Here is a 288,358-nt window from a genome sequence, read left to right on the forward strand (position 1 = left end):
CTATAACGTTATTAATCCCACAAGGAGTATAATGTTAAGAAAAACATTCCCGTTGACCTAGTTGAAAATGAATTTTATGATGATACCTCTCAAAATATAATTGAAATAAGATTTTGTTATGGCATGTATGACTTTAAACAATAACTCGCTGCGTGTAAGCTTTATCAATTACAACTGTATGAAAAACTAAAATATGTTACAGCATATAAGAAACGTTTGATTATGTTTCAAATATCATTGAGTGTTATAACAGCAAAAAGACAACAAATAAAGAAATATCTTGATTAACGCTGAACCAACATAGTTATAAGCCATGCCTTAAATTGTAGTGGTATTGTAATTATGTAACGATGAAAATACTTAGGGAATATTAAATATAATTCTGTCATGTCGTTTTAGTAAGATATTGCATTGGAATTCAAGACTAATGCTGAAAAGAGTAACTGAGCACCCTTCACATTTAACGCTGCGTTGTCTTTTCGTGTCGTTTTGCTATATAGTGTCTTTATGCCTGCAGATTGTTTTTTTACCTTACAAAAATCATTACAGATTTTTGTAAGTTTTACAGTTAAAATCATTTAAAGTCAAAAGGCTTATTCGCCATCTCTTCCACAAAGACTTTAAGGTAGGAATACGGATAAATAAATGTCGTATCCAAACCCTTTTATTGACAAACAAAATCTTACAATATGAATCATATTTAATTGTATTGATACTTTTGTAAAATCCCATATGAGCCGTGCCATGGGAAAACCAACATAGTGGGTTTGCGACCAGCATGGATCCAGACCAGCCTGCGCATCCGCGCAGTCTGGTCAGGATCCATGCTGTTCGCTAACAGTTTCTCCGACTCCAATAGGCTTTAAAAGCGAACAGCATGGAGCCTGACCAGACTGCGCGGATGCGCAGGCTGGTCTGGATCCATGCTGGTCGCAAACCCACTATGTTGGTTTTCCCATGGCACGGCTCATATATATATAAGTAATTGGTTTGATAGCCTAGTAAGGACAATGTGGAAGTTTGATAGAATGCATTATAAGTTCCTTTAATGCATTTGATTTAAACATAATCCTGTTACATGTGGCGTTATTGCATAATTATGCGAACGAGAGGAATAAAATAAACTGTATTACATGTTTTCTCAAGGATATGTGATGAAACTGAATGAATAATATGGCTGCGATCCTGTCTGTTTTTGTTTGCCATAAAAGATTCAATACATTAGAAATGTGATATAACACAGAAAATGTAACATTGCTTTTAAGGATAACATGGTGTAATAGGCCTAAATTTCCCCAAAAGCGTACATACAACTTGATAATGTAAGCTTTAAAAATGTCAAATGATAGAAATAAGGTGCATATTGACAAGTTATATAGTGACAGAAGTTCTCAAAAATTTCCGTTAAATTGCCTCCCCTGATATTTTGGTTTTTCGTGAGTTATCTCCCCTGAAAGCTAGAAATAAAAAAGATTTTCTACTTTTCCCATCGGGGAATTTTAGATTTCTTTTTGATATTTGTATCAGAATCATATAATGCAGCTTTCTACCGCAAAATGTTCTCGAAACTCAAGTTCAGATTCTCATAATAAAAAAATTTATATATTTCCCATAGGCATCAATGTTAACTTCAATACCGATTATCTCCCCAAAAAATTATAAAATTTGAAAACTCTCTCAGTGAAAAGTTTTTAATTCTGAACTTCTTTAAAGTGACCAAATTTCATTTAAATATTACCATCCAGTTACAAGATATGAAATATGGCTATTACACCATGTTATCCTTAATTTCATGGTATACAAGATCTGATCAAATACCACCAGAGAATCAATTAGGTAGTACTAAACACTTAAGGAGGTAGGTTACCTTCATATTTGTATGTGTGCATGTCCAACCGGAAGCTAACGTGACGATTTAAGACGACGTTTATGACAAATTAAATGTGTTTGTATATTCATTCTCCTGAAAACAAATCATGAACCTGTCTTTGGTCTGATGCTTTATGGTTTAATAATGCAGAAATAATGAATAAATTGCCGCAGAAACGCTTTAAAAACAATGTTGCCTTAAAATGGCGTCACTGACGTCATGACGTTACGTGTCAGTTACCGCGCAAAATCAATAGCTTTTATCTTAAAAGTTAGTAATTCTGTGCATTTTCTTTACTTTAACTTTTTTCAAATAACCAATATTTGCTGAAATATTTGTTATGAGTCTTTTGCTCTGAATAATCATCAATATTTTGCTTCTTTTATGTAGTTGTATTGAAACGTTATGCGGAATGTAAGGAAATGGATGATGGTAACCAATGTTATTTGGAATATAGTTGGGTGAAAGGTTACTTGTAACGGTCATTTTCAAATAAAAAATCTAGCAGTTTGATTTGTAATACCTATTTTTCAGGTTTCGTTGATAATTTGTTACTTATATACTAAAACTAAGATCTAAAATTGTTCAAATTTCAGTAGAAAATTTTGGTTTCTTGAATTTAATTGATGTTACCATGGAAACGAAGCCTGTGACCTATGCATCTAAATGTAAAATTCAAAAGCGTTGACACTGGTCTATTTAAGAAACACAGCTTCGGCTTTTTTTTTCATTTCAATAATATCCATGAGAATAATATAGCAGCATGCTGAACGATTTTTCCATGAAAAATGCCAGACGAGGGGTACTGCTGTAAGTATTCTAAGCTGTGAAATTTGTTTGAATAAATGCAAATAACACGAAAATATAACTTACGTTAGAAATAATATGTTTTAAAGCTACATTAACTAGAAATAAAATCTTATTCCGTTATTTTTTATAAGAAATTACGACAAAAAGCAAGATAAGCTATTTTAAACATCTCTGTTGCCATGGTTACTGTAAACTTTAAGAAAAATAGGGTACCATGTAAAGTGCTTGGTATTTTGCTAATAATATTTCCCAAATATTCCATGTCGGTCATTAACAGAATGGCACTGAAGCCGTCGAAAACCCTTATTTTTATACATAGCTGTTTAAAAATGAGAGAAAATGCGTAACCATGGAAACACGATCCCCGTGACATATACATTTAAAGCTTATATTAGAAGCTAACGTGCATACTAGTAAAATTATCAATTATGAAGACTTCTACGGATAGCAATGAAACTAAAATACACTGAAAATTGTTAAATATCCGTATGTCCTTCTTCTTTCAATATGAAATACCTTTTGAGGGTCATGTTCTTCAAACCTGGATAAAAAAGAACTTGAAGGGACAGAGACAAACGAAATTGAGATTGTAGCTGTTAAAACTTCATATTACAAATGTACACGAAATACAAAAAAATGCTGCGGTTCAACTAACTTGAATTTACCCTTGTAACAAGGTAACCTACCTCCTTAAACAAAATCCTTGTATAAACATAGATATCGACTTTATGGGGCTAGAGGGCGTGGACGGTAGCATGCATTTCCACTACCGACCATGAACAGGCTCAATCGAACCGAGCCTGCAACATTTTCGTTTTTGTCGTGTTGAGCGACCTGTGAGGTTTCCTCTTTCTCTATTTTATGTAGTATTGTAGCATTTCACTAAAATAGTTTGACGTTATACTACAAATACATTTACTCTGTCATGTTAAGAATCTGACCTTTGCTTATAAGGTCAACGCGATTGTTTTATTAGCTTGTATAGTTTCACAGACCTAGACGTTGTGTTAATTTATTAACCTCATTTTCTTGGATTACTGGATTACAGAGAAACTAGTATAAATCAAGAGGGACATTACATCATTCTCGTTATTTTTTATTACTCTCTCATATTGACTTCGTACTAAAATATAAATAAATACTCATGAAACTCGTAGCCACCTATTTTAAAGTAACAGGCATGTGTTCTGCGGTAAATTTTTGGTATATTCTATGAAATTCTTTAATAATTTTGATTTCAATAACTATACATATTCAGATGTAAATTGTTGTTATATTATATGAAATTCTTTTAATGTATTTAGTTTGGAGTCTAAGCAATTCAACATGTACAGACATAAAACATGTTAAGGTAGATCTAAACAAATAAAAGATAGATATATAATTGAATAACGGTATTTGCAAGGTGGAAATCTATTGCCTGAAGATGTCTAACGCTATATCCCTTTTATAATACATTACCTGCGATTACGCATAAGGACCTTTGAACAGAAATATCTAACTGAGATGCCAAACACATTTTACAATTAGCACACTGTTACATGGCTTTTAATCAGTAATAGGATTAGATTGTGTCATCAAAGATTTTCTTAGACACCATTTTTCTGTATTATGGCAGTTTTAAGGCAGTTAATTTGCTTACTTGCCAAATCCTGTTTTAGGGTCCGAGACGAACCGATTTTATGTACATATTTTTCATTGGTCAGTTGAATTTGTAATAAGATTTTAATTGGATAATTGCGAAGAAATCAACCGTTTCCAAATCCTTTATAAGCACATCAGCTACCCCGAGAAAGCCAAAACTCTGGCTTCGTAGAAAAATAAATGTTATTGGGAGCTGACAAGATTTTTATTCTTTTTATAGGTAAGTCAAATTTTGTACTCTGTATTTTTTTTCAACTTTGTAAAATCTGGATTGGTAACTTTTAAATTTTAACAGAGATCTTATTTTAATGCTAGGCACATGTGTATTGGAATTGTTTGTTTTATATCTATCCAGCTATTCAGATAGCTACTTAGTATTTTTGTCGTTCATGTGTAAGATTTGTACTTCTATAGTTTAGTTTTATACATATATTATGCATCTCAGAAAACTTCAAAGTATTTTTGTTTATGAGTAAGATTTAATAGTAGATTCTTTTTACTGTTGATTTATTACAGAAATTATGCTTTATAATGAAATCTGAACTAGTTATTATTCACATAGAGAAAAGAAACTTATTGAGGAGTACTCTAAATTCTTAATCACTTAGTGTACTTTCATTAAGAACTTGTCGCTTAATTTGCGTCTTTCGGTCTATTTTAATAATATTCTAGGTCGTGAGTACTCTTCATAGGAAAACAAATTTAGATGTATTCAGGAAATCAAATAACTGAATAAAACCGAAAAAATAACTTTTAGGCATTTCAATGTGTTTAAGAAACAAATCTAGAGTAGGCAGTATGTTGGCTGAGTGTCGATTTAATGTAAGAAACCAGAATGGTAGGATTTTTGTTTGTGTATATTAAAACTGTTTGTTGATAAACTTAGAGTATGATTTTCTGGTTCATTAAAGAGTTAGTCTCTAGGCTTGGTGAATTATTTATCATTTTCTTAAATTTATTGATCATTGATTGAATGTATGCTTGATGTTATGTATGTGATTTATATGGATGTTTGTACAAAAAAAAAAAAACTCTGGCTTCGTAGAAAAATAAATGTTACTGGGAGCTGACAAGATTTTTATTCTTTTTATAGATCTTAGTATCCGCGCTGCCTTAGCTATGAGGCGGAGAAAGAAAAGGAAGAAACGCTTGTAGGCAAGGAGCCTATATCCAACGGCTATGATTACTATACAGTACAGGCAGAAAGAATAACTATCCTTTCAGATATACCGACAACATCTTTTCATGCATAGCTCCTAGAGATACCAACAAGATCTTTCTATGCGTAACATTTAGAGAAACAACGTATTTCAATGCGTAAAAGGTATAAAGAAAACTATAACAAAATTCAAAGCGTAACACATGCGTTTGAATGGTAACCTTACATTGTTATTTATAAATATGATAAAAATGTTAGGAATGAACGTTGTGGTACTCATCTTTATAACGAAATCGATATCTGATATCCAAAATCTGAATGTTAGGCAGTCCTGACTCCATGAAATCGAATCCTAATGGAAGCCCTGATATCATATATAATAGTTAAATTCTTCTAATGATAGTACTTTAAATTTTAAATCATGAAGAAAACTAGTTACAAATTTAAGGATAAATATTGTAAATAACGTTTAAGACTGAGTATATTAGTTAACTATTACTTTCGTCTATGTAAGGATGTTGTTTCATTTTATCTGAAACTTCCTCTCTAATTTCCAAGTAGGTACGCATGTTAATAATCCTACCTATCAAGCCGTTGGTAAATATACCATCGCCAGATATAGGAAGAACATGTCTGGCTATATAATGTAGTTGTCAAATACATGTACATGCATATCGCATGACATCAGACATCAGAATTGCATTTAAGTCAAATTCAATAAATTTAGACCCACAACTGAAGTTGAAAATTGCTATAATGTTATCTGTCATCCAGTAAAAAAACATACATTTAGTTGATAAATACCAGGTCGGAATATAATTGAGTCATTGACTGATCTTTGGTACCATGCAAAAGTATTGTATAATTAAATAATTTTTATTATTATGTTGATATTTCTTACTTCCAATGAGACAGTACCAGTAATGTCTCATTATAATAAATATAGGTCAACAGAGTACATTATCAAAAGGGAAAGTACACAAATTCCCAAATAAATGACCATTTTCCTCAAAATTACCATGTAAATATGTACCCATATTTTCATACATGTTGAACAAAACTTCACAAAAACAAGATGTGTTTCATGGTTTTTATTTCAAATGAACATAAAATGCATCAAATATATGCCTGTTAGGCCAGCCTAACAAATAAATACATAAATATGAAAGCTGAATATTTGATAAAACATAAAAGAAGAAACACTGTGTTAGGCTGACCGAACAAAATTTTGAACAGTCTGAAAAACAATTTAAAAACCGTTCGGTCAGCCTAACAATTCATATACAGACCATTTAGGCCGCCTTACAAAATTTCAAAATGTTTTGAAAAAGGAGATTAACTGTTCGGCCAGCCTAACAAATAAATACATAAATATGAAAGCTGAATATTTGATAAAACATAAATGATATAGATCTTCACAGAAGAAACACTGTGTTAGGCTGACCGAAACAAAATTTTGAACAGTCTGAAAAACAATTTAAAACTGTTCGGTCAGCCTAACAATTCATATACAGACCATTTAGGCCGGCATTACAAAATTTCAAAATGATTTGAAAAAAGGAGATTAACTGTTCGGCCAGCCTAACAAATAAATACATAAATATGAAAGCTGAATATTTGATAAAACATAAATGAAATAGATCTTCACAGAAGAAACACTGTGTTAGGCTGACCGAACAAAATTTTGAACAGTCTGAAAAACAATTTAAAACCGTTCGGTCAGCCTAACAATTCATATACAGACCATTTAGGCCGGCCTTACAAAATTTCAAAATGATTTGAAATAATGAGTTTCAAAACTGTTGGGGCCGGCCCAACAAAAATACATGAAAGACTGTTCAAGATCAGTCATACTTCTATACAACTTTGTGTTAGGTTGGCCGAACAGACTTTTTGAAATTATTTGGAAAAAAAATAGGTTTCAAATTGTTTGGCCAGTGTAACAAAAATACAAGAGAGACTGTTCAATATCACATATAAGTATTGTGTTAGGCCGGCCGAACAGACTTTTGAAATTATTAACAAAAATGTTTCAAAACTGTTAGGCCAGCCTAACAAAAATACAAGAAAGTATTTGATATCACATATCTACATACAACTTTTCGCTACAACAGCCAAACACACTTTCGAAATGGTTTGAAAAACTGAGTTTCTACATTGTTCGGCCAGCCTAACAAAAATAAAATAGGCCAGCCGAACAGGCTTTTGAAATAATTTCAAAAAAAAATTGAAACTGTTTGACCAGCCTAACAAAAATACAAGAAAGACTTTCAATATCACACATCTCCAGAAAACTTTGTGTTAGGCCAGCCGAACACTTTTGAAATCATTTGACAAATGAATTTTAAAATTGTTCGACCAGCCTCACAAAATACAAGAGAGATTGTTCAATATCACATATTTCATACAAATATTATGATAGGCTAGCGGAACAAACTTTCGAATGGCCTGAAACAGTAAGTTTCAAAATTGTTCGGTCAACCTAACAGAAATTATCAAATACAAGAGAGACTCAATATGACATATCTTATACAAATACCACAGCTAGACTGGCCTAACATACGTTCGAAATGATTTGAAACAGTAAGTTTCAAATGTTCGGCCAGCCTAACAAATAAACAAAATATAAGAGACTGTTCAATATCACACATCTCATACAAATATTATGATAGGCGGACAGAACAGACTTTTGAAATAATTTGAAAAAAAAAATGAGTTTTGAAATTGTTCGACCAGCTAGCGTTACAAAAATACAAGAAAGACTGCTCAATATCACATATCTGCATACAGCCGTGTGTTAGGACACAGGAACAAATTTTCGAAATGATTTGAAATCATTAAGTTTCGAAACTGTTCTGCCAGCCTAACAAAAATACAAGAAAGATTTTAATATCACATATATCTGTACAACTTTGTGTTAGGCCGGCCGAACAATGTTCGAAATGATTTGAAAAAAAGGGTTTCAAAAATGTTTGGCCAGCCTAACAAAAACACAAGAGACTGTTCAACATCACCTATCATATCAAAAATCATGATAGGCTGGCCCAACAGACGTTTGCAATTATTTAAAAAAAAAATAATTTTGAAATTGTTCGACCAGCCTAACAAAAGTACAAGACTGTTCAATATCATATATCTCCATACAACCTAGTGTTTGGCCGCACAAACAAACACGCTGCTGAAATGATTTGAAAGTTTCAAAAGTGTTTGGCTAGCCTAACAAAAATACAAGAAAGACTTAACTTTGTGTTAGGCTTGCCGAACAAATTTTCAAAATGATTTGAAAAAAATGTGTTACAAAATTGCCCAGTCTATCAAAAATACAAAAAACACTTTTCAATATCAAATATCTACATAAAACTATATGTTAGACATGCCAAAAAGACTTTTGAAACATATAGGTTCAAAATTGTTCAGCCTGCCTCACAAAAATATATGAAAGACTTAAATATCACATATTTCCATACAACTTTGTGTTAGGCCAGCCAAACAAACTTTTTAAATGATTTGAAACATGTAAGTTCAAAATTGTTCAGCCTGCCTCACAAAAATATATGAAAGACTTAAATATCACATATTTCCATACAACTTTGTGTTAGGCCAGCCAAACAAACTTTTAAAATGATTTGAAACATGTAGGTTCAAAACTGTTCAGCCTGCCTCACAAAAATATATGAAAGACTTAAATATCACATATTTCCATACAACTTTGTGTTTAGGCCAGCCAAACAAACTTTTAAAATGATTTGAACATGTAGGTTCAAAACTGTTCAGCCTGCCTCACAAAAATATATGAGCTAAGCTAAAGCTAAGAAAGCATATCCCTTCAAACCAGGTTTGAGAAGAACAGATTAGCAATTTAAAAGTTACTGGGCAGATACCTAACAAACTTAACATGACGTTGGACTCCTAAGTGTGCCCTTGACTTTTAAGTGAACCATCCAAAACTGTGTTCTGCATGTTTTCTGAGTGAGGTGAATAACTGTGTCAAGTTTCTTCAAAATCTTCCAAGGGATTCAAGAGTAACAGAGTGGACACAAACAGACAGACTGTTAGACAGGGGACAAACAATTGAATAAAGGCTAAAGAAATATGTACGTAATATGTAATATAAATTTATTAAGGACCATAAATTTTGTCTTCCAGAACTAATCAAAATAAAACTTGCAGGGCTACAGGCAATTATACCAGTTTTTTTTTAATTTAAGATAATACTCTACACAGACAGATATTGGAACAAGAGCGCCATGATGGCCCTATATCACTCACCTGTTGTCATTGCACTCGAGGACAAACAGGTTCTCAGAAAAAATATCCAAGTCCATTTAAATTCATAAATGAAGCTGCTATTGTCCAGACAAGGTCAAAGCAGCTAAGTTTGGCCATTTCAGGGGCCATAACTGTGGAACCCATTATGGGATCTGGCCGGTTCAAGAAAGGAACCAAGATCTTATGGTAACACAAGTTGTGTGCAAGTTGGTTAAATTCAAATCATAACTGAAGCTGCTATGGTGCAGACAAGTCAAAAAGCTAATTCTGGCCCTATCAGGGGCCATCACTCTGGAACCCATGATGGAATCTCGCCAGTTCCAAGAAAGGAACCAAGACCTATGGTGATATAAGTTTTGTGCAAGTTTGGTTAAAATAAAATCATAAATTAAACCACTATCATGCAGACAAGGTCAAAATACCTAATTTTGGCCCTTTCAGGGGCCATAACTCTGGAACCCATAAGGAGATATGGCCATTTCAAAAAAAGAACCAAGATCTTATGGTGATACAAGTTATGTGCAAGTTTGGTTAAAATAAAATCATAAATGAAACCACTATCATGCAGACAAGAAATTTTTGATGCAAAGACGGACAATGGGTGATCACAAAAGCTCACCTTGTCACTATGTGACAGGTAAGCTAAAAAAAAACACTACTATAGAGAATGGGAGGTGAAGGTTTCCGAGTTTCTAACCACAGCCTCTTCATAGCCTATACAACTGAGCTATTAATATGTTTCTACATACTGGAATGGAATTGCAGCATGAAAGCTCATCCTTTTAATTTGGTGTGTGCATGCATGTATAATTTGGTGTGTGCATGCATGTAAAGTTCCAATGTGCATATTAATTGTCTGCAGCCATATATCATGTATATACAGTAACACTGCTAATACTGAACACAAACACTTTAATAACATCATCACAAGCAAAATGAGAATTGAAACAGCTATGTTCTTCATAAAAATAAAAATCCAAAGCCAAATATATCTTTTCACTTCATCAATTACAGGAATGATGACAGTTTTGGTGACAGTCACAACCCTTCTTTTACCTGAAAAAGTTATAATAAGCACTGTAAATGGACACAATTTTCACATTTCCTTGCATATAAAAAAGTGCAACGTTTAATGAAATATTTGGTAATTTTTAAACTTATTAAAGAATCCACTTTAATTTATTGAGTGGTGGATGAGGGAACACCATTATGCTCACTGGTAAAAAAAGACTGAACACAAGACATTTTCCTTTCTGTTTGATTATATTTTTGTATTGCAACTAACAGAAACATAAAACTATATAAAATTTATGGCAATAATATACAGAATGTGTCTAATCAGTACCAATCATTCTCATTTAAGAATGTCACTGTCCTACTTACGAGACTTTCAACTATGAACTAGGGATGAAATTAGCTAATGGACCTTAATTAAGACATATCATACACCCACAAGTGATTTTTTATTCAAATTTTGGAAGTGTTTTTGAAGTAGGTTAACTTTAAAATGTCTATTTACCATTTGGTTTTCCTTGTTTTGATCGATTAACACTGGTCTGTTTCTTTCTATTAACTGTCTGTTTCCCCTTAGCTGTTTGTTGTTTAGACTGAGATGTTATTTTTCTTCTAACAACCACCTGAAAATTTACAAATAGCTGACTTAAAACAATATATAAACTGAATGCGGACATGATGATCCCATTGTGCTCATTTATGTATCACAGCTCAAATAAGTAGACTATTGCCCAGTAAATAAAGTTCCCTTTGGCAATTAAGTGCCAACTGAACTAAATGATAGTTTACTTTTACAGAAGGTCTCTTTATCAAATATGATGCTTTCACAATTCAAACACAACATGTAAAGAAATGCAGACTGTCTTTAAAAAGCTGTCAATCATCAAGAGTTAAACCGCTTTGATTAGTTACTGTGCAAACAAATCACATTATTCTTGGCAAAGCATAGTTATTGAGGAAAAGTAACATCAAAGTGTTGATTTTGTCATCCTATATTAGATGTCCTTTGTACGTTTTTGACTTTAATGTTGGGATACGGACCATAATACTTTGAGTATAATGCACCTGGCTGCCACTTCATGGAAGCCCAGTCTGGCTCAAACCTAAAATGCCTGCCTGATAAATGCCGATGTTTTCCTAGCCCCAAGTACAACGGGATAAATCTCTGGCTAGAAATTGGTTTTCTATTTAACGGAAACCATGTCTCATACAAGCAGGCATGCGAGGTCCTTATATTCTTCATATTATCTTCAGTATATGTTTCATAAAATTCTTTTTATTTTTAAAGTAATGGCAGAATCCAAAATTCTTAGACTAATATGACAGACTAATAAAATAGCATGCATTATCTCTACAATCACTTCACCATTTTAGTATCTATCTGTGTGTCAACTTTTTTTAACTCTGGTACTTCATGAGCTTGCTTTAAACCGAAAAAGCAACAGACAGGCAGATGGACTAAACCATTGAACAATTAACATAAAATCAAAAAGTATCTTCTTCAAATGGTACCTCATTATTGTGTTATTTAAAAAAAAATCAACTGGAACCTTAAAGGGGCCAGTCATTGTGTAAATTTACAAAACTCAGTGTATGGAAACTATTACATTTATGTCATAAAAAGCATAACACAGTTCATGTGGACACTAGCAAGAATAACACTATACGATTTATGATACATCCTGGGTTTTCAAAACTGCCTAATACAAGGAAAAATTAAAAAAAAAAACATACCTGAGGTACTGTTGTCTCTTTGGAGATTATATCTTTCAAGTGACTAGGTATATTTGTCTCTTCTATAGTAGGAATATTTCCTTGCCTGGGTAATTCGTCTAAAATCCAACTTGACTCGGGTATTTGTCTGGTATTGTCTTTGATGGCTTTATAAAATTGATTCCAAAAATCAAATGAATTCTCATTCTTAAATAACTGTTTCAATTGTTCTACTTGTTTTATATTTCTATCAACATTTATTCTGGTATAGTCCGGTGTTAAATTCATGGGTTTCCCAGGTGGTTTCCTTGGTAAAATACTATCCTCCATCTGTATCCAATCGTTGTAGTGTGGGCCTTTATAGAATAAATTCACTTTGTCTTGATTTCTTTCAAATTTATAATGCAATGGAAAAGATATTTTTTCTAAACTGGACAGGTATGGCTGCATCCATTGTTTTACATCATACACCTTGCCTATAGGTTCTGGTTCGGGTAATATGTCAAAAAGTTCTGGTAATGTCTCAACATCCACACACTTTAGTTTTTGCGAAACCTTACTAAAAGCTGCATCTACATTTTCTTGAGATGTGTGATATTGAAAGTCTTTCTTGTATTTTTGTTAGGCTGGTCAAACAGTTTCAATTTGTTTTGTTTTTTTAATTATTTCAAAAGCCTGTTCGGCTGGCCAATTTTATTTTTGTAAGGCTGGCCGAACAATGTAGAAACTCAGTTTTTCAAACCATTTCGAAAGTGTGTTCGGCTGGTGTAGCGAAAAGTTGTATGTAGATATGTGATATCAAATACTTTCTTGTATTTTTGTTAGGCTGGCCTATAAGTTTTGAAACATTTTTGTTAATAATCTCAAAAGTCTGTTCGGCCGGCCTAACACAATACTTATATGTGATATTGAACAGTTTCTCTTGTATTTTTGTTACGCTGGCCAAACAATTTGAAACCCTATTTTTTCCAAATAATTTCAAAAGTCTGTTCGGCCAACCTAACACAAAGTTGTATAGAAGTATGACTGATATTGAACAGTCTTTCATGTATTTTTGTTGGGCCGGCCGAACAGTTTTGAAACTCATTATTTCAAATCATTTAAAAATTTTGTAAGGCCGGCCTAAATGGTCTGTATATGAATTGTTAGGCTGACCGAACGGTTTTAAATTGTTTTTCAGACTGTTCAAAATTTTGTTCGGTCAGCCTAACACAGTGTTTCTTCTGTGAAGATCTATTTCATTTATGTTTTATCAAATATTCAGCTTTCATATTTATGTATTTATTTGTTAGGCTGGCCGAACAGTTAATCTCCTTTTTTCAAATTATTTTGAAATTTTGTAATGCCGGCCTAAATGGTCTGTATATGAATTGTTAGGCTGACCGAACAGTTTTAAATTGTTTTTCAGACTGTTCAAAATTTTGTTCGGTCAGCCTAACACAGTGTTTCTTCTGTGAAGATCTATATCATTTATGTTTTATCAAATATTCAGCTTTCATGTTTATGTATTTATTTGTTAGGCTGGCCGAACAGTTAATCTCCTTTTTTCAAAACATTTTGAAATTTTGTAAGGCGGCCTAAATGGTCTGTATATGAATTGTTTGGCTGACCGAACAGTTTTAAATTGTTTTTCAGACTGTTCAAAATTTTGTTCGGTCAGCCTAACACGGTGTTTCTTCTGTGAAGATCTGTATCATTTATGTTTTATCAAATATTCAGCTTTCATATTTATGTATTTATTTGTTAGGCTGGCCGAACAGTTAATCTCCTTTTTTCAAATTATTTTGAAATTTTGTAAGGGCGGCCTAATTGATCTGTATATGAATTGTTAGGCTGACCGAACGGTTTTAAATTGTTTTTCAGACTGTTCAAAGTTTTGTTCGGTCAGCCTAACACAGTGTTTCTTCTTTTATGTTTTATCAAATATTCAGCTTTCATATTTATGTATTTATTTGTTAGGCTGGCCTAACAGGCATATATTTGATGCATTTTATGTTCATTTGAAATAAAAACCATGAAACACATCTTGTTTTTGTGAAGTTTTGTTCAACATGTATGAAAATATGGGTACATATTTACATGGTAATTTTGAGGAAAATGGTCATTTATTTGGGAATTTGTGTACTTTCCCTTTTGATAATGTACTCTGTTGGTCGATATTTGTTTCGGTGTAAGACTGAAATATCTTTCACCAGTTTACACCAGAAGCAATACTTTCACGAGTTAACCACGAGTAAAAATATAAAGATATGGTGTTCATGAGTGAAACTTTCTTTTTATTTCATGTTTTGACTAATATAATTTACCCATTTTTTAGTTTCTTACCAGAAAAATACATTTGATATTTTCACTGTAAAAATACCAGATTTGTTTTACTCTAATATTCGCTGAGCTGAAAAACAGAATCACAATGTAAAAGGTAGCTTTAAACTTTCGTTTATGTTCGTTCATATGTTTCACTTTTTTTCGTACTTAGGAAACAAGACTCTTTAACATCATGATTATTTCTCAACAGTCTGAAATATGTTTACAAAACATAAAATTCTTATACATTTAAGGTTTCAATAAACGGAAGAAAACAACAATCGTATAAATAATCATATGTGTTCACAAATTCACAATAATCACCGAATAAATATTTATATTGAGGTAAAACTGTTACAGTAAAATAATTGCAAGTATTCTATTTTCCTCATTTTACTCATGGGCAACAAATGGTTTAATTTCGCTCATTTTCGTTACGATATTTGTATAAATTACTATGAAAAGGTGGCATCATCATGAATAATGGATGTTCATTCAAAACTAAATGAAAAGAAATTCTTTATTGCAGACGTTTTTACCCTGCTCAATCCCTATGTTTCATCAGAAAGATTTAATTAAAGCAGAAAAACGAAATGCTATTAGTTTTCCTTCTTTTATACTGGCATTGCCATGAGAGATTTCTGTGAAATTTGAACAAATATTAAAAATCGGCATCGCAGTAACATGATCCCTGAGATTTTATTCAATCCCGTATAACCAAATGCGCACTTGTACCATATAAGTTCAAAGTTTTAGGTTACAGAAATGTAGTATGGACATGTTTACACGTATTACATGCATAATTAAGCACCGCTGGGAGTTATTTTGTCTAGAAGTAAGCAATACTTTATGTTTATGACCGCCAGATGATTTTTATCACAAAAGATTGCGTGCGTGAAATCTTGAACTTGTCATGATGTATGAAAACAGCAGATCTTTTTTCTACTTAAGTGGAATAAGAATAAGAAATACATTTAAGTTAGTCATGTCATGTTAGAAAGCCACAATAAAGCTAGTAGTACTTGTGCGAACTGACTTGAATAGTTCTGTAACGGATATTTGCTAACGTTATTCATATTGCTGAATTTCTCAGTATTAACCGTTTTACTAACATTTCCTTCACAGGAATCAAATGTGTTAGACGAATAAACATACCGAATACAATGATTTTCTTTTCTTGATCTTGCTGGCACTACAAGAGACACAATTAACATACGGCAAGGTGAGATAACAAATCTCATTGTATAAATAGTATCAATAATACTGCCAATTGTAATGCCTTTTAGTCTAGTCTTTTAGTTTTAATTTTTTTCACTGTTACAGTAGCTCGTTTGTTTAAATCACTCCGGATTCCGCTTCCTTGAAAAAATCAGTACTGGTGGCATAAAAATAATGTGAATATGTGGTCGTGAACCCAATGGTGCTCGAACCAACGACTTCGTGTTGAGTGGCCGACATCTTAATCACTGGACCACTGCATCCCTTTGTAAAAAAGAATATTTATAAGAGGAAGTAAAGCTGGAAATCATGAAATATCTTCTACGTTAAATAGAAAAATAAAATGTTATTCATTAAAGGCGTACGTTAGAGTTTCTGTGTATATGAGATAGGCGAATTTTTTCCCAGAAACAGAAACAGAATTTCTTCAAACTTTTGATATTGAAGGACAATCACCTAAGAAACAAAAATATGCAATACAAGTCATAGGTCACCAGTTCTGAATAAGAGTTATCTGGCATTGAAAACGGCATTTCCCCAATATCCAAAGTTAGAAGAAATTCTGTTATCGGGAAAATGTCGCCCATCTCATATACAGAAACTCTAGCGTACGCCTTTAAGTCAAGTATGGCTAAAAGGAGAGCTCGCTTTTTCCTGAATCAATATAATTTGTTAAAGATGATTACAATAAAAATGATATTGTCGGTATGAATGACATATTAGCTAGTTCAAATTGTTTTGTTTTGTGTTTAGCACAGGTTTTCATGTTAGCCTTTAAGTTACCAGTGTGCGCTGATTCTCTAAGCAGTACTTACCCCACAATGATTTCAGTCATAATGTTTTTTATAAAATCGTCACGAGGCCAGGAATTGAACTACCCGCTATCGGTAAATCTTCGATCTGCCTATTGAGATTAGCGGGCAAACTAGTTACATTTTTAGTGATAGAAGAACGCATATGTATTGCATATGTATTCGTCCGTGAAAGAAGACAAACTCCTGATTACACATCGTGTTTAGTTAGAATTCAGTTAAATTTATATCTAAAACTTAAAGGATACTACGATTAGTCCGTAGGTATAATTGGGGACCATACATTGCTTTCCATTGAACTGCACTCTAATTAACATTGCAGGTTCCATGTACACCGCTGTATCAACACATATGTGGATGTATCTTAATATGTTTGAGCAAATGTTTAAGTCTGCTCAACCCGAGGCTAGAGGGCATAGACGGTAGCATCCATTTTCATTACAGTCCATAAACAGACTCAGTCAAACCAAGCCTGAAACATTTTCAAACAAGATATTTCAATATTACATGCCACAAATGTTTCCCATAATGAGACGACATGTCGCATTTAAAGCCAAGGTGCCTATCTCAAAAGTCAATACCGGTATGAGTATCGGTTGACAATATATTTTACGAAAAAATTCCTACGCAGGGGACCTTGGTTACTCTGATATAATTTCTTGTTACAAGAGTTTTTTTTTCATTGAGTTAATAACAAGTTATGTTATGAGTTCAATTAGTAGAGTATTGGATATCAGTTCCGGAGGCCGGGAATGGAGTTCAACCCGAAGCATGAACGTTTCTCTTTTTAGCTGACCTGAGCACGAAGTGCTCAAAAGTGAGCTTTATTGGTCAGTGATTGTCCGGCGACCGTCGTCGTCCGTCGTGCGTCAACACCTCCCAGCCTAAACCACCTGTCTAATTTTGATGAAACTTCACAGGATGTTCCTTGCATGATCCTCATTAATTAAAAATTAGTCAAAGAAATGAATTCAATACAGAACTAACTGTACATTTTTATTGCTTTCCGTGAATGCTGTCAGGATAACTGGTGTATATACCAGAGTGTTGTAATTGGCTTTCAGTAGAAACCTTATGTAAACTTACTATGGTGTATCAAGGCCTGTGTCATGTTAATGTTGTCCAGGGAAAAAAGACTAAGAAATACCTTCTGATTGGAAAATCTTTTCCGTTGTCGTTTATCTTTTTGTTTGCATACCCCGACTTTTGTTCCTTCAGGTGCTGTTTGTAGTTGTTCTTTTTTTCGGAAAGAAACATGGATATCATTTTAATGTGGAAATAAAGCAAGGGTATGGCGTTTAAGATGCTTCGAAAACCGAAAACAAATAAAAGTTGGGGTAGGAAAATTAATTTCTATGACTACGTATTAATCGACAACTGCAATTCAAAATAAAAAAGAGTCTTTAAATTTATCCAAAAATATATTAACATCATTCTTGAATTTGTTAACCTCACGTTGTATATGTTTAATGTTAGCATTGACATCGTTACTGTAAACTGCCATTGACAAAAATGTATTTGTATAGAAATCTTTGTACTTAATATAACTGGCATATGAAAACCATTTTTCATGCTTAAAGGCAAAGAAAATCTCCTATATAAGTGACCTCACCCCACCCCACCCAAATGCCAGACATCTTAATCCCCAATAAACAGGATCCTGGCTGGTCCGGTCTAGTAAGGGTCCATAAATCCCCTATAGACTTGACATGTAGTCCATGTCAGAGGATCATAAATTTCCTTGATATGTACAGATAATTGGTTATTTCCTCTATTTTGCATTTTATTGATTGAAATGCAACTTTTTTTTCAGAATATACACAAAATTATTTTAGATGATAATAAACTCTCACCTTTATAAAAGATCATTTTATCTAAGTAACAAATAAAACCAGGAAAATTGATCATTGCTGGATTTTATTAGAAATTAAAGAAGCGTTCATTTGCATGTTTAATAAATAAAAAAGAAATATGGACAGAAGGATTTTATATATCAAAAATGCATTCAGGCCACACCACGGGAAGGCGCTTCTTATCATGGCACATACTGTTTTTTTTAATCGAGTTATAAGAAAACTTTATTAATTGCAGAAAATTCTGATTAAAGTATATAAGAACTGCGATTTGGGAATATATAGTTCCTCATGTGTGGCCTAAATACATTTACTTTTATTTATAATAAAATCCAGCAATAAAGAGATATCATTGTTCAAAATACACATGATTTATTCTTTTTAAAAGGTGTCTGAATGCATTTTCTTTTATTTGTACTAAAAATCCAGCAATAATGAGATATTATTGTAATAAAACTTCATTTAATAAATATTAAAAATAAAAATAATTTTGTATCTTATCACTCTGTTGGTTTAGCCCTAATTTAATCAGGCCTGGTTTGCTATTAAGGTGAGAACTATGTACTGCACAGTAATTATACAGTAGCTTATTATGATAAACAGAAGCTAGTCTATCAATGGTCCAGTCTTGTATATTGGCACTTACCGCCAATTCGCAGACCGTATAGTTCCCATAGGCCACATACCTCGCATACCAGAATCAGTGTCTTTAACGTGTGATGGAGTTATGTATTGCCTTACACCTGTAATAAATGTCACTGTACTGCACTGTACTTTCTATGATATTATACAATTATGTTAACTAGTACTGATTTAGTTACGTAGTAAAAGTTAAACGCCACTATACTTTATCTAATAGTTATACAATTTTGTGTAAACTGCTTTAGATAATACGTATAAAATTTTATGTTAATTGCTACTGATTTAGTAACGTAGTAAAATTTCAAACCATACTGAAATAATATATAATATTGCTACAATGTATGAAAAATGATACTAATTAATTCACGTAGTAAAATGTAAACCACACTGAGCCTGCTTTCTATGATATTGCTACAATTTATGTTAACTTTATACTGATTAATTCACGTAACAAATGCTAAACTACACTGCACTTTCTATAATATTGCTACATTTTTAAGTAAACTGTTACTGTGGAATCGAGTAGTAAGCATTAAATCCCAGTAAACTTTCTATGATATTTCTACAATTTTATGTAGACATACTGATTAAGACGAGAAGTAAAAGTTGATTTGTGATATTAAATCGTTATATACTTTATACATTATTTTTAAAATTTTAATATGAAACATACTGATTAATTATTTTGTTTATTTATGATCTATCTTCTAAACTAATGCTGAAGTCGTGCCCCTTTGACCAAATTCAAAACTTCACAACACCACACTGGTAATTCATTCTGTAATTAGCATCGCGTGACACATACTCTGAGCAAAGAACAGGCAATATATGAACTCCAAATTAACGTCAATCTACAATCACTGTACAGGATTGAAGCCTACCAATCAAATTGTCTACTTACTCTTAGAATACGTAATCAATGGCTAGCAGATATAAACTGAGATATAAATGCGAACTGAAAATGACAAAAACAGTATTGAAGAAGAATATAGCTTAGTAAATAGCACTTTGATACAAGGTTAATTACAGATATTAAATAAAATCAAATCACGTAGTTGTTATGAACACTGTAGCAATCTTGTCGATATTTCGAATGGTAAGTGCTATTATATATATACCGGTTTCATATTTCTATGTCTGATATTTAGTCGTTTCCTATGTATTTAACAGCAAGCTGGTGTGCAATTTCCACGCTTCCTGAGAATAGAGGTAATTTTTCATTTTTGTACGCCACTGAAAACACGAACATTCAGACCTACATCATGATTATAATAATCAAGCGTTTCTTATTTTTCACTGTCGTTATAAATGCATAATTATAATAATAAACGAAACTAAGCAACAAGAAAGAAAACGGTAAATAATAATGAAAGCTTTCTACTCGTTTTATTGCTATATATTTTAACTGAAGTGATACACGTTGCACAAAACTAAGGGCGAAATCCACGAAGTGTAAAAAAGTGAACATATATGAACTGATATTAAGAAACTGTGAACAAAAGGTCCAAGTTCTTACATTATTATGAGCCGGAACTGTCTTTCTTCAAAACATTTGTAAAAACTATGTTTATATGTAAGTCGCCTTGAACAAATTATATTAGATAAGGAATAAACGCGCGTTTTTATTCCGAATTGACCTTTTTAGAATAAATTACACAAGGTCACGTTTCACTGTGGATTTTCTTGATTGCCGGCTACACTTAAGTTTTCTCTTCAAAGAAGCGGAAAATACCTGCCATTCAATATTTACAATATGTACAAAGGTTTTATGGCATTCCCTAGTTGATATTTGTCCTTGTTTATACACAGCGTATAAAAGTAAAGCCAATAACAACATAGCAAAACATTTCAGTTGTTGATACGATGTGATAGTTATCTTACCGCAGAATCGTTTGTTGTACCTGTATTTTAAGGCAATTTGAGGGGAGTTTTACAACGCATCTGCCCGGTTAATAGGCGAATAATAAAACTAAGTCAAAAGACTACTGACCTCAATTCCGAGCGACGCGTATGTTCTTTATGATAAGTGATCGTAATCATCATCAAAGGAACTGTGATTAAGCCCTGATCCTGATTCAGGAGAGGAAATTGTTAATTACTGGTTGAGAACAACTTAATACTTCCGAATTTATAAACTGAAAAACTTGCGAAAACAGGCGTTTAACTGTTGAAACCAAAAATAAAGTATTAGTGCCAAGAGTCGTTTTAATGTGAAATATGTTTTGATACCCGAACGGTTGACCGGTTAATCTAATGAAATATGCTGCATCTATTTCTGTCTTTACATAGTACAGAGGGTTTAACATACTTAAAGCAGACACGGTCGTCTGAAAATATAAAACGGCATATGTTGAATTATGATTGCCAGAACTAAGACACCCGCACATGCCTGTAAATCATCAAACGCATGTTGCCGACAAACAATCACTCAAAATTTTCTAAATTCCTTATACATATAACTTACTGAGAAATACTTCGTGACAAACTGTGGATATGAGATTAAGTCATTTTAATGATTATCGTCTGGTAAATAGACTATTTGTGGAAGGACACTTATGTTTTGAAATTATAACTTTTCTAATAACCTTTTACGAACTTTAGAATTTTAATTATTTATGAAGACGTATTCAATTAACCGGCTGGTTACCGATGTCAATAACAGATAATCGGACATTCAAACGATTTACCAGCAAACCGATTAACTGTTCACAATCCTAGTATTGGTGATCTCCTTTGTTAACATCATCTGATTCTTTACTCTTTCACTCTTTAAAATTGATATTTTCAACCAAATATACACCGATCAGACATTGTACATAAAATGAACGTTTTTCCTTTTCTTTAGAAGCAATATATAATGATATTTGTCAAGATTTGGGATGTCGCAACGTAAAGGCAATCTCTCTATATTCGTTGCTCATGGAATTTTCTTTTCAAAACCCATTTATTGATTTAACAAAACCATAACTAGTTGAAGAAATTTCATTAAATTACAATATTTTGGTAAATGTATTTTTATTAATTTAAAACAATACTGTAACAAAATTGTTCAAATTAGCGTTACCGGCGATCTCAATATCAAGTGTATCATTTTAATTACATTGCGATTGGAGTTACTATCTGTAGCTGCTTTTTTGATATTGATTCCTTATGGTTGCAGGAAAAATAGTTTTATGGGCGCAATAAATCACGGAAAAGAATTCATTTACTTTGATTGCTTTTTACTAGACAATATCATCACTACACAAAACTGTTTTCTAGATAGGTGTTGTTTATTGAAAATTGATGCTCACAATGCATTAATGATTACCTAGGATATCAGTACACACCTATTCTTACTAGTCAGTCACTGTAGTTAAAAGAGTTTAGATACTGACAGACAAGCCTTTCTGAACGTGTTTAATGTTATTACTCTAAAGGTTTTTCTAAACCCAGCTAAAAACCTGTCAACAACAATAACTATTGACTTGTGATTTGTATAACAAGTACACAAGTATATTTGTATAACAAGTACGTGTGGCGATATTAAGCTTTAACTATGCAAAGACGTATTTATATGTCTAAGTGGTGTTTAATGCATTGCATGCTGAATAATTTAGGGTTTAAAGGGACTACAAGGAAGCAAAGAACGAACGTTTTCCTATCTCAAATCAAGTCTTTCTTTTCTAAAAGTTACGCTAATTTTAGTAAAATATATTCGATATTGAGCGAACAATAATTTTCATTAGCACTAGTTTTATTCTCCTTGTCTCGTTCTAAATATTTTTTTTCAATTTGGAATATTTCAGTTTGAAATAAACAGGCGTGATTTTAGCTTTCCAATTATGTTTTTTTTTTTCGAAATTAATGGTGTGTACACACTTGCTATTAGTGTTGACAGCAATACATAAAACAAGATACAAAATCCTATTTTAATTACAATTTCAGAGGAATCGTCATTACTCAATCTCAGCTCAATCAATGAGAACGTATTTGTTTAATATTATACTTCCGCAGGGACAGATAACTTATGGCGCCGAGATTGATAGACTCTATTATAGCACAGGGAGTAAGGAGAGTAGTTGACACATTAACGGTCTTGTCCAATTTAACATTTATATAAGTTAAAGCAATCATATTTGTATGACTAATTTACCCGGCATATTATGCTTGAATAATTTACATTTTCGTTCAAGGTGTGCTGTTACGAATAAATATGACGTCATTTAATGACGTCATTTTTCTTGAAGTTATTTCAATTCAGAAGATGTTGCATGATTGCAATTTAATATTGAAAAAATTGAATCAAATAATAAAATACGAACCTTTGTTACTTTCATAAAGTACACATGCTTTTTGCTGAAACTTTGAAATTTCTTCTTTCATTACCAATCTATATCATAAAAAAGATAAACAAATTCCAAATGGTATCACACAAGTGCCATACCAGAAACTTAGAGTGGCATTATTTCACTCTGCGACGTCAAATACGCGATAAAAATATTTACATGATGAAGACAGATGACGTAGAACGCATAGGTATTGTTTACTTTTTTTAATTTTAATAGTTACAAAATGCATATTTAATTGAATACATAAAGCAATTTAGCAATATATCCATATTCGTATAGTTTCAACATTTTCATACTTTAATAATATAATGATTAAATCAAAGTCTCCGGGCATGATGTTCACTAAATTGTTACCAATATTAAAAGCTAGATAGTTCTTCCCATTTACTTTATATTTCTAATGTTTTAGTAATCATTATTATTGTAAGTTGAATGTTAATACACTTTTGACGAAACTAACGTTTCACAAGAACGTTAAGGTTGAGAGTATATCACCAAAATACAGAAATATTTGATAAACGAACAACAACTTTACCAACACACTACCTGACCATTACATTTTCTGCCGTATTGTCTCGTGCGATGGGTACTTAAAATATTCTGGAAAATGTGCCTCCCCCACCACCCCCACCCCCTCTCCCCTTTAAAAATGAGAAATAAAAATAAACAATTGCTGAAAACTAACTTCCACCTAGTAATGTAAAATTTCAGCACCGTGACAGTATTGCAAATGCATCGAAACGAAGAGAGGTAGCATCCTTTTGAAAATGGTGAGTGTTTAAGGGGTTGAATTGTCCAAAAGTGTGGCCCTACTAAGTAGTCCTTTTCCGGAATTCAATGTATATATCAGTATACCGACAATATTTTTGTAGAGTGATATGTACATGTTTTATTTGCTGTTCAATTTTCATGTGAAAGAACCCATTCTTTCTATGATTTTGTGTTTTTCAAATCTATTTCTCACAATATAACGCTAAGCGTAAAGGACAGAATATGAATCAAGTTAATCAGTTAAATTGCATTGCTATTGAAGTAAATGTCTGAAGCTCTGCCTGACATTGCTTCCTCATCAGTGTCTTGTATTTGATAAGAAAGATATTGTTTAACTTTGTAGAAACAAAGTGAAATTATTTTCTATGAGTGTATTCTCAAGACAATATGATAGCGAAATTGTTTTTTATATTGCATATTGCTTGCTAAGTTCCAATTTTCAGAAATTTATATAAGCATAGTGTCAAATATATTCAAATGTCGTGATCTTCCCTGTGTGGACAATGTCACCAAACAGAATTGTGTAACTGTAGTAAAGTGAGTTAAGAATTTTTTTATCGTTCAAGCAGAGAAGCAGCCTACATTTCATAATGTGGTTTAGAAAGTAAATTGTTAATTACAAACCGTTTGCCAATCCTTATTTAATTCTTCTTTTTTTACAATCTTCACATAACTATATAATAATAGCAGTGATTTTCTGTTTCCCGCAGAATTATATACATTTCATCTTGTGAAATTCTGCGGGTTCTAACATTTTTTGTTTATAAAGTCGTCTTTTTAATTGACAAAGTTCAAAAAAAAATATCGCATTTTCCTTGGGTATTTCGCTGGTTTTGCCTTCACAAAATCCTCGTATTTTAATAATTACAGACACAGTTCAAATCAATCTATAGTCATTACGCATTTCTTTCAATGTCTAGTACTGTAGTGAAAATGCATGGTTGGTAGAAAACAATAAACGATATAGCGATAAAAATGTGGCGGAGTTGTCTCCAGTTATCCCTGAATTCTAGTTGGGATATTTTCGACTAAAAAGTACTTTTTTTCAAAATAAAGTCATGAAAAGAAAGCAGTTTGTGTTATTTGTTTCAGTTAAATACACATGTATATATCTAACTTCAATAAGTTGTGCTTTACTGAAGTTTGTAGACGTAGATTCTTAACTTTAATTTCACAGATAGGAAACAAAATAGTTTCTTTAAGGAACGCGATTTCATACTCAGTTTTACCACTTAGACACAGTTTCAGATTATTGAAGCATTTAGTGGAATCTCGAGGTATCTTGGTGATATTTTAAATACGGACAACCAATATTGTTTTCAGAAATGGTGAAACAAATTTATCCAAAAGAATCACAGCTTAACAAGCTAATAAACTCGTTATTTTTTGACTTTCATTTAATAGTAATGAATAGTAATTTAGAAACAAAAATGTATGACAAAAGAGGCGTCTATATGTGTCTATATCTCACAACATTTTCTTATTGAAAGAACTTGAAATCTTAGAAATCTTCATATTATTAAAATGTTATTTCAACAGTGTCACCAATATCATAAACTACGGGAGGCCTTCACCAAATTTTACTACAGATCGTCCGAACTTTTAAAGAAATATAACATAAACCTTAAGCACTTGGTCGTACAAACTCATATAGTTCAGAAATTTTGGAAAATGAAAGCTTATTTTAATCAAATATTTGTAAAAGGTGTAAAAAATATCAAATAAGGATACAAAAAAACACATTGAAAATCATTAAGGACAGTGCATGTTTGGTTACTGACCCCTCTACAGTTAGTGGCTACAGTGCGATGACCGGTAAAGTGTAAGACTTTGTGATGTATGTATCATAAATCATACTAAAACGGGCAGAGGGAGTGGAATGTTGTCTTGCAGCTTGCGTAGTCGTGCCCGTAAAAGTTAGGTTCTTGGTGCTCTGACTTATAAACAAATTGTTGAGTACATTAGTATAACTATACCTTAGATTGGCCATATGTATATGTTTTATCATATATAATCTTGTATCTAGAGCCTTTCTCAACGGGAGGTATTTGGTTTACACTTGTTGAAAATAGGGTAAGTATAAGGTTGGCGTTTAACCCCCGGTTTCCTTTATTATAAATAGGTTACTGACCGTTACAAGGGGAGGCCCCTATTTTCAATTTGTCTATTGTCTGTGTCGTATGTTATGTTATTTATAATGTCTTGTTTAATATTGATGTCTCATTGACCTCTCTCCCATAGCCCTGGGTTTAGTTGGTCACTATACTTTAGGCCACCAGCCGTCCCAGGGCAGTACCTCGCTGTGTTGTTTTCTCCTGCTTTTCTATTTGTTTGCTCTTGGTGTACGTGCGTGTTTTTTCTGTGTTTTTTTCTGTTTTCTTTTCTTTTTTGCTGTTGTGTATTATGGAAAGCTGTTAAATATTCATCCTTGTTTTTTCTCTACTTTCTCATTACCCCCACCCTTTTATCTACTCCTTACCCATTTTTGTACTTTGCATATTATGAAAATGTACATGTTATTGGATTTTTGAAACAAATCCGTCTGCTATATTTTCCGTTACAGTCTCTTTTTGTTATGAATATTTATGAATGTTTTTTTTTCTGAGTAAGACAAAATGGTTGAAATTAAATAAACTTATATTTGCAAAAGTGTGTTTTGTGTATCATGTTATATCAAATAACTTTGTCTATCCAACAAATTGCTACATCTGTTTACCGTTTGAATGTCCTTCTTGCAAGTAATATATCTTCTGATTTTGTTATCCAAAATACCTTCTTACATATTATTCTCATTAATCTCAGTCGTGTGTGTTTGTGTTAGCATCATTTTCAAAATTTAACAGTCATGTGAACGACGGTGTTCTCACTAGAATATCACGCACGTGACATGATATCCCACCCATTAACATTATTCTGACACAGGGCAGACAAGTAATATCCTTTTCATGCTAAGCGCCAAGCGAGGGAGCTACCAGTATCATTTTGTAAGTCTTTGATATGACGTGGCCAGGGATCGAACCCACGACCTCCCGCACTCGAAGCTGGCGGTCTACCATTAGGCTATTGAGATTCTTCAACTGTTATCACTGTATGACTTTCTACTATCTTTTGCAATACCCATCAATAATTTGATAAATGCCTTTGAAATAAATTGATCACATGAGATGCATAACAAGAGCTGCTATTGATAGTAAACGTTCGATTATTTGTTTCTTCAAATAGCTTTGGTAACAAACCATGGTCTGGTATACTATGATTTTCAAATATCATTAGTATTTTTAATAGAATAATATGTTTTACTTGCAAACATGTTAAATTTGAATTTAATACATTAATATATATGGCGGAAAATATGAGCTTAAACCTGCCTGTATATGCAAATACAATTCCATATAATAAGATATGATAACAAATATTTGGTCTCAGCCTTAGTTTATACATAATTTATTTTAGGTCGATTGTGAAGGAAGTTCTACAACTTATATTAATCACTCTCGACACCTCAGTCCTGATGGAGTCCACCGCCACGAGGGTATGAGAGAAGAGGCCAGTTTCCTTTTTATGCTGAGTGCCAAGCAAGGGAGCTACTGGTAACATTTTTCACGTCTTTGGTATGACGCGGCCAGGGATCGAACTCCCGACTTCCCGCACTCGAAGCGGACGCTATACCACTAGGCTATCGAGGCGGTCTCAGCCTTAATACAAACAATGTATGTGAGGCTGAACTATAATGACTAATGTTATCTCTTTTACTTTGTTTTCTCTGCTAACATCATTTTCAGAAAAGATATCTTATATAGTAATATATGCAGTTAAAATTTACCCATTACCTTTATTAGAACCGCAGCTAAACGAAAACTACTCTCAGCAATAAAAACGTGCATTCTATCGCGGAAATGCAATATGCCGTCCCCCACAAGCCCCAGATTAGCAAAACTCAGTAGCACGTGTTAAAGTACCAAGATACATTTATAGACACATATGCGTACATACATCGGTCTTCATGAAACCTCCAATGATACACTAGAGTGCCATGCCATGAAAATCGGCGTATGATCTCCAGTTTAAAGAATGAAGTCAAGCCCTAAACGAGAAAACAATGGACAGAACTAAACAGACTAGAAATCACAGAGGGGATCCGAAGTTATGGAGCCTGTAAATCACATAAATTGTCAAGGGACACAATTAAAATGTAGACACCTTAAACCTTATCGTCTAATTGAAGTGGACAAAGTTTCAATTAACTGTTGCCTTGAATAGACACAATTTACTATTTTCATTCCCATGTTAATGCCTACATTTATTAAAAGATCATATTGCAGTTGCATTACCATGGACGTTTTCATGACATTTTGAATACGTTTAATTAGCTTATCCTTATGAAAATGCAGATTTGATATTCATGTTTGCGAAACTGTTTCCTGAGTGTTGACACCAGTATGACAATGCTAAAGATTAAAATAGTATTTCCAGTAAATCGGAATTAAATAGCTTGAGCAACGTTTCAACACAAAACTTGCTGTCTGAAATAATGTCACAAAGTGTTTCATTTTGTTTTTGATCATTTTAAACTACGAAAATAAAATTAAAATGACTTAATTGTTGCAAGTTCTTTTAAATATATGCATGTGTTCCACAGCCCTTTACCTTGATTTATACTGTTACAGTATGTGTTTGGAACAAAGGGTTGATGTAAAGCTTTGTTTGAAAAGAAAATGCACAGCACTTACAAACGTTATATTTTGTGAGATTAAAAATTATTATTTAGTATGTCAAATAGTATTAAATTAAATTTGTGTAGGAACCTTATGAACAATCCTCGTATCTGTGTTTTTTTTAATCAATTCAAGTGTATCGGTTTATATGGATAATGGAAAACAACAACGGACGCGTTTAACGTAAAAATAATTTATTTTCAAAATCAAAAATAGCACCATTTCGATAATAAATATGCATAAATAACTACGGATTACAAAGCAATAGTTATATGTTTGAATTGAACAATCTAGCAAAGCTACAACAGAACAGATGAAACTGGTACATGAGTCAACACATACAAGGAAATCGAAAAAGGTTTGACAATAAAATATTTAACACATATGCTATGTTTTAGTGATCCGTGGTATATCTGAAGTATTTCGAAAACATAGAAATGTAAGATTAAAGCTAGTATCGAGAATGGTTTGCTTTTCATAGAATAGTTACGGAGAAAAAGGCTGTCCACTTTAACAAACGTTGTCGGTTATTGATATGTTTTAAAACAGTAATTATATTATCGTGCTAATAATAAATATCCGTATAATTTGATGTATATAAACGTATCTCTAGAACTGTGAAATTAACACAAATTTAAAATTAGGTTTCACATTGAAGCAAGACTTTACAATACACATATGTTACATTTGATAATTCTTTAATACTTGTATGTAACCAAGTCATCTTCGTATTGCATAAAATACCCAAGTTATACTTTTCTAATACTACATGTATTTTGTTCGTAAACGAAACATTTTACAAGGAATTCGTATAATATTAACACATAATGACAGCTATGGAGTTGAACAAAACAAAGCTTCCAAATATGAACTTGATTAGGTTATACTTTCATGCCATTAATTATCTGTTCATGTTAAAAAAATCACAAAATGCATGTGTATCTAGTAGAAGCTTTTGTTTATACGCATCGCTTGAAATGCTTAAATTGTCCCCGCACACTCCTGCAACATTCTCTTGTGAATGCAAGTATGGTTTGAACAATTTCATAAACCTTTTTTCTATTAGCAAATCAGTTACATATGACCCCTACGTGTCACATTAGCTTCTACATCACATCAAGCTCGTTACTGTCAACATTGAACCATCATATCTCGACAATTGAGCCCTGATACTTCTTATTTTGTTTCTGGTTAAAAAAATGCTGGTTGGTACGAACACAGTTGCTTCATTCATTTTTTCACCCTCAGTTTACTATTCACTGAAATATATAACAATACTAGACAGTTACCAGAATAGTTCAATAGTCCTGATATTTATTTATATATTTTTGTTGTTTTGCGTTTTACAGAAAGGGGCGTTAAATGCTATGCTAAGACATGTGTGGCAGACTAGTTTATCTTGCTTTATACATTTAATTTAAATAAATGATCTAGCCTGTATATCAATACAAATTTATTTCAAACCTCAAGTGAACGACTTATCAAAACAAGGACACTGATTCAATATAGAACAACAAAGAACTTTCGATAACAACGACATATAAATTGAAATGTAGTAGTCTGAAGAAATGTGTGAAACTCTTACGTTGATAATGCATATCTTGTTCCATTGAACATCCGCGTTTCTGCAATAGATAGATATTCAAAGTAAAAAAAAAAATTAAATAGACCTTTGCAAGAACACCTTCATGTATAGTTGAAAATTGTCATGATATAAAGGGAACATTTCATAGCGAAAATATGCCGTACTGTCCAAAGAGCTATAAAAATAAATAGATCGGCAACTTGAAAGGCATATAGAGCAAATCTCGCCAAAAAACGTGACAATTGAATGAGATCTCGTTCACCGGAAGTGACGCGTTCTCGATGCGCCATTTTGTCTGCGAAAGCAATTATTCATCGGTAAATTAATTATCATCGCATGACCACGCTTCTTTTGATGGTAAGAAACGTGTACTTTATTCTTAAGACTATTTCACATTAAACTAATGTTGTTTTAGAAGCTGACATGTATCTTAAATGTAGTTTTAAAGGTACAAATTGTAACTCCATGCTCGCCGATGTTTGTTTTTACTAAGATAACGCTGATTCACGCTCTGACACGAGATCACGCGAGATTACAGCCAGTTGCCATTCTGTATATTTTATACTTCTTTGTACAGTCCAAATAACAGAATTTTAAACTTGTTACACGAATTTCTTCAATGTAAAGTTGCATCCTTTCAGTTAATAAATGCCTTTTTGAATGCTTTATAAAGGACGGAGAGTCCGATACTGGTGTAACTAAATATTCCCGCTAAATAAACCAAAGGGGGGGTCCCAGTTAGGTGTCTGCGCAAAATGTTTTTTGATTTTATTTATACTTTGTGGTAATATACCTACATGTATTAAGTTTCATTAACAAGTGTTACTGTTACCAGTTTTGACCTACTTTTATATATATTCACATTTAAAGTGGGTGGGGTAATCTGACATGTGACCAGCCAGGAACACAATTTCTGTTATTTTTTTTAAAATGGTTCAAACCGTTTATCTGAAACTTTCATGATAAAATAACTATGCAATGGGCATTCACACAATATGTTGCATTTTAAATTGTACTGAATACTTTTTTCATCACAGAGCCACAAAGTGGTCTAATCAAATTTACTGATTTTCAATGGACGAACTTTACCAAAAAGCTAAAACATTTTTCATTAGTTGAGATATTAAGGTGTTATTTTCAGCAGATATTGTAAACTAAATAAACATTAAAATGACAGTATATCAGTGTACTCTGATTAATATTGGAAGAGTGGTACACTCTCAAACTGGGAAAAAGTGGGTGGGGTAAATAAATATTCGAAGCAACACTACAAAAATTGTGGAGTTGTTAAGCAATGGCCTCAGATTGTCTATTACTATCTTAATTTTATTAAATATAGCATTGACTGATAAATTTTAACAAAAAATTTCCCACTTTATACATGTGTGTCATGGAAAAAGCATGGACCTTGAACATGACATGTAGACAAACCAAATTAATCCTGAAAGCTCAAAGTATTTAACAAAAGGTTTTGCCTGAGGCAGTATATTTTGGGGGAAAGCTATTGTTCAAATTAACATTAAATTTTCTGCATTGATTTTTCCATGGTACACATGTATAAAGTCTTATTAAAGAGAAAAAAAGTTTTGTTACAATTTATCAACCAAGTCAGTTTTTTACTATTTCAGGGGCCGTAACTCTGGAAATAGGGGGCAGACCCAGATAAAAAATAGTAGGTGCGCAAGTTCATATCATGATAAACACTCATCAATTTATATCAAATACTTTCTGAGCTAGGCGTGTCACAAGGTGAAAATGTGCATTTTTGACTATTTCAGGGGCCATAACTCTAGGACTAGGGCGTGGACCCAGATTAAAAATAGGAGATGAGCAAATTCATATCATGATTAAGACTAAGGCAATGGTTCATGAATCTATATCAAGTACTTTTTGAGCTAGGCGTGTCACAAGCTGAAAATGTGTATTTTTTACTATTTCAGGGGCCATAACTCTAGAAATAGGGGGCGGAGCCAAACGAAAAATAGGAGGTGTGCAAGTTCATATCATTATAAAGACTCATGCAAAATTTCATCAATTTATATCAAATACTTTTTGGGCTAGGCGTGTCACAAGGTGAAAATGTGCATTTTTTACTATTTCAGGGGCAGTAACTCTAAAATTAAGGGGCGGAGTCAGACGAAAAATAGAAGGTGCGCAAGTTCATATCATGATAAAGACTCTTGCAAGGTTTCATCAATTTATATCAAATACTTTTTGAGCTAGGCGCGTCACGAACTTCGGACGGACGCACGGACGGACGCACGGACAAGAGCAAATCTATATGCCCCCACCACTCATGGGGGGCACAATTAAGACAGTAATAGACAATCTGAGGTCATTTCGTAACAACTGCACAATTTTTGTAGTGTTGCTTCGAATATTTATTTACCCCACCCACTTTTTCCCAGTTTGAGAGTGTACCACTCTTCCAATATTAATCAGAGTATACTGATATACTGTCATTTTAATGTTTATTTAGTTTACAATATCTGCTGAAAATAACACCTTAATATCTCAACTAATAAAAAATGTTTTAGCTTTTTGGTAAAGTTCGTCCATTGAAAATCAGTAAATTTGATTAGACCACTTTGTGGCTCTGTGATGAAAAAAGTATTCAGTACAATTTAAAATGCAACATATTGTGTGAATGTCCATTGCATAGTTATTTTATCATGAAAGTTTCAGGTAAAAGGTTAGAACCATTTTTAAAAAAATAACAGAAATTGTGTTCCTGGCTGGTCACATGTCAGATTACCCCACCCACTTTAAATGTGAATATCTATAAAAGTAAGTCAAAACTGGTAACAGTAACACTTGTTAATGAAACTTAATACATGTAGGTATATTACCACAAAGTATAAATAAAATCAAAAAACATTTTGCGCAGACACCTAACTGGGACCCCCCCCCCCCCCCCCCCCCCCCTTTATCAGTTTAAGCACCAAACGGTGTAAATGAACAAATAAGAAATAACCATCATATCCTGTGTCGTGCTTTTGAAATGCATGAGAGGCATGAATTTCATGCTTATGAAATACATAAAAATATTGTTTACTGAGCGCCTGAACATTCTGAATTTCATTTTCATTTAATTATAAATGTATGAGAAATTGAACGCAGTTTTGGTTCGTTGTGTACATTGTACCTCCATACATTTTGCATTTTAAAATTCTCGTTCTAAAACTGGTACACTCTCGACCTACAATGAATACACGAAAACAGAATCGTCTATCAAACCGAGATATATAACATAACATCTTTTCTAGACAAAAGTATTTCAGAAGGGTGGAGGAATTCTCGTTCCTGTGCGCTGATGAAATGATTGGAGTATCTTATTAGGTCACAGAAATATTTTACTAATACATGTGTCTTATAAAAAATTTCATCCTAGAAAAATATGGCCGTTTTTTTAAAATACGCCAGTACAAAAAAGGTTTCTGAGGTTTTCGTGGACTTGATTCAATTTAACTCTGTTAAGAGTTCAATTTAAACCGGTACTAAGGGCTTGATGGTATTGCACATCGTTTCACCTCTTAAACAGTCTCAATGAGACGTGTCTGCTGTTATTTCTATACTTCCAAAGGTACAAAACCGATGCATTTATCTACATTAAACCAGTACTATACTTTGAATCCTATAATTCCTTTGGCTATCACCTAGTACAGTAGCTGTGAAAGCAGTCTAGTAGTAACTACTTACGAAATTGATGTTTGTTCTGACCGTACGTCTGTTTAAAGGCATTAATGGACGTCTGTTGTCAGCCATGAATGACTGAGGGTGATGTATATCTCTCTGACGTAAATTGCGCAATACTTCCAGCTGCAATGTAAAACATAGATTAATTTAGTGGTTTATCATTTAACAATGCTTGTTTCTGCAAAGTTAAACTGAACAAAAATAATACGATGATTGTCTTTCTTTTGACAAGTGTTATAGTATTAAAGAACAAGAATGCCACGTTGATCATTGCATTGCATAACAACAATGCCTGTATTTAAACACACACACATACGCACACACACACCATTTTCCTTATGCTTTGGACAGTTTTAAAGTTCTAATAGTAGAAGTAAACTGTATTAAATAGTAGTTTACAATTTATCAAACAAAAGAGTTATCAATTAGTATCTTTTTAGAACATGTATAAAACCACATGCTGATTATTATGAGAAAAGTATATTAAACGCTTTCCTTCTCTCGAAATACTTATATCGTGCTCTAAAGGGAATTTGTTGAAAGTCCTATATTAATTAGTTTCCACAAAAGGTGAGTAAAACCCGTCGCTGTTCTGATAAACGATATGATTTATAATCTAGCTTCACTTCCTATGAAAAATATTTGTGTCAAGCATGTTGACCATAGCAACTGATCGTTATACATGTATTAAATACAACTGAGAAAAAAATGCACACTCTGCCTTAAACACGTAAATTTAATTTGCCTTGCGAAGAATCACTGTAAAGTTAATAAAATTGTGCTTCCGTTTCCTCGAAAGATAACTTTTTAATCATTTCTACAGTCTTAAAAGGTAGTATTGCAAAGCAATAAATCATTTCTTCTCGATACGATGCTTTCAAGCAAATTGCTTCCGTCTGCAAGTATGATATTAAATGAATTTATGAACAAGATCTTCGCACTGATTGTTCGTTTTTATTGCTTGACTCGTACGTCTGAGGAAATATGATCCGGTCTTACGCAAGGTTTATGTCAGTGAAGTATATATTAGCATCACAAACAGAATCCAACGTGATGTATAGACAGCAAAGGGTTACCAAATATTAATACTGCGTTAAAGAATGGCATAAAATTAGTGAGCATGAAGTTTTCCTGGAGTTTTGTTTGATATATAAGTGTATACTTCTTCTAATTTCTACGACGTTTGATATTGCGAAATGTCAGTTATGTAAGAGGAATTGCCCAACCTATTTCACAAACTCCTGTACACAGGACCCGATCATCTTCTCATTTGATACAAACTACACAGTTCGGTTTCTTTTTAGGGATATGGATCCTTTCTGTAAGTCTACTAATTTTCTCACATAGTATCTGCTTTTCTATGCGCTCATTTTAATTTTGATAAATCCATGTGTAACATTTGTATTTGTAACAAAAGTTAACCGATTATTTTATTTCGCAAGTATTGTATGTCAGTAAGTTCATAACCCAAAAAACATGTAAGAGAATTTCAACAAAAGTTTGCTATGAAACTTTAATCTGGACATGTCTGAAGATAGATTTGAAAATACAAAACAAAGGTATAGATATGTCATATATACTTTTATATGTATATGACAGGAATAGCATGTAAAGTTACTTACGCTTCCCGCTTTTATAAAAAAAAACGTTTGTAACAAGATTAAATATGAATATGACTACCGCCCTCATCGCCCGTCCTTCCCTGTTTATATTTCCGGTAGACTAAGGCACAGATTTTCTTTAGAAAATTCTAAATTTCCAACTGTCAAAATACATGTGCTTATAGTTGACTTAAATGGCTTGCCTTTGTTTTTATTTTTAAACTCATTTTAATTGTCTCAAAAAGAGGTTTACAAACCAAGGTATCAATAGTTACAATAAAAGGAGAGCGTCCAACATGAGTATATTTCTGTTGTACAAAATAAGTGTATGAAGACGTTATACGTGGCAAATATTTTGGTACTTTTTAGATGTTTGTAAAATTTTATTAAAACTGAATTTTTACAATTTTAATTATTTCTGAAAATTACAGAAACATTATTTTAGTCCTATTATTGGTATCCGTGAATAAAACAATGTCTAATACATTCCTTCATAAAGTTCTTTCTTATTATAGTAGTTTGTTAATTTAGTTGTGATTGTACCTGCCTTTAGAATTTCAAATACAGCATTTAATCAGACACTGGTATCAACATAGGCAGATCTACATTTAATGCTTGACTTTGTTATTTGTAAAATTCCATTTTCACTTAAGTGAACATTCAGAAAAAAAATCCAACAACATGTGAACCGGACAAACATGTACGGTCGTGGTGTTAATTATACGCAGACACCTGCGAAAGACAAACTAAGAATACTAACACTAATTAATTTTGCTCGGACCTATAGAAAAGATCATTACTTAATTTATGACTTGTGTAGAAACGAAATCATGCATATATTGCTATCTACATGCCAACGAAAGACTGAAAAATAGCATTGTACATTATATGGTTGAATGCCATACTTTAAACCTATTTTAGTATTTTTTTAAATCCATTTTTTTTCTGTCGTAAGACTCGAATAATAATTCAACTTTACAATATAAGGAACGACGGTCATGCCGTCTATCAACTATAACAGGAAAAAGTACACACCTGCTCGTGACTCACGCCTATGGGCCTATTAAGAATCATCCATGTGACTGTTTCATAGCAACCAGGCTGAGTAAATGAGCCTTCATATGTGATGTAATTCTCTCTGTTAGGTAGGAATGATAATAAACTGAAATGCTTTAACCTTGCTCTCTGGCCTGAAAAAACAATTTTAAATACAACGATAACATTTTCTGTTTGGATTTGTCATTTAAGATGAAAATGTTCCATTACTCAAAAGAAAACATTAACTTAATTGATATTGTATTGCATACTTTTCTTTTTATCAGCAGACTGCTAGGTTAGTGTGTGGTATAACCTAACCTAGGTAAGCCACGCTTTACTGACGAAAGTGCATTGAAATTGGCCACAAATGCGACGTATGCTGTTACATTTAGGCATAAAATGCATTGCGATTTTATTTTCTTAAAAACATCATAATTTTATTTATTACTATTTCATACTGAACAAACCAACAATGTATTTATTAAATGCATAGACAATGCTATCCTTAGAAAAAGTATCGCCAACAAAAGCCTCACACTATATTTGTGATAAATAGCTCTTTGAAGTTTTAATATACATGCCTTTTCTCCAGATCGGACATGGCAGTGAATAATATATAAGTATTTTACATAAGTATGTACATTTATTACTCATGCTACCGGTATGACCTTCCAGTGCTAAAATATTTGAAAGCATATAAAGTATTTTAAGAATATTTTCGTTTGTTCTTGCCGCCTTTGTGTCTCAGTATACGTTTGTTCTGCGTTTAGTTTCTCAACAGTACTTCTGTTATGTAACGGCATGTAGTAAACCTAACCAGTGTTCTATCAAAAAGTGTCAGAAATGCAGTATTAAATTGAAATTGCACATAAATTTTCGAGCTCTTTTGTAAAGCGTAATCAGTTTGGCAAGAAATAATGCATATTTATGTAAACAACGCGCAGGAGACTGTTCTTTATCGATACGGCAATCCAACATTTTCATTATATTAAACCCCCATCACCACAGAATATCTTTTTCCAAAGATATTTCTTTGTTCTCTATAAATTATAAATATGAGTTTGTTTTTTAAGTAAGCAGATATATTAGCTGGATTTCGGAATGACATATGGCGTGCGACACGAAAGAAAGCTGTTACATACAGCATATCTACTGTAAAGTAATGTACTTGTCCAGTCTTCATCAATTTTCTATTACTTGTCTGTGGATTATTTATTTGAGGTATTTTCAACATGATGCTCCTGGCCTACTTTTATGGCGTTTGTTAACCTTTTACCTGACAGCTACGGTCATATACCATAAAGTGTGACTGTCTTGAAAATTGTACCTATGTAAGTTATCTTTAAATATTGTTTAGGTATTTCTTTGTATTCCAGTGTTATTGTTTCAAAAGATTCTTGATGCGACGAATGTTTTATAATAATTTCATATGTAGAATTACAAACCTTTGTATAATACTAATTTACTCAGCTCTGATATAACGTCAAAGTTTTCATTTTTGTAATTTCCAACCTGAAACAAATACAATATAATATTGTATTGCAATAAACAAAACCTAAAATAAAGTAAATGCTTATGGTTAACAGTAAGGTAACGGATGAATATCTCTGATTTAGAGACACACGTGGTTTCATTCAACTCATAAATGCTATTCGGTTTCACATGTCACTGATTCTGAAACAAATATATATGTACATATATATGGCAATAAACAAAACCTAACGTAAAGTAAACGCTTATGGTTAAGTGACATAGCAACATTTAAGGTAAGGTAATGGATAGATATCTGTGATTTAAAGGCACGCGTGGTTTCTTTAAACCCATACATGCTTTTCGGTTTCAAAACAAAATGTACACATGTCACTGATTCTGTTTCGATTTTCATTTCTGGCCATTATTCTAAGTATTACCACGTATCATCATGCAGTAGATTAATATCATCCTTGCCTTCATTTTCTTCGATGTGATGAATATTGAACATAAAGCAAGTAATCAATTGAAAGTTAGCGTCATCAATCGAGAGTACTCGAATAAACATAATCACATATTCAACAGAAAATATTTTTGAAATTTTTATTTGAACTGGAAACATATCTAACCATATGTTCATGTGTATTTAAAACTTGATTGACGTAGCCGCATGTTCTACTTCATTTGATCCTGTGGCAAATAATATCCAAACAATTACAAAGAGGATACCCTTATAAACAAAACCAAAGAGGAATACTGACATGTTTTGAAGCATTCACAACAAAAGGCTGAACACTACTGTATTTCCCCTCTTTTTCAAAGTAGGTCTGTTAATCAGTTTGTAGCTTTGTATGTATGTTAAGATTTAGTCGAACTGAAGTTAGAAACCAATAATTATAGTTTATAATTTCATAACTATCAGTTTTAACCGGCAAACTACAGTATATTTGCTATGCAGCCATGTTTCTATTGGCTTATTCAATAAATATGGTGCTTGTTTTGTTTTGGCGTGTAGAAATAAACTTACTTTTACTTATATTGCTTTAAGATGTTTACACTTTTACCTGTAAAAACGCCGCTATTATTGCAACTCCCCGTGGTGCCTTTTGGGCATGCGATAAATTGTTATATACATCTGCATTATATGCTATTATATGAACCTGAAGAAAAGAAAACAAACAAAAACATATCACTTTATAGCTGGTCCGACAAAAAGATGTACTTTGCCAAAAAATGATGTGTTGCCACTTTATATTTTAGGACATGTAATATGGTAAATTACTGATTTACTGCATCTTTTCTAGTGAATCATCAAATTGTAGGGTGTAATATATGCGAACATTTCACAGTTTAAAAATATTTTTTCGCAGCGGACGTTATGAGTGTGATGATTTGAAGGGATGTTCTTTCAACAGCCAAAGCAGATTCTTCCTAAAACATTTGTAAATTCTGCCAAAGGAATGCGTACCATGACACTATAACGTATACTTCTATCTCTTTTGCAGTAAAATAAGTAGACTTAAGCAAACGTATAGGGTTGCACATACCTCACCGTCAAATGATTCGCCATTAACAGAATGCTCCGATCCTACACCGTCCCAACTGCCGAAATGGATTTTGATCTGAGAAACTGTATATTTGTATGATAATGGTCCAAGTGTAAGATTTACGGGTGCATATATACTTGTTTCGTTCGCTTCGAACGTGAGATCGACGCCATTGTTAATCAGTGTACCGGTCATCTGTGAAATAGACTTAGTTGTGTCATTCAGTAATAGAACAAACGCATAAAAACAAGAAGAATTGTAAAGAAGAAAAAAGCTGAAAAAGAACCGCCTCACATCAATATAAATATAAGAATATACGATTCGCGATTTTCTGGGAAACCCTCGTAAAGGTGCATCTTGTGATTGTATCTAAGTGTTTGATTATTTATTAAATCCTCAAGGCATTTGCGTTGTTTATGATCAGATTTACCACGGTAAAAAGTTCAAATGCGCAGGTATCTAACCACGAGGGCATTAGATTGCAACACCTGCACGTTCAACCGTGGATAATCAGACGATAAACCACAAGTTGCACCTTCCATTACCTCTCAAGAACTAACTCCGTCAAACTAAGTCTGCTAATATCTTGCTTGGTTGCATTCTATGCTTCATATATAAATTTTCAACACTTTTATGTATTTCATGAACAATGCTGACTTACCAAATCTCCTTCAATCTCAATGTGTTTCAAAGTTGGATCAAACAGCAGTATTTGTGGTTCTATATCGATAGGAGATTGATTCTTGCCCTTGCTACACATAAACCATTCCCCGTTCATAGATCCCCACATAGTCGGCCCAGAGATACCGTCATAGTTCCACCATATTGACCATAATGAAGAGCTTTGTACTGAAAGAAATAGAAAGAAATACATTCATTACTATTCAAATTGTTTGAAACGACAGTAATGCAACTCCTGATAATTAATTTCGAGCAAATCTGCTGTGTAAACTGACAGTTTTAATATATCGACTAGTTGGGATTGATTTAAATATGGGTTTTCTAAAAGAAAGAGAATGTGCTTATCTGTGTATAAAGCCATGTGTATAAACATATACAGTGGAACCTCCTTAATCCGAACCCTCTGATCCGGAAACTCTCTAAACCGAAAAAAAATTTGGTACCTCATATTTGTATTCATTCTCTAATGTAAAAGTACCCTTGTAATCCGAAACCTCTTTTGAGATTTTTATATCAAATTACTTTAAATGTACCCCTCTAACCCAAACCTTTGTCATGATTATCAATGATTCTGATTTTAATCTTGCTTATTTTTGACAGTTTGTTTTAATCATTGTTCTTTAAGGTGTCAGCAAACAAAAGGCTCCATAACACTGGTAAAATAGTCTCTTTTTGGCTAGCTTCTGCGAATGTAGAAATGGTGAAATCAATATAATTTATAATTGATATTGAGTAATTAAATTAACATGAAAATTGACATCACACTAAATAGATCTATATGGTGCTTATACATTAATTATGTTTATTAATTCTGTCACGAGTAGATGGATATATACATCATGTATAATAAACAGCATAAATTTTCGGTCTAGAATAGAAACCTTTCTAATCCGAAAACCCCTCTAATCCGACCTTTCTCTGGTCCGAACAAGTTCGGATTAGAGAGGTTCCATTGTATTTGTATCTTATTTAAAATCCTATAAAGGTAATGTTTTAACTTGAGAGATCGTGGCGACTGTTTGGCTCTAACTGTTATAACTTTTAAGCTACACACCTTTCTCCGTAAGCAATTAAATCATTCAGTCGTTTTGGCAAATGGCATCATTCTTTTAATGTCTTAGGACTTCAACAATATAAGTCATAACTTAGTTATTCGGTAAAGTTAACGGTGATGGCTTACATGTACAAAAGGTATTTGTCATCAAATACATTCATTTGTTAGTCTGGCAGTATTGTTAAAGATCATTAAACATCTTTAAAACACTGTGTAGGGATACAAGAGTCCGAAATACCACTTCAGTCATGTTGTCAAGTTGTTTCAAAACATTTCAAAAACGTAACAGAAGTATGAAACAACTTGCAGGTAATATTACAGTGATCATTTGAGCGTATATTTTTTTTTAACTCAAACATCAACTTGTACTAATGCTGGCATAAATTTTGTCCATCTTCAAAATGATATATTCTGTCTAGTTTCAGTCCATCCATTTTCAATTAAGCTGCTCTGTTCACAGGAAAGGAATGGATCGATTACATAATGTTAGATGTTTTTGTTAATGGAGTCGCCGTCTTTTGTTCCTTGCTAGAAGACTTATTCAAAGAAGTTGCTAAACTAGGTAAAGGGGACATCTATCGGATACTTGATAATGTTATGACAAACCTAGACTTTTAGAAAATGTTTATTGGCATTAGTCAGGCAACATTCTTGTTGAATTGCGTTTTGGGAATAGAATTTCAAGAATAAATGTTCAGTATGATGTGGCTATTGTCTTCATAAAACGATTCGTTGTTTTAGCCCAGGCATAGAGAAAACAGAGGATAGGCTTGTCTATTCCAAATGTGCATTTCTTAATAAAACATAAGGTAAACAGATTAGAATATGTCCAAGCTGAGTGACACAATTTAAATCTTTATTAGAATGGTAATGTAATTACTCCCTTTTAATAAAGAATTTAGTTTTGTTTAATCATTTTTGTTAATTTAAATCTAAGGAACCGGTACAGATAGTGTTTTGAAACGTATGGAATGAACACTACACTTTATCATGTTTGTCTTATAATTTGGAGGAAACATAAAGTTTAAAAAACTGGCTTATGAAATATGTAACATTCTGCGTAACGGTTGCCCCTTTTCAGTCAAAAATGCAAATAAAATTTCAGATTTAAAAATGCTGTTTTGAATTTGCAAGCCGCTATATAGCTATCCGTTGCATACTGGCATAGCATTTTTTTAGACAATGGACATATAAATTTAAATGCAGTTTAAGAAGGACAAATAATAATGCTAAACCGTTGGTTTCTTCTTTATTTCCAATGTAGATTCACATGACAAGCTGTGATGGCAAAGACTTTACTGCGACTAAGCGTTGCTATTAATTTTGGTCCTTTTGGATCATGCTATCTGTTATATTATTAATAATAGACAGTGCTATGGATCTGAGACATGTTGCACTTAATATGACCTCTCATGAACAGACTCAGTTAAACAGAGATTATTCCTCTCGGAGATGCATTTTTGCTTCGAATGATTTTATTATACCCCTATTATGACTATCAAAAAAACTCTTGTGATCCAAACAATATTTGCTTCTACGAGTTTACGTCAATATGTTTTACGCTGATTTAATTAAATAATTTTAGCTGTGAAGGGTTTCTTAATTATTGTTTATAAAATACGGTAAAGCATATATTTCCAGCAGAGAAAACCTCTTGTATTTGTTCTACCTTTAGTATACTTGTAATGCAAATTAATGAAATGTGAAGTGTACAGTCTTAAAAAAAATAGTTTACACGAGTAAAGGTAATGGTTAACAGGTCCAAAAGTTCGATAGAAAACAAACACATTTAGAAAACGCAGCCACCAAAACTTCTACCCACAATATAGGTATGTGTAAATATATACACGTCCACATGAGCACATGTACACATTAACACTAACGCCTTACAGGTACCTTGATGAAAACCGTACATAGATTAGTTTCATTTGACACCGACGAATTCTTAAAAGGAGGCAATGTATACAGATTTAGAATGTGTAATTAACTGTACCCTAAATCATATTTATTTTTTTTTCTCATCTGCAGCAGATGAGTAAGAGCGCCGCTACGAATAAAAGTCCAGGAATATGGTAAGATAAATTTGATATCAAATACACACTTCTTGTTTCGGTAGACTGATTTAGTTATGTTCGGGACTTTCAGCATAACACCACTCACAGTATTGAAAACGCATTCAATAAAACATATTTAGGTCAGCATAATGAAAGTTATTAAGGCAGAGGAAAATAACTTATTGTATTTTACTGCTGAAAATTTGTGTGCTTATATGCTTCAATTATTTTCTTATCGGGTTATTGCCTGCAATAAAACGCTCTTTGTGTTATCTTGAATTATATTGAAGCAGACAATATCAACTAAATAACTTCAGGGTTCTTCTTCATATCTTAGAGTACATATTGATTCTCCAATTACTGTCAGGTGGGTGTCTGTTGTTGCAGACCGAGATTACACCAAAGAAATCATAAGAAACAGATGAAGAATAAAGAGATAAAGGTATTAACTTAGGATGTATCACAAGAATACAATTATGTAATTATGGAAGACAATATCGGTTTCATATTAACCATTCTAGTCAATGTCATTATTTTTACCATCTGCTAAAGTCGATTACTGCAAATTCATATGGCTCGGGATAAAAATACCGATTGTAGATCAGAAATGCACTGCGAATTCTACGATATTCATACAGGGACATCATATTTTCTGAATTACGCATCTGGAATGTGACTGTATTTAACTGTAATGATGTCTGCATTTTGCTTATAGAATAGTGATATATATTTATCATGTAAACATTTTTTTCAAGAATCTTTTTATTTCTTGTAAATTATTGTCATATTATTATAAATATACAATGTATATAGTTAATGATCACAGTGAAGATTGGTTTATGAGCACATGTACTTTCTCCGTACATGAAGGCTTTCATGTTATTAGAAGTGTAATAATTAGAATTATTTATGTTATTATTGTTATTATTACAATTCTTCTTTTTTTTTCTTCTTCTCTTATTAGTATTATCATTATAATTATATCACTGTCTTCAGCACATCAATGACATATTTCTGCAACAATGAATATTTTAAGAACAAAACTGCATTGCTGTTAAAGTTTATCGTTTTGTTATCGAATGGTATCTACCGTACTGTTCATATCACAGCTTTGATGGTTGATGAAGACCCCAGGTGCCCCTCCTTGCATTATTTCATCACGAGCAGGCACCACCTAGGTAGAACCACCGACCTTCCGTAAGCCAGCTGGATGGCTTCCTCACAAGAAGAATTCAACGCGAGTGAGGCTCGAACCCACTCCGATGAGGGGCAAGTGATTTGAAGTCAGCGACCTTAAACACTCGGCTACGGAGGCCCCCGCCTGATTGATGGATTCGGCACAAGATGTGAACATGTTTCATGCTAAATTTAATAAACAAAGGGAATTGCGTGTAACTCCATTCAATGCCGAAACAAAGAACTATTTATTTTGCAGTAATGATTTATTATGTATTACATGTCAAATTCACTCCACTCGGACAGGTATTATGACCTTTACGTCAAATGCTCAAATCTGTGGTTTCTAGGCACAATTTTACATCTTCAAACCTCTTTTGTTTTAGCGATTTACAATTTTCATGCTTTGATAAGGTGTTAAGATTCCAAAAGCTACTCGTAATATGTTTTCCGTCATTGGCGGGTACCTTACTAATAGAATCGTTCATTCAAAATCTGTCAGCTGGCTTTGTTGAATGATATAATTCAACACACCACAAGAGGATCAAACAAACGCATGGCGACGCGGGTCAAATAATCCAGCAGCCTCAACCGCTTGGCCACTGAGGCCTTGAATTCAGCGGAGACGCTATCCATATCGTGGTACCGCTGTTTCAACAACGTATTTTATGCTTTACGTCCTTGCAATTCGGTTTGTATTCAGATCTTCATTTTTTAGCAAAACATTTAAGAACATACAATATCTGTTAAACACTCTTAAACTGCATCATCAATAAGATGTTTTTTTCCATTTTTATCATCCGTATTTGTTGTTTATTTTCTTCAGACTACCAGAGCTATTTCGAAAGCAATGTTTACACAGTTCCACGGCACTTGTGACATACATACAAAATTCATTATTGCTTCTTAATCAAAGAAGGTGTAGAAACTTTAATTAGTTTTCTTTATATTACCTATGCTCTTGTCTTGCATTGTCTCGACTGTAGCAATCTAAACAAATTTACGGGAAGCACTAAACTGCAAATATTGCTCTTAGATTGTGCCCTCTGTTTAGTGCACAAGGTAGAAATCTATTTCGTACATGAAACCACTGATTGCAAACAGATTCTTTTTTGGAATAGTTAACCTCAGTTATGAAGACAATGAAAACTTCTTTCACCATGTACATTGTGCATTGCTTTACTTAAAGAACAAGACGATTCCAAAATATGTAATTTAATAAGTTCGAAGATTATAATTATAAGATGGAAAGGAAACTGACTAGCAATATACTTATTTATTATATACCTATATAAATTCTATAAATAAATCGGCTTGTATTTCACAATTAAGCAGAAAAACAGGCAGAAAAAAATCCGTATTGTACCTGTCAAATTCCGTATTGTACCTTCCGTATTGTATGCTGCCGGACTACTTTCATTAAATATGCATGACCTGACACAGTTTTATAAATGTCGCACATAAAAACTTCACTTAGTTCCATTTTATTATCGATAAACATTGAAGATTTTGTTCAATAACAAAACAACAAACTAAAAAGGTAAAAGTATATGATAAAAGGGTCATTATAACACTAGCTAGATCTGCGATTTTGTATTCGGCTCACGTGAATTTTGCTGGTGCGCCTCGTGAGATCCGATCTGGCAAAAATCCACTCGAGCCGAATACAGCACCCCAGATCCAGCTACTGTTATAATAACCCTATTATGTTTTCAACAGTAATACATTACTGAGTTATAATTTTTTCCTGATATTAAATCGAATATTTTTCCATGACATTGGTTGTATGTTTGATTCTCTGATAATTCACATCCTACTAACATATTTAATTGGTATTGGGTTTGATAGCATTAATTGTGATTAAAAATGCAACTACCTATTTAGAATTAAGCATTTTAGCTAATAATGCATGTTAATAATGCATGTAATGTAAGATTTTTTGTGTATAAACATGTGTTATGTGTGCGCCTGTGTGTGTGTGTCCGGGTTTAACGTCTTTTTCAACAATTTTTCAGTCATATAAACGACGGTGTCTACTTGTAGCAGTGAGCACAATGCCCAACTTTATAGTGCTGCCTCACTGGAATATCACGCCGTAGACACGTGGCATGATACCCCACCCTTTCATATTATACTGACACCGGGCTGACCAGTCCTAGTACTATCCTCTAAATGCTGAGTGCCAAGCGAGGAAGCTACTAGTACCATTTTTACGTCTTTGGTAACATGTGTAATGAGACATAATAAATTGTGATTAACATTAAGTACAAATTCATAAATTACCAAAGCAGGTCGTCCAAACCTTAATTCAAATGGTACAAAGGATACAAAGATTTTCAACCATTACTTAAGACAGTGAGTGTCGAAGCAAAACCAAAAGCCCAGTGACATGATGTCAACGTCAATCCGTGACTCTTCAAATACATTATTTACGTACACACCGTTTTTGTTGTCTAACATTCGTGTTGTTACAGGGCATTCTTGGGCACTATCTATCTAATTTAATGAAAGGAAATGACATATAAATCAATACCTCATATACTTACATACTTAATTTACGACGTTGTTAAAATATTAACATTTATCTGTTTCTTTTCATTATAACACGCAGGTACGTTCTAGCAGTGTTCGTAACAAAAACGAATCTTAAATAAAAAACATATTTTGAAACACTTATAGTGCATTATCGACACTTGTAATTAAACTAAGAAAAACAAAAATGTATATATTACTAATACATGGCTGCTGTTCCGAAGTCCACAAATACAGAAAATATCTTCTTTAGCTGCAATACGGCTGTGTCTTCAGTGTGCTATATTTCCGCAAAATTTCCTCTTTTCGTCATGCAACTTATTGTTAGATATTTTCGATTTTGCTTCAGGTATACATTTATTTTACGATGTACAACTTTTCCGTCTTTTGTTTTACAGAACTTGTTTTACAATGAACTGAATAGGTGTTGATCCCATGACATTAAGATAAGCAAGACTAACGATGACAGCAAATTACAAGACATAATGTAGGCAAAACACTAGCGGTCTCGATCAAAGTGTTAAATTAAACAGTTTTCCTTCAGAACAAATATTGAAGTGCATGCTGGATTTGATTACAGTTACAGCAGGTTTTAGATTTCTAATACCGCAACAGTAGCAAAGTTATTTTAGAAACAACGAGTGCAATGTACGCTAATCAAATAATAAGGATTAAAATTTGAAACAGTGTCTGCTTTTCCTCACTCCAGGAATCAAGCGTTTCTGGGAATTACACAAGAAAGTATTAAAATGTAAAAGGTCCCAGTGTGCCTAATTGTTTACTTTAATAGTATAAATCAGGAATATAAGATAAGCATGATAAGCGATAACAATATAGTTAAACTTAATAGCGTTACACAGATACAAAATATCCTATGTAAACCAACATGTCCGATACAAATTAAATTAATCATATTTATATTCAACATCCAGACCGTGCTGAAATTCTTCCTTAATAATGTAAAACCACTTGACAGATGATATTCTTTTTGCTGGTTGTATGTGACTATCCAGCTCGTGGTTAATTGTTTGAGCAGTAACGAGGCTCTGCTTATTTCGACCGGTACTTTCAGTGATTATGCGATCATTAGCCTTATACTTTCGAAAAATGGATCCTTATTTGTCCAAGCGTTTAAGTTCGCTGGCTTTGAATCACTTGTCGCTCACTGGCGAGGGCTTCAAACCATGCTTTGAGTATTGCATATTTTTGTGAGGCGACTAGAAGAATGGTAAAATTCGTCTATGTTCCCATGTTTCTGCATTCCTTGAACGATAAATATATCTCCCGTCTGTTTCAATCTGTTTTCAATTTGGCATGAACTAATGTATTTTTATTTCCAGCCTGTGCGTAAGAACGTAGTAGGTGCGTGTGTGCGTGCATATGATCTTTCTTTTGTCATAGCATTATTATGTTTCAATGATGTTTCTCATACGTACGTACCTTTGCTATTATTTCCATGTGTACCATGTGTTATATAATTACGAAAGTAAAAGTAAAGTCTACAGTATTTAGATCGCCACCTATGGACTGGAATGATATACAGTATGATGAATATACGTTTGCACGGCCCTTGTGTTGATTCCCTTTTAAACTTTTGAGAAATTAAATATACACAATGCTTTCAAATAAAAGAGCTGTCACATGTGACAACAAAAGAAATCAAGCTTCTAAATATGTAAAGAATTAAAACACTAATACAGCCAATATATTTGAAAGCAAGAACCTGACAGCTCCAATTTTATGCCAGACTTTAAACAAATTACACAAATATAGAAAAGCAAAGAAACATCAGGTCTAAAATGTAAAAAAAAAGAACTTTATCACCTTATGACATGATCTACAATGAAATAAAGCTAGACCAATGTCACTGAAATGTAAAGCCATTTGAAACGGATAATTTGATAATAAAACTTTCAAAGGTAATTATGATTCATGTTATATCACAGCTTTATGGCATGTAATAGTAAATGAAAACTTTTAGAACGACTACATCTTATTATTGGTTTGTATTTGCTTCTTGTTGAACTGAAAAGATATATATCTGAAAACTCCTGTTAAAGATTTGGTGAAAAAGAATTTTTAATAGAACTCACATATAACAATTATTACAATACAATACCCATGAAAACAACAGACAATTCGTAGCCAATAGTCACCGTAAGTTTGTACCTGGTTTCCATTTGCCATTAAGTGGACATTTAATTCGGTCATGACTGCATAATTATTTAAAACACAAGCCAATAAAAGTCTTCGTGTCACGATGAATTATTAACTGATATTATCCCTGTTGTGAAATCGTAAGGAAGTTCATCTTGTTGTACGACATGGGATACCGTTTAGACTTACTGTGAATCAATACTATGCACAGACAATGCTATTTGGTATATGTGAGGTTTAAATTTAATGGTAATTATAACAAATGCGCACCCTAAGTTCAACTGAACGCGTACTTTCAGTTCTCTCTTTCAGTCTTGATTTATGCAATGTATGCTCTTTTTATGACTTAGTATTTATTGTTACATGAATGCATGACCCTATATCTTGACCACTACACAGGGAGTGTCAGGAAAAGTACATCAACATTTACATGCAGCTTTAAGACAATTAAAAAACCAAGTTGTACATTTTTTTAACTTTAATTGACGCGGAGTTTTTCTTATTGTTAACAATAAATAGCTTATTATAATAAGAAATTGAATTGGAGAGTAAATTAAAATGCAAAAGTATATGCAGAATTTGTTGGTAATATTTCTGAAGAACCATATGTTCTTTCTTAAACGTTAAGAAAAGCTATCTGTTGCATTAGTCAGGTAGTAAAGAAACTTTACTTCATGCTTTCTATTTATAATCTCAATCGAAGCAACCGTGTTTATTCTTCCTGTCGAACGGTAAGTAAGGACCTACTAATTTCATATTGATTAATAATGTATCATATCAATGGCACTTTGTTGTATTTACGATGTTTACTGTTGTATCTTAAGCTTAAGGCATGTTAGAGTGATCAAATTATAAAAAAAATGCAAAAGTTAATTTACTTCAACAAGACCCGTGTACGTATATTTCATTCTGTGATTAACATCGCGTGACACATAGCCTTAGCAACGAACAGGCAATATAAGAACTCCAAACTAACGTCATTCCACAATTACTGTATAGTATTGAAGCCTACCAATCAAATTGTCTACTTACTCTAAAAATATGTAATCAGTGGCTAGCAGATATAGATTTAGACATAAATGGGGAATTGTCATGACGAAAATACTATCTAAGAGAACAGAAATGCAGCTTATTATAATATACATTAATACAAGGTGGACAGACTTAATTAGATAAAAACAACGAATCACGTATGGTGTATGAAAGCTGTATCAATATCTTAGACTTTTGGAGTGATGAACTTGGTTTCTATAAGAGTACCTTTATCAGAACTGTTGTATTCGGCTAAATGGATTTTGTCAGGCCTGGATCCCACGAGGCTCTAACCAACGAGGTTAATACACACTGAGCTGGAAAAAATCACGATATCTGAATCCAGTATTTCAGATCAAGGTACGGTTTTAATGACCTTTGCTATATGCATATAACTCTGTCAAGTGTAATATCAGCCAAACTTGACTCTTGTTTTATAAGACTTCATTAAACTCGGTTGTTATTAGTGAACTTTGTGAGAAAAGAAATGTCGACATACCAACATTACATAATTTCCATGTCATATCTGACATTATCATTAACGCAAGTATTCTTATCATTGTATAAATTTCCATATACGATGGTATTCGAAGGTAATCTATATTTCAGACAGAAAACTCGAAGTAAATATAAATACAGTTATTAACCTCTCTTATGTCCGCATCAGATATTCAGTTAATTAGTCTGCATGTGCAGTCTACATTTTTTTCCTGCATTTTTTTGTGCGATTTTGTTAATTAGTAAAATAACATTACCTAGATTGTGTTTATCATTTATGCAATAATAATGCGTTCTCGTAATATTGCCTATATCAATGTCAAACATATTTTCTAAACAAGTAATACATTATTACCTATAGAATGTAAATTAGTAGCTGATACAAAGCAACAAAAAAGAAAAAGGTGAAACTTTGCTAAAGATGTAAACCCCTTTATAACTAAATGTTTTAACGAAGTGATATACCATTGCATAAAACTAGTGAAATCTATGAGACGATTCCATGGAAGAACGAATTGTAATACCTGAAGTACCGAGCAAATAAAGACATTTTAAACAAACTTTTTCAGTTCATCCTTGGCTTATCTGTCAAAAAAAACCCATTGCTTTTATGTAAAATCTTCTTTGACATTTTACACTTAAATAAGGATTGTTTACCATACATGTATTTTTATTCGTAATTCACCTGTTAAATGAGAACTGTTAAAGGTATTTTTCCGGCTGCACTCACATTTATTCTCTCCAAAGCAAAGGAAAAAGAAATTCGAAAACTTTAAGTTAGAATCAATATTTTACAAATGTCTGACACTGATTTACATGTAAAGCCAACAACAACATTAACACATCAGATGTTTATAAACTGTGATAGCTAATCTTACCTTGGGGTAAAGTAACATTGACGTTTGTGGTGCCTGCAATACCAAAAAGTAAGATAATTGTATTTAGCTTGTTTACTGACGAGTTATTAAGTGTTTAAACGATCTAGACTTATCTCATTGGCACTGTTTCTTTAATTTTATTACGTTGCACATTTCGTATAATTATTGTGTAACAGAAACAGGACAATGCATCAGCTTCCTAAATCTAAAAGACGATCAAGGCGACACTTGGTGTAGGATTTCATATCCTTTACCAGAACATATATATTAAGTCAAATTTGTATATAATTTGGTACTCTACAGATTGAGAAGACAAGTATATTCAAACATGTTCTATAAACTTTTAATCATTATCAGTTTTATTATATCAATAAAATAGTTTAACAGCTACAATCTTAGTAAGATTCTACTTAGATTAAGACGGGAATCTTATTTAGGAGTACATCATCACAAAATGTAAGCAAACAACATCTTTTTCAACCATCTACCTGTCCATTAGATGTTCTACCATACTGACCCGTACAACTGGATACTTCAAATATTCTCAAAAAGTTGTCTGCGTTTAAAAATAAATGCTATGTGTGAAGCTATGAAAAAAAAATGTGAAATTTCAGCACTGGGACATTATTGCAAAAACATCAAAACGAAGACATAAAACAGTTCCTTGAAAATGGTTTTTAAAGACGTTTAACTGTCAGAAAGGGTGGCCCCTTTATGTAATCTTTTTTCTGGAATTCAATGTATATATCACTTAACTGACAACTGTGTTATCTACTGTTCAATGTTGTTGTTAAACAACCCTTTCTTTCTACCATTTGGTGTTGTTCTAATTTTTTTCTTAAAATATGGGGCCAACTGTTAAACCAATGGAGAGAAGCATTCCAAGCAGAAAATGTCTCTGTGTGGCGGCCGTAAAACGTATCACCGTACATGGATTCAATGCTTTATAGGATCATTGATCATATGTATAATGTACATTAAAGATAAGCATTGAAGGATAGGAGTTGAGTAAGGTGCACTGCATATCTCATAACCTAATATGAGCATTCTTTTATGTTTCGTTTGCTTTGTTACGTTCTGTGTCTCCAAAAGATCTTTTAAGAGTTAATTTCAGCTGTCTTAAGGTTTCTTTTTTCATAGTTTGTTGAAAATATCAATATTTACCTTTATACAGAGTAGAATACAAACTAAATATCTGAAAGTGAGAATAAACACGGTATGAAATATTTGTTAAGTCCATATAGTAAGTTTGTTGATCACTACTCTGGAAATGGAATACTTAGCATTGATGGATAATATCGGTGATTTTACACTACGAGTCATTATTACAAACTGCAAATTTAACACTTTTTGGAGTTTTTTAACACAACATACTCAATTAATAATAGGATATGGAGACAACATTTTGTAAATTCTGGTCGAGGTGTATGTTCTTCTTGATGACTAGTTGTAATCGTCAATCAAATACATTTCATTATTTATCATCTACCTTTAATTCATGAGAGAATATTAAACATTACAGGTTGAAAACAGACTATACTTTAGAAACGCACTGGTTAGGATAGCTGACTGTCGTGTGGAACTGAATTATTACAAACAAGCAAGTCGCTTCGTACCAAAAATAGTGCAAACGATCGGAAAACATGACTACCTTAAATTTATAAATATTTTGTCATTTCTGTTTCATCTAAGTAGGCGCAATTCCGCTGACAATGTTGTTTGTTTCGTATTTTTATTGACGTTGTGAAAGGTTCAGTATTTCTCACACGCAAGCTTTTGTGATAAAAATCATCTGGCGGTCATAAACGTAAAGAATTTCTAACTTCTAGACGAAATAAATCCCGGCGGCGGCTAAATTATGCATACAACACGTGAAAACAAGTCAAATAATGTTTTTGTATCTTAAATGTTGAAATTGTACGGTACATTGGTGCCTTGAGGTTTACACAACTCTTTGTTCAATTGAGATCATGTTATTTTGATACTGCCTTCAGTTGTATAGAACTTTAAAGTATACCACTGGGGCAATTTCGTCAAACTCTTCAGTATTTCTACTGGCAGAAGGAAAGCTATTAAGTTTTTAGAGAATAACATTTTCTTTCCGGGAAATACAATATTTGTGTTGAAATTTAAAGACCGAGCAGAGTAAAGATGTCTTCAATATAAACTATTTTTCATAATTAGGACGGAAGTGAGCATCCATCATTATGCATCTGTCACGTTTCTTCAGTCCCACACAAATATTGCAACTCTACAGAAATGTGTGAGATTAAAACACCAACTGCTCAAGAGAAATCGGAACACAGGGTACTTGCTAATTTCTTTACTGTTACTGCCTACAACAAAATGATTAAAATGCTTATAGATCACTGAAGTAAAATGCTTATAGATCACTGAAGTAAAGTCATCAAATCCGATTATTGTGTTCTTACAGGTACCGCTTAAGCAGAAATTAACATTACATTTTCTGAAACATGACTTTTGTTTTTTGATTTGAGATTTGTACAGTAAGTCTTATAATAAAAGGACAAATGTTGACGAAGTCCTCTGGAATTTGATCAGAAGCGTACCTGTTACAAATACGTTTTTACCAAACAGTGCCATGGACGTTATTGGTGTATGCAAAAATTTTAGCAATGTTAGCAATGTTATGTCGCATAAGGGAGAAAATAGATTACTTTTGTAATTGTTCTTTGATTAAATTTGCATATGTTGCAAATGCTGTTATCAATATCAAACTCAACATCCATAATTATGTTTTGCACCTGGTAGAGACCGTACCATAGTTCTTCGCATACTTTGATTTTTCAAACTAAAGTGATTTTTACAAGTGCACCGGTTACGATAAAAATGTAAACAACGGACTCTGTCTATGAAACTTTGAAATGAATGAATGACAGTCGATCTCAGTCATAATACTGATTGACAGTGAATGCTAATGTCTCCATGTGTTGCAGAAAGGTATTTAGTTTGTAACTGTAATTTCCCATCAATTGAAATCCTCTCAAAACTGGTAAAATAATTACTTATATTTGGACAAATCTCATCGTCTTTGCCGTTCGGCAGCTGCAAAAAGGGCAAATATAAGATTCAGTGTAAGTAATATTTCACTGGTACTGCCAGTTAGTAAGTTCATACTCTGAACAACACGTCAGAGAAATTTGGGCAGATTTGACCAATTATGACGTTGGCAGCATTAGATTATATTTTTTCTTTACACAAAAATTGCCGTTAGGTAACAAAGCGAATACGCCGATAATACGGAGTTCACCGATTATTGTTCCAGTTCACGCAATGTAATCCAGCAATTTAACTGCATAGCTATTAGCTACTGCTGTTATAGGGAAATGGTAGAGTGTCTGCCTTAGGGGTGAGAGGTCCTGGGTTCGAGTCCCAGTTAGAGCTTAACTATTTAGATTCTGCTAAAGCATAGTTTTGCTGTTAATAGACTGTTCCAGATGTTCTAAATTTTTAGCACACAGTATCATAGATCAGTATTTAGCAATCCAGATCAAGGTTGAATGTCAAATCAAATGCACCCAATTAGAAAATATTGACTATATTATGTCCCTTTGATGTTTATGCTCTCCATGTTCAAGAAGAGTTACATTTCCTTGATCACAAAATTTTCGTTATCATGAAAATATTAAATGCTCATAACTCCGCACTTCTGGTTAAAATATTGTCTATATTTCTGTTTTTGAAAAATATATGGACATTTCTCTTCATTTCAAAGCTTTTTAACTTCAAACCTATGATTTGAAAAACTTAGGTACTATCTCTACACCTGGAATACTGCACATCCATCCATTTTACATTTTGCCTCTGGAATACTGCACAGCCACCCAGTTTACGTTTTAAGCCTGAAATACTGCACAGCCACCCATTTTACGTTTTAAACCTGGAATACTGCACAGCCACCAATTTTACGTTTTAAACCTGGAATACTGCACAGCCACCCATTGTAACCTTTGCACCTGGAATAGTGCACAGCCACCCTTTGTAAGTTTTAAATGTTTTAGCAGAGATAAAATGTTTTTGAAGAAAGCGAACAAATTACAGCGTGAACATTCGTGCATCAACGGCCCGAATGTACTGGTATAGTTTTAAATGGAAAACTAGGAAACAGTGAAGAAAGGCTTTGCTGTCCCTCACAAAATGCGATTGATTACACAAAGTATTTGCGTTTTTATCTTAAAGGAATGTTTTTCTTCTTTCCCAGTCCCCCAGTTTCTGGATAACAAATAAGGTATAAATAACAGATGTTGCAATTTTCAAGATTTTATTTTTCAATGAATTAAATTAAAGGTTTTCAAAAAACATGCTCTCGGAAATCCGCAATTTCTTGACAACAGTCATTAAAAATTGTATTTGAACACTGTTATCATGCATGTTTGTAGTTTTATATCTATGAGGGACCAAAATTATGATTTTTATAGTAAAAGTAAATATTTCAATACTCCAGTGTTCCTACTATATCTCTAATTTAGAGACTTTGTGGAAGAAATGAGTAACGTTTTTATAAATACAGCTATCTTCACTGCTTAATGTAGCGCGAACTTACATTTAAAAAGAGACTCAGTGTTTAAGATCCTTCTAATATAAAATAATATTCAAAACGTGTATAGTTATATGCTTATTGCTTAATTATCAGTCTGACGAAAATAGTATCTTTTTAAAATGGAAGGGAACGGGAAGCTCTTGGTTGCTTTTTGATATTACTTAATTATTTCGTGATAGTAATCTGCAGTTCTATCAAGAGTAGCCAGCTTTTGCATATCACAATACCTTGATAAAGGTTGAATTTATCGTAGAAAAAAAAAAACGATAAGGTATATTCCATTGTAAACTTCAACCATTTCGGACACTCACAAGTTTGAAATGATCAGGTTTGACTTAATTTGTAGATTGGTTGCTGTACAACATTTTACATCAAAGCAACATTCCAAACAAGTAGTTTCGAAAACAAATAGTTTGGAAAAATTTCGAAATACGATCCAGCAGCATTCATAAGAATTATTGCGGATTTAGTGGACCAAAGGGTACGGTTATTCTTCATTTTAAACTACGTGTTGTTTTATCAAACACGTACAAAACTTAACGAAAAATTGTCTTTTCTAATATTGAGTTTTATTTCCTTTTTCAGAACTTGTTAATACACGCAAACATTATGAAGTGAGTTCTCATAACGTGCCAGAGTTTAGCATGTGCACACATGCTATACGTACTTCAATCAGATAGAATAAGTCTTCTATTTTAATTACATTTTCGTTGGAATCATCATTCTTTGTGAATGTAAATGTTTAACATTATTCACCCATAGCGGTAGTTAACTTACGACGTCGGAATTGATTGGCTTTCGATATTAATACAGAGGCTAAAATGAGTACTAATTCTGGCCAGTCGCGAAGTAAATATATTTGTAATGTATCTAATCCATTATACGAACGATATGGGTTGAATTTTTGTAATCCATTATACGAACGATATGGGTTGTATATTTGTATATTTTTTTATTTTTCAATCCAATATACGAATGATATGGGTTATAAAAGTTTTAATCCATTATACGAACGATATAGGTTGTAATTTTTTTAACCCATTATACGAACGAAATGGGTAGTATATTTTTAACCTATTTTACGAACGATATGGGTTGTATATTTTTAACCCATTATACGAACGATATGGGTTGTAATTTTTTTAACCCATTATACGAACGATATGGGTAGTATATTTTTAACCCATTATACGAACGATATGGGTTGTAATTTTTTTAACCCATTATACGAACGATATGGGTTGTAATTTTTTTAATCCATTATACGAACGATATGGGTTGTATATTTTTAACCCATTATACGAACGATATGGGTTGTAATTTTTTAACCCATTATACGAACGATATGGGTTGTAATTTTTTTAATCCATTATATGAACGATATGGGTTGTATTTTTTTCAATCCATTATACGAACGATATGGGTTGTATATTTTTAACCCATTATACGAACGATATGGGTTGTAATTTTTTTTATCCATTATACGAACGATTTGGGTTGTATTTTTTAACCCATTATACGAACGATATGGGTTGTAATTTTTTTAACCCATTATACGAACGATATGGGTTGTAATTTTTTTAACCTATTATACGAACGATATGGGTTGTATATTTTTAACCCATTATACGAACGATATGGATTGTATATTTTTAAGTCTACCAATTTAGTTATATTGCCATTTAACCTACTATCTATAGCTGTTTCGATATTATCTCCTAACTAGTCCTTGCAAGTGATTCTTTACATAGGAAAGATATTGTTTATATGCACGAAAAATGCTTTGAAGTGAAGCAATTTTATTGCATTTTCTCCAGATAATGGTATTGATTCTTTTGTATTACATTTTGCTAGATAACAGCAAATTAATCAAAAGTTGTGATGCAGTATATCACTATTTGCATGAGACAATAAGTGTCATTTCAAAGAAGTTTGTAATTTATTTCGTTGTGTTAACGATAATCGTATTAAAAGCAAACACTTTAAATTAGACTTGCAACCTAGATTTGATAAAACGTTTCGTTATTTTACATTAATTAAAGTATATATGCTTGTCTGGCCCTTGTAATTCGTTATCACGATTGTTTTGTACTATTTTGTAAATGCTTATGAAAGACAGTTGTCATTAGGAGAACTGTAGCTGATATTACAGATAAGACATATTTATCGGCTTAGGTTAAATACTATGGATTTTTTTAAGTTTGATAGTTGTGATAAAACTCGAGCAATGGTTCAACACATGGTAGAGTGTGTGAGAGCAAATAAAGTCACTCCCAAAAAACCCATCCTAGAGCAGATTTGTGAATGACTGACGGTTGTGCGACAGTAACTTGTGTATGAAACAGATAGGACTGGTGACTGTAAATTGACCAGTTAAGAAAGTTGTAATTAGATTTCATTGGATTTATGTCGCATTCAACCAATACATGTACTATTAGAATTAAAACCACCTTAAATGACAGACTTTGTAATTATGATCGAAGCTCGTTCAAGTGCTTGTGAAGGGTAGCAGTTGTGTGTTCTTGCTGTCTATTTTCTCTATCCTAACATGAACGTTTGAATTTGGACGACTGAATACCACTTGTTAGTATATAAAGTTCATAATGTATTGTGCTATAGCGTCAAAGTATATCAATAACACGGCTCAACTGTGACCAAAAGTAATTACTGCATCGATTATTTTCCACAATAAGTAGATAATAGTTTTCAACCTAGACCATAATTTCCTACTGTAAGAAATAGTAGATTTCTGTTCGTTCATAACAACGTATGTGGTCAATTTGGTAGGTTTGCTAAACCCTTATGGGTTTATTTCAAAACTATAATTAAAGTTTTATAGTAAAGCCGTCGAGTTGCAACTGTAAAAGAATATTATCAGTACATGGGCTACATTTTGTATTTTCTAGCTCTGTTTAAGCCGGTTTTAAAATGGGTAGAGGATGTGAGCAGTGCAACATATTGCGTTGCTTCGCTGAACAGTCTTAATCAAACACAGCCGGCTATTAGTTTCCTTAGTTGCGTTTCTCTTGAAATAAATTTCATTAACGCGTGAAGTAAAGCACCAGAGCTATTAAAGGGGACGTTAGCTATAGAATCACGGCTTATAAATAACGCATTGTTCAATTGTTTATATCATTTACTCAGTTATTTTATACTTTGATCCTGATGTCTTACAATAAAAGATAATGCCTTCTTTGTTGTGTTTGTTTCATTCTCGTAAACAATATGTTACCCCTGAAATGCAGTTGCCCGGTAACAGATTAATAACAACAGTTAAGAACTATACTAGCAATATAATTAACATATATCAATTAAATTCGGCTTACTAACCGTCAGCCCCTCCAGTAGTTGTGAAACAGTAACTGAAATATTATGTTTTCAAAGCATAATTAGGCTAATGGTTGAAACTTGCCCAATCTATAAATCAGACATTAGGGTAAAGGTGTGCAAAATAAGGGAATAATCAATATTACCAAAACTTATACTGTTGCCATACATCGGTAGTCATACGTGGAATTTCCCATGGTCAGCAATCAACATGTTATGAGATAATAGCCCATTCCCGAAGGTCATGTTACTTCTTTATATGAAACGCATGGATATGAAAAAGGTGATCTTTGATAAGACCAAGATTTAGCTTGAATCGACAGTTCAAGAGAATAACAATTTTTCCCATAAAGGCGGAAATATCAACTTTAAACTGATTGTCAAAGGAATCGAACTAACTGCATCTATAGATTCTATCTATAGATGGTATTGCTTATCTTTAAGACAAGTTGGCCTCTTATACTAATCAACGCAGAAATTAAGACGTATTATTCATTTCCATCAAGGACGAGTCCTTTTAAATTTTGAACCGGGCGTACGTGGCAGAGTTCTTTAAGTCGCCGATTTTGCATGTGAGGAAGTCATCCAATTGGCTTACGGAAAGTCGGTGGTTATACTCAGGTAACCGCCCGTGCTAGAAACAATGGCTAGACGGCTAGACCTTGTGCCTTGCTCTACCATCGTAAGCTTGAAAATTTACTCTATGACTTAAATTGTGTCCGTGTGACACTAAAATCCTACAAAAAGTTTTAAAACAAGAAAGTAAAAAAGTGGCAGAAAAAAAGAGAAAACTACGAAAAATGACCCTATCCGTCATTTGAATGACCGTCTGATTCAGTAGTGATAGTATTTATTATACTCATAAACGAAGGGAAAAGGCAAATCCTTGTCTTGAAGAGTGATAAAAAACTAAGATGTGAGCGAGTATTGCCACTTTGTGTTTATTGTCAGAAAAATGGATAATGAACAGAAGTTTTAATACAAATAACTAAAAAAAATCAACGTATGTTAAAAAAAAGTTTAATACAATTAAATTGCCACTATACACATCAAAAATATTGACCTGTGTATCAGCAGTCAAAAAATGTTTTGAATAATAAACTAGATGTGTGTCCATAGGACACAGGTGCCCCCAGTCCTGCCACTGTAACATGGTTTAATGACTCAGGTTAAACAATTTTTAAGATGTTTGCAGCACAAACTTTTAAGAACCATGTGTGTATTTTTCACTTAGTTGGCCATAAGTCTGGCCTAGCTGAGTAAAATCCCAAAGAGAACACTTCATAGGCTATAAAACAATCCTCTAATATTTTATGATTCTAGGTCAAGTACATTTTAACATACATGTTTCACAACTTTTTTTTTTTAATAAGTCTGGACAAGAAGTCTGGTCTTGTGTAGTGAAAAAATGACTGTAGGTAAAATATTTTCGGAGCTACGCACGACAAAACATTAAAATGACAATTTTTTCCTAGGTCAGGGGTCATAACGCCTACAATACTAAATGAATCCGGACGCAAAACCCCAGGTGCACAACTGCACATGCTGACCAACATTCCTGTAAACTTTGGTGACTCTAGGTCAAATACTTCTGGAGCTACGCACGACACAACATTAAAATGACCAATTTTTAACTAAGTCAGGGGCCATAACTCCTACAAGACTAAAGAACCCGGACGCGAAACCCAAGGTGCACAACTGCACATGCTGACCTGCAATCCTGTGAACTTTGGTGACTCAAGGTCAAATACTTTTGGAGCTACGCGCGACACAACATTAAAATGACCAATTTTTAACTAAGTCAGGGGCCATGACTCCTACACGACTGAATGAATCCGGATGCGAAACCCAAGGTGCACAACTGCATATGCTGACCGACATTCATGTAAATTTTGGTGACTCTAGGTCAAATACTTTTGGAGCTACGCGCAACACAACCTAAAAATGACCAATTTTTTACTAACTCCTACACGACTGAATGAATCCGGACGCGAAACCCAGGTGCACAAGTACACATGCTGACCAACATTCCTGTAACGTTTTGTGACTCTACGTCAAATACTTTTGGAGCTAGGCGCGACACAACATTCTCGGAAGGACGGACGGACAAGAGCAAATATATATGTCCCCATCACTCATGCGGGGGGGGGGGGGGGGTGGGGAGAGGTGGGCACACAAATGCACTAGTGTTATAATTACCAAAACTGAGACATATTTGTGACGACTGCCTTTGAAACTGTAATACTTGATTGTATATTTGCCATCAATGAATGACGTAATAACATCGAAATTATAAAAATATTTTTAAGCATAGGAAGTAATGAAGCAAATAAGTAACGAATTGTGTTTACTTAAATCTGTTCAAAAGATGCAATGAAATTGATACACGCCTCATCACCGACAAATCTCATAACGTAGCGGAATTGTATCAAAATATAAAATTACACGATTTCAGAGAACAAAAATAATAATAACACTATATGCAAGTACAGCATGGCTTGAAGCACGGCATTTACAACGTGTTGCCATTCACTGTGCTAGTTGTTCCCAGAGGCCATAACAATAATATACTAGATCTAATATTTGATTTTTTTGTCGAAATTGAAGACAGACTGTTCTTCTGCAAATTGCTAGGTACAGACTATGTTCTGCCAACGTTCTAATTTTTGTTCTTATTTTTGCAATCCTATACATTTATGTTACAAAATGGAGTGGCCTTATTGGATACAGTTGCACCCGTATTAAGAAAAATCAAACGTACCACATTATAATACCGTTTTATTCTACAAACTTCTGTCAAAAGTACACAGAGAGAGTGATATATTGTGTCGATTTCAATTTTACATTGAATCAAGAACAAACTACAGGAAATGCAAAGTGACTTTGCATCTTATATTTGGCACTAGGTATTACTTATTTAATATCACACTAATTCAGAGTTATTATTTCTCAGATATATATAATTCATGTATATCGTTCTAATATGAAATTATATCAGCATTTATTTAATGGGGGATTTAATTTTATATTACGAAATAATCATGATTTACCAGTTACTAGCGTAATTCTGTGGTACGTTCAACTGTGAAATAAGATAAGTCACGCATATAGAATTCTTAATTTTTACAAGTCTGGAAACATTTTACACAATTAATACACTAAAATGAATAAGTATCGCAGATGTTATATGCGATGTAACGATGATAGCCGTAGGAATAACCATAATTTCGTCATAATTCAATTTCTATAACTGTATTTTCACACTCAGACAGTTAAGAGTTTGGCCTACCGATATAAATGCGTTTTTCTACTTGTACTGTTTTAAATGAAAAAAAAACAACAACAAAAAACAATGATCATAATGTGATAGTCATATGACATACATTAAGTATTTTGGACAACGAAAAAGAAGTGATAAAAATCTCGGAAGGAAACTGAACTATCGATGGAAAGCAATTATCTAGTATTGTGTAAACTCATAAAGAAGTACTAGTAATTACATTTGGGAGGTACTGTTGCTTTCATCTTAGAAAAATCATTATTTAATGCACAATGTCTGTGGCTTTACTTATTTCTGATTCGTTTTTTTTTACAATTCCTGACGTAATCATACAGTATGGATTAGCTATTTACGGACTCTAAGCTTTGATGTTCTGAAATGAAACAGTGTATTTCAAGCATGAAACTACGTGTTTGTGGTATACGTTCCATTTTATACCAATTTAGATCTGTATTGCTAAATATGTAAATGGTTATAATCGAAATATATGAATAATGTAAAGACAAAATAATATGTGTAATTTTCAATAATCGACCGTACATCTTATACAACATCTCAATTACTGAGTTTCAGCGACATTACGTGAAATACGTGCAATAAAATCCTGACAAGCACAGTCTTAATTTGTTATTTTATCCATCATTATTCTTATTTGAATGAAATAATGCCGTCGTGTGTTAATATATCTTATTAATATAATATAATTCCCGACTTACGTTTCTGAAACATTTTGAATATGTTTGATTAACAAGTCAATAGAGAAAACAAGATTGATATTCAAACTGATATTGATTTCACATGCAATATGACACTTGTATTATAAAGACATTTAACAGTGTGATATTCAACTGTTTTGCATGTTAAGCGGTCGCGGTGAATTTTGCACCGTTAAGCTTCACATGGTAGTGTTCTTATACAATTGTTCTGTCTATATTGTTCACGCATCAAATAAAAGTTCCCTTGATATTATGTTGAGTGAAGAATTTGCACAAGTCTGCATCGTTTCAATTTGCATGAAATCAAGAACTCTGTGTTCGAAATTTCATTCCAGGCTTTTATTATATCAAACAGCCTTGCCTGTCATCACAGATATCTAGTGTCTAGAAGAGAAGAATAAATAACAAGTACAGTACTTGACATTGTTTCAGACAATTAATTCTGCTATACATTTGGCAGATTGATTGAACTACAGTGTGATCAGATTACGTTTTTGATAAGTATTCTATTGACGTGCATGTTGACAATGTGTCTATTTGCATTTTTCAAAACTACCGAATGTAGAACAAAAACTGACTACAAAGACATCCATTTTCTTTGAACGATTTATTAGCGCTAGATAATATCTTATCTATTATCTCATTGTTTCTTTATAATGAAAAAGTTCTATATTTAAACTTTGTCTTTCCTTGCTTATCTCTGTTGGAGATGAATGACACAGGTCTTGAAATGAATAAGTTATTTACAATATAATTATAGAATGATATACATGTAGACTAATGAAAGGTATTCGATTACACATAATGATATAACATAATGTTACATACGGGACAATTAACGTGATGAGAGAAAACACAAGCATTTAGATATGCAATTAAAGTTTTGCCCATACGAGGCCATTATTACACAAACAGCCAAAGCAATTAATTCAAGATATAACACCGAAATCGAAATTTTGAAGCAAATAAAGCATGAGTTACATGTCTATTTTGTTTTCTATTATAAACATAATGAATAAACATTAAAAATATAAACATTATATTAAACAGATATGATTCAAACCAACTACATTTTCACGTGTTTAATATAAATCGATGTCTATCATACGTGAACTGAATAGTGCTCTTGTTTTTATTTTAGAAAACAATATCTTGATGAAAGCGAACAAAATGACTAAATAATTTTTTATGCTTGTTGTGCAAAATAATTTCGGGCATTTAGTTTCAATTAATGATAAAGTTGCATATATTTGTTGACAAATATGAAAACTGGACACACTTCAATATGAACGCTCATGCAAGACATGAGCCTCCCCAGAGCAGTGTAGATATAAATATGTAAATGACTGACACCGTAACAATATTAACGGGTAAAACAACTAAAATTCAAGGACGAAACATTCAAGAAATAAACAAACATAGTGGTATATCGCCTTTGAATTCAACAACGGGAAGTTGAAACTTGTTGATTGTGCGCACTGAACGTAACGCTCAAGTTCTGTGTTGAGTGTATTGTGGCGCTCTATTTTCGACCGATGCTTTAAATCCTTCTGGAATTTTCATTTATCTTACTTTATGATAAATATCTAAATGTAAAGCTTATCCAGCAATAACAGCAATATCTATCCAGTGTTACTTGAACGTTAACCTTGTATCGAAGCGAACAGTAAAGCATTTTGAGAAGAAAATACTGATAATATTATATATTTCAAAACCAATGGGCAGTGCGGATATTCCCCTCAATTATATTCGACGTTTATTTTGGTCAGATATTTTTTCTTATAAATTTTGATACAGAATACGAAATTCTATTGACGTATATACAAAATCTTTCTAAAAGACTAAAAGAGTTGTATATAATATTTTGGAGCCCTTTGCTACCTACCTGTATTGCCTTATATTAGTCTTACGCGTACCAGTTTAAGACTATTACCAGGGTAGATGTTACTAAATAGTCTTATCGAAACAATCTCTGTGTGGTTTTCCGTAGTTTAACCGCTTTCAGGTTTTGTGAACTATGCATATTTGATACCGATTTAATGGCGTCGTATGTCATTAATTTATAAGATAAATTCGTCTAGCGGTGAATGTGGGAGGAAAGTTAGAAGTGTAAATGTTATCAAACGAACAGTAAATTAAAGCTAGTGAAAATACAATTTATTCGCATACGAGTTATTTATGTATAGAAGTCAAACACTTTGGGAACGATAAATAAAATCATGCTTGCCATGAACGAGAATTAAATGGCTTTTAAAGAAGGAAAACATTATATAATTATCATGAATGGCAAGCTGTTAAGAGACATATGTTTTATAAAAAATAACTTTTTCCACTGCCTACTCAAATGGTAAAAAATATATCTATTTCGGATAGTCAAACCATAATTCCCAAACGCCTGTCAATTAATTTTCCCTTTCCTGCCCTCGGCACGCAATGGAATAGCTTTCGGTTATATCTGATTGGCTTTTAAGGTTCTTGTTAAGCAAAGTCTAGACTATGTTTTAAAATATTAATGGAGTAGATTGTTGATAAAACCCGACCACTAACTTTAATATGTTATGGCTTCATAAAATAAGAACAACACATATAAATTTTTAAAGAAAGATTAATATAGCATCAGGTTTTACAAACATAGGGACCTATCTCAAAACAAATTCAATAATATAGCCGAACATTGGGCCTGTCATTAAAGTGAAGCACTTTGGATTAAGAAGCGGGAGATATTTCCAACGAAATAATGTATTGTAACACTTATAAAAGACTTTCATTTTGTCGCTGAATGCACCACTTGCAATAGCATTTACCATTCGAATTATAATAACGTGAGGAGGTCAGTCAGAATTTAGATATTTTATTGGATTGCTAACCTTTACCCTGGAAAATCATTCAATTTGGGCAAAAAAGTACCATTTATCATTCGAAGGGGTGTTCACTGAAAATTTACTGACTAGATAGCGTACAGTGCAGACCATGATCAGACTGCATGGAGGATGTGCAGGCTGATCTTGTTCTGCACTGGTCGCAAAGTGTTAGCGGGCTAAAGGTTAAAAACTATTGAGATTGTACATTACCTAAAATCTAAGCTCACTGGAATTCGATATGACAATGTATCTACTGGAAGTATAAGCATATAAGGGTATTCCTGCAAAGTTGCAAAGTTCACACAGTCAAATATAAGCTTCAATCCTAAGTGTAATTTGATCAATTTAGTTAGCGTTGAAGCTAGAAACAGTACAAACAATATATTTGAGATACAGGTGACTGCCGTTGCCTTATTACGGTCATATGGTATAATTTGATTTGATTTGATTTGGGTTTTACGGCGCACCAACACAGTATAGGTTATATAGCGCCAAACATGACCACAAATTTTGATTCCACATCTCATTTACATCGAAATAAAAACATGAGGTATGGAAAATGGCCATATGGGTAAATTATTATCCTTAACGGGGGTACTAAAATATTTGTAAATTGTAAATTTAACCAAAGCTAATATAACATACAAGTGAAGGTCAGATAGGCAAATGAAGCTATTTTATAACCAATGATTATTCTAAAGTACGACTTAATGAAAATAACAAAATATGCAAATGCGATTAAACGATTGGCTAATTGTTTTACTGGTATTATATTTTTCAAGTGCTAATGTTGTTACTGACCAAGATAATATGATAACATGAATATGGTTTATTTAAATATACTAGCGGAAAAAAGAAACTGTGCATGGGTATAATATGCTATAACTTAGGAGGTATATAAGAAATTGCAAAAAAAAAAACAACAGGGTTTTATCTGACCTTTATTTAACACCAGCTCAGTTGATATGGTTATTGCATCAGCAAATGACCGAGAGGGATACACAGCTTACCTGTGTAAAGTTTCAAGCTTTAATTTAAAAAAATTGAGCGTTACATGAGCATTTTACACATGCACAGTTTCTTTTTTCAAGTCGCCGTCATTTGATGCAGGAGAGACAGACATTTTTTTTATATCTACAGAAGTAGTAGAGGATAGACGGCGTTTCTATTGATATATTTTTTTATTAATGCATAGCTTATACTATTAAAGATATAGAGGCAGTCTATGTAATTATTGACCATCCCTCGTATACTATATAATACACGTGCTAAGCATACAGCAACTCGTTCCAAGCTCAGATTTGGTTGCGGTGTGACACTTGATTAACGACTGTCTGCTGTTTTATGACAGTGTGTAGGAACTATGCTTAATTAAGATATACATTTGCCGTACTTTTTTCTGTTATTACGTGAGTAATTATTTTTTCAAACGAGTTAAAGATCATTGCCTGTCAGTCTGCCAATTAAGTCATCAAGTATGTCTCCATATCATAACGTCTATGGCGTGACAAAACGTGATTGCAAGTGCTAGAACTAGTTTCGAGTTACCCGCAAAAGTGTTTGTTTATTCAATATTCATGCATTAATGCAACTAAAATTTCAATCAGGAGCTTTCCATTTATAATAAACAGGATAATGCTCCCATCATGAAGCACATCTCTTCAGAAATCGTGATTGTAAAGAATTAAATTAGCTCCCAAATGCACAAAAAAGCTGTTTAGTTAATATTTATTTCTAATTATTCGCAACGCTTTCATCTGGGAATGTTATAAACACATTGTCTATTTGATTTGTTCTAGTAAGTGGCTTTCTTTTGTTAATGTGTATAATTGTATTTTGAACATTATATTAATTTGTTTGTGAAATACATCAGAAAAATGTATTCTATGATATTTTAGTTGCAACCTATAAGTCTGTGAATCGGAGGCTACGTTTTCTTACCTTGTACCTTTTTTCGGCGACGCCGTCTAAATTCGTTTTCGTTACCTATGCCACGTGACTTCAGTTTGCAAATCAAACTACTTGATAACGCATTATAGATAATTTATCAAAATGGAAGATTTATGCAACACTCTGCCTGATTGAACGAGAGTGTCAATTTCTTTCACTCTGTTGATTGTGCTACGCTGAGTGAAATGTAGACAAAGCGTTTATCCTAAACGACGCTGTTCACAGTTTTAAAGCTAACTTTGGCTCAGTATATTTAGCAAGACTATTGATATATCTCAAAATGATAAGTAAGTTTAATAAATATGATAAAAACCTGTTCAAATACCAACATATATCAAATTAAAGAACGAGCTGAATACGGTATGCGTATCACACGAATAAGGGTGTGATAAGAGTCTTTTATGTAGAGAAGTGTTTTTTAAAAGATTTTCCTTGTTACAATTGTCGTCTTTATATGAAAAGGTTTCTTGCTTTTGTGACTTATTCAGATTGCATATTAAAATGAGTACTTGTTTGCTTTGATATATTTGTTATAAATTATTTAACTGATTTATTGTATATGAATATTTTTCTTTAGTATGGTATGCAAATATTGAACTCAGTTGAAATCTGTTTTATTATATATATGCTATATAATGACTGAGTCTCATTACACTGAAATGAAGGTACGCTGCATACAGTTTATCTATGTGATGTGACTACGGTCAAACTTTGCTTAAGAAACAGAAATATTGAAATAATTATAATTGTATGTTTTGCTTGACTTTCACTTTTTTATAGGTGTGACGTCATTGTCCAAAGATTCATGAATAGTGAATATGCATTTGTTACAGCGGGATCAGTTGGCCTATTTTAGAAATAAATAAAAATAATGAATAAAAAAATCCTTTAATTGATTTTTTCTCATGTATTCTAATCAAACTTGATTTGTAGCATCTTTATTAGGCCCGCAGCCAACTTTGTTCAGCTGGGACATTTAACCCCTTTAAGGGGCTGCTAGAGCTAAAACTACAAATGCCTTTGTACAGCGTCTCATGAACAGCTTGGTGGATCTTTGTCATAGTTGGTCTGGAGCATCATTATAAGGTCCTCTTCCAAATTTATTTATATAGGAACTTGGGCCCTATTAGTGGCCACTAAAGCTAAAAGTAGATATGCCTTTCTTCGCATTAACCATTAAAATGTAATGGATTTTATATCAAACTCGATGTGTAACAATATCGTAAGGTCTCTGCTATTTTGTTACAAATGGGGATAGGGACCAATTTAACTAAAAATATAAACACGTTTAATGACCTCTTCTTATGAACCGCTTCATGAATCTTCATCAAACTACTGCTGTAATTATTAAACAAAAACAAAATTGCAACCCTACGAAACCTTTGCGAAAAATTAAAAGAGAACCATTTAAATTGTTAAAGTGCGGTGTTTAGGTTTGCAATTTTAAAAATGTTAGATGAAAGATGAATGTTAGATGAAAAATTCATAAACTTCTTTCCTTATTACAATTCGCCGACCATCATTTTTAAAGATATTTCTTGTTATACCTAAAATGTTATTTACCTTGATTGGGACAAGTCCTAATATGACACATAACTTACAAAATAGTGTTGTTGTTTTCATTATTGAATACTGCCATGCATTTACACTATTCTAGCAATATTCTGTATCACAGTGTATTTTGGATGTGCAGAATATAACCTAGAAAAAACTACTGATTCAAATTATGAAGGGTTGAATGGACTCCTAAAAGGATCAGAAAAAAACAACGATATTTAGCATAACGGGGCGGTTTTATAACGGTCCAAACACTGCTGAAATAGACAAGCCTGCCATTCGTATATAACACAACCAAACAAAAATAAAACCCCAGACTGTTTTTTTCTGGACCCTTGGAATCGTTGAATTCATTTTGTGTACCTGTGTAACAGAATCTCGCTAAAGCCGGTGCCAGGAGCGTGTGGGCACATTCCACTACATGTCAAAAAGAGATTTCATCAAACCTTTCATCAAACCGAGTTGCTACTACTTTATATTGTTGTTATTCATACTTTCGTAAGATCTTCCTACTCATGATATATTTTTGTTATATTTGTAAATTAGAGCTCCGTTGCATCGTTTTTGCAAAACATATCATGAATGAACAGATTATTCGGCAGTTTCTGTGATAAATATATATGAGTAAGTGAGATGGGTTTTACGGCGAATCGACACAAAAAGGTCATATATCGCCGAAAATATATTAGAATTAACTCCGCCACTATTTGAAGCCATAATTCTGATCATGTATGGATTTTTCCGTTTTATTTAAGAAATAATAAGTTCCCAAGTGTGGTTTATCGTAGAATAACCCGTGATATATTGTTTCGCATAAGAACGAAAACTAGGGTTATTCTACGATAAATCACACTTGGGAACTTGTTATTTCGATTCTAACACGACATACTAGTATCAACAGTGTTAGAAAAAATGGTAACTACTTATTACGACCGTGCTACGCACCTGGATCGGATGACGTCATTGCACGCGAATGGTTTATTGTAGAATAACCCGAGGTAGATTTTGCTCTACATGTATATAGGTTATTCGCTGGTCGTGTTAGAATATTTTATTAACCTCGCTGCCAGTATAAGCAGTATTTAGGTCACATAAGACAACCGATCGTTCTTAAACAAGTCGATTCTTTCACACGAAATATACCGAACCTAGAGAGGTGTTGAGCTAGTCATAAAGAGTCAGCAAGACTATATATTAAGCTGAAACACCAAACGTGCTCTGATTAATCTCTGGCAGCAGCCGCGAGTCAGAGGAAATTTTGGTTTCTTATTCCGGGAGAAGGCAGTTATCTGGAATGGTGTTAACTAATACATGACGCAAATACCTTTATTATCAGATTTTGCTTCCAAAGAAGTCAATTGTTCATTTGCATATGTGTAAAGATTAAATAAGTTCTGACTTACTGCTTGCTTTACAATGCTTGACACCAATACTATATTTCTTGTCAAATACTTCTTAGTCAGTTCAACTTTAAAATTTATCACAAATGCACATGTCCTAGGATCATACAGAGTAAAATAGAAAAGTGGAAACTTCACAGGTCGCTCAACACGACAAAAACGAAGATGTTGCAGGCTCGGTTTGATTGAGCCTGTTCAAGGACGGTAGTGAAAATGCATGCTACCGTCCACGCCCTCTAGCCCCGGGTTAAGCAGAACTCAACATTTACACATGCTAAAAGTACAAAAAGCAATTTAGAGACATCCGCAGATGTATTCAAACGGCGGTGAACATGGAACCTTCGATTATACACGGGCTGTGGCGTGTAATTCCATGAAAAGTGGTGTTTGGTCCCCAGATAAAGTAATGGTTTTGCCCCAAACGAGAAAACAATGGGCAGAACTAAACAAACTGGAATTTAGAAAGGGCATCTGATGTTATGGAGCCTGCATATCACAGGAACTACCAAAAGACAAAATTAAAAAGCAGGCACCATATCCAAGGGGTGATTATACAATACCCAAGGCTATGAAAGCGGGAGTATTGGAACCACTCAGACGAAATGGTCATGTTGATAAACTAAACAGTACCAATAACACGACATAAAAGTCGTGCTGAACGATCTGAGAAGATCGAAATATAACAGCCCTGATTGAATATAAGGGGAGACTTTTTACACTCATGGGCTTTAAAAAAGAACCACATTTTTTAGTTACTGTAGTGAACGCAACAGTCAATTTTGATATATAGTTAAGATACTTGTTAGTCCATAGATAGTGCTTAATTGGTCATGAAATGAATTTGCAGCATTCTGTAAAGAACAAATGCAAGGATGTTTCTTACACAGTGTTTTACTTTTACGGTGACTCCTTAAATTGAATTTTGGTACTTGTTACATGCGTGAACTTTGAGTTCTGCTCAGCCCGGTGCCAGAGGGCGTGGACGGTAGCATACATTTCAGCAACCGCCTAAGAAAATAATCAATCGAAGTTCAAAAGAAAAGGCCACATTCAAAGACCGCTGCTGTCCATACAACTAATACAAGGAAAATCCGTAGCAGAGTTCTTAAGGTCTCACCACTGAACAACTTGTCCTTTACCTCGGGAGAGGTTTAAACTCGGAGGGATCTTCCTTCACCATTAACGAGTTGAAAACCGTCATACGATAGGAAAATTAATGTGGCATTAAAAGCAAGTACGTTTTTTGAATCATGTAATACTTTTGCTTGTTTGTCGTTATGACGAGTGAAATATTTTCATAAGGAAGATGCTAATGCTTTAATCAAAGTCCGCTCAGTCTGATGGGATGAAATTCTGCAAGAAAGGAAATATTGCGTAAGAAATTAGTTACAGCAAATATTGCAATCATCCTACAAGTAATCGGAAGGATAGAATGATAAATATTCAGATATATAAATGAACTTTCTGTTATACATAATAATAATAATAATGTAACAAAATAAGCATAATGCATATCTTCATTTTCAGAAAGTGATAACTGATTTATGACCCCTGAAACTCAATGTTGATTATATTTGTTAAAATATTAATCGTACGTAGTCCCATCGCAAGACGCAATGAAACTGTCATCTGAATTTCAATATGTGAGCCGCGCCATGAAAAATCAACATAGTGGCTTTGCGACCAGCATGGATCCAGACAAGCCTGCGCATCCGCGCAGTCTGGTCAGGAGCCATGCTGTTCACTTTCAGAGCCTATTGGAATTAGAGAAATTGTTAGCGAACAGCATGGATCCTGACCAGACTGTGCGAATGCCCAGGCTGGTCTGGATCCGTGCTGGTCGCAAAGCCACTATGTTGGTTTTCTCATGGCACGGCTCATGTGATGTTTATGTCCTGCACTCATTGTTAATTGGGGTAGAAAACAAGATATTGCAGCATCATTTTGCATGGTCATATATTCATGAAACTAATAATAAAATATATATCAGTCATATAAAGAACGTAAGAGTAAGGGTAAGTATACTGTAGGTTTGAACTTTCTCTGCGTATATTGGGTTTGAAATTGTAAATCAATTAAATGGCGATGGTGTACACTTATACTATAATTAACCCTACAATATAAATAGTTATACTGTCAAACTCATTCGAAGTTTAATTTAACAAACTCCTCCTTAGTGGTAATTACTGTGCAAGCAATACATTATTAAGTTAGTTCTAAGTACGGGGAATTGCATTTTTCTAAACAAATGTCTAGAAAATAAATTATGCATTTGCAAGATATCATTTTTCCATTTGTTTTGCAGTACATTCTGTCCCTATTTTGTAAATATTTTACGGTAATAATTTCTGTTCTCAGACTGATAATATCATCTGAGCAAAATAAAACATCGCACACATGACTCTTAAACAAATATTGTCTGCAGTCTTTGTCTTCTAATTAACCCTTACCCTGCTAAATTTTCTAAAATGGATTGTTTCATCATTCAATTTGGCAATACCGCTTATTATTCGAAGGGGTGTTCATTTAAAATTTACTTTCTCCACTGGTCGCAAAGACAGAATCACTTGCCGCTAGCAGGCTAAAGGTTAAATGTTTTTCTTTGGAGAAAATTTAAAATGTATTCCAGCTTTTGTCATACATCTCAAATTCTATTACATGACTCCTTATACAAATCGTCGGGTCATAGTTTGTACTATTGTCCTGTCAATTGTTCTGCACTGAATTTTGCTAGGCTTAAACTTAAGAAAAAAATAAATATAGAATTTATTTAATATTTCATTTAACAAAACATTTTACTGAATGGCGTACCGGTCAATAGGCAATATCATTGGCCATTGGGCCTTCGGATATCGGACAACAATTTCGACTATTGATCGCCAAGCCATTCAATAAATGTATACCTTAAGCATGGCATTGCTAGTGTTGATTGTTGGTGCCATCTCTTAAAAATGGTACTAGAGGTCAGACCATTGCACAGATGATAACCCTACATATCTATCAATGCACCTGTGTGACTACACTTAATAGAAACAATGCACGAATTGTATGTAATGTAATCTTGGTGAGAATTCATCTAAATGTCAATTTTCACGGTTAATATTGCAGAGTGTTTTCATTGTATGTGATGTTGAACACATAACTTAATATCTAAATTGCAGCTAAAACAATTATCTGAATTCCTAAATTTTCTGATATCACTCAATATGCGTGTACATTTGTATTTGCCAATTGATTCACAGTTGGAAATTTCTTCCAGCAATAACCCAATTATGAACATATAATATATAGATCTATATCATTTATATGCTTATCAATGGCTTGATAGGTAAGACTATTTACAAGGAGAATTACACGGATATTGTATATTCAAATTAGATTCAATAACATTCTTGAAAATGATCAAGTTAAGACTCGGAACAATCATATGCACTCAACGATTGTTCTTTTTTAATTGTTTTTCGTAATAATTATTCAAGATTTTATTAAACTATCTCCACATATGTGACAGAAGTACATGGAAGTGTAACAAGTGTTACAACATTCTTCTGTATCATCGGTTATTTCGTCTTGTGTGCATCATAGGGCGTGATTAACTGTAACATGTCATGCTACGGTGTAACATGCACCGAATATATATTTACATTTTTGTCATTTATCCACAAATATAATGTAGCCATTTCTAAGGGCTTCAGACATTGCTTTTGTGACAAAATATAAAAGTCAATATACAGACACGTTTATTATGTTTCTATTGTATTTATTTGAAATGTATCAGAATGAAAACAAAAATAGCAACATCCAGTGAAAAGGTACTTAGTGAACCTTACAGCAATATTTAGGTAAACAGTCTCGAGGGATGTTTTGTTTTATTACAACTGTGACTCTGTACAGTTAGTACACTGATTTGTAGCCAATTACATCTTACGGGGGTTTAATGGTTCTACCCTCCTCAACGTGCTTCACGATATCTGCTTAGTCAATTGATTAAGTATTGATACAGAAATAAAACAGATGCTTGTATTCATTCGGTTTGCTTTGGTACCACTTCGTATTTATTGTTGATTGTTATTCATTATTCACAACAATAGCTACTGTTTTACTTGTTGTTGTTTATATGTGGTCATGCAACTAAAGGAAAATTTGGCGGAAAACCAAAAACAACAAAATCAATTATTTAGGACATTGCCTTGTAGGATACATTTCCTTTTATTTCATCTTTATTAAAGTTTGATTAGTTACTGTTCCTGCATACATGATTTTTGCGTGACAGTACAACATTATGCCATCACGTGAGACTCGTTCACGTATAAAATGAGTTTGAACGTAAAATGAATGTAGGTGTTTTTACTATTTTTGCTGTGAAATGACCCTGTAAGTGTTTTATGATTTCATGATAAAGCTACCTCTCTAACATAAACGATTATTACTTCAGAAAGATATTACTGCCTGTATACGGTGTGCCTCGCGTAAATGAAGACTTTTCTGCAATAAATTATCCATTGAACTTTAGTTTGCGATACAGTGTGTCCATTTGTGTTAAAATAGTGTAGCAGAACGCTTAAATTTACGGCACGTTTATTCTAATTTTTAAAAAGCTTTAAAAATAATATTTTTACCGTTTTGTTATACTTTTGGTATGGATATTAATTTTTCTTTATACAGTTGAGGTCATCATATGTTACAAATGATGCTACATCATGCGGAAAACATATACCGTAACCATAATCCAACCCATAACCTTCCCAGGAAGACAACAAAAATCTGCATTTTCAAAATAATTTAATGTAAAGATTTAAAAACAAATGTTTACATATATAAACGTTGATAAATTATAATTATGAATACGCTAAAGCTAATGCTCGAGGGATGTTCGAAAGAAATACAGCGTTCTTCGCATCTGTTCATCTTTGAATTTAATTTCAGAAGAAGAAGAAGATAAATATCTTTGCCGCAAAGTTTGATGAAGGTACTGTCAAATCGACTAGCAATAAAAGATATGATTAGCTGCCAACTGATCTGGTGCTGGCGCTTTGTGCGGATGGCTATAAAATGTATTTGTGTTCCATAATTTCACAGCCAAAGATCATATAAAATTATATGTTTTGAATAGTCTGTATTTTTGTTAAAAAGCGGTTCACTCAAAGCTGACACTGACTCTTAATGTAAGTATCTCCTAGTATAGAAAGATATGAAAATCTTAATATGTGTTTTGTAGGAATAAAAGAAAACATACAGCCATCACTATATGATTTGAAAAAGGAAGTGCCGATTTATTTTGATTTTTAGAAGGTTTGTAATGACTGAAGTTTGCGAGTACTGAAAAATAATTCAGAATACATATATCGACAAAACTGAAATAAAACTTTAATCAGAAAATACTGCAACATTTACCCCATAAATAAACATTCCCAAAGAAGAACAAGAGGACCATGATAGTCCTGAATCGCTCACCTGTTCCCACATGACCCAGTTTTGAGTATGACTTCGTTTTCTCTATTATTTGACATATTGACCTAGTTTTTGAGCTCATGTGACCCAGTTTTAAATTTGACCTAGATATTATCAAGATAAAAATTCTGACCAGTTTTCATGAAGATCCATTGAAAAATATGGTCTCTAGAGAGGTCACAAGGTTTTTCTATTATTTGACCTATTGACCTAGTTTTCGAGCTCATGTGACCCAGTTTTAAATTTGACCTAGATATTATCAAGATAAAAATTCTGACCAATTTTCATGAAGATCCATTGAAAAATATGGTCTCTAGAGAGGTCACAAGGTTTTTCTATTATTTGACCTATTGACCTAGTTTTCGAAGGTACGTGACCCTGTTTTGAACTTTACCTAGATATCATCAAGGTGAACATTCTCGCTAATTTTCATGAAGATCTCATGAAAAATATGGCCTCTAGAGAGGTCACAAGGTTTTTCTATTTTTATACCTACTGGCCTAGTTTTAGACCGCACGTGACCCAGTTTCGAAACTGCCTAGATATCATCAAGGTGAACATTCAGATCAATTTTCATGAAGATCCATTGAAAAATATGGCCTCTAGAGAGGTCAAAAGATTATAATAATATTAGACCTACTGACCTAGTTTTTGACCGCAGTTGACCCATTTTCAAACTTAACCTAGATATCATCAAGATAAACATTCAGACCAACTTTCATACAGATACCATGAAAAGTATGGCCTCTAGAGAGGTCACAAGGTTTTTTTATTATTTGACCTACTGACCTAGTTTTTTAAGGCACGTGATCCAGTTTCAAACTTGACCTAGATATCATCAAGATAAACATTCTGACCAATTTTCATGAAGATCTCATGAAATATATGGCCTTTAGAGAGGGCACAAGGTTTTTCTATTTTTAGACCTACTAACTTAGGTTTTAACCACACGTAATCCAGTTTCAAACTTGACCTAGATATCATCATGATGAACGTTCTGACCAATTTTCATGAAGATTTTATGAAATATATGGCCTCTAGAGAGGTCACAATGTTTTTCTATTTTTAGACCTACTGACCTAGTTTTTGACCGCATGTGACCCAGTTTCAAACTTAACCTAGATATCATCAAGGTAAACATTCTGATCAATTTTCCTGAAGATCTTATGAAATATAAGGCCTCTAGAGAGGTCACAAGGTTTTTCTATTTTTAGACCTACTGACCTAGTTTTTGACGGCATGTGACCCAGTTTCGAACCTGACCTAGATTTTATTAAGGTAAACATTCTGACCAACTTTCATAAAGATCCCAAGAACAATGTGACCTCTAGAGTGGTCACAAGCAAAAGTTTACGGACGCTAGGACGGGCGGACGGACGGACGACGGACACCGCGCGATCACAAAAGCTCACCTTGTCACTTTGTTACAGGTGAGCTAAAAATGTTTTAATGGGAAATTGTGATTTGAAAATACAAAATCTACACTACCTTAGAATCTCTGTCATGGGAGCATGTTTGTCCGTTGCTGAATATCTGGCTACATTAAAACATTTTATGCATACATGTTCCTAAAGATCAGGTTAAAGAAGTTTATTCTATTTTTAGCTGAAGTATTGAGATATAGTAAATATTGAGACGAGAAATCATTTCGGAAAATAAACAGGAGTTTTCCACAAAATTGTCATAGATTGCAAAAAAATAACCAAGTTGCATTGCGTTTGTTTTGAATACCTCTGTAGCTATTAACCGATTTAATTGGTTTTGTCTTTGGAACTGGAGATATATTTTATATTTGTTGATAGCATGGTTAATGCTGGTATTCAAAATACACTGCAGTCGATATATTGTATTTCAATGATGAACAGTACACAAGTATGATACTTTTCCACCGTTACTAGTCTTTTTGCATCGTGTTTTGCTTTTTACCAATCAATTATTGATTGTGTTTTGTTTTTGTCCTCAATAAGTTAATCAAGAACAGCCTCATTGAATAATACATTAATTTTTCTCGGAAATCTTATCCTTAAACAATGTAAACATTGTTAGACTTTATCCACACTATACAACTTTTACTTTACTTGTATATTTTCAGATGGTCTTTCTGTCAACTGCCTTGCAAGTATTTGGGATACTCGGCCATGCAGGTACTTTGTATCAATTTGTGAATAGCATTTCATTTTCTGCTGTTTCAAATCATTCTAAGTATACAGTGAACAATGGCGATATAACCACCTGTACTTAGTTCCTAGCACATAGCCTTCAATAATAATGTTCTCTATAAAATTTCATAGTAAATTATATTAAATCGTTTGTGTTCTTATTTGAATATTCTTACAAAATGATATAGAAATAACTGTACAAAATTGTTAATTTCACAATGTCTACAAATATCTGCAATAGTATGTTACTGTAGAAGAAGACGTCTACAAGCTGTTACTTTCAGCTCTGACCCTTTTTCATGCATGTATTTTGTGTACAATCTAATATGAATTGTAAAAAAAATGAAGTCAATGTTTGAATTTAAACCAAACTCTTCAAGACTCTTTCTTTATCGATTTGAGCATGAGAAATAATATGTAGTTCATACTTAAAAATCGTTTTTACTTGATTTATGTGTCAATTTCAAATTCATGAATAAGGTATGTAACAATGCCAGCTGATGCATTTATTTGCGTTTCCTGTGAAAAATAATCGAGTAATACAAACCACTTTAAACGGTACGGAGCAGATTACAATTCATGGAACGGCTTTTTTTTAATAATGTCCGGAAGTCAAAACTGAAAGAAACTGTCTGAAGTATAAAGTACTACGCGATTCAGCTGACTTTTAATGTATTCTGGTCTGTTTGTATACACAAAATCGTTTACGTTAATGCTTTATTGACAAACCAAAAGATTATAAAAAATGTATCAAGTCTTTTTTAAGCTAAAGCATTTATATTTTGTCTAATAAAAACGTCAAAATAATAGTCAGAAATTGTGTTCACATGCATATTTTACATTAGTATCTGACATTCTATAGGTCAATTGTTATAGTAATTCATTACAATGTCAATATTAATTTCATAGTGAAATCATAGAATAAAAAAATTAACGTGGACTACAAAGGTTCAGTTTCAAAATTTACTTCAAAAAAATGAAACTGTTTGACTTGTCCTTTATATTTTATGAAACATTAAACTTTATAATGTCATATTATAACTCAATATTCTTTCACAGAGTATTTTTTATATTTCCCTTTTACAAAATGACTAATTTTAAACAATTACTATATTTAATGAAATTATAAAGGTGATCAATTGCATTTTGCGACATTCCATACTTTTCATAATTAAGCTATCGAAGAAAACCCCCTTTAATATATAAACAAAAATCTCGTTGCATTATGTCAAATTTTACAATATATTACTTACATGTTACTATGGATCTTTCATAGAACATAGCTTTTAATGTGCCTCACTTTAACGCTAAAACATTTCCAAAGTGATATATTTTTCAATCATATAAGTCAACACGAAAATACCTACTGAAAGAAAAATACACGTGCTTTATTACATGCATGAGATATGGACTCTATTCTATATTAAACTGAAATGATTGCTGTATCTGTCAGGAATGCGCTGTATGTATGTGAGAATATATTATCTAAAGTACGCGACCACTAAGAAAATCACTGTCTGTATTAGGAATTATTTGGACACATGATTTGTATTACAATGAAATAAACCGCCTCGGTAGCCCAGGGTAGAGCGCCCGCTTCGAGTGCGGGAGGTCGTGGGTTCGATCCCTGGCCGCGTCATAGCAAAGACGTAAAAAATGGTATTAGTAGCTTCATCAATTGGCGCTCAGCATTAAGAGGATAGTGCTTGGACTGGTCATCCCGGTGACAATATAATGTGACTGGGTGGGATATCATGCCACGTGTCTACGGCGTGATATTACTGTGAAGCAGCAGTATAAAGTTGGGCATTGTGTTCACTGCTACTAGCATATGACTGAAAAACTGTTGAAAAATACGTTAAACCCGAACACAAAGCACATATATACAATGAAATAAATGAATTGTCAGACCTTTATCTCCGCACTTACCACCAGCTGTTTGTGAAGGTTTCAATTGTCAGGTGGGAAAGAATAGCATTACCCTGTCATACGATACAACTGATAATATTTTCATTGTCATGTGTTACTCTCGGGCACATAGAAATAATTTACAATCTGACCTTATAAACTATTGAAACTATTGAACAATTGTGTCAAACCAAGTCTAGACAATTTTGAAATAGTAATCAATTAGGTTGATGACAAGACCAAACAAGTAGAATTTTTGTTTGGTACGGAAAACCTAATGTACCCTTTTTATTAGTAGAAGCAGAACGAATTTTCAAAATATCACAATTATAATCGTTGATAAGACCGAAGAATTCATTCTTCTACAACTGTGTTGTGTGTCCGTATCATTGTGATTAGACTCGCCGACAACGAATTAATAATCAATCACCACCAGCTATAGCCGTTTTGTAAATAATATAATCTGTAAGGAGATGCATTGAAAGCAAAGTATGCAACCAAGCAATATACTAACAGACTTAGTTTGAGTCTGTTCATGACAGGTAATATATTTTGGAAAACGCGTCACGCTCCTTAAATGGAATTCTGTTACGTTAAATTTGAAAGGAGTTCATTATCCTATTAAACGACCTGATAATATATAGCAGTGAATCCTGGTACTTTGAGATCTTTTACATTCGCATCACACCCTGCTGTTGATCTTTTTAAAGCACAGAACGCAATTATGCAAAATATAGCAGACTCAGTTTCATTGAGTCAATTCATGAGAGGTAAAGAAATGTACAACTCTGTCACGCTGGTTTGAAGTAGACCTGTGTTTCATGGGTCCGCCTCCACCCACCAAATCAAGAAAGTCGATATTGCACATGTTGGTTTGTAATGACTTATGTGTCAGGAGGCATAAGGGGAATTTAACATTTCATTACCTCTCATAGTAGAGTAAAACAATCAGTAATGATCTCGTTATACTTTTTTTAATTGAAATGAATAACATTAGTAAATCAAAAGTACCTGAATATCTCTAGACAAAGGTTACAATAACGTATTATATTTTACATTTTCTGAGAGTATACGGGGTTTTGTAAACATCACATATTATGTAAACTACTATTAACCCTATACTTAAACTGTTACACTACTATCGTGCGAAGTAAAACAAAACACTTTTAGCTGTAAATACGTTCGAAAAGAGTAGATCATTAAACCTTACCCTGCTATATTTCTAAAATGGACTGGTCCATAATTCAATTTGGGCAGTACCAGTTATTATTCAAAGGGCTGTTCACTGAAAATAGCGAACAGTGCAGACCATGGGATGTGCAGGCTTGGTCTGCACTTGTCGCAATGGCAGAATCACTTGCCGCCAGCAGGCAAAGGGTTAAAAAGTTCTAAGAAAGAGAAGGTTTTATTTTCCTCCACAAATGTCTAGAAATTGAATTATATACTTGCCAGAATTCATCTTTCAATTGTATTCTTGTAAATTCCGTTTCTATTTAGACTATTTTGGTAATATTTTCTGTTCTCTGACTGATGATATAATCTACTTGAAATAAAACATCGCATAAGACACTCTTAAATAAATGTTCTCTGCAGTTAATGTCTTTCAACTGATTGAAATCATGTACAACAGCATATTTCAGGCATGTTGCACATTTTTGTCAGATTTTAGTTTTTGTTTTAAGTATTTGGCATAGTAGTACGATCATATTGAAACAACGCTGAACGAATTCTTCTTTTCCATCGATGATTCTGTCTGGCCCTCACAGTCGGACGCACGAATATTTGACTGTAACGTATCGTGCAGTACTGTACCTTGTAGCAAAGAAAGACATAAAAGTCTCAAAAACTGATGTTGAACCTGAAAATTCATATTTTTATCACAATTTATTTGCCAGGGCTATTTTGCGTTTATAAGATACGTAGACATGTACAAGAGGTACAGAACTTGTAGGTACTGACATACTCTTAGAGTCGATTAGCGGCAAGGTTGCCAACCATTCTTGTATACTTACATAGATTTATTAACTATCAGAACAGCAGTACTTAAGTGCTATGTCGCGGGTGTGCAATTGGATTCAGTGATGTTATATTTTCTGCTCCTTAAGGATCAGGGAATCATTTCAATTTTACTGTAACGGTGTTCCTCTTAAGCCAGAGAATGCTAGGGAGCGTAAGGGGTGTTACTCATTTCATTACCTCTCGTGGACAGACGCAATCAAATCGTATCTGCTATTATTTTACTTGGCTGCATTCTATGCTTCAAAAATATCTGATTTTAAGGATGTCACATGTATGGCACTTAGGTTATTCAAAGCGCATTATCCATTTGCAGTCAGTTACAAAGTACATTTAGTACTTTTCAACCGCGTATGGTGAACACTGTGGCCTGTAACTATGACTTAGCTGATTTAGTGGTTTAATGGATCTGCTCTCCATAATGTACTTAGAAAGATCTTCGTAACCTTTTGATCTGAGCAAAGTAAGAAGTTTTCCCAAAATTTGACTCAGTGTTGTAATATATTTTCTGATCCGTTTGGATCAGGGAAAATATTCAGTTTTACCAAAATAGAATTCAGTTGAAGTCAACGGCAGTGAGCGTGCGGTGTATTGTACATTTCATTACCTCTCATGAGGTCAGACTCAGTTAATCCTTGTCTGCTGTTATGTTGTTTGGTTGGTTTGTATGTTTCCAGAGAATCTTTTACCTAGATTTTGATATAGGAATAAAACCGATGAATGTATCGTTACGTTTTGCTTTATCATCACTCCGTCTTTATGATTGATTAGTTATTCATTATTCGCAACTATTGCGGTTATTTTACTTGATTATAGAATTTCAGGCCTTTTGTGTTCATGTTACGAAACAAAGATAAGTGGTAAACTAAACAAAGAATGATAAATAATTGAGGAATTGCTTTGAGGCATACATTTTCCTTCATCTCTGCTTTATTAAAATGTAAATAATTACATGTAAAAGGTGCATGGGTTTTGCGTGTTAGTGAACCATAAAAGCCATTAAAAGAGTCTCGTCAGGGTATCAAATGAGACTGTACTTATTTATGATAGAACGAATGTAGGATATTTTTAGATAAAACACGTGTGGCATCACTATGCGTGAATTCGAAAAGGTGATGATATTTTTTAATATATAACGAAAGTGTATTATTCCTATATATCTTTTTTTTCGTTGTTTTCGAAAGATCTTAAAGGTCTGTGCACGTGTATGGTGTCTTGAATAAATGAATTATTTCCTGTGTCACTTTTACTGAATTTTTAATTGCTGAAAATTTAGTGCACACGTATCTGGTAAAAAGAAGAACGCAAACGTTTTAGATTTTAATGACTGAGTTTAATTTTAAAAATTCTGAAATTATATCTACTTGGTAGGTAAAAGCTGTCATTGTTGTCTATTACACCATACAGAATACTAAACTTATAACGTCACCAGATGAAGAGACGCTTCCCCCTCCCGTTCACTCATAGACCCACAACGCCACCACAACCCATCATAATCAAAACAAACCTAATTTTCAAAATATTATACATATTTCTAGCTTTTAAGTAGAAATATTGAGTCTTGTCCATGTTTCGAAAAAAGACGTTCCACGTGTATTTGTCTTCGGGCGTATGGAACAATAATAATAAAGTAGATATTGTGTATACTTTTTCATTATTTTCAGCCAAATTTAGTCTAATTAAAGTAATTATAATAAACAGCAATAGTATCCAACAGGGAAAGTAATGTTCCAAAAATGCAGCCTCCCCAGAACGCAACTCACAGCACGCGGACTTGCACAGGACAAACACAGAGGCAAAAACACCATTGGAGAGCTTAAACCTTTTTATGGTATACCTAACCTCATCCTAACACGCACACAGGCAGCAGAAAGCAATTTATGCTAAACACAAAAATGCTCTGTAAAATTACATAAAAATAACCTTTAAGAACCTCAAAATGCATGTACTAAACGCGTATACATAATTCAGAGCAAAAAGGGAAACACCCTTAGGAGTCCGACAAAATAGGCAAGAACAGATATAATTAAAAAACATTCAGTTCCAGTGTGATTGAAGAGCTACCTATCATAGCTTAGCCAAACATAATTTATCTCAAATTGTTTGTTTCTTTTGGATTATGGGGTCAAGTCATGTATATTTGCATAAAAGAATTCCGCTAAAACGGTGCTAGGGGCTCGATGGGTGTGTTATATTTCATTACCTCTTATTTACAGACTCAATCAAATCGGGTCTGCTAGTACTATGTAATGTTATGTGTTTCCACATAACATGATCTTCTTTTTGATTTTAATTTTAATATACAATATTTTTCAGCTTATAATTATTTTGTTTTGATATGTTTGAAAAGTTCTTCTTTTTCTTTGAAAACAGTCGATTATTTCACATTTTTACTTTTTAGTGGTTTACTTTTATCTTTGAGTCCAAACAGTTCATCAACCGAATGCTTTATTACATAAAGTAATTCAATTGACTTTATAGTGGTTTACTTTTTGCTTTGAGTCAAATCAGTTCATCAACTGAATGCTTTATTACATAAAGTAATTCAATTGCCGTAATTCTGTTCATCCAAATAACATTTATTTTTTCCGACAATAAGACTAAAATATACATTTCGTAATTTCCCAAATGACTGCTTCTTTAATTTTACATTCTCATCAAAGATACAGATAGGAATCTAGAGGTGTTTTGATAAGGAACACTTCTTTTTGTCCCAGGATTTTGAAGTAATGGATGAATTTACTTTCAAATAGTCGATATGGGAGAGAGGATGTTTTGATTAAAATATACTTGGACTGAGCTACTCTAATATTTGTCTTGGATCATTAATGGTGTTTCTCTTGTCTGTCTTTTGTCTGAAATTTACCGAGTATTTTAGGGTTATTCTGGTATATTTTAAACGTGAATTGTGTTTTGAACCATATCATTTTACGTTTGATTACCAGTATGTATGTAAGGGATCCGTCTATTGGAAACATCTATGTATGGTAATTGTGTTCTTTTGAAATACACATGAACACTTACATTAACACTAACATGTTAAAAAGGATTCAGCGATATGTAAAGGTCTTGGCTAATCCAGTCAAATTTCCAGAATCAGTAGATGTTAGAATTATATATTGGGCTAAATTGACCAATTTCATTCAAACTTACTCTTTTCTTTTACAGACTTTACAAAATCTTTGTACGAATGTAGGTTCAATCGCTGCAAAAACACGTCCTACATTTTTGAAGGTATTAAAGCCTTATAATTAATCTTACATGTCAGGCTTCGAACATTGATAAATACGGGTCCTTGTCAAGATTTGTAAAAATAATTATATAAACATATCTTAACTAAATTTATATCGTATATTTCGAATAGCAATTATCAAAAAGTGCTCATAATACTGCACAGTGAATATATTGTGTCTAATACGAAGACATATATCTTTGATGCATAATTTCGATCGTGTTTTTGTTTTTTTTCATATTATTTTTCTGTCTGTTTTCGAAAGAATACAAATGCATATGGCATATACTTTTCCAGTCTTCTAGGACTTAAATTATATTGGAATATGACTGACAGGTCTTTAACTTTACTTCGAAGCTACCGACGTCGCATCATATCGTATTCGACTTAAACACAGTACTAATAAATTTATTGAGAAGAAATTTTGGCTGGCCTTGAGCTTTTCTCCGAGAAAGGTGTAATTTCAGACTGCGTTCTTCGAAATGTGTTAATTTTATTCATGTTCTGACTTCTAGACACCGCCTTTTCGGTATTGGCTGATGAATTGTTCATTGTGTTTTCGTTTTTGTCGTGTTGAGCGACCTGTGAAGTTTCCACTTTTTCTATCTTAATTAAGAACGCTCTGATTGAATATGGCAATAATGTGCATGTATCTTAGAAACTTGTATCCTTAAGTAATACACAACGTAAACATTGCCCGACTTCAACAAATATTTTTATTGTAACTTTCATGTTATTCATTCTTTACGACGGTTTGTCTGTAAGTCACAACTCTGAGTATCTTTGGGATGCAGTAACAGATAACTAAGTCACTGTGTGTACATATGCAGCACTTCGAAAAAATACACTGCCTATTCTGTGTTCTCGGAAAATGTAATAGACCAATAATATATATATATATATATATATATATATATATATCCAAAACATAAAAAGTATATATTCCAAAACTGTGAAAGCGCCCTTTGAAAGGAAGAAATAGTTTTTAATACCATGTCAAAAAGTTCAAAAATAACGCGAAGTTATAATTTTACACATTTTGCAATGTACTATCATATCCCATTTTAATAAGTCGCAATATCAAATAAAACATGTGTTTTTACAAAACAGGTATATACCACTACTGTATACGAATACAGAGGCATAGGTTTGTTCACTAAAAACAAATTACATATCGCATAAACGCTCTTCAATGTTAGTGCACAAAAGCAGCACATCATTTTATTTCGTTGTCATTGCCTCCACAGATAACGATTTTCGCTGGTTTATAAAATCAAATATTGAAGTGCATTTGTATGAATTCTCAAAAATTGGTTGAAGTAATATTATGAGTGAATACTGTGTATATGATGGCAAAGTTGTGTTGAAATTATGCAACTTTACCAAGAACATGTTGTACTTTAGCGTACGCTAGATTTCAAAACTTTTAAGATGTTGGTAAAATACTGCGGGTTGGCTGTTTTGTTCGGTGTATGTTTTCTGTTATCACGCTGTATAAAATACAATTATGAATACTTCCCAAACTGTGGATCAAATAGAGCATGTGTCTGAATGCGAAATGATTGAAACAATGTCAGGAAAAGACGAATGGGGCAAACTTACAATCTTTGTTCTAAGAGGAAAAATAAAACAGACCGTCTCAATATTTTGTGCAGTGTCAAACCTTCATTAAACGTTATTCAGATACGTAGATAAACATAGTTAAGTATGTGTCCCAGAAGATTGATCCATGGCAAAAAAAACAAAAAACAACACGTTATGTTGTCAAGGCTGTTCCCTGGTACATTACAACATGATAAACTGTATGTGGTTTGAACACATTTAAACATTCCTTGATTTATTCGCTTGCCATTTGGAAATTCATGAATAAGATATGCAACAGTTCCAACCGATGTACTTGTTTGCATTTTCTTTGAAATGAAATGGAGTTATTCGTAAAACGCTTAAAAATATACGGGGTTGATTACAATGGACGGAAAGAATTTTGTTGATGTAAGGAAGTTAAAACTCAAATAAATGTTGACAGGGCTGAAAATTAAAGTAGTGACGTGACTCAGCTGTGTTCAAGTGTATTCTTGTCTGTCTGCTTTCTTTCACAAAATCGTTATCGTAAATGCATTATTGATGAATCTCAACAGAATTACCGAAATGCATGCAAGTCTTCTAAAACTGCGGTAGTTTTTGCAAATGCGTCGGAATACTAACCAAGCACATATTCTTTAGACATAAAATCAAACTGTTTGATGTATCACATACATTTATGAAATAGGAATGCAAATATTTTAAAACATATTTTTAACAATGATTCATCTTCTGTCAAAAATGATTAAAATTTTCCTTATTTTAAGCAATAAGTTTACCTTCTATGACAACAGCAAAATAGTTTACATTATTTATTTCCTTTCAATGAAATATAAGGCTTGTAGGCAAAACCAACATGGCGCATCTAAGCATTCTGCAGATCTGGAAATACCTTATAACATCTTAGTTCCTTAATGCAACTGAAATTATGATGAACTAGGCAAGGATGCATGCTTAAAGGGAATCTATAGAAATTTTTTTACGTCAATTGAAAATTGAAATTTGCTCGGTAGCATTAAGTGTTATGATAAATAGTAATGCTTTTACACTTTGTTCAATACAAAAACATGATCCACATAGAATGGTATGCCAGGTCAAAATTAGTTTTCGCATAAATGCCGTTTTATATTTCAACAATTTTATCATTGCAAGCTTACGTAAGATACTGTAACGGGCTGTAGCGACGTCTTAATTGATTATGAATACATTCATTTAAAATTTGTTTTACAAATCGCCCGCTTTCCTGATACAAATAAATGAATCAGCATATTTGGACTGCAGTCCGAGACTACGAGCGACAACCGTTAAATATTTAGCGGGGTCATAAACAATGACACGCATGCATCCGGATGCGAATCTACATATAAGTTTTGATATGCATTAAAAGAAAAGTCTATTGGGTATTTTGCAAATTTAATCGGGTATTTACGCAAATATTCATCTTACATGTTGACATGCAAGATATCGTAAGTTAGTTTATAAAACTTTAGTCTGTATGATATACAAGAGGGAAGAATTGAAGTCGGTGATTTTTTAGGTCCAGACTCAATACAGTTCGAACCTAGTCGTAAGGAGTCAGGTGAGGGCAGTGACGGTTCCATATTCTTTTAGTTCAAACTCCATGTGAACAGTGGTCTGGCAGTTACAAATGCTACATATATCACGTTAGAGCATGCAGTGTTCAATAAAGATATCATTAAACTATAAGTTGTACTGTACATTCATTTCTTTCAAACAAAATATACATGGTTTTCGCCAGGTCAGGATGAATTTGCGCATGCTGGTATATCTTTTATAAAACAAATTACATCAATTTACTTGATTGTTAATCATCAATATATTCTTTCCACTCCATTAGTTTTTCACAAAACAGTTTCACTTAAGCGATTCCTTCGATCTAAAATTAATCGAAATTAACTACTCGTAACGTATCGTTTGGATATAAACAATGCTTTGAATTGTTTTCCTATCTTTCGTGGTAATTAAATGGAAAATCAAATCATTGTAATTTGTTTTCGGTATAAACAAAAAAAAAACGCTTTCAATTTTCCTTATTTAGATGGCAGATTTTGCTTTTAACATTTATAATATTTTCAATTGGCAGATTTTACTTTTAACATTTATAATCTTTTCAATTTTCCTTATTTAGATGGCAGATCTTACTTTTAACATTTATAATATTTTCAATTTTCCTTATTTAGATGGCAGATTTTACTTTTAACATTTATAATCTTTTCAATTGGCAGATTTTACTTTTAACATTTATAATATTTTCAATTGGCAGATTTTACTTTTAACATTTATAATCTTTTCAATTTTCCTTATTTAGATGGCAGATTTCACTTTTAACATTTATAATCTTTTCAATTTTCCTTATTTAGATGGCAGATCTTACTTTTAACATTTATAATATTTTCAATTGGCAGATTTTACTTTTAGCATTTATAATCTTTTCAATTTTACTTATTTAGATGGCAGATTTCACTTTTAACATTTATAATCTTTTCAATTTTCCTTATTTAGATGGCAGATTTCACTTTTAACATTTATAATCTTTTCAATTTTCCTTATTTAGATGGCAGATTTCACTTTTAACATTTATAATCTTTTCAATTTTCCTTATTTAGATGGCAGATCTTACTTTTAACATTTATAATATTTTCAATTGGCAGATTTTACTTTTAACATTTATAATCTTTTCAATTTTCCTTATTTAGATGGCAGATTTCACTTTTAACATTTATAATCTTTTCAATTTTCCTTATTTAGATGGCAGATTTCATTTTAAACATTTATAATATTTTCAATTTTCTTTATTTAGATGGCAGATTTCACTTTAAACACTTATAATCTTTTCAATTTTCCTTATTTAGATGGCAGATCTCACTTTTAACATTTATAATCTTTTCAATTTTCCTTATTTAGATGGCAGATCTTACTTTTAACATTTATAATATTTTCAATTGGCAGATTTTACTTTTAACATTTATAATCTTTTCAATTTTCCTTATTTAGATGGCAGATTTCACTTTTAACATTTATAATCTTTTCAATTTTCCTTATTTAGATGGCAGATTTCACTTTAAACATTTATAATCTTTTCAATTTTCTTTATTTAGATGGCAGATTTCACTTTTAACATTTATAATCTTTTCAATTTTCCTTATTTAGATGGCAGATCTTACTTTTAACATTTATAATCTTTTCAATTGGCAGATTTTACTTTTAACATTTATAATCTTTTCAATTTTCCTTATTTAGATGGTAGATTTCACTTTTAACATTTATAATCTTTTCAATTTTCCTTATTTAGATGGCAGATTTCACTTTTAACATTTATAATCTTTTCAATTTTTCTTTATTTAGATTTATATGTTATCTTTTTGGATGATATGTTCCGCTTTATTTGTATGTTAAAATTGTTTCTATATTTTATGTCAATATGTCTTGACCATATTTGTAATAGATTTTGTAAATGGTCAAAGGCATTTGTAATGCCGATTTGCCAATAAATGAAATGAAATGAAATGAATATAATATTTTCAATTGGCAGATTTTACTTTTAACATTTATAATCTTTTCAATTTTCCTTATTTAGATGGCAGATTTCACTTTTAACATTTATAATCTTTTCAATTTTCCTTATTTAGATGGCAGATTTTACTTTTAACATTTATAATCTTTTCAATTTTCCTTATTTAGATGGCAGATTTCACTTTTAACATTTATAATCTTTTCAATTTTCCTTATTTAGATGGCAGATTTCATTTTAAACATTTATAATATTTTCAATTTTCTTTATTTAGATGGCAGATTTCACTTTAAACACTTATAATCTTTTCAATTTTCCTTATTTAGATGGCAGATCTCACTTTTAACATTTATAATCTTTTCAATTTTCCTTATTTAGATGGCAGATCTTACTTTTAACATTTATAATATTTTCAATTGGCAGATTTTACTTTTAACATTTATAATCTTTTCAATTTTCCTTATTTAGATGGCAGATTTCACTTTTAACATTTATAATCTTTTCAATTTTCCTTATTTAGATGGCAGATTTCACTTTAAACATTTATAATCTTTTCAATTTTCTTTATTTAGATGGCAGATTTCACTTTTAACATTTATAATCTTTTCAATTTTCCTTATTTAGATGGCAGATCTTACTTTTAACATTTATAATATTTTCAATTGGCAGATTTTACTTTTAACATTTATAATCTTTTCAATTTTCCTTATTTAGATGGCAGATTTCACTTTTAACATTTATAATCTTTTCAATTTTCCTTATTTAGATGGCAGATTTCATTTTAAACATTTATAATATTTTCAATTTTCTTTATTTAGATGGCAGATTTCACTTTAAACACTTATAATCTTTTCAATTTTCCTTATTTAGATGGCAGATCTCACTTTTAACATTGATAATCTTTTCAATTTTCCTTATTTAGATGGCAGATCTTACTTTTAACATTTATAATATTTTCAATTGGCAGATTTTACTTTTAACATTTATAATCTTTTCAATTTTCCTTATTTAGATGGCAGATTTCACTTTTAACATTTATAATCTTTTCAATTTTCCTGATTTAGATGGCAGATTTCACTTTAAACATTTATAATCTTTTCAATTTTCTTTATTTAGATGGCAGATTTCACTTTTAACATTTATAATCTTTTCAATTTTCCTTATTTAGATGGCAGATCTTACTTTTAACATTTATAATATTTTCAATTGGCAGATTTTACTTTTAACATTTATAATGTTTTCAATTTTCCTTATTTAGATGGCAGATTTCACTTTTAACATTTATAATCTTTTCAATTTTCCTTATTTAGATGGCAGATCTTACTTTTAACATTTATAATATTTTCAATTGGCAGATTTTACTTTTTACATTTATAATCTTTTCAATTTTCCTTATTTAGATGGCAGATTTCACTTTTAACATTTATAATCTTTTCAATTTTCCTTATTTAGATGGCAGATTTTACTTTTAACATTTATAATCTTTTCAATTTTCCTTATTTAGATGGCAGATTTCACTTTTAACATTTATAATCTTTTCAATTTTCTTTATTTAGATGGCAGATTTTGCTTTAGCATTAATTTTGTAATCTTTTTTGCACTGTATTAAAGATATGTATGCGTTTAATACTGACTCATTCTACATTGTGACTATGTGACTATGTGACTCTTATTCCATTTATTCTTTACAATAGATTGTTATTAAAAAAAAAACAGCTAAATATGTCATTTGCTAGTTATTAAACTGTCATTTAGCTGATTCATTTTAGCGAGAGCAAAATCTGTACAGCAGCTTGCTGTCGCGGAAAAACATTGTAGGAAAGAAATTGATAATCCTGGCATACATGGAATAATGAAAATGAACGGGAGTACATATTACATTGGTTTTGTGTTATTCTGACTTTAACAGGATCGCAGTTTGAACAGAATTTGCATGTGAATTTATTTCTAGTCGAGTTTTTAAATAGTGCATCATGTTAATGGCTTAGAGAAGAAAACCGACAATGCTCAAGGAATACGGAAAGTTTCATCTTAAACCTTAAGAAAACTCACTAATAAAAACATTTACGAGTAAGCTTATCAAATAATCCTTGATATTTAATATAATATAGTGTGCATTTACCTGCATTGAATCGACGTTTAAGTCTGGAAGCATAGATGCAACAAAATAATATCAAACTCCATTGATTTAGTTTGTTCATGACAGGTAATGAAACGTCTATTACGCTGCCTAGCACAGGCCTAAGCGGTATATTATTACACACAAAAAATGCATAGTATCCATGATCCCATAGAACCACAAAATAAACAACTTCAAGTATTGTTAACGGTACAACACGACACTAAAATACTGCCATTTTTGAGAGTTAACATGGAAAGCAACCTAGCATAATAATCACCGACAGAATTTGATGTCTGTTCACGAAAGGTAATACAACGTAAAACACTCTTTACATACCCTAACTTTATAGGGACACGAATGCAATTTTATGTTGTTCCATTCAACATATAAATAAAACGTGTTTTGACAATATTTTTTTTTGTTATACGTATAAAAGAAAGACAATTTTAAATTTGGAGACGAAATGGTGCACGCATGAGATTCTGTACGAACAGTGCCATTATGGTGTATATGTATTCAGCGCTGATAACAGAAAGGGAACTGAACATATTTTATTCATGTAAAAGGGCAAGGATATCAATCAAAAGATAGTTCTGGTTCTCACAATCTACACTTTACAGACAATGCGATCGATATAAAGGTAAAGCAAAGAATGCTTTGATATTTACGAAACTTATAAAAATATATTGTACTTGTTAAATATTTTAACGCAAACGTACATTAATTTACAAACTAAAATATAATAGGGTTATTATAATAGTAGGTTGATCTGGGATGCTGTATTGGGCTCGAGTGATTTTTTCCGGGTCGGATTACACGAGGCACTCAAACGCCGAGTTTGATCCGAATTGGCAAAATCCACACTAGAGCCGATTACAAATTACATACTTCTAATGACCCTTTTATTTAATACCTCCACCTTTTTGTTTGTTGTTTTGTTATCGAGTAATATTTAAAATATTAACAGTTTATTGATGTTCAAAGTGAGCTATTTATAGAACTCTGTCAGATCATGCATATTAAATGACAGTAATCGGGCAACATGCAATACAAAAGGTACATTACAGATTTTTTTTCTGCCTGTTCGTATTTACTTCTAAAATACAACCGTATTTTGTACATGGTTTATATAGGTATATAATAAATATATATTTCAAATGAAAAATCTGCAGGATGCTTTTATCACAAACGGTATAACCTAGACGATAATATGTTTTTCATAGCGGAACGAATAGTTTCGTTAGTCCAGCTACGGAATGATTTTTATCATTTTGCTTTCCTTTAATACTTTGTTATTTATATTACAGAACGAAAGATAGTCTATAGGAGCAGCGACGTGGAAGGGTAACATGACAGTATTTCCTATGATATTAATGTAGTCTGATATTGTTATCTTTTTAACACGAAAGCATGAACTGTGTGCTTTTTATATCAATTAAAAGAGCCAGACGATTCTATCTACCAGAAATACCTCTGAGTCCATTGAGATTATTTCTAACTCTGAATGCTGCCAATTTATGTTATGCCCATAGAAACGCATATACTGGTCCCCAAAAACAGATATTTTTCAGTAACATTATCCCAATTTGTTCGTATTTAGTTACATAAACAATGAATAACATTTCCTTAACATATTGCTCATAATTCAATGAAACACATTACGCTAAATAAATTGTAATTTTTCTAAAACATTTTTGTATTTATACATCAAAATAAAACTGCGGGGATTAAATGGGGATTATATCTTTTTACGCGCCTCCACTAATTGTGTCAAATGCAAACGCGAAAGAAGGAAATACCTGCACTTACTTGTCACGTGCATAAAAACTTAATAATTTAAAAAGGTATTTTGTAAAACTGGTACAATATCTATACATAAGTTGTACTGATATAACCAACGGGTAGTTTCGTGTAAACTATCAAACAAGAGCTGAGATCTCATTCGGAACTTCAGAACTTGTTAAACTGGTTTAATATTCTAACCGAAATGGTAAAACAAAACGCCTCCTATTTATAAACCTTTGACAATTTGTATTCAGAACAATGTGAATTTGTTCTCTGACCAGCCACGTTTATAGCCATTGCAGTGATAACTTCGGGAGAAAAAAAACTAGTACTGGACAGGTCCTGTTTACGTGACAAATGAGAATGTTGATAGGGCCCACTGTTGTTTCTGTGTGCTACATTAAAACCGCTATTACGACTAAATGCGATGCAAGGACCTACTTAGGGCATTTAAGAATAAGGTGTTTCACGAAATTAATTTGATGTGGATTCTTGTCATTATTCGGCTATTCTTAGAATCTTAACAAAAGAAATATAGTGTAGATCTGTCATAAAAGTCATTTCATGACACATAATTAAATATATACAAGTTATGTCCTATAAAATAAAAATGTTTTAGAAGTTCATACCTAGGAGAACCTAAAATGAAACATACGATTTTTTGTGAAAAAGATCTCTCGTGTCAGAAAGATATAAAGAGTATATATTATATAAAGCAGACATTTTTCAAAAATACCTGATATCAAATTAGACTTGCAATTTCGGAAGCTAGATTTCCTGTTTTCTAATATATTCCGAAAAATAACACGTGTAACAGTCGATTCCTTGCGAGTACAACAAAGGTCTTTTGATCAGAGGTAAACAGAAAGACAGCCAAGAATATTTGACCGATTAAAACGTGTGTGCAGTAAATTTCTTATCATCGACAGAAAATATATAATTTCGTCCAAATTATATTTTCATTATTTGTGCGAAAATTGTTTATAGCACGTAATTTAATACTTAATTAGCCTGATTTCCTAGATAAAAGGAAATATTATTCAATAAAACCATCCTAAATTAATTTATCGAGAAGAAAAACACAATTAACAATTGATTAATCGGACAAAGGAAAAACAGTGTTCAGAAAGCTTTTCTATGCAGAGCCAAACACATAGGCGAACAAATATCATATTACATTATTACATGCTGTGGCACTAGATAATGTAAATTAATGAAAGTACAAGATAGTAATTCGTCTTAAGGTTATTCTGCACGGTCTGATCAAATTGTTTTATAAAACAAGATAGACTGATTTTAACCATTTGGACCATACACAAGTTTACAAAATCAGAGTCTTTGAAAAATTACAATACTGAATAGACAATTTTGTACAGTGTAGATTTTAATGAATCTTCTCACAACTGTACAACTGTAAATAAACATATGGCCTTTAATATGATGATATAAGATGTATAGGTCCGGGTGCATGTTTTGTAGAGATTTACTCAAAGACATGATTAAAGAAATCCGTATATTTAAAGCTGGTTTTAAGACATAATTTGGAATTTTTTAAGTGTCAAACTTTTAAATATCATATTTTAACTTACGTTACTCCATTAGATCTTCTACTTCTGGTTTAGTACATTAAATTTGCTTGCTTTGTGAAATACAAAAATAATTGTGAACTCTAAGTTAAACATAAAAATGATAACAAATTCAAATGTATAATAAAAATAACAATGAAAACAATAATAATAATAATACAAGTTTAGGAGTTTAAACAAAGATTGTTGTATTGTATCAGAAATAAATATGTTCATACCTCCTGCATTGTATCTAAAACAAGAATATAATGTTACTGGAGCAGTCATTTAGTAAGTTACGAAATGTATTTTAAAGCGTAATATTACTACTGTATAATTATTTACAATGATCAAAGAGAATTTAGTTACAAAATATATCAACTTTTGATTAGAAGACAATGTCGAGAAATAAAGCTCTATTTGCTCCATATTTTTGGGAATAAAGAACATGTGATTATATTTTAGACATCCTTGGGGTAACAATTTTAGTCTATAGTGAGTATAAAAAGTGGAAGAAGCAGCAATTAAGGTAATAACATAATGTATACTTCAGTCTATTTTTCGCAATAATAACAGTATTTTTCAACGACCTGAATAGAAATCGGCCGAATCTCAATTGAATTACTTAATCGAATGCAGGCACTTGATCTATATTGGAATTGCTTTTATGACTACAGTATATTAAAAGAATTGAATAATGTTGTAATAGATGAGTATCAAATAAAGGAAGAAAACACATACTTACATGTTTAGTCCTTAAATCGTTCGTAAAATAGGTTCATGCGCTATATGTACAGTGTATATGGACATAATATTATTATAGTGATTTATTTCTCATTTTGAGTGTCATTTTAGAGACGTTTAAGAGCCTTTCCTGAATTTTCGTATTTGTGTAAGACCTCTTTGATTACACCAGTGACATAGTAGAGGTGTTATCTTCTGTTGTTCTTGTTGCTTTTGCAGACAACATGAGTGTTTTATACAGCATCCAACAGCAGTTCTAAAAACAACTGGTTTTACTTTTTCTATTTGTACAACTACTAGCAAGTAATAATTGAAAAAAACGAGAACAAGTGTTTGCCTTTTGTCTTTGGAATGTTTTAGTAAACAAAAAAGTTTTGCTATTCAATGCGGGTAAACAACTTAAGGTTTAGCAGTATATCACAAACAACAGTAATTATTAGTAAACGAACAACATCTTCACAAACAAATTATCTGTCCAATACATGTTTTATTATTCCGTCCCATAGAATTGGATACTTAAAATATTCTTAAGGAGTTGTGCCCCTTTAAAAAGAATGGCAGTTGTAAAGAAATAAATGTAAACAATTGTCAAAAACGATGTTTAACTTTAAACACTGGTATTTTGTTGCAAATGCATCAAAAGGAAGACATGTAACAGCTTTTTAAAAATAGTGAGTTTTTATAGGCGCTGAACTGTCCAGAAGTGTGGCCCCATCATGCAGTCCCTTTCCGGAATTCAATAATATATGAGTAAATTGACAATGGTTTTGTAGAAAAATATACATGTTTTATATGCTGTTTAATTTTCATGTAAAACAATGCTTTCTTTCTATGATTTGGTGATATTCAAACTTCCTTCTCCGAAACATGGACCTAACGCTTAACAAATTAAAGGTAGCAGGTATTTGCGTATTATCGTATAAAAATGTTACGTCTTTTGTTTTCATAATTATTACGTTGAATAGAAAGTAGCCATCACCAGACCACACATTATTTGTGACAAAATGTTTTCATAATTATTACGTTGAATAGAAAGTAATCATCACCAAACCACACTCTGTTTGTGACAAAATGTTTTCATAATTAATACGTTGAATAGAAAGTAGTCATCATCAGACCACACACTATTTGTGACAGATTCATTCAGGTAATTTGAAATTTTCTGTTGCTATCAATGACACACTAAATGACAAATACGTATGACTACGAGTTGTTTTTTTTTTTCATTGCTCCCAATGCTATTCGAAAAACTTATCCTCAGCCTCGCCTGATTACATTGTTATCAAAAAGACAGAAGCCCGTGATTCTCTATTTATGCCCATGTTCAATATTGAATTAAACGAAGAAACCAGATGGTTTTTTTTTCTCATTTAAATATATTTCTTCAGAACAAATACATGTGTTAGTTACGAAAGATCTGAATATTCTTATTCATTAAGGTTAAAAAGATGTATAACCGACATCAAATACCGTCTACATTGTCTACATACTAAGCTGGAAATAATTGGATGAAAGGTGTGTTCTGCATAGCGACTCATTTTTTTCAATAAAAAATGCCGATGCAGTGGAAAGATGAGTAAAGGTTGGAGCTCCATTAAAAGGTTATATCTCTCCGGTGGGTTTCCTTGCGACTGGTCGGTTCAAGGCGGTAGCCATTGTGTTCTTCTATTTTTGTGTACCGTTCTCATGGTCTATATGTTTACGTAGTATATGGTTTAAGTACGTTTCCCGATATACACATCTATTCATACATAATTACTAGTATAAGGTTTCAGGCAGAGCAAGCGGTGTGCTCCTTCTAGATCATTGCCATCAAAGTGATATGTCACAAAATTGAATTATGTACATCAGCTGTATGAAACATCAAAACGCCATGTCAAAATGTAACATTTAGTACAACAGCTGTATGGATCTTGCCATAACTATAACAAAAAATAATGGATTAAAACAACTTGAGCAAAAGCAAAACAATGCTTATCTGACCTTTGACCTTACATCGTACCCACATGACTGGAAGGTACTATCCACAAACTTACATAATTATGATTAACATTTGCGCAAGTGTTTTGAAAATATCTCACAGGGTAAAAATGACAACAGGTTGAAACGAAACAATTCTATTCTTGAATTCGGGATAAAATCTGTGCCAAGGTAATTTTAAATCCTTTTAGGGGTACAACATATCACGTCAAGTTATCTCCAGAATCATAACCTGTCGGTTATGCATGGAATTGCTTCTATTTTGGTTTCACTTTAAACCGACATAACCATGATGGCTGAAAGTAGCATTCTCCAAGTCTTGGATCATTACTGCACATTTAAGGAGATATCAGAAACAGAACGACGATTTTGTGAAGGACAAATAGAACGAAAGAACCACCGGTTCTAATCTCAGTATATCTCCCATGAGGTTTGGTGGCGCCACGATTTAAGAAAATGTGTGCTAAGTGCAAAAAGCTTAATTATTTTTCAAGCATTTTCCTTAAAAACGTCAAAGTAGATAATTTGCTGAATCACGTTAGACAAAATCTATAGCTGTAAATATTAAGATAGTAATCAGCAATTAGAATATAGGAATAAAATCAGGACTGTTAAAGGAAACACGATAACTTCTTTTTAATTATCTATGCATACGATTCTGTTTGCTTCTAATGTAAGAGTTGTGTGACTTACTGAAAACACAATGTTGTCAACAGAACCTTTAAATCATCATTGACATGATTTGTAAGAAATGATGACGTTTAAAGCTACATACACACAAACCAAATTTCAAGTGGTACAAAAGGGAATAACATAGCCCTAGGTATACTATTAAATCACAAATTCAGAGAATATAAAGTGTAGGTACCTTATATTTGCGTGTTATCTATTAGCAATATCCTGACTGCAAGAACAGGGTTACTTGTTATTCTGTTTCTTAACGAATTCTAAAGCAAATGATATTTCAAACATCTATGATTCTGCAATATAAGCAAACTACTGCCTCTATTTCCTGTCAGTACAATGTGAAGTCTCATGAGAAATATTATTGTACTGTTTGAAGAAAGGACTATTATGGTTTGGTTTAATGACTAACTTTTAATTTAACAAACCCTACAGGAAATGATAATATACGCCAAACAGTATTTTGGAACAAGGATCATTGTTGCCTGGTTCTTGCGCTATGGTTTTTCTATGGTCTTTCTAATCTTTACGCCTGAAAGACAAGTTGGGACATCGTGCATCAAAAGTCTGGAAATGAGGAGAATGGAATGAATCTAAGAACTGAAATGTGTATGTTTGAGCTACATCTTAACTATTTCATGGAAACATTTCAAACAAGTTACAATTACTATGGTTATATCATCTTTAAAATTAATGACATTTAATCTTCATTATGCTACGTGTGATGTAACATTAATGCATGCTAAAACATTAAAGATCAAAGCTTGATACATCGGGTCCTTTGAGAATATACAACTAGCTATCATCTAATGCATATAGTTAAGCTTGTAAAACAATTTTAATCAAGGGAATTTTCGAGTATTACAATACCAGTATCTACAAGAATTTAACATTGTGATCGAAATGAAGGAATTTTAATTGTTTTGCGGAGGAGGCTAAATTAAATCGTGGAATGCCTTTATCTTGATCTGTCGTGAATAACATACACAGAAATAAAAGTCAGAGCAATCACGGGCACAGTAATTGAAATATATCTTTTGACAAAAAGTGACTGCGGAAAGTGTCTGTAGTGTTAAATGACAGGACGTCCTGCGGACACAATAACCGAGGCATATCAATAGAATTTCTCATTTTCTTTAAGAGTACTGGCAATCGTCAGTAAAAGATTAAGAAAAAGCCTGGAATAATGTATCCTTAGGGTAAACGAGATCATTTTATACACCTTATTTATGATGCGGACAACCTTGATAGTTTTTTGGCACTTTTTAATTCTGGCCTAATACTGTTTCCCCTAATTTTGTGTCATCACAGAAATTGGTGTAAATGTACAATTTTGCTCTTATGCTTTTTGTTATTGAACAGCTTTGATAAAACCTGGTATGATTCATTTATATCGTTCAGTTTTCGAAGCCTTGTAGAATTTTCATATATTTCATCTTTAACGCTAATATATATGTTAATTTGTTTATATTTTTAAGACAGTTCATGATAGATATCTGTTCAAACACAAAATTTAAAAGTTTGAAATATAAAAATAGTAGCTAACAGTGCTATAACAGCCATAATTTATTATTTGTTTTCTGTGCATTGTTAATCTTTTTTTTGTAATTTTGTTTATGTGCCGCACATATGTTATGCTGTAGACTTCCGTTTGGAAAATGTTGCTATCTTGGACCGTGAATATTTCAATTGTATCTTTGCCCTTACTTTCAGATATATCCTAACAAAACCATAGCGAACAGTATATCTCCCCAGTATGTATGATTGTGTCCGTACGTAAATGTATGCCAAGAAAGATAACTTTAATTTCATACATATCTCTACTACGATATCGATATGAATTGCTGAGTTGACGGCTATGTTCTTTGAATGTATTTTGAATTGTCGGACATATGTCCTTTCTTAATCACACAAATTTATGAAACAAAACAAAAAAAAAAGAAAATATTAAATATATGTAGAAAGTATAGGAGTAAGATTTCTCTACTTTAGTGACTCTTTGATACGTAATAAATGTGGTTTATATTTCTTTATTTACATTTCGAAAAAAAACTTAGTTTATCCTTTCTGCAACCGTTCCATGGACTGATAATCATCTAATTACAATCGTATATCTACATTGCAATCTTACTGTAGCTTTATCTATTATAAATTATGCAAATACTGACGTGAATGAGAATCGACTATCCTGAACTAGCTATCGTAGTAAATAAGGCTAGTATGGTCCTTAAGCAGTTACAAAACGGACTTTGCCCACCTTGATACATTTAGTCAACGGTGTTTTCACAATTTATTCGATAACTACATGACCTTATCACAATAAATCAGAATGTTGCAAGTGTTATTTCAACATAATTATATCTTTAAGGGAATCTGGCTATCTGTCATTCATTGAAATACACACATATTAATGTATTTACGCAATAATAATTGACAGTTGTTCAATAAGGATCAGTTTAGTGAGTTTGATGATAGCTTCAATGTCCATGTTTGGAGATATCAATCATCAACATATCTCTGTTATAATAACATTTGTACAATACATTTTGGAAGCATAGAACACATCCAAGCAAAATAATAGCGATTTGGTTTGATTGAGTCTCTTCATGGGAGGTAATAAAATGTGCAACACCTCTCACGCAGGTCTTAATAAGGGAAGATTTTACAGGCCCCTCACGGCACTTAAGGACCCCTGTTGTGATTGTTGATAAAATTTGTGAAAAGATCCTCTGTAATGCGTACACTTCTGCAGGGTTTAATGCGTATTTCGTTTTATTGCAAGACATCAACTTTATACAGGATCAAAACTGACAACCGTTTATGGCATCATTTCATTCGTTTATCATCTGTTTCATTTGAGTTTTGATGCAAATGTTTGCTGATATTTCTCCTACATTTTTATGTACTGCAGCAACACAGTTGTTCGTAAATAAATGTTTACGTTTTACTTTGAAATATAGCTTTCTTGGCCAAAAATAGCTAAGGATTGAGGCGTCTGCTTACACTATATGTGTAGTGGTTCGACAGTAACAAAAGTTAACTGTTATTTAAAAGGGTAGTTTCGCATGGATAACTGACACACATTCGTCAATATTTTCATAGAAAACAATCCGATATACTGAAAGATCATTATTTTTATATATAATTTATGCTTCTCAATAATGTTGGTGTATTTATGCCAGTATGAATAATGTTTTAATAAAACAAATTATATCAGTTCACTAGAGTGTTTTTTTTCTGTACATTTTTTTATCACAGTTATTGCTTTTACTCATGACATACTTGCCTTAGTGGAGGCTTCGGTCTGCAAATTTATCCAAACTTTGTCTGGGACGAAATTAATCGTTTACATGTTGTGGTAATTAAATCAAAAATCACAATCTGTAATCACGTTTTCACCATTGACGAAAACGCATTACTAGAGTTGAGAGGGGCTGGCAATGTAATGTCCTTTAGCTTTCCCTGATACTGAATGTATCTCTGACATAGTTCACAAGATCAGACTAACAGTGACATATCATCAAGATACAATTAAAGACATTAAGACAATTTTGACTTCAAATAATTCAATTCATTTCAACGCCTCTTACATGGGTATTGATTAAAACTCTTGATCATCTCATTAAGTACCTTTTTGTACATGAATTTAGCGAGTTGTTAGATTATGCATCATGTGAGGAAACTGAAAATGCTACAATGCTTCAGGGATTGCAGAGAGCTTCATCACGTGACATGAACTACCTTTCACAGATACCTACAATCCGAAGTTAGTCAACCAGATCAACTTCGAGAATGCTTGATTTTAGTTTTCATCTGTACAAAGGGGCACACCACCATCTTTTCTTTCTTCAGACATAGTGGAAATACTTTCATTTTTAAAAATTTAGTATAATATGTAAAACATAAATAAAATAGCTATTAGCAGTATTCTTTTAAACAAAACACGAGTGTAGCCTGTAAAATATGTAATAAATCTCTGCTGCGTTGGTTATGAAACAAAGAGTGATTTAAAATGTCACAGTGTAGCTATTCTCGACAGCTTGAAATTGGGTGTCTGATATGTGAATGTTGCTGTCAATTTAAAAATAGCAGAAAGAGTGTCCATTTTAAATATGAAGGCAAAAGTGTTTGCTTTCGTGATTATGTATTAACAGTTTTATTATAATCTGTACATTGCCCGTAGCTGATGTTGTATCTTGGAACACAAAAGAGAAATATTCAAACATATTTTATTCATGGAAAGGGGCAAGGATATCAATCAAAAGAATGTTCTGGCTTCGCACAATCAGTACAGTTCAGACCATGCGATCGATATAAAGCAAACGGACAGATTGCTGAGTTATTGCTTAGTTTGATAAATTCCATTGATTTATTGTTTTGCATTTTGTTATACGAAAAAATGTAGGCTTTAAAAGAATAATTGTAAGTAGTATATTTGTTCCAAGTAACTGTTATTGTGCCTACATACCTAAGGGAATTATATAGACGATTATATGTTTGATAGCGGGACGAATACTTTAGATAATACCAGCTTTGGGAACTTTTGTCATATGCTTTCCTATAATACGTTGTGATTAATATTACAGTTTGATAGACGACTTATGAGAACAACGACGTATGTGGGTATCATGACGATATTTTGTGTGACATTAATGTTGTCTAATGTTATACTTAATCTTTTTTAAATATAAATCGAGACAGTATAGGATGTTTGCCTTTTGTATCAATGAATCGTATTACTGCATTTTGATAGTGTATCCATAAAAACGCCCATACCAGTTTCTTGGTACTGCTGTAAAATGCTGTTCGTATATTTGTAAATGGACGTTAATGTAAGGGCCGCTAGAATCACATGTAGATTTTCCAGAACTAAATGAAGATACCCCAGATAAAATCGATGTACGTTTATTGCATATTAATTTCAACGTTTATTAAAAAATTGACGACAATAACAGAGGTTGGTACAAGGGAGCTGATTAGAATAGGTGCAGACATACAACAAAACATCAACACGCACTTTCTAAATATTGTGGAAGGCGTAAAACTAAATCTAGATGTTTTTGTCCGTTGCTCCAAAATACTCAAAAGGAGGTTTAACAGGACCAGCACCGTTAAAACGTCTAGATTATAACGACTTGTGAGAATGATGTATATGCTTTACAATGGACTTACGTGAATGTCATAAGGAATTTATCACGTTACGCCGATTTCCCATAGTACGGACAGTTACACTGTTCATATGCCTTGTTATATTTATTTATATTTTTAGTCAGTCTGCGTTACTGCAATGCACATATCTATTTATGTTTTACAAACTAAACTTTCCACATAATAAGAAAATGTGTAAATCTTAATCGTGTACACGGTTATACTCACACTAGTGTAGGGTTTCGTTTCGGTGAGGCTTCTTTGATAAACGTGTCTATTTCTTTGGATCATTGTCCTTCTTTAACATACTATGTCTTTCTGATGCAAAAGGGACTGTATGCAGTACCCTTTGATATGAAGTGGAAGTTGAAAGTTCATTAATGAAGTTTCTTCCTACTTTCATAGAAAAACAAAAAACAGAATATGTCAAGTCTGAGTTGAAATCTCTTTGTTTTATACAAAACATTTTAGGGGAAGATTTCAATCTTTCCGAATTCCATGAACAAAAACCGTTTATTTTCTTTTAAACACCCCTGTAAAACATTTATAACTGTAATAAGACTATAAAATGAAAGAAGCAGTCATTTGGGAAATTACGTAATGTATATTTCAGTCTATTTTTCACAATAATAACAGTACTTTGAACGACCTGAATACGAATCGGCCGATATCTCAATTGAATTACTTAATCGAACGCAAGCACTTCGTCTATTATTGGAATTGCTTTTATGACTACAATATAAACGAACTGAATAATGCTATAATAGAAGACATCAGATAAAGAACAGAAAAAGAGTAGTATTCCTAACATATTTGATAGAGGGTGGAAGTCCATGTTTCTAATGTGCATGTACATTATGTCTAATGGTGTGTTTAGTTTAAACTAATCTATTTTAGCTCGATTGTGTTGAAAGCTTCAAGCTTATTTGAACCACTCTCGAGTCCGCTTCTTTGAAAAACCAGTACTGGCGTCAAATGAGAAGGCGTGGTCGTGACCCCAATGGGGCTCGAACCCACAACTCCCGGGTTGAGCGGCCGACACCTAATCCAATAGACCATGCTCCTCTTAATTTAATGTTTTCTTTTTTATAAACTTAACTGAAAAAAGAAAACAAAAACGCAACGTCAGTATCATCAGTATTGCTAAACTTAATATTTTGGAGATTTTCTTTCATAAGCACCTATTTCTTCTAATTTTGTACAAGGTGACTAACTGAAACATGGGGTTGTTGGAAGAAGCGTTTTATAATCGTAAATATTATTTGCAAAAATGCAAGGTTTCATAACTGAATATGTCCGGCAGTACTGTAAAAGTAGTAGGGTTAGGGGTCGGGTCAATGCTAAACGTTTGGCACTTGGTAAAAATTGAGTATTTCAACGTAAATAAGCCTGAAATAAAAAACAAATATGTGCTGTTTTCGCGAATATGAAATATATCTCACCTCAAAACAAGGCAATTTGTTTCATTGTTACTCACGCTATTCACGATAACAGTTATGTTTATGTACATATAAGAAAACAAAAATCAATTTTCCAATCGGACTTTTTTCCAGTTTTCAATACTGGAAAAATGTCCGATTGAAAAAAATTTCGATCGGAAAATTTACCGGGCGGCCGTTTTTCCAACGAAATAATAACTGGATAAAATTCCAATTGGATTTTCAAAGATTTCTCAGAAGACGGCTATTTCATGATGTTTACGTTCTTACATACCATTTTAACATTATCAAAGCATTTTTACACTACTTTCAAACCTTCATCAAGTCCGCCGGGAAAAATTTCAAGTTCGCAAAAATATGGGACAATTTTCCGACTAGATTTTCAAAATGTCCTAATGGACGCGTATATCCAATCGGATTTTGGAAAAGTCCAATTGGACAAAAAATTCCAATGATCTTTTTGTATATAAACATTTTAGAAATATTACAAAATTGTGCCATTTATTTCTCCTTGACACATAAACTTCCATCCAAACTAAAGGAGATGTGTCTAAGACATTTAGAAAAGGTAGTGAAGTTTGCGAAATTCAAGGTTTTGCAAAGATATCCTGGTGGCTGTTTGTAAATAAAACGTAAGGCGTGCCAACTTTTGGGTCAAAGTTGTTAGCTTTTATACTATACTTTAACAGTTCTAACAATTCAGAATAGAGACAAAAGAACAACTGTTTCACAGGCTATCTTATACCGATATCTTAATTGCACGAATGCAAATACTAATTATTCTGTTTGTTAACGAATTCAAAACAACTGGCATTTCAGACATCAAAGATTCTGCAATATTAGCAAAAGGCATTATTTCCTTTCAGTCAAAGTTCATTAAGTATAATAATAGCTCTGCACACTCTCACGAGAAAAGCTCATTGAACATTGACGAGAACATCTATATATTCTAGATTCATTTGCAACTTGTACCAAAGCAAACCCTACTTTACTTTTACTAACTGATTTTTTATTTTTAAACAAATCTGTATTCCTGAAGCTTTTATTTATCTTTCTTTTGCTCTAAAGTTTGATATTTACATCTTTAAAGACAGGTCATATTATTTTAAACTATGAACCAAAATCTCTCTCTGAAGCACGTGAAGCTTACATATATCATCAAAAGCTCATGTCGACTAAACCATGATTTGTACTGATAGTTGTATCTGAATTTTATAGAACCTAGTTCTAATAAATAAAGACAACATGAAATTTATTGCACTTTATAGCCACTAATGTGTGCCTAAATCGTCATTCAAACTGATGACTTAGCTGAAAGCATTCAAATAGATCTGTGCTATATTAATCTACTAGACTAAGTGATGTATTTGAGGATAAAAGATGTAAACTTGAGGTCCTCTGAGAACACATGATCATATTATTCAGTATGCTAACATGTAATGCATTAAACTGAACATACGAATTCATTAACTCATCAAAGGAATATTTAGTGTCACATTATTTCTATCTACAGGAATACAACATATCAAACATGAAGAATATAACATAAATATAGAACAACGACAAATATTTGACCTCTGTAAATAATTAAGATCTTCTCCTCTATCACTCCCAGAAATAGCCGAAATGATAAATCACATAGTCACAAGGGAATGAAAAGAAGCAAAACGTCAAGCATGCAAACAGACCAATATATTTTGATATTTGTGATAAATATCGTACAATAATATGGTGAGTGTCTAAATGTGTATATTTTGTTACTCTTTCTTTTCTTGAACATAAGGTTATTCAGCGTGAAACATTGCTATATGTCAATCATCCGTGTAAAGACTGAAATATACATTATTGCAAAAATAAGTATACTGTCTACTAGTCTACAATTGGGGAGTGTTCAGTCAATAAACAATTCATGTTTTTTGATGGTTACACAACCTTTTATCTGCATTAAAAATACAAATGTTAATCGTGACGATGGTCGATTCAAGCCATAAAATGTATAATTCATACACGTTTTTGTCTCCGAGAATGAAATGATGCTTTATAAAATGTTCAGCAATATATATTTTCCAAGTAGAATTTAACTGTTGTAAATGACATATTTTAAGTCATAAATCCTTCAAAATACAAGCAGATGATTTTGAATATTGCTCAGTAACAATGCATCAAATACATGTGTTGCACACTTATTTTTATCTTATTTTCTAATTTCTATGAAGGATGATAGTACTACATTTATTTTTGGCCATGAAAATAATACTGTCACAGTGTTACTTCACAGTTTCACTTAGATAAAAATGGGCGGCTCGTTTATATAAACATACTAAAACGTGAATAGGACAATGTAAAAACCTGACCTTATTTCATAATCATATTGCAAACTCGTAACACAACTTTCATCTCAATATTCATCAAACTGCTATGCTATACAATATATACACTTATAAACACTAATATACAATACTGTAAAATCATTTAATTTCGTGGGCAAAAAATTTCGTGGTTTTGGTCAAAACAGCAATTTCGTGGGGATACGAATTCGTGGATTTTAACTTTATAACATAAAATAAATGGGAATTTTACTTCTTCGTTGGGATTAAATTTCGTGGATTGACTCAACCACGAAATCCACGAAAATTAGTCCCCCACGAATATTAATGATTTCACAGTATCCACAATCTAAACAGACAAATCAATATGTAATAAGGCTTATTAAACAAGCTATAAATCACTTGTAATAAGCTATCTCTCGGGGTTAGTGGGGTTTCTTGTTACTTCAATACACAATTGTCTAAAGAGAAGCATTTTGTTTCCTGGCAAAAGGCAAGTTCATTTATTAACATTATAATAAGATAATTCTCTATTTAGTTTTACTTTAGAGCATTACATTACAATACAAAACGTCTTTTTTCAATTATGTTTTATTCAGACCAGGGAACCCGATATTCTGTCAATGTTTTAGTGACTAGCTGAAATATTTTACAGTTGATTCAACGACTTTGCAAAAATCAAGAGAATATGGCAATGGTTTAAGCTTATTTTGTTATAGAACATCAATGTTGGTAGCAAGAAGAGATTTAACAGCCTTGTGAAAGACACTTACCATTTAGGCTGGCTACGTTTTAGTAATAAATTGTCTTAGGAAAAACGTTTGCACTTTCCTGTCATTGTGATGTCGATCTTGGACATTTTTACCCACGAAAAGGAGATCTATTGACCCCACTAAAACAGTGATCATTTACTGTCTACAGGCAATACTCACAAGAAGTGGAACGACTGTAGGCATACGGGCTTTCTTTCAATTTACATATGAGAACCCGCTTGCAGTCTCACGGTCACTGCGAACTTACTGACCCTACTGACGACCAAAGCATTCTCTATTTACCAACCGGAAACCAAATGGTGTACCAGCCGACCGACCGATAGACCGATACACAACGAGCAAAGAGTCAACTTAAGATTTTTTTAGCTTAGCTAACACAACCAGAGCCACACATCACAAAGAAGGTCAACTGCAGAAAGAATTATAGTAGATAGGTTCCTTCGAATGTTCATCGGTTGCATTACAATTATATATATTAACATTAGCACTGGGTAAAATTGGGGATGTATTTGTCGAGGAGGCTGAGGTACAAAACGTTGGAGTAGCGCGCAAATGAGTGGTTCAAAACAAGAAAAACTACCATATTACATAAAATGGAATGGGTTAACAGTAGGGACAGCACCTTGCAACAGACAAAACCTATATAAATAAAAGTGTGGGTTTAAACGCGTTTGTTGCATGCCCAATTCACATTTTTTTTTTGTATTTTCAATTTGTTAGACAAGACATTGTAAATAATTCTCTAGTGAGATAAACTCTAGCATTAGTAACAAAACACCAGACTGCATATAAGTAACGTCAATCTTGGTCGATGTACACCAATGTACTCAAAAACTTGTCTGAAATTAAAGCACTAAAATATCTCTTTAAAGGGCACGACTGAACATGTTTTATGTAAATATCATACCTCTTCTTCAAACTAGGGAGTGGGGCATAAAAGTGTTGCAAAAAGCAAAAGTCCTCGTTTTTCAAAGTAAAAATCAGGGAATGGGTTTGATGGCCGTGCATCATTCTTATCATGTACAAGATGATAGTACTGAAATCCCAAAGAACGTATAGTGTCAATATTGGAGATAGCTGTACTTGTGTCTTGTTCAAGTTCGTCATTGATTTGCTCTGTGATGACTTCGACAGACAGAAAATAACCATAAATGACAATGGGGCTAGAAGTTTACTTAATATATAAAATACTTTTGAATATAAGTAATACTGCCACAATCGTCGGATTCATATCTCCAAGTTATTCAGTTTTGTAAAACGATGATTGTCAAACCACAGACAAGGCATGTTCGCAGTTTACAACAGTCAATGTTCCGGTATGGTTGGCTTTCAATGAAATCTTCAATAGGTTCAATAGTATTTGTAATTTTTGTATCTTTATAAATTGCCTCCAATCTATTCATTCTGTGTGTGTGTTCAGGTGTAACGTCTTTTTCAACATTTTTTCAGTCATATGTACGACGGTGTCTACTTGCAGCAATGAGCACAATGCCCAACTTTATAGTGCTGCCTCGCTGGACTATCACGCCGTAGACACGTGGCATGATACCCCACCCAGTCACATTATACTGACACCGGGCTGACCAGTCCTAGCACTATCCTCTTCATTCTGTTTTATGATAAAAAGTCATTCTGTTTCAACATATTTTCAATTTTCATCACGTATATACTTCCAGCAAAAAGTTTAAAGCCATTAATTCTGATATTTTTCACATTAATTCTATTACGTTAGAAAACTGATTTCAATTTAATACCTTAAAAGATTCCCGTTTCTAAGTTATTGCGCAATTACTTTGTTTCTAGTTATTACTCTTATATCTTAATACAAACAATATATTTCTAATTAATTCGACAGGATTATACATTCTGTATAACGTATACCAGCACAATCATGTATATAATGCTGTATTTTATTATATGACATCTCATATAAATCTCATATAAATCGTCAGTGTGTGTGATATGGCTCGTTTATATGAAACATACGTTTACTTAGGACCTCAGGCAATAGTTTAAATACTGACTGGTATACAAAAATATCAATTGATTATATGAATATTATTGTATAAAGTTTAATTGTGGTGATAGTATATTGCAATTAGTGCTACAAACTTGAACTCTGAAGATTGTTATATTACTTTTATATTATTTTACTTGTACATGATAATAATTTCAAAATAAATTAGGCAACTCTATTGGTATACACAGCAGGTAAGTGCAAGGAATCAGTCCAAGTAGAAATTGGCACAACGCACTGGAATAACATTTGCCTGGCTAGGATTTGTAAATGAACTAAATATACAACTTGTCCCCGCAGCGTTAAGATTAAAGAGAGAAAGTGTAAACAAAATTATATCAATTTACAAAATTTCCCAAAAGGATTTATGAATACAGACCCACAGTTTTTCATCATGAATGTGTCAGTTTTGAGACAGGGCTCGCTCTATTTACATTTAGCAACAGAGGGGCTCTCGTCAATGATGGATGGATTGCATTAAGGTAAACTCCCTTATGGGATACGTTAGACAACTATTGTACTGAAAAAGGTTTGCTACTGTCAGAAAATAACGCCTTCTGCCAATATTGTGGATTCTTTAACGTCCGAAATGGCAGTTTAGTAACAACTGATTAAAAGGAGACATTGAGTGAATATTTTTACGTGAACGAGTTGTCTACACTGAATGAACTGATGAAAAGTAAAGGATTGTTAATTTTGATCATATCTGCTATCGAATATTTCAATACAACGATTTTGAAAACATTTAACAACGATTTTTTTATAATGAAAATAAGACCGTGTTGCTTCAGAACGTATCAATGTGATTACTTGATGTCTGTTACCATCAGAATTTAACGCTTTAAGTAATAAAATTATTCAATAGATCTTCTGTCTGACGGCCGTTATATATAAAACTTTGTTATCAAACATTATCAGAAATCGTGCGACATATATGGTCACCGTGGCCTAGTGGTTATGGCGTCCGCCTCGGGATCCGGAGGTAAAAGGTTCGAGCCCATTTGGGAGCGTTCGTCCAGGGGATGTTTGTTACTTATAGAAAATATACCTTTGATACTTTTGGAGTAAGTTTAGGAGTAAATGACCTTTCATTATGTATCTGAGTCAACCATGCACCAAGAAATGTATCACTGGCATCAGTATATTTGGTTATTCAAGGGCCATAATTCCGAAGTGACTGGGCCGATTTGACTGTTCGACTTAGAGTGCGGACAAGAGATTTGTGACAGACACACATACAGACAGGAGTAAATCAATATGTCTCCCACACCACTGTGTGGTGGGAGACATAATAATTTCTATCGCATTTTTTGATAGCTTATCTGTATATCTCTTCAAAATGGCCTTGAACTTCCTAAAATCAAGTGTGACGATAACAGGACTGTAAATCTTTTAAACAAGATGGCAATCTCAGGAAAATGCGTTTATGTTGATTTTGGCGAATGTTAAAATGAAGGCTGATTAAAATGAGAGTTAATATACTGGTCGTTCTCTTTTACTATGTATTGGTATGGCGCGGTATTAATATTCATTCATTGCATGTTGTCAAAAGCATTTATAGGATGGTTGTAATTCCTTAAAATCCATGCATGAATGACAAAGATATGGACCGGACACGCCCATCAATGCACTATCATGAAATATGACCTTTAACGTCTAAGTGTGACCTTGACCTTTAAGCAACGGACCTGGTTCTTGCGCGCGACACGTCGTCTTACTGTGGTACACATTCATGCCAAGTTATTTGAAAATCCATCCATCGATGACAAAGATATGGACCGAACACGCCCAACTATCATGAAAAATGACCTTTAAAGTCTAAGTGTGACCTTGACCTTTGAGCTACGGACCTGGGTCTTGCACGCAACACGTCATCTTACTGTGGTACACATTCATGCCAAGTTATTTGAAAATCCATCCATCGATGACAAAGATATGGACCGGACACGAAAATTGCGGACAGACCGACAGACAGACGGTTCAAAAACTATATGCCTCCCTTCGGGGGCATAAAAATGGCAAATCTCCAGGCATTATGGTTTTTAAATGTATGGATTTTTAAAGGAGAAATGCTTAAAAATACGGAAAGGCTGATAAAGAAATGAATGAGTTTATTATATTCATGTGTTCGCTTTCTCTCTTTTATTCTGTTTAAATATGATAGGATGGACGACGGTATTAATAATTGCAATACTCATCTACATTATCATTGCATGTTGATTCAAACGTCATTTTATTAAGTATGGTGTGAGTATTCCCGGTTGTCGAACTATAGATGGATGTGGAACATATTCAAATAAGAACACGCATGATGTCACAAAGCGGGATTGCAGTTGGAGACCTGGTATCCAATTTCCCGTGAATATGTTCGTTTATTCAATATTTATGCTTGATTACCTCTCACACTTCTATCTTGGAGTTTTCTATGCAACAAATAATTAACTCGTCTCTGGAACATTACTTCTGATTCGCTTTTAATGTCTTTTCAAAGGATATGGTATATTAAATAAAAGGGAAAAAGCAAATGAATTTTAAATTTATTTTATAAAATCAAACTTTATAACAAAGATTTAATGATTTGAAAAATATCTTCCTTCATTTGGTTGTCTTACCTTTTTGAATTCATGAATAGTAATTCTGAAAATTATGTTATTAACGTAAATTCCAATATCTGACTGTTAATTTACATTCAAAGACAGGTCGTCTTATTCTTTGTTCTGTCATTCAAATAGCTATTATCACTTTGAAAACTGTTCTTAAACACCTGTGTGTCAATTCTTAAAGATAACTTAATGGCCATCATTTTATTTTTAGATATTACTTCACATAATATAAAATCTTCATCAAATGTATTTAACTTTACTAAATATATGAATTAGGTTTTCATATAGATCTACATTCATAATAAAATGTCATGCAGTAACAGTTGAGTGTTAAAAAATACAGCCAGGTCCTTTAATGGTAGAACATATTTATACTGTCACAGTGTGTATCTATAGATGTATACAAATTAGTACAATTTTAAACCTAATGCATAGAATTAAAATAAATCCCGATCATTTTACATATAACAAGCAAATGTCAGGTTTGAATTGGGCACTCGGATCTAATTTCCTGAAATACGTGTATAATTTATTTGTTACCTTACTCTATCTTGATTTTTAATGCAAATTTCAAAAAAGGTGCTTGGCTACTTTGATTGTTTAATGCTATTTCAAATGTATTGGTATATAAATAAATAATCAAAATGATTTAAAGCTTATTACGTAAATCTACCTTTATAAAAATTTGATTTGAAAAAATATCTGACAGTTGTCGTTACTTTGGTTCAGATTAACAAAACCATGTATAACTACAATCCTTCAGTTATTTAATCAACAGGTCCTTCCCGGTGTCATTCAAAAGCTCATTATCACATTGAAAACGCGCAGACACAACCGTGTTCAATCTTAAAGATCTAATGGCCATTATCTTTAGTTACTTCAAATATATAAATTTCATAAAGTATCAACTCAAATATTGAATTAAGTTTCTTAAACATGTTTCATAATAAAATGTCATTGCAGATGACACTGAGAATTAAAAAACACTTCTTTAATAGACATTTTTAACTGCTTAAATTAGAGATAAACAATGAAATAAACCTATATAGTCTATAATCTTATAATTGTGTGTGAAAGTTTCTACAGTTCATGTTTTAAAATTGACATCGGATCCAATGTCCTTTAAGACGCTGCATTTCCTACATGTAATTATAAAATGTGACTTCAGATGTTTTTTATATTGTAGCTATATTTTGATGCATAATCACTGCAATTTTAATTTATATACATCATTATGCATATTAGACGTATTTGGTTAAATTAATTATATGTAATCACTAAGTTGTTGTGGCATATTTTCGATGAATTAATGGTTATAAATAAATATTAAATCAAATGGGAGGTCGATGATCATGAAAATTGCTATTATATAAATCACAAGGCATTTAATAGCTATCAATGAAATTTATGTGGAATTATTAACAAGCTTAGATAAAAGCCTGCAGAAATCAAAAGTTATTAATGTTAAATTTGTACATAGTCCACTCACAGACGTGACTACTCAAGATTAAAATCTATTGAATAAACAATATGAACATAAATGAAAATTTAATATGAAAATATAGGAAAAAGGGGATATAGCATGACAAACTTGCCCAAAGCTTATATATTCACTGGAGTAATTTCGCCAGTATTTTCGCTATACACATCAAATTTCATTAAATGATTTAATATAGAAAGAGGCATTACATAAAACTCTTTTGTGTGTTTCGTGGCTGCCTAATCAGATCTTACTAACTTACTATAACTATTATTCTGAGAAAGTATGGTTTTCCTGAGCTTCTATCTACAGTAGTTGAATAATCTAATCAATGTCTACTGAAAGCTTATTACAAGTGATTAAATGATTTTGTAATAATTATTATTATATATTGATCTGTCTGGTAGTCTTGCGGAAATTGTATATAAGTCATAATTAGTGATCAGAACTAATTGTATCATTCAGTTAGTTTATAATAATTGTCCCTAATGCTTACATTAAGTCTGCTGTACGTAGATAGCTCATCATACTTATATTAACATGTTTTCTCTGATTTCTAAGATAAGGGGAAATGATAACAGCAACATATCATATTATATGTTCCATGCATGTGTACTTTAATTGCGACGCTCAACTAAGCCTTAGGTTTAACAGACATTGTAAGATATTCCTTTACCGACCCTATATTCTCTTTGACATATTCTGTCTTTCTACAATAACTACTCATTCAACTATATCACTAATCGTACGTTTTCTTCTAACATACGAGGGATGTTCAAAATGTATTCAGTATTGTGATAACATACAATTTCTACGAGGGAGTTGGCGTTGTAAATACCTCTGTCAAATATCAACACAATGATATATACATGTATCCAATGAGTAATTGGTTTGTTGAATATTTGTCATTTCAATTTATGCAATAGATGGCAACAGTTGCTGCTGGAAACCGAAAAGCCAATAATGAAGAAAAAAGGCTCTGTTGTTCCGCGAAGCAAATTTTTGCCGAAATAACTTATATTTATTGTTCTGCTAAGATGTCATAATACACGGTTCGTAGATTGAAAAAGCAATTTAACTGTGGGGAATAGTCTGTTAAAAACGCAGCAAAGTCAGAAGACAGCAATGAGTGACGATGATGTATTTAAGATAAAAATATTTCTTCGGAGTGATGCTAGATATATGTTGTTATTGCATGACTGTTTGTATTTTGTTATCATTGGTTTCTCTGAACGAAAGATTTCTGCAAAGTGTGTGCAACCCTTATTGTCTGACGAAAAGAAAAAATATGTATTGCAGCTAAAATTTTCCTAACAATTAAACGTTTTTAGTAAATGTTAAACCCGGGTTCACTATTTTGAACCGGTTAAAAGTTTGGGAACAAAATAAAAGTCAACAAACATGACAAAAGGTCAAAAATTTCAAAACGCAATTTAAAAGCAAAGAAGGTTTTATATGTCCTATCATTCTCTAGCAAAGTAACAGCAGTACATATACAAGTACAAAAGGATCAACGTCTGGCTGGAAGAACAAAAATAAGAAAGTGCTACGAGAAACGCAATACTGTCATATGTTTCAAACATATTCGACTGTTGCATGACAATACTTCAACAAACACATCAAGAATAGTATCAACGTATTAAATACCGAAAGTTACTGTGCTATAAAATACCTTATCCTTATTCCACAAACCCGGTATTTTGTGACTTTTATCTCTTTCAAAATTTGAAAAAAAAACTTAGTTATCTTTGGTAGACATTATGATTCCCGAGTTCTTCCCCAGCACCAGCCGATATAAAAAATGTCAATGTGCAATTACCAGCAGCATTTTATCTATTTTTAACTGGAACAAATGCTTTTTAGGTGTAGCATATTCGCCTGGCTCAGCTTTTTGGTTCTTTTGTTGTTTTCTTTTATACAGATATAACCTACCTATTATGGCGTAAAGATAAGAAAGAAGACATTAAATTAGCAAAAGTCATCATTTTCCTGTATTTCCCACAAGGCTTTATGACTTCAGACTCGTTAGCTTCGTCCTGTGATATGACTTGCCACATATACATTTAGCTCTCGGCGGTAGATCGTTATTGATAGATATGTAACTTGTATATCGGTGAGAAAAAACAACAACAATTATACATATTTGTAACACTAGCAAAACAACGCCCTCTGCTAAACTATCAGCAAAACCGTTTCGACTTTGATCTTGATGTTACCATTTACAAAATAACAATATGAAATTCTCGATAGACTCACCATTACCTAGTGACCTACGTTTTCCTCCAACATGAGCATTATTAGACATCCAGCTAGCCTACGGAAGGTCAGTAGTTCTACCCAGGTGCCCGCTCGTGAAGAAATAAAACACGGATGGGCACCTGGGGTCTTCTTCCACCATCAAACCTTGAAAGTAACCATATGACCTATAATTTTGTCACCTTAAACCAAAACAAAAAGAATGAACATTGTTAAAATCATTAAAATTAATTTTTAACAGTATTTCAGTTATTTCTTGACTGTATCTATTTTTATAAACTGCCACAAATATGACATTTTCAACATTTGAGAGATTGCGTCCGATGTAGCAATTCAATTGACGGATCTCCCTATTCTTATTCATGTCATCCAAAATACTTTCATTACTGTAAAAATAGTCTGAAAGATTCATTTTGTAATTTCCCAGATGACTTCCTCTTTTACTTTATATTCACATTATATTGCAAACGTAATTCTATATGTATTTATAAGATTGGAAATAGTTTCTGTCACAATATTATATATAGGCTGACAGAGATGTTTTAATTAAATTTCATACTTGTTGGTGTCACGGTTCTCTTAAGGATAAATAAAAAATACGATGTAGAACTTTCTTTCTGTGCAATATATCACACAAAAAAAAACAACAATACACTGTCTAACTTTGAAATTAATGCATACTCTAATTAAGATAATTACAGTGCAACCTCTCCAGAGCGGCCCTCTCTACAGCAAAAACCTCTACACAACAGCATCATCAAAAGTTCCCATAGCGGAATTTTACTATCAATTTAACCTCTATAGAGCAACAACCTCTCAACAGAGGTCAATACTTGTATCTCCCAAAGGGTGTTGCTCTGCAGAGGTTGCACTGTAAGTAATTTTGACAGTGATAAGGATATAGGAAAAGGTTTTAAGAAGTAATGACAAGAATAAAAATGTATTTAAATAATGTCTATTAAACATGGTATTTTTATTGCATGACGACTGCGTTATAAAAAGAGTCAAAGCTTTCCTATAGTCTGCAGGCGACACGATACGACAAGCAGAAAACAAACATCAAGCCTTTCATGAGTTGTTGTCCGGAAACCATGAGTATGGCAAATTTAAAGTTAGAAAGGGCCATAACTACGTAACGTCAAAATAGTGGTTTGTAGGCAAAGTCGAACTTGACCTGTATTGTACGATGTTACATCTCTGTACCAAAATTTATTGAAACCATGCAAACCAAAGGATCGACAGACCGACCGGCCGGACGACCGACAAGCTCACTCCTATATACCCCCAAACTTCGTTTGTGGGGTATAATAATCAAATTTATGTCTCCGACTGGCGTTGGCTACATTTATTTACATTGTTACATTGGGAAGGCTTGGTGCACCGTTAACCAAGGTCACACCAGTTCCAAAGGGGATGCTTCACTGAATTCATTTATTTCTTAATTTAAGTATTGTTGTCCTTGTTTTCTGTATGTGTCTATGTACTACTGAGTATTTATAGAAAATGCACGCACATATTCTTGTACTTTTGTAGAACTCCGGTTTGAGGATGGTTGATTTTCTTAGGACATTGCTTTTCTTATAACAATTTAATGTTTTGTCCTTATATTGAAGATATGACATTTGATAATATGTTATAATTTAGAAAAAGTCAGTCAGAAAAAGAACAGATTATTCAACTTATCAAAGGAACCTACAGGTTAGAGTACGTAAAGGAAATATCGAGACAAGAATAGCTCAACGAGAGCAAAAACTAATATCTAAGTTTGCCTAAAAGCCATGGAAAATAATAGTGAAATTACATTAATATCCCATAAAATGCAATGACGGTACCCATCAGCAACGTTACTCTTAGATAACATCTATCGAAATCAATGACAAGCTATTTTAATGAAATATTACAGGAAAATCTGTATGACAAACCTGCCCAAAGCCAATATATTCTCTCTGGGATAATGCACCGAGTGTTTCCGCTGTAATCATCTAGTCATAGAAACCGTATAACGTAATTTAAATATAGTTTGTATTTTGGAAAACCACGAAGACTGTTTAAGAGAAGTTACTTAACGCTGCGTTTCAATTGTTTAACAATTAAATGTAATGTTTGCCCATAATAGAACTGTTACAAAAAGTTATCATACTTCCCGCTGTTTCATATTCTAAACCACATTTAAACTGTCTGCTTTGAAATCGCTTATTTTCTTTCCCCGGTTATTTATATAATGTGTAACATACATTTTCAGCCATACTGGTTTATTTCTTCCTTTTCTCCACTGATAAATATAACAATGCAGATCAAATATTTTCATGTGTACTACTTAACTATTCAAAAGCAAATTTTACTTCGACATTTTCCTAGAGTAAACAATAAAGATGTACTACAACACTTATTTTCAATAGCCCTCGTGAAGATCTGATTTATCATTTTGTCTATTACTGGGCATGACAGCTCACTGAGTCTGAAATACTTACGGTGGTCAGATATTGATATTTTCATTTAGATTGCATTGCTTTTCTTTTTCCTTTGATGTTTCCTAACATTTTGCTTTTAGTAATCATGTTTACTAAAATCCTGTATCATCGTTTCCATTTTTATAAATAGTATTTACCAATATGTTTGAATTAAATATTAAATACCTGCAGAATATCATTACATATCATAATTTTCCGAAAATACTCGACTCAGGGTTGTTATATTGTCTGGTCCGCTGACAACATGGAGTACATTCAGTTTGATTAAACTAGAATTCCGCTATTTTAGGCCGAACCGGTGCTAGGGGGGAGTGAGGGGTGTTACAAATTTCATTACCTTTCATGAACAGACTCAACCGATCCGAGTCTGCTATGTTTTTACCTGGTTTCACTCTACGCTTTAAAAGAATAGATAGATTTTATTGCATTCGGGGATTCTTTGATACATGTGTTTATATATATTATGCCTTTCATGACGTAAAGATAGAAAAGAGAACAAAAAGTAAACAAAAGTCATCAATTTACCATATTTCCCAAAGGGATTTGTGAATACACACATTTGTTTCATCCTGAATGTGCGAAATATACACAGGATGTGCTATTTACATTTAAACATGATGAAAGCTAACAGAGGCGATCTCATTAATAATCAATGTGTTGCATTACAGTAAAAATTTCCTATGAGATTGCACAGGACAGCTCTTACACCAGAATATATGAATGACAGAAAAAATGCTTTTGTCAAAAGAGAAAAGTCTTTTATTTCTATAATTATAAATCGTGCTTGAATTCGTTAACAAATAGTGTCGCGAAAAATATATTCATTGTTTATGGCATGTATCTACCAATAAGTATGTTAACCTTTATTATATATATCTCCGTTAGTACATATTATATTCATAGCACTATTCTTGAAACGAAACAAATTAGATAGATACTATTTTTACTGTGATTATAATAAAACTTATCTGCAAAAGTTATCTACATGTATTAGCTAATAAATACAAAATGTAGCTACACAGTATACGTATTACCGAAAGTAATATAATATTTAACTCGACAAACAAATGATAATTTGTCTTCTACACAACTCTTTAGAAGTAGGTCTCAGAATGTACATTCAATTAGTTAGGAGTCTACATTCCCGACATTGGGGGATTTTTGGTAAGGTTAATTGTCAAAAGCGGACCCGTTGTGACTATATTCAGTAAACTACATGTCCTCTGTATTAGATTTCTGCATACGACGATTTTACGGACAGCTATATGCACGTTTAGGCATTTATGTCCGGAGAATGCCGAATTGTCCTACGGAGAATTCCGAATTGTCCTACAATATAATGTTATCGCACGGAAATCAATGAGCGTCTCTACAGGTCTTTTTTCCATATTGAAATATAACAACTGTATTTATTTTGAAGTGATAACATTTTCTGGCCTTTAACATTAAAACCTTAGGTAGCTTTATCTTCTTCCGTTTACTCGTACTGTATTAACGCCTGGATGAAAGCATAAAGTAAAGCTATTATATAGTTACATCATCATCGCGTTCTAATCGTCTATTCGAGACTTGCGTGCTTATTACAAGAACTGTCAACGGAAGTAATACAGTTTTCAATCATAACACGCATGACATAAAAAGGCGTGAATGTAATGAGTAGACCTTATAGGCAATTTCCCGTGAAGGTGCTCGTTTATTCAATATTAATGCTTGACAACTTCTTACTTTTCACTCCGGTAGTTTTCTATGTAAAAGTTACTTTCTCTGGTTCACTAGTTCTAATAGGCTGTTATTGGCAGTTTAAATAGGAAAACTGTTTCTGCAATGGACCGGTTACTTTCTGTTTTTCAACATTAAATAAATCAAGTTTTGTTTACTCACGTTTCTAATAAATGTCGTTTCGGAACAATCAATTGCTGTCTTTATATGAGCCGTGCCATGAGAAAACCAACATAGTGGGTTTGCGACCAGCATGGATCCAGACCAGCCTGCACATCCGCACTGCCAGGTCAGGATCCATGCTGTTCGCTTTCAAAGCCTATTGCAATTAGAGAAACTGTTAGCGAACAGCATGGATCCTGACCAGACTGCGTGGATGCGCAGGCTGGTCTGGATCCATGCTGGTCGCAAACCCACTATGTTGGTTTTCTCATGGCGCGGCTCAATTATTATTGAGTTTGCGATGTAGAAATGTTATCAGGCTGTATATATAGACATTGCAACAAATGTATGCATTTCATCGAATATTTGAAATAACAGACCGGCTTATTTTCATTCATGCCGACCAAAATAAGTCTGAACTACAATTTTGTAATTTCCCAGTTGACACATTTCCACTTACCATTTTCTGCTACCTTCTCATTCCAGATACAAACTTTAAGGTGATTTCGGGTGTATCTAAAAGAGTTGCTATCCACTCCGTATGCCAGTCGTAAGTCCCAAACCTATTGTACTAATGTTCCATAAATAGATGGTAGATCTTGAACCTTCTGTCCCAAAATCACATGTTCAAATGGATTTTTTGGGTGTTTTATTTATTCATTTGTTTAGTTTAACGTCCCATCGACACACTTTCGTTTGGTTTAACGTCCCATCGACAAACTTTTAGGACATATTGCGACTTTCCAGCTTTGAATGTGGAGGAAGACCCCAAGTGCCACTCCAGGCATTATTTATTATTATGCTTGTTATTTTGCCTTCTATATCAATAATTTTAAAACAGAACTTGATTTGTAATTATCACTTGATTTAAGAATTCCCTACTCTAACAGTCTTTATATAATATAATCAAAAAAGTTATAACGATATTTTCATAAATATGTTATTTTTTCTTTTGCACCCTCAACATGTCTTGTAATTGTAGCTCACATGTGCCGTTGGAAAACGGTTCTTTTTCGAAAACTTTTTCAGATTTTTAACTGTAGCTGTTCGCTCCATAACGTAACCTTTAAATACTGACAGTACCGATTGTCATATACTTACCAAACTGATCAAGTGATCAGCAAAGATACAGAATTCTTTATCATATAATTATTCAAATTGTATTTCCTTAAATACCGACTCTTATTTGTCAAAGATGCTAAGTACTTTGATATCAAGGATTTGTTTTACATCATACTGTAGTTTAAATTAAGACACTAAGATCATAGCTTATACAGACGTTTATTCCTGTGTTTGCACTTTCCTTTCTCCCTCGTGAATATGTGATTTATCAATTTGTCTATAACTAAGTATGACAGCAACGGAAGTCTGAATAATTTACAGCGGTCAGATATGAATGATAGTTTCATTTCATCTGCATTACGGTGTCATAATACTGCACATGACAAAAGGAAGAAAGATCTTTTCCTTTCTAGAGTAATTTTCAGAATATAATGGTACTAATATATATAAACACTGACACAGCGAAAAAAGTAAAGTATTGCTGGAAAACGATTATTGCAAGATTTCTCCCTAAAATCGAACAATCATAAACGTGCACAATGCAAAATAATGGCAATTTTATTCTATAGAGTTTAGCGCCGTTTTTTGAACATTTGAGTTTTTAAAAGTTTCAGTTTAGAACAAAATGAAACTAACTGTTTACACCTTATAAAACAAAAGGATATAAGCTTCATAATGTTGCAACACAGCATAATTTCCCGAACAGTTTGTGATTCTCTTCATTATAGAACCTCATAAAAAATGAATTTCAAGGAAAAAAAGAAACAACACAATAAAAATTAGTTCATGTAAGAGAACACTGCGTCATGAAATGAACAAAGTTCCAAAACGATATTATGACACTTTCGCCAAAGTACGCCTGTTTACGTAGCTATTTCACCTTTTCGCTAGTCTATGGAATGATATTTAGGTAAATATTACACAATGCCTGCTGACTGTTACAATTTACTCACTGACATTCCCATTGTGCTTACTGGTATAGTAATCATGCATGCTGGCACCTTTAACACGCTTGTTGACAATGATATCACGCTTGTTGACAATGATACCATGCTTGCTGACAATGATACAATGTATGCCGGAAGTTACAACTTCTTTGCTGCTTAGACCCTGATGTCTAATTTCATTTGCCAAATGACAGTGCCGTGTAGCGTATTGGAATATTTCAACATGCCGGGACTGTATATAAGCAACATTGCACAGTTACAATGCTCACAGAAGAAAATGTGACCACACAATATGAAAGATGCAATCAGCCACTAAGCAAGTTGAAAGTAAGCATAATGCAAAGTGCAACATTGCACGTCACATTTTGATACCAGGGGGCGCAAGTTCGTAGTTTTCACGAAAGGTAACGGGAATATCCGGCCTATTACGGATTTTAATTAGCTCTTGGATAACCATTTGCTATCAGTTATGTCCCTTAGTTTCAATTACTCCATTTATTAGCGAGAATTTTTATACGCAGAACCTTGGGCCGAAACCCTATGCTTATTTACCAGTTTACAGAGACAAAACATAACGAGGCCGAAATGGCGAAAGTCGGTAGAAGAACCATCGAGGAAACTTTTAACAGAGGCGATGTATTTCTTCAATTATAAAAATAATGTCTGTCAAATTTAACACACAGTACTGTTTATGCACACCTGTAAAGCTGATTTTCTTGCAGCAAATGTGCGCTAAACAGGCTGATTTTCTTGCAGCGAATGAGCGCTGAACGTGTAAAAATTCTCGTTACCTTTCGTGAAAACTACGAACTCGCGCCCCCTGATATCAAAATGTGACGTGCAATGTTGCACTTTGCATTATGCTTACTTTCAACTTGCTTAGTGGCTGATTGCATCTTTCATATTGTGTGGTCACATCGTGTATTTTTTTCTGTGAGCATTGTAACTGTGCAATGTTTCTTATATACAGTCCCGGCATGTTAAAATATTCCAATACGCTACACGGCACTGTCATTTTGCCAAATGAAATTATGATATAGACACCAGGGTCTAAGCAGCAAAGAAGTTGTAACTTCCAGCACGCATTGTATCATTGTCAGCAAGCATGGTACCATTGTCAACAAGCGTGATATCATTATCAACAAGCGTGTTAAATGTGCCAGCATACATGATTACTATGCCAGTAAGCACAATGGGAGTTTCAGTGAGTAAATTGTAACAGTCAGCAGGCATTGTGTAATATTTACCTAAATATCATTCCATACTAGTCTAAGAGTACATTACAATCATCGTTGAAGTATTTTATATTGTATCTATGTTTATATTTTGTACAATACCACACAACGGACTGTGACTTTCTCTATCTCAACTATACTGAAGTAATACATGCAAGTGTAGCATATATTGAAAGTAGTGTGCATGATATCATAATATAATGTTTTCTAGAACCAGACGCAAATTTTACTTGACTTGCAGCTGCCAACAGCAGAACATTTATTTGATAGAAATGCGTCTTAGGCATATCACTTACGCCCGTCTGACTTTGTGGTTTCTTTGATACTTGTACCTATATATTACATGTCTTTTATAGCGTAAAGATAGAAAAGAGAATACAGAGTAAGCGAAAATCCATCAATTTACCATATTTCCCACAAGGTTTTATGAATACAGACTCATTTGTTTCATCCTGAATGTGTCAATTTTAGATATGGTGTGCTATATTTACATTTAACCATGATGAACGATAACAGACAAGATCTCATCAATGATCAATGGGTTGCATCAAAGTAAATTCCCCTATGAGATTGCACATCACAGTTATCTCACTAGAAGGTTGTTAACTGACAGAAAGAAAATCCGCTTCTTCCAATATAATAACAATATCTTTAATGTCAGTGACGTCAGTCGTGGCTGAAATTAGTAATGAATAGAAGAATATAATACCTGTGAATATGTTACACATGTTATGATTTATAAACCGCTATCATACACATCTCTGCCAGTACATATCATAGTATGATTTTTTTTTCAAACAAATAATGTAGAATCATTTTTATAGTGACAACATTAATAATAATATTAATGTTTCTTTCGCAATATATCAATATGCTAATAATTTGTTATACGTTATCTGCATTATCGGTGCTTTTGCTACGCAAACACACAGACGAATCTGCAATCAAATATCACATCTGTTATTCTTGTACCGTTTTCCGTGAAAAAAAGAAAAATGAAACAGATGTATTTAAAAGTAAATCTGTCATTTGCTTTTATATGATGTGTTAAAATTATTTGCTTTTACTCTAACACAATGTATTATCTTTCACTCATTATCATTCTTATTTGATAAAAAAAACTAAACATTTCATGAAAACAATACATTGAAAATTTGCTAGTTTAAGTACTACATTCACGTAAGCAATGTCATGATCTTCATTACCATTTGCGGGGATATTGCCTGCTGTTTTTTTTTTAAATATATTTCAGTGCAACGTCACGATAACTCGTTAATTTTGATAACCTTATATACTCCCAACTGTATCTGTATGACGGTTGAACAAGCAGACGGTCGAGGATATGTAGACTGAATAAGGCATGTTCTAATTGCCATGTTTTTCATGCAAGCAAATGGCATAAGGTACAGAGAAATGAAAAAAATACTTCGTGTGAATTAGCCATAACCTTTACAGCCAGAGGTGGCCTTGGGTGATTTCCCGGTCCTTTGATTGTGTTGATGAGCTTGCCATGCTTAAGACGAATAAAATGTATGTTATGTTTGATTAAACATGCAAATGAAAATAAGTAAACAATACACTAATGCTAGCCTGGCTCCCTGACTGCATGGTATTTTCTATTTTAATACTGCAAACACATTTTATCTGATGCCTAACCATACCTATGTTCGGAGTCGGGGGCAATTGAAAATGTCAACAGAGAAACAACCTGCTGGAATTACTTCCTCTGTTAATGGAGCAACTCATGTGTAAGAAATATGACAGTACAAACATAGGGACGGGAGCCAGTCTACACTGATGCATACATATATGTTTACTTGACAAGTTTTACTTTTTTGTTTTATTTTCACACGTTTTACTATTTATTCATTAAGTAAAACTAATTCTATTTTGATGATATAGACATTTGCTTATGCTTTATATGCAGTGTTTTATGATAGGTTTGTAAATCAGTAAATGAACGCTTCGTCCTGTTTGGCTGCATTATTAATGATTATAACTAAATTACATGATCCCTGTTTGGTTTGCTGATCTTCTGTTCAAATGAGTCTTGAGCACGTATTACTCGAACCATCAAAGGAAGCAGTTAACACGCATGGAATCCCAAAGCCCGTTTGCAATGAGTTAAATCTGATTTTCAATTTCCCCTGAAGGTGCTATTTTATTCAATATTTATGCTTGATTACCTCTTACACTTCAATCTTGAAATGTGCTATATAAAAGTTATTAAATAATTCTCTAGTTCACTGATTCTGCCAGGCTTTCAATAGTGTACAGTTTATGGTGTAAAATGATTAATTGTTGATTTATCTTATTTATTGACTTAATATTTAATTAATCTCACAGTTTATTCAGAAAGAAGAGTTTGTCTAAACATTGCGTGCGACATCAATAGCTTCCTAACATTGATTTTGTGGCGTGAAACGAATTGCCTTTAATTTGATATTTATTTTCATTGCAACAATTATCTTTTGATTACACAGATTTCAACACTTGTGCTTGCATTTAATTGAAAATTTTCTAAGACAGGCCTGCTTATTTTTCATCATGTATTCTGTATAACCAAAGATTACTGAAATACATTTTTATAATTTTCACTTCAAATTGTCAATAAAAATACAAATGCATTTCTGGCTGGTCAAAATTCATTGTCGGTCAGAAACTACTTACTTAAATGAATAGATAAACGGTTAAGTCCAAAATCTGTTGCCCAATGACCACCGTTTTAAGGCCAAAACCTACTAAAGTTGAACAGATGAAATTGATAAGCCCTGAAACATTTTGCCAAAAGCACCTCCGTGCAGTCTGATCATGGTCTGCACTGTTCGCTATTCAGTCAGTAAATTTTCAGTTCACACCCCTTTAAATAATAAGTGGTACTGTCCAAACGGAATGATGAGCCAGTCCATTTTAGAAATTTAGCAGGTTAAAGATGAATGATTAATGCCGACCATGTTGCCCTATAACTAACGTATAATGTCCCAATCTTATTGCTCAGTAACCACATACTGAAGATGAATAGATGAATGAAAAACACCGAGCCTGTTGTCCAAAAATAATCATTGAAAGTCCCTTAATCACTGTTCAATAATCTCCTACAAAAATCCTGAACTTTTTTCTGATGACCATCTGAATTTCGATAAATGGATGATAAGTCTCGTACCAGTTATCTAACAATTACTTCGTTTGGAGAGTTGATGATAAGTCCCATACTTACTCAGTGCCAATCTGCAATTAAGGTAGATATTTTAGTGGCAGAGGTCTGTTTCGTATTGTGGCCCGAATTCGGATTTTGATGTAATTTAAATCATTTATTTTTAACAGGTTATTTATGAAGTTCATAGAAGTAAGGATTCCAACAGACGAGTAATTGTTGTGTAAAATAAATCAATGCTTAAGCCTATTTTCCTAGTTATGTGAAGAAGGCCGGAATAAAATTTTACCTGAGGTAAGGAAGTCAGACGAAACGGAAACGGTCGTCAATCCATCTATCTAGATTCATCTCAAATTTGCGAAACAAAAATAACAATAATTATGGGATATTTTTCATACCTTCCTTTATTTTCGTCTGGTCGCATGCATATGTCACATGATGAAGTGCAAGTATAAGCAATTCATTCACTCTACTCTAATCGAATGATTTTGTTCGCACTTGTATCAACGCAAATATTAGGAATTTTCAAATTTACTGTCCACTGCCTGCATAATATACCACAACCGTCCCTAAGGAGTCATGGAGTTCAATTCTTTTACGAAACGTTTATCAAACAGAAAGTAAAAAAAACTTTAAAGTTATATACATATGAGAGAGAGAATGTGAGAGTTTCACATGAAGACAACTACAGAGCAAAGAAATGTAGCAAATCTGTTACTTCAGAAAAAAATCTATCGACCTCGTATAACTGCCTGCTCGATCAATTGCTAATTGTGTTTTCCTACGCAATAAATTAATTAAGTACGGCTTTATTGAATAATGTATCAATTTATCTTGGAAATCTGATTCCTTAAGTATTACACAACCTAAACATTATCAGACTTTATTTGCTTTGATAATAAAAATAAAAGTTGCTGCTGCTATTTACTTGTTCGTCAGTATCTTACTGTGAATTATAATTTTTAAGAGAGTAACGCTGAATCGATATAACAGTTTCGAAACTTAAGTGCTCCCATTATAGTCTCGAAAACGAACTTTGTGGAGTGATTATAAAATCAGTGAATCAGTGAGATGACAATAACAATGACCTTGACGATTTTGCTATAAAATATGATTTCAAGTAATTACTATATTAATTTGATAATAAAACAAGAAGTATCTTTAAAAAAGATACACGAGTGAAGTAGGTACACGGCCGCATTAGCTAATGCACACTTAAGGTGCGAAACGTGCATGCACTGTGCACTTATACATACGATCGGGTACTAATAAAGCAAAACAAAATGTAGTTCTTAAAGTAAAATTGTCATGTTTTTTTATGTAGATCATATTGTACAGAACACATATTTTACAATCATCATAATTATATTAATCATAATCCAGGAAACTTTGTCAAAAAATAAGATAACATGGAGGGGTCGAAATGTAGGATACGAAATGACCAATTTGAAATCGTCAAGGGATACCAAATGACCAAAATTGGAACGAGCTGACTGGAGGACGAGATGACTGTAGATAGTTTACGGGAGATCACTCCGTATCAGAGGTTAGAATAAAGATAAAGATGTTGTAGTTGATATAACGTAACATGCTGATAAAAACCGAACAATCCGAGTTACATTTTAAGACTATGGCCCCTAGCCCATAATTTTGGAATATATGCACGTTTTAACACTAAAATAATTAATGTTAGAATCTAAGTAACTATAGTACAGAGAAGATGATACTAAAATAATGAAAGGTATCAAATAAAACAAGGTATACATTTGTTGACAGCTTTCCGTATATAATAAAACATTTGATATGCTTAAATTTGTTCATACGATGAAGCATTGCGTCAATTTTGCGTTGTATCTCTTACCGCTATTATAAAGCCAATATAATAACACCATTAATGTCCAATGAATACCGTTACGACATCCACCAAAACCGTAGCTTTGCGATAATTTCTATCGATTTGCAATAACGGTAAATGACATTTATAATACAGAAAAGTGTATAACAAAATCGCCCAAAGGTTACATAATATTCCCGCTGGGATAATTTAACTTGTTGAGCGCACTTTTCTTGTCGAGACAAATTTATTAATGAAGTTAGAAAACTGTTATCCCAGACACTGCATAAATGACAAAGCCCAATGGAGCCAAGATGCTTTGATGCTTGTCTTCTGGTTTGTTTTGTCGGGCCCATAATGGTGTTTGTCTTGCTACTCAGCCTTTTACTGATGGGGCATTGAGTACATTTGAACATGGTTAGTTAGGTAACTTTTTAATATTATTTACAAGACTATATTTGTGTTTTTCCTGTCATAACATTTGTTATCAATGTAAAAGGGATTCACCTGGCGAGTATATCTTTTATTCTAGCATAAATTAAACTGCTGTTCTTGCCTTTTTTCGGGGGTGTATTAACAAGAGAGAAAACGTGTGTTTACAGAGAGATTCTCGCTCTCACGTGCTGTTATAATACCTTTTTATAAATGCGCCTTCCGTGGCAAAATGTAAACGTATTACGGCCCCAAAACGGATAATTCAAATGAAAATAACGTCAAAGTGAAAAAAACAACTCAGATGTTCTCGCGCATTTCATGGAAATTTAATGACGTTGAGAGATAATGTATTCATTTATTAGTTTTTTCGCGTTTTATGCTAGAACAGCGTTAGCGCATGTTATTTTAAATTTCATGTTATAACATCTCCAGAATCCCTCGGGATTCTGCAGACGTTATAACATGAACAATCATGCGTTATCCCTACATTCAATCAGTTCTATTAGTACGGAACTGGGTTGGGATCAAGAACGGGGTAGCTGCTCACCATTTAAATTTTGCCACTGACCGTAGCGCGGAAGAGTCTTACTTTGTCTATGTATTTATATGTAAGTATCAATCATTTACACATCCATGCATACATGTACACTAATGCAGAACTTCTTTTTTGGAATGCTGCGTTTATAAAACGTAGTTTATTCTTGTAAGATCTATGTTACTGATTATATTTTAGACAAAATTCAATTTCAGTCGAATTCTGTTGTCGTCTATATACATGAAATTATTATTCAAAAGAATGTGTACGAGATAACAGTTTAAATGTTAATGAAGAAATCTAAGGAAATAATTATGAAAGTGTTATAATGTTAGTTTCATTGTTGCACGCCTTACAAAATTTGAGTAAGACATGACAGTACCTTTTTTTAGTTATTTTGGTCCTTGTCTTGTTTATTTGCTTGTATAAATCTAAATAAATGAAAGAATTTAGAAAAGAACATGATATTCGTGTGCACATACACGGTAAGAATATACAGTTTTCTAACACATTTACGGTATGAATTAAAAGTGTAAACATTGCTTGTAACACACACAAAAGTCAGCTTCAGCGTTCGAATTTCTGCAGGCTTCGGTCTGTTTGAGAAGACGTCATGATCTCTAAAACCGCTGTTGAATATGTTTTGTCTTGCATTATATACTCAACCATCTGTTACAAGTTTCGACTTAATAAAGGTATTTAAGACTTACCATACAGAAGCACTGTCGCCTTGGTTTTAGCCCTGTGCTTGAGTAAGGCCCATGACATTACAATTTCATAACGAAATGTGACAGTTTTGCTTCTCGGGTGAATGCTTTGAGAAATTCTAAAAGCTATTTCGTTACATGTATGTTTATATTTTGTATCGGCTCTAAAACACAGGAGATTCAAGTAACCATGTGATTAAATATATTTTGGATAACCGTAACAATATCCACATTACAAATAAATAATTAACGAGACCACCTGCAGAAATACTTTTAGTGCTTACCCTGTACTGTGCATGATTTATCAGCTTGTTTGATATAAATATGCGAGATAAAACTAAAAAATATATATATATATATAGTTTGATTAACAATGACGATGTTTGACAAATGAGTATTCTAGCTGTTTTGGTATTTGGTAAATCTAACGTATACATTATGTTAGCGGTTTCTGTAGATGGTGATGTATGTTAAGGTACCTGAAAAAATATCGAGTGTGTGTGCTATTGATAATACCGGTACATTACAAGAAAGTTCATCATTGTTTAATTTTCTACAAAAAATCGCCGCTTGACAAAAGCAATGTACATGTTACAAATTTTGCGGTATATATACTGGTAAAGGTTAATAGGGAACATATATATTTGTTTGTAAACTCTGTCTATGTATTTAAGCTAATAGAATTTGTTCCATTCAGATTGACTCTAAGCACATTTTCTTATAAAATCATGAGGAAACTTACACACCATGTGAGGAATGAGTTTCATACCATCACTGAAGCCGGACAACTGTAACGTTAAAAATGGGCCTCCGTGGCCAAGTGGTTAAGGTCGCTGACTTCAAATCACTTGCCCCTCATCGATGTGGGTTCGAGCCTCACTCGGGGCGTTGAATTCTTCACGTGTGGAAGCCATCCAGCTGGCTTACGGAAAGTCGGTGGTTCTTCCCAGGTGCCCGCTCGTGATGAAATAATGCACGCAGTGGCTCCTGGGGTCTTCCTCAAACATCAAAGCTGGAAAGTTGCCATATGACTTATAATTGTGTCGGCGCGACGTTAAACCCAACAAAATAAAGTAAATAAAGTAACGTTAAAAATATCCATAAATGATCATTTTACTAAAAAGATAATTTACTTTATGTCAGTTGTGTTTTATCTAAAAGTTTAGAATTATTCAGTTTAAGTACTTTAAGCAAAAAATTCAAAACAATCCTTGTATATTTGTACTTAAGCAGTTCATAACAATACATTATCTAAAACAAATTTCTTAACCATATATCCGTTTAAAGGTTTTGATTCAGTACGAATATGTATGCAATAAAAAAAATACTTCATATTTTTTAATAAAGGCTGATTGTCTACAATTCAATCAGTAAAGACAGCTTATTACGACTATTAACTGCTTTTGTGATAAACCTTAATATATATTTATTTGTCTGGGAAAGTTTTGTAGACTTTGTGTATCAACAAGAGAATCATAATAATAACAATATAAAGATTATAATTATTTCTTATTTCCTAATTTCTCTATAGAATACATAATATATATGTAGGTACCTCATCTTATCTTATATTTTCCGTGTCTAGCACTAAATACATAATTATGTTCTAATTACGTATATACAGTTTTTGCCAACATAGACTCTTCAATATCTTCACGAATATTCATATTGTTACGTAATTATGATGATCAAATATACAGTTTTTGCCTGTACAGACATCTCAGTACTTTATGAAATTTTCTATATGACGATACAGTATTATATTCGTGTTCTTCCTTCTCTTAAATGTATATGAAACAATGCCAAATGCAATGACTATCCCAGTACATGTTCAGCGGAAACCAAAGCTGGAAGTAAAGTTTAGCAAATAAGCTTTAGCAATTTCCCGCGCAATGTTATATTAGTGTATAATATAAACATGATTATTCGAAGGGAGCAATATTTCATACAATTTCATTTCTTGGCACCCCCCCCCCCCCCCCCCCAAAAAAAAAACAAGAGGGCCATGATGGCCCTATATCGCTCACCTGTTATCATTGCACTTAAGGACAAGTCTTCAAGGTCAAAAGATCATAATAGAAATCAATCAAAAGAATTATGAGAAAATATAGTTGAAATTTTCTTTAAGTAACTTTAAAAACAAGATTTGAAAACTTTTTGTAGAGGTCCACTAGGCAATGCTACATGTCAAATACCTAAGCTCTTCTGGTTTATTTTTAGAAAATTTTGAAGATTTTTCTATGTACAATCAAGTAACCCCATGGGGCAGGGTCAATTTGACCCCAGGGGTCATGATTTGAATAAACTTTGTAAAAGTCTAATAGGCAATGCTACATGTCAAATATCTAAGATCTAGGCCTTCTGGTTTATTTTTAGAATTTTTTTTTAAGATTTTCCTATGTAAAATCAAGTGACCCCTAGGGCGGAGTCAATTTTTACCCCGGGGAATAAGGTTTGAACAAATTTTGTAGAGGTCCACTAGGCAATGCTACATGTCAAATATCTAGTCTTTAGGCCTTCTAGTTTATTTTTAGAAAATTTTTGAAGATTTTCCTATACATGTAAAATCAAGTGACCCCTGGGGCCGGGTCAATTTTGACCCAGGGGATCATGATATGAACAAATTTTGTAGAGGTCCACTAGGTAATGCTACATGTGAAATATCTAAGCTCTAGGCCTTCTGGTTTATTTTTAGAAAACTTTTGAAGATTTTCCTATGTAAAGTCAAGTGACCCCTAGGGCGGGGTCAATTTTGACCCCCGGGTCATAATTTGAACAACTTTAGTAGAGGTCCACTAGGCAATGCTACATGTCAAATATCTAAGCTCTAGGGCTTCTGGTTTTTGAGAAGAAGATTTTTTAAATATTTTCCTATGTAAAATCAAGTGACCCCTGGGGCGGGGTCAATTTTGACCCCGGGGGCCATGATTTGAACAAATTTTGTAGAGGTCCACTAGGCAATGCTACATGTGAAATATCTAAGCTCTAGGCCTTCTGGTTTATTTTTAGAAATTTTTTAAATATTTTCCTATGTAAAATCAAGTGACCCCTGGGGCGGGGTCAATTTTGACCCTGGGGTCATGATTTGAACAACTTTAGTAGAGGTCTACTAGGCAATGCTACATGTCAAATATCTAAGCTCTAAGGCTTCTGGTTTTTGAGAAGAAGATTTTTTAAGATTTTCTTATGTAAAATCAAGTGACCCCTGGGGCGGGGTCAATTTTGACCCCGGGGTCATGATTTGAATAAACTTGGTAGAGGTCCACTAGGCAATGCTTCACACCATTTATCTAAGCTCTAGGGCTTCTGGTTTTTGAGAAGAAGATTTTTAAAGTTTTTCCTTTCGGTTGCCATGGCAACCAGTGTTCTGCATGGAATTCAATTCTTTGAACAATTTTGAAAGGGGGCCATCCAAGGAACATCCCTGTGAAGTTTCATCAAAATTGGCCTGTTGGTTTAGGAGGAGATGTTGTTTAAAGGAAAGTGTGGACGGACGACGGACGGACGGACGGACGGACGGACGGACGGACGCCGGACGGTGAGCGATCACAATACCTCACCCTGAGCACTTTGTGCTCAGGTGAGCTAAAAAAGCGGAGACCAACATGCTGCTCAGGAAGCAATTTTAAAACATTCAGGATATTATAAATTTCTTTTCAGAGGCTGCTTTATTGGAACTTGACGATTGGATCTCTGTCGATTTAAGTTTTCTTTTTTACTGTAAGCTAAAATGTTTTAGTACATTTCCAAATAGAGATACAAAGACTTATCGTGCAGCATTAGCATTTAAAATAGTATATAGAACAGGCATACTTACATTTAATGGTACATTGGATATGACTATATTAACTTTTTTATTAAAAAATAATTTGACACAACGTGTCCAACCTTTATTATACATACATATATTAAAACTATGGTGGCATCAGGCTTCCACCTTATTTGGTTTGATTACAACGTCTAAATGTAAGCAAACGGTATCCAGCCACATTAGTTATTAATGCTTTAAAGCACTAGAGCTGCTTTTGAAAAAAACGCATGTCTCCCACAACTGCCTAATCACCTAAATAGTAAGTCAGTCTTTATATACTGTTTACTCACTACAATTATACATTTTAAGAGTAAAAAGGGTGATTTTGGGTAATTCAGGGGCCATAATTCCGAAGTGCCTTGGTCGATTTGGCTAGTTAATGAGCTTGGCCAAGGAGTTATGGTCAAAAACATTTGGTTCAAGTTTGGTAAAGATCGGATGAGAACTGTTTGACTTAGAGCACGGACAAGAGTAAAAGAAGCCGATTTTCGGTAATTCAAGGGCCATAATTCCGAAGTGCCTGGGCCGATTTGGCTAGTGGTCGAACTTGGCCGAGGACTTATGGTCAAACACATTTTGTTCAAGTTTGGTGAAGATCGGATGAGAAATGTTTGACTTAGAGCGCGAACAAGATTTGTGACAGACAGACACACAGACACTCAGACAGACAGAAACACACTGCGTGGTGGGAGACATAATAATTCTGTTTTATTGATTTCTGCATTACAAAATACGTTATATATAAGATATAAGTAATCACAACGAAAACTTCCAATGGTTTTCCACAAAATCTATTTTCAAACAGTAACACATGCGTTTCGTTTCCATGCGCATTTAATAAGATATGTAAAAAAGATCCTTTGGGAGCAAAGAATGTAACGAAGAAGACTAATAGCAGACTTGGTTTGATCGAGTCTGTTCATGAAAGGTAATGAAATGTGCAACACCTCTGACGCCCCCTACCACCGGCTTAAGCGGAACTTTATTACACATATGTTGAATGGACTCCTTGATCCTAATGGACAGGAAAATATAACAACACTGAATCCAAGTACGGAGAGACTTTTTACAGCCGCCACTTGGCACTTAAAGATTGCTGTTGTGATAGTTAATAAAATCTGTAAAAAAGATCCTTTGAAAGCAAAGAATGCAACCAAGAAGAATAATAGCAGGCTCAGTTTGATTGAGTCTGTTCATGAAAGGTAATGAAATATGCAACACTTCTCATGCCCCCCCCCCCCCCCCAGCCCCCTCCACCCCTAGAACCGGCTTAAATAAAATGGACTCCATGATCCCAAAGCCCAAAGGACAAGAAAATATAACAACACTAAAATAGAAGGCAATAAGGATTCTTTGATACACACATTTATTTACTACTTTGGCTGGTTCAGTAAAATAATACAAACAGTATCAATAAACCACTTTTCCCAAGTGAATTTTATGAATACAGATTTATTTCACAATGAATATGTCACTATGGGAAATGGTTGTCTAAATTTGCATGCAGCTGTTATCACTACATTGCATCAATGCATATCCTCGTAAGGCCTCGTTGTTCTACAGTTATTTGACTGACAGAAAACAAATAATTCTGCCGATATGGCAACAATGTTGATGCCCAGCCTTTGAGTTAACTTTTATCTTTTTTATCTTTTATTGTATCCCTTAAGTATTCGCCATTTGTGCGATCGGCATACAAATACCTTATCAGTGTATAATATCTTATTTTGCTGGAATACTACCATTGAATATACAAGTATTTTGGAATAATGTCTGATAAATGGGTTGCGTGGGAAAGGTAAATCACCCTACATAAAACAAATATAGAAACAATCTCATAGAAAACCGCTCAGGTGACAGACTTGGAGCTATGCCATGGTGTGACTGACATTAATGACCGTACGGTATAAGCCAAAGTTAATGACCAGCGTGTACATATATTAATTGTTTCTTCTGTAGAGACGGACTTGTTTTGTAATGATCGCTTAACAATACTTGGAAGGAAATGTGCTTCTTCTCGATGAATACATGTAATTAAAGTGAAACAGCGAACCAAAAGATTTGTTCGGTTTAACGTCGCACCGATACAGTTATAGGTCATATGGCGATTTTTCTGCTTTGATGGTGGAATAGGACCTAGATGTTCCTCATTGCATTATTTCATCATAGGTGGGCACCTAGGTTACAACCGACCTTCCGTAAGTTAGCTGGATGGCTTCCTCGCAGGAAAATTTCAACGCCTCGAGTGAGGCTCGAAAGAAGTGACTGTGCAAAAATATCACAATAAAGAAACAATTTTCTAATTGTTTTTTTTTTCAATTAAGCTTTGTCTGAAAGCTCCTAAAATCTATCATTTGATATTCATTTATAAATTAGCAGATAAGTCCATACATCTAAACACAGTCTTTTAGACAAATATTTTTTTTAAAATATTATCTAAGAGTTTTTGTTGATACATATAGACCGGAGTATTTTTTGTTTACTTTTTAAACAGTAGGATTTGGTCGTGTTTTTCAGCTATGTATTTTATGATGTACTTTTGTGGTTGTCTGTTGATTGATTGTTTCAGTTGTTGATTTTCTGCATTAAGCATGCCACAAAGAGACATTTTGAGTGTTCTTGTGATCAACTTAAGGAAGTCGTTGCTTTAGTAATTATATATTCCGAGTAAAATATATCTGGTGTGAAATTTTACCTTATTGATTCGCATTCCTTTTCTTTTTACTCATTTCAAAGAACACTAGATCATTCGAACTATATTGTTCATTCCTGGAAATATATCTGTGTTAAATTATCTTATTTCGAATTTATTGAATAGCAATATTTAGAATAATTTTAATGGTTTTCGTGAAAGTAATACTATATCATTCTGAAATATCTGTAGAAAGTTCATGTACACTTGATATTCCTGTGTTTACTTAATACCACATAACACATCATGAAATATTAATTGTTTTCTGTAATAGACACTTGTTTTTATTCCTACAACATATTGGCAAGAAGTTTGATTCTTTTGAAATACATTATTACATGACAACATTATGTTTTTGGATTTAACGTCGCACAAATATAGCATGCATGGCGATTTCGAACTTTGATCTAATTAGACAAATTGATATTTTGTCAAGACCTTGTAATTATGTTTCCTCCGATTGATACAGATACTGTGATAGCATAAAGAAGATTTATTTTTTTTCAAAAATTAAGCATTGTCTGAATTATCTTAAAAAATTATCCTTGATATTCAAATTACAAACTGTGATTAATTCCTACATAAACATCTTATAGACAAAATTTTAAATATTTCCATATTTTATCCAGTGTCAAAGAACTACAGAGTATTTCTGACAATTATCGTAGATATTGTTCGGATTTCAGCTTGTATAAATTTATTTTGTGTATATGTTACATGGTTTTTATTAGTCAGAAATATTTCCATTCTTGAAAGCAGTTGTCGAAATTCGAATTATATGATACGCATTATCAACAAGTTGTACTAACTTCACTTACGAAATTAAACTATGATAAATTTATTGTCTACGTACTGTCTAAGTGTACATTTTTTAGCAGTAAATTTATGACCTGGCACAAATCCGAAAGATCTCATTTCAATCGGTGATCTATTTTAGACATTTCAAATTTAATGACGTGGCAGCAAACTGAGTCTCATTCATCGATGATTATTTTTAGACATTCAAATAATCCCGAAACGGGTAATCTATGACTACGTCATTAGTCTGACAAGTTCCGTTGAAACTGTACACCTCATTTCTTACATTTTGAAATAAACCTGATGTGAAAGACTTGGAGTTGTGCCATGTGATGACTGACGTTAATGACCGTAAGGTACGTACCAAGTTTAGCAAGTAAAATTTTGATGCAGAGCATCAAATCGCCGGAAAACTGCATTTACAATACGGTAAAAAAAATCACGAAATTTAATGATATACATATACTCCATATCGACAGAATTTATCACGTGATCCGAAAGAGTTTCCCAGCCAGTGTGTTTATATACATACCACATGTACACATTGCAAAGATTAACTTGTATTATCTTAAATAAATAACACACAAAAATTCAATTAAGTTTCAGTTGTTTAAATAAAAGCACACATTTTTTTTATTTACCCAGCAATACAGCTGCATTGGCCGTAAAGAACGTTTGATTCTTTTAGACAATGTATGGTGACTGGTAATTCATGTTTCCTCCGACTTGACAACATTTTGCTTTTAGAAGGAATTTATTGTCTGTTTTACAAACAAACGCATCGTGTACATAACTTTCAATTTAAAAAATATATCCTTTTTCAAAGACCCTGTTTTATTTCCTCATTCTTTTATGTAATAGCAATAATTTAGAATTCCATTTTATTTTTACTCCAGTTCAAAGAACTACTAGAGGTCATTTCTGAAATTATCTGTAGAATATTGTTCAGACTGGGATTAAATTAAGATTATGTGTAGGTTGAGGGTCTAATTGTTTATTTATTAGCAAGTGATAAGAAATAGATTAACTGTGGTTATTAATCTGACATGGTTGTAAACCTTATTGTAAAGGCATTCTCTCTGCAGTGTAGTGAGAATGTTTACCTGTTTCAGATCACGTGATAGGGCTATTGATACGAAGTACAGGGATAAGTTCTTTATACATTTTTCCTATTTTCCTAAAAAGCTATCTTTTGAAATAATAAAAATCTTATGCAATTTTCAGCTCCTAATTCCTTTATGTAAGCCTTTCATTAACTGCCTTATTTTTCTTTTATATTTAAAATATATTTTTTTTCATTGTCACATTTTAATAACTTCTCTACCAGCTGCAAAATCCAAAAGCGTATCGACTAATAACCGGATTGAGGTCTGATTCTTGGCGCCTTTCTACATCACTTTCTATGCTCAAAGACTTATTTTTGTTTAATTCATTGGCCATTGAAAATAGTTTTCTCGTTGATGCAATAGTGCATGCAAGATATAAACACTCACTGAAAGTATACGATTTACGTATGTAAGCAAAACATTAATTTATTTCGGTACGTGCGAAATGGAGATGAGGTATTCTGCATTTTCAGGACTGTCCAGCAATACATTTTATCAGAACTGAAGTGGCGGTACAATCCATTTCAGAATAATTGTCTGACTTGATCTATAACTTATCATTAGTAATATCAGTACAATCTTTTTAATTAGTTATACTCGTGAAATCATTGTCTGAAACCCGAAAAAGTTGAAGTCACACTGCCAGCAGTAGGATGAAGGGTTAAACATCAAATTATGGGCAATATAATGTTTTGAAACATTATAATGTAAACTACTTAGACGCAGGAACAGATCTGAATAACCACCAGAAAAGCACCGAAGGTGGACTACAAGTTTGCATTGTGTGAAATATTTATTTATCAGTTGGAAGTGTTGGAAGTCTGCTTGGGAGAACCAGAACAGGAATAGTGTTTTATACCTTATATTCTTTCTGTGTGCAAATATGTTGGTAATACTTTTTAATTTCTTTGAAACTAAATCGAGCTTTTAAATAGGAACCTTTCAAATAGATGCATACAATCTGTAATGCGCAAATTTAAATACCAGTATGTATTTTTCAGATATGTTTAATTTGCATTTATTTTAGAATAAACTGCCCTTTTTAATTTCATTAAAATATATTTTATATAGTTCAATCAAACCGAGTCCGCTATTATGTTGCACTCGTAATATATTCAAAAGAATTTTCTAATAAATTTAATTTAAATGTAATCGTTCAAATTCAAAATGAGGTTTAATTATGGACGAAACACCCATTATGCCAAGTGCTGACTAGTGTTGAGAAGTGAAAGAATATATAAGTTTTATAATGAAAGAACAAAATTGTGCCATTTTCCATCGATCTGCGAAAATTGGTATTTTTTTCAAACAAGGATACTGACAGTACATCTATCAGATAGTGTATGGGAGCCCTCTCGTGTTACCTTCTGACTTAAATAAATCTATTTTGCAGTTGTCATTACTTTGTATATTTGATTTACTTTCTTGTCAGAGATGTTAATCTCTTATTTCTGAAATAATAATATTTCGATAATATGTTTACGAGAAACAACTGGGATGTTATTAAAACCAAAAATACAACAACACAGGATGGCAAACCTTAGATTTGTCTTACTTTAAATCTAAAACACTACAATGAGTCGTATTTAATTCCAATATGGCCATTATTTATATATATGATGATACTGCAGAAATGTAAATGATATATTTAAGAACTCGTTCAGAGCACTCGCTGAGGACTTTATTCCAAATGTTTAGATTATACGAAGTCTTTTCTTAGGCGCAGAGGAAATGGAATTGCCACTTATACCAATATAATACTGATCCCTTTTATCAAACCCCGACACAAAAAGAATGAGGCTGTATAATACAAGAACGGACAGTCATTTCCAATGTATAAAAGTATAGATGGAATTGACACCAACGAAAAATGATAGATTTGATTGTGTGATGGAATTTTCACACATATGAGATTTATGGTAATGGGTTTTACGCAATGTATATAAAGCTTAGTGTTTTGCTTGTTTATTTTGCCATAAAGCTTTTGATTAAAGCAGACCAGATTGTAACAATGGTCACATCAGTTTTCTTGAATGTTAGAAAACATATTACACATATGTAGAAAACATATTACACATATGTAGAAAACATATTACACATATGTTCTACGACATTTAGAGACCTTCAGAATTATGTTTCAATTATTGAATATTTCGTTCCTCTAAGATAAGCAAAATTCGGCCTGCAAAAAAAAAACAACTTTAATTCATCGTGGAAAAAATTATTAAGGGTCAAAGAACCTTTCAGTTGAGAACTCTGGATTATATTTTCATGTTCGAAAACTACTGTACTTGGTGTCCACTCATTAAGATATATTTTGATCATAAATGAACTCCGTCTGGCTGTATAGACTTAATATATACGTCAATGTCGTAAAATAGATTTATATCTCAAAATATATATTTACTCTCCCATAGTTATTCAAGATATATATCTTTTTAAACGGCCATATATCAACCAATGTCTGTAAAAGAAAACCGAAATGATGGGCAATAAATTCCATACACTCGTCATAATTTGTATTTTTATGTCTGAAATATCCCCTGGGTGACACAATACCACAAAATAGGCTATTGATTTGTAACTGCTCTTCCCATCGCTCTACTTTAGATATACCTTTCCGAGATTGAAAATAGATACACCCTAACCATCCTTTCACATTATATAGAAGTCTAAAAGATCAACTATTTGATTTTCGAATTCTCTAGGAGTCCGTAGTTTATAATTTTAAATGAACGAAAAATTCAGTAAACATAATTCTACAATTCTCTGAACAATAGAGAAGTTATTCTATATAGAGGATTACCTCTCTGACGATTTGATGTTTGATAATATCTTGAAAAAGGCAATAGGGAGTAGTTTGTTAATTCAAGAATTGTCAAAATATTGTTTACACGATGGCGACTTATCAGTCTGCATTAACACGAATGACCATCTAGTCTAACTCTTGCTCGAGATACGAACAAATGATCATTTTAATGACTGGCAAGCCATTCATAACTTTTTTATTACGTGACATCAGAAAAAGGGTCTTTTTCTCCCAGTGGTTTCCTTTAGTAAAAAATCTATGTTGATCTATCGACCGATGAAAAGCACAGATTAAGGACAGGCAGTTCATATTATGAGTCATATAATGAAAACTTAAAATTATCTTAAACATTTTTGAATATTTTGGCTTTTGTAAACGTTACTTTCTATTTCTCGTCATATGGTTAATATCTTTTTTTTTCTTATTTGTTGTTAATCAATTTAAGAGGAACGGTTGTCTACAGTGGTTTTGGTGTCGGCTGCTCATCCGTGAAGATTGTGGGTTCCAGCCACGCTGAGGTCACTACTACGACATCCTATATGGTACCAGTTATGGCTTTTCCAGAAAGCAGATTAAACAAATATTCAAATAAGATTCAAGCTTACATCACAATCAAACTAAAATAAATCTGTATAAACCAAACACCCTTTGGATTCTAGCTAAGTGTAAAATATTTACAGTTTCCTTTATGAAAGCCTGGCCGTCAATATAAAAATAAATTATTTGCCACGACCGTTTTACATCGTTTAGCTGTAGTACAGCGTTGTCTCGCCAGTTTGTCTGCTTCATTGTATAGTTATGTAAATGCTTAGTCACCATGTCTTAATTGGTATTATGATATACTTTGAAACTCATTAACAACATCAATAATTAGTCTAGAACACTTCCTTGAAATGTGAGACTGCCGTTACTAGTTGAATTATTCTTTATGTCAAAGACTAAAACGTATGATACTATGCGAATATTTACACCACAATTTTAATATGAGCCGTGCCATGGGAAAACCAGCATAGTGGGTATGCGACCAGCATGGATCCAGACCAGCCTGCGCATCCGCGCAGTCTGGTCAGGATCCATGCTGTTCGCTAACAGTTTCTCCAATTCAAATAGGCTTTAAAAGCGAACAGCATGGAGCCTGACCAGACTGCGCGGATGCGCAGGCTGGTCTGGATCCATGCTGGTCGCATACCCACTATGTTGGTTTTCCCATGGCACGGCTCATATGTCCATTTTGTATCTACTAATTCTGACTCGTTTTGGCGGAAAAGGGCGTTCCAAAACGTTATGATTTACCTGTTACCATTCCAGCATTAATTATTTTTTGTGATATGGTTGTCACAAGGAATAGATAATTATTCATTATATGCCGATCATGTTTTGATATACTTTCGTTCAAAATTTTCCTAATTTAATACCAGCAGCTCTTGACAAAGTTCAAACTTAGGTTATGGAAAATGGTTTTAAATGTACGAAGTCAAAAATCATTGCATCCAGTTTTGTCAATTACGGAAACAACACTGTTGCCCTGAGCATTTTTAGATGATAAAAGTACCTGCTGATGAGGAAGCAAAGTTGGTATTACCAAAAATGTACATTTGATAAAACTGTATTTCATACAAGATATAAAAAGTCTTGAAGTTACTTTCAAATGTAATTTCAAATAAAGATTGGGGACACGACAGCACTTTTTTTTAAGTCTGTATAGACCTTTGATTAGATACAAGCTAGATTACGGATGTATTGTTTATGGTTCAACAAGAAAATTCTATTTACAAATGTTAGACACCATTTATAATCAATGTCTTCGCATTGAAATAACTGACAATTGAAGGTTTACATGTAGAAACCAATGAACTTTCACTTAACACAAGCCGAGGAACACTCAAAGCTATATGATTTGGAGAAACTCTTCCAATTCTGCTTATAAAATCATTTTTAAATCTAAATGTTTCGATCTTTACGATAAAAAGCAAAAAAATCAAACCGTTTGAAATACGCTTTAAAGCTTCATTAAATGTAACTAGCTCTTAGTAAAACCTATGAAAACATACAAAAAATCAATTTCTGATACACCACCGTGAACCCTTACATCCCAAGCTGTTATTTGTAATATGAGAACAGAAACTTATCTAAAATGCCTAACTCAGAAATCAAATGAACATACAACGATTATTTTCTATTTTATGTCTACAGTTTGAAAGAAAATTTAAAGGCCGGTTATGCTGCCGCTAGCCGCCTCCATCGATGCAAATTAATGCAACAATATATTCATCTGTGGCAAAGGCTATCGATTGACTTAGCACTGAATTTTATATACCAACATACAATTAAGACATTTTTATCATCTTTTCCGATTTACTTTCTGTTTTGCAATCGATTCATAACCGATATATCGAAAATCCTTGTTTCAAAAATATACTTCTCAGGGTTTCATGGACTTTGCTCCACAGCGAAGTGCATATTTTGAAATTCAATCTTTGAATAGGTTCTGTCCTGACATGTATCATAAAATATGAACATAAAATACTTTTATTTACATTTATTGCTATGCCGTTATGATTTCAACAGATATTTGTAACAGTATGAAACGTATTTACGTATTAATAAATGATTTGAGCCGTGCCATGGGAAAACCAGCATAGTGGCTTTGCGACCAGCATGGATCCAGACCAGCCTGCGCATCCGCGCAGTCTGGTCAGGATCCATGCTGTTCGCTAACAGTTTCTCTAATTACAATAGGCTTTGAAAGCGAACAGCATGGATCCTGACCAGACTGCGCGAATGCGCAGGCTGGTCTGGATCCATGCTGGTCGCAAAGCCACTATGTTGGTTTTCCCATGGCACGGCTCATTTTAGCAATGTACACATAAATAATTTTCTTGATTTGACCTTAGATTAGCTTTTTGTCGACTGTCTGTACATTTAACTCACTGCGTTACGCACGTTTTACTGCAATGTTAACACATAGATTCAATGAGCTATGCCAAAAATTAAAAAAAAATCTTATTTATTTATGTTATTGTCTTTATTATTTTCTTTTTTTTTTTGCATTTCTGACTAACATAGTAACAACTCTTTTGTAGAATATTTCTAACAAATCATAAAAATGAATAATATCAAATTTGATATACAATGTAATTGTTTCTTGTTTCCGTTGCTTAAAACAGATCATTCTATAATAGTTCATATTGTGTTACTTCATGAATCGAAACTTTTAAAGGAATTCGCCAAAACGTCAAAATTGGTGTAAAAATGTGCTTACTTTTACAGTTAACGTATACATGCAATAACAATCATACATAATGATTTCTAAATCAATGCAACGACACGCTATTCTAAAACATATTTGAAGAGTGAGCTGTTAAAGGTCAATATAAAAAATTACTATCTTACTGGCACTTAAATTGCTAAGAAACACTGAAAGGCAGAGTAGCTTTGCCGTCACAACACCGTGCTGATAGTCTACATTTAAGATAGTTCTGCATGTTTGAAACAGATAATTTTCTACAATTTAGAATTTCATCACATCGTATTTCTTCAAAGCACCGTAGTATCAGAAGGAAATTCTGCCAATAAGATAGATAGGGCCGTGTGCTTGATTTTTTGTTAAACTGATGTGAAAATGTTGATCTTCCTGTCAGTTTTCACATTTGGCTTCTTTGGAAAAATCGCTTTTTTCATGACTTTTTCCGCATCAATTTGAAAAATTTCTACAATGTAGTTTCCCAGTTGTAGATGTACCTATTTCCAATCATATGGGCAAATAAAATGCACATGTATATGTCCGTGTGCTTGATTTTTCACAATGCGCTAAAATCAACTGGAGTCCTTACGTTATTGCTTTCTTTATGTTATTTTACATCAAATTCTTTCTTTTGTCAAAATTATCACTAAGATAGACAGTAGCGCTAAATGTTTAACATTTGGTACACAGGGCATTATAGATTTTAGGTAACATTTAAGCTACCAGTATAACGCCTATCAGGTATTATCCTAGGAATTCCGGAAAAATGACGTAACGCCGTCACTTCCGGTACATCAAACGTGCAGAACTACCTTAAACGTCATAATTGTTGCCAGTACAATATGTTTAATTTTTTTTTTATTTTTCGTAGTTTAAAGTAATAAGGCTTTGCGATATATAGTTCACTTAGATATTCAAATAATACATATCATTCTAGCAACTTCTGACGCATCTGTGACAAAGTTATTTTATCTCTTTCTTACCCACATGGCACATCAACTGCTCCAATAACAGCAATGACGATCAGGGCAAAGAGTGCGTCATCAAGTAGTACTTAGATATCTTCGTACCTTTCTGACAATATTTAGATACTTAAAATCTCCATTTTATGGCATCGTCATTTTTTTCAAGCCTATAACTGACGAATTTGTTCATTGAATAATCCCTGCCGGCAAATTTACTCCTTTTATTTACGGATTTATGCATATAAGCAGACTGAAGCCAATGTTCTGTATTTAAACAGCAAATGATTACATTACTGGGCAACGCAGAACAACTTTATTGAATTTGGTGACGCGGTTTTCTAAGAAATTGTTATTTCATAAGACTATCTAAGCCCGAATAAGCGAGTAATTTGTCGCTGCAGGATTTGTCAAAATCTTAAAGGCAACAAAACAATATGCAAGGAAATGTAAGACGATCAAAAATAAAACACATTTGAGCCGCGCCATGAGAAAACAAACATAGTGGGTTTGCGACCAGCATGGATCCAGACCAGCCTGCTCATCCGCGCAGTCTAGTCAGAATCCATGCTGTTCGCTAACGGTTTCTCTAATTGCAGTAGGCGTTAAAAGCGAACAGCATGGATCCTGACCAGACTGCGCGGATGCTCAGGCTGGTCTGGATCCATGCTGTCGCAAAGCCACTATGTTTGTTTTCTCATGGCGCGGCTCATTTGAATTTATAACCTCTGAATGAAGCTAACTGATATCGAAAGTATAACTGAATACTACAAATTGTATAATATTATTTTCTTGTTATATTCCTATACATTAAAAATAAGCAACATAGATAGCGATATCTTGTCTAGTCAGATATCACTGCACTGTTATATAATAAAGGACATAGCTAAGTCACTATGATTAAATGGTTAATACAATAAAAGTTTTAAAAATAATATGAGAACATAATAAATATATGTATTAATACTACATTCAATTTAATTTATTTTCTTTGTTTTATATCTAGCGTAAAAAAATTGTTCTGACTAATTAAGTAATGTTTTGCAAACGAACTTAAGTACCACAATGTAAAACTAACGCTTTTGCACTTGGTACCAAGAGTGCTGATTACCACAACCGAATTGATTGCTTATTACAGTATACTTTCTTAATAATAAAAAAAAACAGAGTGTAAGTTAATGTAAAATTAATGTCATAATAAAACAAAAGTCTGAAATATAAATTATATAATAAATGTAAACAATTTAACTTTTTATTTTAGTAAATAATTCAAATAGTTTTGTCATTTTTTGCGAATCGGGGTTAATTTCCCTTTTATTTCATCTATTTTCTGACACCAAAAGGGTTTAAGATAAATTTTGACATTATTTGTGAACAGAATTTTATAAAACACTCGGGATATTTTAGTAGATCGCAAACATGTTTTTAAAATGGCGAAAATATTTTTTCTTCGAAATTTTAATTTGTCCTTTTTCAGGGGATAAATACATTTTCAGTCCAAAAGACAGACACTGTTATGGATTTTTTTTAAATTTAAAATATCTTGTTATCAGATTAAGAGAACTTTAGAGTAATTTGTAGATTATATTTCGATTTTTTAAAATAAAGCCTGGCAGAAAACTTGAAAAGTTAAATGTAAAAAAGAAGTTTTTTTGAAATAATATCTTAAATTTGAAACACCGTTGAATATCTAATATAATTACATTTACGTACAAATGCATAAGACATATCACTTTACACGTGTTTATGTATATACATAGTGCTCAGCCCGCAGTTAAACCAGAATGTGTTACAAAGTAAAACACTGTAATATTATGCGTTTACTTTTTAATGGAGCAGCTTCAATGTTACATGAATACTTGATGTATCAGACGTTCCTAAATCAATTCAATGGTATACCATTGCAAAACATTCTCGAAAGGGATAAAACGTGGACTGTTAAAATGTCAAGCCAAAAACAATAAATTACAGACACTCATTGTTGATGCGAAATAAGCAGCTTTGCCGTCGCATTAACCTGCAGACAGCTGATAACCTAAATATAGACTTACGATTTGTTACCAGAAAGAAGCGTTTATTTAAAGTTATTTTTACATTTGAAAGTAATAACACTATGTCATATATTGCTTATTTAAATATAACGTAACACTCCTGCAACTATGGACGCACCTGCCTCAACAACTATGCTGTCATATTGTTGTCGGACATATTATTGTCATACAAGTGAAATTATACTGAAGTGTCGGGCAGCTCATGTCGTAAATCATACAGTAGTACTATGGTACTATATTTTCATAACTTCCCGATAGTATTATAATCTTAACGTCTTATTTTGGAGGCTCTATCTGATGAACTTGTTTATAGAATAGTCCCCGTTTGTTTAAGTCTTTCTGAAAATAAGCAGACTGAAGCGTAATCTATGGTAAGTACTTAAATGGTAAATGATTAATTCGATTCAGAGATTCAGCGTTTTTGGCAATTTTTGTTTTATTGTTATTTGAATAGCGAGTTATTCAGACATGTAATAAACTCAGTTTTACAGGCTAACTAAAAAAGAAATCAAACAATAACCGGTACACTTCCGTTCCTGAAAATTAATACCAGAGCGACTTATTAACCACGACGTATTAATACTTTAGGTTTTGTAAATGTATGCATATTCATGTCTCGCCAGTTCTTTCTGCTCCATTGTATAACTTTGGACAATGCAAATTAAATCCATGGAAAGTTCCTCAAGAGGCAAAGAACGCAAACGAGCGAAATAAAAGCAGACACGTTTTGACGTGATTTATTCAGTCAGTATGTCTTGATTGTGATGACAATAAAGCGCATTTTGCAAGTTAAATTCCATGATCGAAAATGCAGTGAGAACACAATATTCCCTGACCATTAAAGTTTCTTTATTTTATTTTTTTTGTATTTATTATGAGGATAACAATTTAACCTTTAGCCTGCTAAATTTCTAAAATGGAATGGTCCATCATTCAATTTAGACAGTACCATTTATTATTCAAAGGTGTGTTCAATGAAAATTTACTGACTGAATAGCGAACAGTGCAGACCATGATCAGACTGCACGGATGTGCAGGCTAATCTTGATCTGCACCGGTCGCAATGGCAAAAACACTTGCCACCAGCAGGCTAAAGATTAATGACTTTTTGGTTATTCTTTGCAACACAATGTTATGTTAAAGCACTCTTTTACCAAGCATCACAGTACTAATAATTGTGATGTTTTATATTGCTTTTTAACGTTTGCAATTTTTAGATTCGTTCCCGTCGGCAAAATGTTGAATACAATTTAAGTTACGTATCTATGTATATAAGCAGACTGCAGCGAATGAACTGCACTTAAACAGAAACCGATTATATTATTCAGCAATGAAGAAGGGCGATATTCAATTTACAAACTCCACTTTTCTGGCAATTTGCTCTTTCATAGGATTACTTAAGCCCGTATTAGCGAGTAATTTGTCATTTTAGACATTGTCGCTGTCTTGTTGATACAAGATTGGCATGAACAATACCGCTGAAAATGTGAAGCAATCAAAAATGAAACATTGACGAGTCGATTGCTTCTGAACATAAGCCTGTTGGTGTATGCAGTAATTTTCACTCAGGTAAATATAACGTTATATCTGTGTGGTGGGGAAAAAAAACAACATTTTATTTCTTGCATAACGAAAAACATTTGTGTAGTCGGGCTGAATATAAAATATTTATGAATCAATATTAACATTGTTTACCTTTTCATACAGAGTTGACGTGAAATCAAGAGTGTATTATTTAGAATGGCATGTTACCTTTAAACATTTATTTGTGCTTTATTATGCAATGTTAATGATACATTAAACATTGAATACTAAATCAGTGTTTTATTGTTATTACAATAACGTGCATAAAATTGGTTTAAATTGCGCTTTCAAGAACCAAACGATTTTACAGACAAGCAGTGTTGACTGTTTGTCCCAGTCTTACATGTCATAATATTCAGAAGAAACCTTTTATGTATAATAACAAAAGCGAAAATTGTTACATTCTGAAGTATCCATTGCTTCGGAAAAAAGATAATAATCAGCCAGTCTAAGGCTTAATGCAGATTTTGTTTCAGTATTTGTATCGGTAAAATAACAAGATAAAACTGCATATTATTGTTGAAAAGCAAATAATAACTGTGTCATCTAGCAAATGATCGAATAATACAAATATGAGAAAAGTACGGTATAATACCGAAACAAACATAATACATTTGTATCTTATTATACCTGTACTAATATCATTACTAATTTTAGTTCTGTATTCACAAATTCTGCTACTGTTATTCACTGCGAAATGTTCTCCTTTAATTTGTAAGAACGAAATGTAAATATATTATATATCGTTCAAAATGTATCGATAAAATACTGAAAGAATTTTAAAGATAGTTTAAATCATTTTAGTTTCATGTAGTAAACTCCAGTGTTAAATTCAGTGTAGTGAGGGTTTTTTTTCATAAAATTTAGTTTTATTCAAATTTTATTAACAATAATGATAAATATATTGTTTTAATAAGACAACGCCATTTCATAAATCTAGGAGAAACCAATACAAAAAATAAAGCAATAACTGTCATTTCAAAAAAAACAAACAAATTTCAATGGGAAATAAAAAAGAAGATATTTTGATGTTTGATTCAAGGAAAATGAACATATTTTAAAACATTTAACAGTTCCATCCATCTCATATAAATTCCTTACCAGGATATATCATGTCGATATATTCCTCCAGTATTTGGTAAGACATTGACGAAATGTTTTTTTTACAAATAATTGTATCAAACATTCACTTACCTGGTTTTGACTGTAGAACCAGCAGCATGCATATAATCAACATCTTTTTGACTTGTACATATTCACCGATTACATCCATATTCAATATATTCATTTATTTATCATATGTGATGGCAATATTTTAGGAATCCAGTTTGTTGATACACTTTAAACGTTTCTTTTAGCAACTGCAGAACATTAAGTATAGAAATTCATATGTCAATATGAGTCTCCGAAGAATTACCCGATCAACACTTTATAGTTTTATTCTCTCTGTAAGCTTTGTTCGTAATCCCTCATAAGAGAGATTAATAAAAAATTCATCAACAAATATTTATTCATTTGCTGAAACTTGATGCTAATCCCAATGTCGTTTATTTAAGTGTCTGTACTTAATGCCAAGCATCGATTACATCTCTATTTTATTTACATTTAGAAAAAAACACTATCCCACAATTCATTAAATTCCAATCCGGAATAAAATTCACTATTTAACAAACGGTGCCTCGAAAAAAAAATTGGTAATTAATGCGTAATTGGTCCGCACTTCAAAGAAATTAAAGTAATAATATTGATTTATTTAAACGGATAAACATTTTCCCTTTGTTCAGCGATCAATATAAACAATTGGAACTTAATACAACCATTGAAACCGTCATAAAATACTGTCGGTACAACTAAACAAAACCTCGGATAATTCTTTTATCGATATTGTCTCACTTGTATTTAGTATTGAAATATTTGCATAAACGCCCTTCTGAATATTTTTCCATTGAAAAGATGTCAAACAATGCAATAAATTTAATTACTTTTTATCATTTTACAAATTAGCATTTAAACGATATTCAACGCCCAAGAGGATGAGAATGATCAGTTGCAATTCTATGACTTCATCGCTTCTTCATCACGAATTTCTCGTGCAATATTTCTAAAAACAAATGTTACTCTTTATTTCATCCATACAGTTTATGTTAGCCTTAAATATAAAATAAAAATGAGCACAATTATCCAAAAATATTTTTGGTTCATTCAAAATTATTTTCTTGGCCTTATGTTACCAACATGTATTTCTATTATCAATATTTTATTGTTCAATTTGATTTTCGGCCCCACACTTTCCAAATATAATTTTAACTTCTACATGAATTATATCCAGTATTTCTTCTTATTTGTTCAAGTCTCCTGTCTTTCAAGTTAAATTCAGAAAAAAAATCAAGTTATCTTCTTCCAAGACTATTTTCCTTATTTATTTGAAATACATTTTTCTTTGGCGCATATACAGGCCGCACAAATTTACGTCCTTCTATCAGAGAAAGTATTCCGCCAAACATCCAGTTTCACTTAACTCTACGGTTAATATTTCCATTGCCGATGCTTTCGCTATCTGATTCCGAATGCTGTTTTATAGCAAGTGTCCAATCACTAAGAGTGAATACTGTTATCACAATATCCCTTCTAGGCAAAAGAACTTGTCATCACACTAGAAACATCTAAAAGAGTAAAACCTTTTCCTTATTTCGTTCGCAATTAATTTCAGTGTGCCGTTGTGTTTGGGTGTTCATTAATATTTAAAGACACGATTGAATGTATCTGTGGAGTGCTCCTGATTGTATTCTGGAAGAAAGAGCGAAGCTCTGTCTGCGTGGGGCAGAATTCTAATTGAATTAATATCAAATTAATCGATCATCGCGAGACGCACAGAACAATAGAATATACTCTCAACTTCTGATATATAATTCAATTAAAGCCGACAGGCGCCATTTTCTTTATTCCATCCTCCAGTCGTGAAGAAAATGAAATGAACGATGTTTTATGTGTTTATCTGTGTAGATCAACTCCATCGAAAAAATGATGAAACGCAAAAACTATATTTTGTAGCAAAATCAAACGCTCGACTATAACCTACAACCTACTTAGATTTAAAAGAAAAAAAACGTGTATTTGATTCCAAGTTAAGGTATCCGATCCACAAATAGGTAACATTTTGATGCCTGGTGACCCAATGCTTTTTTGTTTGTTTTTTGTGTTTTTTTTTTTATCTTTTGAAAGAGTTGTGTTTTTGACTTCAAAATAATAAATCTTACTCTATAACAACTAGATTTCTATTGAAGTATCATTGGAAACTATAGAATATAAAATAGACTTTCTACAGCATATTTTGACATGTAATTTATATTTTCTTTTTCAGTGGACAATACACTTTCAAATGATACCAAAATTATATGAGCTTACCAGGCATAAATAGTTGATATATTTAAATAGCACTGATATAGAACCTGCTTATTTGTGGATCAGATACCTTAAGTCATAACACATTTTCTCTTGTTTACATGATGATGAGTACACAGTAGTTAATGTTTAGATTTATACATGGTTATGGGATGCGTGTAACCGTTTTTATATTGATAATTAAAGATATCCAATGGCCATCTTTCGCTAAAATATTTTTTTCTTTTATGTTTACTCCAACTGTAGAAAATCATCATTAGATGTATTTAAATTTACGAGATAAATGCATTAATCGTGTATGTAGAGCTAAATTTATAATTCAATGTCATGCAGTAACAGACGATTGTTAAAGTGAAAGTACACACTTATACTGTGTTTAACTATACGTGTATTAAATGTGTACTGTTTTAACCAAATACATAGTACTACTGATACACATATACATGGTAATTTATGGTTGTATAAACTATATATAGAGCTTGTTTATGTTTTGAAACTTTGAGCTAATATACCTTTAACCAAATGATATAACATTGCATATACAGACATTTTCACACAAAATATAAGATATTCTCCTGAGTATGATTTACATGTGTATGTCTGGCGAGGCTTTCTTCATTCCTGTAAAGAATATGATAATAAAAATGAAATTATCGTTCATATTACATGGCACCATATATGTATTGCCGGTTACAGTATTTGTGCTCTATGGTGGTCTATATATTCAACACAATATGTTAACTGAGCAAACAAGTAAGATGTGAAAATTAATTTCTAATGTCATGTAATGTCAAAATACCCGTACAGATGTGCCAAGATAATTATTTAATGTCATTGTTTATTTTACTTAATATCTGTTTAGGTATTATATCGGCGATCTCTACAAACTGTCATATATAAAACATACCTTAAATAGATCTCTATCCTATTGAATAAAATTGTTGTCTTACTTAGCTACGCGGATATTACGTTATAATTATGCGTTTGCTCCACATTCTGTGATTTAACTTCAATCTGTGAATTGTGGTAAATATGTATCAATATTTCGTTGGACTTATACAACGTCGAAAATGGTTTATTAAAGTCTCCTTTACTTTCAGTTCGAATTTCCAATTAAGTGTATCTCGGTGTCATGTTGTAACCTGATACTTCTCCTGGATAGTCGCTTATCTCAGCAAGAGCGCAATAAAACACATGCAATTAACATTTGTGTCACGCATGTAAAGGGATCATCAAAACAGAACAACGTATAGCAGACGCGTTGACACGTCGACACAGAATGCTTATTAAGATGAAGCATGACAAAAACTTAGCAGTATATTCTAATGCCATGCGTTTAAGGAATCCGAGGCTATAAGCACACTACGACTGTCTCATTGTATTTGAGATTTTCAGCTTACTTTGACCCGTACTACGGACAACGGACTGTGGACTTACAATAGCGGCTTTCTCTAATACAAGTAATTAAGTCATAAATTTACTCAGGGGTGTGGGACATGTGATTCAAAGTCACATTAACCAGTCGATCAGAGTGCTTCTTACAATTCTGAATATGTAAATCACTGATTCACTGATTCACTGAAAAACATTGCAAACTTTCTGTCTATATTAACACATTATGAAACGTTCCTTGCAATACTATTTGCAGCTATAAGCATGCTTTATATTTTATTTATTCTTTGGAAATGTAAAAGTTGTAAGGTATTAGCATAATGCAAAACTTGTAAACAGATGCTATTAATCTAATACATTTAATAGCTTGAAACTGACATATAAAAAGAGTGCAAAAACATTGAATAAATGTGACACTTCCGTTTTCATGAGCGTGCTTAAATTGAATTTTCCCGATTTGTGCAAGAAACGGGAAAGGAAATATAAGTGTAAATTATTCGTGCGTCTACAGGCGTTCGTTTGTCTACTCCAGTAAGCATCTAACTTAATGCGTAAGTACAAAAATAAATTCTTGTTTATGGAAAGTATCATTTTAGTTCCTGTGCCCCACCTTACGTCTTCTTTGTTTGTTATCTTATTTTGGAGAGGTTCATTGCAATTAACATTTGTCCAAACGTCTGTTAATCCGTCTGAATTCGAGTTTTCGAATCTCAAAAGGTAATTGCCTACAATCATCAAACGTTATAGGATTGTTTTTCAACATATGCTGTTTTATATGGTCTTTTTTCTCAGTAATACTAGTCTAAGCGTTATGGCACTTGACTAGTCAAAAGTATGCATTTTTGTCACAGTGTCACAAGAAGTACTTAACCTAGTGTCATGAAACATTACAGGAATGTTAGTTAGCATGTGAGATTGTGTCCATTCGGTTAGTTTGTGATTTAATTCAGTCAAACAAGACTTACGGCCTTTTACGTAGTCAAATCTATAAATAAAGATGAAAAAATGTTTACTTTGCACGTTTGAACTACCTTAACCACCATCAAAGTAACGTACTCGGTCTAGCATAGTTCACATACCTAGTCTATTAATCAATAAAGACTCGAACATACACATTAGGTAGAAATTAAACAACAATATTACTGTTGTCGTTCGGGTACCGTATGTAATCGTTATGGAAAAGATGAATCAGAGTCCATTTCGTATTATTCAGCCTCAAAATGATGTTTATAATTATTTGAAAATACAAAAGTACTACTTTGTAAAGGGGCGACTTCTTTCGATACTTACATTACAATGAATACTACAGTGGGTTTAAACAGACGTTTTAAAAGTAGATAGTGTTTTGGTATCTCTGAGCGTTCCAGCCTTACCGCAGTATACACAAAACACCTATTGCCATATGCAAAAACGTACAACTTTACTGTGTGTCTAATATTAGTTATTAATCCTGCTTGGCAGAAACTGAAAACAAGTATTTTTATATGTATAATACAGCGACATAAGTTTAAACATATCATTTGTCGTTTTAAATTTCAGAGATTTAGCACTGATTTTATGTGTAATTAGCATATCAACCTAGACACGTTCTATTAAAGACTGCATTCTATTGAATACATTAGAAGACAAATCGCTAAAAGATCATTTGTATAAACATAATACCAAAGCTGTCTGCAGATAAATGCATCAACAATATAACAAATTATCTAATTACAATGTCTGTTTCCCAAACAAATAAGACCATATCTCTTCTATTTTCAATTACATTTAGTTATAACCTTATCAGTCATTGCTATTTCTATCATAATTTGCACATCAAACTTTATGAAGCTCTCAGTGTCTACGTCTTTCGTGTAATGTTTAGATTAACAGCATATGCTAATAAATATGTTGGATATCTTTCGTAGATTTGAATAAAGAGGTATTACACCAATCCTGTTTGTGCAAAGGAATAGCCGATGTCGACACTCCTAATCCATAGTTTGCTAATACAAAGTAATGTGGCAGTTGATGAAGATGTCTCTACAATATTGATTAACACCGAGGACATTCATCAGCAACCCACAGTAAAGCTTCCGGCGGACACAGCAGATTTTACAGCATAAACAATTATTAAATACACGCACAGACATGACAAGGCATCGCTGGTGGTTGAAACCTTAATTTGTACTAGTATTCCACAGAGATCAAAATAACACATGGTGTAGTCTGTGTATAATTAACAACGAGGGATTATGCCTGGACTATTAAATCAAGAGCAAGTTCTATATTTTTTTTCAGTGGCCACAGGTTGTGGTGATACTAAAAGTACAGTGGTTTACAAACAATATTGTCTTGCATTGGAGTATGTTTCCTTGATCATTATGAAATACAAGGTAAAGCGCGTCGGTTACAATGAAAATATGCTACCCTAGTCCAAAAAGCTATACTGTCTTCTGGTTTAAGTGCCTCGTTTAAAAACTTCCTACTAAGGTACTTTATTAAATATAAAATTTCCGAAAGGTAACATTTCAAACTTTTTATCATTTTATTACGAAAATAGAAAATTTTGATCAAAGGCAATGCCACCGTAACAACATTTTGTAAACTGATTAATTATCATTGCATTATGCATTCAAAATAATCTCTAAAACTTCTACACCAATCAATACTGATTATGACTAGAAGGTTTTTGTCTGGAAAAAGCTGTTGAAAAATGAGCTAGGTCATCATGTGCAAGATTACAATGAGCTACAAATACTAACATTAAAGGTTACAGTTCCCAGCGGCTCAGTGCTGGTCTGTATGTATAGCGGGAGACTATTCGTGTAATGTATTGTTCACGAAAATAGGAATTAGAATGGTACTGCGTATGAGACTGTGGGATCAAGACGTTCATGTTGTTTGTAGTAGGATATGCGTAAGGCCATGTGTAATAAGACTTCCATTAAGTACATCAATTCAGATAAAATATTTAGGGAACTTATTAATATTTGGCTGATAATGTTGTTTGATCATAGCTATTGCAAACGTATCGCACTGCGGATCGTTGTACCCTGTTTTTCAATTTTAATCATATATCCTTTATTAGAACATAGAAAATTCATATCTCGTCGTTAAGTTTTGTTAATGCAAACTTTCCCTTAATACATTAAAAACTATAGCATTGAAACTATATTCACCTATATATCACCACATTTGGTCAGTAATATATGCCATGAGCAATATATTTTACATGCAATGTGTAAGAATTGTTGCCAGTTATTTACTTAGAAATAAAATCTGGAGAGTAGACCCTCGGAAGCACCGAAAACAAGGCAGTAAAAATTGCAGACTCGGTTTGATTGAGTCTGTTCATGAGCAGTAATGGAAAATGCAACGCCTCCTAGTTGTTCAAATGGTTTGCGGTTTTGATTAACCTTTCTTTCGTGGAATCTTCACATTCAAAAATCTTGAAATTTACATCATTGAAAATCTGATTATTGTTTATTTGAAAATGTGATCCAAATAATTTGAAGATTAATACAAGCAAATTCAGTGAATTTATATCCCCGGCCGAATAAATTGTTTTGTGAATGATATGACTTTATTTGAAAGATATTTAATTTCCAGTTATACACAAGTTATGTACAAAAGTACCGTGTGGTTGTTTATTCGTTCCTATTTTTATCAAAATCAAGGAGAAAAGTTTTCCATTTGTATTAAGTTTCATGAAGATCCATCAATAGGTTACTTTGTTCTAAGAAAATTTATGGATATTAAAATAATTCAAGGGCAACAACTCTGGTTCATGAAGTGATCCTGACTAAATTGCGCATGCACTACCAGCCTATAGCAATCTACAGTAACTGTTGTGTAAAGTTTCATGAATATCCATCTTCAGGTTACTTCGATACAGTCAAAAATCTTTTTTTACCAAATCAATCGAAATAAACTCAGCTTTTACTGGGTCCAGAGGGATAATACTACATGTTATGTGAGGTTTGGTGATTCTAATCGTAAGACTTTTTGACATTTCCATTTATTTTTATCCAAACAAATAAAGGGGGAAACCCCTGCCTTAACCAGGTCAACGGGGGAAATTACTTTATGTGAACAAAGGTTATGTAGTAATTAATGATTATATGAGGTTAGATGGTTCTAGCAGGAATACTTTTTGAATTATAAGCATTTTCGATTACGGACAACGCAAAAGCAATACCCCTCCGCCTTTGGCGGAGGATAACAATAGACTTAATGGGAGTACAGATCTATCTGTTTAGCTTTTGCAACAAAAGTTTTTTAATGAATCTTTTGAATATATAAATTCATTTAAAATATTACTTGTAACTGACAATTGATTAAAAGCAAATTGTTTTGCAACTTATTTTTAAAAATGTATGTAACATCGTTGTTTTAGTTAATGCATAATACCGTTAATTTCTGACATTTACCTCCACTATCAGAAGACTATGCAGAGAAATAAGTTTAAACAATGGACTACATTAAGCGCATAGTATAGCTTTGTATACTAGTCTCTTAGTTCCAGTCCATGCTTTTTCAGGTTTTACTAAACATACTTCACATTGTATGATTTGTCTTTCTAACCTACATGTACTATTGTCAATTATTTGGTATTTCATTTGGCTAGTAATGTGTTTTACTCGCCCGTTTTGACGTTTTGTTATAGACGTGAAATCAAGTAATGTTCAATAATATATTTGCTTGAAAATCAGTATGATAGATCAAGTGTGGTTTGTTTGTATAATAAATTCACATTTCGGTGAAAAAGTAGGCGTGTTAGTATTTTTAACAAATCAAAAAGTCTTAACTGCGCCATATTACCGGCCACAGGGCTATTTGTCGTTTGATATGAACATTTATATAATTTCTTGTTGTCAGTTTTTATTAATCAAAATTATCAAACAATTTTCTTGGTCTTTATTCCATTTTTGTCCTCATTTGTATCACTTTTTTACACGAGATGTGTCCTTGTACTCATTGCAATTTCTTTGTCAGCATTCATATTAGGTAAAACATTATTGTATTTACGTTTCCTTGACAGCTTATTTCATTTTTGATACTACAGTTGTAATGCCCATTTACTGTCAAACACAAACCTGTACTATCGTTGTGTAAGTTTGTGAGTTTCACAATATTTTTGTCATTAGATTTCTTTGGCTTGCCGTCTACTTTTTTTTCTGTTACAGTGTCTTTTTTTGCGGGCCTTCTTTGCGATACATGACTCTATGGCTGTGTTTGGTGTGCTTTGTGCTTCCGGCATATCTACCCTTACTTTTTATCTTTTGCCACAAAATGTTATGTTGTATAATTTCTTGACCATGTACTGCTTTTTAAAACGGTTTTTCAAAATCATTTTAGCGATCATTGCTACTAAGGGTTACTCGTACTCAGTACAAAGGATAGTCGCTAGGGGAGACAATAATACAATAAAAAATCTTGTGCTATACAAAAGGACTGCCTCAATAGTATATCACATATAATTATAGACAGACACGCTCACGCATGGACTAATATGAACAGACAAAAATAAACCCTTATTACAATATGTAATAATACTACGGAAGGTCGATGGTTCAACCCAGGTATCTGCACGTGATGAAATAATGCACGGAGGGGCACCTGGGATCTTCTACCACCATGAAAGCTGGCATGTCGTCATATGACCTATAATTCTGTCGGTGCGACGTTAAACACAATAAAAAATAAAACAACGAAAATGATCTGCTCGGAGTGCTGTTTGTTTACTTGCTTCGAAAGGTTCATACGGCAACATTTCTCATCTTTTCTTAACGGTCGAGATCCCAGTAGCAGATCAAGAACTCAAATAAACAGAGAGACAAAAGTCATCGATCTTAACAGTTTGGTCACACAGGCGCACTTATTGAACGCTGCAGATGCGCATCACTCATCAAAAACGCTTTTACGAATTCACTGTCACTTACAACGTCCCAATATTTTTTTTTGTCAGATAAGAAATTACTTGAAAAAGATGTCAGAACTTTATAAGCATACATTATATTTAATATATTCTTTAGGCATATGAAATATGTAGCTATTAGCATACAGCTCAATGCTTAATTTACAGATTTTATTATTCTGGTTCAACTACTTCTTTGAAACAACTACACACAGAAGCAGTGTACATAATGTGACACGCCCGTTTGCGTAAGCGTATTTTAATCAAATTTCATCCTGTTAATCAAAAAGAAAACAGAAATGAAATTCACTCAATGCAATAAAAGTGAAAAATGCAAATACCAGTTTGTTACATCTATTCAGAAAATGAAACCAAATATCTATAATTATATTGTAATAATTTATTTTCATTTTGCAGCCAACGTTCGAGAATGTATGCAAGAGGTAAATTTCGAACAGTACGTCATTGTGTGTGATTATTGCTTTATGTTTTGACATAGTATATCTTTAATCATTTTTTATACTAAAATCATATTAAAAAGAAAATGTAACATGTAGTTTACTGAGTGAGTTGGTGTGTTTATTTCGTGGTTGTTTGCAAAGACTTTTATAAAAGTCAACTTTTAAAAAATATTTACACGCTATGTAAGTGTAGATGACCTTGACTTATATACAGTTAAATCAACGCACAATGACCTCGCTAAAGTTGCACGTCGTACTTATTTGCAGAAACAAATACAGTACAAATGATAAATTAGAAAAAAATAAAACCTTAGTGCCAGACACCCAGTGTTCATAGATGATCTTTTGCACAGTTATATCTTTGCTTACACACGTGATTCAAAAGTATCATGCACTGTCATGAGCCGACTGCATTTACATTTAATTTATTCTTCTTCTTTGTTGTCTTTTTCTTCTTCTTCTTAATATTATTATCATTACTATCATTATAATCATTATTGTCCTTCGCGGAGAAAGCGGGAAGGAGTATAGACATGCACTATACCTTGTATTACTTTTAAATAATGCCCCCGCCCACAACCCCTCCAAAAACAACACACACATACACACCCAGAAACACACCATTTTACCAAAAACATCTCGAACGGTCTGTAAAGAGCATTTGCAACTGCAAAGGATGTTTAAGGATATACATGTATTGATATATGTGTATAAATGGAAGCGGATCTTGAATTTGTACTGTGCTTGCTGTTCTTTTTATTATCATTTTCATAAACTCAAAGCAAGTTTCTAAACTGCCAACATGAATGTATACAATGAATATCATACAGCTGTTGCAGTTTCACGGATGAACAGGTATTATCCTTTAAATTGATTAAAAAGCAATGGCTTTTATCAGGATAAGGTTTTAGGGTAGCTTGTTTTATTTACAAAATATTCACATCAATATTTAAATGAGCCGCGCCATGTGAAAATCAACATAGTGGCTTTGCGACCAGCATGGATCCAGACCAGCCTGCGCATCCGCGCAGTCTGGTCAGGATCCATGCTGTTCGCTTTCAAAGCCTATTGTAATTAGAGAAACTGTTAGCGAACAGCATGGATCCTGACCAGACTGCGCGGATGTGCAGGCTGGTCTGGATCCATGCTGGTCGCAAACCCACCATGTTGGTTTTCTCATGGCACGGCTCAAATGCATTTTACATTGAAAGAGATGGATGGAACTTACTGGAAATGAATATACTGATTCTTCTTTATAGTTAGAAACATAATGATTAAACTGGTAAATATCGAAACAGTTGACATCTTGAAGACGCCGCTGTCGGTGGACGTGGTGCCTACCCTTTGATTACTTAAGATACAAAGATGTAATGCAAAGTACCAGTACCCGTTAAATTGGAAGCAGATACAAGCTATTACACACTACGCATATTTAATATATCTGCATCAACTAATTCTGAAGCTGTGGCAAAAGTCTACATAATTATTCTTTACCAACCACGAGAGGGAGATAAAAACTCGAAGAACAAGTTTAAAAATAAGTGGTACTGTTAAGACTTTTACAAAAGGGTTAATGATGAACAGATTTGAACAAGGTTTACCTTTTTCGGAATATTTTTTTTTACCGAAATTCAAGAACACTTTCCCTCACAAGTTTCGAAACAACGGGAAGCCATATAACTGACGAAAATAGTGATTTAATTCAAACAGCATGTAACTTGGAACTTTTGAAAATAGATGCTTTGGATTCTACTAAATACGCTACATTGATTCGCCTTAAATACCTCGACAACGATCCTGTGTTGAAAGAAAATTAAAGGCTTAAATGTTCTATCTCATGAAAGCATAATAAACCTCTAAGAAGAATCCATAGAAGCATTGAATGCAACCAAGTAAAATAATAGTATATACTTTTTTGATTGAGTCCGTCCATGTGGTGTAATAAAATAAAATAAAAATACATCCAACGCCAACTTAGTAAAAAGCCTAAACGGAATGCTATTATAACAAAGCTGAATGAACTCCATGATTACAAAGGACCTAAACATATCACGCTATAGTTGGGGTTATGTTATGCAGGAGAAAATATTCTATGACACAAAACAAACTAAAACACTATATAACGACAAGCTTAAGAAGATTTGTTATGGCCGCCACACGGCTCTTAATAACTTCATACGTTCATTTCGTTTGAATTCACAGAAATGTATCACTCATGATAAAACTTATTGTCAGTTTGGCATTGAACGAAATTCTTACATATACACTTTATTTAAACATTGTTGAACTTTGATTGTCGTCACTAACGTAATGTTTATGTATCCTTCTTTCACAGTTTTACTAATGTGTAGGAAATTGTCAGTATAACCCAACAGTAACACCAACATGTACAATAATGACGACACAAACGGCAAAATAGCAATAGGATGTCAAAGTGTGTATCCTTTCATTAGATCTCATTACACTTGTAATTAAATATAGTAGACGGTTACATAAACTTTAAGAAAACAAATGAGTGTGGTGTTTATTGTGTTTAGGCAGAAAACATTGATGGACTTAAAATCTAATGTCAACGTGCGTTTTTGCATATAAACGGAACCCATTATCTTTGAGTAGATTGCGAGGTGTAAATAGCACATTAAATTTCTCCCGTTGATTTATGAGAACAAAATTTGCTGAATAATCAGATGATTAACTCCCAAAGGGTTTTATCAAAAATGAAATTTGAACTCTTAATAACACTTGGAACATAATAATGGATAAACGTTGCCACTGATGACATTAAAAGAAATGTAATCTACTGACACATATTTTTAAACCGAACTTTATAATACAAAAATGTAGTAACCTTTCGGTAAGATACAGTTGGAATGGGGTGCAATTGCCTAATGAGTTCAAACACCAATAGCCAGCTGACATGTCAAAGTTGAATATCGACGGTATTAAAATGATTTACAATTTTAGTTAGCTTTCAGAATATTTTTTCCTGCATTTAACATAACCCAAACTATCATCTTTAGCTAATATTAGTACTTTTCTTCAGAAAAAATGTTGAATAAAAACCTGACCATGGTAAAGGTGGGGAAATACATTCTTAAGAAGCATTACTAGACAGCTCAATCAGAAAAATGTCCTCGTTTGACATACCTGAAATAAAAGTACAAAATGTATATACTAATCAGTATATAATAAGAAATATTGGTTAAAACAATTCCATTCACTAAATGCAATTTGCGATATATATATGACGTATAAGCAGATTTCAGAACGTTTACAAATACTTGTTTCGTCAATTGTTTCCTTATACTTAAACAATTCCAAAATTATTATATAGCTTAGTATGTATTGTTTTGTTGCAGGATACTTCACAAGCCGACCACGGCTTCTATTTTCTGTAGAATATAGAAATCCATCTAACATCTATTTCTGTCTGTGCCAGAGATAAATACAAAAATACAATGGTATACCCGCACGCTCTGTCAAACCATCATCTACATTATCCAGGGATTTAGCGCTGGGTTGACGGAAAAGGACAGCAAACGGATATAAATAGCATTTTATAATTACTTCACAGTTTCTTCTATTATGAAATCCCTATGCTTTACTGTGTATGACGTGCTACTGAGTATTATGAATGTTGACTGTATCTTAGGTACATGCAGAAATATTGAGTACATAATATCAAAATCATCTGCTAAAACCAGGTGCAGTGAATTTAAACTACGTTACTGTGTAATAGTGTAAGTTTTAAAAGACCTTTTCAACGTTTGTTATTTCTGATTATGCGCAAGTATTTCATGAATACTGGATAACCAAGTGAAGAGGGTGTTTTATAGAAATATCAATAACTTCCTCGGAGTATAAGCATCTCGCCAGGAATCAAACTGTTTCTAAAGTGAAGTGAAGTTAAGTTACGGATATCTAAAGGGTAAACTTGTAAATTGGTAATGAGTAGTAAATGTAATTAATCAGAATAACATTTTGAAGCATAGGAAGCAACTAAGAAAATTATTAGCAATCTTACCAAAGCAATTTTTAAACCCTATATTAAACCACATTGGGTCTTTGAACTCTCTCGACTTCTCAAATACATGGCTAGTAATAGGCAAACTTAGATAAACGAAAACAGACCAAGAGACACTAGCCATATAAGTAATGCAGATTGCAAATCGGCATTCACCGAACACTTGTAAGTGAATACATAGAAAAGTTAAAGCATGAGATCATTACCGCTGCAGAAATAGATAGCAACGAGTTTTGGAAACTGATTAACAAATATCGCAGATCAAAAAAGAATCAATTTTTGTTTGAAAAATGGAAAAATGGTAAACGACGGGACGTAATGTTAAAAAAAATCTTAACCGTACTTTACAACTTTGTTCGATTTTTTAGCCTTAGCGAAATGAACTTTGGGTAGAGTTAAAGGTGGTCAGTCACATTTAAACAACATTTAATGACATTTTTTACTTTTTGTATATTCTGGTAGAGAATTATTTAAGGAACAAAAAGACCGATTACATAGAGTTAGATTTCTATTTGAAATGTATATTTTACTATTTTTATAAAATTTTGTAATTACTCCCCTTTAATATGAAAGTATATAAAAAGCTGGGTATTTCTTTTTATTTCGATACAATGTCTAGTTTTACATTTGCATTTGTTAGACATATCAACTATTGAACAATCTGAACCAAAATGCAAGTTTAAAAGCTGTGTGTAGCTTCTGAATTCATTTATTTCCAATCTATCTTGGTTGCGTAACCAAGATAGGCAAAGGGAGGTAATAATAATTTTTCAAACTTGCGTTTCTAATGGATTCCATCTAAATACATAATTTTTAATGCAAATATTTTACAAATATATTACAATATGTCTAATATTTATACATTTCTTTAGGTAAAGTATGTTTATCAAATTTATACTTATGATAAAATAACTCTATCTTGGTTGAGCAACCAGGATTGGAAAATGAAATTTTAAAAATACCTCCAGTGAAAATCTAATTTGTATTAAGTGTTAAGTGAACATAAATGAGTGTAAATGATCAGATGCTAAAGTTTCGAACAAATCCGTTACATGGCCAAAATCTGATTATCCACCTTTAACCTTTACTCTGCTAAATTTCTAAAATGGACTGGTCCATCTTCCAATTTGGGCAGTACTTCTTATTATTCAAAGGGGTGTTCACTCAAAATTTACTGACTGAATAGCGAACAGTGCAGACCATGATCAGACTGCATGGATATGCAGGCTGATCTTGGTCTGCACTGGTCGCAAATGCAAAACCACTTGCCGTCAGCAGGCTGAAGGTTAAAATATTAAATGGAAGCAATTGATATCCGCATATATCTAAATACTTGGTTAATGGCATTTGCTTTCTTTAATAGTTTCAAATGTGTTAATGATGTACATTTGTACAAGAAAACGAGAGTCAAAAAATGACAGTGCAATTTTATACAGAGCCATTTGTCATTGAACATATTAATTATTACTGGTTAAAAGGACGTGAAAACGAGTTTAAAGTAGCATTGACAATAGGTATAATAAATTTTCTTCTTATCCTTTTAAAATTTCAAAATATTAAGAACATGCTCCTTGTGGCGAAACAATTAATTCTCGCCACGACGTTTTACACCATTAACCTACCAACCCAGGAGTTCTATTAGACAGAAATATTGTGAAATAGTATACGGAGGAACGGATGGAAGCATCATAAATCTGTATTTACCAAATGCATTATTGATATTTATAAACACGTCTTTCAATGTAGTTAATGGAAAGGATTGATAGCATATAATATGTCTTTATGTTCCGCTGACAAGGTTTTGATTTTGATTAGAACCGATGTTATTGATGGGTTTGCACTTAAACACTAAGTCTTTTTCATATGACATTTATGTTGTCATTTACGGGGGTCTTTAAGTATAGGTTATAGATCATTTATTGACATTCCAATGAAATTGAGTTTACCGAAATGAAACGCATCGTAGTGAAGGCAAAACTTAATTCATTAGCATATTAATAAGTGATCTATAATCGACTTATAGGTAAAACGCTTAGTTTCATTTTACTGACAGATTCAGTCAACAACATCTCATTCTCAAGTAATCTAAACCATGCCTTAACAGTGTATTGTATAGTATTTACTGTTTCAGTAGCTAGTAATATCTGCACTCGTGTTCTTATGACAACTGATAAACCTAATTGACGTAAAAGTGAGAAAGATAGGAAAGATTTGATATAAATAGTGACAATAAACCAAATGACTTCAGCGCACTTCTCAAAATTGTTGTTCCGGACAATACTGTGCTAAAATCATGGAGAAAATACAGAGTGAAAAGTGCAGAAACGTAAAACTTGAACTATGAAAGTACAGATTGCATTATAAAACTTGGGAAAAAACATAATCTTTATCTTTGCTAACCTTGGTCCGTTCATTACCTGGCACGACACATTTTTGTTGTGTGCGATCCCTGTATTTTAGCAGTTGCTCCGCCTCCCTGAATGTGGGCGGAACTATGAGTAATCATTATTTTGTACCTCTTCTTGATTAAGTGGACCAAATGTTTCAGTTATGAAATGATATGAAAATCCTTCGCTTGTCATTGGATTAAATACCCTGTCCCTGTATACATCTCAGTTTTGACAAATAAACTTTGCTGTTAAGTGTTATCGCCCTGGCTCATACATTTTTACCTGCACATAACAACTGGCCATATTGGGAAATTGCATTTATCGTATAATTCAGTGGTGATTCATATTTCCAATATAAAATTAACTAATATATGTACTTTTGGATAATGAATGTCACACTTGTTATGGTTTCATAATTAATACATGTATACATAAAGTAAATATCATAATATATCTGTAAATTCTTTGTTGTCTGGATGAAGAACTTGGAAACACAACCGTAAAAAAACATTTGTGTTTTTACAATTTGAATTCTACTGTATATTAAACAGCTGGCTTCCTTTTGACATTGCGCGATTCAAAATATGATGATGTGGTGTATAACTAAATCATATCAATGCACTGACAACATATCATGTCAATTCGATGAAATGCTTTGAATTTGAAACGACATAAACGAATATCTATATGGTAACTGTTTCGGTTTTCACCTACAATATAAAAAAATGGAGAATATGCGGAAAAAACTAAGTAAGCACTTTCGTTTAAATAACCAATTTAGCCTCGATAGTAGAGAGGAAATAAAGATGAACATGATAAAAACTCTCTGCCGTATTCTTAACTATGTCAAAAACGTCCAAATGCACACGAAGCTGAAAAATATTCGAATGCATTAGTATAAAAAAATTATTCGTTTTAATATAATAAATGAGCCGCGCCATGAGAAAACCAACATAGTGGGTTTGCGACCAGCATGGATCCAGACCAGCCGCCGCACCCGCGCAGTCTGGTCAGGATCCATGCTGTTCGCTTTCAAAGTCTATTGCAATTATAGGAACTGTTAGCGAACAGCATGGATCCTGACCAGACTGCGCGGATGCGCAGGCTGGTCTGGATCCATGCTGGTCGCACACCCACTATGTTGGTTTTCTCATGACGCGGCTCATATGTCTAAGAATGATATTATAATGATAATATTGGTTTAAACAGTGCACGATTATGGAAAGTTTTACATTTTGTTATTTTACTCATAATTTTATATTCTAATTTCTGTTCTTTTGAAGAATACTTGTCGTTATTCCATGATAAGTGATGCAAACACGCTGTATTAATGGCTCATAATGCCTTTGTTTAAAATGTGGCTGCCATATTTTCCGTTATGAACATAAAATACATTAATTTCTTGTTAAATCCTATTTCTGATAATTACGTTCATCAGCATTTGTCAAAATTTTATATTGCTGAATATACCCGAATTTTTATTGAATCTAATGTTTTTGAATCAAGTACATTACAAACATTCAAAAATAATAAACGACATTTGTTCATGTTACAGTCCAGTGCTTAAAATAATTATATTATTACAGTTTTTACATATAATGATGTCAGTTATTTTATTATTATTATTATGTTTTGCTGTTGTTTGTTTATTCTCTTTAATAGCCTTATAATTATGTGAGTGTCTGTCGGATGGATGAATGGGAAGCGTTTACTCGCATTTAATACATTGATCATTGATATTTTTTTTTAAATATGATTTTGTGAAATCTTAAATGTTTGTATACATGTGTATTGTTGTTGTTGTTAACGTGGTAAAATGACCGCTAAAACAGAAAAGAAAATACAAATGAATTACTTTAAAACAGGTCATTGCAAAGAGACGTAATAAAAACATTTTCATTGACACCGATAATGTCCGATGGAATGAATTTTATGTCATGTGCATATACTATTCACCGACGTTATGAAATATCTATCAATTACAACGTAACGTTTTATTTCTTTATGTCGTGAAGTGATTTTGTTTTCTATATAAATGTAAATACCGCTCAGAACATAAACATATTATCCCAACTGCAATCAATATAAAAGCAGTGCAGACGTGGGATAAATGTGACACTTCCGTATTCATAAGCGTGCTTTAATCGAATTTAATCCACTTGTACGGAAAAAATGAAAACGATTCACTGTCATTCCCAGAAAATCCAACTTTAGAATACATGTAGATGAGGAAACAATTTGCTCAAATCTGTATGGATTCAGGGATGGTCTTAAAAAGTGTACTACCCTTTTAATGAACAAGTTAAACACTTAAACATCTTAAACAAACATTAAATTGGGCAGGGGAATTTCCTTGGAGTCTGATACATATCACCAGTTTGGTATAAAACACTTACATGGCTGGAAGATACGCATTCGGAATTGCTTGTCTGACATAAGTGTTAGGCAGTTCTTAAAGTCTGTCGGAATTAAACTGTTTTTGAAAGTTAGTCCTAGTTCTTGCTAGACGTTAAAACATCCACCAGTTAGAAAAGGTTTCTTTGGAAATGTAAACAGAAGATACGAATCAGACAGTAATACCAAATTGAAAGAAATTCAAATATACGAAGATGATCAGTTAGACAAAGATAATCAATTAGACAAAGAAATTGAAATAGACAAAGAATTTCAATTACTGAAAGAATTTCAATTTAACAGAAATTCAAATAGACAAAGAAATTCAAATAGACAAAGAAATTCAAACAGATAGAGAATATCAGTAAGACAAAAAAAATTCTAACAGACAAAGAAATTCAAATAGACAAAGATATTCAATTAAACAAAGAAATTCAAATAGACAAAGATATTCAATTAAACAAAGAAATTCAAATAGACAAGGCAATTCAAATAGACAAAGAAATTCACATAAACAATAAGGAAACAAAACAAACAAATTAAGGAGCATCTTCTTGGGACAGCCATTGGCAATAACATTTCACTGATGTTTAAACCAGTTTATGGTGTGCATCAAAACAATCTCAACAATATTCCAAAGTCACAGAGGGTGTACATAAGTTACACCTGCCAGGTGAATCTCTAACTCACGTAATGGTAACGAAATGTAAAATACTAAAATCATTTTAGTAAATTCTGTTAGAGATAGATTTAAGGTTTCATAGTCTGAGTTAGATCCCTATTAGAAATGTATGATTTATCAAATTTTATGGGGTATTTTTTTGTAATTATTTCCCGTTAATGATAAAGTTTTCAAAAAGTGGACTATTGCTTTTAATTTCAATATAACTTAATTTACGCTTTCATTTGATAGCTATCGGAATATTTCAAAACTCTGAACCAACAGACAAGTTTTAAACAGTGTGTAGCTTCGGAATTCATATATTTTCAATCTATCCTGCTTGCACAAGCAAGATAAGTAAAAGGAGGTTATAAGAATTTTACAAACTTGCATTTTTAATGAATTTCGGCTGAATATATATTTATTTATGTACATATAAAACAGCAGTTCTTACATTAATATGATTTCTGGGGCAAAGCATGTTCATTATATTGGTACACGTGCTGAAATAACTCTAACTTGGATGGATAACGATGTCAGCAAAATCAAAATTAAAAAAAAACCTACATTGAAATTTTAACATGTATTAAGCAGTCAGTGAGTACACACAAGTGTAAATGATCAGTTTGATAAACGTTCAACCAAATCCATTACTTGATCAGAATCTGATTAACAACCTTTATTGTCATGAATCTTCTCTTTGAATAACAATAACGACCAATACGATGCAGCTTTTAGGTACTGTTATAGAAGAGGTATATGGAACTGAAGAAGTTGATTGTTGATGACTGGATATAAGGTAAACAATGACGGTCCTTTTCAAATTAATAGGCAGTTTGATGTTGAATAACATTTTCTTTGTCGGTCGATATTTTGGTATTTTATCAGTGACTGCGCGCTAAAAATCATATTTCAGTAAAAGAGTGATAACGTGGGGTTAAAAAATGTATACGCACCACATGTCATATATAATGAACTGTAAGTTCTAAGGTGTTTGAGGATCAAACTTTCAGATATTCAATATATGTATTTCAAAATGGTACAGGAGAATAATAGTTGCAGTTACATATTACTGTTCCGTATATAAGTCAGATAGGAAGCACTACTGTAAGTATTTTAAGCTTTGATAATTTTTAAAATAAATAGTATTGAAGCAAATATATTACTTTTTAAAAAAATAAATGTTTTAATTTAATGTAACATGTAACAGGAAAACTACTTTTTAAATTGTATAAAAAGCATAATATATTCTATTTAAAACATCGCTTTTGCCATTGTTACTTTAAACTTTCAGACACGAAAAGGTACGATGCTAAATATATAATATTCTATTCATAAGTAAACCCCGATATTCCATTTCAGCCGTAAAGTAAATGACACAAAGAAGCCGACAATATTTTTGCTACTCATATTTGCTTAAGAATGAGGAAAATGGGTTACCATGGAAAGGCGAGATGCTCAATATATATTCTTAAGCTTATATAAGAAAACAAATACCGATCAGCTAAACATACTTCTACGGATAAGACAAACATAGGAATAAGCTAAAAGCGTTATATATCCTTGTTTTCCTTCTACTTTAAATATAAAATATTTTAGAGGATGAGGTACATCAAATCTGGGTACAATTTTAACCTGAATGGATATACGTTTTTAGCAATTATCACATGCAATTACACGAAGTACTTTTAATTGCTATGGATGACTGACTTTTTACTGTCCTGGTGACACGTAAAAGTTAGATACTCACCGGTGGCCATGACGTCGCACTAGACATTTGAAGTCGCCGTATTAATTTTATGATTTATACATGTAACAAAATGTTTATATCACACATGTATACAAGTTTATTAAGGCGATCACTAAAATAGTGCACTGATGATTAATCCTGTACAATTCTTGCCGTATGCATGCAAAAATACAAAGGCTTCATATATGCGTACAATATTTTTCTCGTAATGCTTCTCGTACTTTTACTTTTCTCGTAAAGTTTCTAAGCGACTGAATGTCGGAAATGTATCTGTTGGGATAACTGAAAGTGTAAGAATTGCATTTCTGCCAACTTGTTGAGTTTTTTTTTGTATCCAGCATGCCAGTAGACAGTTATTTCTATGTAGTGGAGCTAACAGATATTACATTTGTTATTCAACTTTTTTATACATTGAAATACAGCATAGTTCAATATTCTGTCAGCGTACCAACAATTACATTGTAGGAAAGTGTGAATAGACATTTTATCCGAAACTCATTAATACCTTCCTGTTACGTTGACTTGATGACATTGAAGATAATATGAAATGCCCATAAAACAAACGAGAGGCGCTTCGCAAGACTGTAAACCGTTTATTTCCGTGTTTTTATTTCTATCAGCAATTAAACTCATCGACACCTAGAGGCGGTCCAGCTCTGTTAAAATATCATGACAATTTTCCGTTTTCCTCCTAGAGATTCATGTCAGGGAACAAGCAGATCTATTACATAATATTAAACACTTACATTTTATTGTCCTATATTAAAAGTTGTAATTACGCCCATTAATACGAAATACCTTAAAACTTTATTTTACAAAGTTCCATTTGATACATATCAATATATTCCAACAGTCTAAACCAATCTTCAGATTTTTGAAAAATGGAAGTAGCTTTAGAACTAACTTATTTTCAAAATAACTTGGTATCGCAAGCAAGGTAGGCAAAAGGGGCTGTTAATGATTTAACAATTTTACATTTGTAATGGATTTCGGCAAAACATTTAGTTGTCAATGAAAATCTTTAACACACGCATTACAATTCACGAAACAAATTGCTATTTCCCTATCTATCTTTAGGCAACCTATGTCTCAGTCGCTTAGTATCGCAACAAGTATAGAAAAAAAAGTTAAAATACCTATATTGAAAATCTAATATGCATTAAGCGCTCAGCGAATATGAATATATGTAAATTATCAGACGCTTTTAAGTCTCGACAAAATCCATTACTCGATCACATTTAGATTGACTACTTTTGATAACAAATCTATTTTCTCCCTATACATTATATGTAAAACATGTTGTCCTCATTTAAAAATATTTCAAGATGGCCGCCGGCAGTATGAGTTTATACAGAAGCGGACAGCAATACCTATGGATAACGAACCAATCTACATAGACGATAGTTTTTTGTTAATACTAACCAAAACTAATACCATAGTTGAGAATATCTAGTCTTTAGTAGACTAGGGCAATGCCGTGAATAGTAACCGATTGTGATCATGTAAATCAGAATTAATGAATTTAGATATAAGCAACGATTATTTCTTCTCATTTAATATAATCTTGTGTGTCATCGATTAGAAAATGTCCTAGAGTACTTGTTTTAATAATTGTACGTTCAGTAATAGTTTTATACGTTCGTGTTGTTTTCAATATGACGGTAATGAAGGGGAACAGAGAAACCGCATTTATCATTTGTGAACTCTGACCTAGCCTTACAATTTTATTTAATTTCTGGTCTTAACCTCATTTCTTATCTCAGAATTAACATATTACACTTCATTTATCAACAGTTTGACCATTATCGGTCGGTGATCGTATGAGGTGGAGCCCTGCGAACTGTAACAATACGTCTTTTATGACATTAATGTGTCAAGAAGTGTTGATTTTCGAGATTTCCCACACCAACCATTTACTCAAAGAGAATGCAAGTGAAACCAATTTACAGTAGAGATTTTCGAGGTTTCTCCAAACAACCACTTACTCAAAGAGATTCCAAGTGTATTTTAAAAGGTTGTGCACAATATAATAAAACACATTTCATATGTAGCATAGAAACAAGGACAATAAAAGGTAGCTCCATAGATAGCAACATACTCGAAATGCAACCCAGTATCAGTGTATATTTGTCTGTTTTAATAAATGGCATTTGCACGAAAGGACAGAATCAAATTAAAGCAATTAGACAACAAGAATGAAGTTACATAATGGAATATCGTATTATGATAACTTAACATCACAAAACTCAATTATTGATATAAATATTAAAACATTATATATGACATACATAGTATACAAAAATTCGTAAGGTTGCTAATAAGATGATAAGAGGGGGTGACGCTTTCACTACCTTAATGCCTCATGAATCATCTACTGAAAAATATGTTAGTTCAAAAAATCGTTGAGCTGAAAAAGGCTGCAGTGGTTGCACAATTTTGGAAAGTTTTGATATCGGGTAGTTTTATATTAGCACATTTGATAAGCAACCAGTGATAACATTCTTCGAATTAAACAATTCTACAGTTCTTAGCGAGTGGGTTGTACCCTATTCTTCGATGTCTCAAAGGTGTAGATACATAATGATTGCTATGACATAATTGATACACACTTATTTGACTTTTTGTTATAATAAACTAATAAACGTGAAAGATAATGATTTGGCCTAGAGATGTTACAGTGAAAAAAGTGAATATCAGCTGATTGTAGAATTTCATTCTTTGCTTCCTGTAAGATCTTTTTATTTTCGTTGAAGCAATATTAAATAAAGCAATATTTAAATGCTTATAATTACCTTCTTTCTGTAACAAAGGAACGTTTGTCAACAGAAGGATGGTCAAGAATTCCGTAACGGCAAGAATTTGTTGCAATACCACCGTATTCTGGCTTGGTCAAAATTACTGGTATATCTAGAGTCGTTAGAAGCTTGTATACTACTTGGGGCAAGTAACAGTATATTTCACAAATATGAAAAATACACAAATTTGCGTTGATACCAGTGCGAAAAGAAAATCATAAAAAATCCTATTTTGAGAAATGCCAGAGAAGTATTGAGTGGAGGTATTGCATATACTTAGCACTTCATCATATGACATTTTCAGCCTGCCGATTCTTTTGTTTCTGTGATAAAAACGAATAAATCTCCGGTTTTAGGACATTAAATTTTGAGGCATAAAATGGCCCACAATGCACAACTTGCGCGACCTGTACCGTATTATCTGCAAATGACTGACCTAAAACATATGTATATTTTAAAGCATGTGACCAGAAAAAAAAAATTCTGGTAAGAAAAATGTTTCATAACCGTTAACTTTGTCCGCACATTTGAGCTGAATCTAGATGGATGGACGACCATTTCCATTTCGTCTAACTTTCGTTACCTCAGGTAAAATTTTAAACCCGGCCATTTACACGGAGCTAGGGAAATTGATTCCAGCATTGATGTATTTTACACAACAGTTACTCGTCTGCAGGAATCCATCATAAACAACCAGTTGAATATAAATGCCTTTAAAATACATCTACCTGTTTTATTCAAAAAATGAACCCGGGCTACATTACATCACTTAAGCGTTTCGCGCCTGTGCCTCTTTGTGGCTTTTTTAAACTGTAAAGCGCCAGATAATCCCGATTCGTAAACAAATTCTAAAAGTCTGCTTAAACTATCGTTTTAGATCCAATGATGAATGTTAATAACTTAAGAAGGTCCTGTTTGATAAAATGCTGTAGTTGAAGTCTTTGATATCCAAACGCAATGCTAACGTATGCACGGCCGGTCCTCCTTAAAATAACTGCCGCTCAGATGAAACTCTTACATACATAACAAAAAGTAACAACGGGAATACATTGTAAAACAGTTCATGTAAAGGTGCATAAATCAAAATCCGTGGGTTCACGAACATATGTACTTAATCGGATTGCTGAAGCCATAGAACCAAAGGAAACATAACTAATATTACCATGAATCATGACAGTAAAGCAGTATCAAACAAGGGTGAGGGTGGGGGGAGGGCAAACTCCTGTGTATAAAATCTTATAAAATCCTTGAAACTATATATATATTTCGTGACATGGTATTAGCAATTCTTCAAATTAACGGAGCGCAATGATCTTCTGTTGAGACATAAATAAATCAATAATTGAGACCGAAAAGGGATTATCTGTATTAAGGTGGTTCGCGGGGTTCCTACGGAAATTTCGAAGTATGAGATATAAGACTGATATTAGGTCTGTATGTACTAACATCTCCTGTCTTTCATTTGGAGAAAAATGAAAATCGTTCCGAGTCCACATTTCTTTTCAAGAGCGCCACCTGGCGGCATATGTATTTTTCAAGGGAAATCACCGTTTTACTGTAATAATCTCATTAAAATTAATGTTTTTACATTTTTTCAAACTCAGGAATATAGCTAAATTCAATGTTATTGTTTACATGTTGCGTTTTGTAAATTATTTCATTTGGAAAATGCTTAGATAAGAGATATCCGTAGTAGGGGTGGGGAAAAACAGCGAAAATATTCAATGTGTTTCATGGCCGTTTAGCCGAAATAGAATAAAACGGAACGGTCAAAGTTCTTGATTTTCAAATATATTCTTCTTTAATCATTTCTGAACAAGAAAATAAAATAAAAATAGGGGGTCTTCACGGCAGATTTTTGGCAAATTTACTTTTTATTTGTTTTGGTAATGTAAATATTGTGACGTTGATACACAATGACGGCGTTAACGTCACGCAAACGCTGATTTCATTATGTCTTTCATTGATATAAACAGGACCTTCAGAGTTCACAAAAATCTTTAGAATCTTTTTTATTTGAATATATTCACATGATGTACATTGTTGCGTATTTTGCAGTCAATATTTATCTATTATCTAGTAATATATATCAGAGTCAGTTAAAGCTACTTGCCCACAGTTTCGGTGAAATTTTTCAACAAGTTCATGTTCACTGAGTTTGACACAAAATGTGAATATGTCGCGCTAAAACATGTACTATAACTACTGAATATGGTATTAAGTGGTTGAATTTTTTATGAAAATGTTTAATCTTGCATAACTCGCGTATCTGGCTCCGTCCGTATTTAAGGGTTAGTAAAGTGTTGGGGGACGGGGGCGGGGGTGTAGAAAATATCTTATCAGTTTATCCGCTATGAATTAAAATGGAGCTGTCAAAATTCTTTATTTTCAAATATAGGTTTCTTTAATTATTCCCCGACAAGAAAATAGAAAAAAAAGAGTGATTTGCAAATTTACATTGAGCCGCGCCATGTGAAAACCAACATAGTGGCTTTTCGACCAGCATGGATCCAGACGAGCCTGCGCATCCGCGCAGTCTTGTCAAGACTCCATGTTGTTCGCTTTCAAAACCTATTGCAATTAGAGATACTGTTAGCGAACAGCATGGATCCTGACCAGACTGCGCGGATGCAAAACCATTATGTTGGTTTTCTCATGGCGCGGCTCATTTTACCTTTCGTATCTAATGTTTAAGTGCGAAACTGAACGACATTCCTTATTGTTTTTCAATATTCAAGTTACTAGCTAACAACGAAGATACAAGATACGAAATGTGGTTAAACTGTTTTCCAGACAAAATGAAATACATTTTTAACGAAAAGGAACATTTTGAAGGGTGGCTAAAACATCAAAATGTTTCTTTTTTGTTATGATATGTAACTTTATTTAGAGGTTTTGATTTTCATTATAATTCTAATTGTGTATTATATGTATTGTTTTTTTTTAAACCTATATTAAATATTTTCAAAAAATAAAATCATGGAATCTTAAGCAGATGATGGATAAATGAGATAATGCCTCTTACGGTAAAAATGTACTTCAGTCTGTGAACTTGAAACCGTTACTTGAATAAAGCTCATTTTGGTGCCGCTTAGTGCATTAAATTTATAACGTGAACGTGAATGCACAATGCAAACCGTATTGAGGGAAAACTTGCTTCAAAACTCTAACTCATGTCAAAACATTCAGAAAATAATATAGAACAGATACAATCCACGCAGACGATATTTTAGGATGGAAAGATGGAAGAAGGGTGGTTTAACTTAGGCTGCTCTTGCGAAAGGTTTAGAGGCATGCGTTCATTGTTCAGACCAGCTGTTTCTGTCAGATATTTCAAGGCAACGCACTTTCGACATAGTTCATTGTTGTACATACAAAAAGTTTCGATTATAGAATTTTGGCGGCAAATTGGGATCATTCTTATTTGATGAAGGTTTTATTCCAAAAAAAGTATGGTATAACAGTGATGAATGTAATATCAAAAAGTAACCACTATGATTTCATCTCTTGCATTTCTTTTGGTGTTTCAAACATTTTAAAAGACGGATAAAACTAAGAAATAAATAAAACCACCATTTACATGTACTTTGAAATGTTTTCGCCAGAATGCTGAAAACAAAATATTTGACTGGTATTTAGTGTAAAAGTGCATTTTGACGCAGATGCGAATAAATTCGGATTTTTCAGGACTGCAACTCACTGCAGACCTGGAACGCCTGTATAAATTACAGACCCCGGTATATACCGGATTCAAGCAATTTGAATGAAAATTATCTTTAATGTATATATTTTGTGACCATTGTAATACTAACCCTAACCTTTTGTCAGTATATTATACACTAAATGCATATTGTCGTACAATAATTTGCGTATTTTTGCCGTGCGCTCCGATTGATAATCAGTTCAAGACATGCGCAGAAGATCGTTCTGGACAGCTATGACAGACTGCAATGAGCAACATCGCATAAAGAATGTCCGTGGCATTGAGCGCAAAGTGAACTGAAGTTACGATATGCAAGCATCAAATGGGGAATTTACATTTATGCGTTTTGAAGCGCCTTGTCAGATTTTTCTGTTGACTTTATTTTCACAGTTTTGCATGTCATGGATCACAAATGTATCATAATTAAAATGATTATAATGAAGTCTACAAGCAGCCACCGACTGGATATATTCCTTAATGATTTACTGTGATCATTGCGTTGGAGATCCACGGCTTAAAAATGTACCATGAATTGATTACAGTGAAGTCTTCATGCATTAAGTTAGCTCTACAACTGTTTCAAAAATGGATAAAACAATTTAGCAGTTGTGTATTGGTTGCACTCAATGCTAATTACGACGCCAGTATTCAGAAATCCATGTGAATGTAGACTCTGTTCTTGCAGACAGCTAGTCGAATAGAATTTGAGACAGGCTGAAATTTTAATACCCTGACAGAAACGGCAAGGGTGTCCGTTGTCATCATTTTTAAATGACATTTTACATAATAATATAAACAAAATAATTAGCGTCTTTAAGGAAATTGTTGAACTCACATTGAAGTATATTTCTAGATGATATACTTAGACTGCAAATTACTTAACGCTGTAAATAATGTGAATCTTTTTAGTAAAAATATTCCATTTTTGTGTACTTTCGTCATCCTGTATATACAAAAATGTATCTTTAAAGGACATAATGAACAAAACGTTTGTGTGACGTTAACACCATAAATGACGTATCAACGTCACAATATTTACATTACCAAAACAAATAAAAAGTAAATTTGCCAAAAATCTGCCGTGAAGACCCCCTATTTTTATTTTATTTTCTTGTTCAGAAATGATTAAAGAAGATTATATTTGAAAATCAAGAACTTTGACCGTTCCGTTTTATTTTATTTCGGCTAAACGGCCATGAAACACATTGAATATTTTCGCTATTTTTCCCCACCCCTACTACGGATATCTCTTTATTTAAGCATTTTCTAAATGAAATAATTTACAAAATGCAACATGTAAACAATAACATTGAATTTAGCTATATTACTGAGTTTGAAAAAAATGTAAAAACATTAATTTTAATGCGATTATTACAGAAAAACGGCGTTTTCCCTTGAAAAATACATGTGCCGCTAGGTGGCGCTCTTGAAAGAAAATGTGGACTCGGAACGATTTTCTTTTTTCTCCAAATGAAAGACAGGATATGTTAGTACATACAGACTTAATATCAGTCTTATATCTCATACTTCGAAATTTTCGTAGGAACCCCGCGAACCACCTTAATTTAGAAGCTAGTGAACCGAAATAGAAAAGTTCCATTCCTTTAAGATTGAAATAGAACACTAATTATACACTTTATCTGATAAACTATTCTTTTCGATACCAGGTAAATAGATAATAGCATGAAACATGTTCTATGTATTTTGCATTAGGATTTTGTTTTGTATATTGCTTTCAAATTAAAGAAAGTAAAAATAGAATCTCTTTAAACATGAGGACCATCAAACGCAACCAGAGACTCGCAATAAAACTCCACCTTCCCCCAACATCCGACCCTTTTATCTACCCCCCATTTTTCTGTATTTTGCATATTGTTTGATTTTTGAAGCATATATATATCTGCAATCTTTTTACGTTACAGCTTCTTTTTTGTTGTGGGCCTATTTTGCGGTGCATTGCTCTATGGCTGTGTTTGGGGTGCTCTGTGCTTTCGGGAGTTCTACCCTTACCTTTTATCATATATAGTATTAAAGTAATAAATGCAATACATGCCATATTGAAGTTTTAACTAATAACGTAATATAGATACCGAACACACTTGATTAAACATTTTTTATCGTATCCTTTACAATCGCCTAGTTTATCACCTACTTTTGTAACCATAATTTCACTATCGTGACATCGAACAGCCCTTAGTTAACGGATACGGATGAGCGTCGTTCCTCGCATTTCAAAATGGCGAGGAAAAGTTAGTAAATAAGACGGAGGTTTTCCAGGTTTTTCAGTGTTTTATATAAATTTATTGTTCTTAATTGTTAACAAAAGACGGAGCGTTTGAGGAGTGGTATAAAACAGATGTGCTAGAGAAGTTTCTACGGGCCAACCTTTTGCAATTCTTCTTCATGTCAACCATTAGAGAGCAGTACGATTTGCTGTAGTTACAACTAAGATGCGTTCGATCTCATGCATGTGCATAAACGTCACTTTGAACACACAGGTACAGTTGCTTATCACTTGACTATGATGGCATTTTGATGTGCCTATTTCTGCATTTTCATGCCCCTGAAGGTGGGCATATTAAAGTCGCAATGTCCGTGTGTGCATCCGTCCGTCCGTGCGTCCGTGTAAATTCTTGTCACGGCTGTAACTCTCCCTTCGATAAAGGGGTTTTGAAATAACTTGGCCAAAATGTTCACCATAATAAGACAACGTGTCATGCGCAAGACCCAGACCCCTAGCTCTAAGGTCAAGGTCACACATAGAGGTTAAAGGTTAACATTGTTTCTTGTCCGGTCCATAGTTCTGCCATTGATGAAGGGATTTTGAAATTTCTTGGCAAAAATGTTCCCTATATTGAGATGACGTGTCATGTGCAAGACCCAGACCCCTAGCTCCAAGGTCAAGGTCACACTTAGAGGTTAAAGGTTAACATGGTCTGTTTCATGGTCTGAAGTCAAAGGTGTTTCTTGTCTGGTCAATAACTCTGCCATATATCAAGGGATTTGAAAATAATTTGACACAAATGTTAACCATAGTGAGAAGGTGTGTCACTCTTATGGGTCAAGGTCAAGGTCACGAAATGATGTGTGTGGTTCTTTTGCGCAGACAATTGTCGCATTCTTGGGCATGCTTCGGGGGTCTTTGTCAACAATAGTGACAGCTCTTGTTTTATTTACCTTATTCATGATGTGTTAGCGTAAAATGTTGCAGGCTTCAAATTACTTGCCCTCACCGGTCCTTGCTTGGGGTGTTGAATTCTTCATGTGAGGAAGCCACCCGGCTGGCTTACAGAAGGTTGGTGGATCTGCACCGTCAAAAGCTGGAAAGTTATCATATGACATATAATTGTGTCAGTGTGACGTTGAACCCAACAAAAATCGTAAAATAATATTTCGGTAAATGTAACCTTGTTTAATACGGGGCAAAACAGTCAGTTTATCAGACCAATGTTTATATGTGGGAAGCTAACTTTACTGCTTTAGAAGTAATAAAACAGGGATGTCGATCAAGTAGACATATTGGCACTAAAGCCAAACTTTTTGTCAAATACATTTTAACAGTAACTTTACGACGGCCTATAAATGATTTCTTGATGATATAAAATGATTTTCCTTTGTTTATGTTTCTCTTCATATAAATAAACTTTGACTTTAGATTTTATCGTCTTTTTTACATTTCCAGCTGCTATCTGAATGTTCACTTTGACAAAATAAATCATGATATGAAACACTAAAGCAAACTATGTCACTACAATTTTCATAAGTAATATGTCTAACTTCCTGCGTTATCTAACGATTTTTCATATTGATATATGAGTGTAGTGTTGTTAAATAATAACTATGACTGAAACACAATATGTGATTGGCATGTGTTCAGTCTGTACTTACTGTTTTTATAAATCATGTGCAATTTTCCTTTTTAACAGAGTCTGCTATAAATTTTCTTGGTTGCATTCTATTCTTCTTACGGTTCATTTTTCATCAGGTCAAAGGCCAATGTCACAAGGACCTGAACATTGAAAACGGTTTCCCCTTAGTAATGTGAGAACAACTTGACCCAAAATTCTTCAAACTTGATAGCATAATTGGTCACATGATGTTAGTATTGGGGGTAAAAAGATCAAGGTCACAGGGACCTGAACATTGAAAACTGTTGTATTTTTTGCACGGTAACTTAAGAATCTCTTCACCAAGAACCTTCAAACTTGATAGCATGATTAAGTTAAATAGAGCAGAACACCCATAATGTTTGGTACCAATAATTCAAAGGTCAAAGTCACATGGGCCTGAACCTTGAAAACGGTTTCAGTTCAATAACTTGAGAACAACCTGACCCAGTATCTTCAAACTTTATGGCATGATTGGGCTAAGAAGTTGATGGCCCCTATTATTTCGAGAGTTAGTAGGCCAAAGGTCAATGTCATGGTAATTATGGCACTGAAAATTGGACAAGCTATCAAGAGGTGGGGGATGGGAGCATACGCGTTTTGCAAACAGCTCTTGTAACATTTAATTTCAATTTTTATCAGTTGCATACAATTTTGGATATATTTTGACATAAAGGAGTTATTCAATAATTCAGATTTTGTGTCGATTCGCCGCAAAACCCAACTCACTCAAAAAGTAGGGCTTAAATGATGTAGTTATAATGATAACTGTAATAAATCATTTTGCCACGCTTAGACCGAGACGGAATCTTTTTGTATAAATTATTTATTAGTCCGGTTTCTTCTATTTGTTCTTACGATAGTTATAAACAGTTTTAAGCCATTTAAAGGTTTAATAGTGCACTTATGTAGTCGTCTCTTCAGGATTCCTCACATAAAATAAGAAGACTATCGAATCTATTCCTCTGAAGTTATTACACTGCTTTTTGAGCCTTAAGACAGTCAAATGTCTGTTGATGCATGTCTAGATGTGATGTGGTGTATTGACGAAATAGCAAACATTAAGCGAAATCCTCTGGAAACAGGCTACGAATATGTTTGTCCACAAAACCTCCGAAAACAAGATAAATATTTTATAAAACATTTTCTGTATTTTCAGAGTTCAGTTTTACAAAATGTAAATGAGTACATATGTTGACAACGTGTTGACAAACCAAATCTCAGTATTGCCTTGAAACAATACTACATCACAAGCAATAACTCAGTAGCACATAAAAACGCTAAACGGTACTCGTTTCAAGTTTTTTGTGATGTAACGCAATCACATATGCCTGTTTATACCATCTAAGTGGAACACTGCCATATAAGACACAAAAAAACGTTTTCTATTATCCGTGTTCACATTTTCTCATACAGCCTCCAGGAGTGTGTCCTTTGTTGATTTATGCAATGTTCAGATGATAAATCCTGTATTTTGCCACTGCTAAGTTCTCTAATTTTAGAACTAAACACGGTCGAACTTTTAGCGCGAAACACCTATTTTGATTTGCATCCGTGTTATTATTATTATTATTTTAGTTTTGTCTAATGAAATAATCAGAACAACGATCCTGTCAAACGTACATAAAGAACGTCGCCGAAGATGAAGCCGGAAAATATTCTAATGCATTTCATCTTGATGTTGCAATGCCAAGTCAGATCAAATTTCAGTGCATCTGGATCTATGAAACATTAATGTTGTGTTTAAGGTGAGTAATCATTTTGGTGAATTTATAGTCTAAGAATGACATATATACAAGTTTATACCTCGATCAGTTACGGAATGCCTCCTCCTTTCATGGCTAACGGAAGTTCGGGGGTTCTACCCGTAATGAAATAATGCCAGAGGGGTTTCTGGTGTCTTCTTCCACCATATGACCTATAAATGTGTCGATGTGATGTTACACCCAACAAAAAAAAATCAAGCGAGTCATTGTATTTGACATTTAGGTAGAATTGATTGTTAGATAATCGTCAAGTTGATGCAATGTACTTCTGAAGACAAGTTAATGCAGAAATGCATGAAATATTGTCAAATGCATAAATTATTTTTTTTTTTTTTTTTTTTTTTTTCAGGGGTAAATCTTTATTTAGAAAAAATCAATTCAAATGTTACAAACAAGCTCTATGGCTTTTTCAATACTACACTAACAATCACCACTTACTACAAAGTATATCTTCTGACAAGAAAGCGTTAAAATCGATCTATAGAAATAGTTATGATACATTAATAACAATTTAACAATTTCATGTAGATATTACTGTTCGATTACACTACCGATAATAAAAAAGTTGTTATTTTACCCCACTTTTATACATTTCCAGTCAATTATCTACATTTCAGTTCTAAGTTAATCTAATTCTGAATGTTGCATATTGCATAATCATTTTTAATATGAGTTCTAATAATGTTTAAAATGTTTTTCAAAAACATCAGCTACTAGAGAACAACATAACCAACTTATCCACAAGATATATAATTATTCATGTAAAAACATTCTTCTCCACACTATTAACTTTGTTCTTGAATAGGAATTCAAATTAAAGAATTAACTATCGAGCAAGGCGTCAGTATACCACTTTCACTGGCTTAGAAGATCTACAAGAGTCCATCCCTTTTGTTTATCTTCTCTACATAATTTATAAATTATTGCGGTAGCAAGTTTAAAGCTTGCCTTAAGTCCATGTAAAGATGGTATAACATCCCTTCTTTTACAGAGAAATATGTATCTTTTAATTTCTAAGCACAACACATTATAATTATATACAGTTTTTCCTGGATAACGCAAGATAAAAGATTTACAATTAGTAAAAAACATATTATCATTAGTTTTGGCAAGTTTTTCAATTTCTGTGATCAAGTGTTTTACATGACCACATTCCCAAAATAAATGAACTAAAGTTTCTTCTTCACTTTTACAAAATGTGCAATATTCAGTTATAGTCTTGTTCATTTTGAATAACAAAACATTTGTACCTAATATTTCTATGAGAAATTCTAGTTTGTAGCCACTGTAAATACGTATCCTTACATGTCATATAAACCCAGCTATATATGTGTTTCCATTCAGCATATCAATATCAAAGATATTACACCATTTTCTTGAGACGTTGGATTGTCAGGTTTTTTATAAAAATTCTGTACATTTGTTTTATTCCTTTATCTGTACTTAAAATAGGCTTCATAAAAAAAGGTATATGGGAATACATGGTCCATATCCGACATTTTATCAAGTAAACGAATAGATTTAAAAGCTTGTAAGATTGCTCTTTTAATTCCTTCATATGTAAGAAAATTATTTTCAAATCTGAAGTTCCCCTCAGTTCTTGTTGGTCAATAAACATCCCATTTTTGTTCATAATATCTTTCACATATCTAATACCTTTATCATACCATAACTTAAAGAATATAGGTTTTCTATCAATAAGAATAAAGTGATTATAGTATAATGGCATTTCAAGAAAATTATCCACCGTAACTATCTCAGATTTTTCAATCAATTCCGAAAACGCACGCAATACATCTTTCCAAAAGCAATTTTTAACATTGTTGACCATTATGTCTATGTATCCCTTTCCACAATTGCATAGTTTTTCCAAATTCAATGAATTACTAGTAAGACAGTAGCATTTGTTATTTGTACCCTTTAACATCCTTTTAAGCCAGCTAAGTTTTAAACTTTTCATGTATGCGTACACGTCAACCATTTTTAAACCGCCTTCTGCATATTCCTTTACTGCAATTGAGTTTTTAATTTTTGCCGGCCCTTGCCAAACAAAGTCCAAAAACAGTTTATTTATTTCCTGTAAAGTTTGTGTTTCGGGATTCGGTAAAGACATAAAAAGATGTGTCAGCAAAGGTAAAAGAAGAGATTTTACAACAGAAATCCGTACAATCGGTGTAAGTTTTCTTTTGTTCCAGTACGAAATTACGTTTCTTATTTTATCAACTTTTTCTTTAAAATTTATATCGCACATGGTTTTAAGGTCAATATGAAATGTTAAACCAAGCAGTTTAAATGATTTTGTACCCCAGTTTAGTTTCCATTTTGTTTTTATCGACCTTGTGCTATATTTCAAAGCACCGATCCAAACAACATGTGTTTTTTCAAAATTCACCTTTAGCCCGGGAATACATTTCAAACTCATTTAAAAAACATCTAAAGTAAGTGCAGAGAGGTTTCAGAACCATCTAGCAATACCGATGTATCGTCTGCAAACTGACTTATTTTATATTCTACTCCATCAATTACAATTCCTTTTATTTTCTTACTGTTTCTAATCTTAATTGCTAATATCTCGGCACATAAAATAAAAATGTAAGGACTTATGGGGTCCCCCTGACGACAGCCCCGTCTAATGATAAAAAAGTCCGACAAATAACCTTTTTAATTGAATACATGTTTTGATATCTGTGTAAAACAGTTTTATCCATTTCTTGAACATTGGACCAAAATTAAAGAACTCAAAAGTCTTGTCAATAAATTCCAGCGACAGTGTATCAAAAGCCTTCTCAAAATCAATCATCATCAAGAGACCCGGAATTTCATTTTGCTCAGTGCAGTTCATTATGTCATAAATAAGACGCGTATTTTCACCTATTTATCTGCCCTTGAGAAACCCTGTTTGATCCCTATCAATAAGAATATCTAAAACCAACTTAAGTCGTTTTGCTATTGAAACCTGAAGCTAACTTATGACAGTGTTCAATAGTGTGATAGGCCGCCAATTCTTTAAATATTGTTTTGGGTTTTATTCTCCTTTAGAATGCAAGTAATAATACCTTGTTTTTGTGTAAGGGATAGATGTCCTTTCAGAAAAGCAAAATTGATAGCCCTTACTACAAAGTTACCAAGTTGTAACCAAAATACTTTAAAAAAAATTGAAGTAAAGCCATCCGAGCCGGGACTCTTGTCGTTTTTCATAGATTTTAGGGTTTCTGAAACTTCTGCATATGAAAGAAGTCCTTCTAGGTCATTTGACTGATCATTATTTAGCTTCGGAATATTAGCATTTTCTAAAAAGGCTTCAGTATTTATATCAGAGGCTGTATCTCCCTTGTTATATAATTTACTATAAAACAATTCGGTTTCTTTTAAAATGTCTTGTTGTGAATAAACTGCACTTCCGTCATCTTTTTCTATAAAAGGAATTGTTTTGTTGACATAGTTTGTCTTTTCTAAACTACAAAAGAAACTTGACGGTTTTCTCCATTGTCAACCCAGTTGCTCTATCGAATAAATGTCCTCTCTTTTCCATGCCTGATATTCTCTAATTCTGCCTTTGAAATAAGAAAATCTTCCTGATTAGATTCAGAGAAATTTTCCTCAAGCGTTTAAATATTTAAAATTAAGTGCTCTTCTCTAGATTTAGTAGATTTACTTTTAAAACTAGAATACGATATAGTTTTTCCTCTTATTTCCATTAAAAGAGTTTCTAAGAATAATTGGTCATCGATTGTAAATTGAATATCAGCATTATCTATTCTGATAGCTTAGACATATTATAGACAGGTAAGCAATACTGTTCTTTTATCTCTTCTATTTTCTCCTTTATACATTTGAGATATTCGCTATCGTGTAATAATGAGTTATTAAATTTCCATAAACCTTACCATGTGTAATTTTCTTCCAGAGATAATTTAAAATAACAGGCGAATGATCTGACCTATAGCTTATATCTAGATCACTAACGCGGATTTGAGAAAGAAAGTCTTCAGTTACTATAAAAAAATCTAGTCTTGCTTGCTGAATAGGTTTGGATCTTCTCCATGTATACTGTTTTGCATCACCGTTTAATTCTCTAAAAGGGTCATGCAAGCGTCTGTCTTTGATAGCATCGAGTAAAAATATCTTTTCATTTCTATTGTTATTAATGGATTTGTAATTACAGTAATCTAAATCAACATTTGTTACTAGGTTGAAATCTCCACATAATATGTATGAACTATTTCCTATATCATCTATATTTTGGAAAATGTGCCTATAAAATCAGTTTATCAACATTAGGTCCATATAATTTACTAAAGTGAATCTTTCGAATATACAGTTAAATCTAACATAATGTAATTTCCTTCTTTATCTACAACAACATTATTAGTTTGAGCAGCCAGCTGCTTTTTAAATAATATGCCAACACCTCTCGAGTTACTTTCACCAAAACTAAAATAACAATTTTCATTCCATTCTGAATAAACTTGTTTTTGCATGCCAGCTGTAATATGTAGATCTTGCAAACAATAAATATCTGCATCTCTTTCTTTAAGAAAATGAAATATAAACGCTCTTTTTTTTTGAATCATGTAGTCCTCTAAAAGTTATAAGATATTATCTTAATATTACCTGATGTCATAGCTACACTTAACTTTGATTTGTACCCATAACATACATTCAGGAATTACATACAATGTTGTATAATAAAACATACAGATAAACATGACTGAAGATGATTGCTAAAACAACAGTGGAAAAAAACAAACAAACAAAAAAACGTGAAAAAAACGAGCTAATATAACACAAAATGTAAAGAAGCCTAAAAGGGACTTAATACATGTGACAGGATAAAAAGTGTTTAATTATCATTTATCCGTTATTTTGTTTTCCAATTACAAAAAAAAAAGATATTTCCATACTCCCAATATATACAATTTACACTCCCTCTGGATACAGTCAACAAATATACCTATATTTGACTACGGATTATTCTTATATATAACGTACTTTTTACAAATGTCAACAGAATTTGAGTTGTGCCACGAGAAAAACACCATCGCGCGCATGCAACCCCGTGGATCTATAATAGCCCCAGCATCCTCGCATCCCACCCGTAACCCACATTCCCTTACTCTCAAACACTGTGACTATTATAGAGGCTTTAAGTCAATCGTAAAAATCCCACACAGACCCCGCAGACCAAACACGGATCTATTGTCTACAAACTCACTATAGCCGGGCTCAATTAAAGAGCTTTAAAAAATGAATAAAATTGTGTTTTTATATTTCTTTGGCTCAATTTATATTTGCCGAATTAATTGAAATAGACTATATCTCCATATCCACCCGCTACTAGTATGTAACACAAACAGCATGTTAATTTCATGATTCATTGGTTTAGACAAAAATAGCAGTTGTCACTGAGCCATGACTTGTCTGGTCAAACTGTGTCAATTTTGCTATGTCATGGCAACAGGAAAATTAACCTCAGGATTTTTACAAAATGTAAAAAAGCAACTTAAAGGTGACTGTTTTGGAATTACAGTGTACTAATACACAACATTTCCTAGAATACATGCTTTTACTTTGGAACCTATTAACATGCTTTCCCTACAAGGTACGTAGGACACGTTAACACTGTTTTCAGTATATTTCACTTTGTTACCTTTATGGTTGCATGCTTGTATTTTAATTAACCAATTTTAAAATATTAAATAATTTCTTCAATAATTTAAATAATAAGGATTATTATACAACTAGCTCCTACAATCTTTCCTTAGTCCGCGTCATATAAACATTACTACAAAAAATATGCATACATGCCCTGACCATCTAGAGGGCAGTAAATATGTCTTTACGACTAATAGTTTTTTCAAGTATGTATTCATCACAATACCGAAAAAAATCGACAGCATCGTTAGTATATGTATAGCCACATCGTATAGAATTATACTCATATGCACGAGAATATCTTAAAATATAAGTTTTTCCTACTGGGTAAAATTAAAACGGGCGAACTGTATCTAAGATTATTGTAAATCCAAATGCATAAATTATCAAGTTTAATAACGCCATGCATTTGCCGTCGAATATCCTTAAAATGTTCTTTTTATGAAACAAATATATTAAAGTTATATATTAAAGTTACGTATATCAAAATATTATTTTTATCTTTAACTAATATTAGTTGAAAAACAAAGATTTTAAATTGAAGCTTGTCATATTATGAACATTAGAATGCGCGTTTTGTTTCTAAACTATTTTTGAAATGCCAAATCAAGAAAAACAGATGACAGCGTCGGGAATCGAACCCGGACCGCCGCGGCAATTGAGAAGTTTTCCGTTGTCGTTACCAATACCGCTATAGAGGATTTAGTGATCAATGTGTGTTAAATAAAGATATTTATAATCGAGGCAATTTACCTCGAGTAAAGCGTTACAAACGCTTTTCGATTTTTATCGTTAAAATAGCTAATTTTCATGTGTTTTCTTAACAAAAAGTCCGAAGTAATTAAGTTTCAAAGCATTCTTTAAGAAATACAGCATTGATTTCCAGATATCTAAAATTTTCTCTTCTTTTTTTGTTTTCGAACGATCTGGAGGCCAATGTCATTAAGATGAAATATTCCAACTATCGTTACATTGTTCCTTAAATATAAATAACATATTTACAAAAATATGCTTACTAGATAAAAAAATCTGGAAAGTAGATCCCTCAAAGTAAAAAAGTCACAGTCAACATCGCAGCTTTGCATGAACGAAGCTTGGATTAAAGCGTCGAGTCAATTGCATTATGAAGCTTAACCTGTTCACTTCTGTCATTACTTTGTAATTATACGACATATTGTACATAAAAATATGTTGCACAAATGACACATACAGTTGTTTATTATAATTTACTAGACAACAATGGCATTCGGCACTTTTTTTCTTTCTTATATTAAGTGTTACAACGTAAAATTTTGCTGACTTCAAATAACTTTCTCCTCAGTTATTACGGTTAGGTACTCGCTTGCGGTGTTTAATTCTTGAGAAGCCATCCAGCCGGCTTACGGAAGGTCGTTGGTTCTTCCCAGGCGCCCGACTTTGTTGAAATAATACACGGAGGAGTGCTCTCCTATAAAAAGCGAACTTTACTGCTTTAAATTCGAACAGGATGATGACCCAGAAAACAGGCCTGCACTAAACTGTTTGTCAAATTACAGTTACGTTGTCACCTTCGACGGCTAGATGACATGAAATAATCCGTGTTTATGTCTCTGTTCATATAAATAAACTTGGTTTTTCAGGATTATCGCTTCCATCTGCACTATTGGTTGTCCACTTTGAAAAGAAAAATCGTGATAAGAAACGTGAAGCAGAATACATCACTTTACATGTACATTTTCCTTTAATTAATATGTCCCTCTTTCTGTAGATAGTTTGGTGTGTTGATCAATAATATCAAACCCGAAGAACAATATGTAACTTAATAAAGTAAGGTCATAGTCTGTATATTTACTGTTTTAATGAATATGCAATTTGCATTAATTATGTTGTTAACAGACTCTGCTTGTATTTCGCTTGGTTGCATTCTGTGCTGCTAACGCTTCCTATGTGTCTTCTTAATATAGACCTTACTTTAAAATGGTTTTTACATCATCAAATTACAGAAATCGGTGCTATGTTTTTTTCTATACATTTAATAATGTTGGGTAATTAGTATGCAAAACATATTTACTTGTGTAATAATTATAGATTACTTAAAATCGATAATAAAAGGAGTCTGGTGGACATAGTACTACCAAGTTTCATATGGTGCAAGTAAGGTAATCATAACAACATGATAACACATACCTTAACAAAGAATGTTCTCCTGATAAAACATAAATGAATACATAAGTAAGACCAAAAAGGAAATATCTGTCTTAATTAAGAATATAGCAAACCAAAATAGAACCGCAACATTCCTCTAAGACCGAAAATAGAAACAATAATAACACTCCTCTACTGGCTAATCATGCTAATTCTGTACGCTTCAATACAAGGAAAGTAAAAACTAACATGAAAATTTAATGAAACATGTTGTCTGTACGTTGTATTTGGATGTTGTTTTTTGTATATTGCTTTTAAATTAAAAGAAACAAAACAAGTATCCTTGGAAGCATTGAGAATATCAAACGCAACCAGAGACTAGCAATAAAACTTAAATGGGAATATTGGAAGTACAGAACGCAATCAAACAAATTTATACGAGAAGCATCTTGGTTAACTTATGGAGATAGGTTACCTTAATATTTGTATGTGCGCATGCCCAACCGGAAGCTAATGTGACGACTTACAACCACGTTCACGACAAACTAAATGTGTTTGTATATCCATTCTTCTGAAACAAAATCATGAACCTGTCTCCGATCTGATGCTTCAGGGTTTAATAATGCAGAAATAATGAATAAATTGCCGCAGAAACGCTTCAAAACATTATTGCCATAAAATGACGTCATTGGCGTCATGACGTTACGTGTCGATTACCGCGCAAAAATAATACCTTTTATTTTGGAAGTGCGTAATTCTGTGCATTTTCTTTATTTGAACTATTTTTAAGCAGCCATTATTTGCTGAAATATTTTTATGAGTCTTTCGCCCTGAATACCAATATTTTGCTTTTTTTATGTAATTATATTGAAATGTTATGCGAGTTGTTATGTAAGAAAATGAATGATGGAAACTGATGTTATTGAGAATATAATCGGATGAAAGGTTACTGAAGGTATTAGGCCCATAATAGAGTACCTCCTTTTTGAAGAGTATTCAATTCCTACCGTAAACCTATTTTCAGGGGGCGTAGGTTCAAGCCCCACTTGGACCAAAATTTTTTTCCCTTATTTTCCTTTTTCTAGTTTGTTTTTTACTCCTTTCAAGACTTGTTATTGATTTATTGTACAAAAGTGGGAAACAAATTCATTTGATAAGTGATTTCTTGCTGTTCAAAATGAATCTACCTCTGAAACAGAAGGGGTAGAGTTAGACATCTTTAAAAATACCGAGTTACATGCGGTAAAAGTTTTCTATTTTGCCTTCATTCTTTAAATTACATATTGTGGAAGAAATGTAGGTAGGTTTTACTTCTGCCCCAAGGTTATTTTTGAATGAACTGAGCAAAATTCAAAACAGACCCGCAGGATTCGACCTTAATTTTTCAATGTTGGAGCTGGAATTCTGCCTCATTAAATCCATTTACTCGAGGCACCCTAGAAAAAATGATACTGACAGCTTTTATTTTAAGTTTTATGATTGGTTACCAATAGTTTGTTGTTTCTTTCATAAAAAATAATGGAATAATGAATTCTCTGCAAACGTTTTGGATAAAGGCTACCACTTTGAAATTTGTTTCTACTTGAGCTTGAGGAAATACCATAAATTACACAAACTTTATAACAAAACGACACGGTAAAAGTTATTAAAAATTTGCAACTAAGTGCGAAGCACGGTCAACTGTAAGAATATACCAAACAAATGCCATATTTTAAACATTACTATTAGGGGCCTAATACCTTAATATGGCCATTTTCAAATCAAAAAGGGGCAGTTTGTTTTATTATACCTATTTTCAGTTTCCGTTGATAATTTGTTACTTATATACTAAAACGAAGCTCTGCAATTGTTCAAATTTAAGTAGAAAATTGTGATTTCTTGAATTAAAATGACTTCAGCTTTATATTTGCATTTCAACAATATCCATGTTCCATACCTCATGTTTTTATTTCGATGTAAATGAAATGTGAAACCAAAATTTGTAGTTCCCTGTTTGGTGCCATATAACCTATACTGTATTGGTGCGCCGTAAACCACCCCTCTCCCCCAACCCCCCCCCCCCCCCCCCAAAAAAAAAAAAAATAACAATATCCATGAGAATAATAGCAGCATGCATAACGACTTTTTCATAAAAATGTCAGACGAGGGATACTGCTGTAAGTATTTTAAGCTGTAAAATTTGTTTAAATAATTGTAAATAACACGAAGATAGATGTTTTAAAGCTACATTAACAAGAAAGATTTTATTTGATATCTTTTATAAGAAATTGCGTTAAAAAAGCAAGAAATAAGCCATTTCAAACATCTCTGTTGCCATGGTTAATTTAAAAAAGTGATAAATATCCGTATTATCCTTCTTCTTTCAATATAAAATACCTTTTGAGGGTCATTTACTTCAAACCTGGATAAAAAAAAAATTACTTCAAGGGACAGAGATAAACAAAATTTAGATTTAGTTTATTTAAGCATGGATTTAATAGGTTACTGTGTATTAAAAGTACTTTGTATTGGGTTATAAATAGTATACGCTGTATACATGTATAGCTGAACACACTACCACTAAATAACTTGAAGTGCTTTAAACAATCGACTGTTACTGCAGAACATTTACTTATGAATATAACTCTACTTACACAGTTACTTTATATATCTAGTATAGTTGAATATATATATAAATCATGGTTTTCTACATTTGAATCACATATCATAATTTAAAATATGTTAGTGAAAGATAGCAATTTGATACCTTAAAGCGAAATCTTCTGGAAACAGCCATATATTTTTGTCCACAAATTTTCAAAACACTGTTAAATCTGTTTTAAATATTCAGTATTTAGATTTCACTCTAGTTCAATTTTCGACAATTTAAACGAGGAACTACTTTGAAAAAGTGACCTCCCTCCCTCTCTTCTCCCCATACCCCTCCACCCCCCCCCCCCCCACCCCTTCCCAACAAAAAAAATTGTTCATTGCAGTGGAAGTGATAACTAATATGCAGACAGGGAAAACATCCTATTGACTTCTGACCTCATGCTGTGACATTGAATTTTGATCTAGGGTCTGGGCGTTTTTACAAACAAAGTTGTCTCATTATAGGATACATTTCTGCCAAATATTATTAAAATTGCTCCAAGAAAGACAGTGGTATAGTTCGGACGGGAACAAAAGCCTATTAACCTTTCACCACTGAGTGTGACCTTGACTTTTGGACTATGGCTCTGGATTGTGCATGACACGTCGTCTCATTATTGAATACATTTGTGCCCAATTAATATTCAATCGTTACAGCGATAACAGACCTGACAAGAAACACGATCTACTTTGACCTACTTTGAGTGTAGCATTGACCTCTGAGCTAGGGATCTCGGTGTGATGTATGACACGTCGTCATATTATGTAATACATTCGTGCTAAGTAATATTAAAATCCCTTAAACTATGACAGTGTTATGGACCTGACAGAAAAAAAACACTAGTTACTTTTGCACTTTTGACCTTGACCTTAAAGCTAGGACTCTGGATTTAGTTCATTACACATTGTCTGATTATGGACAACATTTTGCCATGCAATTTTAAAATCCATTGATTGATGGTTAAGTTACAGATCGGACATTAAAAAAAAACCTGTCGGCCTTTGACCTCCAATTGTGATCTGGACCTTTAAGGCCATCCCATAATAAAAACTTACTTACTTTGTTATTTCAAGTGCGAGTTAATTTGGACAAAGGTATTTAGAACTAGCTTTAAATTGAAATTTTATCCCAACAAAGTTTCAAATCGTTAACTCTGGTTATATTGCTTTAATGCACTTCTCACCAAACTGCAGGCAGATCTTTCGCAAACCTCGAAAATTGCTAACCAAATTCACTTGTTTGTTGAAGGTATTTGATATCATAAACTAAAATGTAGCGGCATTACAATAGAAACAAGAGGGCCAAGATGGCCCTAGGTCGTTCTCCTGAGAAACATACCATAACAGTGTAAACACGTTCACCTAAGTGATTTCTTGGAAACAAATATTCTGGCCAATTTTCAAAAGGACTGGACCAAAAATGTGGTCAATTGAGTTTAAACAAGTATTTTCTTTGATATGACCTAGTAACCTACGTTTTTACCCCAAATGACCCATTTTCGAACTTGGCCTAGATTTCATCAAGGTAATCATTCTGACTAAAATTCATGAAGACCAATTGAAAAATACAGTCTCTATCGCATACACAAGGTTTTTCTTTGATTTGACATAGTGACCTAGTTTTTGAACCCAGATAACCCATTTTCAAACTTGGCCTAAATTTCATCAAGGTAATAATTCTGACAAAATTTCATGAACATCAATTGAAAAATACAGTCTCTATCGCATACACAAGGTTTTTCTTTGATTTGACCTAGTAACCTAGTTTTTGAACCCAGATGACCCATTTTCAAATTTGGCCTAGATGTTATCAAGTTGAACGTTTTGACAAAATTTCATGAAGATCAGTTGAAAAATACAGCCTCTATCGCATACACAAGGTTTTTCTTTGATTTGACATAGTGAGCTAGTTTTTGAACCCAGATGACCCATTTTCAAATTTGGCCTAGATTTCATCAAGGTAATAATTCTGACAAAATGTCATGAAGATTGCATACACAAGCTAAATGTTGACAGACGACAGAAGCCGGACATTGAGCGATCACAACAACTCACATTTGCTCAGGTGAGCTAAAAGTGGAAACTCCACAGATGGCTCAACACGGGTTGATTGAGCCTGTTCATGGACGGCGGCAGTGGAAATGCATGCCACTGCCAATGCCTTCAATGCCCCGGGATGAGCAGAATTCAACATTTACACATGCTAAAAGCATCAAAAGAATTTAGAGATAGCCATAGATGTGTTCATACGGCGGTGCACATGAAACTTTCAATGATACACTGTTGTGCGATTTCATGGAACGGCGTATTTTCCCCTGTTAAAATAATGGACTTGTCCTTAACGAGAAAACAAAGCAATGAGCAGAACTAAACAAAGGGGTATCTGAGGTTATGGAGCCTGCATATCACAGAAACTGCCAAAAGACAAAATTAAAAAGCAGGCGCCGTATCCAAGGGGTAGTTACAATACCCAAAGCTATGAAAGTGGTAGTGTTGGAACCACCCAAGCCGAAATGTTCAAACTGAAAACCGAAACAGTAGCACTAACACATCAATGCCGCGCTGAACGATCTGAAAAGATTGAAATATATCAGCCCTGACTGAATGTACGGGATACTTTTTACGGCAGTCACAAGTCACAAACAACGCTGCTGTGATAATAAAATGGAAAAAAATGGAAAATTACAAGTTGTTTAAAGTCCGAAACGCAAACGCCGATAAAGACCTCGCAAGTGCACACTTCCATAAGAGCGAAAAATTGCAGACAGCGTTTTTCGACATTTTCACATGGTTGTTTTGAAATAACGCGACTGGCTACTGGAAGATGACTCTGCAGAAATGATAGGGATTTTTATTATGCAGATACGATTTACTAGAAATACATTTTCGCACCAAAGTCCAGTTACGGAAACAAGTGTTGACACTTTTAAGTAAATAAGCATTTTAAGTAATTCTAACAAATTGTTACATGTTAGTCTTTATTAAGTTGAAACGACTTAAAACTGATTAAGTATTTATGGCCATTATGATTATATTTAACGTGTCATTACTGGCGTTCTTCACATTTAGTCAGACAGCCGAAAACATACCCGCTTGGGGGCGTTAGACATAGATTCATTTGTTATGTCATTGGCCTGAATACAGATTGATGTTCACCACCAATTGCCAGTTCAGACGTACAATACGTTTTTCAGGCCATCTTTATAAATATTTAATTACAATTGTTTTCTGCGGTGCGTATATGGCAATCAGGAATCAAGGAATCCACCTATTTATTACATTTAAGCGGGCAATATATAAGCAGAGGCTGCGTCAAGGAGTACCATTTGTTATCAAATGGTGTTTTTAATCAGTGGTGTCTTTGAGGCGACATGGCGTGAAAGGTGTACTAAAACGTTTGAAAACTTTGATGAGTGCTGTAACCATATTTTCATTGTTACCACAAAATGCATATATATGTCTACGTGATGTCTTATTTGCTAGTGGTAGCTTATAACGGCAGATTCGTCTAGATAGACAAGAAAATACGCCATAAAACTGTAAAAAAAATTTTTTTTCTTCAAGCAAATATTTGCTCGGTTTGCGGTGATGCCAAATGACTTAACTTCGTGAGTTTTAGCCGAACTTGTTTGTCTGATAGGTCCTGTGATATATGAACACGTCTATTTAGTTTGCTGTTTGCTTTTACAAATATTTTTGTCAGAAGATTAATTTCGTGACTTAAGAAGGTCAAATACGCACAATCACTGTATGATATTGGCTCCATTCAAAGCTTAAACGTTCTCTCTCAGCAATAAGCTTTTAACAATATTTACATCACACGATTAGCTTAAGACATCTACATTATCCAGACCTTTCGTGCATATAAAAGATATTATAAATTTTATGTCAATGCGAAATTTGCATGAACTGTGTTATAAAAGCAAAGTAATAACAGTTTACTTATTAGGTAAATAAAGCGGGTCAACAGTTATAGCCTTCTAATGTACTTTGTAAGAATTATAGCCCTCTTTGCAAATTGGATTTCGTAGAATTTTCACATCTCTTGTTTCTATTTATATTCATCAACATTGTTGTTACAACTATTTTAAAACGCCTGTTACAGTAATAGATTTTACGCGCGTCCGTCTGTATATTCAATAATACTAAGGAATATCCATACAAAAGAATATATCAAACAAAGCATTGTGTTTGGTACCAAATCTAACTTGAAGATAAGAATTTACTCAGTACTATTTTGACACGAATTCACGACAAACCTCCGATTTACCGTTTCGTCGTCTCTTCCTCTGCACGTCGCGGAGACATGAGGACACGAACGGACGACAGACTGCTGAGTTGCTGAGTGTCATTACGGGTCAACCACCTTAAAACTAACTTTTCATATTGCAGATTCTATATTTGAGCCGTGCCATGAGAAAACCAACATAGTGGGTTTGCGACCAGCATGGATCCAGACCAGCCTGCGCATCCGCACATGGTAATAATGGAAGCACAGAACACAACCACGGCTCATATTTCTTCATTTGTATAACTGTCAACTTCGTCGCCCTGTTAAGGGCCTACTGTTGGTTTGGAACACAATGTCATACTTCAATAAATCGGCAGTTGCAAAATTCTTGTCGAACACTTTTGACTCTCCTTGTAAAGTAATGATGTAGATGATGCAAGTCACGTGGTCTGTGCGAAAAGGTAGAATAAGTCAAAATGAAAATTAGATAAACTCTAGTAATTATGTATAATTCTGTTACCCGCCTGCGTAGGTCAGTAGAGAAAGCCGCGGGGTTGTGTGTTCAATACCCGGGCAGGGCGTATGTTCTCCGCGACGATTTGATAAAAGGCAGTCTGTCGGTAATCATTCGTCCTCCACCTCTGATTGATGTGGAGAAGTTGGCAGTTACTTGTGGAGAACAGGTTTGACTGGTATGGAATCCAGGAACACAGATTAGGTTAACTGCCTGCAGTTAAATACCTAAAATGATGTTAAAAATGGCGTTAAGCCCAAAACAATAAAAAACAAATAATTCTACGTTTCTAACGCTTCAGGATTTTCTAAATACACACTTTGTTTAAAAGGGGTTCTTACATCATCAAACATGAGAAATTAATGTCAGGTTTGTTTCTATACTTTTAGTAATGTTAGGTTATTAGTATGCAAACGTACTTATGTGTATAAAAATGCTAGAGTTATCAAAATAGATAATAAAAAGTGTTTGGCGGCAGGGTACTTGCAATTCTCGCTTGGTACAAGTAGTCGAAACAGCATGACAACACAATGATCTCCTGATTAGACAAAAATGAATCAATAAGTAAGACCAAAAAGGAATAATCTGTCTTAATTCAGAATCTAGCGAACCGAAAAAGAACCACAACATTCCTATAAGACCGAAAATAGAACAATAATAACACTCCTATTGGCAGTCCATGCTTCTTTTGTGCACTGTTTTACAAGGAAAAGAAATAGTAACTTGAAATGAAAAATGTTGTCTGTACGCTGGATTTGGATGTTGATTTTTGTATATTGCTTTTAAATTGAACGAAGTAAAAATAGACTCCTTGGAAGCACTGAGAATATCAACTCAACAATTGAGTTGTCATTGTCCAAAGATTCATGAATAGCGAATATGCATTTGTTAAAGCGGGACCAGTTGGCCTATTTTAGGGGCCGCTAAAGCTAAAAGTAAAATCTCCTTTAATTGATTTTTTCTCATGTATTCTCATCAAACTTGATTTGTAGCATCTTTATTAGGCCCGCAGCCAACTTTGTTCAGTTGGGACATTTGACCCCTTTTAGGGGCTGCTAGAGCTAAAACTAGAAATGCCTTTAGACAGCGTCTCATGAACAGCTTGATGGATCTTTGTCATACTTGGTCTGGAGCATCATTATAAGGTCCTCTTCCAAAATTATTTATATAGGAACTTGGGCCCTATTAGGGACCACTATAGCTAAAAGTAGATATGCCATTCTTCGCATTAACCACAAAAATGTAATGGATTTTTATCAAACTTGGTGTGTAACAACATCGTAAGGTCTCCTGCTACTTTTATTACAAATGGGGATAGGGACCAGTTTAGCTAAAAATATAAACACTTTTAATGACCTCTTCTCATGAATCGCTTGATGAATCTTCATCAAACTACTGCTGCAATTATTCGTCGAAGGATAAACGAAACAAAATTGCAACCCTGCGAAACCTTTGTGAAAAATTAAAAGAGAACCATTTAAATTGTTAAAGTGCGGTGTTTAGTTTTGCAATTTGAAAAATGTTTGATGAAAGATGAATGTTAGATAAAAAATTAATAAACTTCTTTCCTTATTACAATTCGCCGACCATCTTTCTTAAAGATATTTCTTGTCTAGTCATAATTTTATGAAAATTCAAATAGTTTTTAATCTTGATGTTCACAAAAGATTGCAAACACATTTTGCCTCCCATGTAAGTCAATTTCTCCCAATTATTTGTACATTTATTAAAAAAAAAGAAAAATGTTCTTCAAAATATTGCGAAAAAATGACTAAAAAAACTGATGCTGCTGTATATTTTCATTTCTCGTATTTATAGTTTCGGTGATATTTACACTTTTTTATTTTAAAGTGTAAATATCATAATTTTTATTTACATTGATATCATTTTTATAGTATATGGATGCCTGACTCTTGCTCTTTTATCATTTTAATGGGTGGGGTAAATGGAAGGTAATCCCAGATTTGCTTTAATTACTTATAGTTTTATGATCTTTTCCCAATGTTTCTTGAAAAAATATGGTACTTATATGATGTTTGCCTTGATCTGATGCAGGTATAATCTTAACATATACATCTTTGCTTTGAAATTCGACCATGTATCATCGTTGCCATGGTAACATCTTGAAGAAAATAAGAGAAAAGTTTCAATATATGTTGTTTTGGTGTTTTGTTGTTTTCTTTTTCACAAAATAACCAACCAGTTATCTATATTTTTATCCAATGCTAGTACCTAACAATTCAAACTAAGAGCAGTAGAAATTTATATTTAAAACATGTGAATTAATACTCGGAAATTTGAAATTGTAGATAATAGGCCGGGTTATTGTTGTTATTCTGATGAGCTTTGATTAATTATGAAAAAAGTTATGTTAAATAAGTTCTATATATTATCAAGTTATATTTCACAACAATCTTATAGAATTAGTCGAAAAAAAATCTTCAAAAATATACCAGTACTCGGATGATCAAAAAGTTTGGATAACATTTAAACATCACCTCATATTTAGTGACTCGAAGTTGATATAAAAACATTTAAATAACAAGTACATTGTTTATATTAAATTTTGTGGTACCATAGATTAAAGTGTACGATTTATTGATAGCTCATGCCAAAAAGGGGAAGGAGTATAATTAAATTGAAAAATATCAATTGTATTAAAAATTCCATGTCTTGAAAATTCCCGTTCAAAATAACATAGAATCCAGAATTTACACAAATCATCAGGCTAAAATATAGAAAATCCTTTTTGTATAGTATTCTTTTGCAATTTGTAATTATCGATTTTTAATCTGTTGTCGACAACTTTTGATAATGCCAAAATACATGTATATGTAAATAAAATATTTTATGTGAGAATTGTGTGTAACAGTAATACAGAAAAAGTAGAAAACGACAGGTCGCACAACACGACATAAACGAAAATGCTGCCGGCTCAGTTTGATTCAAAAACCATTATTTTTCCTTTTAACATTAATTTAATTTCTCTAGAAGGTTCCTCATTGTAGATATTTCAGTGTTGTTATATATTCTAGTCTTTATTAGCCCCTTACTGATTGAAAACCAGTTTCGTGGACTACAAGAATGTGCTTTTTCGTCCGACATTGCGGCATTCTGTCATCTGTCCGTCCGTCCGCAATTTTGTGTCCGGTCCATAACTCTGCCCGCTTAGCTCAGTGGGGAGAGCGTTGGTCTACGGATCGCGAGTTCGATCCTCGGGCGGGGCGGATGTTTTCCATGACGATTTGATAAAAGACATTGTGTCTGAAATCATTTGTCCTCCACCTCTGATTATTCATGTGGGGAAGTTGGCCGTTACTTGCGGAGAACAGGTTTGTACTGGTACAGAATCCAGGAACACTGGTTAGGTTAACTGCCCGCCGTACATAACTGAAATACTGCTGAAAAACGGCGTCAAACCCAAAACAAATAAACAAACAAACTGCCATTCATGAAAGGATTTTAATATTACTTGGCACAAATGTTCCCCATTATGAGACGACGTCTCATGTGCAAAACCCGCGGGCCCTTGGCTGAAAGGTCAAGATCACACTTGAAAGTCAAAGACCAAAAGGGCTTTTTTCCTGTCCAGTTTGTAACTCAACAATCCTTAAAGGGATTTTGATATTACTTGGCACAAATATTCACCACCATGAGTGTCATGCGCAAGAACCAGGTCCCTAGTCTAAGGCCAATGTCACACTTAAAGGGCAGTGGTCAAATTAAATTTTATATTTATACTAGCTGAATGTAACACCTTTCGTAGGAAAGTTGTTTTCTCTGGTATGTCCTGCTTTCTGTGCAAAAGTCTTAGTCTAAGACGATCAAACGGGAACTTGGGAGTCAAAAATATACATCATTTTAAAATGAAAACGATGACGGTTAATCTATTTCGATTGTTCATTAAGAAGTTGTCGTAGGGTCAGACAAAGAGAAGTAAATCCTAAAACAAGAGCTGCCTGTAAGACAGCGCGCTCCACTATTCGGGGATTTGACAGTAAAATGAATATCTGTCTCAATAAGAGACCTCTACTTTAAAAGGAAGATACACCAAGAGGCATAATTCTGTCAAGAACACAAATTAGAGTTATTGGGATTGTTACCACACATGCAGATGGTAATGGTAAAGATATATTTTAAGTTTAAGTCATTATCTTATATAATACCAAAGTTATGTCCAGAAAACGAAGTTTGTTAAAAAATCTAAATATGAAGGGGCATAATTTGGTCAAAAATACAAATCAGAGTAATGGGGATTGTTACCACATATGCAGATGATGATGATAAAGATACATATTAAGTTTCAAGTCTTTATCTTATAATGCATAAAAGTTATATCCAGAAAGCGAAGATTGCGTAAAAAAGAAAAAAAAAACTTTAAGTACAAAAGGGGCATTATTCTGTCAAAAATACAGCTAGAGTTATGGGGTTTGTAACCACACATGCAGATGATGATCATAAAGAAATATTTTTAATTTCAAGTCATTATCTTTTAGAGTACCAATTTGAAAGATATGTCTATAAACGAAGCTTTCGGAAACATTAACAAGAAAATAATTCTCAGTAAAACAACTTTGTGACCTTGACCATGGGTATAATGGGCCCAGCCCCTGTACATACTTTGTTTGTATGCTGGACAATGTTTATGTGATGTTACAGTAAGATATAAGTCATAGTAACAAAGATATGACAGAAAAAAATGTTACCGAAAAGCTTTAACCTTAAAAATAACCTAGGTATAACACCTTGGTGACCTTGACCTTGGGTATAATGGGCCCAGCCCTTGTACACACTTTGTTTGTATGCTGGAAAATGTTTATATAAAGTTACAGTAAGATATAAGCAATATTACATGTAACAAAGATATGACAGAAAAACAAAGGTTGCCGAAAATCTTTAGCCTGAAAAAAATAATTCTCAGTATAACACCTTGTTGACCTTGACATTGGGTATAATGAGCTCAGCCCCTACACATACTTTGTTTTTATACTGGACAATATTTATATGAAGTTACAGTAAGATATAAGCATAAGTAACAAAGATATGACAGAAAAACAAAGGTTGCCGAAAATCTTTAACCTTTAAATAACTTAAGTATAACTCCTTGGTGACCTTGACCTTTGGTACAATGGGCTCAGCCCCTACACATACTTTGTTTGTATACTTGACAATGTTTATGTGATGTTACAGTAAGATATAAGCAAAAGTAACGAAGATATGACAGAAAAACAAAGGTTGCCGAAAAATTTTAACCAAGAAAGGTCACGCTGCGGCCGACGTCGACGCCGGGGCGAGTAGAATAGCCCCCAAATTCTCCGAATAGTGGAGCTAAAAATCTATATGATATAGGTCCACACTTCATCAGGTAGAGATAGGTGCAAACACCTAAAATTGGATATAACATACATGCTGTACCACAAAAAGTGGTCTCGATTTTTCCCTACGGACAGTATTGAAAAAGTTACAATATAAGCTTTAATGGTGGAGGAAAACCCAAGGTGCCCCTCCGTGCTTTTTTTTCATCACGAGTGGGCACTTTGGTAGAACCATCGACCTTCCGTAAGCCAGCTGGATGGCTTCCTCACATGAAGAATTCAACTCCCCGAGATCTCTCCATGCATGAAGAAGAAATGTTCCGGACAAAGTCATTCTTGAATTTTATCATTAAATGATTGGCCTCTAAGTGTAACTTTGACCTTAGATATGGAACCTGGTTCTTGTGCATGACACTCATGGTTGTGAATATTTGTGCCAAGTGATATCAAAATAGGACAAGCGGGTTTTGTACATGGCACGTCGTCCTAACATGGGGAACATTTGTGCCAAGTAATATTAAAATCTCTTAATGAATAGCAGAGTTATGAACCGGACACGAAATTGCGAACGGCGGACGGAATGACAGAATGCCGGAATGACGGACGGAAAAGCACATTCCTGTAGTCCCCGAAACTGGTTTTCAACCAGTAAGGGACTATTAAGGACCATAATACATAACAACACTGAAATGTCTACAATAAGGAACCTTCTAGAGAAATTAAATAATTGTTAAAAGGAAAAACTATTTATGGCTTTTGAATCAAACTGAGCCTGCAGCTTTTTCGTTTAAGTCATGTACGTTGGGTGACCTGTCGATTTCTACTTATTCTGTATTACTGTTTCAAACAATTCTCACATAGAATATTTTATTTTTATTTTGTTAATTAATAAACAATTTCGAGCAATTACAAATTGCATAAAAGTACTATAAAAAGGAGTTTCTATATTTTAGCATAATATTTTATGGCAAATCTGGATTCTATGTTATTGTGAAGCGGAATTTTCAAGAAATGGAATACAATACAATTAATATTTTACAATCAAAATATACTCCTTCTCTTTTTTTGGCATGAGCTATCAATACATCTTACGCTTTAATCTATGGTATCACAAATCTAAATAATGTACTTGTTATTTATGTGTTTTTATATCAACTTTGAGTCACTGAATATGAGGTAATGTTTAAATGTTATCTAAACTTTTTGATCATCCGCGTACCTGTACACTTTTGAAGAGGAAGATTTTTTTACTAATTCTATAAGATTTTGTTGTGAAATTTGATAAGATAAAGAACTTATTTAACATAACTTTTTTCATTATACAAAGCTCATTAGAATAACAACAATAACAATAACCCCGGCCTATTATCTAAAACTTCAAATAGCCGAGTACTAATACACTTTTTTTTGTAAAATATAAATTTCTGCTTCTCTTAGCTTGAATTTTTAGGTACTGGCATTGGATAAAAATATAGATTACTGGTTGGTTATTTTGTGAAAGTAAAACAACACCAAACAACAAATATTGAAACCTTTTCTCTTATTTTCTTCAAGATGTTACCATGGCAACGATGATACATGGTCGAATTTCAAAGCAAAGATATATATGTTAAGATTACACCTGCATCAGATCAAGGCAAACATCATATAAATACCATATATTTTCAAGAAATATTGGGAAAAGATCAGAAGGTTTTGGACCTAGTTTGAGCACATATGGCAAGGAAATATAGTCATACCCTATATGAACGTGTAGTAATGAGTCTGACCAAGATTGGGTACCTGGATAGATCTAGATTTTGAGGAGAGGTCATAGAAGGTGACCGGATGGTATTCAAACTTAGAATATTTCACTATTTTGACCATATCTGGAAGGTTTTCGACCTAGTTCGAGCCCCTACCACCTGAACATACTATACATGTAAATGAAGGTATATATCCTATCTGGAGTAGCTCTAGAGGCTATGGGGTAGGTCATACATTAATGTATGGCAGTACATGTTTAAGTCGCTGCATGTTGGGTACAAGATATGGATATGTAAATAGATGATTCCACTTTAAAGAGTCAAAAGTCGTCCATTACATTTTTGGCATTTGACAGACGGACAGACGTTCAAATTTTGCGGATAAAAGGGCAAGATATGAAGTCGAAATTTCGTGTTATTAATTCGAAATTTCGAGTTACGTAAGTCGAAATTTCGAGTAAGTATCTCTAGTTAGTATTCGAGTTAATAAAAACACACCTGGCACTAATGCTCTTCCGTATAACTGGCTGATATGTGCCCGTTAAAATTATGCCATACGATACCTTATCAAACATGCATTCATTCTCAGAAAATTTAAAGCAGCTTTGAGAATAAAACTAGGAAATGTGCTCTTAAATAAGGTCTTAGCAATTTCAAGAAATAAGAACTAATGTAATATGACAAAACATAACATCCTTGCAACATTAGTTTTCTAACTAGTTTAAGTATAGTAATTATAAATACGTAGGCAATGGGAAAGAACTACAAGCAAAACAAATCTTTATTAACTGCATCTATGAAATATGTAAACTCATGTTAATGTGTTTAATGGAAAATAAAGAGAAAACCGTGTAATGGCTTGAGGTTTTGTCAATAAAGCCTTTGATTTAAGCTCAGTGTTTCTGTCAAATGTTTTTCATGTTGATATGTATGACGATCTGTTGATTGGCTTTAATTAGGTTTCACAGATTTTTTCTTTTTTTTCTTTCTTTTTTTTTTTTTTTTTTTTTTTGGCAATATATAATCGTTTTACTTATTCTAAGACTGTAAATGGGGTTTGTATTATAGTTGTATTGAATAAATATTATATAATAAGTAATAATCGTTTATTGAAGAAGGTATATTGTGCCAAGACATTAGTGCCTTTTTTAACCAGGTATGAGAAAAAAGTTAAAACAGCCTTTACCTTTTTCCAGTACATATTTATTACAGAGACCCAGCATAAAGTAGTAATATCTTCACATTCGTCTTTACAGGGTCTTTTTCACTGTGAAATTATAGCTCAAGTGCACAAATATACTAAATATATATATATTATTTTGTTCCTCTTCATGTAAAAACTGAAAACAGAAATATTTGATATTTAAAGAATGACCGTCTTAAACTATCTAAAGCACAGATGTTTCATTTTGAACGGATACAGATTACAGGTAATATGGGAAGATGTAATAAGATAGTAGTATAGCACATTGAAGCAAAATGGTAAACTCCTGTATTGTCAGTTTTCATTGATTTTGGAATTTTACCATCGAAAGTTTTAAGTATATGTTCTGAACTGCTTCAAAATTCTCAGTCTGAGAACGTAAAAAACGCTTTGGGGAAATTGCGACATTCTTTTGTACTGAAATTTGTCAACTAACAGACGATTATTTAAAATTTAAATTCCACAGTATTTCAAAGCGTAAAAATGCTGAAAAAGCTACTGCTGTAAAGAGAACAGTTTCTGCTACGTAAATATACGCGTCAAAGTATGGGAAAATATCTCCAAGTATGAGAAAGTAAAAGAAAAGAGTTCCAAGACTGTTGGATACAGGACTGTGTTATCCTTTATAGCAGGTTACATAGATAGAAAAGTTTCCCCTGTTATTGACATAATATGGACATGATTAGGGCAGACAAACGGTGCTCTCTGAACTTTTTCATTCTATACACCTATTGTTTTCCTTGTGCAATCTGCTTAAGTGCACGTCTCTTTGTCTGAGAGGTATTCGCGACAATTTCGATATATGTTCGTTACACAGTTTTTTTTTTCAGTACCATATATTTCAGTACACTACATTGATTTGAACAATTCTTGTATGCGCGGAAATGTGTGACAAATAACCTAGCATTGCTATTTGGTTTGGTTTCCTATCTAAGCATGTTAGAAGGTGTTTCATAGAATTACAAAACTTTTTTCCGAATAGAGATAGGAAAGCAGACAATCTAAAAGAGACAGACATTCTTATTCAGAGGAAATACTAGTGGAACGTGACATGTGTCTGGTTACATTTTCACTCTGTGCCGATACTGTCGATTCCATGCATGACCTTTATTGGCAAAATCTCAAGACATGCTATGAAATAATCGTCATCCATTACTCAAAAAGTACAAAGCGTTCATAAATGTCAATAGTTCATGCAAATGCAGACTGGTGTTGCTTCATATAATTTGAAATTCCTAAGCTTACACATTCATAGTTTATATGCTTGAGATAACTCTCTTTGGGTGATATGTTCATAACCATACAATATCTACGTGCTGATTAATGTTCACGCCGCACTGTCTAGTAAGATATTTCTTTGTCCGCCTGATAGAATCCGCATATGTTAAGTCCAATGACGGTCATGGTTGTTAAACAACTTTCGTATCATGAAGAAACAAGTCAAGGAAAATCAGGTTTATGTACAGCTTTCAAAAGCTCAAATTTTAAAGCAAACAAAGCAGCTGGTTGGTCAGATATGTATGGTGTTCATTTATAAACAAACGAACACACTCATGTAATCACTATGTCGGTAAGAAACGTCCTAAAGTACTGAAACAGATCATAACATGCCAATGATTCTGGTATTTTTGCAATAGATATGTGCGCATTTAAACTTTCTTAACTTCTGTAGCATAATATGCTATCAGAAATTTCTTTAATAATGTGTATGTCAGTGATAAAAGTATAATAATCGTGTGATATGTCCACCATGATTATTCTGTTCTATTTTAATCAATACAGTGTTGGCTCTCGATATCAATTTCTAGATTAATTTTGGTCATACCATGAAGCGCAGAGGGATCTTTGGTCAATCTAAATACATCACAGGGAGGGCAGCTTTATACATTATTTATAACAGAAGCTACGAAGTAATTATAAAATCTGTTTACCTTTCGTTGCTGTCCTTTTCCGTCAAGCCAGCGTTAATTCCCATAGCAACAAAATGTAATTCCGTGCTATCTGTGATAACAAAACTCTAGTTACCAATAACAAAATCAGAAAGTGACAGATGGTGTATGTATGAATAAAATTCGTAAAATATCAGGGATATGTATCAAATAAAACAAAAAGCCCGTTAAGAAAATAGCAGTTAACCTATCGTAATATGTATTATTAGTATTTAGCAAGAATTAGCAAAAAGTATGTTTGGAAGCATAAATGCAGACAATCAGAATAATTTCTGTATTGGCTTGATTGAACCTAAGACGAAACATTATTATACAGATTTATTTTATGCTAACGGGTGAAATACTGAAAAATATCAGTGAGATATTTCTCTATATCACTCACAGTGTCGAACTTCGTTTTTTTTTTCAAATAAAATTATCTCTCTTGAAATATATTCTTTAATTAACTCCCTTTGTTGCCTTTAGAATTACTGGTATACCCTATGATTATCCTAATATTCAAGCCATAAATGAGGCATGTATGATGTACAGCTAGACAATCCTATATAGGACAAGCTAGCTATAATAAAGTTTGCAAAAGAAATAACAGTAATGCTCTAGAAATGTTACCTTGGCTTGGTTGCTTGACCTTGCCATTCATGTAGCTATAGATACGGGATTCCTCCACTTTTCATCGGTTCGTCACTGTCGTATGGTAGATTGTACTGGCGACAGCACATTTAGTTGGTTGTTGTCTTAGTTTATTATCACAAGACATCAGCTCAACGTAGTATGCCAGCATTTTCGTCGAAATATTTTCCCACCCAGTCAGTTGTGTTCCAACTTCAATCCCTATTCGTTATGCCATACAGCTCCTAGATCAATATTTACATTGAATCCATGATGATATTTAATTCTGCAGTTTGATTTTCCAAGGACTGTCGGATATTCCCCAGTTGTTTACGTTTTTCGTCTTGTTTTTTTTTTAATCTGACCTTCAGCGTGTTGTAAATTTAAAAAGCAAGCTTCCGGTTATTCAACGAACTGACGGCACAAACCCGAAAAGATTTAAAAATGCTTACTAAACTACAGACATTTGCCGCGGATTGTGCATTTTTTAAACAGAATATTTTAAATGCAGTTTTTGTTTTTAAAAACAATATGGCGTCGTGTTGATTTCACGGGCCTAATCACCAATATTCGATATCAATGTGCCTGAGTGTCCATGGTAATTTAGCGGATGCATCATATGTAACACGGTAGCCTAAATAAATCCAAATATCATCATGAAGTATTGGTCTTATTTGAACATGCAAGCATCTAATAGATAGAACATTTGTTGATTTTTACCAATTAGCATAAAATAAAAAGAATATTATTTTGTTTTCAGTGAGATATCGAAATATATCTTCACCGATGGGGGAGACAATTCTGATATTTTCACTCAGGCTCCGCCTTCGTGAAAATATTGAATTGTCTCCCTTATCGGTGATGATATATTTCGATATCACACTGCAAACAAACAAATATCCTCTATAAATTGAGTGATCTCGATGAACAGGAGACGTTCAGCTACCAACAAATATCACTTAAAGGCAATTATAACTTACAGTTTTATAAGGTATTGTACTATTTTCACGTACTATAAATGCATTTAAATCCAATTTAACAAGCGGCAAAGCTGATAACGTTATTCAAAAGCTTTTGATGACTTTTCATGACACAATATTGAGGTGTTGAAAACTTCTGGCATTGGCGTAACTTACGGTACTTTCTTGTGACAAATAAAGAGTCTGAAATTTCAAAATAAATGTGACAAACGTCCTCGACAAAGCGTCAATTGAAAATGTATTGTCATGTAGCAACATATGTGGCACTTGTGTATACTGTTAACTTATTAGGTTCATACTTTATATTCTGTTGACTGCTATCGGAACAAACATTACATTGTTAAAAAAAAATATATTGCATATCCTCATGTTGTATTTTATATACCTTGGGTGAATAAAGTATCTGTTTGTCTGTCTGTCTGTTGTTGTTCTTTTTTAATGTAATGACCAATATTGCTGACAACCTGAGTCATGTTGATTTCTAGATTAAGTAATTTATGTTATTACAAAAGGCTGTTTAATATCAGACGTTGTCAATTTTCATCAAAACAGCGTCAAATCCCTGAATTTTGTAGTTATAATGTCGAGTTGTTTGAGTTAGGAATTATAATTTGTTGGGTGTATTAGTTTTTTATTTAGAAAATGTATGATGATGAGCTCAAAGGTCTGCTTAAAGATAATTTTTTTCATAATAACCAGTATACATTTCAAAAATGATTTAAATTGTTTACACAAAGCTTTTAATATGTGCGTGCGTCTATATGTACCAATTGTTTAAGTAAATCGTAATTATAGAAATAAAGCTTGTTTAACTATTTCTTAATTAGTTTGGTAAATAATTCATGAACAACTCCTGCACACATATGTGAAGAGATCCTTTGGAAGCATAGAATGCAACTAGGCAATATAATAGCAGATTCGGTATGTTTGAGTCTGTTCATGAGAAGTTATGAAATGAGCAACACCACTAACACCCCCTAGCAACGGCTTAGATGGAACAGTAAAAAAGGAATGTTCTACATGATCCAAAACGGCAGGAAAATATAACAGCACTGAGTCCAAGCCCGGGGAGTCAGATTACAACCCGCAACACGACACTTAAATACCGCTGTTGTGTTACTAGTAGTTAATAAAATCTATGAAAAGATCCAAAGTTCAAGCCATGTCTTAAGCCAAATCAGGGTAAAACAAATGGCGGACGTAGATTGTTTATCTTGTTAAAGAAAATTTTACAAATATAATATGGTAACATACGTTTCTCCTCAAAAAAATTCTGCATAGTTGCAAATGTCTTTTTCCTGCTAGATCACGCTTTATCGCAGACACTAATTGTTACCAAGGAAGATATTTAGCACTAGAACTGGTCTCTCTCGCCGAGTGAAATGAAAATATATCTGAAAAAAAGAAAGCGTATTCAGTACCGACATACACAGTGGAAATGAAAGCAGGAAATATATATGACAAAAATAAAACTAATACGCATACTGGTACCTTAATATAAACTTTAAACGGTATTTTGTCAAGACATATCATAGATTTGCCTATATCAATTTATTCAGCCAGTTAAAGGAAAAGGAAACAGAAAAAATGTTTAATCAAATCAAATCCTGCTATAACACTTGCTGTTTAACTATAATATATGTGAAGTCGTAACAACATGTTAAAAATTGTCCGATAAAAAATCTGAACATGACACTCTAATTATCCTATTTTGCCCGGATTAAAATGTAAAGCACTGAAAACGTAAAGTGAAATTAAACATTTATAGCAATTTTTGTGCGTTCTCCTAAGCTGGATAACGTGTGTCAGGTTAGCAAAGTAATGAAAATTACGCACTTACATTGTATGTCGTCAAAGTAAGAAATAGTGCATCTATAATCTAATTAAGCACGTCAGTTTAACATAAGAAACATCACTTTCACAATAATTAGAAGTATTTGAACTTATCGTCCACTATTTCGCATGGGTAGTATCCATTTTAACACCTTTATTCAGAGTTTATTTCTTTGTTGTACGTTTGATCAGTCATGTTTTACATCAGTTTCTTTTCAAATTCTTTGCTTCCATGCTAATTTTATTACTGTCTAGGATGATCTGTCTTTTTGCGTCCAATAACCTACAAAATGTTCTTTTTATTGTACAGCATCGTTGTAAGCAATACGTTACGGTTATTACTTCTTGAGCATTAATTTGTCTGCAGCTGTATTCCTCCGAATAATAATTAGTAGTATGAATTTCTTGCTACGTTCATTGATATCAGTATATCCAAGAAGCAAACGCATCCGCTTTTTGGCTATAGCTCTAAATCAACTACCAAGTTTTAACCTCGCGTCGTTTGAGTTTTCCTTCTATGTCTATGTGACCGCATCACAGAAATATTCTGGACATGCAAAAAAATAGTCTCATATTTTTATAACCTTGGTTTAGCGTGAGTGTGTGAGCAACTGAGTACTACTGTTTTAAACAACAAAAAAAATAGCAACAACGAATTCTAGAATAATTATGAACTTTATATTCATATTCGAAATATTCGGAATCACTCCTCTCTAGGGTTAGGGTTAGGGTTTAGTGTTAGAGTTTATATTGGCCCCACCCTGGGGCAAATTTAGTTTTACATAGAGTTGTATAGGGAAATCCTTTAAAAATCTTCTTGTCTTGAACCACAAAGCAAACAGCTTAAATATTTGGCATGTAGCATTGTCTAGTGGACCTCTACCATCATTGTCCAAATCATGGCCGTTCTATGCACAATGAAATGTTGATTCTTCAGGTGTATTGGTTGAAATATCATTCAATAAGCACTGGCTATCAGTCCTTTCAGGGCTCTGATTGTTATTCTGCATCCTCTTCGAGCGTATCAATGCGTGTATTGATTAATGAAAGTATGGTGTGCATAAGTTTTCAATGATTACATCGTGAACCTACCCATTCTAACAAAGATGTTATCCAACGTTGCTTTGAAAACCAAATCACATGTCCAGTATGTATATATTGAAATAGCATTTAAATACAAGACGTATTCGTTCAGTTAATTTAAAGGCGCCGAGGTGTCCCTTCAATCTGATAAGATTATGCGTTGAATTCATGTGAAGAGCATAGAAATTATAAGTACGCTCGAGACAATCCTTGTCCCAAAGTTATTTCCTGAAACACAAGACCTCTCTGAAAAAAAAAACTAAAAAAAAATATTGTCTATGACCTTTTCTTATTATATATATGCACTTTCGTAAATATGATACACTTTGCCTCATGTTACATGTCAATCCTCGAGTTCAGCGGAAAAAAAAAGGTAGGATATGCTGACATGCTAGTATCACTATTCCCTCCTGTAATGTAAGTGACTAATTACAGACTTGGCCATGGTAACTGGTAAAATTGATTTGACCCTGCTCATACTGTACGACCAATACAAGCTTGAAGCCACTCACCCATGCCTCAGAGTAGAGTAAGTAGATTTCATCTCTTCTATTAGAAAGGTGTGATTAGTAGTATTAGTGTTATGTAGATTCTATGTTCGTTAGTGTACACGTAATTATATTTGTTTTTACGGAATAACAGAATCCTTTTGAAAAGTTTCAAATATTCTAATACTGCAGATCTGATATCTGAGTCCTTACATCCTTCACATAGTTTTTATAGTATTCCCATCATGTTCATTTTTTAAAAGATTACAAAGTTCCAGTAACCAATCGGACGTTTCGTGTCAGAAATTAAACTACTAACCCGTTTACGATTTTGATGAATAAAAATACGTTTAGTTCAAGCTATATTTTTTAGTTTTCATGCAAGTTTTGTTTTCAAGTTTGTGCGTAATACCATGAAGGACCGGATGAAACAGATCAGAAGTCAAAATTTCTTCGACCGACCTATAGTATATTCTACGACCTACCTCGTCAAATACAAGCAAAGAACAAAGTGCCAAACTGTAAACGTGTTAACACCAAACGCATAGTTTGTCTCAAAACACATGCGTAATTATCACTTTTAAAGACTGAAAAGCCAGAACAATTTACGTTATAATCGAGTTGAGTCCAAGCGCCGATTTCCAGATAAATATTGGTCATACCCAGGAGCGCACTAGGATGCTTGGTCAAACTTGATACATCAGAGGGAGAAGAATGTTATAAAATATTCATGATAGAAAAATCATAGTAACAGTTACAAAATTTGCTAATCATTCGATGTTGTCCTTTTCCATCAATTCAGCGTTAATTCCCTGCTGTTTTTGATAACAAAACATTTGTTTTAGTGATAGAAACTGAAAGTGTTAAGTACATATTCAGGTTCGTTTCAAAATGTTACTTCAAAGCGATTTGTATACCCCTATGACGATGCAGTAGAAATTATGCATAAATCCCTAAAGATTCTTAGTCAGAAAATATAATGTTTCTTTGTATTTGATAAACATTAAAGGCAAATGACACATTTTCATAGTTTATGGCAGAATTCACTCACCGTTTCCAAGCAAAATCTATAAGATGATCCTTGCGATCAAGCAAAAACAATAGCAGGTTTCATTGAGAAGTGTTGAATGATAATAGAGAAGATGCGTTACGGGGAGTTGGGAATAAAATTGTACAATGCTAAAAATGATATGAAATGTACGTGTAGCCAACAAAAGGATTAAAGATTACTAAAAGAAATAATAACATTTAAAATTAAAAAACGAAGGATAAGTGATCAGTTAGGCTTTTTAAAGTATACGTACGTTTCTCAATTAACATATTGCCTAGACAATGAAGAACATGACCTGAAGCTCAATCTAACAAAAAATTATAGAATGGTACATTCTTAAGGTACATACTTTTACCTATGCCACATGCCATTTTTAACCTTTAGCCTGCTAAATTTCTAATATGGACTTGTCCATCATTCAGTTTGGGCAATACCATTTATTATTCAAAGTGTTGTTCACTAAAAATTTACTTACTATATAGCGAAGGGTGCAGACCATGATCAGCCTGCAAGGATGTGCACGCTGATCATGGTCTGCACTGATCGCAAAAGTAGAATCACTTGCCACCAGCAAGTTAAAGGTTTAAAAAATAGTTAATCAAACAGGCACCTAAAGACTACTGTTGTACCAGTATCAGTCTTACTTTCAGAATCCTCGTAGTGACCCATACATGTTAAACAATATGAGATTTGACAAGTTCTCTATTCAGTTTACATATACGTTAAAACGTTAATAGTATCTGAAATGTTCTTAGTTTTGCCATCATAAAGTGAACTTAATAACTAAAGATCTCACAATTACGGATACTCTGAGAAGTTCAAACTTTAATCCTCATCTTTATTTAGAGATTATCCCAAATAAGAACAAAATGTTAGGTTCTGTTGAATAAGTCGTCGCTCACTATAATCGTCATTACCACAAAATGAAGTTATTTTCAAGATATCATTCTTGTACAGTTTGAATAAATATCCATAACTGCTATTATGAACAAATATTTAATTGGTTTGCATACAATAATTTGTGCTGGCTCCGAACTTTACCGGTCTGTAGTCTCGATACTTAAAAGTGAACTCTTGGTAGAAATACTGTTGAGGTTTGTTATAAAGCATTTTCAAGACCTAGGAGATAAATATTATATGCTATGCTGCCAAAATTATTTCATTATAATGGATATGCAATAACTATTATAATAATTGATGATACTCTTCTAACATTGCTGTTTTTCGGTTTCTATACAGCATGTTTCAAGTCAAAACTATGCAACGTTTTTTATCTACTAAATGACAGACTTGCTTATGCCTTTAAATGATTTCTTGTCCAAAAATCATTGCATGTGTCGGCCGTTTATTCCCACCTTTTCGCTGCTGCTTGGCATGATGATACCTTAGATGAACATACTGAATAAACTTTATAAGTTTTCTTATACATATATGCGGTTTATTCTCTTTCATTCAATCAAATTTTCTTTATATATTCTGTTTGTGTGTCATATTCTTGAAGAACAAAACATTGAAGTTAAGGCCAGAACAATCAAAGCATGTTTATTTTGATGCAGTATGCGACCAAAGTCATCATTGTGACCCCAATAAAAAAGCTAAAATATAAGGAAACAAATCTACAATATTTTTTTTATATTAATATTGCATTCTTTTCTTCCAGATAATACTATAGAATTCATTAACTATCACAACATCAATCTTTAAATGTCATGTGGTGGTCGTAAAAAGTTCCCCGTACTTTGATTCAGTATTTCTCTATTTTCTGGTACTTTTAGGTCATGGTCTATGTAACAGAATTTAACATTAGCCAGTGCTTGGGTATATGAGAGGTTTAAAACTTACCATGAACTGTCATAAACAGACTCAGTTAAACCGAGTCTGCTATTATTTAACTTATTTCAAAGGATCATCTTATACATTTTTTGTTCATGTTCAAATAAACGAGCGTATATGTATATTTACCAAAGAGCTATAAAATAAATAGATCGGCAACTTAAAAAACATATAGAGCAAATCTCACCAACATCACGTGGGAACTGAATGAGATCTCGTTTAACCGGTTAACAGACAGCAGAAGGATAAAAAATTTGTGTCGTGGAAAACTTTCTATCAGATCGTATGTTTAAAATGATAATGGTGTTTTCATGTTATTAGTATTTTCTACACATAGAAGGAAGGAATTTATGATTGGAAGTCTGAGAAATCGAAAGTTGTCGTTTGAAAATCGAACCCGATTCGGTTTATTACGTGCCGGCCGTATCGTCAGTGTAATACTTTATAATGCGTCCGTTGGTTTGACCACGAGTGATCAAGTCAGCAAACGCTTCATTAAGATAACGCAATGACACAAGCTTACGCGAGATTATCTCCTGTTACCATTCTGTGTTTTTTATACTTCTTTGATTTTTCCCATAAACTATATCATAGGAAGTAAACGTTTATAAACAGTATATCACAGAAGCTTCGTTTTAGCTTTAGAGTGTGTCCTTTTTGTCAAAGCAGTGTTTAGTGGTGCTTTAATATGATAACATTCTGTGCCGTTTGAGAAGTTGTTCTAACTGAGTTTTGAAATGTCAGTAATTATATTCCAAGAACACAAGTTTATGTTCGGATAAGCAGTATGTCCACGACAATCATTGATTATCAGCCTGCTTTTGTGTAAACTATATACTTTCCGGAATTATTCTTAATGCGTTTTGTACATCGTGTTCCTAGCATTGTCATGATATATCTAACATAATGGTATTTTATCCATAATCATCAACACTTTCGCTTCTTTAAACCTTTACAATATATTTACGCGTATACACTGAATAACGTCTTTGCTAGCAATATTAACTTACATTTATTTCTATAAGCAATACCATTAGTTTGTCTGCAATTTTTTTCTGCTGAGAAATGAATACTGATTAGAAAGCAAGAACGATATTATTGAATGTCTCGACAAAGTCATTGACGTCACTTTTTTCAAGACGCATCCATTAAAACAACGTATATTTGAAAACGGGTATGATTATAATTCAATATTATACAGTTCATTTTACCAGATAGGGCTTTACAAGATTGCATCTTTATTTAGCGTCACAATCATTGTTCAAAACCTACCTACCAGGAAAAGGTAAAACGATTTTTTAATAACAACAAAACCTATTGTAACTTCCTTTGACATGCCCCGTACATGTTCACATCTATGCAAAATATACTAAATGCTTAGCAATATACCGACGGCAAATATACGTGAAGGCAAAAAGGCGACTTTTCTGAATCAAACAAGAAACTAAATTTGAAAAGGTGCATGCCGCCATACTGCTTTATTGGCATGGAAACGGTTACTGATATGTTATATGTGGATAAATGTTTGGTATCATTTTATACAACCTTTCTGTTATGGACTAGTCAGGGAAAACACCATATTGAAATTTGACTTCAGATTGTGACCTTAATCTTTGAGCTAGGAGTCTGGGTGTTTCGAAGTATATGTTGTCTCATTATGTATTACATTTGTGCCAAGTGATATTATAATCGATTCAAGAAAGACGTTGTCATGGGTCGGACGGGAAATATAACCTATTAACCTTTGACCCCCCTCCGAGTGTGACCTTGACCTTTTGACGAGGGACCTGGCTGTTCGAGGTAACATTAAAATCCTTTGAAGGATGACAGTGTTGTGGACTGGATAGGATACAACACCACTGACGTTAGACCTCAAAGTATGGCCTTAACCTTTGAGCTAGGGTCTGAATTTCATGCATGACACATTATCTGATTATAGGAAACATTTGTGCCAAGTAATATTGAACTCCCTTGATTGATGGCTGAGTTGCAGAGAGGACAATAAAAAAGCCCTGCTGACCTATAGATCTATACGAAAATATGCCATATCCTTAAGTAAATATTTGCTCGATTTACAGTAAATGACAAATTATATAATTTCTTTATTTTTAGCCGACATTGTATGACTAATGTTTTCTGATCAAAGAAGATTGTTTGTCGCTTGCTTTTACAAACAAACAAACAAATTTATTCAGTAACACATGTGGGCACGTTCTCAAGATATACTCTGTTGCGAAAAATATAATTCGTCATCTTTATGTCAAACTAAAATTGTACGAGATATATAAACTTAATTATGCACAACTTCTTATAAAACTAACAATCATTGGACAGACTGTGCTTTCACAACATAACGTAGTCCATCATTAAATTATACATTATCAAGATCATAATCAACATATTTTATTCGAATTATAAGGAATGTGTAGCTTGTGTGCTTTTTTATGTTTAAGAGATAATGCTGCATAATAGATATAGCCAATACCTCTTTCAAACTCTTTTCTTAAGCTGCGTCAATAAGTGAAAATAGGTGAAAATAATCCACCGTAAATATAACACAAGTTACCAGACAAATCATTCGTCGCAATAATTGTTTAATGCCAGAAGTCTCTTGTCTTAAGACTTCAGATGAGCAATTACTAGTATGCGCATTAACTGTATGATATAAGAACAATTAAACGCTCAACCATTCCCTCTCAGCATTAAGAATTAAAACTTACATCACAGGATAAGCTTAAGGATGACTACCCGTAATAGGCCTGAATTTCACCAAAAGCGTACATACAACTTGATAATGTAAGCTTTGAAAATGTCAAACGATAGAAATAAGGTGCATATTGACAAGTTATATAGTGACAGAAGTTCTCAAAAATTTCCTTTAGATTACCTCCCCTGACAATTTTGGTTTTTCATGAGTTATCTCCCCTGAAAACTAGAAAAAAAAAAAGTTTTCTCCTTTTCCCTACGGGGAGTTTTAGATTTCTTTTTGATATTTGTATCAGAATCATATAATGCAGCTATCTACCGCAAAATTTTCTCGAAACTCAAGTTCAGATTCTTATAATCAAAGAAATTATATATTTCCCATAGGCATCAATGTTAACTTCAATACCCGATTATCTCCCCAAAAAATGATAAAATTTGAAAAATCTCTCGGTGAAACGATTTTTAATTTTGAATGTCTTTAAAGTGACCAAATTTCATTTAAATATTACCATACAGTTACAAGATATGAAATATGGCTATTACACCATGTTAACCTTAAAGACATCTATATTTTCCATTCGGAGAAGATTTTAACTACCTGTCTTGTGAATGCTATCTAACCAGAAATAACAGACATCGTAAATTTCATGTCAATCGAACTGTATTACAGAAGCAGACAAGGTAATAAAAGTTTCCCATCTAGCTAATTATAAAGATTACAACATTAGTGGCACATGACAGTTATATGTGGTTTATTATTCCTCTTTCGGTGATAAGTTCAGTTTGAATAAAGGTCCTAATTGGCAAAACATAAACACCTTGTCAGGTAGCATTACTAGCCATCAAATGCTTTGTGGGTGACGCTCGTAACAGCATTTAGAAAATTTGTGTTGTTATTCATGTTTTGCAACCTTTCTGAAACGCACACATTACAATTTGCACTGCATCAAAAGCTCTCATGGGTAGATGGGCTAATGGTGGAACAATTTTGGGTTTTTTAACTTTTTTTATTTGACAAATTATATACATCACGCCACCGATGTGACGAAGCTCTTACAAGCTAGGTTTAAACATGTAATTTATCATAAGATATTCGTGTATTTACGAATTCGGAAATAAATTATATATCCTTTCAAAGTTCCATGAGAATAATCGAAGGATCTTTTTGACTTGAAAAGATATCTTTAAATAATGTCAATTTTATCTTCTAAAATGTATTTCCCGGTGTAAACATAGAACAAATTCACAATTTCGAAGAAATTTCCAAAAGATGTTTTAGGAAATTATGCCAAAATTGCAAAACCATGACCAATACCACTACACTCTTGATACAAACTGACCTCATAATCCTTGAAATCCGTTGCTGCGAAATAGATTGAGCAAACAAAAGAAACGAGCTTTAAAACAAAGACTAATTAACCCATTTCAACCTTAGTGTTCACTTCTTTCCAAGGCATGGTGTAATTTAAATAATAATTGATCTTTCCATGATAAGTTATATTCATAGATGTCGTTTATCGACATTATGTAACACTGAAACTGTCAGTCTGCAATAATGTGTTTTTAATGTTAACCATTCAAAACCGGTTACTGAAGAACTTCCATCCTGTTGTAAGGACCCGTTTTAGCTAATGTCTTCTTCCACCAGTATATCTTAACGTTGTGTAATAAGAATTTTGTTTGTTTCAAGTATACTGTTTTTGGCCTCTGTTCCCAGGTCCTCGACATCTGCATTTTAACCATATACTTTATATCATATGTATTTGTAAATTGACATTTATGTGAAGCTGTGACCAATTTCTGCCAAACATTAGTCAAAACGAAATTAGATATTAATTGCTATAGTAAAATTGTTAATAGTAAAAGTAATGTATTCATACAACTGTCTTGAGTTGTTCTTTTTATGTATTATTATTTTCTCTGCCAAGCTATCTTCAGTAACGGAAAGAAAAATTATGATTATGCTGCTCAATTTTCTTTCTTTTTGTAATGCTTTGTCGCTTGTCTTCAAACACTTAACACATCTGCTTCCGAAACATATGTTTCTTCAAACACCCACTAGGGTGTACTTTCGTGTGAGGAAGCCATTCGTCAGCTGTCTTTCCGCATGTCTTGCTGCATGTTCGTACAACGTTCGTAATAAGCTTTATTCCCAGTTTCGACATTTATCTGCTACATCTCTGTCAGTTTCTAATGTATTGTAAACGTTATGCAGACAATTTTAATTACATTATAGTTGCTACAACGGAAATTGCGTATGGAATTAAAACCTTGAACTGTTGGTTTTCCAAATCTGTATGATCGGTCAAAAAGCAATATTGATATTTATAAATGAAAACGTTGTCTAATATCAGCTTTGCATTGGTAGAGATAAAGTCGATAGTGTTCTGAATTAAAATCTCACTTCTATATGACATTCATCTGCGCTCTATCTCTATCAGACCCTTTTTACTTTAGATGTTGACAGATTTCTAATTTTATGATTAACTGAAAATTTTGACCATATCATAGGTGCTACAATGGAAACTCATACGGAATTTAAACCTTACACTATCGGTTTTTCAAATCAGCTTGAATAGTCAAAAAGCGTTATTAAGATTTATAAATGAAAAGATGTCTATCAACATTAACATTATTAACATCAAATTTGTGTGTTATAACTAAGTTGACATAAAAACTCATTTCTATAATAATGACATTTATCTACTACCTCTCTGCCAGAAAATTCAGTATTTTGAATTTTGATATATTTCTATTTTATGATTAATGGATAATTTTGACCACATAACGGTTGTTACAACGGAAATTGCACATGTAATTTAAACCTTTCTCCGATCTGCATGAAAAGTCAAAAAGCAATATCATTATCTGTAAATCAAAATGTGCCTATTAACATAATTAATATCAGCTTTATATTATCAGAGCGAAAGTCGATAGTCCTTTGAATTAAACATCAAAAATATACATTTTTACGGGTATTTATTTTGCCGTGTTGACTGTTGTAAAATGCCTTCCTATACTTGACACATTTTTTTCGTTCTATGCTTCGGTCGGATCTTTTTACAGATATTTTTTTCAATTCCTTCCTTAACTTTGTTCATTTCCGTCATACTGTTCTGCTTATATTCTCGTTTTGGTTTTTCTCAAAATTCATAATCAAAAGGCTGATGTATTATTTTTAGAACATTTTTTTCGAAGCAGTAACTATTTGAAAATGGAACCTAATTTTAACTAAAAGATGGCAAATTGGATACAATCAAAGCGTCTTAAAAATTTCGAAAACCTCGTTGTGCAATGTAGTAGTTCTTAGATTGATATGAAACAATGATAACAAAAATCATTTACAATCACTATGTTATAAAATATATCGCTTGAACATTGATGTTCGTTTTGTATTTTTCACTAAACGATTCATCTGATGTAACAGATTATCTCGAATTTCAAGCCAATATATTAATCAATTTTAACGTTAAAAAGAAATTCTTTGAGTCTTTCAAAGTAGAATTAATGATCATCTAAGATCATTAATTGATACTGGGAAACTCATTAGATGAAGAAATATTTTATTGTTTAGCATTAAGTTGTCTGCAGACAAATGCATCTATCTGCTTATAGCCAGTCACACACATATCGGCCAAGTACCAATATTTCACTGTGTTGAAAAAGGATCCAAATAATTATTGTTGCCACTTACTATTGCATGGCAGACGGAAGTAGTAAGACATGTATACCGATAACGATATGACTGAGAACCCAGTTACATCCATCTTATACCTTCTTTTATCCTGATAAAACTGAGAACAGTATGATATTGATAATTTTCTCCGTCAAAGTTAAGTCTAAAACGCGTAAGCTTTTCGAATAAATCATTTAAATATTTGTTTATAATATCAATTTAAGTTAAAGTCCTAAAATATTTAAAGTGCATCTCTTCCCTTTAAATTTAACACACAAAAAAAACGAAATATTAATACATTATTAAGCAGAGCAAAAGTGTTTGTAACGATCAGAAATAAATAAACTGAAACATTTTGTGCATTTTGTGCAGTCACAGTATTTTATATATTATATAACAAAGAGTGACTTTCGAAAACATTCTATACTTGTCACAAAATGTTTAGGAACAAACTGGAAGACTGGAAGATGAATTCAGACCAGAGTAAAAGCTTTGAGACCTACATGAGAGTTCATTAAGCAATTTCTCTAACTTAATTCTTCACAACGAATACATAAACAATAGTCATTAATTTGTCTTAAATTCCGTATAATTTATAAGACGAATACAAGGGAAGTGAATTAAAATTCAAGAAAAAATCATTGGCGGCAGCGGTTGCTTTCATTTTATGTAACATGAGATCTGAATGACATGTCTATGTAAACACGACCGGGAAGTATACATAAAAGCCAGTCAAATTTTCAAGGACAGCCATTGGCGAACGGCACATTGTGCTGTTGCTACAATTGAAAACTATTTTATAATAGCTGAAAATATAAATGGCTTCAAAATATTGTGGAATAAATAGTAAAGCGGAAATGTGCTGCATCGATCTGCTTTGCTTTTAATTAAAGAAATCCAACATGGCGCAGTGGTCTTATGCATATTTTGAAAGAAACCTACTTGAATGTAAAAAAATGTTTTAAGGACAATGGTTAAAACCTGCACAGAGGCGAATGTTGATTGTTGTAACAATATAAGAACAATTATTACTTTGAAAATATTTACTTCTTGGTTGCAATAGTGTTTATTAAGAATCTAGCACTGTATAAAGCGGAATTCTCTTATTGCAAAATTGAATGTACTCCGTGATCCTAAAAGAAATTTCACAATACTGAATCTGAGTAAATGGAAACACACTTAAAGGCTGTCGTTATGATAGTTGACACAATCTATAACAAGATCCTGTCGAAGCACAGGATTCAATAAAGCAGGCCAAATTGAGGAAATACAATGTGAAACACTCCATACGCATCACTTCCCCACCGTAGCACCCAGAAAATATAATAACGCTGCATCAAAGTCGACGGAATTACTTTTAAAGCCATCACATTGCATTTAAACACTAGTGTTGTTATAGTGGATAAAATCTTTAAGATCCGTTGAAAAAAGTCCGCTGTTGAAATTTTAAATACTTCTTAACCATCATTTAGTTAGTGAGAAGGCCAGGAACGAGAACTCTCTGTTTATCATCATTAGCTATATAAAGTTGGTCAAGAGACATAGCTTTCTCATGTACTATATAAGAATTATAGCCCCCTTTGTAAATTTGTAAATAGTTTGCGGTTGGAAAACCCTAATTTTGGTAGAGTTTTCACATCACTTTTTCTAATCATATTCATCGAAATTGTTGTTACAACTATTTTAAAACTCTCGTGGTAGTTTTACGCGCTCCGATCTTTGTATTCAATTATGCTACTGAATATCCATACAAAAGAATGTTTTTCAAACATAACATTGTGTTTGGTACCAAATCTATGTTGAAGATAATAATTTATTCAAGACTTTATTTGACACAAATTCACGACAAACCACCGATATGTCGCTTTTGGTCTATGCCTGTGCCCGCGGCGAAGACATGAGGACACGAACGAACGACAAACAGTTGAGTGTCGAGTGTAATTACGTATCAACCACCTTAAAACTAGCATTTGATGTTGCTTATTCCGTGCTTTTAAATGAAAAGAAGTAAAAAAAAACATTGGAAGCAATGTGAATATCAATCTCAACAAGAGACTAGCAATTTGAAATTTATATGAAAATATTGGACCAAGCAAATTGATAACAGAAGCAAATTAGGATGATGAGCGGTAATTAGATGTATAACACCAATTACGTCCCAAAGCACTGGTTTAGGCATTACTCCATACAGAGATATTATGACAAGCATCATTCTGTTCAGAGAGACTTTACGGATGCGATATTGCCATTATGTTTTGAAAGACGCTGCCAATCAATTGATTAGAAGACTACCCTTTTTACAGCTTTCACACGATATGAAAATGTACTTTCGATATTTCCCACGTGAAGACAAATGACTTCCATCGTATTTTGTCCTATGATACTTTGCGTTGATACCAGTATATGTAATAGGAACTAAAATAATTGATTCACAGATAAATATACCTGTCACTATGTGTCATATTTTGTCAGATTGAAATTTTTGCATTTGAAAAGAAGATTGAAACTAAAAGCTTTATTAAAGATGTCAACATTAGCTTAGCGCTCCTAATGTAAACGCATTTTATTATTCCAGTGCGACTGAAATGATACAAAAGCAGTGCAAAAAGTGGAATAAATGTGACACTTCCGTTTTCAAAAGCGTATTGTAATGGAATTTAATCCAGTGCTTCAGAATAATAAATGAATTGAGATTCAATGTTTGATAAAATGTGTCAAATTTGTCCGATTATACACAGATGCTTTTATAATACCAGTTTTTTACCATTTTTTGTAGTATTGATATTAAGTAGTTATGAATCTTTTAAATTTTCTACCGACTCTCATGGAGCAGTTAGAAAATCAAATTGCAGAGATGGTCGACATATATTTTTTCAGTGTATACGTATTTCATAAAACTCCCTAAATGAAATAAATTCACATTAAATTTGTAATTACTGACACGACTGTGCTTAGCTTTCTGTTACAAAGTTTTCTGTTACAATCGACGATATTTTATAGAGTCTAGTAAACTATAAGACTTCGTTCAACACTGGAATTCACAAATAACCAAGGACAGATTTTGGGCATATGTAAATATGTTGGTAGGTAAGGTAGATTTCAAACAGCTAGATTTAAATGCTGTAACTTTGAAACATGATGATGGAAAAGAGTGAGGGTTTGTAGGTAATTTACTTGATTCAGCTCCCCAGTGGTATTTTTCCACTGATTGCTTCAAGGCGTACTAACGGTGTTCCTTAATGTTTTTATCTAAGAAGAGGTGTTTAGTTTATATATGAACACTTTACAAACATAGTATTACGTACATGATTAAACACTCAGTTATCTATATTTCATTGAAATACATGTTCTTTGTGCGATCTCTTACAATAATAAATCATTCTTTAACGCTTATACCGAGACGGAAATTTCGTGTTTATAGTGTATTAGTGCAGTTTCTTCTGGTTGTTCTTAAGGTAAGTCATTGCAGGGTTTTAAAAAGGTACGTTCTGTAGCCGTCTCTTCATGATTCTCTATATACCACACAGTATTGTAGCTTAGTGAAGAGATTATTGAACCTATTTCTTGAGAATTATTGTGTTAATTTTGTATTCTTAATATAGCCAAATGTCTCTTGATGCATGTCTAAATGTGGAGTATTGACGAAATTATAAATATTAAGCGGAATTTTCTGGAAACAGGTCATGCATATTTTCAAAAAGTAAATTAAATTTTTAATAAAACTTCTGTTTATAGCATTTAAATTATCTTAATTTCATTTGTTGACAATTCATATTTCAGTAGCATTGCTTTGAATCGATTCTCCAACTCTTGCATGTAAGCAAATGAATCAAGGTTAATTTTCTTTTGTTTCTCACGATCTCTGTCACCCTTCCTTATATGATACAGCCAGTAGAGCTCAGCCACGTTAGACATAACAACGTCTCTTTATATTCGAGTTGCTTTTTTTTCTGATACAGCCTCCAGGAACTTGTCGTTTTGATGATTTATGCGATATTAAGATGATAATTCCTGCATTTTTTCTGCATCTTTGCTGTCTTATTTTAAAACAAAACAAGGTCAAAAGTTTAGAGAAAAACACCTTACTTGGGTTGCATCTGTCTTTTTGACGGTAAAGTGACGTTTGAAATGATATGAGTGATATAATCGATAATAGTATATGTATATGGGTCTTTTTTTTTAATGTGTGTACTGCATTTTGTTTTAATATTATACAAATGTTGCAAAAAATAATCAGACTATTAACTCTCACACCCTCGAAAAAAAATGAAAATCATTTTTATGGCTGAAAATGACCGTTGAATGTTTACCCATTTTTGAAAACACTCAAGTGTTTTGAAATATCAATATATCATTTTTATTTGAATATCTTTAAATAAATATTTTTTGGATGCGTGACTCGTGTATCACCACTGCTTTTAACAAAAATGCTATATTCTAAGTCAAACACACAATATACAACTTTACAAGTTTCAAGTTTACAAGTTTTTATTTTGTGTTTATTTTACCACATCTTTGTAGAACATGGACATATGTCTGAAATACGTATCAATGAATTTTTTTGTTAGTACTACAATAATGTCATTTGCGTGAAAATGTATAACATTGGTGTATATTTAAAAAAATATTATAAAACATTGTTTTACAAATTCTAGAATTCAAACATAATTTGATAGAATAAATGTTATTATAAAACACTTGCTAGACCAACAGTTTCTATTTGTTTTTTCGTAGATGTAATTCACATATATTTACAAATAAATGCAATTAACAATCAGCTGTAAAAAACATGTACAAAACATATCAAGGGGATACCTTTAAATGTTTTTACATAAAAGCTAGACAAATTACTCATATAGTGTACGTAAACATAAAATCAACACGTTTATGTGTATTAACAATACAATGCATTAGGTTTTAAATAGTACACACGGTATACATGTATAGATAAACACAGCATAAATGTGTACTACTACTAAAAAGCAGCCAACTGTTACTGTATGATATTTTATTTTGAATGTAGCTCTTTATGCGATAAATATATTTGTTTATTATACCTCACATAAATGTCCAATGCAAATTTTCAATTAGTTTAACTTGAATAATATATCATATTCCCCAGTGATTTTATATCACATGCGCAAAATCGTTATTTTCAATTTCTGCGCAGGTGATATGATCCATAATTTCATATCACATGCGCACAGCGTTATTTTGTTTTTCTGCGCATGTGATATTATTGTTTCATATCACCCGTTGAGAGATTGATACTTTCGCATTGATTATTTTCTGTTTTTGCTACGTGCAAAATATTTCGAAAACAATTTTTCATCAGATATTGAATCGAAACTACAACAGTAAGTTTGGAAATGATCCAACTAAGAATATGAGTACTCACACTTATATGTTTCATTTATAAAAAAGAAAGTTATCGCCGTTTTTCGAATGCTACTGTTTGACGCAATGTTGAAATATTAGAATAAATATAGCTAGGGGTCAGCGATATGTAAACGTCTCGACTAAATCTATCAAAAAAGTCTTATTACGGAAAAGTCGCCACAAATTATGAGTCCTAACAAGTAAAGACTCTTTAATTCTGTCTTCATTATTTGGTTAGTAATTACTTTTTAATGTTAAATAAATTGTTATGTTGATTTTTCAGTAAATGCTTTGACCCTTATAAGCTTTCGGTATAATAAAATAAATATTGCATTCCTGAGAGGGTGATATGAAAAATGTTCACCCCTCGAAATATGAATATATCTCGCGGTGAACATTTTTCATATCACCCTCTCAGAAATGCAATATTTATATGTTATTATACCTCACATAAATGTCCAATGCAAATTTCCCATTAGTTTAACTTGAATAATATATCATATTCCCCAGTGATTTTATATCACATGCGCAAAATCGTTATTTTCAATTTCTGCGCAGGTGATATGATCCATAATTTCATATCACATGCGCAACAGCGTTATTTTGTTTTTCTGCGCATGTGATATTATTTTTTCATATCACCTGTTGAGAGATTGATACTTTGGCATTGATTAAAAAACGAAGTTGATAAATTTTCAGACGAGGCGCTTATATAATTATACGTTAGGATTAAATTACCACTTTCTGGTGCTCTTGCAGGTGCGAACACGGCCGAATTGTCTTTTTTATGCTACGTGCAAAATATTTCGAAAACAAATTTTCATCAAATATTGAATCGAAACTACCAAAATAAGTTTGGAAATGATGTAACTAAGAAAATGAGTGCTCACACTTGTATGTTTCATTTAGAAAATAGAAAGTTATCGCCGTTTTTGGAATGCTACTGATTGACGCAATGTTGGAATATTAGAATAATTATAGGAGTCAGCGATATGTAAACGTCTTGACTAAATCTATCAAAAAAGTCTTATTACAAAGCAAAGTCGGCACAAATTATGAGTGCTAACAAGTAAAGACTCTTTAATTCTGTCTTCATTAGTTGGTTAGTAATTACTTTTTAATGTTATATACATTATTATGTTGATTTTCCAGTAAATGCTTTGACCCTTATAAGCTTTCGGTATAATAAAATAAATATTGCATTCCTGAGAGGGTGATATGAAAAATGTTCACCCCTCGAAATATGAATATAGACCTCGGCTGGCGCCTCGGTCAATATTCATTTATCTCGCGGTGAACATTTTTCATATCACCCTCTCAGGAATGCAATATTTATATAATATTTTAAATTAGTAAAATTGATGAGTATTTGAAGAGGATTTTAAGGTAGTAGTATACTAATAAGATCGTGAAATATCGGCACATTTCGTAACCGTACGGGAATTTTACGAGGCGTCATCGGCTACGCCCGTTAAAAATATAATCTCTAAACTAAATAAAGAAATGTTTCAATTTCATTCATTATATAAGGCAAATAAACAAAATACTATACTGCATAACTATAACTGAAAAGTCTTTTCCGGTAAACTGGCAAATACAACACCATACTTTAGTGAAAGATGGCCATCCGGTATCTTTAATTGGACCCTGTTTATATTTTTATGGATCCTTATATGGCTCTTGAAACTACAGTAAGTCCCTTTACGAGTCGTGTATAAACACACACCTGGCGCTTAACATAATCAAACTTATACAATATACAGGGCGTCATAAATCTAGAGGTCACTAATTGGACTTTGTTTATATATTTTTGGATCCTTATTTGATCCTTGTGAAAACACTGACTCTTTTCATGAGCCCTTTATAAAGAAAAAAATGGCTTCTTTTCAAAAATTGAGAAAGGGGTGGCGCTTTCTGTCAACCTGCGCAAATTAGGCGAGAGGTCAAAATTTTATGCATGAAAAAACATTATAAAAGTATAGTGAAGAAAAGTTTATTATCTTTTCCAGGTCACTTTCTTTTTTACAGTCAATTTGTAACCGAAATATTGAAAATCCTTTCATTCAAAATATTCTTCTCCAGGTTCATGCACTATACTTCAGAAAAGTCTATCATATTTTGTTGGAGTCCAAGTCATGTTGGTATTAATGGAAACGAGGATGATAATACTGCAGAAAAGAAATTTCTTTTATTACAACAATCTTATTGGAAATTACCATATACTGATTTTAAACCAAATGTAAATAAATATAATTTTAACTAAATGGCAATCATCATGGAACAATGCTTCGTTCAATAATTTTCATGATATAAAACGTGTTTTTAATATTAACAGATCTGTTCGAACGGAGGAAGTTGTTATTTCTCGTTGTCGAATATATCATACACGGTTGACTCATTCTTATCTTTTAAACAAAAATATCAACCTGAAGGTGTACAATGTCAAACATTGCTTATTATTAAAAATGTTTTAATCGACTGTATGAAACTTCGCTCCACAGCGCAGTACAGTTCAGTCTTTAAAGCGTTGTTTGAAAAAGTTTCAATTGGCAATGTTTTGTGCTTTTTAGAGCAGATAGGCATTTATCACAAAATCTGAACATCATATATTTGTATTCACATATTTTGCAATAGTATTGTTTGTCAGTGATATTTTAACACTTGTACATACTTTATTGTTTTTAGAGATGTTTTACAGTTTACGTTTTCAGTACAACTTCTTTTCGAGGTGGAGGATGAATGATTTCAGACACAATGTCTTTTTATCAAATAGTCACGGAGAACATACGACCCGCCCGGGGATCGAACCCCACGATCCGTAGATCTGCGCTCTCAATTTTTTGGCTTTGTGTATTCACTTATCCGAATTTATGTTTGTACAAAATACTTCATAATTTCTAACATGAACTCGCCAATTTCATTTTGCTAAATTATTATTATTTGTGCATGCTGTGCAGGTACTTAAATAAAAAAGCAAGAACTCAGTGTAAGCACTAAACTGCTTCATAATCAAATGTCTCTGATTCAGTGCATATCCTCTAAAACACGATAAATGTTGAGGTCAGCGACAACGAAAGTACACTTTGGCAGGTGGCAGTAAAATGACGTAATTATAAGACCTTTTTGCATATTGTTTTAGAAATTAAGGATCAGCGACTTTAATTCTACTGGATCAGTGTTAGATCTCACTCGTACATGTTATTTGTAAACATTTGCCTCCGGGTACGATTAAACAATTAATGTTATGCTGATTGTGACAATAAGTGTATCATTCGATAAACAAGGAGATTATTCATGACTGTCAAAATTATGTTTCATACTAGCGTATTGATTTCCGGACTACGCGATAAAGGGTTTCAAGGTTGCCCTGTCGGCACCCTCTGAAAAAAAAATGCCCGACAGAATTTTCTGGTAGCCCCAGGACTCCGGACATGGGATTGCTGAAACCCTGGTTTACATATACATACACACGTTGCTTTGGTGTAGGCTGAGCTCCGGGGACGTGGCTATCCCTCTTAGATCATTTTCCTTGTATCTTTACAGTACACTAGATGCAGTTTTATTATCCTTTTGCTGGATTCTAATCATCTTTTATTTTTACTAAAATGATGATAAACTTGCTGCCTCATGTTTCAGACATAAAAGTATTGCAAGCTAATATTGATGATGTTAATATTCACAGCGACGGTTTCTTTAAGAAACTTGTTATGGTTTTTAAATCTTTAACAGATATGAGACAATTTGCAAGGTTTATTTCCGCATGAAATTTCACTCCCTTGTGATCTTAATTGCGACAATGGTTGGTTTATCAAATAATTATTTCGTTTGGAGTTATTTTCAACACTATACCATTCCATACGTCATTAAACATGCATTAATTCTCTTAGAAAATTCAAAGTAGCTTTGACAATATAGCTAGTAAATGCATCTCTTAAATTAGCTCTTAACAAAAACTAATGTTATATGACAAAACACCATTAAATCCTCGCAACATTACCTTTCTAACTATTTTAGGTATTATAGTAATTATAAATACGTACGCAATGGGAAAGAATCACAAGCAAAACTAATTATTATTTATTAACTGTGTTTATGACAGATATAAACACATGTTTAATATGTTTAATGGATAATAAACAAGTTGAGATTTTGTCGATACAGCCTTCGATTTAAGCTCAGTATTTCAGCTAAATGTCATTCATGTTGATATCTATGGCAATTTATTGATAATATCGTGATGACTCGCTTTAATTAGCTTTCTACATTCATGCAATTATCGAATTAATTTAAAATGTAACGGCCCATATTGACAAAATCTCAAGTCATGTTATGAAATCATTGTCATCCATTTAACAAAAAAGCAGAAAGCGTTCATAAATGTCAATAATGCATTTGATAAATGCAGATTTGTGTTGCTTCTAATAATTTGTAAGCTTACACATTCATAGTTTTTATGCCTGAGATCATTCTCTTGGGTTGCTAAGTTAATGGCTATACAATATCCACGTGATGAATAATAGTTCTGCTATATATAAAGCAATAACATACATTATGCTGCATTGTCCAAAAATATCTCGCCAGATAACATAGGAATCAATTACGTTCAATGACAAGTCATGTTTTTTTTAAATGGCTTTCTCACCGATCACTTTGTTATTGTTGTTTGTACACACGAAATTGATACATGCCTTTCTTAACAAATTTTGCTTTTAAGTATAAAAGAGATTAAAGATTATTTAACGAAAATTCATCAGATCAAAGAATATAGCTTTTTAAAGCTTAGTTTATGAGAATGCATGTATTAGGCTGGTCAAATACGTATATTTTTCATTTATAATCGAACTCAATGTATTCATTTAATCGCAATATAGGTAACGTCAAACAGATTAAAAAACTATAAAAAAAAATGATTATGGTATTTTTGCATATAGACTTAATTTATGTAACATAGTGCCTATATATGTTATCAGATGTTTCTTGGAAGAGAGTAATGGGTATTTCAGTTTGTGATGGTGACCACTCTTCTAATCTGTTGAAATCAATATAGTGTTGGCTCTCAACATCAATTTCTAGATTAATTTTGGTCATATCATGAAGCGCAGAGGGATCTTTGGCTAGTCTAAATACATCACAGTGAGTACAACTTTATACATTATTTATAATAGAAGCTACGAAGGAATTATAAAATCTGTTTACCATCCGTTGCTGTCCTTTTCCGTCAAGCCAGCGTTAATTCCCAGGACAATAAAAATGTAATGCCGTGCTATTGTGATTACAAAACTCCAGTTACAAATAACAAAATCGGAAAGTGACAGATGTTATATGTATGCATAAAATTCGTAAAATATCACGGATATGTATCAAATAAAATATGAAGCCCGTAAAGAAAATAGCAGCATGTATTAAGATCTAGAAAAAAAGTATGTTTGTAACAATCAGAGTAATAACAGCACCGGCTTGATTGAAAAAAGATTGCCAACATTTAAGAATATCTGCGCTGCAGAGACATCTAATAAATGTTTGCTATCAGTAATCAATAATTAGTTTAACTGTAGACAATTCGTCTTAAAAGGAATGCGTGTTATATGTTAGATGTATTGTGTTTTTCTTCTCTTTTACTTTGACTTATCTTTATTACAAAATATTAGTAATAACTCAACAGCAGCATTTAAAAAATAATGATGTCAAATGTATATAACACAGTATGCCAGTGAAATCAAAGATGTAATATATAAGTGTTACTGTCAATGTCGTTATGCAAAAGAAAATGCCGAATGAATGAAAACAGGAACAGATTGTGTTCGTTACCCTAAATTTTGTTTCAATGTAACTTGAAGATATCGTTTTACAATTTGTATTTCGAATCACTTGTCCCTCGCCAATGTAGATTCGACACCCTGGTTTGGGTGAAATATTCGTCATGAGAGTTTCTAACGGAAGGTGCCCGCCCATGCCTGATGTTAAACGGAGAACTTTGGTTCTTCCTCCAACTTCAAAAGCAGTAAACGTCGCAATGTGTTAATAATGACAGTGTAACGTGCAGAAATATGGTAAGAGACGGTTGGAACAAGAAAAGAAAAAGTATGTTATTCCTATGCGACAGTAAATCATATTGAATATTTTTGTTCTCACGAGATGTAAAGAAAATAGTCAAGTGATGAATAATGAGTCTGTTCCAAATATTTTAAGCACCTCCATGTTTATATTACAATTTAGTAATAAAATGTGTGAAATGATCCATTTGAAGCATAGAACGCAAACAAACAGCATGAAAGCAGACTTGGTTTGATTGAGTCTGTTCATGAGAGGTCATGGAATGTGTAAAATCCCTTACGGCCCCTAGCATCGGCTTAAGCGATATTCTATTATTCTAAAAACAAAAGTACTCCATAATCCTAAAGGACAAGAAAATATAGCAATACTAAGTCAGACTATGTTGACATTAAAACACTGTAATACTTCACGTTCTTCTGTTTTATCTTTACGTGAAACGGCAGTGGCATATCTGTCCATTTGCTCCATGTAGTAAAATTCATTTTAAGTGCAATGTACTGCCATCATGAAGTATACAATCGAGGTCATTCCTTCTCCCAGGCCTGACAACAGAACTACTGAGCGAAAGGTAAGTCTATGACAAACAGTATTCCACTTTTCTATACTTACTACAATAATTCAATATTTCGGTATTTACGTCAATAATCAATTTTTCAATTCATTTTTTATTTTTACCAATCAATGCGTGGAATGCTTACGTCTTATCACATTGACGTATTTCAAGAGGGTACAAATGTACATAAGATTGTGTAAAAAAAACTGTTTTCTAGCATTTTGCGAAATGTATTATATAGAAATACATTTTACAGTATATCCAAAAAGTACATAATTTTGGTTTTACACGTAGCAATTAAATGCATTTCTAATTCGCAGTACCAAACAACTTTCCTTGGTTTCATTCAGAACATGTTTTTATTTATTTTTAATACAAAATTTGGCTAACTTTGGATCTCCTTATTGCCGAAATTATAATTTATTCTGTGTCATTTAATTCTACAAATTAGCAGTCTCAACGCCCTGCTTCCACAATAAAGTTTAATGCAAATTTTCCTATCCAGTAACACAAAGACAGAAATCAAGCTCTGCATTTTCTGTGATAAACAAGGGTTGACGCGCGGACCGGTAAGAAAGCATTATGACGTCAATTATGACGTAAAATTGCCGAATGACGTCCGATACATTACTCCTCGGGTAAATAAAGTCCAGCATAATATTTATTAAAATATGTCAAAGGGCATGTCAGAATGAAAACAATCAAGGCCTTCTTGTGATTTGTCGTCTAAATTACCACTGTTGATCGTTCAGGTGCTTCAGTTTTTAACCACTCGGGCTAACGCCCTCGTAGTTTAATTCCTACGCATCTAAACTCTGAACCGTGGTAAATTAGGCCATAAACCACTCGAAGGCCTTGATTATTTGTTAAGTAAATAATATTGGCATGTATTTTTCTGTTTCTTCTATTTCGGTAAAAATATAGTCCTTTGCTTTACATAGACGAACTTTCTTTTCACGGAGTATGTAATTACTCTGAAGCTTCAAAATGGCATATGTCCTTAATGCATTATTTAAATGTCAAATTTACCTTATGTATTGTATAAAATATTAAGGAGTAAAATATATAATACAGCCAAACCTGTGAACAAAGACCACTCTTCGGAACAAGCAAAAGTGGTCTTTGTTCCCAGGTGGTCTTTATTCGGGGTGAAGGGTCACTTCTCAGTTAGCCATTATCATGCTGATAAAAAGTATTTTTACAGCTTCTTGCATTCTTTAAGTCCTATGTATTAATTCGGCCGGTGCAAACTTGCAAATTTTCAATCAAGCAGTAATTATTATGTTTGTTATAAGGCTAAAGTCGTGAAAATTCGGCGGATTTCAAATATTTCCAAGCCGGAACGGTCCAGCTTGGTCGTTTTTTGGGGGCAAATATGACCCTTGGGAATCAATTTGGCCGGTCGCTGGTCGCGGTCGCCAGGTGGTCGCTATTCATGGCCTTTTTTATGAACATTTTTCTATGGGGGAACCAGAGACCGGTCGACAGGTGGTCGCTATTCACGGGTGGTCGCTAGCACAAGTTTGACTGTACATAACTATCAAAAAGGCATTTAAAATATCTGTTAACGAAGAACATGGAAGTTCTGTCGCATTATGTAATCATATAATCAACTAGACAAATTCTTTTGATACCAGCTTCTGACGCATTTCAATTCATACACATTTAAATTTTCAATTAACGTATTTTTAAATTTGTCCGCAACAATTTCCTGAAGAATAACTGACTTAACAATGATATTTTAACTTTAAGACTATCTTAGGTTATTAGCTACCACAGTAATTGACGTAACTTCGTAACTTAATTGAAAATGCATTGTCCTGTAGCAACATAGGTTGCTCTGCTTAAATATTGTGACCGAGATTGCTGACAACCTGAGTCATGTCAATTTCTAGATTAACTTTGGTCACACAAGTGCGGTAATTTATGGAATATAGTGTTTCCTCCTACGAAGTAATTACAACAACAAAAAAAAACAACAAATGTTCTCCATTTTCATTGAAAGAGTGTCAATTCCTCTGCTTTTTTGTGTGACAGTTTATACTGTCCGGTTGTTCTGATTATGTAGATGCATTTGCTTTCTAAAGCGACGAGATGTTTTCGTAAAATGATGAGCTCAAATGTCTGCTTAAAGATACATGATTTTATAAGAGCCTGCTTGTATTTTAAGTGTATATATTTCAAAAATAGCATGTATGCATGCAAGCTTGTATGTATGTATGTATATATGTATGTATATATGTAATCAGTTGTCTTTAAACATACTTATGATACATATAAATCTTGTATAATTAATTCTTTTATCTATTTTTGTACATATTCACATTAACACCTTGTGCGAACGACTAGGAAAGACTTCATTTGCTTTCATTTGGTTCTCGGTATAAAACTAATGGAGGACTTAGAGTGTTACATCTTGTGAAAGAACATGTTATAAATATAATAGTTTTTTTTCCCTCGGTATGTTGTAATACTTATACATTGTGATTTCCTCATAGTTTTAAATGTCTTTTCCTGGTAGGTCATGCTCTATCTTTCATGCTACTTGTTACCAAGGAGGATGGTTTAGCACAAGAGCTGGTCTCTGTCGCCGAGTTATATAAAGTATATCTGAAAAATAGAAAACGCATTCAGTACCGACATAGTGACAAAAAACGACATACTCATATTTTATAAAGTCAATTCATGGTTTACATATATCAAATTACCTAGCGGAATACAAATGTAAAGGAAGCTAAATGAGGCTGTTTTAGCGACTTGAATCTTGTTGTAATACTCAGTGCATATATGTATGTGAGTCGCAAAAACATGTGACAAATTGTCCGATCAATAATCTGAAACTCTAATTATCTTATTTTGTCGATAGTAAATGAATAACATTGAAGAAGTAAGGAAGGTAAATATCACATTTTATAGCAATTTTCTTGTTATTCTAGCCTGGCTGACGTTTGTCAGGTTTGAAAAATAGTGAAAATGTCGCATTAATGTCTATCAATAATTTAATTAAGCATGTCAGTAAAACATAAGAAACATCGATTCAATAGACTTAGTATTAAAAAGGATTTAAATTTTTCATCCACTACTTTGACTCCATACATGTATCCATACAACAATTTTATTCCGTGTAATTCATGTTCATTTCGATATTGTACGTTTGTTAAACCATCTGTTACTTCAGTTTTCAGCATTCTGTGGTAATTTTATTCATACACTATCTAAGGTGATCAATCATTTTGCTTCCAATAAATTACATAGTGTTCTATTTATTGCACAGCATTGTTGTAAGCAATACGTTACTTTTATTACTTCTTGAACTAAAATTTGTCTGCAGCTGTATTCTGCCGAATGGTAATCAGAATGTATGAATTGCTTGCTAAGGTCAGGACTCTGAAATATTAGTATGTCAAACATGCAGACTCAAATTAAATTACTGTTTGCTGAAATATGAGTAGAGAATAAAGTATGCAAGAATAAAATCCTGGTATACCTTAATCTATTGATTAACTTCACTAAATTGACCGTACTGAAATAAATATATTTTGCTAAATCTCGGCCAACACAGGAGTTTGTACCAAAATCAGATTCTTTCAATTTCAATCGATAATTAACTCGGTGAAATCGATGCAACTTCTGACTGGTTCCTCTAACTGGGCCAATATTCGGATCCATTCTTGGCAGAATGATAATCTTGATTTTTAAAGTTTTGTCAACACCACTTTAACAATGTCATTTTATTATGAATACAGAAGATAAATCATTTAGTGCGCTATACCCTACCGTCATTCGCGATCAGTAAACTATATTTAGATTAACGGAAAAAGGAAGAGTACAAAGAAAAATCTTCCAGCAATTTTATGCAAATTATTGAACTTCATGTAATTCACATAATTCCTGACCACGTGCACGCAGATTCAAACTGCCGCTTTGTCCTGCAAAATTGAATCAGGGTTTGCGTGTACTAAGTTGTGCACTTGTGTTTGATTGCAACTCCATGAACTTGACCTTGCCTATGTTCGAAACAATGTTTTTCATCACAAATCTGATCGAGTTTTTAGTTTTTCTTCTTCACATTTTATTTTAATAATGAAAGCCATTCAAGTTGTTGAAACAAATATTATAAAGTCATAAATAAAATAGTCATTAATTATGTGATTTCAAACTGGCTGTATTATTTGGATTCTGTCAATACGACAAATCCTTACTCAAAAAACATGGTCAGTACAAAAATACCTGATTACTAACATTATAGTACTGTTTCTTTTAAAGTAAGGTCGCTGACTTCAAATTACTTGCCCCTCATCGATGTGGGTTCGAGCCTCACTCGGGGCGTTAAATTCTTCATGTGAGGAAGCCATCCAGCTGGCTTACGGGAGGTCGTTGGTTCTACCCAGGTGCCCGCTCGTGATGAAATGGTGCGCGGAGGGGCATCTGGGGTCTTCCTTCACCATCAAAGCTGGAAAGTTGCCATATGACCTATAATTATGACGGTGCGACGTTTAACCCAACAAACTAGATAAATAAAAATAAATTCTTTTAAAGTAGTGCCTCTAATAAAAGTGCATCACTCAAGGAAAACATTCGGACACAAAATTCCTAAAATATTTATTATTTATAATGTATGACACAAATTTGTTTAAATTGAATAGGAATGAATGGGTCTGTTGAACATTTTGAGGGAAAATATAACACATTTACAGACGAGTGGACAGTTAACGCGCTTAATAATGGCCGGGTCTACGATGCCGTGGACGTAAAGTATTAATTTTTAACATTAAATTAACTAAGAATAATCTCAAGTCTAATTTAAAACAGTTTTATACAATAAATAAGTAGCTTTAAAATGAAGCAAATGAAGTTATGTAACGAACATAAAGTGTCTTTTACGACGTGAGAACATTAGTATGAAAATACCACTTAAAGATTTCTAAAGGTTTTTAACAAGATGGATCAAATATGTACAGATATCATCTAAATGATAGCACGTTGTTTTCTTGAATATCTCTTTGTGTCCAAACCGAAATCTTAACGTATGTAGCGAAAACGTCTGTTACTCTAGAATGCATTTACGTTTAGTGTAATTAAGTTACTCGTTTGAAATTCGATATAAAGAATACTTTATGGTTAAACATGTTTTAATATTCCCTGTAAGATTTTTCTAGAAAAAAACTATTTGGATTGTGATAGATTTATAGAAGTATCACGATGCTATGATATTGCTACATGTAACCTGTAACAAAATAGTGCTTTCTCTGAAGTAAATACCAGGAAATATACGTTATAATCGAGTTGAGTCCAACTTTCGATTTCCAGATTAATTTTGGTCTTACCCAGGAGCGCACTAGGATGCTTGGTCAAACTTAATACATCTCACGGAAAAGAATCTTATAAAATATTCATGATAGAAAGATGGGGGTAATTACAAAATCTGCTAATCATTCGTTTTTATCCTTTCCCATTAATTCAGCGACAATTCTCTGCTGGTTTTGATGGCAAAATACTTGTTTGTCAGTGATAAAGACTGAAAGTGACAAAAACAATTATACAAGTCCATTTCAAAATTTTACTACATAGCGATTTGTCTCAGAATTTTCGTATACCTTTTTGACGATGAAGTTAAACATAAATCCCTAAAGATATTTGCTCAGTAAATCGAATGTACTTGATTAAAAAGTAAAGCAAATGACACATTTTAATAATTTATGACACAATTCCCAATATTAAAAGCGCAGTAGTACAGTTTCCAAACAAAATTTATAACTCTTTTAAAGCAAGCAAATCTAATAGTTTCGGTTTCATTGAGACATGTTGGGTGATCATAGAGAGAATGCGTTACAAGATGGGATGGGAATAAAATTCTATAACACTTTGCAATTGATATGAAACTATATACAGTCGAATACCGTTACCTCGATATTCAAGGGACTGTAAAAATTGCATCGACGTATCCGAAGTTCGACGTAACGATATCGACTATCTGGGACTACTTTGTACTTGTGTCGGACGTCTATATTGGCATTATATCCAATGCTGTTTTTCAAAGGGCTTGAAAGGGGAAAGAAATAATATAAAACATGAATACGATTTTAATTTTATTTACAAATAAAACTTCTAATTAAATACATACATACAACTTTTTAATTATTCAAAATATACATTTAAACATTAGCATTTTATTCCTTCCCTAAACAAGTCTGAATGCAGCGGTAACGTTCCTAGTTGAGTAGTCCTTTTGACTGTGTTTAAATAACGAAACTTTGCCAGTTAAATATTGTTATTCAGTCCAAATTAGTTGTTATATTTGAAAACAGCTTTCCTGTTTGCACGGTGTTTTATAGCACTAATTATTGGAATTAAATGCAAACTTCCTGACATTTAAATTGGACTTAAGATTAAATAACAAACAAAGCATACATACAAACTAACTTGAATATGATTAATACATCGCCGGACAACAATAGGTTGATTTTCACACCTCACAAATAACATGGATATTTTTTGACAAGCTGTGATATCGACGAAACCAGGTGTAAAAACAGTACAGGTAAGTTGACGGGACTTAAAAATCTCATCGAGCTAAACAAAATATCGAGCTAATCATATCGAGGTAATGATAAATAATTACATTAAGATAAATAGGGAAAATCGGGACGTCGTCTTTGAAAACCGGTCCAGATACGGCATGATGTAATATCGAGAAACGACGTTTAACGTTGCGCCAAGTTTACGCGCGCAGCTTTCTTACACATGTTTTAATTAGCAAAAGTTTGACCGTTAAAGTACGACTGCTTGTTACAGAATTGATAACAGCCTGCTACAGAAAGAATATTTAGACATCAGACCTGTAAAAAAATAGTGGTATTACGCCTGAGGCAAAATATTTCGTTCAAAATCGTCACCTTCAAAATCAGTTGTTTCCCCTTCGCTATGTTTCCGGTTTCGGATTTTATCAGGGAAGCATGTGAAGTTTACTTTTGTTTAACTACCTTTTGTTCAACGATGAAGGGATCTGAGACTTGTAGTACTGTTTACTGATTTGGTAAGTGCCGTTTATAAACAGTAGTTAATGAAGATTCTCTAATATATTTGAAACTTTCACTGAAATAAGTCGGTCTTTTACCCGGAAGTGAATCCAAAACATACCGAGGGAAATTTATGAAATTTATCTTGTGGCCACTAAACACAGATGATTTCACTATGCCTGTGTATTTAATATAAAATGGCCAGTTGGGTTATCACAAAGATTATTGAAGGCAGGCAGCTTCTTACTCGAGGTGACCAGGATTCATCAAATAATTTTAGTTCATTTTCATAGTAAGCATTATTATGGAAAAATACAATATACATGTAGCAATGATAATTAATAAATTTGATGCAGACTTATAGATGCCTGCCTATGTCACATCATTTCTCAAAAAGTCCCCTCTCAAGTAGAAGCCAAGGTATTTTAAAAGGAAATATGCAGATGTCCGTTACCGTACGCCTACCCTGCATTCTAGCTGTCCGGCGACAATATTACTAGCCTCTCCGCGAATGTTTTTCTAGCAGTTCGGCGATCTTTTTATATATGAATACTGTAAGGAAATAAATTTATTGTATCATTTTTTTGGTATAGGTTTGAATATTCACCTGTAAGGTGTATACACTATTTTAAAATTGATTACCGGATACCTAGAAAACCCCTATAGGATAGAAATTTGGATAGGCTAGGCGTCCTGTTACCGGTTGGCTAGAACACCGGCTAGGTTTCTGGTTACCGGATGTTTAGACACTTCCATTTATAAAATGGTAACCGTTTTTGCTGTGGGTCTCTTAAGTCATGTTATTTCTGTCTGGTGACTACTCTCTTTCCATTATTGTTGATTCAGAATGTTTTGTAACAGGATGATTTTTTGAAATTTTTGAGCCTTGCTGTGTGTAAAACAATTTATGATCCTTTAAAAAATAGATTTATAGTACAGTCGAATACCGTTACCTCGATATTCAAGGGACTGTAAAAATTGCATCGACGTATCCGAAGTTCGACGTAACGATATCGACTATCTGGGACTACTTTGTACTTGTGTCGGACGTCTATATTGGCATTATATCCAATGCTGTTTTTCAAAGGGCTTGAAAGGGGAAAGAAATAATATAAAACATGAATACGATTTTAATTTTATTTACAAATAAAACTTCTAATTAAATACATACATACAACTTTTTAATTATTCAAAATATACATTTAAACATTAGCATTTTTATTCCTTCCCTAAACAAGTCTGAATGCAGCGGTAACGTTCCTAGTTGAGTAGTCCTTTTGACTGTGTTTAAATAACGAAACTTTGCCAGTTAAATATTGTTATTCAGTCCAAATTAGTTGTTATATTTGAAAACAGCTTTCCTGTTTGCACGGTGTTTTATAGCACTAATTATTGGGAATTAAATGCAAACTTCCTGACATTTAAATTGGACTTAAGATTAAATAACAAACAAAGCATACATACAAACTAACTTGAATATGATTAATACATCGCCGGACAACAATAGGTTGATTTTCACACCTCACAAATAACATGGATATTTTTTGACAAGCTGTGATATCGACGAAACCAGGTGTAAAAACAGTACAGGTAAGTTGACGGGACTGAAAAATCTCATCGAGCTAAACAAAATATCGAGCTAATCATATCGAGGTAATGATAAATAATTACATTAAGATAAATAGGGAAAATCGGGACGTCGTCTTTGAAAACCGGTCCAGATACGGCATGATGTAATATCGAGAAACGACGTTTAACGTTGCGCCAAGTTTACGCGCGCAGCTTTCTTACACATGTTTTAATTAGCAAAAGTTTGACCGTTAAAGTACGACTGCTTGTTACAGAATTGATAACAGCCTGCTACAGAAAGAATATTTAGACATCAGACCTGTAAAAAAATAGTGGTATTACGCCTGAGGCAAAATATTTCGTTCAAAATCGTCACCTTCAAAACCAGTTGTTTCCCCTTCGCTATGTTTCCGGTTTCGGATTTTATCAGGGAAGCATGTGAAGTTTACTTTTGTTTAACTACCTTTTGTTCAACGATGAAGGGATCTGAGACTTGTAGTACTGTTTACTGATTTGGTAAGTGCCGTTTATAAACAGTAGTTAATGAAGATTCTCTAATATATTTGAAACTTTCACTGAAATAAGTCGGTCTTTTACCCGGAAGTGAATCCAAAACATACCGAGGGAAATTTATGAAATTTATCTTGTGGCCACTAAACACAGATGATTTCACTATGCCTGTGTATTTAATATAAAATGGCCAGTTGGGTTATCACAAAGATTATTGAAGGCAGGCAGCTTCTTACTCGAGGTGACCAGGATTCATCAAATAATTTTAGTTCATTTTCCATAGTAAGCATTATTATGGAAAAATACAATATACATGTAGCAATGATAATTAATAAATTTGATGCAGACTTATAGATGCCTGCCTATGTCACATCATTTCTCAAAAAGTCCCCTCTCAAGTAGAAGCCAAGGTATTTTAAAAGGAAATATGCAGATGTCCGTTACCGTACGCCTACCCTGCATTCTAGCTGTCCGGCGACAATATTACTAGCCTCTCCGCGAATGTTTTTCTAGCAGTTCGGCGATCTTTTTATATATGAATACTGTAAGGAAATAAATTTATTGTATCATTTTTTTGGTATAGGTTTGAATATTCACCTGTAAGGTGTATACACTATTTTAAAATTGATTACCGGATACCTAGAAAACCCCTATAGGATAGAAATTTGGATAGGCTAGGCGTCCTGTTACCGGTTGGCTAGAACACCGGCTAGGTTTCTGGTTACCGGATGTTTAGACACTTCCATTTATAAAATGGTAACCGTTTTTGCTGTGGGTCTCTTAAGTCATGTTATTTCTGTCTGGTGACTACTCTCTTTCCATTATTGTTGATTCAGAATGTTTTGTAACAGGATGATTTTTTGAAATTTTTGAGCCTTGCTGTGTGTAAAACAATTTATGATCCTTTAAAAAATAGATTTATAGTATAATAACTTTTATAGTATTTTGTGGTAAGTTAATTAAACCTTTCACAATCACATTATTAATTTAGTATTCATGAAGTTTTTGATTTTTAGTGATGTTTACAGTACATGTAATGTATCTTCTTTCAGATAATTATACCCCACCAAACATGTTTGAGGGGGGTATATAGGAGTCAGTTTTGTCGCGTCCCGTCGCGTCCCGTCCCGTCCCGTCGCGTCCCGAAATCTATTATCTCAGTTATTACCAAATGGATTTGATTCAAACTTAAAATACATATTCCACCTTATCACCAACATCATGTGACACAAGGTGCATAACTCTTGACACCAAGTTTTCATGAATTATGTCCCCTTTTACTTAGAATTTAAGGTTAATTTTGTTGTATTTTCACTATATCTCAGTTATTACTAAATGGATTTGATTCAAACTTAAAATAGATGTTCCACCTCATCACCCACATCATTTGACACAAGGTGCATATCTCTGACACCATTTTTTTAATGAATTATGCCCTTTTTTACTTAGAATTTAAGGTTGATTTTGATGTATTTTCACTATATCTCAGTTACTACTGAATGGATTTGATTCAAACTTAAAATAGATGTTCCACCTCATCACCCACATCATGTGCCCACATCATGTGACACAAGGTGCATAACTCTGACACCAAGTTTTCATGAATTATGTCCCCTTTTACTTAGAATTTAATGTTAATTTTGTTGTATTTTCACTATATCTCAGTTATTACTAAATGGATTTGATTAAAACTTAAAATAGTTGTTCCACCTCATCACCCAGATGATGTGACATAAGGAGCTTAACTCTGACATAAATTTTTTATGAATTATGTCCCCTTTTACTTTAAATTTAAGGTTGATTTTGATGTATTTTCACTATATCTCAATTATTACAAAATGGATTTGATTCAAACTTAAAATAGATGTTCCGTCTCATCACCCACATCATGTGACACAAGGTGCGTAACTCTGACACCAATTTTTCATGAATTATGCCCCTTTTTACTTAGAATTTAAGGTTGATTTTGATGTAATTTCATTATATCTCAGTTACTACTGAATGGATTTGATTCAGACTTAAAATAGATGTTCCACCTCATCACCCACATCATGTGACACAAGGTGCATAACTCTGACACTAATTTTTCTTGAATTGTGTCCCCTTTTACCTAGAATTTAAGGTTAATTTTGATGTATTTTCACTATATCTCATTCTGATTGGCTTAGAGCCAAAGGGAAGTAACCTTTTTTTTAACTTTTGTACTGAGTTTCTTCCCCTTAAATTCCAGGAATTAGTCTATATTTAGAAATCCTATTTTTAGATTTGCAATATTTTAGGTATTTTTCTAACTTTTTTATTATAAGTCCTATGTAAAAAGTAAAAACATTTTTCTGTGGTAACATGGGTCGGTAAGACACTTTTTTTTTATTCACTTTTAGTGTATCTCTAATATTAGAGATTTGATATATTTACTAGTATTACTATACTAGTATTATACTAGTATTACTTACATGTGGAAGCCCAGGATGAAGTACTCCAAAGTATTTTTAAGATTTCTTATGGTTGCCATTCTTCTATGACAAGACCATATGGTGGGGGTATGAGTCACTCCTGTGACAGTTCAAGTATTCCTTGTTCCTTTGATGGTTCATTCCACTATACAGCTGGTTCATATACCCTACAACAGCCAGGAAATTGGTCTGTTTACTTTAAGATCCCAAGAAAATGTAACATATTTTGGATGTGCTTTGAGGAATCAGGTAAGTAACATGCAGCTAATGGCTCTTAATAAAATTTTACTGCAATATATTATTTATTTATACCTCTGTCTAGGTTTTGTTGGAGCCAATTCAAAATAAGTCTACTTCTACACTAATGATTTGTACAATGTATGTACATGTACTATGACTATTAAATAGCTTAAACTGACAAAACTGGCATTATTGAAATTTAATTTCAACAATCTGGTTTTGAGGAGGATCAGTTGGTGTAAAGTCTTCATTACATTGGCTATTAGCCTGAGAAAAGTCTGTGGCACTCAATAAGTACATGGATAATTTGAATGCTTAACACAACATGTACATGTGTATAAGTTGATATCTCATTAACTTGTAGAATATAGTTCTAAATAATAGGAATTTTAATTAAGCATTTGAAGTAAATCAATTAATTGTAATTTAGTTTAATTGTAATGTGATTATTTTCAAATTTAATTAATCCATTCTTGACTTAGACATTGTTATGTGATTGAATTTTTTTACCAGTTTTATTGCACCAAGAATATAGATTAGAATGAAGACTGTAAAGGTTCCTGAGATACATGAAGATAACAGATACTTTTACCAAAGACTTTTAAATCTTTTTACAGGAAGGCAAGTGTTTCCTCTTGTTTATGAAGCAACTCAGTTGGTTAAGGGGCAGACAACTTGTGAGCATGGTACATCACTACCTGTATTGGTATTCCATTTTGACAATGCTGCTAGCTAGGATAGAAATAACATCTTGCTGTGGTACGGTCTGTGGAGACTTTTACTAGGTAACAACAATTTTTGATAGCTGTTAAAGCAGTGTACACTTTTAACCCTTAGGCTGCATGAGGCAGCTATGTCTGTCTTTGCAACCAGTGCAGATCAAGATCAACCTGCACATCTGTGCAGTCTGATTATGATCTGCAGTGTTTGATGCTTAGCAAATTTTCTATGAGAACCCCCTATAAGCTATAAATGGTACTGTCTCTATTTAAAGATGGAGTAGTCAATTTTACAAATTTAGCAGGTTAAGGGTTAACCCAATAAATCCAAAAAGTGTTTTTTTAGAACATCCTATTTGCAGTAATCAAAATCTACAAACAAAGTACATTTTATATACTGACAGCACGCTGTTGTCAGTCTGTTTGTCAATATTTTAGAGCATTGGTTGTAAGAAATGAAAGAATCATCTATTATCAAGTAGTGATAACTCTGCTTTTATTAAATAAAGATACTCCTAGGTTAATTATTTAAAATAAAATGTTTTACTTATTTGTTACAGGATATCACAGATCGATTGACTATTCAACAATGATCACATACCATGCAAAGTTTGAATTGAATTTAGAAGAATCTGTGAAGGAGGGTGAATGCTGAGACCTTTAATAATACATGATATTGCTGACACAGTGTGTCAGTCATCAAAGAAAGGTCATAACACTGCACAGTTGGTCAACAATGATTTACATCCTGTCACATTCTACCAGTGGAAAATATCTTATCACAATATTTTAAACTTTTGAAGAAGATAACCAAGTATTACCACTTTATCATGTCTGCAGAAACACCTGGATTGTTAGTGTTAAAAGTGACAGTCCAGTTAACTTACTAAAATCTACTCCCCCTTATTGACATGGAATGACACAAGCCTGACAATGGTACCTGTATGAACTCATTAAAGAATAGTATTTGTCTGAAAAATCAAAGGATTCTGTTTGTCCCAAACCACTTCAACTGAAAACTGAAATTGTGATTGGCGGGGATTTTTCTGAGAACTGAAAAAAAAGGAAGTGAATGTAAAAGATAGAAATTGTTGTTGAATTCAAACGTTTTAATACACAACACTTTAGCCTGTTTTGCTGTTCATATAGATGTGTTTAGCTGTTAAGGTTTAACATCAAGTAAAGGTTGTAGTTTCAGTTACCTACATTAAAGTATTGGCTGGAAATAAATATTTACTTTTCAACAGAGCTTGTAGCAGTGTAACCTTCATCAAAAGTTAAGCTGTTGTGTTAATTATTAAAGTATTTTTAGAAAAAGGAATTTAGTATGTATGTTGCTATGGTAACATAATTCAAATTATATTTCATTGGAATTATGGATTTGTATTTCAATAAGGGATCTACAGTATATAATGCAATGGTAAAAGAATGTTCACTTCTTGTATTGTCAGTTATAACTAGCCAGTGAAAAAACAGAATATGAGGGAAGGGATGACTGAAATGTTTATTCTTACAGAACTACTTTTGTTACAGAAAATGGCTGTTTTAAAGTTTTTATGTGAAATTTTCAGTTTTCTTTCCTGAATACTTATACTTTCAAATATTTAACTTATTAGAAATACTTTTTTAAAATAAGCTCTTGTTTTTAAGTATTATTGTAGGTAAAGGGAATTTAAAACTTATGTCGCCATGGTAACACTATTTTAGTAGAAAATATGGAAAAATTTTAATTAGCTGTACTTTCTAGTATTCTACTTTAAAATAAGCATAAACAATAAAAAAAATCAATAGTAATATATGTTTCATTTGTTTCAAAATAGTTATTTATTACCAGCAGGTAAAAGGCAAGTTATGAAGAAACAATGACAGAAATGTCTTATTCTTATAGTTATTACTCATGTTACAAACACTGTCATAAAACAAAACATTTTAATTTTTTAACATGAAATTTTGAGATAACATTTTTGAATACATACCACTTTCTAATATTCAAGTTATCTGAATCACTTTTCCAAATTTAGCTCTTTTTTAAAGTACTATTGCAGAAAACAATCAAATGCATATGTTGCCATGGTAACATAATTTAATAATGTTTTTATAGAAAATGTGAAGGACTTTGGCCAGCTAGATCTTTGCACTTTAAGTGAATATCTAAATATTTTTTGTAAAAGAAGATTCATTTATTTAAAACTAGCCAGTGATTACCAATAAGTGAAAACAAACTGAAGAAGCAACGACTGAAATAGTTTATTCTTGTGGTTATTACCCGTGTTGTGAAATCTGTCATAAAACCGAACATTTTATATCTTTTCACGTATATTTTTTTTAAATTTTACTTTCGAATACATATACTTCATTATATTCAACTTACAAGAAACATTATTTTAAATTAAGCTTTTATTTTTAAGTACTATTGTAGAAAAAGCAATGTTTTGCATATGTTGCCATGGTAACGCAATTTGAATAATACTTTCATAGAAAATATGAAAGATTTAAATTAGCTGTATTTTTCTGTTTTAAGTAAGCATCACAAAAATAAAATTTCATAGTCATAGAAGGTTCTTTTTTTCCAAATTAGTCATTTATTATCAGCATGTAAAACACAAGAAACAATGACAAATCTATCTTATTCTTATGGTTATTACCCATGTTACAAAAACTGTCATAAAACCAAACATTCTTAATATTTTCATGGGAAATTTTCAGTTTATTTTTGTAAATACATATACCTTAAAATATTTTACTTTTTAAAATCCTTATTTCAAGCTAACATTTTTTTTTTTAAGTTTTATCATAGAAATGGGATTTTAATATATTTGTTGCCATGGTAACACAATTTTAGAAATATTTTTATAGAAGTTGTTGTAGATTTTAATTGATTATCTTTCTGTTTATTAAGAAGGGATCTTACTTATATCATGCAATTGTAACAAAAGATAAATTTATTTCAGAATTGTTAGCCATTACCAGTATGTGAGAAATAAACAAGAAAGAAAGGCTAACTGAAATGTACTGTTTTTATTTTTAATATCTATGTTACAAAATCTGTCATAAAACTGACAATTTTGAAGATTTTCATCTGAAATTTTCAGGATTTATTTCTGAATGAATATACTTTCTAAATATGCAAAAACCTGAAAATGTCAAAATTCCTCATCTGGACCCATTTTCTCAGTCATGGTCACATATAAGTATAGCCCTATATAGGGCAGAAAAAATCACTTACAAATCAAGAACAATGTGTTGTCTTGTGTTTTGTTTTTTTTTTCATTTCAAACACCTTTAAGGTTCTGTCAGGTTATTGCCTAGACAATGAAGTCTATGACTGAAGCTCAACATAACCATATTTCATTACATTCTTAAGTTACCACCATATGATCTATGTTGTTGTTTTTTTTTTCAGTCCGTTCAGTATAAAACAGAGAAAAGTGGAAATAACCTAATTATGATAGCTGTAAATGTCTTACTGTCGTGAATTATCACTGTGATAAATAAAGAAAAAGTAATGTACACCACAAAGCAAGCACTTTTTATTATAGTGGCGGCCTTTAAACTTTAAATATATTGTTCAAATGACATTTTTACACAGAAATAGTCTCATAATGTTATGCCATCATGTTAATTAAATTAAATCTGTAAGGAGATTCTTTAAAGCATAGAATACAAAAAAGTAAGATTTAGCAGATTCGGGTTGACTGATTCAGTTCAAGAGAAGAGAAAAAGATAACAATTATGAACACCCTCATGCCTCCTGGAACTTACTAAAGCGAAACCTTCTAAATTAAATATATAAAATTAAATGGACTCCGTGACCCCAAGGGTCAAGAATTTCTGAGAATATTGATTCGTCCTGACATACTTTTACACGGCATTTTAATAGTTAATAAAGCACGGCACTTAAATACTGCTGCTTTGACAGTTAATACAGTCAATCCTCGTAGTAACAAATGCATGTTCAACAGGTATAAGGTATACAGTTTACATCTACGTTAAAACTTTAATAATAACTGAAATGTTATTAGTTTTGCCATCATAAATAAAAAGTGAACTATGTAACAAGAGATCTCACCTTTCAGCCTCACTGTTATCTAGAGATTAGCACAAATAAGCAAAAAAATGTATGTTTTGTAGAATGATTCGACGCTCACTATGATCATCATAATTACAAGCAAAAGTGATATTGAGGATAATATTACTGTACAGTTTGAATTAATATCCATAACTGCTATCATTGACAAGTATTGAACTGGGTGTCATGCAATATTTGTAATGTCTACAAACTTTACAGATCTATAGTCACGCCGCTTAAAGTGATCTCTTGGTAGAAATATTACTGCATATGCAATAACTATGAGTGATGGTTATTTTCTTACAGTCTAGAGGTTTTCAAGACCTAGGAGATAAATATTATATGTTATGCTTCCAAAACTATTTCATTATTAATGGATATGCAATAGTTATGAGTGATGATAATTTTCCAACATGTTGTTTTTCGATTTCATTACAGTATGTGCCACAGTCAAAACCATGCAAACGAGTCTGTTATTTTGCTTGGTTGCATTCCTTGCTTCCAAAAGGAACTTCTTATAGAATTTATAAACTGTAACAACGGCAATTAATTAAGTGCTGTGTGTAGGCCGTAAAAAGTTCCCCTGTTCTTGGATTCAGTGTTGTTATATTTTCTAGTCCTTTCAGATCATGGAGTTCATTCAATATCTGTGTAATAGAATTCCAATTAAGCTGGTGCTAGGAGCTGCAAAGAGGTATAATACTATCCATTACCTGCCATGAACAGACTCAGTCAAACCGAGTCTGCTGTCAATTTACTTAGTTGCATTCTATCTTATATATTTTATTGTTCAGATCAAGGTGCGCATAGGTATTTTGGCCTCATAAAATAGATCAAAGGAAGTAAAGCTTTATAAACATTTTGTTACAGAAACTGCGCTGAAACTGTTTGAGAAATGCCAGTTACTATATTCATAATTGGATTTTTTGAAATGTCAGAAAGTATATCTCTGAAGATAATTTACTGTTCAGATAAGGATAATATCTACTTAAAGAAAATCGTTGAATACCAGCCAACTTCAGTTTAAATAATATATATTTTCCGCCATTGGGTTCCTAGCATTGTCATGATATACCTAACATATGGTATTTTACCCTTATTTATCCCTACCTTTGCTTCTTTAAATCAATATCTTTACGAGTATACACTGAATAACGTCTTTGCTAGCAATAACTTACATTTTTGTCTATAAACAAAACCATTCTTTTGTCTGCAGCGTCTTTCTGTTGAGAAATGAATACTTATAAGAAAAAAAGAGTAATATTATTGAATGTCTCGCCAAAGTCATTAACGACACTATTTCAAAGACGTTTGCAGTAGATGAGCATACGAATGTAAACGGGTATGATTATGATTAAATATATTATACAGTTCATTTTACTAGAAAAGGCTATACAAGAGTGCATATATATTTAGCGTATCTAGTACTCGTATTGTTCAAGACCTACCTACCAGGAGCCCGAGGCAAACAAAGTATTATTTGAAACAAACTTCCGTTGTAATTGCCTGTACATGTTCACATATGTGAAAAAATATACCCCAGTATAGCGGTATATCGGCGGTTTCGATCCAAACATTCGTCGACATTTCTGAAGACGATAAAAACTTATTTACTCTATTATAATCCATTGAAATAAAGGTTTTTAGAACTAGTTTGAGTTTTGTGCAAAGCTTCAAATCGTTACCTCTGATTATTTATAGCTTTAAGGCACTTGTCGTTAAACAGTACGCAAATCTTCATCTGCAAAACCTAGGAAATTGCTGTTCCAATTCTTCACTTGTTTGTTGGAGGTATGATAAAACATACCGGCTGACATAAATGCGGCGGCTTTATAAGTTGTTTAAAGCCCATATCTGCAAACGCCACAGCGAACAATTGCAAATGCAGGATTTTTCAACGATTGTACACGGTTGTATTGAAACAACGTGATTAGCTAGTAGAACGATGACTATGCTGAAATGAGCGGGAATGTTTTGCAGATACTGTTTATAAGAAAAGCATTAACGCACAAAAGACCAGTTACGGCGCTTTAGATCGACATCTTAGATATACCTTTTTTAGCAATTAAACCGATTGAACGTTCTAAAATTTCATTTTTTCTTCGTCATTTCCGTATTTCACGTATCATTGTGTATGTTATTGTCAACTGAAGAAGCTTACTAAAGCGAAACATGTTTGACAAAACTGTGTTGGTTTATGAATTTTCAACATCATTTTTTTCAATCAGACAGCTGATAATTTACCAGCGTGAGGACTCTAGACATAGATCCATCTAGTATGGCTTAAATACAGATATATGTTCCCCACCAATTGCAAGTTCAGACTTACAATAAGTTTTTAAGACCATAAATATCTAATTACAACAGATCATCAGCGGTGCGAATGAGGCAGTCAGGATCATGGTATCCGCCTTTACATTACATATAATGTGGCAGTATATAAAAAAGAGACTGTACTAAGGAGATCCATTTTTAATCAGTAAAGGGAGGGGCTAAACGGCTTGAAATAAGATGTACTAAAATCGAGAAATCATGGATGAGTAGACTACCAGTGTTTTCATAGTCACTCAAGCAAAATCACCTACAAAATGCAAACATATGATTTTAAGTACCTTCTATTTGATAGTGGTAGATTTCAATGGCAGTCTTGTCTAGATCGACAAGAAAATACGCCATATAACTGTAACACAATCTTAGCCTATTTCTTCATGTAAATATTTGCTCTCAATTTATAGTGAGGTGAAACTATTAAATTCGTTGTTTTTAGCAAAATTTGTTTGACAAATAGGTTCTGTGACATATAAAGATGAACACATCTATTTTGTTTGTCGCTTGCTTTAACAAAGAAACAAACAAAATGTTTCAGTGCCATATGTGGACACATCTTCAAGGTGTACTTTGTTGTCAAAGATATAATTCGTCATCTTTCTGTCAATGTAGAGATAGACACTACTTATAAAAAAGATAAAAAGTAAGGGTAGATTTCCCGGAAGCACAGATTACCCCAAACACAGCGACAGAGCCATGCATCGCAAAGAAGGCCCACAACAAAATTGTAAACCGGTTGCTTCAAAAATCAAAAGTCCATTTTGATTATATGCAAAATAAAGAGAAAAAGGGGTAAGGGGTAGAAAAAATGGGGGACGGGTGTTGGGGAAAGTGGATCAAGGAAGAATTTTCAAAAGGGAAGGCCACGTTCCTTAAACACAGTAACCCTACAACGTAAACCACAGCAGCACAGATACCCACGTACAAAAGACAAACACACACACAAACACACAACTAACATACACAGATAAACAAACATACAAGTAAGATAAAACAACACTGTGGTTGACAGACTGCGCTTTGAAAAACATTGATCATATTTTATGTCAACTTTATGTCAAAATTTCATCATCTTATCATATTCACGTAATTAAGAACGTGTGGCTCGTGTGCTTTGTTACGATAGCTAATACTTTCAAACACTTTAGTTATGCTTCTTGCGAAAATCGGCGATAATATGCAAATATATAACCACCGCAAAAATCATACAAGTTACAGGCAATTCATTCCTTGCAATTACTGTTTAGGCGTAAAAGGGGGCAAGTATCATTTATACAGACAAATTCTTTTACATTTGTACAATTAGCTGGGTGTAAAATGTATCCTATTTTTTGATAAAGCAAAACATATACATACATACATACATACATATACATATATATCGAAATCATCACTACAAGAATCATCTTTAAGTAAACATGTGACTTTTTCTTCGGATTAAATGAAATGAGATATAAATTCAACAAAAGTCAAAAGTGATTCAATGCTGAAATATTTTCCGATCTAACTCCTGCAAAGGACCTGGCGATCTGGACTTATACATTCAGCAATCAAGCATTAGCATATACGCTTTAGTATCAAAACTTTATTTGTTGACTTTAGAAGCGCAATATGAGTTTGATATTCTAAAATATTCCCTCTCATCACTAAGCATAACGCAAAATTCATCTACATTTTCCATTTCGGAGGGGATTTTAATCTTCCCTGAATTCATACCAACCAAAGACCGCTTTGTGCAAATAATATATGCGATGTATTATAAATTTTATGTCAAAGTGAAATTTGCATGAACTGTGCTATAAAAGCGGAAAAGGTAATAAAATTTCCCATATAGCTTATCATCGAAGATTACTACATAAATGGCACATGACAAATATCTTGTATTTATTATTCCACTTTCGGTGATAAATTCAGTTTGAATAATGTTGCTAATTGGCAAAACCTTAACGTCTAATCAGGTATTATAACTATTCATTTATTTTGAGAATAATGTTTATAGCTGCATTTAGAAAACACGTTTATGTCTTTTTTGATGTTTTGCAACTTTTCTGGAACGTTCACATTACAATTTGCACTGCCTATAAAGCTCTCAGGGGTAGATAGACTAATGGTTAGGCAATATCTGAACTTATTTTTGCTATTTTAAGAGACATATACAATCCACTAACGATATCACGAAGCCGTCCTAGCTAGTTAAGAGTAAACGGTTATTACTTGAAATATTGGAAAATGATAAGTGTACAAAATGTTGTAACATGACATGAAAAGTGTGTATTTATTGTTTGATCCATAAAACCTATAAAATGCATTTCCTTAATTTTTGCTTTAGTTGATAAGATCCGGAGGGATATAAGCTACATATCATTTCAGAGATAACCGAGGATGGCAGTACTGTCTGTTTGAATTATAGCTAAAAAAGATATGAATTACATGACAAACAATATATTTCCCTGTGTAAAAAATAGACATGTTCATAATTTTGAAAAATAGTTCTTTTTAAAATGTTATCTTTATGCTTATAATGATATGCTGAAAGATTTATGGCAAATAAAACCAAATATGACAGATCAAACCAAAATTGCTATACTATGAACAATACCACTACATTCTTGCTAAAAACCGATCTCAGAATAATGGAAAATCCTTAAGAATTAAAATTTGGATCTAATTGTAGAAACAAATTTTAAAAGTGAAACTTAAATTAGCCCATTCTGATCTTGTTTTACGATTCTTTCTAATGAGGCATAATGAAATATTTATTATTAGTGATCTATTCAAATATAACTGTGTGCATAGGTATCATTTATTGACATTCTTAAACACCGGTACCGTCTACATTAACAGCTTTTAAGATTTTCGCTTTCAAACAAAATGTAATTATTAACTGCATTTATTCAGGATATCATCAAAAATGTAAGCTTTTTATTATGTATACTTAATATCAAATTCAGTACTTTTAAACCATCTCTGTGTTGTTTCAGTTGTATATTCCGATACAAAGGTCCTCTCTTGTAACTATAAATGACACGAAAACAAGCAAGTCGATGCCTCTGAAACTATTAATTATAGAAAATAAATATTGGAGCAGTCCGTAATGTCTGTATATGGCCCCAACGAGTTTATTTCTGTACAAAATTTCTTATACTATACACTAACTTTTGATAAAATGATAATATGTGCGGCGAGTAAAAAAGGCAGTAAAACCCTACGATATTGCGGCATGTACTTTTGGGCTGGTCTAATTTAAAAACAATAGTAGTTGCGTTTTATCGGTTCTGAATCATTTGCCATTCACATACAAATGTATGTATGTTCAAACTCCCGCTTAAGAGTTCATTAATTTGAGGAAGTCATCATGTAGCCTTCATTCCACTTGTGTTGCTGCTTGGTAGTAATATGTTCGTATCAAGCTCTTTCCCCAGTTTAGACATTTATCTATTACATCTCTGCCAGACCCTAATGTATTTTAAACTTTGACAGACAATTTTAATCATATTAAAGTTGCTACAACGGAAATTGCACATGAAATATAAGCCTTGAACTATCGGTTTCTAGATCTGCATGAACAGTCACAGGGCAAAATGAAAAGGTGTCAACTGACGTTGACATTATTAACATCAGCTTTCTGTTAGAAGAACTGAAGTTGACAGTTCGTTGAATTAAAAACTCACTCAATATGACATTTATCTAATACATCTCAGCTAGACCTTTTTTATCTTAGATAATGACAGATTTCTATTTTTATGAAAACTATAATTTTGACAATATCATAGTTGTTACAACATAATTGCACATGAAATTTGAACCTTGAACTATTCTTTTCTCAGATCTACATGACAAGGAAAAAAGCAAAATGAGTATCTATAAATGAAAACGTGTATGTTAACGTTATCATATTTAAAATCAACTGTGTGTTAGCAGAACTGGTCAATAGTCCGTTGAACTATATGACTTTTATCTACTATATCTCTGTCTTCTAAATCTGGAAAGATTTAATTTTTTTTTATGATTACAATATCATTTTGACCATATTATAGCTGCTACTATGGAAATTGCATACGGAATTCGAACCTTCGACTATCGGTTTCTTAGATCTACATAATTAGTCAAAATCAGTATGAATATTTATAAATGAAACGGTGTCTATTGACACAATTGACATCAGCTCTGTGTATGTAGAACTAAAGTTGATAGTCCTTTGATTGAAAAGCACTATCATACGTCCATTTACTATGCCTTGTTGGCTATAGTTAAAACGTATTCCCATTCTTGACTTATTTGTGTTATTATTTCAACCTTCCAGTTAATATAGTGTGCCGCTAATTCTGGTGCAAGATGCGCGTTGGAGACATTGGTACGCCTCATTTATTCATATACACTCATTAATAGATTTTATCACACCAAGTTAGTAATTACTTTGCTTTATTTCTATACTTTGGATGGATTTTTACAGATAAGTTTATTATTGCAGGTCTGTTCTTAAACTTTGTTCATTGTGTTCATTTTCTCTGCTTTTATCCTCGCATTTAGTTTCGTCTATATTTATTTCTCAACGGTATGATATTTATCTGAAATTCTGCTCGTAAGTATTTTTTAGCTATTTTGGAAGTAACTCTAAGGAAGAATTGTATTTTTTTCAAAATGTTGTTTTCCTAACTGTAGCTTTTTTTAACAGAAACTGAGTTTCAATACAAGATGGCGAATCGTGTACGATTGAGGCGTCTTTAAAATTAGGAAAGCTTCGCTTTGACATGTTTTAGTTCTTAGGCAGATATAAACTATGATAGCAATCATTTACATAATCATGTTACATAATAATCGCTTGAACATTGATATTTATTTTGCATCTTTCACTGAACACGTAAAGGTTTCGTCTCTTTAACACGTTATCTGGAATTTCAAGCCAAAAAAAATCAATTTAATTGTTAATATTTTCATGAAAAGAAATTCATTAAGAATGGGTGAACAACTAAAGTCATCAACTAATACTGGGAAACGTATTAGTATATTGTTTTAGCTCCAAGTTGTCTGCAGACAAATGCATCTATCTGCTGATAGCCAGCCACACATATCGGCAAACTCATTTATTCTCATTATTTAAGAACCACTATTTCACTGTGTTAAATAATCCATGGAGTTGTCATTGCCACTAACTTTCAAATGTCAGACGGTGCCAGTTTTTATAAGACAGGTATATCAAGCTTCAAATAAGAGCCATTAAAAGGTGATGTTTTAGGCACCGCAGCTGCGTGATCGAAAATCGTATGTAGATCATAATTTATGGATTTCTGCAACGCTACGAGGGACTATCCAAAAGTTCTTGGACAAGATTTTTTTTTAGTTTACATCGCACATTGTTCAAATTTGGTTTGCAATAATATATATTTATTTCGAGGTTATGTAAAAATATTTTGCTTATGTGCATTCGTCTGATATAGTTGCTATGGCAACACGAGTAAACGCCAAGTCCCGCAGTTCAAAAATATAAAATTATTGTTATGTTTCCATGTCAAAATAACACTTATTTCCATAGTTTTACGCGTGAAAACGTCATTTGCACAATTTGACGTCATTTTAGCGTAAGTACGTCATTTCATTTCAATTCAAAATTTCACGCTCGCGTTACGTATTTCCATCCGATTCGGTCAGTTTATCTTCTTCTACGTTGACGGCCCACTCCTGTGCCATGCGATCCCCAGCGGACAAACAGTCACAGCGACATATTATTCAAAGGCATGTATAAAATATAAACTGTTAATATAAACAACAATGTTTTTGTTAAATTAAAATAATTATTTAAACCATTTTAAACAATGTAAATTCAATAGATATGAATTATGTTTTATTAGGGGTTGATTTTCTTATTCTTCTATCGTTAATTTTTCAGGTGATTCGACGATACCTGACACGTGCACTCCAATGGAAGCGACCGGATGGATATGATGGCAAAATGATCTCCCAACAAGACAACGGCCCCGCACATGCATCAGTTGAAGTGCAGACGACACTGTCAATCCAACCCGAGGCTGAGGTTTTGCAGCAAGCGCCTTACTCCCCCGATCTCGCACCATGCGATTTAGCTCTTTTTCTGAGGCTGAAGAAGGACTTGAAGTGCAAAAGATTTGACGGGCTAAAAGACCTTCGAGAGCATGCACAGAGACTTCTATATTCATATTCTAAGGAGTGGTATTAGGTGGGTAAAGACGGCGTCTACTTTGAAAAAGAATGATGTTTTCGTTTTGATGAAAATGATGCTACGCATTTGAAATGTGGCACTGGTGTGTTTAGAACCATTTTGTTAATGTAATAATTGCGCTCAGTTTTGATTTCATGAAGTTTTTTCACGAATGTTTTGATAGCCCCTCGTAACATTCATTTATTGGCCCTTTTGTGGGGCCGGTTCTTTCCCAAGCCAGATATACTCCTTTTAGGAGAACTGGCAGTATCATCCGATTTTAACTCGAAAGTGCTATTTGTTAAAGATAATTTTTGTGTTAAAGACGGACAATTCTAATTCTAGAAAGCAGTGCTGCAAATAGTTCTGATACTCATGTACAAATATCGCGATCATATCAAGAAATAAAGTCATTTTACATAATTGTTTGCAACAAGACATTATCTATGTTCAATTATTTGTTTCATTTTATTAATAACTACTTCTAGTGTGATATGTTACCAACCACATCTGTCTAGCTAGTATCGTCATAAATACAAAATAAGGTAAAAGAAGACGCTGGAAAAGAAAGCTATAACTCTTGGTGCATTTTAGTGATGTGAGAATGTAGTTAAAATTCTGAAATCGTCAGTCTGTATAAAGCACTTGAGAGTATTGTACGTAATATATTCAGTACATGTAATGCTTATTTTCTGTTAACGCTAGCAACTAAATTAATATAATGTTAAGAGTCCATATTCTGCCATAGATATAAATGAGGTTCAAGCAGTTAGAAAAACAAGTGCAAAAATCTTCACAATCTGATAATAATATATAAGGTAAAAGTAAAGGTCTATAAGGGAATGAACAAAACCAATGCAGACAGACCCCCACATCGTCAGCCCTGATACACAGACAGTTTAAAAGAACATTGACTTATTTTCGGGTACGAAAGGTAAATCAGACATACTACTTAACAATCCATAAACATGAAACGTTGAACACCAGAAGAAAAAGCAGATTGTGTTGGCGTATGAAAAAGGCACATTGTTTCGGAATAATAAACGACATATTTGCGTGACTGTGTGCTAACCTGGTTTAGGGATGTCATTCTCTCATTTTACCCCTAATTTACACCCTAAACAGTACCTTCTCACTGAGGTGAGCTGATATGCATAGTTTGAATCGTGCGCTTGCTGTACGCTTAGCTTCTACCTTAAAATGTATATGTAAGTCATTGCAAACCGGGACCCTGTAAACGATATCCTTGGAAACTATGATATGGTCCATACAGGGTCGTGTTTTCACAGATTTTACTGTACACGAAAGTGGTAAATGCTGAACGTATTAAAACGTTAATAGATTTTGTAAATCGCCAACAAAACAACAAAATTTCAAGACGAAAAACAAAAACACATTGTTGCAATTCTGATTAAAAATTTATATCAGGATCTTACATGCCTGTCTGTGTAAGACAGGGTTTACTTATAGTCGAGGAAAAACGTGAGATGGAAATCCGAGCGCTAGCGAGGTGTTTTATCCACGTTGTCCCGAGGGTTGGGAAAACACCTGCCTTGTTCAGGCGGACGTGTTAGATCGTTTTTCTTGCCTACCGTTAATAGGGAAAAGATTAGCTGATCTCCTACCCAGATAACCTTGTCTTTCCCCGCGTGGTAGACACGAAATATATTTACCTTTGAGTGCTAAAAGATTCATCAAAGTTGCACAATTACTCTGTAATGCACTTGCACATAGGAAACTACTTTATTGCTACCTTATATTTGTATACGTAATGCTTATTGCTCACGACACGGAATATTTACATAAAATGCCTGTTAAAACTCATTATCACTAACGTGTGCATTTAATTACTTTATTTACCGTCTGTAACTTACTTATTACGGAACTCCTGCATCTACGTCACAGACATTATCTAATTGAGTGTAATTTTGCTATATCGTGCAAACAATGATAACAAGAAATATGGAAATCAAACCTTCTTATCAACCTAAGTAGCAGTAAGTGAGGTGAAATACATTCAGGTCAAAATATTTCACGAGAAAGCTAAAATTTGGTTAAACGTCATACAAAAGCGTAATCCAGTGAATTATGCGTCCTTTACATGTATTCAAAGTTTATCATGTCAGCAGATTAACATCTTTTATATCATAAATTTCTATCATTACAATTGTTTTTATTTACTAGTATGTTACCTGTTGTCTTGTAACTTCTCAACGACAATGTCAGTTTGTTTCAAATGATGATCACTGTATTAAAAACAAAGAAATGAATTTGAAATATGAAAGAGAAAAATGCCTTCCAATAAATATTTTGAGTCGACACCCGCTCCAACTGTATGAATCGCACAGGGGGAACACTGTGTAATTATTTAATATATTGTATCATTGAGTGGTATTTTATTTTCAGCTTTACAGTGCTTGCATTAGGCTTCAAATATAACGAATATAATTACATGACTCCTTATATAAATCACCAAGCAAAAGTATTTGCTACTGACTGGTCTATATATGACATAGGTTTGCTGGGATAAAGCCAAATCTTCAGAAAAAAAACTTTGAAATTTATGTCTGATGACATGTAACAAAATACTTGAATGACTTTGGACTTGAGGCAAATAGTTTTGACCATTGACCAGCAAGCCTTTCAGAAAGACTTTAGTATACGATATATAATACTTCCGGTACCGTAGATGTATCAACTATTTTGCAATACTATTGCATTGAGAATTTCTGTATTACACACTCAAAATAAACAATTTCTTTAAGGCCACACCAAATTGAAAAGTTGTTCATCGGATTTTTTCTGGAAAAAAATGAGGCAGCGAGCGAAAAAAATAATTTAAAGAGCGAAGAAATATATTTGTCTTCATTTGGCTCTCTTTGACTAATAAAAACCTTAAAATAGAATGTCTAGCCCTTTTACATTAAAAAATAATTCCCATGGGATTGATAAAATCTGACCTGTAGACGCACAACAAAGCGAACTCATGAAAAAAAGGAATAACATTGGCATATAGTACAGCGTAATCAAATAATGTATGCTTTTGAAAATGCTGTTAGAAAATATGTAATAAACAACAATGCATAACTTTAAACCATACTTATCACATACATATGTGACTTGAATATTTACTGCTAAGAAAATGTAGCATTTTTAGCTGACTTTACAAAGATTTTGATACATCAAATATCTCTTTAAGTGTTACTAGATCTATTAAAGCTTTTGATTTGAAACTTGGAATAGTTATTTAAAGTCTACACCAGGAGAAACAATACTCTTAACTCTGAATTTAGACAGAGTTATATCCCTTATTAACATAGAATATTTTTGTTTAGGTTTTATATAATGACCAATAGCTCTGTTACTTTCAAAGCTTCTGACTATTATGCCCCCTTTTACTGGCAAAACTCTGATTCAGAAAAGTCGAGCATGATGTCTTATGAACAACTCTTTTAGCAACTTTAAACTTCCATAACATATTACATTTGTCGAAACAAAGTCTCAATTAACGACTGAAATGGAAATTAACGTGCATTTACATTAGTCTACTAAATGATTGGAAAATTTGAAAATCGAAAATGGTCTGAAAACAACTCATTATGCAAATTCATTACCCCATCAACTTTCGTAAGCAAATGCTGATCATTTGGACAGGAAAAACAGAAAACAGATAAGTGACATGCATCAATAAGTATTTTCCCTTACCAAAATAATATAGATTGATGTTATCATATGGCATGTCAAACATTGCTAAATTATATAAGTAAATTATTATTATTGTATCTTATATATATTTATTCAATGTCGTGTCATTCATATTCTAAAAACAGAGAGATATATCAAACAGGGAATGCCACGCACCAAAAGCGCAGCCTCCTCATTACTCTAAGTCTTACCATTGTTATTGTATATGTCGTTATTCTTATTGTATGTTCGATATTCTTATGGTAAAAGTCATTATTGTTAATCTATATTCCGTTATTGTATCTTTGATATTGTTATTCAATGTCTTGTCCTTCATATTCTAAGTGTTACCATTGTTATTCTGTATGTCGTTATTCTTACTGTATGTTCGATATTCTTATTGTAAAAGACGTTATTGTTGTTGTATATTCATTATTGTTTTTGTAAGCTTGATATTCGTGTTGTTTGTGCGATTTCCCGCGATATAAATAGCACAGCGACGCTATACAAATACAATCACATAACATAGAATAAGAATGACACGTTTTGTAAATAGAATCGTCAGATATTGGACAACAATGATGACTTTTACCATAAGAATATCGAACATACAATAAGAATAACGACATATACAATAACCATGGTAATACTTAGAATATGAATGACAAGACATTGAATAGCAATATCAAAGATACAATAAGAATAACGAAATATAGAATAACAATAATGACTTTTACCATAAGAATATCGAACATACAATAAGAATAACGACATATACAATAACAATGGTAAGACTTAGAATATGAATGACACGGCCTTGAATAACAATATCAAAGATACAATAACAATAACGAAATATAGAATAACAATAATGACTTTTAGAATATGAATGACAAGACATTGAATAACAATAACAAACATACAATAATAATAACATACAAATATAATTTAGCAACGTTTGACATGCCATATTATCAAATAAATTAGTACGTTTTTCTTCATCCAGTTTTCAATTAAATAAATTGATTTTTGTTGCATGTAATTTGGTAGACATTGAAGAAAATGGCGTAATTGCATAAAGGGGAAATAACTTTAACGCAACTAAATATAAGTGTTATGATATATTATATAGACGATGTGTGCGTAGCATTATATTTATTTTGATTAAAATCCGTTTGAGAACAATCTGGAACTGGAATTTATAAGCATTTATACACTTTTACGTCGTAAAAAGTAGCGCACCAGAAGATTTTGGCTTGATTTTTTTTTCAATGGGGCGAGCGCAAGCCAAAAACGAAAAAAATTTTTTGTGTGTGTGTTTCTGAAAATATACGAGCGGCAAATCCGATGAACAACTATTTAATTTGATGAGGCCTAAAAGCTAGACCTTAAAACACACTCATATGTTATGGAATAATGAAAATACGTTTTATCTGGTGTAATTATTACATCGACTACTTTTGCGGGGTTTGAACCTACTCAAATTAAAGTGTGTTATTTTTCAAAATTATCGCAGTTTCGATCCACATTAACAGCACTTTATGCTGAGGAAATTGTAATTTAATTACACAGAATACCTCTGGGAGTCCCCAGATGGCATGTGTACGAAGTAACCATCTGATATTATTGAAAACGAGGGAGGGCAATCCTGGCAGGTGGAAATACGCGTATTCTACAGGAGTATTTAGCTATTACATTTTGTATATTATTTGTATTCCCATTATTCAAATTAATTAAGGTTTAGTGGATTAAGTGTTGTTATATTTTATGGTCCTTTTGGAATCATGGAGTCCTTTAAATGTATGTGTAATAGAGTCCGCTTAAGCCGATGCTAGAGGGCGTGAAATGTGTTGTACTTTCCATTACCTCTCATGAACAGACTCAATCAAAAATAGTCTGCTATTATTCTGTTTGTTGTATTCTATGCTTCTAAAGGATCTTCGTACAGGTTTTATTATATGTCATCAAATTAATTTAAACTTTGCATTTACAGTCTAGATCATGGTTTAAAAAATGCACACCTAACGAATTCCTGGGCATTCTATCGACTGTTAAAATTTTATCATCAAAATAACAGTAAATAGTACAACATTTACCTGAATTTACTTTTGCCGTACAACATGACAAAGATTACCCACATTCAAATCCATCTAATCTCGAAGGAAGAGGGATTAAAAACTGTCCGCCATAAAATTGCAAATTTTGGATTTTAGAAACGTATTAAGGGCTATTTAATACGTTTTACAAAATAAGTTAAACTTATGGTCTTATAATCAAATATGAAATTGGTTCTTACTGGTCACAAGAATTTGGTTTATTAGGTTTACCTTTAAAATTTTCCACAGTTGGACTGCTGTAATAAATTTCCATGATGCAGATAACTAATCAAAGATCAAAGTAATAGCAACAAGTAACTTAGAGATAGTTTTCTCTTTGTTTAGAGTAGATTAATTTAGTAATATGGAAACATGAAACGCCAGCGATCATATTCTATGCAATGGATTTTGTCTCTGACGCGAGAAGCGCTGTTAACGAGATCATATTCAATTTTATCGTCCAACTGTGTTGTTGTTTTTTTTTTTTTTGTTCTTTTTTCTTTGGGTGTATTTTTTTATCCTTTGTGTTACGTGCCTGCCTTTTTTACTCGGTCCCTGTTTGCATCGTGTAAAGTAATACAAACTAACTCAATCGTTCAAATGTTTAGCCCTTAAAAAATATTAGAATTTTTGCGTTTATCAAAATGTGACACATTTAAGAACAATTGCAAAAGTTACATGACTATTTGCGACTATTCGCACGACTTGCCATGAGACTGCAGGATTAGTTACAAATCTGTGTGCGAATAATCGTACAAGTCGTGTGAAGCTCATGCAAAAAACCATGACTTTCAAAAACCTGTCTAGCGAGAACATACATTGCATGGTATTGGGTTTAAGGTTTAGGATTCGACAACAATGTGAACTGACAAATTGAATTCACCCTGCCTGGCGAGTCACTCGACCTGTTACTCGACTCGTCGCACGACCAGCCGCACAAATGGTCATAACCAGTCACGAAAATCTTGATTAGTGGTGCGAATGGGTAGAAAATCCTATCTTGTACGAAATATGACCACTAACTCTACCAGTGGTAAACAAGTGGAACACTAGTCGGAACATGTTATTCAGTACTGCAGTAAAACTGCGACCGGACTTAGAACGAAAAGGTACTGCTAAGTGTCCTAAAACCAGCAACGATTAAGTAATTCAATTTGCAGTTACAATCTAAGTCATTTTGAGCTTGTATACTTTTTACACATAAACGTTCTGTTGGTTTAGATAAAGTTAATGATGGAAATTAAAAAACAGACTATTGCATGTTACTCCGATGCAAAACTGTTATAACCCAAAAAAGCCTAAACTGTTTAGGTGTGCATCTATAAGTTTGTATCACTATCACGGCTATCATGTTGAATTTTTGTTACGGAACATTTAAAATATGCAGTCATTACTCATCTTTTGTAAGCTATTATATGTACGGAGTGCCCACGGACACTGGAAACAGACACAAATCCTAATTACGCCTACTCTTGTAACACTGCATTTGCAATGCAGCAATGTTGTTTAGTAGAAGGCGTACATAACTTGTAAGAATGTCTGTGTTTTATATATACTTACATGAGCATTTCTACGGTTTAAACATCTTTTTGCTTTTCTTACAGGGATAAGTTAAATTTTACAATAAGAAACATAATGGGGATAAAGACTGACGTGTTGCACGTATTTAATCCGTTCATATTGTATCTGGTGGTTTTGCAACTGACCATTTAAAGACGATACACGTTTATATTTGTTCTCACTATCATTACTTTTCATTTCTATGATGTATGTTGATGCACTTGGTAGAGATCGCTCGCACATTTAAGCTGTAGATATCTCGTAATACAACTACTGGAACGATTGTCTTAATTGTCAATTAAGTAAAATGTTTCGGTAATTTAGGCAGTGTTTCAACAAATAAGGCCAGATGTTGTTGCCCTTTGGGCATTACACATTCTTATGGTTTGAATGTTAGAGGATCTTCGAGAAAATGAAAAAGTAAAATCCGCATGCTTTAAAACTGTCCTGACCCCTCATTTCGAGATAGCATTGCATCACTCGTAGCAGAATATACCTGAATTGTACTTTACTTCTTACACTTCCTGGCAAGTGCAATTTGTATTAGATTGCAAATGGGAAAAACGTCCCAGAATACTCAACGGCACAATGGCGTGAGGATAACAACCCTACATAAACTCTACATCTAACCAGGTAGTCAAGATAGAGTAAATATGTCCAAACTGAGCTTACCTATCAGACTTATTTGTGCCGTATGGCGATCGTATATGTTTACAGAGCTGTAACATTCCGATCTTTTCATATCGTACATTTATATTGTGATAGTGATACTGTTTAGTTTTACAGCTTGGATAGTTCCGATATTCATGCTTTCTTTGATTTATGTATTGTTTATTGTGTTTATTGACCCTTTGTGGTGGTGGTGCTTTTGCAATTTTTTGTGATATGCAGGTTCCTAACCTCGGATCCCCTCTCTACATTGTTTGTTTAGTTCTACCCATTGTTTTCTCGTTTAGGGCTAACCCATAATTCTATCTGAGGACCATACGCCGCTTTTCATGAAAGTGCACTCTAGTGCATCAACGAATGCTCTATGTACATCATCGTATTAACACATCAATAGATATCTTTATATTGTATTGTACTACCTGAAGCGAAAAGATCTGATCAAATATTTTGCTGTTCGTATTCATTTCAGAATAATAGAATTTACCATGCGTTTGTTTTTCAACATTCGTATTATAAGGACGTGGGCAGAATTAATGTCGGACTCCTTTGTTATCTAGCGGAATACTATAGGTATCATCGACCATGCCGCCTTTATGAACCCGTGTCATGTTTTATGTCTATGTACTACAGATCATCTTTGTAAGCAATAAGTTACAGTTATCTCTTCGTAAAAGGATCATTAATTTGTCTGCAGTTCAATTCCTCTGAATAAAGAATAATGATTAACGGCAAGAACAATACGATTGAATTACTTGCCATGAATATTGACTCTTTGACGTCATTATTTGAAAGCCGCCTCCGGTTTTACAGAATGTACATTAAAATCCAAAATATAATAAAATGACGTCAGTATATAACATACATAAAAACAATTAGTCTTTACCGTTAGGCCTCCGTGGCCGAGTGGTTAAGGTCACTGACTTTGATTCACTTGTCACTCACTGATGTTGGTTCGAGTGCAGGTCGGGGCGTTGAATTATTCATGTGAAGAGGCCATCCAGCTGGCTTAAGGAAGGTCGGTGGCTCTACCCAGGTGCCCTCAAATGATGAAATAATGCATGGAGGGGCACCTGGGGTCTTCCTTAACCATCAAAGCTGGAAAGCGCCATATGACATATAAGTGTGTCGGTGCTAGGTTAAACCCAACAAAAACAACAATAATTATCTTTAAAACAGATGGTCTGCGAATTGTAGTAAGATAAGAAGTTTATGAGGTTTTCATATAATTTGTGTTATTCTATCATCTATCTAACATTTTGCAAAAAGCAAAACTAAACACTACACTTTAACAATTTAAACTGTTCTCTTTTTTTCACGAAGGTTTCGTAGGTGTGCAATTTTGTATTTCGTTTATTCTAGAATGAACAAATGGATGAAATATTGCCATGCAATACAAAATCCACTACGGGAAGGCACCTAATTTTCTCTACTGCAGTATAACATTATGATCTGATATGTGTCTCTTGATGTTTAATCAATATTTTACTATATATACACTATATTATAACATAACACCTGGATTAAAATTTGCATATGCAAATTTTTTTTTTATTGTTTCATAACATCTATAAATATAAAAAAGTATTTAATTTCAATTTTGATAACATTTCATTTTGAAACTGGTGGGAAAATATGAGAACAAAGAAATCATCATATTAAAGAGAAGGTATTCAGAAGAAAATGCAATAACTTTTTTTTTACTCGGGTCCATATGACACAAGAGTTTAAATAAAAATATTTTACAGACTGGACAGGAAAAGATCATTGTTGACATTTGATCTTCAGGTGTGACCTTGACCTTTGTACTAGAGGTATGGGTATTGCACATGACACATTATCTTATTATGGTGAACATTTGTGTAAAGTAATATTAAGTATAGGTTAATAAATGGGAGAGCGGTGCCTTTGAGTGATAATGGCCCTGGCAAGGTGATAATAGCCCGAGGGCTTTAGCCCGAGGGCTATTATCTTCTTCCAGGGCCATTATCACTCAAAGGCACCGCTCTCCCATGTATTTACCTGTTTATTACATGTTTACCTATAATATAGTAAGAAATGTATTTTTGTGTCATTTCTATGGGTACTTGCATCTTCTGGAACAATAAATTTCAGCTTTTCAGTTTCTATATTATTTGTATAAGAGTCTTTTAACTGTATAAAATCAAATACCTGGATAGCTGTACTTTCTTGCTTATTCCATAATTTAGGGATAAAAATACGATATTTCACGAATAATACACGATGTTACGCTCAAGATGATAAAATAAAACGGAAATATTCGCTGTTTTACCTCCACGAAACGCGATGACGTCATTTCTGTTTACGGACGTTAATTTCCCGCGCTAACGCCAGGGCCATTATCGATAATGGCCCCGGGGCTTATTATGATAATGTGATAATGCATGACGCAATGCGATAATGGGATATTTTTCAGTACAAATTTGTTACTATTTATAGGTACTCATGTAATAAAATCCCTTAATTGATTAAAGAGTAATGGACCAGTAAGGAAAGAAATCCTATTGATCATAACGGGTTAGGGGTCTGGGTGTTGCGCATGACACATTGTCTTATCATGTGATACATTTGTTCCAAGTAATATTAAAATCCCTTTAAGGATTGTTGAGTTACAAACCGAACGGGGGAAAAGCCCTTTTGGCCTTTGACGTCAAATTGTGACCTTGACCTTTAAGGTATTAGATCACTAATAGAGAACCTCCTTTTTGAAGAGTATTCAATTCCTACCATAAACCTACTTTTACTGCAATTCTTAGGGGGGGGGGGGGGGGGGGCGTAGGTTCAAGCCCTACTGGGACCAATTTTTTTTCCTTATTTTCCTTTTTTCTAGTAAGTTTTTACTTCTTTCAAGACTTATTAATGATTTCTTGTACAAAAATGGGAAAAGATGAATCTTTTAAGCGATTTCTTGCTGTTCAAAGTGAATTTACTACTTAAACAGAAGGGGTAAAGTTACACATCTTTAAAAATATTGAGTTACACGCGGTGAAAGTTCTCTATTTTACTTCCACTCTTAGATTATATATTGTGGAAGAAATTTAGGTAGGTTTTACGTCTGCCCTAAGGTTATTTTTAAATGGAGTTGGCAAAATTCAAAACAGAAACACAGCATTCGACCTCATTTTTTCAATGATGAAGTATGAATTTTGTCTCATTAAATCCGTTTACTTGAGGCAACATAGAAAAAATGATATTGACATTTTTATTTTGTGTTTTATAATTGTTTACCAATAGTTCGATGTTTCTTTTATTAAAATTAATGGTAAAATGAGTTCTCTGCAAACGTTTTGGATAGTGGCAATCACTTTGAAATTTGTCTCTTCTTGAGCTTGAGGAGATACCAAAGTTATACAAAATTCATAAAAAACGGCACGGTAAAAGTTGTTTCAAAATTGCAAAATAGTGCAAAACACGGTTACCTTTCAGAATATACCAAGCAAAGACGGAAAAGTGCAATCCTATAGTCCCCGAAACTGGTTTTTAACCAGTAGGGGCCTAATAATTATAGCTAGAAGACTTTAATCGATCGGCTAATCACACCCTTTTTCATGTGATACGCAGACCGTATTCAGCTCCTGTAAATTGATATATGCATTACTTGATATTTGAACAGGTTTTTATTATATTTATTAAACTTATCATTTTTAGATATATAAAATATTCTTGCTAAATATAATGAGCGAAACGTAGCTTTAAAACTGTAAACAGCGTTATTAAGGATAAACGCTTTGTCTGACATTTCACTCAGCGTTGCACTATCAGCAGAGTGAAAAAGTCCACCAATCAGACAGAGGGTTGCTTAAATATTTTATTTTGATAATCTATAATGTAAACTAAATATATAATATAAACATACATGGGTCGGTCCAGGTCACGTATTTCTTCTTAGTACAGCATTCGCCGAATACAAATCACCGTTGGACATAGACAAAAACTCATGAATTCTGACAGTCAGTACAAAATACTTAGCCTGATTGTTACTATAATATTTAAATACTTATTTAATAATTTCTAAGGATAAGTTGTTAAAGATGTTCTATGTCACATTTAGTTTCCTTTTTGTTTCACTTGCCGATAGTTCTAGGTATTAGGCCATTAAAACAGCATGTAATACCCAATTGTAATTAGATAAGACAGGGAAAACCTATTTTATGTCAAATGATTGCTAAATACTTGCATATTGCTAGACTTTAATTTGTACTGGTTTTATATCGATGCATACGTAAATACCATGTAGGATTTAACTTGCTATAATTATCTCTAGGACTATGTATACCACTTAATATATGTATCAGTACTAATTTGTATTCAAATTTGTATGTTACATAAAAGTGGAAGAAAAAAGGAAGTCATATATAAAGGTGACGTGACGTTAGGGTAATCGTGTTGTACTTATCATTAAAGCACAACTGTGTATTAGAAGCACTGCGTAACGATTAAATGGCGTAGACGTCTTATGAATTATGTTTGTGTCAATTAAGTGTATCACTGTTCTGTTACAAAATTTGGCTCTGAAATGTCTTTTTTTAATTAATAAAATAGTACATATATTATAATAGAATACTTTCTCGACGCCTTTCTGATAACAAATAATATGTGACCGATCTGACGCTAATATTGCCGTATTTAAATGTAAATAAACATGATGATTCTTATGTTAGAATATTGATAATATTTAAAATTCACACCTCTTTTAAATTCGCGATAATTTATTTGGGACTAACCCACACATTTAGGGGGAAATAATTTCTCTAAATAATCAAAACAGTGAGTACTTTGAAAGTGACTAGTGACACAAACTTATTCACATAAGATTTTTGCAAGATATTCTTATAAGTATTTTACCAAAGACTGTAAACTGTTGCAACGCTTTTGAAAAAAAATGCAGAAAATTTACATTCTTCTTGCATTTTAGCCAACAGCTAACCTTTTATTCACCCACTTTATCAGTTTTCAATGTCATATATATATTCTATGCCAAAATTGATGGAAATGGGTATGTTGCAAAATTTCACCCAAAGTATGGGCGAGTAGCTTTAACGGAAAACAGAAAAGAATCCAGTCGGATATAAAGCAATGATAGTACGGTGACATCAAATGTTTCAAATCTCTGAAGCATTATTTTGTACGTCCAACCTACCGTTACCTCTTAGGATAATCATTTCATCAAAAGAAATTGAAGACTTCTTAGGTTCAGGTGATGGAGATCTAAGATCATTAACTGCTACTATGAATCGATATGAACACATTAGAAGAACAGATATTTTATTTTTTCAACCTAATGTTGTCTGGAGACAAATGCATTTGTCTGCCGTCACCATATAATGAATGATAGTCAGCCACAAACTTCGACAAACTCATTTATTCACAAAATAAAATCTGCCATATTTCACTTGTTTTGAAAATAGAAACCAAGATTTAGTTATTCACATTAACTGTAATACGTTAGATGGTATTAATGTGAACAGGACAGACATATCGAGCCTCCACAAGAAGCCATTGAAAAACACTCCCGAAATAACGAACAGTTTTAAAATGTTAATACAAGGTCATCTATCACTAGCATTGAAATGAAATAAGACAGCAACGTTTCATGATCAAGAGCATATCATTCGGTTTAAACTTGAAAACTCTTATCTGAAATATCTGAAAACAATAATCAATATTTTACACTACCTAAGCACCGACACATTAGATGAAATATAATTTTACCTAAGAATGGAAGAATTTAAGACAAACAATTAAATTGGTACAAAAATGTCAATAAGATAATGCTAGGATATGAGTCATTGATCTAAAGCGAAAACTTGTTTTTCATTATTTCTTTAAACATTCTTTAATATATGATTTTTAATTCGGAGAGGTAGTGCTTAGTTCCTTTAATAGTTAAATAATCCCTCCTATAATGTCTAGCTAGTGTGAATTAATGTTGTGATAAATAAAATAAAATAGTATAAAAAATAAAGCTATCGATTTTTTTGTCAGAGGGTTTTAAAAAAAAAAATTACATAGTGACATAAGAATATCCTGATCAATTATATGGTGATAGCATGAAATCATATATATATATGTGAGAAAATAAAGATAAATCATCAAAGAAGTGCCTTTCAAACACTCTGGATCCCAGAAGGACGCAACAACATAAAAAAGGATTATAGCGTATGAAAAAATATATGTTCAAACAGTGTCAAAAGTTTAATTATAAACCCGAGCGCTTTCAGCTTTTAAAAAGCCGCTTTTAAAGGTGGCATCAATCAAAACAATACAATAAAGGCATACATTCTGCCTGTATTGTTGATATATAAATGCTATTGTGCTAAGTTCATTAAAAGGACAGGGTTGGATTTGTTATTTTCAGTGAATGTAAAATCTGAAATATGTTTATCTTTAACTTACATTAGTGTATAAACGTTAAAATCGAATTGATCATTTAGAGAGAATCAGCTGTGTCAGGACTTTGTGTGTTAAAAATGAGAAAATTGAAAGAATATGTTTTCGTATAAACACATACATATATACACACACACACAAAGCACGATTCTTTGCTCACAACATTACGCTTAATATTGTCAATTTCCGATGTAACTGTTGGTAGTTTTTGACTCTACTAATAGTCTGCTGACATTATGAACTACTTTGTGTTCAATAACAGAAAATTAATTAATACGCCACAGCAAAAGGTTTATACATGTAACAGGCTACGTATTAAAATAGAAGACATTTAATATTTTCGTTACATGACAATCCCATTTCTTTTTACAGTTAACCTACTTTGTACTTTGGCACAGTTTTGTGCAAGGAATTGATTATTAGAAAATATATATCAGATTTCAAATTGTTTTAGTTAACAGTTAGATTTCATCTCATTTGGATATGATTTTTAGATTATCTGAGGAAACAGGACACATGATTTATGTTTGGTCGTAATTTCCGACCTTATTCTAATCGTGGTCTGTAATGGCGAAAACGTCAGTCCTATTATAACGTCACGTTTATTTAATAGATACATTTTTGAAAAATACCTCAAAGATGTCATTAATGCATTTAATATCACAGCAATAATTTTAAATCGTTCCGCAGGATTAAAATGCATAAGTGCCGTAACCTAACGAATAACCGTCGGTCGATCAGATATTGGATTCAAAGTAGTAACACAGTGATCCTTAGAGACACATATATTACGATCTTGTATATTATATATTTATTGTACGTTTCATACAAATGGGGATGATGTTAATATGTTGAGTGGACAGTCATAAGGCCGTTCAATTCTCTGATATTAATATAAAAGTATACTACACTCAAATTTAGATCTAAAACAATAAAAATAACTACATTTGGTTTATGTAAACATGAAATTAGAATGTTAATGTGTATTAATAGTACTATACATTAGGTAAAAAAGTAAAACACACACTTAATACATGTTAAAATAGAGAAAAGTGAAAACTTCACAGGTCGCTCAAGCTATATACAGTATATATGTGTACTTCCACTAAATACTGGAAGTATTTTTAACGCAACTGTTACTGTATGAAATTTAATTATGATGCAGCTTTACATATACAATAAATCTATATAATTAGTAAAGTTTTATACATGGTGAGGATTATCTACAGTTTGAATAAATATCTAAAGATTAAGAATGAAGTGAAAGATGAGCATTTGATATCTTTAAGCAGTAATAGTTTGCAAAATATCTTCACTTCATAACACACAATGTGCACAATGCATAAAAATGAATGTAGAATCATGGTGCTTTTAAAACAGTTAATTGTATACTCAATAAAACAACTTCATATTGTAATAATGTTCATATTTCACCATAATGTTTGTCTATGAATAGCTAAACGATTATTATTAAGAAATAAGAATATAAATATTTTTAAGAGCCACTTATCCTAAGAATTTCAATTTAAGTTGCAAACTCAAACATTTCTATGATAACAACCAGCTGAAAAACTCTTATATTATGAAATTGCGATGGTACACCTAAAAACAACCCGAAAACACTGATGTGTTGTAAAATTGCGATACTTCACCCTGCAAACACTGTAGATCTATACAATGGAACTATTATATTACACCCTGAAAACACTGACACGTTTTGAATGTTTTACTTTTACACAAAAATACATCTAACATGTATTATTTTCGCGTGTATGAAACTACTCAATCTACAATTACTAATTTCAATTCGTTCTGTCCCAAATATATCACACCATGGTTTCTCTTAAATTAACACTTAATGCCGAAGAAACTGTCATTTAAAGATACAGAATACCTTAGGGATGCCCCATGTGGCAGGCACTGTAGAAAGTAACCATTAAGCAAGCAATTCTGTCAGATGAAACTGCGTCACAATATTTAAGTATTAGCTATACTACTATTGCCTTAATTTTGCTTTCTCACAACTACCTTTTTTAAGTTTATGAGCAATCTTTAGCCTAAATATTTTTACGGTTCCTGTCATGTAAGAATGAATACACAATGAAGAATTTGGCTGCATTTATCTATCATGCTTTTTAACTAAGAAAATAATTTATAATTTAGTTACCTTTTGACATTTACTTTGAAAAAGTTAACTTTTGATACTTATAATTGAGCCGTGCCATGAGAAAATCAACATAGTGGGTTTGCGACCAGCATGGATCCAGACCAGCCTGCGCATCCGCACAGTCTGGTCATACTCCAGTCCCTAGGGGTGTTTCGTGTGCAAAAAAGGTCCAGAGCTGATTTATACATCAATGTGTAGGGGAATATCTCAACTTTCAGAAAATCTTGGGTGCATTTGCCGCATCGTGGTACGTTTTTAGAAATCCAAGATGGCCGCCAAGATGGCCGCCGAAATTTTAGAAATACACTAATTTTCACTTTTGGGTCCTTATCTTATAGAAACACGAATGGATTTTTATTCTGATGTTCAAAACCATTAAAGAACACATTTTGCCACTGATTTAAACCCATTTTTTGTTAGTTTTTGAGATATATATCGGAAAAAATATTGAAAATATCGTGAAATTTTCACAAAAAATAGCCAAAAAATGGATATGGTTGTAAATTTTCATTTGTCTTATTTAAAGGTTCGATGATAGTGACCAGTTTTAGTGATTTGTTAAATTCGACAACATTTTTCATTACCTTGATACCATTTGTCTTGTATACTGACACCTCATTGTTAAACATGACAAAAAAATTGATATGAGCCGTGCCATGAGAAAATCAACATAGTGGGTTTGCGACCAGCATGGATCCAGACCAGCCTGCGCATCCGCGCAGTCTGGTCAGGCTCCATGCTGTTCGCTTTTAAAGCCTATTGGAATTAAAGAAACTGTTAGCGAACAGCATGGATCCTGACCAGACTGCGCGGTCTGGATCCATGGTGGTCGAACACCCACTATGTTGGTTTTCTCATGGCACGGCTCATATGTAGGTTAGCATTAAAGTGTATGCGTATTTAAATTGTAATTGTTATTATACATGTTACATGACTAGTGTTACTATTTGCTGACGATATGGCTATTTTAGCGAAATCTCCTCAAGAACTACAAAACCATCTTGATACTTTATTTACCTATTGTGAAAATTGGGGTTTAAAAGTTAATGTTAACAAAACAAAGATAATGGTATTTAGAACGCGTAGGGGCTTGTTACCTGATGAACAAAGGACTTATTATGGAAATATTATCGAAGTTGTCAATAATTTTAACTATTTGGAAACCGTCTTCAATTACACGGGTAATTTTGATCTAAATCAAGAACACCTAGCAAGTAAAGCTCTTAAAGCATTAAATATACTATTAGTGAATTTTAAAAAGATACTTTTAACTTTTAAAACATTATGTCAATTGTTTGATGCTTTTGTTGGTTCAATCCTTGGATATGCTAGTAAAATTTGGGGCTACACGAAATCAATTGCAAACGTATTCTAAAAGTAAAGCTAAATTGTAGCAATGTTAGCAATTATGGTGAATTAGGTCGATATCCTCTTTATGTAGCACGTTATGTACGAATTGTAAAATACTGGTGTAAAATTCAGAGTTCAGATAATATTTTGATAAAAACGATGTATAATGAAAGCTTGCAATTGTGCAATAGAGGTTGTAGAAATTGGGTTTATAATGTTAAGAAAATGTTAAGTGAATATGGTTTTATGTATGTATTTGATGACGACTTTGTAGATTTTCAAACTTTACCAAATTTATTTAAACAAAGAGTTGTGGATTGTTTTATTCAAGAGTGGCATAGTAGTTTAGATAGAAATCAAGTTCTCTTAAATTACAAGTATTTGAAAACTAATTTTGGCTATGAGAATTACTTTAACATTTTGCCATACAATCTCCGCTATTATTTTTGTAAATTAAGAACTTTTGTCTTACCGTTAAGAATCCAAACTGGCCGATATGCAAGAAATAGTACTCCTAGAGACCAAAGGAAATGTTTTTGTTGTAATTCTGATGTCGACATTGAAGACGAATTTCATGTTATTTTCATATGCCCATGTTATAATGATTTATATATTTATATATAGATTTATATAATAAAGTAAATATATTACACGATATTTTAGAAATAGACCTTCTATGTACAAATTTTTAGAATTATTAAACTCAACAAATAAACGCATTCTAGTAAACTTATCGAAATTTGTTAAAGAAATGTTAACAATTAGGAATTTTATTCTTAATATGTAATATGTTCATCCTCTGTTTAACTATTAATGTTATGTATAATGATGAAGTATTTGTACCATATATGATTATCTCGCTATGACTGTCACCTATTCGTTTATTTATTTGAACTTATAATGACTATGTACCATGTACACGTCTATGAAATAAACTTCTGTTCTGTTCTGTTCTGTTAAAATATGCTATTTTTATGTACATACTGTTTTATGATGATGTATATGATATGTAGACTATTGATATGTATATATATTATGTGTATGGGTCGGAGGCCTTAATGCAAAATAAACTGAACTCTTTAAAAAAGATCTTTATCCGTGTAACACCGTTAAAATCCAGGTATCAAATTAGGAAACGTTCCTCTTACAAATAATATTTTCTCTCGAACTATTACCTTCTGGTTTTCGGTAACGGTTTGTTTAAGTCTTTATATGGCAAAATATCTGTAAAATATTAATTAATAATTTGTATTGACTTCGGCCGCTTAGGATGAACGTTATACTCGCATGCAGATTATTAACTTAACACAAAATACTCGAAACTATCCATTATGTTTGAACGTTTCATGTTCATTTTGGTCTTTACAACAGTTCGCTTCATTTGGGATTGTACTGAACGTTCTACATTTTGCGTCCGCTATAATTAATTTCCGTGATGCAGATAAATAATCAAAAGGAGAGCAAAGTAACAGAGACAAATATCACTAACGTGGTTAGATTTCATTTTCTATTAAATGTTATAAAATTCATTCTCGGAGTGAAACAAGAAGCGCCTGCAATTATCATATGCAATGGATTTTTTTCGTAGTACGAGTTGCGCCGTTAACGGGATTTATGAAGCAAATATTTCATCCGAAAAATAGGTCGCTTTACTACACATGGTATCATGTTTAGACTCAAATGCTAGAGATAGGCACTAAAATAACTAAAATTTTCATTAAGACAAATGTACTGCATTCAGTAGGCTATTTCCTTTTCAATATGGACCTGAAATTATTTTTTTGGATTTTCATAAAATTTTAGTTTCTTAATGCTTATTAGTATTTGTATGTCAGAGCGCTGTAAAAGACAAACATCAAAATTCGAGAGACTTCGACACTGTTACAATCAAATATATTTTGTTTCATTTCTTAGTATCTAAACACTTGTTTGATTTCTGTATTCCTGCACGAAGCCTATTAGGTTTTGCACTAAACATCATATGGTAAACCCGTCAAAATCAATTTCCTTAACGAGAAATTCCATTTATCAGACATCAAAGTATAGAAGACAATTATCAGACACCACTCCTAGGTAAAATATCACTAACATATTACCGAATGTTTTAAACACTCATTGTCTGAAACATGAAAGGTGCCAGTTATTTGCTACAATGGGAACTGTAAGCGGCCGCTCGAACCTTTAACAAAAAAAAAAAAACAACAAAAGTTTAACCGCTCAAAAATAAGCATTAGCGTGCAGAGAAAGGTAAACAGATAAATATTCAACCTTTACCCTGCTAAATTTCTAAAATAAGAAAAGGCCTTTATTCAATCTGAGCAGCATATATGGCCTCTTTTCTGTCCAGTTTGCCAGGAACCTACATATTGTCAGAATTACTTACAATCTATTTCAGTGTGTGTATGAGTTTTAAGATCATTTTAAAGCTGCTTAAACAGGCTTCAAGAGATCAATTAATTCCATCTTAGAAAATGTGACATATCTATTGAGCAGAGCCACATACTATTCGAAGGAGTGTTAACTGAAAAAGCAAACAGCGCAGACCAAAATGACCTTGCACATCCGTGCAGGCTCATCCTGGTCTGCTCTGGTCGCAAAGGCAGAATCACTTCCAGCCTCAGGATGAAGGTTTAAAGCAGTTTAGATGAAAACAGTTATTAATTCTGTAAAATTATTTTCATTTAGGTCAACTAGTTTTGAAGATGTACAAAATATATTCATGAATACAAGTGGACCGTTTGAATATGAATAATATTTTTCATAAATGTTATCAAAAGCTTCTATATACCATACTCAGATTAGATTAAGATCAAAATAGTTGATATAGTATATATTTATTGATTGATTTGGAGGCCAATACACAAAACTGTTGTCTGAGACAAAGATCCGATGGTAAAATGCTTTGACTTTTGACTAGCTTTCTGGCCTTAGGTAAATAGTTTAAAATAAAGTTATTTTTCTTTTGAATTCAGCTTTGCAAAATTTAATGTTGAACAACATACCACGAAATATCGCAAACTGCTGATTGATATGAGGATTCATGTAATAATTCGTGTTATCGTTTACTTTGTCCGGTTTCTGATAGAACGACTCTCTCGTAACAGAACGAGACAACGATACAACAGGAAATTGATATCTTTCTGTCTTTGTTACGGGAGCGATAAAAAGATATGTCGAGACTTGCAGAAATCAGCCTTCAAATTTTTAGCAAAAAGTACTGTTGGTTTTGACAATTTTGTTAATATACTACACAGTCAAATATGTTCAAATAACTGCATTTGATAGACAAAACAGTATACTGAAAAGTGCAATATGAATTTTAAGATTTTTATGTTGAACAATACAATATACTACACAATGTAATCTGTATAAAAACCTTTGCGTTTTGAAGATTACAATATACTACACAATGTAATCAGTATAAAAACCTTTACGTTTTGAAGATTACAATATACTACACAATGTAATCTGTATAAAAACCTTTGCGTTTTGAAGATTACAATATACTACACAGTGCATTTTCTACAATAAGCTTGGTGTGTTTTACAGTACAATATACTACACATTACAATAATGTACCGCGGACAATCCAATATTCTACACAGTGCAAAAATACCATAAAATTGATAGAGATTCTGGCGAAGCTGCTAATGGAACAGTCTCCAAGACAAAGAATAATGCCTGATTTGTAAAATTAGACTTTCTTTGTGTATGACATTATCATCGCGTGCAAAGGCAGGAAAGATAATCGACCGATACCATGTAAAAACCATTTACCTTATTTTCCTTTACATATCTACTATTGTTGAATCAGGCACCATGTCACATAAAACTCAATATTCTAACTGTTCTTGCATTGCAACTGTTATTGAACACCACCATGAGCTATGTGTGCCAAATAAGGCGGATTTATTGTTTTACGTTCTATCACGCGACTTAGTCCTTCGATTTTAATGCACTTAATCTACTTATATTTATTTTTTATTATATAGAAAAAGCAGTATATCTAAATTAGGTAGCTTTACCAAATGAAAATAGATAATGTAGGTAACAATTATAAACTTCGTTTACAGTTGATGCAGACAGAAGATTACAGTTCTTCAACTGAAAACTCAAGATAACTATATCATCCTAGCGCTTAAATATTCCTTTTCAGACAAGCAATTGGGGAAATTAGATCTGATTTCTGGATGACATTATCGTCGCGTGCAAGTCTCGAAATCCCATGAGTTCCCCAAACAAGACTTAATTAGAGAAATTTCACTCAAATTAACGATTATTTCTTGCCGCGTGGCAGTGGCAGGAAATAAGAAAATAACCATATATATTCCGATAAAAAAAAATTCTTGATGTTAAAACGCACAAAATAAAAATGGAAAGAAGTTCGTTTGACCAAGTATTTCATTTCATTATGAAGCTGGCTGATGTGGTATGTTTACACGTGACAAATGTTTCATAATTGATCGTTCGTTTTTGTGATGAACTTGAAATGTTTTCTGTTGCATGAGTGTAAGAATAAGATCACAAAATTGGTTTTTGTTTTAAACGCCAAACACGACAAAAGTGTAAATGTTGCAGGCTCTGTTTGATTAAGCCTGTTAATAAACGGTAGCGGAAATACATTACACTGTCCAAGCCCTCTAGCCACCGGTTAGGCAGACCGCAACACTTGTATCATCAATATATATATATATATATAATCTTTGACATGACTAAAAGTTGAATAAATCATGAAAGAAAATCGTGAAAACCCATGTTTGTCGTACATCTATGAAAAATATCTAAAGCATTATTCAAATGATACACCGACAATAGGTATGTGTAATCTCTATTATTTAAACAAGCATTTGAACTTTTTAAACAAGAGGGTCAAGGTCGAGGTCGAAATTGCGTGGGGTAGCACCTTTCAATTCGTAGGGAAAAAATGCACTTTTACTAACATCTTCCACCTTCTATTGTCATCTCAGGTGATGGATTAAGAGGAAAGAGTCATCTTACGCAGAATGTTTAATAATAATTTTTTTCTTGGCTCACATAGTTTTGTCATTTATTTTCGCTACCGAAATTTCTTTGTTCACATTTCAAAATTGGCCCTTTAGGTGAGATATGTACACGTATACTCTGTGTGTGATGGAGATTATGCTCGCGACTTTTTATATCATGAGTGCTGAGCTTGCATGGAGTTCTGATTTAAATGAAACTTGTGTCAGACCTACTCGAAAACACTGGTCAAATTTTTTTTAACAAAACTTACGATCTTGTTGGGCAGTATTATTATTAAACCGCTTCTGCAATATTGTTTGCCAATCCTTTGCCAGCTCAGGTCTGACCAATCGCCATCGGAAGAAACCTTTTAGCAAGAACAGGCTCACATTCGCATATTTATGTTCCACACTTTTTTTGTTAGCTTTCGATACCGAGTCAAATCCAGGTCTTGATAGGACTGATATTTGTGGAACATGTGATTTAGAGGTAAAATGGCATCCGGACAGAGGCATATTCTGTGAGGACTGTGATACCTGGTTTAATGATGAATGTCAAGGTATGGGTAGTACGATGTATCAGTTTCATGCAGATCATTCAAATGAATCATGGCAATGCACACACTTAGATTCTTCTTTTTTTTATCACAGTAAATCACTAGACTTAGATCAAACATTTTCATCTGTTAGTACAGACAAGTCGTCTATACAGCCACCATGTAGTGTACCGCATTCTAGGCCACTACACTGTAGAACACCATCAGCAAACCTCACATTACAAACTCCAGCAGCCAACCAAAGCCAAACATTTATAAATATCGCTATGTACAATGTTTGAAAATTGTTAGTTTCAATTGTCAGCCTGTAAAAAAATAGGTTTCTTATCTATGTTAGCCACTGTGAAACCAGATGTGGTCCTAGGAAATGAATCATTGCTAAAACCTAAAATAAAAACTCTGAAGTTTTCCCTCCTGATTATGATGTTTACAGGAATGATAGAAAAGGTAGAACAGAAGGTGGCGTTTTCATTTTGGTATTTGAAAAGTTAAAAAGTTTCTCTCCGACAGAATTAAAGTCTGATTCTGAAATTATATGGGCAAATATTAAACTGAAAGGCAAAAAGGACTTGCTTCTTTATAGTGCATACAGGCCAGACAAAGATTTCAAGTGCATAGATGAACTTGAATGTACACTTTGCCTTACTGACCAAATAAATAGCACAACCGTGATTGGTGGGGACCTCAATCTAGGTGATATAAATTGGGAGTCTAAAACTGTAAATACAGGTGCCCATCATCCAGAGGAATGTAATAAACTTCTGGATTTTGTAGATTCTTACTGTCTCACACAATTGGTAAATGAACCAACTAGAATTCTAGACACTGCTAGTAATTGCCTTGATATCATACTATTGTCCAATCCCACTTTGACAGAAACAGTGAAAGTCATTCCTGGTTTTAGCGGTCATTGCATACCATTTGTTGACCTTTTATCATTAGCAAGAATTAATTTAAAAAGTAAGCACAAAATTTTATTATTTGATAAAGCAAACTGGTCAGAAATTTAAAAAGGTTTAGTTAACTTTGTCACCTTAAACCACCCTCAAAACTTGGGTGTTCAAGAACTGTGGCATAGCTTTAAACAGAAATAAGATGAGTTAGTTTCAAGTCATGTACCAAGCAAAATTGTCTCAGGTAGACAACATCTTCCATGGTTGAACTCTGAAATTAAAAAACTAATGAAAAAACGTGATAGACTTTATAGCAAAATAAAGAAAAATAAAAATGATTAAAAAAAGATTAAAACTCTTATCCAGAAGAAAACACGTAATTCATACTGGGACTACATGCATAATATTGTTTGTACTTCAGAAGAACATAAACATGGCACAACCAAACGTTTCTGGGGTTTTATTAAAAGTTTGAAAAATGACTCTTGTGGTGTTGCTCCTCTGAGAGAAAATGGTGTATTGAAATCTAGTGCCAAAGAAAGGTCAGAAAGGACCTCGGACATTATGCTAGGGATTTTGCCCTAAGTTCAATGCTATTTCTTGACTTCAGTAGCTGATAGTTTCATATAACAGCTTCAAATACTGATAAATAAGTTATATTCCTATCAAACTGTCACAAAAAATAGTTTTATTTCATATTCGTTTTCTTGAAATTTGAAGTTTGTAACTAAGGGTCATATTTTTGAAAAATTTAAAATGTGTATTTTTAGTTAAAATAAGCATTGGTATTTTAGGTATGTCTACTATGAAATATTTTAACACAATAAATAAACTGATACCATGCAGTTTTATTGACATTTTTGAAAATAAACGAAAC

The 288,358-nt window shown here is 32.8% G+C and overlaps 2 protein-coding genes and 1 long non-coding RNA gene across 4 annotated transcripts; 1 reads left to right on the forward strand and 2 right to left on the reverse strand.

Annotated features, from left to right (window-relative positions):
- Positions 1–11,263: 11,263 nt before the first annotated feature.
- On the reverse strand, positions 11,264–13,043 carry LOC128557388 (uncharacterized). The gene is made up of 2 exons (XM_053544723.1): positions 12,501–13,043; positions 11,264–11,389 (listed from the first exon to the last, which is right to left on the reverse strand). Exons 1-2 carry the CDS (start codon positions 12,927–12,929, stop codon positions 11,264–11,266), a joined length of 555 nt encoding a protein of 184 aa, XP_053400698.1. The 5' UTR covers positions 12,930–13,043.
- Positions 13,044–29,332: 16,289 nt separating this feature from the next.
- Positions 29,333–154,652, reverse strand: LOC123558576 (carbonic anhydrase-related protein 10-like). 2 transcript variants are annotated; one of them, XM_053544137.1, is made up of 10 exons: positions 153,091–154,652; positions 52,125–52,157; positions 40,724–40,911; positions 40,063–40,257; positions 39,580–39,675; positions 38,491–38,557; positions 37,043–37,197; positions 34,410–34,529; positions 30,711–30,750; positions 29,333–30,384 (listed from the first exon to the last, which is right to left on the reverse strand). In XM_053544137.1, exons 1-10 carry the CDS (start codon positions 153,182–153,184, stop codon positions 30,356–30,358), a joined length of 1,017 nt encoding a protein of 338 aa, XP_053400112.1. In that variant the 5' UTR covers positions 153,185–154,652; the 3' UTR covers positions 29,333–30,355. The 2 variants fall into 2 exon arrangements, with proteins under 2 accessions (XP_053400112.1, XP_053400114.1); XM_053544139.1 differs by lacking the exon at positions 52,125–52,157 and having other exon boundaries at positions 153,091–154,651.
- A 92,368-nt stretch (positions 154,653–247,020) lies between these two features.
- LOC128557183 (uncharacterized) lies at positions 247,021–253,144 on the forward strand. Its single transcript, XR_008371095.1, has 3 exons — positions 247,021–249,833; positions 250,442–250,609; positions 251,104–253,144. It is a non-coding gene; the product is annotated as an uncharacterized LOC128557183 (long non-coding RNA).
- The last annotated feature ends 35,214 nt before the right edge of the window (positions 253,145–288,358 follow it).

The sequence above is a fragment of the Mercenaria mercenaria genome, chromosome 5, assembly GCF_021730395.1.
Source record: "Mercenaria mercenaria strain notata chromosome 5, MADL_Memer_1, whole genome shotgun sequence".
Taxonomy (NCBI): Eukaryota; Metazoa; Mollusca; class Bivalvia; order Venerida; family Veneridae; genus Mercenaria; species Mercenaria mercenaria.

What these genes read in the sequence shown, in the direction of transcription:
- LOC123558576 (XM_053544137.1), bottom strand. Translation starts at nt 153,184, where the DNA reads ATGAATATATTGAATATGGATGTAATCGGTGAATATGTACAAGTCAAA. An exon ending in GGTTCTACAGTCAAAACCAG is followed by an intron (nt 52,158 to 153,090) that starts GTAAGTGAATGT and finishes TTGGTATTGCAG; the next exon opens with GCACCACAAACGTCAATGTT. An exon ending in GCGAATCATTTGACGGTGAG is followed by an intron (nt 39,676 to 40,062) that starts GTATGTGCAACC and finishes TCTTTTCTTCAG; the next exon opens with GTTCATATAATAGCATATAA.
- LOC128557388 (XM_053544723.1), bottom strand. Translation starts at nt 12,929, where the DNA reads ATGCAGCCATACCTGTCCAGTTTAGAAAAAATATCTTTTCCATTGCAT. An exon ending in AAGAGACAACAGTACCTCAG is followed by an intron (nt 11,390 to 12,500) that starts GTATGTTTTTTT and finishes GTAAATTTTCAG; the next exon opens with GTGGTTGTTAGAAGAAAAAT.